Source organism: Pelophylax lessonae (assembly GCF_965119305.1).
Source record: "Pelophylax lessonae genome assembly, chromosome: 4".
In the NCBI taxonomy this organism is placed as follows: Eukaryota; Metazoa; Chordata; class Amphibia; order Anura; family Ranidae; genus Pelophylax; species Pelophylax lessonae.
This window is the reverse complement of record NC_138771.1, coordinates 675,630,995-675,874,787: the sequence shown is the minus strand read 5'-3', so window position 1 is coordinate 675,874,787 and position 243,793 is coordinate 675,630,995. Positions and strand designations below refer to the sequence as shown.

At 47.9% G+C, this 243,793-nt stretch overlaps 1 protein-coding gene across 1 annotated transcript; it reads right to left on the bottom strand.

Moving 5' to 3' along the window:
• Positions 1–290: 290 nt before the first annotated feature.
• On the bottom strand, positions 291–128,465 carry LOC309553113 (asialoglycoprotein receptor 2-like; the record flags this gene model as incomplete). The annotated part of the gene is made up of 8 exons (XM_082254008.1): positions 128,364–128,465; positions 118,312–118,402; positions 117,898–118,011; positions 113,764–113,835; positions 53,229–53,297; positions 3,183–3,346; positions 1,635–1,741; positions 291–435 (listed from the first exon to the last, which is right to left on the bottom strand). Exons 2-8 carry the CDS (start codon positions 118,397–118,399, stop codon positions 291–293), a joined length of 759 nt encoding a protein of 252 aa, XP_082110134.1. The 5' UTR covers positions 118,400–118,402; positions 128,364–128,465.
• Between the last annotated feature and the right edge of the window lie 115,328 nt (positions 128,466–243,793).

The window sequence follows — 243,793 nt, the reverse complement described above, 5'->3', positions numbered from 1 at the left end:
TGAGGAACGTGCCCACCGGGTATACAGGCCAAGCAATGCCAATATTTGGAAGGAAATACAGTGTTTCCAGACAATAGAAAAATCCTGGCAATCATTGTGTTTGATTGGCTGTCTTCAGTGAGGAGGCAGCGGAATTATATGAAGATCGGAGTTCTGGATGTGGACCTTCTCAGATCATCTCTTTCTGGGTGAAGGCCAAGTCCCAAAATGCCCCGCAGAATCAATTTTTTCCAATTAGTAGTTCTTCATCACAGCAGTATGGGGGAGTAAGAGTAATGAGCAGACGGGGTTCATGGTATTTTCTTCTCACAGATTAACGGAAACATGAGAGTACAGTGAACACTGGCCCAACCGTCTTCTACCAGCTGAGCGCAATCCTCTGAACTCTGCACACCAAAGCCTACCCAGTTATGGGGCTGACCTTCCAACCAGAACCTGCGGGAGAAAGGAGATATCAGTGACTAAGCTGAGGCAGATAATGACCCGAATGCCCCTTGGATAGTAACAGGAGGTTCCTCTAGGTATCTGCGTAGGCTTGTCATCCACAAGGACAAGTACAACACTTACTACACAAGATATACCGTATAATGTCAGAAGATAAAACATTCAATGGTTGGACTTCATATATGAGGGTCTCAGTTCTCACTTTTTAAAAAGGGAAGGGGGGAAAGGGGGCATATCTTCAGAATTATGGTCAGGAAAGGGGGGGTGGTTCGGGTGTTGAGAAGGAGGAGAATGTAGGAGGTAGGGGAAAAGTGGGGGTGGAGGCCAGTAAGACAAGTGTTATTGGGGTGCCTCTCACCAGTGGGCACTCCAACGTTTTCCCAGGTGTAGTTATATAGTTAGTCAAGGTGAAAAAAAGATCATCTAGTTCAACACAATCCTACACAACCCTTCACCCACAGTTGATCCAGAGGAAGGCGATGAACCCCAGTAGTAGGAGGTCCATATCACCCAAGGCTGGATTAGGGGAGGGAAGCCAAAGGCCTCCAAGGCTTCAATGGGAGGGAAATCTAGTCTTGACATCGTTGTCTTCATATATGGTCCCAGCTGATCATATCTTCCTGTAGGCCGTCTCTGTCTATTGCTATAATCTGTACCTTGTTTTATGGACAGGCTGACATTTCCCCCCCAAACATGAAGACAGAGGCCCACCGCTTGCTGACAGCACCAAATATTCCTGGGCCGGAAACAAGGATCTCTTCAACCTCAGGAGATTAAACCGTGACTTGGTGAGACGCTGAGTCTTCAAACTATGGCCCTCCAGGGTTCAGGAACTGCAATTCCCATCATGCCTCGTCATGTCTGTGAATGTCCTCATGGGAGGTGTAGTTCCACAACAGCTGGAGGGCCGAAGTTTGAGGATCCCTGGTGTGAAGGAAGAGACATCGACCTTCACCGGTTCGTTCCCACAGCCACCCCACACAAGGGGACATTTCCCAGAGAGGGGCTCTTCAGAGGGACATTTCCCAGAGAGGGGCTCTTCAGAGGGACATTTCCCAGAGAGGGGCTCTTCAGAGGGGACATTTCCCAGAGGGGCTCTTCAGAGGGACATTTCCCAGAGAGGGGCTCTTCAGAGGGACATTTCCCAGAGAGGGGCTCTTCAGAAGACATTCTATCCTCACATTTCTTACTTTGGATTGTCTTCGTATGAAGTTCCGTCCACCCATTTCCAAGACCCCTTCTCTGAAGAAAGACCGATCCACGAGGAGGTAGAGTATGTGATAGAACGGAGGAACTTCTGTCATAAATAACAGGATTTGTTACAATGTGTTTACATTACCATACTCCTGACCACTGTACCCTGTGCTATACGTTACATACTCCTGACCACTGTACCCTGTGCTATACGTTACATACTCCTGACTACTGTACCCTGTGCTATACGTTACATACTCCTGACTACTGTACCCTGTGCTATACGTTACATACTCCTGACCACTGTACCCTGTGCTATACGTTACATACTCCTGACCACTGTACCCTGTGCTATACGTTACATACTCCTGACCACTGTACCCTGTGCTGTACATTACCATACTCCTGACCACCGTACCCTGTGCTGTACATTACCATACTCCTGACCACTGTACCCTGTGCTGTACATTACCATACTCCTGACCACTGTACCCTGTGCTGTACGTTACATACTCCTGACCACTGTACCCTGTGCTGTACATTACCATACTCCTGACCACTGTACCCTGTGCTGTACGTTACATACTCCTGACCACTGTACCCTGTGCTGTACATTACCATACTCCTGACCACTGTACCCTGTGCTATACATTACCATACTCCTGACCACTGTACCCTGTGCTGTACATTACCATACTCCTGACCACTGTACCCTGTGCTATACGTTACCATACTCCTGACCACTGTACCCTGTGCTGTACGTTACATACTCCTGACCACTGTACCCTGTGCTGTACATTACCATACTCCTGACCACTGTACCCTGTGCTGTACGTTACATACTCCTGACCACTGTACCCTGTGCTGTACATTACCATACTCCTGACCACTGTACCCTGTGCTATACATTACCATACTCCTGACCACTGTACCCTGTGCTATACGTTACATACTCCTGACCACTGTACCCTGTGCTGTACATTACCATACGCCTGACCACTGTACTCTGTGCTGTACGTTACCATACTCCTGACCACTGTACCCTGTGCTATACGTTACATACTCCTGACCACTGTACCCTGTGCTGTACATTACCATACTCCTGACCACTGTACCCTGTGCTATACATTACCATACTCCTGACCACTGTACCCTGTGCTATACATTACCATACTCCTGACCACTGTACCCTGTGCTATACATTACCATACTCCTGACCACTGTACCCTGTGCTATATGTTACATACTCCTGACCACTGTACCCTGTGCTATACGTTACATACTCCTGACCACTGTACCCTGTGCTGTACATTACCATACTCCTGACCACTGTACCCTGTGCTGTACATTACCATACTCCTGACCACTGTACCCTGTGCTGTACATTACATACTCCTGACCACTGTACCCTGTGCTGTACATTACCATACTCCTGACCACTGTACCCTGTGCTATACGTTACCTATACCCAGAGATCAGCTTTAATCTCTTCCCTGCCTATCCTGTCCTCTGTGTGCTACAAGTTGCCCCATTTCAATCCTTACCATCTTCTCCTCGCTGGTGATGACCACCAGGTGGGCCTTCCGGTGCTCACATTCCCTCTTGGCAACTTTCCATGTCTGGGGCATCCAGGAAGTGTAATAGCAGCTGCCGTTATTCTCATCCCATCCGGTCCCGCACAACGATGGGGTCTGAAATTCGTTTGTCCCTATGTCGGGGGGGAGGGGAGAAAGTAGAGAGATAGAGAAAGTAGAAAATATAGAGGAGTCAAGATAAAGAAGGAAACAACCAAGGAGAGTCGGTCTGTGAAGGTTCCGACCACTCCAGGTCAGCGCCGTCTTTTCGAATGGGCACGCCCGGCAGTTGCCCGGGGGCCCCACTTGCCAAGGGGCCCCACACACAGGGTGGCAATTTACACACCAATCTGTCTCCCCCCCCAGGCCAGATTAATTTACCTGGTGGTCTAGGCCCCCCCCCCCCATGTTGTTGGCCGGAGCGGTGTGGCTCTGAGTCTCCCTGCTCACTGGTTGCTAGGAAGGGCAGCCGACTGGCATCTAGCAACCAGTGATGTTCTGAGGAGGACCCATCATGCACAGCGGAGGAGGATCCTCCTCGTCGGCTCGTCCTCCTCTCCTACGTGCCTAGAAGAATGGCCCAACCCACCTCCTCCCTTCATGTGCTGTGCGGCCAGTGTGGAAGGTAATCAGAATGCTGCAGCTACTTGATTTATTTTTCTCTCTCTCTCTCTCTCTCTCTCTCTCTGTCTCTCTGTCTCTCTGTCTCTGTCTCTCTGTCTCTCTGTCTCTCTTTCTCTTTGTCTCTTTCTTTGTCTCTTTCTTTGTCTCTTTCTTTGTCTCTTTGTCTCTTTGCCATCCTATACCTGTCATGTACATTCGCTGTGTGCCATCCTATACCTGTCATGTACATTCGCTGTCTCTGTGCCATCCTATACCTGTCATGTACATTCGCTGTCTCTGTGCCATCCTATACCTGTCATGTACATTCGCTGTGTGCCATCCTATACCTGTCATGTACATTCGCTGTCTCTGTGCCATCCTATACCTGTCATGTACATTCGCTGTCTCTGTGCCATCCTATACCTGTCATGTACATTCGCTGTCTCTGTGCCATCCTATACCTGTCATGTACATTCGCTGTCTCTGTGCCATCCTATAGCTGTCATGTACATTCGCTGTCTCTGTGCCATCCTATACCTGTCATGTACATCCTCTGTGCGCTCCCCTCTCTCTCTCTCTCGTTGTGTTAATGTTAAACACTGATTTTGTTGGAGGTATCAATAAATATCGCCTTATCGATAATTTGCATTTTTATTCTGGTGGGTGATTGCATAGGCGGGGCCCCAGTGCACTGCATTGCCCGGGGGCCTATAAGGCTCTTAAGATGCCACTGCTCCAGGTCACGGTACGGCTTCTACTGGATTTGGTCCGTACACTCGATGAGAAATCATACAGAAAATACCGCTTTGGAAGCCATCCCAAGAGACAAAAAAGATTTTTCTCCTATGATTCCAGATTGTACGATTTTCAGTTATTTGGCAAAGTTTTCCACTTGAAAATACAACAGAAATACATGACATGACTTCCGGATTTTATTTCTGTTGTAGGAGAATATTTGTACTTTACTAACCTCTTCATGTTCAATACGGAGGCTAGCATGCAAATGTAGCACCCTCCTAGGTAGGTGCTAGTGAGGACATGGCTCGGTTTGGTGGGGGGGTGAGTGTAGCACCCTCCTAGGTAGGTGCTAGTGAGGACATGGCTCGGTTTGGTGGGGGGGTGAGTGTAGCACCCTCCTAGGTAGGTGCTAGTGAGGACATGGCTCGGTTTGGTGGGGGGGTGAGTGTAGCACCCTCCTAGGTAGGTGCTAGTGAGGACATGGCTGGGTTTGGCGGGGGTGAGTGTAGCACCCTCCTAGGTAGGTGCTAGTGAGGATATGGCTCGGTTTGGTGGGGGGGTGAGTGTAGCACCCTCCTAGGTAGGTGCTAGTGAGGACATGGCTCGGTTTGGTGGGGGGGTGAGTGTAGCACCCTCCTAGGTAGGTGCTAGTGAGGACATGGCTCGGTTTGGCAGGGGGTGAGTGTAGCACCCTCCTAGGTAGGTGCTAGTGAGGACATGGCTCGGTTTGGCAGGGGGTGAGTGTGGCACTCTCCTAGGTAGGTGCTAGTGAGGACATGGCTCGGTTTGGCAGGGGGTGAGTGTAGCCCCCTCCTAGGTAGGTGCTAGTGAGGACATGGCTCGGTTTGGCGGGGGGGTGAGTGTAGCACCCTCCTAGGTAGGTGCTAGTGAGGACATGGCTCGGTTTGGCGGGGGTGAGTGTAGCCCCCTCCTAGGTAGGTGCTAGTGAGGACATGGCTCGGTTTGGCAGGGGGGTGAGTGTAGCCCCCTCCTAGGTAGGTGCTAGTGAGGACATGGCTCGGTTTGGCGGGGGGGTGAGTGTAGCACCCTCCTAGGTAGGTGCTAGTGAGGACATGGCTCGGTTTGGCAGGGGGGTGAGTGTAGCACCCTCCTAGGTAGGTGCTAGTGAGGATATGGCTCGGTTTGGTGGGGGGGTGAGTGTGGCACTCTCCTAGGTAGGTGCTAGTGAGGACATGGCTCGGTTTGGCAGGGGGAGAGTGTAGCCCCCTCCTAGGTAGGTGCTAGTGAGGACATGGCTCGGTTTGGTGGGGGGGTGAGTGTAGCACCCTCCTAGGTAGGTGCTAGTGAGGACATGGCTCGGTTTGGCAGGGGGTGAGTGTAGCACCCTCCTAGGTAGGTGCTAGTGAGGACATGGCTCGGTTTGGCAGGGGGTGAGTGTGGCACTCTCCTAGGTAGGTGCTAGTGAGGACAAGGCTCGGTTTGGCAGGGGGGTGAGTGTAGCACCCTCCTAGGTAGGTGCTAGTGAGGACATGGCTCGGTTTGGTGGGGGGGTGAGTGTAGCACCCTCCTAGGTAGGTGCTAGTGAGGACATGGCTCGGTTTGGTGGGGGGGTGAGTGTAGCACCCTCCTAGGTAGGTGCTAGTGAGGACATGGCTCGGTTTGGTGGGGGGGTGAGTGTAGCACCCTCCTAGGTAGGTGCTAGTGAGGACATGGCTCGGTTTGGCGGGGGGGTGAGTGTAGCACCCTCCTAGGTTGGTGCTAGTGAGGACATGGCTCGGTTTGGCAGGGGGTGAGTGTAGCCCCCTCCTAGGTAGGTGCTAGTGAGGACATGGCTTGGTTTGGTGGGGGGTGAGTGTAGCCCCCTCCTAGGTAGGTGCTAGTGAGGACATGGCTCGGTTTGGTGTGGGTGAGTGTAGCACCCTCCTAGGTAGGTGCTAGTGAGGACATGGCTCGGTTTGGTGGGGGGTGAGTGTAGCACCCTCCTAGATAGGTGCTAGTGAGGACATGGCTCGGTTTGGTGGGGGGGTGAGTGTAGCACCCTCCTAGGTAGGTGCTAGTGAGGACATGGCTCAGTTTGGCGGGGGGTGAGTGTAGCACCCTCCTAGGTAGGTGCTAGTGAGGACATGGCTCGGTTTGGTGGGGGGTGAGTGTAGCACCCTCCTAGGTAGGTGCTAGTGAGGACATGGCTCGGTTTGGGGGGGGGGGGGGGTGGTGAGTGTAGCACCCTCCTAGGTAGGTCCTAGAGAGTTTTTGGCTCTGTCTGCCTATCAGAGAGCAGGATCTGTGAGTGAGGTGTGATCACTGTGCTCAGTATGTGATTCATTGGGTCTAGAGAGTGTTTCCACACTGGTCCAATAGGGAGGCATGTTGGACAGCGGGAGGAAACCTGACCAATGGGTACATAGACGTTGGTTCAGTCCTGGTGATTGGCAGGGGAAGGTCGCCTCAGTGCATTCTGGGATACTGTATAAGAGCCAGGAGCACATGTGCTGCAAGGTCTTTGGCTGGTGAGCAGAGTCCCAGAGGGAGGGTGGCGCCTGCCTCCTCCTCTGTAGCAGTGGCACGTGGCCTCAGGAAGTTGTCCTGAGGGGCCAGAGAAATGGAGTTGAACTCAGAGGTCCCGGAGAGCTGACTGAGGGGGAGACACCGGAGACCCTTGAAAAAGAGTATTGTGAGAATAGGGGATCGTATCAAGGGACCTGACCTGAGGGGGGCCACCATTGTGAGTACAGGGGGTCGTGTCAAGGGGCCTGACCTGAGGGGGGCCACCATCGTGAGTACAGGGGATCGTGTCAAGGGGCCTGACCTGAGGGGGGCCACCATCGTGAGTACAGGGGATCGTGTCAAGGGGCCTGTCCTGAGGGGGGCCACCATCGTGAGTAAAGGGGATCGTGTCAAGGGGCCTGACCTGAGGGGGGCCACCATTGTGAGAACAGGGGATCGTGTCAAGGGGCCTGACCTGAGGGGGGCCACCAATGGGTACATAGACTTTGGTACAGTCCTGGTAATTGGCAGGGGAAGGTCGCCTCAGTGCATTCTGGGATACTGTATAAGAGCCAGGAGCACATGTGCTGCAAGGTCTTTGGCTGGTGAGCAGAGTCCCGGAGGGAGGGTGGCGCCTGCCTCCTCCTCTGTAGCAGTGGCACGTGGCCTCAGGAAGTTGTCTTGAGGGGCCAGAGAAATGGAGTTGAACTCAGAGGTCCTGGAGAGCTGACTGAGGGGGAGACACCAGAGACCCTTGAAAAAGAGTATTGTGAGAATAGGGGATCGTATCAAGGGACCTGACCTGAGGGGGGCCACCATTGTGAGTACAGGGGGTCGTGTCAAGGGGCCTGACCTGAGGGGGGCCACCATCGTGAGTACAGGGGATCGTGTCAAGGGGTCTGACCTGAGGGGGGCCACCATTGTGACTACAGGGGATCGTGTCAAGGGGCCTGACCTGAGGGGGGCCACCATCGTGAGTACAGGGGATCGTGTCAAGGGGCCTGACCTGAGGGGGGCCACCATAGTGAGTACATGGGGTTTATGTCAAGGGGCCTGACCTGAGGGGGGCCACCATAGTGAGTTCAGGGGATCATGTCAAGGGGCCTGACCTGAGGTGGACCACCATCGTGAGTACAGGGGATCATGTCAAGGGGCCTGACCTGAGGGGGACCACCCCAAGTGTAGGATAGTCAGCGGACGGGTGTCAGCAGTGTAGGAAAGATAATTGCTAAGTTCACAAAGTCATCTTATCAGGAGGAAAGAGACTCAATCTATATTCACCCCTAGTGGTAGGGTGACCTAACAGCCTGGCTGTACCTGAAGATAGGAGTCCTCAACCAATTGTGAATAGTTAATTTGGAGGATCCCCCTATTCCCTTCTCCCATCCCTAATTTATCAAATAAAATACAAAACAACTACGTACCCCTGGACGGATTATTGACTGAGCCAAGAAGTAAAGTGATAGACTGTGAATGTCAAAGTTGCTATTGGTAACCCAGGGGGACCCCTACGTGTGAAATCCAGCAGTCCTCAAGGGGGCAGTGCAACACAAAAATAAAAGTGGCGATCATTTGTCCGATGATCTCAGTGTGTGTACCAGGCTTTAGTCACATCCAAATGGAACTCTTTGGTGGTCTTCATCCCCCTTCATGACCAGGACTTGGTTTGCTATTCAGAATTGCGCTACTTTAACTGGTAATTGCGCAGTCATGCAACGCTGTACCCAAATGAAATTTATATCATTTTGTTCACACAAATAAAGCTTTCTTTTGGTGGCATTTGATCACCTCTGGTATTTTCCTTATTATTATATAAACCAAAAAAGACGAAACATTTCGGAAAATGTTGGTTTCTCTTATAAAATTTTGCAAACAAATAAACTTTCTGTATAAATTTATTCTGAAATGTGTTCTGCTCTGTTTCTTTGGTAAAAAAAATCCCAATCAGTGATACTCTATATTACCAAAAGTATTGGGACCCCTCTCTATATACACTATATTACCAAAAGTATTGGGACCCCTCTCTATATACCCTATATTACCAAAAGTATTGGGACGCCTCTCTATATACACTATATTACCAAAAGTATTGGGACGCCTCTCTATATACACTATATTACCAAAAGTATTGGGACGCCTCTCTATATACACTATATTACCAAAAGTATTGGGACGCCTGCCTTTACACACACATGAACATTAATGGCATCCCAGTCTTAAGGCCCGTACACACGTACCGATCGTCGGCATACAAACGTCGGTGGACGAAGGATCTGCCGATTGTACGCGTGTTAGTATGGTGCCTCCGACAGATGTCTGCGCACAATCCGCGGACAAAAGTCTTTCTTGCAAACATGAAAATATTTGTATGCCGACACCAGAACGGACGATTGTTCGCCTGTCAGTACGCAATTCTGCCGACACACAGCTACAAATCCCAACACGCATGATCAAACCAAATGAGTTCCCGGAAGAATTTTCTCTAGTAAACTCAACATTTTATTCAGAAAGAACTTTCGGCTCGCGGAAGTCCAAGAAATAGGTGAAATGCGGAGCACATGCTCATCTTGATAAATGTGAGAAGAAGGAAGATGCTGCTCATAATGCCATACTTTTCTAATAAAAAGGCATGTGTTCTGTTATGATGAAGATAATGTTTGTCTATTCTATCTGTTCTATCAAATTTTAGAATTAAATAATTTGAACTCTTCACCATTATTTTTGTATTTTCACACCAAAGATCTAACTATTGATATGACCCTTTATTCTTTTATGAATTAATGTCTAAAACATATTTTTCAGGTTATGCACAATATTAAACATGTTAACAAATTCAGATAGGCCATTTTTTATTTTCAATTTTCTTTATTTTTTGGATCTCAGCAAAAAAAAAACAAAGCAAACATCAATACTTTCCGTATAATAAACTAAACATAAAAAAGGTCCATTTGGACAAAATTAAACTAGAAACTGGCAAACAGGGGTAAAATAAATAATAGGGGGTTACACAAATTAAAGTTGGTGATAGCTATAATCAGGTTGCCATGAGGGCAGGTTTGGATCCTGCTGGCCATATTGCCACTGGCCATGTGGCATTTGGCGAGGTGGTGGGTGTTGTGGAGGTGGAGGTGGAGGTGGAGGTGGAGGGCACGGGTGCTCCTGGCATGCATGGCTGTGCTCATTAAGTATGCCGTTTTCAGCGTTTTGCAGCACATCCAGAATAATTTTTCTGGCATACTGACACTGCCTGAGGTCCACCTTATCCAGGATTTTGGCAGTCATATTCCCGAAGGACTCATTGGCCTCCGGTTTCCGACGTAGGGCTATGGTGGCCTCCTGTATGAATTCATCTGTGATGTCGTCTATGTGTTTCCTCTTTTGCCTCCGTTTGGCAGGAGGAGGTGGTGGTGGAAAGAGTTCCGCAGGCTCCTCAGGCTCCACAGGCTCCCCAGGCTCCTGGCTGCAACCTGGCTCCTCCTCAGTGACACTTCCCTGTTGATGAAATGAACAATTGATTAGAATGTTATAGTGTATATAAAAAGTCATGTTTGTTATATTATTGTGAACAAATAGCAGACTTTACATACAGTGGCATATCTAGGGTCTCCAGTGCCCTTGTTGAGGAGCTGTATTTGGCAACAACCCCCCCCCCCCCCAAGATCAATGGAAAACTGTAACCCACCCCCCCAAAAAAAAATTAAAGGGCATTAAAAGTTTCTAATTTGCCCCTTGTTTGCCCAGTGTAGAGCTCTCTAGTGGGCAATCATTGTCTCAGGTGTGAAAAAGAAAGAGAGGGTTGAGAGATAGAGAGAGGGAGAGAAAGAGGGGGTGTGAGAGAGAGAGGAGGGGGTTGCAGAGAGAGAGGGGCCTGAACTTGCAGAGGGCTTGATGTAGGGCATTGAGGGTGAAGCAGTGCAGGGAAACATGAATAAGGAAGCCACCTGCCTTGCTGACCCAGAGTGAGAGACCAGAGACATGGAAGCAAGGATGGATGTATCATTTGCAGGAGCTGTTAGTTTTGTATTAAAAAAGGTTGAGCCAGAGGAATGCTGAGGCTACAGCAGTGTTTCTAAGGATCAGAGGTGTGCTGGGGATGCAGCAGTGTTTGTAAGACCGGAGGTGTGCTGGGGATGCAGCAGTGTTTGTTAGGACTGGAGGTGTGCTGGGGATGCAGCAGTGTTTGTAAGACCGGAGGTGTGCTGGGGATGCAGTGAGAGGCAGTCTCAGTCTCCTGGTCTTTTGGCTCAGCTGCTCTCAATGTTTTACACCTGCATGAAGCAGCTCTCAATGTTTTACACCTGCATGAATCCGCCTGCAAACTGGGGGTTCTGGGGTGTGCAGGCTGAGTGGATTGTTAAAATAAACAATAAAACAATGCCAATGTTTTTGTGACCCACCCCCCTTGGCCTGCGCCCCTGGCGGTTGCCTGTCATGCCAACCCCTTGCTATGCCCGTTTACCTAAAGGGTCAATTATGGTTTAGCTTATAATTTTGTTACATGATTACATTTTAGCAGACAATATATTGTGAAATGCCATACCTGAGTAAAACTCTCCTCCAGGAAATCCTCATCCTGGCTTGGATCTACCGACACTGAGCCCTCTGCCGATGTAGAAGGCAGTGTAGAAATTGACGGCCTGGATTCCAAGGTGTCTGCCAGGAACCGCATGTTATCATAGTACCACAGCCGTGGTACATGTACATTCCGTGCCCCTGCTCCAGACTGGGTGGACTCCTCTATTTTTTTTAACTCCCGCCTGTAGGCAGTACGAATACTGTTTATTTTTTTGCGTATATACTCAAAATTTGCCCCAGGATAGACAGGCTTGTAGAAGGCCACCAAATGTTCCATGGCCTGTTTTCGGAGTTTTCGATTTTTATAATCCGCGGACTTCACTTGCCACAAACACGGCAGTTGCCTGAACTCATCAATAAAACTTATTAAAAAGTTGTGGGTGGTGAAATTGTCCACCATATTGCAGGACAGTATATGCCTGCAAGACACAAAACAACACAAAACATATTAAAATAGCATGTATTTTGGCACATAATAAAGATATTCCTAATAAAAGCTGTATAGGGCCCAAAACACACACTTTCTATTAAAAGAGTCGTACCTTTGTTTGTGGGGAAAAGTCGTGATTCGCCGCTCGATCGTGCTCCAACTCTCGATATGTCCGCTAGCGAATCGTCGGCCGAACGATCTGGCGTCCTTTAAATACAGCGCAGGCGTCAACTCCTCCTCCAGTGGCGGGCTTGTGCAGGGGTGTGTACGTGCCGAAGATCAGGCCTACATGCGACACTCACACCTGAGGCAGTGGAATAATAATTGTTTAATTAGGAACCATGTCTCAACAATCTGGGAGCTCAATTAGTGGGGGCCGAAGTGATTGGGCCACCCGAAAATCAAGGGCTACACCCATGTCAAAGCCAGAAATGGTGGAGATGGTCTCCATTTTAGAAAAAATGGATTACGATGGAAAGTTGGCAAATTACGAGCGGCCCAATGCCAGGAAAGATGGCATCATGGACAAGGTGGTGGCCTGTTTGGTCAGAAAATTCGGTGTCGAGCGATCGAAAGATCAGATTAGGAAACGATGGTCTGACCTCAAACACCGTGAGCAGGATCAGCTTTCCCAAATCCATCGGATTTTGAAAAAAAGTAAGTTTTATTTTTTCTTTATTTTTTTAATCATGCAATATGTTTTTTATAATTTGGTGTATGTTGTATTAACATGTCTAGATTATAATGTCTATGTAAAAAGTTAGATTACTCATTTTAGTTGTCATGTCGTGATTTGATCGATCTATTGTTGATGTTTTAGTATATGACATTAAAAGTCAGGAAGCCATAGTGAAAAATATATGTATTGTGTTGCAACGAACGTTCTTTCCTGCACGAATCTTCTCAGCAAACATTCCTATTAATCACAGATTATTATTCAAACCTTTAAATAGGAGAAAAACGTAAACTCCGTGCCAAACAGTGGGAAAGGAGGAGGAGAGGTTTGGCAGCTCCATCTGCAGTGGAGGAAGAAGAGGAGGACATGGGCACAGAAGGTGGCACAGATTCCACTAAAGGTAATTGGTTCCTATGCACAGTCAAACATTAATGTACCATATTTTTCGTAGATAACCATGTACATGTCTTCATATTTGTTACTAAAAGAGCTATCAAGCAGGGCACCATGTCCTAACAAATGTACCTCTTGTGACTTTTATGATATGGCCAATGTTTTGTATTATGTAGATGAAGACATTATGCCGGAAATAATCCTGGTGGAGCCAACAAGTGATGAGACACCAGAGCAACAAGAAGGTTGGTAGTCACAGATTTTTGTGTAGTGGGATCATAGAAATATGTGTATTTGCAATGATTGTTTAACCTTATATTCTTGTATTCCCTTACAAATTTACATTGCAGATGTTGCATCATGCCAGGATGTGGCATCCCCAGCCAGGTCAGAAGCCCGATCTCCTGGCAACGTGCCAAGCAGCATGGAAGCCAGTTCAGAAACTGTGGAGGAACCAGGACCAAGTGTCCAAGAGCCAATTGTGTGCCCACGTAGGTTTTTTCAGAATGATTTTTATCAGTGTTATTTTTAGCCTCCAATTTACAACACTAGTTCCCTATGGGAGCCTCTTTATTTGAATGGAAGTCGCACCGTAAGTCGGATCAGGATGCTCTGACTTGCGGGGCCACTTGCGTTGTGAAGATTTTTGAGGGGGAACTACACCAAAAAATTGAAGAACCCACCGTGGGTGTCCCCCCAAGTTCACAACCAGGCCTTTTGTGTGTGGTATTGAGTTTGAGGGTATGCCCACAACAAAAAGACAGCGTGGGTTACCCCCAAAACCCCTACCAGACCCTTATACAAGCATGCAGCTTGTCAGGCCAGGAAAGAGAACGAGCAAGCGGACCAAACACCCCCTGGACCACAGCAGGACACATGCCCTCAACATGGGGGGGTTTTGTTGCTTTGGGCCAGGGGGCCTCTGCACCGCACACCCAAAAGCACCTTACTCCCATGTAGAGGAGGACAAGAGCCTCATCCCCACAACCCTGTCTGGTGGTTTTGGGGGGTCATGCGGCCAGGGGGTTCCTAGGACTTTGGAAGCAACCTTTAACAAAGGGTGGCCCCCAGATCCCAGACCCCAATCACTATGTGAATGGGTATGGGGTACATAGTACCCCTACACATTAACCACATAAATGGAAGTGTATGTGAATAACGACAGGAGACGTTTATGAAATGTTCTTAAAGATCTTCATCCGGTCTTCTCCACTCTGCTCTTTGGATCTTCTCCTCTCCAGTCTTCTGCTGTCCAATCTTCTGCTCTTATGTTGTCTGCTCTTTTGCCCTAGGCTCTTCTTCTTCCTCCTGTCCTCCTCCAATGCTGTTGCCGTGCATTCTGCCCGTCTCTGGTCTCTGCATCTTAATATATATACATTACAACCATGCCCTCACAATGACGTCATCATGCGTTCACACCCCTAATGAATATATAGTAAGCTCAGGAGACCGGCAGAATCATCAGCAACAGCATTGGAAGAGGTCAGGAGGAAGATGAAGAGCCTAGGGCAAAAGAGCATAAGAACAGGGTAGGTATTAACTCGAGAGGAATTTAAAGATTACCTGCACACCAAATGTTTCTATATTATGACCTCATGTAGGTGATTCACATTGACTCCGTTGTATTTTATTTTCCAGATCATGTATTACACACTTGCACATTGGCCAAATTGACCCGTGAGGCTCTTCAATGCTGCTCAGACCTCGAGCAAATAAAAGAGACTGCAACGGCATTGCAAGGAAAGATGCGTGATTTTGTGGACATGCTTGCCAAATTTTAAAAATAATTATTATAAAATTTTTTACAGTTTGTATTGGGATGTTCCCATTTTTATATAATATTTTAGGCCAGTTTTATGACACTCAGATGTTAAAGAGTGTACCCAAGTTTGGGAAAAGCACTTTCCAACACCCTAACCCTAACCCTAACCCTAACCCTAACCCTAACCCTAACCCTAACCCTGTGAATGTTTGATACTAAAACATTTTTACATTCAACAATGTGTGTTCAATTCTTTATTAGACTTTCGTTGGGGGGTCGAGGTCTAAAGCTGTGTAAAGAAGCACTAAATGTATGATGGCTGTCCTATTCACATATTTACATGTTAATGAAAGCATTTTGGACACTGCCATATGCAAGTTGCTGGAGGTGTCAATGAAATGTTAAAGATACCCCCAGTTTTAACGCATATCACAGTGCGATCTGACATTTCACACAGGATCGGAGCACACAAGTTTGAACGACTGTGCGATCCTATCCTGATGCGGCTGAATAAATGCATCATGTGCGACTTTTGTGCGAGTGCAGTGCGAATTGAGCCATACAAACTGTATAGCTGATTTTCGCATGAACATCTGATCGCATGTAATAAAGGAGCAGTGCGCTACGATATTACATGCCATCAGATGTGCAGTGTGAATTGAGACATACACTTTGTATGGCTACATTCGCACTGAACACGCATACAAGTCGCACATGACCCTTTATTTCTGATGTATCTGGATTGGATCGCACAGTGCTTAACACTTGTGGAATACAATCCTGTGGAAAAAGTAAGTGGCGGGTCACCCTTATGCAATGCTGGAAGGCTGCAAAGTCGCAGACTTCCCGCATCGCATAAGTGTGACTCAACACTCAAGGTACTAGCAGTCCTAGGATTCAATATGGCATTGATATAGCCAGTAGCAATCAGTGTAGGGAGATCAGTGTAATCTATAGTGTATTGCTTGTTCGTTGCTCTAGTTCACTTTCCATTACCTATATATATATAACACTTTGAGATGAACAATGATCAAGTTTCACATAACACTGACATATCCTAACATTGGTGGGCAGTGAGAAGGATGTCATAAATGAACACAACATAACAGGTGTAGGTACTTTGTTAATACCCTAATGTATTATCTGAAATATATAGTATGGGCAACTTCTGGACAATGAACACCAATATAAGGTGACATTAGATGAACCTTGGGTGTGACCTAGTTCTCAATGTGACAGGGTTTGTGTACATTTTGTGGGGTGCAGAAGGCCCTTGTATTTACACCACTGGCTAAAAAATAACACATGGCCATCATCACTTTGGATCAGCTGGTGAGAGACTACAGTCAAGAAACACACTGATGAATGTATTAACCCTTCCAAAGTCACACATATATAACACATGATTAACCCAAATAATTGTGTTTGGCATATGTGCCCAAATGATTATAATCCACAATACAGAATCATTGCAATTTTTGTTTAATGTGTTGAAAAATAATATATCTCTGACATTTATCTTGTGTGTCCAATCTTTAACAAGATTAATGTGTTTGTGACAGTGATTGCTGCCAGGACACAGCTCCTCTCCCCACGAAATAGTCCAGATATTCCTGGCGGATCTGACGGGCCCTGTGTGATGCCAATGCTGACCGTCCAACTTCCATTGACGTCATGGACTCCACTTGGTTAGAAGGTTGGGCCTCTCCACTTGTACCTGGCATAGCAGGGTCAGTATCCAGTTGCTGCAAGACATAATTTTGTGCATTCCTGCGTAGGAAGTTGTGCAAAATGCAGCAACACAAGACCACATTATCCACTTTGTACAGTGCCAGGTTTATGGACGTCAGGAATATCCGGAACCGGTTGGCCATTATCCCGAAGGCATTCTCCACAACTCTGCGAGCTCTGGACAACCGGTAGTTGTAAATCCTTTGGTCTGGGGTGAGGTTCCTCTGAGGGTAGGGCTTCATGAGATGCTCCCCAAGCGCAAAAGCCTCATCTGCGATAAACACAAAGCTCATACCCTCAACAGTTTGCTCCCTGGATGGCAGGTTCAGAGTGCCGTTCTTTAGACGACGAGCGAACTCCGTCTGATCAATAACTCCCCCATCCGAATTGCGGCCATTTTTGCCAATATCCAAAAAAATAAACTCATAGTTTGCATTAACTATGGCTAGCATGACTATACTAAAAAAACCTTTATAATTATAATAAAATGTGCCGGAATTCGGAGGGGGGACAATGCGGACGTGCTTCCCATCAATAGCACCCCCACAATTGGGAAAATTCCACTTCTCCAGAAATTGATCAGAAATCTCCAGCCATTGCTCTGCGTTTGAAGGAAACTGTGGGGAAAAAATAAAAAAAAAAAAAAAAAAATAAATTAGTGCTTGAGCACATCACATTATTAATTACACACACAGTTGTCTGTTAAATGCTTATGCAACTTGCTAAAAAAATATACAACAGGAAGGCAAAGGTTTGGATATGGGGATGTAACATCTACATACATTTCTTTTCAACCTCCTATTGTTCTTATATTGTAAAGGGCCATACACACTAGAAGATTCTCTGAAGACTTTTTCGTGCAGATTTAACTTTTCTATGTAGTGCAAGGGCCTACCAGATTGCATAGGATTTGAAAGTGTTTGTTGGACCTCATATTATTTGGTTTTGGTAAATCGGAAGGATAAATTGTTCTGACAATCTTCTAGTGTGTATGGCCCATTATACTCACCAGCTAGAGCTGAGATTTACAAACTACGGCCCTCCAGCTGTTGCAGAACTACACATCCCATGAGGCCTTGTAATTCTCTCACATTCACAGACATGACTAGGCATGATGGAAATTGAAGTTCGTGAACAACTGGTGGGCCATAGTTTGAAGACCTCTGAACTTGAGCTTTGGTATATGCTGACTTTGAGATTTAGCATGTGGGTGGGGGGATGGGTAAGTAAAACTGGGCATTTATACATCAATTAGGGCTTGTGGTCAGTGAAGGTTTTAACATCATTACATAAACATACAGAATCATAGGTGGGAATGGATGGACTGATGTATTTTAGATAAATCATAAACTAGGTACTAAAACATTGGCCAAGGAATAATTGTTTGAGGGAAAGCAATAAAATGACCCAAATTCAAAATACTGTTAACAGGCAATGCGTTTAGGGACACATAGGAGAGAATGGTGGGGTGGTTAGTGGGTAATTTTACAAATGGTTAAAGATAATCTACATCTTTACTACTATGTGCATGCGGACAGAGGGTAGTTTACAAATAATGGCCTGTGTCAATTGCTGTACATCCAAAAACATCATAATTCAGGTGAAACTAGTAATACATGTAATGTAATGTAAAAAATCAAACATACCTTGATATAGTCCTTCTGCAAGACCTTGATGATGGCAGAGCAGGTCTCAGGGATGATGACTCCAAGAGCTTGGGGGGAGATGCCTGTGGTGAACTTCAGATCCTGCAGGCTTCTCCCTGTTGCAAGATACCTCAACGTCGCAATTAACCTTTGCTCAGGAGTAATTGCAAGCCGCATACAAGTATCCTGCTTCAGAATATAGGGGGACACCAGGGCAAGAAGACGGTAAAAGATGGGATCCGTCATCCTCAAATAATTCCTGAAGTCATCAGGATTATTTTCCTGGAGCTCCCTCAGCAAGGACATATGAGAAAATTGATCACGGTTAAGCAACCAATTTTTCGTCCAGGAGGTCCGCTTCTTCTTCCTATTGCTCGTACGTCGTCTCAGAGCCAAAACTCCAACACTAACGACAGCAACGGACGAATTCACGGTCGCCATAATAAATTCTCGAACGATGTCTCGGAAAATAGCGAAATGTCGTCAACCAAACAAATGCTACCGAAATCAGCGCGAGATGCCCAGAAGGGTCACGGCCAAACACTCACTTCCTCTTTTGTAGCGGCGAACGTGCGTGGAACGTACTGACGTCATTTTCTGTCGGAAGACAAATGTCCTGGGCAAGTTTGGAGCACTTTTCAACAGACAAACAACAAACACACCAGCCGCGAACATTTGTAGGACGTTCCGTCGGCCGACGATCGGTACGTGTGTACGGGGCTTTAGTCCGTAGGGTTCAATATTGAGTTGGCTCCGCCCTTTGTAGCTATAACAGCTTCAACTCTTCTGGGAAGGCCGTCCACAAGGTTTAGGAGTGTCTATGGGAATGTTTGACTACTCTTCCAGAAGAGCATTTGTGAGGTCAGGCACTGATGTTGGACGAGAAGGCCTGTGCTCTAATTCTTCCCAAAGGTGTTTTATGGGGTTGAGGTCAGTCATGTTCCTCCACCCCAAACTCTCTCATCCATGTCTTTATGGACCTTGCTTTGTGCACTGGTCCTATAATTTGATGGAGGGGGGGATTATGGTGTGGGGGTGTTCTTCAGGGGTTGGGTTGGCCCCTTAGTTCCATTGAAGGGAACTCTTAAGGTGTCGGCATACCAATACATTTTGAACAATTTCATGCTCCCAACTTTGTGGGAGGAGTTTGGGGATGACCCCTCCCTGTTCCAACATGACTGCGCACCAGTACACAAAGCAAGGTCCATGGGGATGAATAAATAGCAAATGCAGAGAGCACACGGGGGGGGGGGGATGTTTCAGGATGGGGAGCAGGGGGGGTGTTTGGGGGGACATTAAACATGCCCTACTTACCGGCCCCTTCCTTTGCTGAAAGAACCCCATTGATACCGATCACGCACTGTGTCCATTCATCATTGAAACATAGTAAATTGTGTTTACTATTCTTCAGTTTGTGAATGAACAGAAAGCATCTCAGCACAGAGCACTTCCCATTCATTCACTATGCAGTGCAGCTAAAGCTGCAGAGAAAGGGACCAGGGAAACTTAAGGGGGAGGGGCCTGTCAGGTAGGCTATACGGGGTCCCCCTCTCTACCAATCCCTCCACTGACCTCCATTCAGTGTCCTCCACCCCTCTCTGCCAATCCCTCCACTGCCCTCCATTCAGTGTCCTTCACCCCTCTCTATCAATCCCTCCACTGACCTCCATTCAGTGTCCTCCACCCCTCTCTATCAATCCCTCCACTGGCCTCCATTCAGTGTCCTCCACCCCTCTCTGCCAATCCCTCCACTGACCTCCATTCAGTGTCCTCCACCCCTCTCTATCAATCCCTCCACTGGCCTCCATTCAGTGTCCTCCACCCCTCTCTACCAATCCCTCCACTGACCTCCATTCAGTGTCCTCCACCCCTCTCTGCCAATCCCTCCACTGGCCTCCATTCAGTGTCCTCCACCCCTCTCTACCAATCCCTCCACTGACCTCCATTCAGTGTCCTCCACCCCTCTCTGCCAATCCCTCCACTGGCCTCCATTCAGTGTCCTCCACCCCTCTCTGCCAATCCCTCCACTGACCTCCATTCAGTGTTCTCCACCCCTCTCTATCAATCCCTCCACTGGCCTCCATTCAGTGTCCTCCACCCCTCTCTACCAATCCCTCCACTGGCCTCCATTCAGTGTCCTCCACCCCTCTCTGCCAATCCCTCCACTGACCTCCATTCAGTGTCCTCCACCCCTCTCTATCAATCCCTCCACTGGCCTCCATTCAGAGTCCTCCACCCCTCTCTACCAATCCCTCCACTGGCCTCCATTCAGTGTCCTCCACCCCTCTCTGCCAATCCCTCCACTGGCCTCCATTCAGTGTCCTCCACCCCTCTCTGCCAATCCCTCCACTGGCCTCCATTCAGAGTCCTCCACCCCTCTCTACCAATCCCTCCACTGGCCTCCATTCAGTGTCCTCCACCCCTCTCTGCCAATCCCTCCACTGGCCTCCATTCAGTGTCCTCCACCCCTCTCTATCAATCCCTCCACTGGCCTCCATTCAGTGTCCTCCACCCCTCTCTGCCAATCCCTTTACTGACCTCCATTCAGTGTCCTTCACCCCTCTCTACCAATCCCTCCACTGGCCTCCATTCAGTGTCCTCCACCCCTCTCTACCAATCCCTCCACTGACCTCCATTCAGTGTCCTCCACCCCTCTCTGCCAATCCCTCCACTGGCCTCCATTCAGTGTCCTCCACCCCTCTCTACCAATCCCTCCACTGACCTCCATTCAGTGTCCTCCACCCCTCTCTGCCAATCCCTCCACTGGCCTCCATTCAGTGTCCTCCACCCCTCTCTGCCAATCCCTCCACTGACCTCCATTCAGTGTTCTCCACCCCTCTCTATCAATCCCTCCACTGGCCTCCATTCAGTGTCCTCCACCCCTCTCTACCAATCCCTCCACTGGCCTCCATTCAGTGTCCTCCACCCCTCTCTACCAATCCCTCCACTGGCCTCCATTCAGTGTCCTCCACCCCTCTCTATCAATCCCTCCACTGGCCTCCATTCAGTGTCCTCCACCCCTCTCTACCAATCCCTCCACTGGCCTCCATTCAGTGTCCTCCACCCCTCTCTGCCAATCCCTCCACTGGCCTCCATTCAGTGTCCTCCACCCCTCTCTGCCAATCCCTCCACTGGCCTCCATTCAGTGTCCTCCACCCCTCTCTGCCAATCCCTCCACTGACCTCCATTCAGTGTCCTCCACCCCTCTCTGCCAATCCCTCCACTGGCCTCCATTCAGTGTCCTCCACCCCTCTCTGCCAATCCCTCCACTGGCCTCCATTCAGTGTCCTCCAACCCTCTCTGCCAATCCCTCCACTGACCTCCATTCAGTGTCCTCCACCCCTCTCTGCCAATCCCTCCACTGGCCTCCATTCAGTGTCCTCCACCCCTCTCTGCCAATCCCTCCACTGGCCTCCATTCAGAGTCCTCCACCCCTCTCTGCAAATCCCTCCACTGGCCTCCATTCAGTGTCCTCCACCCCTCTCTGCCAATCCCTCCACTGGTCTTCATTCAGTGTCCTCCACCCCTCTCTGCCAATCCCTCCACTGACCTCCATTCAGTGTCCTCCACCCCTCTCTGCCAATCCCTCCACTGGCCTCCATTCAGTGTCCTCCACCCCTCTCTGCCAATCCCTCCACTGGCCTCCATTCAGTGTCCTCCACCCCTCTCTGCCAATCCCTCCACTGACCTCCATTCAGTGTCCTCCACCCCTCTCTGCCAATCCCTCCACTGGCCTCCATTCAGTGTCCTCCACCCCTCTCTGCCAATCCCTCCACTGGCCTCCATTCAGTGTCCTCCACCCCTCTCTGCCAATCCCTCCACTGACCTCCATTCAGTGTCCTCCACCCCTCTCTATCAATCCCTCCACTGGCCTCCATTCAGTGTCCTCCACCCCTCTCTGCCAATCCCTCCACTGACCTCCATTCAGTGTCCTCCACCCCTCTCTGCCAATCCCTCCACTGGCCTCCATTCAGTGTCCTCCACCCCTCTCTGCCAATCCCTTTACTGACCTCCATTCAGTGTCCTTCACCCCTCTCTACCAATCCCTCCACTGGCCTCCATTCAGTGTCCTCCACCCCTCTCTACCAATCCCTCCACTGGCCTCCATTCAGTGTCCTCCACCCCTCTCTGCCAATCCCTCCACTGGCCTCCATTCAGTGTCCTCCACCCCTCTCTACCAATCCCTCCACTGGCCTCCATTCAGTGTCCTCCACCCCTCTCTGCCAATCCCTCCACTGGCCTCCATTCAGTGTCCTCCACCCCTCTCTGCCAATCCCTCCACTGGCCTCCATTCAGTGTCCTCCACCCCTCTCTGCCAATCCCTCCACTGGCCTCCATTCAGAGTCCTCCACCCCTCTCTGCAAATCCCTCCACTGGCCTCCATTCAGTGTCCTCCACCCCTCTCTGCCAATCCCTCCACTGACCTCCATTCAGTGTCCTCCACCCCTCTCTGCCAATCCCTCCACTGGCCTCCATTCAGTGTCCTCCACCCCTCTCTGCCAATCCCTCCACTGGCCTCCATTCAGTGTCCTCCACCCCTCTCTGCCAATCCCTCCACTGACCTCCATTCAGTGTCCTCCACCCCTCTCTGCCAATCCCTCCACTGGCCTCCATTCAGAGTCCTCCACCCCTCTCTGCAAATCCCTCCACTGACCTCCATTCAGTGTCCTCCACCCCTCTCTGCCAATCCCTCCACTGGCCTCCATTCAGTGTCCTCCACCCCTCTCTGCCAATCCCTCCACTGGCCTCCATTCAGTGTCCTCCACCCCTCTCTGCCAATCCCTCCACTGGCCTCCATTCAGTGTCCTCCACCCCTCTCTGCCAATCCCTCCACTGACCTCCATTCAGTGTCCTCCACCCCTCTCTATCAATCCCTCCACTGGCCTCCATTCAGTGTCCTCCACCCCTCTCTACCAATCCCTCCACTGGCCTCCATTCAGTGTCCTCCACCCCTCTCTATCAATCCCTCCACTGGCCTCCATTCAGTGTCCTCCACCCCTCTCTACCAATCCCTCCACTGGCCTCCATTCAGTGTCCTCCACCCCTCTCTGCCAATCCCTCCACTGGCCTCCATTCAGTGTCCTCCACCCCTCTCTGCCAATCCCTCCACTGGCCTCCATTCAGTGTCCTCCACCCCTCTCTGCCAATCCCTCCACTGAACTCCATTCAGTGTCCTCCACCCCTCTCTGCCAATCCCTCCACTGACCTCCATTCAGTGTCCTCCACCCCTCTCTATCAATCCCTCCACTGGCCTCCATTCAGTGTCCTCCACCCCTCTCTACCAATCCCTCCACTGGCCTCCATTCAGTGTCCTCCACCCCTCTCTATCAATCCCTCCACTGGCCTCCATTCAGTGTCCTCCACCCCTCTCTACCAATCCCTCCACTGGCCTCCATTCAGTGTCCTCCACCCCTCTCTGCCAATCCCTCCACTGACCTCCATTCAGTGTCCTCCACCCCTCTCTGCCAATCCCTCCACTGGCCTCCATTCAGTGTCCTCCACCCCTCTCTGCCAATCCCTTTACTGACCTCCATTCAGTGTCCTTCACCCCTCTCTACCAATCCCTCCACTGGCCTCCATTCAGTGTCCTCCACCCCTCTCTACCAATCCCTCCACTGGCCTCCATTCAGTGTCCTCCACCCCTCTCTGCCAATCCCTCCACTGGCCTCCATTCAGTGTCCTCCAACCCACTCTACCAATCCCTCCACTGGCCTCCATTCAGTGTCCTCCACCCCTCTCTGCCAATCCCTCCACTGGCCTCCATTCAGTGTCCTCCAACCCTCTCTGCCAATCCCTCCACTGACCTCCATTCAGTGTCCTCCACCCCTCTCTGCCAATCCCTCCACTGGCCTCCATTCAGTGTCCTCCACCCCTCTCTGCCAATCCCTCCACTGGCCTCCATTCAGTGTCCTCCACCCCTCTCTGCCAATCCCTCCACTGGCCTCCATTCAGAGTCCTCCACCCCTCTCTGCAAATCCCTCCACTGGCCTCCATTCAGTGTCCTCCACCCCTCTCTGCCAATCCCTCCACTGACCTCCATTCAGTGTCCTCCACCCCTCTCTGCCAATCCCTCCACTGGCCTCCATTCAGTGTCCTCCACCCCTCTCTGCCAATCCCTCCACTGGCCTCCATTCAGTGTCCTCCACCCCTCTCTGCCAATCCCTCCACTGGCCTCCATTCAGAGTCCTCCACCCCTCTCTGCAAATCCCTCCACTGACCTCCATTCAGTGTCCTCCACCCCTCTCTGCCAATCCCTCCACTGGCCTCCATTCAGTGTCCTCCACCCCTCTCTGCCAATCCCTCCACTGACCTCCATTCAGTGTCCTCCACCCCTCTCTGCCAATCCCTCCACTGGCCTCCATTCAGTGTTCTCCACCCCTCTCTGCTGATCCCTCTACTGGCCTCCATTCAGTGTCCTCCACCCCTCTCTATCAATGCCCCCACTGGCCTCCATTCAGTGTCCTCCACCCCTCTCTATCAATTCCCTCCACTGGCCTCCATTCAGTGTCCTCCACCCCTCTCTGCCAATCCCTCCACTTACCTCCATTCAGTGTCCTCCACCCCTCTCTGCCAATCCCTCCACTGGCCTCCATTCAGTGTCCTCCAACCCTCTCTGCCAATCCCTCCACTGGCCTCCATTCAGTGTCCTCCACCCCTCTCTACCAATCCCTCCACTGGCCTCCATTCAGTGTCCTCCAACCCTTTCTGCCAATCCCTCCACTGGCCTCCATTCAGTGTCCTCCACCCCTCTCTCCCAATCCCTCCACTGGCCTCCACTCAGTGTCCTCCACCCCTCTCTGCCAATCCCTCCACTGGCCTCCATTCAGTGTCCTCCACCCCTCTCTGCCAATCCCTCCACTGGCCTCCATTCAGTGTCCTCCACCCCTCTCTACCAATTCCTTCACTGGCCTCCATTCAGTGTCCTCCACCCCTCTCTGCCAATCCCTCCACTGACCTCCATTCAGAGTCCTCCACCCCTCTCTGCCAATCCCTCCACTGACCTCCATTCAGAGTCCTCCACCCCTCTCTGCCAATCCCTCCACTGGTCTTCATTCAGTGTCCTCCACCCCTCTCTGCCAATCCCTCCACTGGCCTCCATTCAGTGTCCTCCACCCCTCTCTACCAATTCCTTCACTGGCCTCCATTCAGTGTCCTCCACCCCTCTCTGCCAATCCCTCCACTGACCTCCATTCAGAGTCCTCCACCCCTCTCTGCCAATCCCTCCACTGGTCTCCATTCAGTGTCCTCCACCCCCTCTCTGCCAATCCCTCCACTGGCCTCCATTCAGTGTCCTCCACCCCTCTCTGCCAATCCCTCCACTGGTCTTCATTCAGTGTCCTCCACCCCTCTCTGCCAATCCCTCCACTGGCCTCCATTCAGTGTCCTCCACCCCTCTCTGCCAATCCCTCCACTGCCCTCCATTCAGAGTCCTCCACCCCTCTCTGCCAATTCCTCCACTGCCCTCCATTCAGAGTCCTCCACCCCTCTCTGCCAATCCCTCCACTGGTCTTCATTCAGTGTCCTCCACCTCTCTCTGCCAATCCCTCCACTGACCTCCATTCAGTGTCCTCCACCCCTATCTGACAATCCCTCCACTGGCCTCCATTCAGTGTCCTCCACCCCTCTCTGCCAATCCCTCCACTGGCCTCCATTCAGAGTCCTCCACCCCTCTCTACCAATCCCTCCACTGACCTCCATTCAGTGTCCTCCACCCCTCTCTGCCAATCCCTCCACTGACCTCCATTCAGTGTCCTCCACCCCGCTCTGCCAATCCCTCCACTGGCCTCCATTCAGTGTCCTCCACCCCTCTCTATCAATCCCTCCACTGGCCTCCATTCAGTGTCCTCCACCCCTCTCTACCAATCCCTCCACTGGCCTACATTCAGAGTCCTCCACCCCTCTCTATCAATCCCTCCACTGGCCTCCATTCAGTGTCCTCCACCCCTCTCTATCAATCCCTCCACTGGCCTCCATTCAGTGTCCTCCACCCCTCTCTATCAATCCCTCCACTGGCCTCCATTCAGTGTCCTCCACCCCTCTCTATCAATCCTTCCACTGACCTCCATTCAGTGTCCTCCACCCCTCTCTGCCAATCCCTCCACTGGCCTCCACTCAGTGCCCTCCACCCCTCTCTGCCAATCCCTCCACTGGCCTCCATTCAGTGTCCTCCACCCCTCTCTGCCAATCCCTCCACTGACCTCCATTCAGTGTCCTCCACCCCTCTCTATCAATCCCTCCACTGGCCTCCATTCAGTGTCCTCCTCTCCTCTCTGCCAATCCCTCCACTGGCCTCCATTCAGTGTCCTCCACCCCTCTCTGCCAATCCCTCCACTGGCCTCCATTCAGTGTCCTCCACCCCTCTCTATCAATCCCTCCACTGGCCTCCATTCAGTGTCCTCCACCCCTCTCTATCAATCCCTCCACTGGCCTCCATTCAGTGTCCTCCACCCCTCTCTGCCAATCCCTCCACTGCCCTCCATTCAGAGTCCTCCACCCCTCTCTGCCAATCCCTCCACTGGCCTCCATTCAGTGTCCTCCACCCCTCTCTGCCAATCCCTCCACTGGCCTCCATTCAGTGTCCTCCATTCCTCTCTGCCAATCCCTCCACTGACCTCCATTCAGTGTCCTCCACCCCTCTCTATCAATCCCTCCACTGGCCTCCATTCAGTGTCCTCCACTCCTCTCTGCCAATCCCTCCACTGGCCTCCATTCAGTGTCCTCCACCCCTCTCTGCCAATCCCTCCACTGGCCTCCATTCAGTGTCCTCCACCCCTCTCTATCAATCCCTCCACTGGCCTCCATTCAGTGTCCTCCACCCCTCTCTATCAATCCCTCCACTGGCCTCCATTCAGTGTCCTCCACCCCTCTCTCCCAATCCCTCCACTGGCCTCCATTCAGTGTCCTCCATCCCTCTCTGCCAATCCCTCCACTGGCCTCCACTCAGTGTCCTCCACCCCTCTCTGCCAATCCCTCCACTGGCCTCCATTCAGTGTCCTCCACCCCTCTCTGCCAATCCCTCCACTGACCTCCATTCAGTGTCCTCCACCCCTCTCTGCCAATCCCTCCACTGGCCTCCATTCAGTGTCCTCCACCCCTCTCTGCCAATCCCTCCACTGACCTCCATTCAGTGTCCTCCACCCCTCTCTATCAATCCCTCCACTGGCCTCCATTCAGTGTCCTCCACTCCTCTCTGCCAATCCCTCCACTGGCCTCCATTCAGTGTCCTCCACCCCTCTCTGCCAATCCCTCCACTGGCCTCCATTCAGTGTCCTCCACCCCTCTCTATCAATCCCTCCACTGGCCTCCATTCAGTGTCCTCCACCCCTCTCTATCAATCCCTCCACTGGCCTCCATTCAGTGTCCTCCACCCCTCTCTCCCAATCCCTCCACTGGCCTCCATTCAGTGTCCTCCATCCCTCTCTGCCAATCCCTCCACTGGCCTCCACTCAGTGTCCTCCACCCCTCTCTGCCAATCCCTCCACTGGCCTCCATTCAGTGTCCTCCACCCCTCTCTGCCAATCCCTCCACTGACCTCCATTCAGTGTCCTCCACCCCTCTCTGCCAATCCCTCCACTGGCCTCCATTCAGTGTCCTCCACCCCTCTCTATCAATCCCTCCACTGGCCTCCATTCAGTGTCCTCCACCCCTCTCTATCAATCCCTCCACTGGCCTCCATTCAGTGTCCTCCACCCCTCTCTGCCAATCCCTCCACTGCCCTCCATTCAGAGTCCTCCACCCCTCTCTGCCAATCCCTCCACTGGCCTCCATTCAGTGTCCTCCACCCCTCTCAGCCAATCCCTCCACTGGCCTCCATTCAGAGTCCTCCACCCCTCTCTATCAATCCCTCCACTGGCCTCCATTCAGTGTCCTCCACCCCTCTCTGCCAATCCCTCCACTGACCTCCATTCAGTGTCCTCCACCCCTCTCTGCCAATCCCTCCACTGACCTCCATTCAGTGTCCTCCACCCCTCTCTGCCAATCCCTCCACTGGCCTCCATTCAGTGTCCTCCACCCCTCTCTGCCAATCCCTCCACTGGCCTCCATTCAGTGTCCTCCACCCCTCTCTGCCAATCCCTCCACTGGCCTCCATTCAGTGTTCTCCACCCCTCTCTGCCAATCCCTTCACTGGCCTCCATTCAGTGTCCTCCAACCCTCTCTGCCAATCCCTCCACTGACCTCCATTCAGTGTCCTCCACCCCTCTCTGCCAATCCCTCCACTGGCCTCCATTCAGTGTCCTCCACCCCTCTCTGCCAAACCCTCCACTGGCCTCCATTCAGTGTCCTCCACCCCTCTCTGCCAATCCCTCAAATGATCTTCATTCAGTGTCCCCCCCATCTCTGCCAATCCCTCCACTGACCTCCATTCAGTGTCCTCCACCCCTCTCTATCAATCCCTCCACTGGCCTCCATTCAGTGTCCTCCACCCCTCTCTGCCAATCCCTCCACTGACCTCCACTCAGTGCCCTCCACCCCTCTCTGCCAATCCCTCCACTGGCCTCCATTCAGTGTCCTCCACCCCTCTCTGCCAATCCCTCCACTGACCTCCATTCAGTGTCCTCCACCCCTCTCTGCCAATCCCTCCACTGGCCTCCATTCAGTGTCCTCCACCCCTCTCTATCAATCCCTCCACTGGCCTCCATTCAGTGTCCTCCACCCCTCTCTATCAATCCCTCCACTGGCCTCCATTCAGTGTCCTCCACCCCTCTCTGCCAATCCCTCCACTGGCCTCCATTCAGTGTCCTCCACCCCTCTCTGCCAATCCCTTTACTGACCTCCATTCAGCGTCCTCCACCCCTCTCTGCCAATCCCTCCACTGGCCTCCACTCAGTGCCCTCCACCCCTCTCTGCCAATCCCTCCACTGGCCTCCATTCAGTGTCCTCCACCCCTCTCTGCCAATCCCTCCACTGACCTCCATTCAGTGTCCTCCACCCCTCTCTGCCAATCCCTCCACTGGCCTCCATTCAGTGTCCTCCACCCCTCTCTGCCAATCCCTCCACTGGCCTCCACTCAGTGCCCTCCACCCCTCTCTATCAATCCCTTCACTGGCCTCCATTCAGTGTCCTCCACCCCTCTCTGCCAATCCCTCCACTGGCCTCCACTCAGTGCCCTCCACCCCTCTCTGCCAATCCCTCCACTGGCCTCCATTCAGTGTCCTCCACCCCTCTCTGCCAATCCCTCCACTGCCCTCCATTCAGAGTCCTCCACCCCTCTCTGCCAATCCCTCCACTGGCCTACATTCAGAGTCCTCCACCCCTCTCTATCAATCCCTCCACTGGCCTCCATTCAGTGTCCTCCACCCCTCTCTGCCAATCCCTCCACTGGCCTCCATTCAGTGTCCTCCACCCCTCTCTGCCAATCCCTCCACTGCCCTCCATTCAGAGTCCTCCACCCCTCTCTCCCAATCCCTCCACTGGCCTCCATTTAGTGTCCTCCACCCCTCTCTCCCAATCCCTCCACTGGCCTCCACTCAGTGTCCTCCACCCCTCTCTGCCAATCCCTCCACTGGCCTCCATTCAGTGTCCTCCACCCCTCTCTGCCAATCCCTCCACTGGCCTCCATTCAGTGTCCTCCACCCTCTCTGCCAATCCCTCCACTGACCTCCATTCAGTGTCCTCCACCCCTCTCTATCAATCCCTCCACTGACCTCCATTCAGTGTCCTCCACCCCTCTCTGCCAATCCCTCCACTGACCTCCATTCAGTGCCCTCCACCCCTCTCTGCCAATCCCTCCACTGACCTCCATTCAGTGTCCTCCACCCCTCTCTGCCAATCCCTCCACTGGCCTCCATTCAGTGTTCTCCACCCCTCTCTGCTGATCCCTCCACTGGCCTCCATTCAGTGTCCTCCACCCCTCTCTGCCAATCCCTCCACTGACCTCCATTCAGTGTCCTCTACCCCTCTCTCCCAATCCCTCCACTGACCTCCATTCAGTGTCCTCCACCCCTCTCTGCCAATCCCTCCACTGGCCTCCATTCAGTGTCCTCCACCCCTCTCTGCCAATCCCTCCACTGTCCTCCATTCAGTGTTCTCCACCTCTCTCTGCTGATCCCTCCACTGGCCTCCATTCAGTGTCCTCCACCCCTCTCTATCAATCCCCCCACTGGCCTCCATTCAGTGTCCTCCACCCCTCTCTATCAATTCCCTCCACTGGCCTCCATTCAGTGTCCTCCACCCCTCTCTGCCAATCCCTCCACTGACCTCCATTCAGTGTCCTCCACCCCTCTCTGCCAATCCCTCCACTGGCCTCCATTCAGTGTCCTCCAACCCTCTCTGCCAATCCCTCCACTGGCCTCCATTCAGTGTCCTCCACCCCTCTCTACCAATCCCTCCACTGGCCTCCATTCAGTGTCCTCCAACCCTTTCTGCCAATCCCTCCACTGGCCTCCATTCAGTGTCCTCCACCCCTCTCTGCCAATCCCTCCACTGGCCTCCATTCAGTGTCCTCTACCCCTCTCTCCCAATCCCTCCACTGGCCTCCACTCAGTGTCCTCCACCCCTCTCTGCCAATCCCTCCACTGGCCTCCATTCAGTGTCCTCCACCCCTCTCTGCCAATCCCTCCACTGGCCTCCATTCAGTGTCCTCCACCCCTCTCTACCAATTCCTTCACTGGCCTCCATTCAGTGTCCTCCACCCCTCTCTGCCAATCCCTCCACTGACCTCCATTCAGAGTCCTCCACCCCTCTCTGCCAATCCCTCCACTGGCCTCCATTCAGTGTCCTCCACCCCTCTCTGCCAATCCCTCCACTGGCCTCCATTCAGTGTCCTCTACCCCTCTCTCCCAATCCCTCCACTGGCCTCCACTCAGTGTCCTCCACCCCTCTCTGCCAATCCCTCCACTGGCCTCCATTCAGTGTCCTCCACCCCTCTCTGCCAATCCCTCCACTGACCTCCATTCAGTGTCCTCCACCCCTCTCTACCAATTCCTTTACTGGCCTCCATTCAGTGTCCTCCACCCCTCTCTGCCAATCCCTCCACTGACCTCCATTCAGTGTCCTCCACCCCTCTCTGCCAATCCCTCCACTGGCCTCCATTCAGTGTCCTCCACCCCTCTCTACCAATCCCTCCACTGGCCTCCATTCAGTGTCCTCCACCCCTCTCTGCCAATCCCTCCACTGCCCTCCATTCAGAGTCCTCCACCCCTCTCTGCCAATCCCTCCACTGGCCTCCATTCAGTGTCCTCCACCCCTCTCTACCAATTCCTTCACTGCCCTCCATTCAGTGTCCTCCACCCCTCTCTGCCAATCCCTCCACTGGTCTTCATTCAGTGTCCTCCACCCCTATCTGACAATCCCTCCACTGGCCTCCATTCAGTGTCCTCCATTCCTCTCTGCCAATCCCTCCACTGGCCTCCATTCAGAGTCCTCCACCCCTCTCTACCAATCCCTCCACTGACCTCCATTCAGTGTCCTCCACCCCTCTCTGCCAATCCCTCCACTGACCTCCATTCAGTGTCCTCCACCCCTCTCTATCAATCCCTCCACTGGCCTACATTCAGAGTCCTCCACCCCTCTCTGCCAATCCCTCCACTGGCCTCCATTCAGTGTCCTCCACCCCTCTCTATCAATCCCTCCACTGGCCTCCATTCAGTGTCCTCCACCCCTCTCTATCAATCCTTCCACTGACCTCCATTCAGTGTCCTCCACCCCTCTCTGCCAATCCCTCCACTGGCCTCCACTCAGTGCCCTCCACCCCTCTCTGCCAATCCCTCCACTGGCCTCCATTCAGTGTCCTCCACCCCTCTCTGCCAATCCCTCCACTGACCTCCATTCAGTGTCCTCCACCCCTCTCTATCAATCCCTCCACTGGCCTCCATTCAGTGTCCTCCACTCCTCTCTGCCAATCCCTCCACTGGCCTCCATTCAGTGTCCTCCACCCCTCTCTGCCAATCCCTCCACTGGCCTCCATTCAGTGTCCTCCACCCCTCTCTATCAATCCCTCCACTGGCCTCCATTCAGTGTCCTCCACCCCTCTCTATCAATCCCTCCACTGGCCTCCATTCAGTGTCCTCCACCCCTCTCTGCCAATCCCTCCACTGCCCTCCATTCAGAGTCCTCCACCCCTCTCTGCCAATCCCTCCACTGGCCTCCATTCAGTGTCCTCCACCCCTCTCTCCCAATTCCTCCACTGGCCTCCATTCAGTGTCCTCCATCCCTCTCTGCCAATCCCTCCACTGGCCTCCACTCAGTGTCCTCCACCCCTCTCTGCCAATCCCTCCACTGGCCTCCATTCAGTGTCCTCCACCCCTCTCTGCCAATCCCTCCACTGACCTCCATTCAGTGTCCTCCACCCCTCTCTGCCAATCCCTCCACTGGCCTCCATTCAGTGTCCTCCACCCCTCTCTGCCAATCCCTCCACTGGCCTCCATTCAGTGTCCTCCACCCCTCTCTGCCAATCCCTCCACTGCCCTCCATTCAGAGTCCTCCACCCCTCTCTGCCAATCCCTCCACTGGCCTCCATTCAGTGTCCTCCACCCCTCTCAGCCAATCCCTCCACTGGCCTCCATTCAGAGTCCTCCACCCCTCTCTATCAATCCCTCCACTGGCCTCCATTCAGTGTCCTCCACCCCTCTCTACCAATCCCTCCACTGACCTCCATTCAGTGTCCTCCACCCCTCTCTGCCAATCCCTCCACTGCCCTCCATTCAGAGTCCTCCACCCCTCTCTGCCAATCCCTCCACTGGCCTCCATTCAGTGTCCTCCACCCCTCTCAGCCAATCCCTCCACTGGCCTCCATTCAGAGTCCTCCACCCCTCTCTATCAATCCCTCCACTGACCTCCATTCAGTGTCCTCCACCCCTCTTTGCCAATCCCTCCACTGACCTCCATTCAGTGTCCTCCACCCCTCTCTATCAATCCCTCCACTGGCCTCCATTCAGTGTCCTCCACCCCTCTCTGCCAATCCCTCCACTGACCTCCATTCAGTGTCCTCCACCCCTCTCTGCCAATCCCTCCACTGGCCTCCATTCAGTGTCCTCCACCCCTCTCTGCCAAACCCTCCACTGGCCTCCATTCAGTGTCCTCCACCCCTCTCTGCCAATCCCTCCACTGACCTCCATTCAGTGTCCTCCACCCCTCTCTATCAATCCCTCCACTGGCCTCCATTCAGTGTCCTCCACCCCTCTCTGCCAATCCCTCCACTGGCCTCCATTCAGTGTCCTCCACCCCTCTCTGCCAATCCCTCCACTGACCTCCATTCAGTGTCCTCCACCCCTCTCTGCCAATCCCTCCACTGGCCTCCATTCAGTGTCCTCCACCCCTCTCTATCAATCCCTCCACTGGCCTCCATTCAGTGTCCTCCACCCCTCTCTGCCAATCCCTCCACTGGCCTCCATTCAGTGTCCTCCACCCCTCTCTGCCAATCCCTTTACTGACCTCCATTCAGCGTCCTCCACCCCTCTCTGCCAATCCCTCCACTGGCCTCCATTCAGTGTCCTCCACCCCTCTCTGCCAATCCCTCCACTGACCTCCATTCAGTGTCCTCCACCCCTCTCTGCCAATCCCTCCACTGGCCTCCATTCAGTGTCCTCCACCCCTCTCTATCAATCCCTCCACTGGCCTCCATTCAGTGTCCTCCACCCCTCTCTGCCAATCCCTCCACTGGCCTCCATTCAGTGTCCTCCACCCCTCTCTGCCAATCCCTTTACTGACCTCCATTCAGTGTCCTCCACCCCTCTCTGCCAATCCCTCCACTGGCCTCCACTCAGTGCCCTCCACCCCTCTCTGCCAATCCCTCCACTGGCCTCCATTCAGTGTCCTCCACCCCTCTCTGCCAATCCCTCCACTGACCTCCATTCAGTGTCCTCCACCCCTCTCTGCCAATCCCTCCACTGGCCTCCATTCAGTGTCCTCCACCCCTCTCTATCAATCCCTCCACTGGCCTCCATTCAGTGTCCTCCACCCCTCTCTATCAATCCCTCCACTGGCCTCCATTCAGTGTCCTCCACCCCTCTCTGCCAATCCCTCCACTGGCCTCCACTCAGTGCCCTCCACCCCTCTCTGCCAATCCCTCCACTGGCCTCCGTTCAGTGTCCTCCACCCCTCTCTGCCAATCCCTCCACTGCCCTCCATTCAGAGTCCTTCACCCCTCTCTGCCAATCCCTCCACTGGCCTCCATTTAGTGTCCTCCACCCCTCTCTCCCAATCCCTCCACTGGCCTCCACTCAGTGTCCTCCACCCCTCTCTGCCAATCCCTCCACTGGCCTCCATTTAGTGTCCTCCACCCCTCTCTCCCAATCCCTCCACTGGCCTCCATTCAGTGTCCTCCACCCCTCTCTGCCAATCCCTCCACTGGCCTCCATTCAGTGTCCTCCACCCCTCTCTGCCAATCCCTCCACTGACCTCCATTCAGTGTCCTCCACCCCTCTCTATCAATCCCTCCACTGACCTCCATTCAGTGTCCTCCACCCCTCTCTGCCAATCCCTCCACTGACCTCCATTCAGTGCCCTCCACCCCTCTCTGCCAATCCCTCCACTGGCCTCCATTCAGTGTTCTCCACCCCTCTCTGCTGATCCCTCCACTGGCCTCCATTCAGTGTCCTCCACCCCTCTCTATCAATCCCCCCACTGGCCTCCATTCAGTGTCCTCCACCCCTCTCTATCAATTCCCTCCACTGGCCTCCATTCAGTGTCCTCCACCCCTCTCTGCCAATCCCTCCACTGACCTCCATTCAGTGTCCTCCACCCCTCTCTGCCAATCCCTCCACTGGCCTCCATTCAGTGTCCTCCAACCCTCTCTGCCAATCCCTCCACTGGCCTCCATTCAGTGTCCTCCACCCCTCTCTACCAATCCCTCCACTGGCCTCCATTCAGTGTCCTCCAACCCTTTCTGCCAATCCCTCCACTGGCCTCCATTCAGTGTCCTCCACCCCTCTCTGCCAATCCCTCCACTGGCCTCCATTCAGTGTCCTCTACCCCTCTCTCCCAATCCCTCCACTGGCCTCCACTCAGTGTCCTCCACCCCTCTCTGCCAATCCCTCCACTGGCCTCCATTCAGTGTCCTCCACCCCTCTCTGCCAATCCCTCCACTGGCCTCCATTCAGTGTCCTCCACCCCTCTCTACCAATTCCTTCACTGGCCTCCATTCAGTGTCCTCCACCCCTCTCTGCCAATCCCTCCACTGACCTCCATTCAGAGTCCTCCACCCCTCTCTGCCAATCCCTCCACTGGCCTCCATTCAGTGTCCTCCACCCCTCTCTGCCAATCCCTCCACTGGCCTCCATTCAGTGTCCTCTACCCCTCTCTCCCAATCCCTCCACTGGCCTCCACTCAGTGTCCTCCACCCCTCTCTGCCAATCCCTCCACTGGCCTCCATTCAGTGTCCTCCACCCCTCTCTGCCAATCCCTCCACTGGCCTCCATTCAGTGTCCTCCACCCCTCTCTACCAATTCCTTTACTGGCCTCCATTCAGTGTCCTCCACCCCTCTCTGCCAATCCCTCCACTGACCTCCATTCAGAGTCCTCCACCCCTCTCTGCCAATCCCTCCACTGGCCTCCATTCAGTGTCCTCCACCCCTCTCTGCCAATCCCTCCACTGGTCTTCATTCAGTGTCCTCCACCCCTCTCTGCCAATCCCTCCACTGGCCTCCATTCAGTGTCCTCCACCCCTCTCTGCCAATCCCTCCACTGCCCTCCATTCAGAGTCCTCCACCCCTCTCTGCCAATCCCTCCACTGGCCTCCATTCAGTGTCCTCCACCCCTCTCTACCAATTCCTTCACTGGCCTCCATTCAGTGTCCTCCACCCCTCTCTGCCAATCCCTCCACTGGTCTTCATTCAGTGTCCTCCACCCCTCTCTGCCAATCCCTCCACTGGCCTCCATTCAGTGTCCTCCACCCCTCTCTGCCAATCCCTCCACTGCCCTCCATTCAGAGTCCTCCCCCCCCCCTCTGCCAATCCCTCCACTGGTCTTCATTCAGTGTCCTCCACCCCTATCTGACAATCCCTCCACTGGCCTCCATTCAGTGTCCTCCACCCCTCTCTGCCAATCCCTCCACTGGCCTCCATTCAGAGTCCTCCACCCCTCTCTGCCAATTCCTTCACTGACCTCCATTCAGAGTCCTCCACCCCTCTCTGCCAATCCCTCCACTGACCTCCATTCAGAGTCCTCCACCCCTCTCTACCAATCCCTCCACTGGCCTCCATTCAGAGTCCTCCACCCCTCTCTGCCAATTCCTTCACTGACCTCCATTCAGAGTCCTCCACCCCTCTCTGCCAATCCCTCCACTGACCTCCATTCAGAGTCCTCCACCCCTCTCTGCCAATTCCTTCACTGGCCTCCATTCAGTGTCCTCCACCCCTCTCTGCCAATCCCTCCACTGGCCTCCATTCAGTGTCTTCCACCCCTCTCTACCAATCCCTCCACTGGCCTCCATTCAGTGTCCTCCACTCCTCTCTGCCAATCCCTCCACTGGCCTCCATTCAGTGTCCTCCACCCCGCTCTGCCAATCCCTCCACTGACCTCCATTCAGTGTTCTCCACCCCTCCCGGCCAATCCCTCCACTGGCCTCCATTCAGTGTCCTCCACCCCTCTCTGCCAATCCCTCCACTGGCCTCCATTCAGTGTCCTCCACTCCTCTCTGCCAATCCCTCCACTGGCCTCCATTCAGTGTCCTCCACCCCGCTCTGCCAATCCCTCCACTGACCTCCATTCAGTGTTCTCCACCCCTCCCTGCCAATCCCTCCACTGACCTCCATTCAGTGTCCTTGACCCCTCTCTACCAATCCCTCCACTGACCTCCATTCAGTGTCCTCCACCCCTCTCTATCAATCCCTCCACTGGCCTCCATTCAGTTTTCTCCTCTCCTCTCTGCCAATCCCTCCACTGGCCTCCATTCAGTGTCCTCCACCCCTCTCTGCCAATCCCTCCACTGGCCTCCATTCAGTGTCCTCCACTCCTCTCTGCCAATCCCTCCACTGGCCTCCATTCAGTGTCCTCCACCCCGCTCTGCCAATCCCTCCACTGACCTCCATTCAGTGTCCTCCACCCCGCTCTGCCAATCCCTCCACTGACCTCCATTCAGTGTTCTCCACCCCTCCCTGCCAATCCCTCCACTGACCTCCATTCAGTGTCCTCCACCCCTCTCTGCCAATCCCTCCACTGACCTCCATTCAGTGTCCTCCACCCCTCTCTGCCAATCCTTCCACTGACCTCCATTCAGTGTCCTCCACCCCTCTCTGCCAATCCCTCCACTGACCTCCATTCAGTGTCCTCCACCCCGCTCTGCCAATCCCTCCACTGGCCTCCATTCAGTGTCCTCCACCCCGCTCTGCCAATCCCTCCACTGGCCTCCATTCAGTGTTCTCCACCCCTCTCTGCCAATCCCTCCACTGGCCTCCATTCAGAGTCCTCCACCCCTCTCTGCCAATCCCTCCACTGACCTCCATTCAGAGTCCTCCACCCCTCTCTACCAATCCCTCCACTGGCCTCCATTCAGTGTCCTCCACCCCTCTCTGACAATCCCTCCACTGACCTCCACTCAGTGTCCTCCACCCCTCTCTGCCAATCCCTCCACTGGCCTCCATTCAGTGTCCTCCACCCCGCTCTGCCAATCCCTCCACTGGCCTCCATTCAGTGTCCACCCCGCTCTGCCAATCCCGCCACTGACCTCCATTCAGTGTCCTCCACCCCTCTCTGCCAATCCCTCCACTGGCCTCCATTCAGTGTCTTCCACCCCTCTCTACCAATCCCTCCACTGGCCTCCATTCAGTGTCCTCCACCCCTCTCTGCCAATCCCTCCACTGGCCTCCATTCAGTGTCTTCCACCCCTCTCTATCAATCCCTCCACTGACCTTCACTCAGTGTCCTCCACCCCGCTCTGCCAATCCCTCCACTGGCCTCCATTCAGTGTCCACCCCGCTCTGCCAATCCCTCCACTGACCTCCATTCAGTGTCCTCCACCCCTCTCTATCAATCCCTCCACTGGCCTCCATTCAGTGTCCTCCACTCCTCTCTGCCAATCCCTCCACTGGCCTCCATTCAGTGTCCTCCACCCCTCTCTGCCAATCCCTCCACTGGCCTCCATTCAGTGTCCTCCACCCCTCTCTATCAATCCCTCCACTGGCCTCCATTCAGTGTCCTCCACCCCTCTCTATCAATCCCTCCACTGGCCTCCATTCAGTGTCCTCCACCCCTCTCTGCCAATCCCTCCACTGCCCTCCATTCAGTGTCCTCCACCCCTCTCTGCCAATCCCTCCACTGGCCTCCATTCAGTGTCCTCCACCCCTCTCTGCCAATCCCTCCACTGGCCTCCATTCAGTGTCCTCCACCCCTCTCTCCCAATCCCTCCACTGGCCTCCATTCAGTGTCCTCCACCCCTCTCTGCCAATCCCTCCACTGACCTCCATTCAGTGTCCTCCACCCCTCTCTGCCAATCCCTCCACTGGCCTCCATTCAGTGTCCTCCACCCCTCTCTGCCAATCCCTCTACTGGCCTCCATTCAGTGTCCTCCACCCCTCTCTGCCAATCCCTCCACTGCCCTCCATTCAGAGTCCTCCACCCCTCTCTGCCAATCCCTCCACTGGCCTCCATTCAGTGTCCTCCACCCCTCTCTGCCAATCCCTCCACTGGCCTCCATTCAGAGTCCTCCACCCCTCTCTATCAATCCCTCCACTGACCTCCACTCAGTGCCCTCCACCCCTCTCTATCAATCCCTCCACTGGCCTCCATTCAGTGTCCTCCACCCCTCTCTATCAATCCCTCCACTGGCCTCCATTCAGTGTCCTCCACCCCTCTCTATCAATCCCTCCACTGGCCTCCATTCAGTGTCCTCCACCCCTCTCTGCCAATCCCTCCACTGGCCTCCATTCAGTGTCCTCCACCCCTCTCTCCCAATCCCTCCACTGGCCTCCATTCAGTGTCCTCCACCCCTCTCAGCCAATCCCTCCACTGGCCTCCATTCAGAGTCCTCCACCCCTCTCTATCAATCCCTCCACTGACCTCCACTCAGTGCCCTCCACCCCTCTCTATCAATCCCTCCACTGGCCTCCATTCAGTGTCCTCCACCCCTCTCTATCAATCCCTCCACTGGCCTCCATTCAGTGTCCTCCACCCCTCTCTATCAATCCCTCCACTGGCCTCCATTCAGTGTCCTCCACCCCTCTCTGCCAATCCCTCCACTGGCCTCCACTCAGTGCCCTCCACCCCTCTCTGCCAATCCCTCCACTGGCCTCCATTCAGTGTCCTCCACCCCTCTCTGCCAATCCCTCCACTGGCCTCCATTCAGTGTCCTCCACCCCTCTCTGCCAATCCCTCCACTGGCCTCCACTCAGTGCCCTCCACCCCTCTCTGCCAATCCCTCCACTGGCCTCCATTCAGTGTCCTCCACCCCTCTCTGCCAATCCCTCCACTGGCCTCCATTCAGTGTCCTCCACCCCTCTCTGCCAATCCCTCCACTGGCCTCCATTCAGTGTCCTCCACCCCTCTCTATCAATCCCTCCACTGACCTCCATTCAGTGTCCTCCACCCCTCTCTATCAATCCCTCCACTGACCTCCATTCAGTGTCCTCCACCCCTCTCTGCCAATCCCTCCACTGACCTCCATTCAGTGTCCTCCACCCCTCTCTGCCAATCCCTCCACTGGCCTCCATTCAGTGTTCTCCACCCCTCTCTGCTGATCCCTCTACTGGCCTCCATTCAGTGTCCTCCACCCCTCTCTATCAATCCCCCCACTGGCCTCCATTCAGTGTCCTCCACCCCTCTCTATCAATTCCCTCCACTGGCCTCCATTCAGTGTCCTCCACCCCTCTCTGCCAATCCCTCCACTGACCTCCATTCAGTGTCCTCCACCCCTCTCTGCCAATCCCTCCACTGGCCTCCATTCAGTGTCCTCCAACCCTCTCTGCCAATCCCTCCACTGGCCTCCATTCAGTGTCCTCCAACCCTTTCTGCCAATCCCTCCACTGGCCTCCATTCAGTGTCCTCCACCCCTCTCTGCCAATCCCTCCACTGGCCTCCATTCAGTGTCCTCCAACCCTTTCTGCCAATCCCTCCACTGGCCTCCATTCAGTGTCCTCCAACCCTCTCTGCCAATCCCTCCACTGGCCTCCATTCAGTGTCCTCCAACCCTTTCTGCCAATCCCTCCACTGGCCTCCATTCAGTGTCCTCCACCCCTCTCTACCAATCCCTCCACTGGCCTCCATTCAGTGTCCTCCAACCCTTTCTGCCAATCCCTCCACTGGCCTCCATTCAGTGTCCTCCACCCCTCTCTGCCAATCCCTCCACTGGCCTCCATTCAGTGTCCTCCACCCCTCTCTCCCAATCCCTCCACTGGCCTCCACTCAGTGTCCTCCACCCCTCTCTGCCAATCCCTCCACTGGCCTCCATTCAGTGTCCTCCACCCCTCTCTGCCAATCCCTCCACTGGCCTCCATTCAGTGTCCTCCACCCCTCTCTACCAATTCCTTCACTGGCCTCCATTCAGTGTCCTCCACCCCTCTCTGCCAATCCCTCCACTGACCTCCATTCAGAGTCCTCCACTCCTCTCTGCCAATCCCTCCACTGGCCTCCATTCAGTGTCCTCCACCCCTCTCTGCCAATCCCTCCACTGGTCTTCATTCAGTGTCCTCCACCCCTCTCTGCCAATCCCTCCACTGGCCTCCATTCAGTGTCCTCCACCCCTCTCTGCCAATCCCTCCACTGCCCTCCATTCAGAGTCCTCCACCCCTCTCTGCCAATCCCTCCACTGGTCTTCATTCAGTGTCCTCCACCCCTATCTGACAATCCCTCCACTGGCCTCCATTCAGTGTCCTCCATTCCTCTCTGCCAATCCCTCCACTGCCCTCCATTCAGAGTCCTCCACCCCTCTCTGCCAATCCCTCCACTGGTCTTCATTCAGTGTCCTCCACCCCTATCTGACAATCCCTCCACTGGCCTCCATTCAGTGTCCTCCATTCCTCTCTGCCAATCCCTCCACTGGCCTCCATTCAGTGTCCTCCACCCCTCTCTGCCAATCCCTCCACTGACCTCCATTCAGTGTCCTCCACCCCGCTCTGCCAATCCCTCCACTGGCCTCCATTCAGTGTCCTCCACCCCTCTCTATCAATCCCTCCACTGGCCTACATTCAGAGTCCTCCACCCCTCTCTGCCAATCCCTCCACTGACCTCCATTCAGAGTCCTCCACCCCTCTCTGCCAATCCCTCCACTGACCTCCATTCAGTGTCCTCCACCCCTCTCTGCCAATCCCTCCACTGACCTCCATTCAGAGTCCTCCACCCCTCTCTACCAATCCCTCCACTGGCCTCCATTCAGTGTCCTCCACCCCTCTCTATCAATCCCTCCACTGGCCTCCATTCAGTGTCCTCCACCCCTCTCTATCAATCCTTCCACTGACCTCCATTCAGTGTCCTCCACCCCTCTCTGCCAATCCCTCCACTGGCCTCCACTCAGTGCCCTCCACCCCTCTCTGCCAATCCCTCCACTGGCCTCCATTCAGTGTCCTCCACCCCTCTCTGCCAATCCCTCCACTGACCTCCATTCAGTGTCCTCCACCCCTCTCTATCAATCCCTCCACTGGCCTCCATTCAGTGTCCTCCACTCCTCTCTGCCAATCCCTCCACTGGCCTCCATTCAGTGTCCTCCACCCCTCTCTGCCAATCCCTCCACTGGCCTCCATTCAGTGTCCTCCACCCCTCTCTATCAATCCCTCCACTGGCCTCCATTCAGTGTCCTCCACCCCTCTCTATCAATCCCTCCACTGGCCTCCATTCAGTGTCCTCCACCCCTCTCTGCCAATCCCTCCACTGCCCTCCATTCAGAGTCCTCCACCCCTCTCTGCCAATCCCTCCACTGGCCTCCATTCAGTGTCCTCCACCCCTCTCTCCCAATCCCTCCACTGGCCTCCATTCAGTGTCCTCCATCCCTCTCTGCCAATCCCTCCACTGGCCTCCACTCAGTGTCCTCCACCCCTCTCTGCCAATCCCTCCACTGGCCTCCATTCAGTGTCCTCCACCCCTCTCTGCCAATCCCTCCACTGACCTCCATTCAGTGTCCTCCACCCCTCTCTGCCAATCCCTCCACTGGCCTCCATTCAGTGTCCTCCACCCCTCTCTGCCAATCCCTCCACTGGCCTCCATTCAGTGTCCTCCACCCCTCTCTGCCAATCCCTCCACTGCCCTCCATTCAGAGTCCTCCACCCCTCTCTGCCAATCCCTCCACTGGCCTCCATTCAGTGTCCTCCACCCCTCTCAGCCAATCCCTCCACTGGCCTCCATTCAGAGTCCTCCACCCCTCTCTATCAATCCCTCCACTGGCCTCCATTCAGTGTCCTCCACCCCTCTCTGCCAATCCCTCCACTGGCCTCCATTCAGTGTCCTCCACCCCTCTCTGCCAATCCCTTCACTGTCCTCCATTCAGTGTCCTCCACCCCTCTCTACCAATCCCTCCACTGACCTCCATTCAGTGTCCTCCACCCCTCTCTGCCAATCCCTCCACTGACCTCCATTCAGTGTCCTCCACCCCTCTCTATCAATCCCTCCACTGACCTCCATTCAGTGTCCTCCACCCCTCTCTATCAATCCCTCCACTGGCCTCCATTCAGTGTCCTCCACCCCTCTCTGCCAATCCCTCCACTGACCTCCATTCAGTGTCCTCCACCCCTCTCTATCAATCCCTCCACTGGCCTCCATTCAGTGTCCTCCACCCCTCTCTGCCAATCCCTCCACTGACCTCCATTCAGTGTCCTCCACCCCTCTCTGCCAATCCCTCCACTGGCCTCCATTCAGTGTCCTCCACCCCTCTCTACCAATCCCTCCACTGACCTCCATTCAGTGTCCTCCACCCCTCTCTGCCAATCCCTCCACTGACCTCCATTCAGTGTCCTCCACCCCTCTCTATCAATCCCTCCACTGGCCTCCATTCAGTGTCCTCCACCCCTCTCTGCCAATCCCTCCACTGACCTCCACTCAGTGCCCTCCACCCCTCTCTGCCAATCCCTCCACTGGCCTCCATTCAGTGTCCTCCACCCCTCTCTGCCAATCCCTCCACTGACCTCCATTCAGTGTCCTCCACCCCTCTCTGCCAATCCCTCCACTGGCCTCCATTCAGTGTCCTCCACCCCTCTCTATCAATCCCTCCACTGGCCTCCATTCAGTGTCCTCCACCCCTCTCTATCAATCCCTCCACTGGCCTCCATTCAGTGTCCTCCACCCCTCTCTGCCAATCCCTCCACTGGCCTCCATTCAGTGTCCTCCACCCCTCTCTGCCAATCCCTTTACTGACCTCCATTCAGCGTCCTCCACCCCTCTCTGCCAATCCCTCCACTGGCCTCCACTCAGTGCCCTCCACCCCTCTCTGCCAATCCCTCCACTGGCCTCCATTCAGTGTCCTCCACCCCTCTCTGCCAATCCCTCCACTGACCTCCATTCAGTGTCCTCCACCCCTCTCTGCCAATCCCTCCACTGGCCTCCATTCAGTGTCCTCCACCCCTCTCTATCAATCCCTCCACTGGCCTCCATTCAGTGTCCTCCACCCCTCTCTATCAATCCCTCCACTGGCCTCCATTCAGTGTCCTCCACCCCTCTCTGCCAATCCCTCCACTGGCCTCCACTCAGTGCCCTCCACCCCTCTCTGCCAATCCCTCCACTGGCCTCCATTCAGTGTCCTCCACCCCTCTCTGCCAATCCCTCCACTGCCCTCCATTCAGAGTCCTCCACCCCTCTCTGCCAATCCCTCCACTGGCCTCCATTTAGTGTCCTCCACCCCTCTCTCCCAATCCCTCCACTGGCCTCCACTCAGTGTCCTCCACCCCTCTCTGCCAATCCCTCCACTGGCCTCCATTCAGTGTCCTCCACCCCTCTCTGCCAATCCCTCCACTGGCCTCCATTCAGTGTCCTCCACCCCTCTCTGCCAATCCCTCCACTGACCTCCATTCAGTGTCCTCCACCCCTCTCTATCAATCCCTCCACTGACCTCCATTCAGTGTCCTCCACCCCTCTCTGCCAATCCCTCCACTGACCTCCATTCAGTGCCCTCCACCCCTCTCTGCCAATCCCTCCACTGGCCTCCATTCAGTGTTCTCCACCCCTCTCTGCTGATCCCTCCACTGGCCTCCATTCAGTGTCCTCCACCCCTCTCTATCAATCCCCCCACTGGCCTCCATTCAGTGTCCTCCACCCCTCTCTATCAATTCCCTCCACTGGCCTCCATTCAGTGTCCTCCACCCCTCTCTGCCAATCCCTCCACTGACCTCCATTCAGTGTCCTCCACCCCTCTCTGCCAATCCCTCCACTGGCCTCCATTCAGTGTCCTCCAACCCTCTCTGCCAATCCCTCCACTGGCCTCCATTCAGTGTCCTCCACCCCTCTCTACCAATCCCTCCACTGGCCTCCATTCAGTGTCCTCCAACCCTTTCTGCCAATCCCTCCACTGGCCTCCATTCAGTGTCCTCCACCCCTCTCTGCCAATCCCTCCACTGGCCTCCATTCAGTGTCCTCTACCCCTCTCTCCCAATCCCTCCACTGGCCTCCACTCAGTGTCCTCCACCCCTCTCTGCCAATCCCTCCACTGGCCTCCATTCAGTGTCCTCCACCCCTCTCTGCCAATCCCTCCACTGGCCTCCATTCAGTGTCCTCCACCCCTCTCTACCAATTCCTTCACTGGCCTCCATTCAGTGTCCTCCACCCCTCTCTGCCAATCCCTCCACTGACCTCCATTCAGAGTCCTCCACCCCTCTCTGCCAATCCCTCCACTGGCCTCCATTCAGTGTCCTCCACCCCTCTCTGCCAATCCCTCCACTGACCTCCATTCAGTGTCCTCCACCCCTCTCTGCCAATCCCTCCACTGGCCTCCATTCAGTGTTCTCCACCCCTCTCTGCTGATCCCTCTACTGGCCTCCATTCAGTGTCCTCCACCCCTCTCTATCAATCCCCCCACTGGCCTCCATTCAGTGTCCTCCACCCCTCTCTATCAATTCCCTCCACTGGCCTCCATTCAGTGTCCTCCACCCCTCTCTGCCAATCCCTCCACTGACCTCCATTCAGTGTCCTCCACCCCTCTCTGCCAATCCCTCCACTGGCCTCCATTCAGTGTCCTCCAACCCTCTCTGCCAATCCCTCCACTGGCCTCCATTCAGTGTCCTCCAACCCTTTCTGCCAATCCCTCCACTGGCCTCCATTCAGTGTCCTCCACCCCTCTCTGCCAATCCCTCCACTGGCCTCCATTCAGTGTCCTCCAACCCTTTCTGCCAATCCCTCCACTGGCCTCCATTCAGTGTCCTCCAACCCTCTCTGCCAATCCCTCCACTGGCCTCCATTCAGTGTCCTCCAACCCTTTCTGCCAATCCCTCCACTGGCCTCCATTCAGTGTCCTCCACCCCTCTCTACCAATCCCTCCACTGGCCTCCATTCAGTGTCCTCCAACCCTTTCTGCCAATCCCTCCACTGGCCTCCATTCAGTGTCCTCCACCCCTCTCTGCCAATCCCTCCACTGGCCTCCATTCAGTGTCCTCCACCCCTCTCTCCCAATCCCTCCACTGGCCTCCACTCAGTGTCCTCCACCCCTCTCTGCCAATCCCTCCACTGGCCTCCATTCAGTGTCCTCCACCCCTCTCTGCCAATCCCTCCACTGGCCTCCATTCAGTGTCCTCCACCCCTCTCTACCAATTCCTTCACTGGCCTCCATTCAGTGTCCTCCACCCCTCTCTGCCAATCCCTCCACTGACCTCCATTCAGAGTCCTCCACTCCTCTCTGCCAATCCCTCCACTGGCCTCCATTCAGTGTCCTCCACCCCTCTCTGCCAATCCCTCCACTGGTCTTCATTCAGTGTCCTCCACCCCTCTCTGCCAATCCCTCCACTGGCCTCCATTCAGTGTCCTCCACCCCTCTCTGCCAATCCCTCCACTGCCCTCCATTCAGAGTCCTCCACCCCTCTCTGCCAATCCCTCCACTGGTCTTCATTCAGTGTCCTCCACCCCTATCTGACAATCCCTCCACTGGCCTCCATTCAGTGTCCTCCATTCCTCTCTGCCAATCCCTCCACTGCCCTCCATTCAGAGTCCTCCACCCCTCTCTGCCAATCCCTCCACTGGTCTTCATTCAGTGTCCTCCACCCCTATCTGACAATCCCTCCACTGGCCTCCATTCAGTGTCCTCCATTCCTCTCTGCCAATCCCTCCACTGGCCTCCATTCAGTGTCCTCCACCCCTCTCTGCCAATCCCTCCACTGACCTCCATTCAGTGTCCTCCACCCCGCTCTGCCAATCCCTCCACTGGCCTCCATTCAGTGTCCTCCACCCCTCTCTATCAATCCCTCCACTGGCCTACATTCAGAGTCCTCCACCCCTCTCTGCCAATCCCTCCACTGACCTCCATTCAGAGTCCTCCACCCCTCTCTGCCAATCCCTCCACTGACCTCCATTCAGTGTCCTCCACCCCTCTCTGCCAATCCCTCCACTGACCTCCATTCAGAGTCCTCCACCCCTCTCTACCAATCCCTCCACTGGCCTCCATTCAGTGTCCTCCACCCCTCTCTATCAATCCCTCCACTGGCCTCCATTCAGTGTCCTCCACCCCTCTCTATCAATCCTTCCACTGACCTCCATTCAGTGTCCTCCACCCCTCTCTGCCAATCCCTCCACTGGCCTCCACTCAGTGCCCTCCACCCCTCTCTGCCAATCCCTCCACTGGCCTCCATTCAGTGTCCTCCACCCCTCTCTGCCAATCCCTCCACTGACCTCCATTCAGTGTCCTCCACCCCTCTCTATCAATCCCTCCACTGGCCTCCATTCAGTGTCCTCCACTCCTCTCTGCCAATCCCTCCACTGGCCTCCATTCAGTGTCCTCCACCCCTCTCTGCCAATCCCTCCACTGGCCTCCATTCAGTGTCCTCCACCCCTCTCTATCAATCCCTCCACTGGCCTCCATTCAGTGTCCTCCACCCCTCTCTATCAATCCCTCCACTGGCCTCCATTCAGTGTCCTCCACCCCTCTCTGCCAATCCCTCCACTGCCCTCCATTCAGAGTCCTCCACCCCTCTCTGCCAATCCCTCCACTGGCCTCCATTCAGTGTCCTCCACCCCTCTCTCCCAATCCCTCCACTGGCCTCCATTCAGTGTCCTCCATCCCTCTCTGCCAATCCCTCCACTGGCCTCCACTCAGTGTCCTCCACCCCTCTCTGCCAATCCCTCCACTGGCCTCCATTCAGTGTCCTCCACCCCTCTCTGCCAATCCCTCCACTGACCTCCATTCAGTGTCCTCCACCCCTCTCTGCCAATCCCTCCACTGGCCTCCATTCAGTGTCCTCCACCCCTCTCTGCCAATCCCTCCACTGGCCTCCATTCAGTGTCCTCCACCCCTCTCTGCCAATCCCTCCACTGCCCTCCATTCAGAGTCCTCCACCCCTCTCTGCCAATCCCTCCACTGGCCTCCATTCAGTGTCCTCCACCCCTCTCAGCCAATCCCTCCACTGGCCTCCATTCAGAGTCCTCCACCCCTCTCTATCAATCCCTCCACTGGCCTCCATTCAGTGTCCTCCACCCCTCTCTGCCAATCCCTCCACTGGCCTCCATTCAGTGTCCTCCACCCCTCTCTGCCAATCCCTTCACTGTCCTCCATTCAGTGTCCTCCACCCCTCTCTACCAATCCCTCCACTGACCTCCATTCAGTGTCCTCCACCCCTCTCTGCCAATCCCTCCACTGACCTCCATTCAGTGTCCTCCACCCCTCTCTATCAATCCCTCCACTGACCTCCATTCAGTGTCCTCCACCCCTCTCTATCAATCCCTCCACTGGCCTCCATTCAGTGTCCTCCACCCCTCTCTGCCAATCCCTCCACTGACCTCCATTCAGTGTCCTCCACCCCTCTCTGCCAATCCCTCCACTGGCCTCCATTCAGTGTCCTCCACCCCTCTCTGCCAATCCCTTCACTGTCCTCCATTCAGTGTCCTCCACCCCTCTCTACCAATCCCTCCACTGACCTCCATTCAGTGTCCTCCACCCCTCTCTGCCAATCCCTCCACTGACCTCCATTCAGTGTCCTCCACCCCTCTCTATCAATCCCTCCACTGGCCTCCATTCAGTGTCCTCCACCCCTCTCTGCCAATCCCTCCACTGACCTCCACTCAGTGCCCTCCACCCCTCTCTGCCAATCCCTCCACTGGCCTCCATTCAGTGTCCTCCACCCCTCTCTGCCAATCCCTCCACTGACCTCCATTCAGTGTCCTCCACCCCTCTCTGCCAATCCCTCCACTGGCCTCCATTCAGTGTCCTCCACCCCTCTCTATCAATCCCTCCACTGGCCTCCATTCAGTGTCCTCCACCCCTCTCTATCAATCCCTCCACTGGCCTCCATTCAGTGTCCTCCACCCCTCTCTGCCAATCCCTCCACTGGCCTCCATTCAGTGTCCTCCACCCCTCTCTGCCAATCCCTTTACTGACCTCCATTCAGCGTCCTCCACCCCTCTCTGCCAATCCCTCCACTGGCCTCCACTCAGTGCCCTCCACCCCTCTCTGCCAATCCCTCCACTGGCCTCCATTCAGTGTCCTCCACCCCTCTCTGCCAATCCCTCCACTGACCTCCATTCAGTGTCCTCCACCCCTCTCTGCCAATCCCTCCACTGGCCTCCATTCAGTGTCCTCCACCCCTCTCTATCAATCCCTCCACTGGCCTCCATTCAGTGTCCTCCACCCCTCTCTATCAATCCCTCCACTGGCCTCCATTCAGTGTCCTCCACCCCTCTCTGCCAATCCCTCCACTGGCCTCCACTCAGTGCCCTCCACCCCTCTCTGCCAATCCCTCCACTGGCCTCCATTCAGTGTCCTCCACCCCTCTCTGCCAATCCCTCCACTGCCCTCCATTCAGAGTCCTCCACCCCTCTCTGCCAATCCCTCCACTGGCCTCCATTTAGTGTCCTCCACCCCTCTCTCCCAATCCCTCCACTGGCCTCCACTCAGTGTCCTCCACCCCTCTCTGCCAATCCCTCCACTGGCCTCCATTCAGTGTCCTCCACCCCTCTCTGCCAATCCCTCCACTGGCCTCCATTCAGTGTCCTCCACCCCTCTCTGCCAATCCCTCCACTGACCTCCATTCAGTGTCCTCCACCCCTCTCTATCAATCCCTCCACTGACCTCCATTCAGTGTCCTCCACCCCTCTCTGCCAATCCCTCCACTGACCTCCATTCAGTGCCCTCCACCCCTCTCTGCCAATCCCTCCACTGGCCTCCATTCAGTGTTCTCCACCCCTCTCTGCTGATCCCTCCACTGGCCTCCATTCAGTGTCCTCCACCCCTCTCTATCAATCCCCCCACTGGCCTCCATTCAGTGTCCTCCACCCCTCTCTATCAATTCCCTCCACTGGCCTCCATTCAGTGTCCTCCACCCCTCTCTGCCAATCCCTCCACTGACCTCCATTCAGTGTCCTCCACCCCTCTCTGCCAATCCCTCCACTGGCCTCCATTCAGTGTCCTCCAACCCTCTCTGCCAATCCCTCCACTGGCCTCCATTCAGTGTCCTCCACCCCTCTCTACCAATCCCTCCACTGGCCTCCATTCAGTGTCCTCCAACCCTTTCTGCCAATCCCTCCACTGGCCTCCATTCAGTGTCCTCCACCCCTCTCTGCCAATCCCTCCACTGGCCTCCATTCAGTGTCCTCTACCCCTCTCTCCCAATCCCTCCACTGGCCTCCACTCAGTGTCCTCCACCCCTCTCTGCCAATCCCTCCACTGGCCTCCATTCAGTGTCCTCCACCCCTCTCTGCCAATCCCTCCACTGGCCTCCATTCAGTGTCCTCCACCCCTCTCTACCAATTCCTTCACTGGCCTCCATTCAGTGTCCTCCACCCCTCTCTGCCAATCCCTCCACTGACCTCCATTCAGAGTCCTCCACCCCTCTCTGCCAATCCCTCCACTGGCCTCCATTCAGTGTCCTCCACCCCTCTCTGCCAATCCCTCCACTGGCCTCCATTCAGTGTCCTCTACCCCTCTCTCCCAATCCCTCCACTGGCCTCCACTCAGTGTCCTCCACCCCTCTCTGCCAATCCCTCCACTGGCCTCCATTCAGTGTCCTCCACCCCTCTCTGCCAATCCCTCCACTGGCCTCCATTCAGTGTCCTCCACCCCTCTCTACCAATTCCTTTACTGGCCTCCATTCAGTGTCCTCCACCCCTCTCTACCAATCCCTCCACTGACCTCCATTCAGAGTCCTCCACCCCTCTCTGCCAATCCCTCCACTGGCCTCCATTCAGTGTCCTCCACCCCTCTCTGCCAATCCCTCCACTGGTCTTCATTCAGTGTCCTCCACCCCTCTCTGCCAATCCCTCCACTGGCCTCCATTCAGTGTCCTCCACCCCTCTCTGCCAATCCCTCCACTGCCCTCCATTCAGAGTCCTCCACCCCTCTCTGCCAATCCCTCCACTGGCCTCCATTCAGTGTCCTCCACCCCTCTCTACCAATTCCTTCACTGGCCTCCATTCAGTGTCCTCCACCCCTCTCTGCCAATCCCTCCACTGACCTCCATTCAGAGTCCTCCACTCCTCTCTGCCAATCCCTCCACTGGCCTCCATTCAGTGTCCTCCACCCCTCTCTGCCAATCCCTCCACTGGTCTTCATTCAGTGTCCTCCACCCCTCTCTGCCAATCCCTCCACTGGCCTCCATTCAGTGTCCTCCACCCCTCTCTGCCAATCCCTCCACTGCCCTCCATTCAGAGTCCTCCCCCCCCTCTGCCAATCCCTCCACTGGTCTTCATTCAGTGTCCTCCACCCCTATCTGACAATCCCTCCACTGGCCTCCATTCAGTGTCCTCCATTCCTCTCTGCCAATCCCTCCACTGGCCTCCATTCAGTGTCCTCCACCCCTCTCTGCCAATCCCTCCACTGGCCTCCATTCAGAGTCCTCCACCCCTCTCTACCAATCCCTCCACTGACCTCCATTCAGTGTCCTCCACCCCTCTCTGCCAATCCCTCCACTGACCTCCATTCAGTGTCCTCCACCCCGCTCTGCCAATCCCTCCACTGGCCTACATTCAGTGTTCTCCACCCCTCTCTGCCAATCCCTCCACTGGCCTCCATTCAGAGTCCTCCACCCCTCTCTGCCAATTCCTTCACTGACCTCCATTCAGAGTCCTCCACCCCTCTCTGCCAATCCCTCCACTGACCTCCATTCAGAGTCCTCCACCCCTCTCTACCAATCCCTCCACTGGCCTCCATTCAGTGTCCTCCACCCCTCTCTGACAATCCCGCCACTGACCTCCATTCAGAGTCCTCCACCCCTCTCTGCCAATTCCTTCACTGGCCTCCATTCAGTGTCCTCCACCCCTCTCTGCCAATCCCTCCACTGGCCTCCATTCAGTGTCTTCCACCCCTCTCTACCAATCCCTCCACTGGCCTCCATTCAGTGTCCTCCACTCCTCTCTGCCAATCCCTCCACTGGCCTCCATTCAGTGTCCTCCACCCCGCTCTGCCAATCCCTCCACTGACCTCCATTCAGTGTTCTCCACCCCTCCCGGCCAATCCCTCCACTGGCCTCCATTCAGTGTCCTCCACCCCTCTCTGCCAATCCCTCCACTGGCCTCCATTCAGTGTCCTCCACTCCTCTCTGCCAATCCCTCCACTGGCCTCCATTCAGTGTCCTCCACCCCGCTCTGCCAATCCCTCCACTGACCTCCATTCAGTGTTCTCCACCCCTCCCTGCCAATCCCTCCACTGACCTCCATTCAGTGTCCTCCACCCCTCTCTACCAATCCCTCCACTGACCTCCATTCAGTGTCCTCCACCCCTCTCTATCAATCCCTCCACTGGCCTCCATTCAGTGTCCTCCACTCCTCTCTGCCAATCCCTCCACTGGCCTCCATTCAGTGTCCTCCACCCCGCTCTGCCAATCCCTCCACTGACCTCCATTCAGTGTCCTCCACCCCGCTCTGCCAATCCCTCTACTGACCTCCATTCAGTGTTCTCCACCCCTCCCTGCCAATCCCTCCACTGACCTCCATTCAGTGTCCTCCACCCCTCTCTGCCAATCCCTCCACTGACCTCCATTCAGTGTCCTCCACCCCTCTCTGCCAATCCCTCCACTGACCTCCATTCAGTGTCCTCCACCCCGCTCTGCCAATCCCTCCACTGGCCTACATTCAGTGTTCTCCACCCCTCTCTGCCAATCCCTCCACTGGCCTCCATTCAGAGTCCTCCACCCCTCTCTGCCAATTCCTTCACTGACCTCCATTCAGAGTCCTCCACCCCTCTCTACCAATCCCTCCACTGGCCTCCATTCAGTGTCCTCCACCCCTCTCTGACAATCCCTCCACTGACCTCCACTCAGTGTCCTCCACCCCGCTCTGCCAATCCCTCCACTGGCCTCCATTCAGTGTCCACCCCGCTCTGCCAATCCCGCCACTGACCTCCATTCAGTGTCCTCCACCCCTCTCTGCCAATCCCTCCACTGGCCTCCATTCAGTGTCTTCCACCCCTCTCTACCAATCCCTCCACTGGCCTCCATTCAGTGTCCTCCACCCCTCTCTGCCAATCCCTCCACTGGCCTCCATTCAGTGTCTTCCACCCCTCTCTACCAATCCCTCCACTGACCTTCACTCAGTGTCCTCCACCCCGCTCTGCCAATCCCTCCACTGGCCTCCATTCAGTGTCCACCCCGCTCTGCCAATCCCTCCACTGACCTCCATTCAGTGTTCTCCACCCCTCCCTGCCAATCCCTCCACTGGCCTCCATTCAGTGTCCTCCACCCCTCTCTGCCAATCCCTCCACTGACCTCCATTCAGAGTTTAACCCCTCTCTGCCAATCCCTCCACTGGCCTCCATTCAGTACCCCCCCCCCTTCACATTTATAAATAACTGATGTGCACACTGATCCATTGGTGTTCTTATTTCTATTCGCTGGTTGAGCACTTCCCTCAGTCTCAGCAGTAGCTCCGCTCCCCGCCTTTATCTACTCTTCCAGTGACGAGGACCTCTCCTTATCTGCAGGATGGGTGACATAAGTAACAGATGGCCTCATCCTGGCAGATTTATGCCTCGCCCAATTCTGGAGTACGGCTTGGGGCCACACACCCATCTAATGTATTCTGGTTGTTGATAACTTACGGTTGTCTCTGCTCTCCATCTCAGTCAACAACATTCCCAAAATCTTCTGGACGCCATTGGACAGAGAACCTGGGATGGAAGAAGATGGAAGAAGAACTCAGATTTGGACTCGTTAGAGTTGGACTCGTTAGAGTTGGACAGAGAACCTGGGATGGAAGAAGATGGAAGAAGAACTCAGATTTGGACTCGTTAGAGTTGGACTCATTAGAGTTGGACTCGTTAGAGTTGGACAGAGAACCTGGGATGGAAGAAGAACTCAGATTTGGACTTGTTAGAGTTGGACTCGTTAGAGTTGGACTCGTTAGAGTTGGACAGAGAACCTGGGTTGGAAGAAGAACTCAGATTTGGACTCGTTAGAGTTGGACTCGTTAGAGTTGGACAGAGAACCTGGGATGGAAGAAGATGGAAGAAGAACTCAGAGTTGGACTCGTTAGAGTTGGACAGAGAACCTGGGATGGAAGAAGATGGAAGAAGAACTCAGAGTTGGACTCGTTAGAGTTGGACTCGTTAGAGTTGGACAGAGAACCTGGGATGGAAGAAGAACTCAGATTTGGACTTGTTAGAGTTGGACTCGTTAGAGTTGGACAGAGAACCTGGGATGGAAGAAGAACTCAGATTTGGACTCGTTAGAGTTGGACTCGTTAGAGTTGGACAGAGAACCTGGGATGGAAGAAGATGGAAGAAGAACTCAGAGTTGGACTCGTTAGAGTTGGACAGAGAACCTGGGATGGAAGAAGATGGAAGAAGAACTCAGAGTTGGACAGAGAACCTGGGATGGAAGAAGATGGAAGAAGAACTCAGAGTTGGACTCGTTAGAGTTGGACTCGTTAGAGTTGGACAGAGAACCTGGGATGGAAGAAGAACTCAGATTTGGACTTGTTAGAGTTGGACTTGTTAATAGATGGAGAAGGAGAGGGACGTCTCTGGTAGCAGAATAGAACATCTATAATTCACCATTCCTAGATTTATAAATCTAGAGACCCCTGTACAAAGGACGATCTCCGCTTCTACCACCCGGGACCACGGGGCCAGCTACATTATCTTCAGTTCATTTCTTTATTTAATTGATGATTGTTTTTTATTAATTTGTGACTAAATGTAAACTTTGTTTTGGTTGGATCCTCATAAATGAGGCACCTAATATAAAAAACCTTATAGATACTTAGAGAAAGGTTGAGAAAAGTAGGTCCTACTTACTCGTTTTGGTTTGCATTCCATGTTAATTAGCAAGTACACTCGCTGAATTAATAAGTATCTAATAGAAAGGGAGGACCCTCCCCTTGCCAACATCCAATCATATATAGAGAAAGGTTGAGAAAAGTAGGTTTTACTCAAAAAAAGACTTTGTAGGCACGACATGAGGCAGGTAGGGGCTGACAAGCGCCGCAGGGGGGGGGGGGTATTTTAGGGGGAAGTGGAGGTCATCCGCTCGGAGACCCGCTGGGACCATTGAGATGATCACAACTACATCTGCCCTGAGGTGAGGCTTTAGCTAGTTTACGATGTTTAGGGTCCACAACTTTTTGTACATTATATTGCTGTCCCATAGTTTTGACATGTTTGGCTATATATAAGAGTACATACATACTCCATACCTATATTCTACCATGTCCCCTCTTTTACCATACAGGCACCCCACAGTACCTGGCCATTGGTAAGCTCCATTTAAGAGCTCCCTAGCGGGGGATTTCGCTGACTGGGGTAATTTTTTTTAAAATACTATGAGATGGGTACCTTGCCTTTTTGAATAAGTAATGACTTTGCTTAAAACCTGCTGGGTTAGGTAGACACACATATATATATGTTTGATGTATACTCTTTCATTGTAGGTGATGCCTCAGGCTTTGGGTAATACACCTTGTCTATTAAGAAAATATTTGGGCTATCTACGTGATGCCCTATCGCAGAAGAGGACTGGGCCAGGGGGCAGGGGGGCAATTGCCCCCTGGGCCACCCTGATGTCCTGTAAAAAGGCTGCACAGACATGTCTAAAGGATTCCTGGTGAAGAGAAGTAAAATTTCTCTGCCACTGACCTACTGAGTGCGGGATGAAGACAAGGACAGAGCGCAGACCTCCCTCCCCAGCATGGATGGTGCAAAATGTGTCTGAGCAGAGGCCGGTTCCATGCCCCACTGGAGACTCTCCTGCCCTGGCCAGCCCCAACCGAGTTGTCCCAGCTCCACCCAATCTTCCCCCCGCTGACCAGGTTGGAAACCCGGATTCAGCCAATGAGTAGAGAGTACCTGGAGCAGGGCTTGAGCCTGGAATGGAGGTCAAGAGGAGGACGGGAAGAGGGAGAGTGAGAGGGGGGTTGAGCCGCTGCACCATGGGCCTCTGGTTTGTACTTGCCCCCTTGGCTGAAAGTTGCAAGTCTGCCCCTGTCCATGTGGTTGAATTTTCTCTAAACTCATGTAGCAGGATTCCCAGCCATTTTGCTGGATATGGGTCCGCCAGGGGACATACTAAAACATTTAATCTGAAAATGGCTTAATGTAGCTTAATGTGTAATAAAGTGCCTAAACCATAACCAATTGCCCTGAAACTTTGCACAGACTAAGTTTTTAACTTCCCTAATATATCCTAGAAGTTTCATGTAGTTTGGTCTTCCAGGAGGCAAACTGGGGACATTAAGCTTGTTTTTTGGGGAGCTTAATGTGGCTTAACGTACAAAAAAGAGCTTAGATGTGAACCAATTTCCCCCAAACTTGGCACAATAGAAGAGTCTATCAATTCCAACATATTCTGAAAATTTCAGATCATTTGGTAAATCACACCAAAAGTTATTCACATTAAGCTATTTTTTTACAATACTAAAACGTTTAATGTCCTTAGCTTAATGTGAAAAGAGCTTAATGTACCAAAATGTGCCTAAACCTCAACCAATTGTCTTGAAACTTTGCACAGCCCAAGTTCTGCACTTCCCAAAGCTATCCTGGAGGTTTCATCGATTTTGGTCTCCCACACGGAAAACTGGGGACATTAAGCTCTTTTTTTGGGGAGCTTAATGTGGCTTAACGTACAAAACAGAGCTTAGATGTGAACCAATTTCCCCCAAACTTGGCACAATATAAGGGTTTATCAATTCCAACATATTCTGAAAATTTCAGATCATTTGGTAAATCACACCAAAAGTTATTCACATTAAGCTGTTTTTAGCAATCATAAAAACGCATGGCTTAATGTGAAAAAAGCTTAACGTACCAAAATGTGCCTAAACCTCAACCAATTGTCTTGAAACTTTGCACAGCCCAAGTTCTGCACTTCTCAAAGCTATCCTGGAGGTTTCATCGATTTTGGTCTCCCACACGGAAAACTGGGAACATTAAGCTCTTTTTTTGAGGCGCTTAATGTGGCTTAACGTACAAAAAAGAGCTTAGATGTGAACCAATTTCCCCCAAACTTGGCACAATAGAAGAGCCTATCAATTCCAACATATTCTGAAAATTTCAGATCATTTGGTAAATCACACCAAAAGTTATTCACATTAAGCTCTTTTTAGCAATCATAAAAACGCATGGCTTAATGTGAAAAGAGCTTAACGTACCAAAATGTGCCTAAACCTCAACCAATTGTCTTGAAACTTTGCACAGCCCATGTTCTGCAATTCCCAAAGCTATCCTGGAGGTTTCATCGATTTTGGTCTCCCACGTGGAAAACTGGGGACATTAAGCTCTTTTTTTGGGGCGCTTAATGTGGCTTAACGTACAAAAAAGAGCTTAGATGTGAACCAATTTCCCCCAAACTTGGCACAATAGAAGAGTTTATCAATTCCAACATATTCTGAAAATTTCAGATCATTTGGTAAATCACACCAAAAGTTATTCACATTAAGCTCTTTTTAGCAATCATAAAAACGCATGGCTTAATGTGAAAAGAGCTTAACGTACCAAAATGTGCCTAAACCTCAACCAATTGTCTTGAAGTGCAAAACTTGGGCTGTGCAAAGTTTCAAGACAATTGGTTGAGGTTTAGGCACATTTTGGTACGTTAAGCTCTTTTCACATTAAGCCATGCGTTTTTATGATTGCTAAAAAGAGCTTAATGTGAATAACTTTTGGTGTGATTTACCAAATGATCTGAAATTTTCAGAATATGTTTGAATTGATAGGCTCTTTTATTGTGCCAAGTTTGGGGGGAAATTGGTTCACATCTAAGCTCTTTTTTGTACGTTAAGCTACATTAAGCGCCCCAAAAAAAGAGCTTAATGTCCCCAGTTTTCCGTGTGGGAGACCAAAATCGATGAAACCTCCAGAATAGCTTTGGGAAGTGCAAAACTTGGACTGTGCAAAGTTTCAAGACAATTGGTTGAGGTTTAGGCACATTTTGGTACGTTAAGCTCTTTTCACATTAAGCCATGCGTTTTTATGATTGCTAAAAAGAGCTTAATGTGAATAACTTTTGGTGTGATTTACCAAATGATCTGAAATTTTCAGAATATGTTTGAATTGATAGGCTCTTTTATTGTGCCAAGTTTGGGGGGAAATTGGTTCACATCTAAGCTCTTTTTTGTACGTTAAGCTACATTAAGCGCCCCAAAAAAAGAGCTTAATGTCCCCAGTTTTCCGTGTGGGAGACCAAAATCGATGAAACCTCCAGAATAGCTTTGGGAAGTGCAAAACTTGGACTGTGCAAAGTTTCAAGACAATTGGTTGAGGTTTATGCACATTTTGGTACATTAAGCTCTTTTCACATTAAGCTAAGGACATTAAACGTTTTAGTATTGTACAAAAATAGCTTAATGTGAATAACTTTTGGTGTGATTTACCAAATGAGCTAAAATTTTCAGATTATCTTAGCACCAATAGAGTCTTCTATTGTGTGAAGTTTGGGGGAAATTGGTTAACATCTAAGCTCTTTTTTGTACGTTAAGCCACATTAAGCTCCCCAAAAAACAAGCTTAATGTCCCTTGGAGGCAATGTTGTCCTAATGGACAACGAAAAATACCAAGAAATGTGTCTCAACATCTTGCAAAATAAAAAATACTATCAACCAATCTCTCCCTTAATGATACACAGCTTCAATGAGGAATTTTACAAACTCGTTGACAGAGCCTACAACAATAAAACTATTACCAAAACCCTTTGGGAATTCATACGCACAAAACACCCGCGAGTACCAACATTCTACGCACTCCCCAAAGTGCACAAAAACCCACTAAACCCGCCCGGACGACCCATAGTTTCCGGTAACGGATGCATTACTGAAAATATTAGTCAAGTGATTGATGCTCACCTAAAACCTTTTGTCACCAAACTGGCATCATATGTCAAAGACACCGAACATTTACTTCAGATACTTGATAATATCTCTATACCAATAGACGCCTTTCTCGTTACTATTGATGTCGAAACTCTCTATAATAACATCCCCCACTCAAAAGGCCTAAAAACGATAGAAAAAGTACTCCAACAAGAAAGTAGATATGATGCTAATTTTAGCACTTTTATTCTACAGATGTTGAGATTTATACTAAACCACAATGTCTTCTCTTTTTGTGGCACACATTATGCTCAAATATGCGGTGTAGCGATGGGCACAAGCTGTGCGCCCACATACGCTAACATATATTTAGGCGAATGGGAAGAGGATTTCCTATCATCCGAATACCACACCAGATACACGAGCCACATCATTCTGTGGCAAAGATTTCTCGATGACATCTTTCTCATATGGACTGGATCTGAAGCCCTTCTATTGGAATGCCTAAACCAAATGAATCAGAACCACTTCAATATGTATTTCACTATCACATATAACCAAACAAAAGTACCATTTTTGGATACTTACATTTATAAAGATGATGCGGGCAATCTCCTAACAACACTCTTCAGAAAACCAACAGCTGGTAACACAATACTCCACGCCAAGAGCTTCCACCCAGATCCTCTCAAAAACTCGATACCCTACAGTCAGTTCCTCAGACTTAAGAGAAACTGCTCTAAACCCTTGGAATTCCAAAAAGAAGCTAATGCTTTAAGAGACAGATTAACTGACAGAGGATACTCAAAAACATGCCTGAGAAAGGCGTTTAATCGAGTCAACCAATTGGACAGACACGAGATTCTGTACAAACAAACTAAAAAGGACAAAAAAACAGATGTACCCCCCACAAGAATTATCATGCGCTTCTCAAACGAGCACAAAAAAATAAGAAATATTATACAAAAGAATTGGCCTATCCTCACTGAGGACCCCACAATCAAAGGACTGGTACCTACTTATCCTCTCATCACTTACAGGAAATCACGATCTGTACAACAGACTCTAGTAAGGCGTGAAATGAAGTCCCAAAAAGACCCATGCAACACCGTGGGAACCTTTCCCTGTGGCTCCTGCGCCCAATGCGCAGTAATACTCAAATCCACACACCTAATTTTACCGAATGGTGAAACCTTCATCCCTCGTCATTTTGCCAACTGCAAAACTAAGGGGGTTGTATATATCATGAATTGCGAATGTGGAGCATTCTACATCGGAAAAACAAAACAAGAATTTGGACTGAGTCAATAAACATGTCCAAAACATGACTATCGGCAACTTCCATCTTCCGTTAGGCCGCCATATAACCCAACACCACAAATATAAGATGCCTAAAGTTTCCTTTACTGCATTAGAACGCATCCACATTCCAGCCAGAGGAGGGGACTGGAACAAATCCCTCCTACAGAAAGAACTGCGCTGGATAAAAAAACTTAACGCAACCACACCCCCTGGATTAAATGAAAGTGCGAGTTATCGCCCTTTCCTAGAAGGTTTTGCCTCAGGCAAAACCGATTGATAATACATATTCCTTGACATAATTTATTATTATTTTATTCTTTATTTATCTTTATTTCTTATTTTTATTTTTTTTTTATTTTTTATATATATTTTCTTTCATTCTTTCATTCATAAAATTCTTCTTGTATGTGACATGTTTGTTGGCATTGGGCTTTACCCCTCCGTGCCCAAGAGTCACCCTTATTTGGATAGTCCCCTACTCCTCCTGTTGTAATTTATATTGCTGTTAATATTGTTACTTCACTTTATTGTATGATTGTAATTACCCATTATTTACTTTATTTACCATAAACTCTCTTTTATATATATGCTACATATGCCCATTACACTGTGATCAATTAGTACAGGTTCCATCACCCAGGTTTGTCATATTCCCCTCTTTGCCCTCCCAGAGTTCACCCGGCACAGGTAACCCCAGAGCATGACACTCTGGGGACTGACAAGGACGATGGGGATCATACCCCTTCAAATCTTTGTCCCATTCCTGTGTCGGCGGCCTCGGAACATCTTCATTATACCCTTCACGTCAAATAGGCAGGGTGCGCGCGCAGCCCATCGGCGCGCGCACCACGGCCCCACGCCGGCCCGAGCCCGGATCGTCCTGAGATATGCGCGCGCAACTCCATCGGCGCGCGCATCCATCTCCCACGTCGACCCGGACTCCCGATCGACGTCATGACGTACGGCGGCGCTACTGCGCATGCGCCGAGGGATATAAAAGGCCGGGGATTTCTAACAGGCCGTCACTTCCCTCCAGCCGAGGGATGATACGGACGCCCCAGGATACGCAGCTCTGGACTCCCATTCTACCACACAGCCCTACCTAAACGTAAGTTCATCATCCAACAATGCTTCATCTTTTGCACTGTTGGATGTACTCTTTACCAGTGCCCACAATGCCTCAAGGCTCATTAGCACTAATTATCTTTACCAGGGAAACACCAGGATCCTTAACCAGGGCTCCCCCTGCTGTTTAGAATCCGGAACTCCCTGCAAATGTAAGTCATTAATATTTTAATATGTGTGCATATCAAGCAAAGAAACCCAGCCAACACCAAACTCAATCTGCCCTATTATGCAGGCTCAAAATAAAGCAAAGTGAGAACACAGCCTCCACTGCATTTGGACTACCATAACCAAGACCTTCAACACCAATTGTAAGTGATCAGCACTAACTCCGATAGTGCTTTAAATACAATCACAATAAATATTTTGACCTAATTGGTGTCATATATGTCATATATTCTTCAGGCCATTGAGAAGGACTACCCCCTTCCTCACATTATCAAGCAACTCTTACAACATGTAAGTTTGCTTCATACATTTCTATTCAATTTTACTTATATTCAGTTGGCAACATTCACCATTACCACATATCTTTACAGACAGCCATTCCTCCAGAAATCCTGTTGAACATTCTTGGAGGGCAATGGGAATACCAAATCCTGGGACCTGACCGTTGAATCACATGTATGTGCATATTCTATTATTCACTATTTTTATAAATAGTGTTATACTACAATAAATCTTTAATATATACTCACTATATTTTTCAGATATGGTGACCCCTTCCCACTTCCTTGACAAAGGCAATACACTTATGCCGAAACGCGTCGGAAGTCTGACAAAGATACTCTCTCTCAAGCTCACATTTATGAGCTTTAAATAGACAGAGTTCTTTAAAGTCACCATTTCCACCTTGTCACCTTTCGTTCTATCTTCACTTACTCACATGGGTCTATAACCCATTGGCACTTACTGTGTTTATATTGTTTGTATCATTATTTTGCTATCAGCATATTATTATTATTTTTTAATAAATATAGCATTTTACTAAGCCCGCAAAGTCCCAATTCCTTGACCTGAGGCATCAAACTTGCTCCAAAACGTTTTTCTGGGACGGAGGCTACACCTACTTATCTAGGTATCAGGGATCGACCCTTTTCTCCTGTCTAATGTCCCTTGTTTGCCTCCTGGAAGACCAAACTACATGAAACTTCTAGGATATATTAGGACAGTTAAAAACTTAGTCTGTGCAAAGTTTCAGGGCAATTGGTTATGGTTTAGGCACTTTATTACACATTAAGCTACATTAAGCCATTTTCACATTAAATGTTTTAGTATGTCCCGTCCGCCAGGGTTACCGCTAGCAGCAACAGCACAGTTAGGCATTTTCTCCAAGTGTGAGCACTGAGACAAGAATCAGTCCAGCATCTTTGGGTTTTTAGGTTTATTGTGAACTTGGATGGGAGAAGGGATGAGTGGGATACTCTTCTGGCTCAACTATGCACAAAGTTAGGAGGAACACTGAAAAAAATGCCTGCTGATGCTGACTTGATGCTGGCTGAATGCCGGTCAACGCCGGTTGGCGATAATTAACGCTGGCTTGACGTCTGTTAGCAATAAACTGACTTCTGACACTTTCTTATGGCACAAAGTCCTTGTAGAAGCTCCCTCTACACTCTTCTTTGAGGTAGCTACTTGTACACTTGCTGCAATTCTTAACACTTCAGGGCCCTCATCGGCACCCTCTTTACACACACTTCTCTTCAGGGCTTATACACCGGCACCCCCATTCTAAGCCTTCTCTATTGGTTAGCTGGCTCCTGGATCCCTCTGACCTCCTGGAGTGGTCCCCTAGCCTAGCAGACCCCTGGACAGTTTTCAGTACTCACGACACTGCTTTCCCAAAAACTCCTGCCCCGCAGCTCCACACGGTCCACAGCACTCTGGATCGCTCTCTGCAGCTCAGCTCAACATTCTGTCCTCTAGGCCGACTGCCAAGGACACCTTTCCTGACCCTGACAGGAGGAGAGACAGCCTTCACCCTCCTCCTGGGACTCTGCTTCCCACCAAAGATGCACTGTCGTGTGCTCCCTTCAGGCTTATACCTCCTCCCAGGATGCACTGCGGCAGATTCTGCCCTCTGGGGTAGATACAAGCCCTGGTGTGCTATTGGCCAGTTTCCTCCACTGTCCAACGAGAGCCCTCATTAGACACAGTGGGGAGACTCCCCAAGCTCAACAGGCACACCTGAGAACACATGACAGCATAGCTGAACAATCGAGGCCCCCCTGATAAGCAGACAGGGCCCCCCATATTCTTTTCCTAGCACCTACCTAGGAGGGAGCTACACTCAGAATATTTGGTTCAGCCATCACATCTGCGATCTATTCAGGTTCCAGGACACACCTCCCCAGGCTCCAGGTTCTAATATATATATATATATACTCTCCAATGTATCCCTTTATAGGTAAGATGTATCAGAAATCTGTGATATTTTACTCCCCTTTCGTAGAGTGTTGCTGTACATCCTATTCACAAAGACATTACGGTTACACTTCTTTCTATCCGGAGTGCATTGATATCACATCCTAGCTCAATAGTCTTGTCTGGTCATATGTTTGGAGAAAGGAGCACCTGGGCCACCGTTTTGGGGTCCTCCCACTGCTCTCTGCAGGGGCCCCTGTGTCCACCCCCAGGATTTACTCTCGCCCAGATCCTTATCTTCAAGGCCTATCAGGCAAACATCATCTCTTCCACCCTATTCTTCATTCTTCCATTTTTTTACTTTTTTGTTCTTCATTTTTCTCTTTGATTTATGATATTTTGGAAATGTATGACCAAGATATATGTACATAAAATAATAAATAGTTGTTACATGATATGATACTTATGTAAATCTTTTCTGTGTACACCTTTAAATCCTATAATATCACCCACCCAATCAGTCCGAGGAAGCAAGTGTGTCTTGTGAAACGCGTTGGATTTTAGACATGGAAGAACTGTGGGCCTAACTACTGATATCCGAATCAATACCAGACTTACCTTTCATTGATGGACAAATTCCACATGATTTGTTCCATACCTCAATGCTTTGGGTTTGCGTACCTGTTGATCTACCGTTTAGTAGAGGGCGTTGCTATGATTTTATGACGTTTAAGACATTTTGTAATAAAAAATTGTATTTTTTAAATATTACCCGCCTCATGTTGTGCCTACAAAGTCCGCTTTTTTTGAGTAAGTAGGGCCTTCTTTTCCCAACCTTTCTCTAAGTATCTAATATATCTTTATTGTATAAATTTGGTGCCTCATTTATGAGGAACCAAGCAAATAAATTGATATTTAGTCACAAATAATAAAGAATAATCATCAATTAACCGGTTGCCGACCGCCGCACAACTATATACTGCGGCGGTCAGCCCCGGCCAGGCAGAGTGACGTATGGGTACGTCACTTGCCTGTCACTGACTTGTGAGCCAATTGTGGGCGGGTGCACACCCGCCGAGGCACACGCCCGCCCCGGCTCGTTCACTGACAAGTCAGTGCGTGTGACCGGCGGACCCGATCGTCCGCTGGTCACTCACAATTGCTCCGGTGAAGGAAGAAAGGCAGGCGGCTAATGTAAACAAGCCGCCTGTCATTCTCCCTGGTGTAAAAATGAAGATCAGACGGTTCTACTATGTAGGACCGTTGATCTTTGTTTTTACACCAATAGCCATGTCCCTTTACAGTTAGAAACACGCCCCTAGGACACACTTAACCCCTCCCTCTCCAAAACAGTTAACCCCTTCCCTGCCAGTGTTATTTTTACAGTAACAGTGCATATGTATAGCACTGATTACTGCAGTAATGTCACTGGTAACCCCAAAAGTGTCAAAAATGTCAGTCAAGGGTCCGATCTGTCCGCCGCAATGTCGCAGTACCGAAAAAAAATCGCAGATCGCTACCATTACGCGTTAAAAAAAAAAACACCAAAAATGACAAAAATCTTTCCCTTAGTTAGTAAACGCGATAACTTTTGCACAAACCAATCAAAATACGCTTATTGTGTTTTTTTTTTTACCAAACATATGTAGCATAAAACAAATTGGCCTAAAACATTAAAAAATTTTGATTTTTACATTTTTTTTTGGGTAATTTCATATAAAAAAAATGTGAAAAATATTGCTATTTTTGCAAAATTTATACTCTTTTTTTGTTTATAGCGCATGATCAAAAAATCACACAGGTGATCAAATACCACCAAAAGAAAGCTCTGTTTGTGGGAAAAAAAGGACGTAAATTTCGTTTGGGTACGGCGTGGCACGACCGCGCAATTGTCCGTTAAAGTTGCACAGTGCCGAATTGCAAAAAAGTGGCCTGGACGTAAGACAGCGAAATCCTCCGGGGGTAAAGTGGTTAAATACTACCTGCCTCATGTTGTGCCTACAAAGTCTGCTTTTTTTGAGTAAGTAGGGCCTACTTTTCCCAACCTTTCTCTAAGTATCTAATATATCTTTATTGTATAAATTAGGTGCCTCGTTTATGAGGAACCAAGCAAATAAATTTATATTTAGTCACAAATAATAAAAAATAACCATCAATTAAAATAAGAGTAAATTTTTTTTTAGTAAGTAGGCTCTACTTTTCCCAACCTTTCTCTATACTGTATATACATAAAATACACGGCACAGCTGACCCTAACATAACCTTTATAAAGATATGTTGAGGAATGTGAGATCTACCCCTCACTACATAAACGATGTTACTGGAAGGGACCCGGCATGACATTGTGATCATTGCATGGTAACCTCCGATGAAAGCAACTCACACACAGCTCAGGAAACCACACAAAAGTGAAACCCAACCACAAGGAGGAACATCAACCACAAAGAGGAAGAGATACCATCAGACAACGTATTGCATCAAAGGCCAATAAAAACATAAATCTGGCCAGAATAACCCCCTACAACTGCTCAGCTATACTGTACATAGAGACAACCATTTGGGGAGTGTGTACCCCTTCATCAGGTCCCGCTGAGGTCCCCATCTCCATCTGTATTGGGTGTCCGCTTAGGTGGCTCCATGTTGCCTTACGGAATTGTTTTTTAGTGTCTCCTCTCTGCCTCTTTGGGCCATACTGGTCTTCTAGAAGCTTCACATAGCAATCTATGGATAGTATAGCTGAGCAGTTGTGAGGGATATTTTTGGCAGAGTTATGTCTTTATTGCCATTTGATGTAAAAATTCGCCATATTTAAAAAAGTCTCAGTTGGGTGTGTTAGTGTCGTGTTGGTAGACAGTTCTCTTTTTGAAGGAGTCTCATTAGGTAGACATACCGCCCATATACAACATACCTCTTCTGATTCAACAGATATCATTTTGAAACAAACCTGAACGGTAACCTCAAGTCTCCGGGAAAAGGATCAATGCTCCTAAAGCCCCGTACACACGATAAGAAATCCGGCCGGGAAATTTCATCCGACGACCGATCTGCCGATTTTCGGCTTGTTAGTATGGTGCTTCCGACAGCCGACTGTGACTTTTCGGCCAAAAAAATCCTGGTGCGCAGGCTATATAATTTTTGTCGTCCGTCAACACACGTCCGATTTTCATCTCATTAGTACAGATTTCGACGGGGAAAAATCTTATGAGCAAGACTGGGCATGCTCAGAGATGAAAGAACACATAGAAAGCAAACCAACACAGACAATCTGACACCCGACTCAACCCCCCCCCCTCAACCCAATCCAAACCTCCCCACAGGAATTCTTCTTGATATTATACTGCTGACACATTTGTATTTTTGTATATGATGTATACCGATATTCTTTATTATTTCTTATTTTTTAGGTGATTACACTACTGATTAGTGTACCACCTTATAATGAATGTCATTAATTATAGTGCTATTCAATGTCCATCCACTTCTTTGATGCCCCAACCCCAAGACCCCAGGAGCTCCCGGCACAAAAAGCCCCAAATCCTCTGAGATCGGGGCTCTTGAAACCGAATGGGTCGGTGTTCGCACCTTCCTCTGTCCCCACGGGGACTCCCTCGGTTTTCACTTGTGTCGGCGGCCTCGAAGGCACGTCCGCACGGTCCCAAGGGATGCGAGATCTGCTGCACGCAGGCGCATCTCACACCGTGTTGTGGACGGAGCCTATCGGCGTCACGCAGCGCGTCATTACGCATGCGCGACGGCCCTTTATAGGCCGGGGGAACACTCCGAGTCTTTTAATCTCTCCCCAACCGAGGGAGAGGATAGACTGGGAGCTGCTATGCTGTTGAATCACATCGATCTTTCTTTACAAAACTGTAAGTCTGACTTGGAGGAGTCTTCCACATATCGCTCCTACCAAGCCACCAAGGCGAAGTCCTTGCTTTTTTTTTATAACTTACAATTTTTTATTTAAGCCCCCGCTTGTATCTTTACTTAATGAGGATCTATTAACTGTCCCAAAAATCATATATTATGCACTCTACCTCCACATGCCGCCTTCTTACCATACTATACCATGTACCCCATTACTTTCGATGATTTCAACCATTGTGGAAGCTTCAATTTCAGCTCCTAACCACACTGGATCCTGGATCAGAATACCCTATCCAGAAAGTAAATATTAATACTATACTAACCCCTACTCGGCATCCCCCCCCTTCCCAACATTCAGCAACTCAACCTTTTTCACCCAATACAGCATACTGTTCCTGCAGCACCTGGAGAAACTCTTGGGAAGCACAATTACAGGAAGTGGATATAACAACATGTATGTAAACTAGCACATTGAGTGCAATTATAACATGAACGTTTTTCAGTATTTATACTTGCCATTGTTTGATACTATATTTTGATTACTCTTAGAATCGGTGATATATCCTTGACAAAGGCCGCTACTGGCCGAAACGCGTTGGATTACCGATTTGACACCTCCTCTGCATTTATCCCGTTCTGCTCTGCTACTCCTCGTATCAAAGGATTGTACACAATCGTTCTCAAGTCACTTAATTCTCACGTGTATCACACCTTACTTTTCCTCCTTCACTGGCACACAATGGGCCTCTACCCATTATTTTCACCTTTAAGTTCTGTATATATGTATATTATATTGTGGAAATAAATTTTACTTACTGTATCACTACGGCCTATTTCTCTTACTCCTGCCCATAAAATCCCATTTTTTGACCTGAGGCACCACAAACCACAAAGCAATCCAACACATGACATCACTTCTGAAGTAGAATTCTGTCGTACGGGAAAATTCGTGTGCAGTCTAGACAGGGCCGGTGCAAGGATTTTTGACACCCTAGGCGAAACCTCATTTTGCCGCCCCCTTGGCTCCGCCCCTTGGATCCACCCCATTGGCTCTGCCCAGGCTCCACCTCCTTTGCCCTCCACATGTATACCTCACCTTTTTAATGACTGCTACCATTTTGCATACAACGCTTTACTAGACCAGCTAATTTTAAAATAGTTGATTTTAATTGTAAACATTTTCTCATATGCAAAACATAACTTAGCAGTTCACACTATTGCGATGCGGGAACACTGCAAATCTACTGCGTGTTCCCGCATCGCATTCACAGCACAGGCAGTTCACACTGCCATATGCGATACGCTGGGGGTGTCAATTCAAAGTTAACGACACCCCCAGATCAGATCGCATATTGCAGTGTAATCTAAGTCTGACAGTTCGCACATGAATCGGATCGCACTGGTTTGAACCACCATGCGATCCGATTCTGCTGTGGACAAAAAAAGGGTCCTGTGCGAGTTCAATGAGATTCAGATGTGAATTCAGCCATACAATCTGTATCGCACAGACATCACATGTGATTTGCAGAGCAGTGCGCTCCGAATCACATGTGAACTGGCAGTAAAATTACATGCAATGTCTATGCGGTGTGAATTCAGCCATGCAGATTGTATGGCTGAATTCAAATCTGAATCGCATTGAACTCGCACAGGACCCTTTTTTTGGCAACAGCAGAATCGGATTGCATGGTGGTTCATACCAGTGCGATCCGATTCCTGTGTGAACTCTCAGTTTGCACTGCAATATGCGATCTGATCTGGGGGTGTCGTTAACTTTTAACGACACCCCCAGATCAGCGTATTGCATATGGCAGTGTGAACTGCCTGTGCTGTGAATGCGATGCGGGAACACGCAGTAGATTTGCAGCGTTCCTGCATCACAATAGTGTGAACCGGCACTTGTGTGATGTGGGAGTGCTGCGAATATGCAGCGTGTTCCTGCATCGCATTCACAGCACAGGCAGTTCACACTGCCATATGCAATGCGCAGGGGGTGTCAATTCAAAGTTAACGACACCCCCAGTTGCGATCGCATATCGCAGTGAACCACTGTGCGACCTGATTCGGATGCGGCTCAAAAAATGCCTCATGTGCGAGTATGCTGCGGATGTGCTGCAAATTCAGCCATACAAAGTGTATACAAAGTGTATGGCTGAACTCGCATCCGCACATGAGATCGCATGTAATGAAGGAGCAGTGCGCTCTGAATTACATGCGATCTTGCAAACCGCACAAATGTGAACCGGCACTCAGTCTGCAGACTGCAGGTTGAACAAAAAAAAATCTTTAAGTACTGTATATGGCCAGCTTTACTGAAATCAGATGTCTAACTTAATAGCAGTCAGAAATAACCACCTTAACACCCCCCCCTCGCCCCCGGATAGCTTCTAATTCTAAACCAGGATCTTTTAGGATAGCTTCTTAAGTGCCGGTTCACACATGTGCGCACTGCTCCTTCATTACATGTGATCGGCTGTGCGGTGCGAATTCAGCCATACACTTTGTATGGCGAAATTCGCACTGCACCCGCAGTAAAGACGCACAGGATCCTTTTTTTTGAGCCGCATCAGTATCGGATCGCACAGTGGTTCACACTTGTGCGATCCGATCCTGTGCGAAGTGTAAGATCGCACTGCGATATGCGATCAAACTGGGGGCGTCGTTAACATTACATTGACACCCCCAGCGTATCGCATATGGCAGTGTGAACTGCCAAGGGTGCGTTAGTGATGCGGGAACAGGCTGCGAATTTGCAGCCTTCCCGCATCGCATAAGTGTGAGCCGAGCCTAAACCAGGATATTGTAACAGTATGTAGAAAACATATTTTAAATGATGATTCTATGAGTTGAGTCCTCCAGCCAAGCTCCAGCACGCACCTTCCAATCGTTTCTTGTATTCTTGCTTTGGTTTCTCCTCCTCGGTTCAGTTGCTGGCTTGCTGCTCCCTCAACAGCATAGACTCCACACTCCACGCTTCCTCTCTGCCGCCTCTTCTCCCCAGACCCCCACGCTGGCTGCACTGACACGCCCAGTCCCTCTGATATGTGAAGTGATTGATGATATCACTTCACAGCTTAACACAGGACAGGAGAAGAGGACGGACCTACGGGAGCCGAGGCTGACTGATCAGTATTTACATCTGGAGGGAGGAGAGGGAGGAGGGGGTTGAGACTCCGTGACAGAGATAGTGACAGAGACAGACTGTCACAGACATCAGACTGAAAAAAGTCAGCAGTGGACCGACTGTTCACAGGACACGGTGATGACACTTGCCCGACTGTTCACAGGACACGGTGATGACACTTGCCGCGTTGCCGATCACAGTGCGCCTGTCAGTGATTGATAGATTATAATACAGAGACCAGAGCGGCTCGCTGCTGCACAGCACAGAGGAGAGGGAGGGAGAGACTGAGAAGGGGAATTGAAACCAGCGGCAGGGCGCCCTAGGCGGCAGTGCGCTCTAGGCAGCTGCCTAACTTGCCTAGTGGTAGCGCCGGCCCTGAGTCTAGAGCACATTCCAACCAACAGACACCACTCTGGACAAAAGACGGACGACCGGTCGGCGGAAATTCGTTGCGTTTGTACGAGGCCTAAGAGTCACTGGCACCAGACAACTTCTCCGGAAAGCTTGCACTTCTGCTATGTGTAGCTGGAGGACACGATGTAGGAGGGTATTGGGCTGTCTGATGGATGCTGGTAACACACTTACTGCCTGAACTGGTTGGAGATACTCAGCCTAGTCATCTACTACAACCCTGACCACTTGAGGAGGATCAGTGTTACACCCAATATATGTTCTCTACCGACCTGTTAGCTAGTTCTGTGACCCTTGTCCTCATTTTCTCAGTCTCAATGAGATGACCAATCATGCACAGAAGACCCTCTAACCTATATATGGGGCAATCCAGACCAATATAGAACAACAACTCTTCAAGACAGCTCTCAGTTATCTGTATTGGATCGTCCGCCAGATATTGTGATGATCCTCGCTACACAATAATCTGTTTGAAATGCTCCATCTTGAGCCTTCTTGGGTTTATTCTATTAGCCAGGGATTTTTGTGCAAATTGTGCCACCAAGAAGTTTCTTCAGGCTTAGTTCATTATCTGCAGTCCTGGGCTATTGGTGGGCCAAAGCCAGGAGTGCTAAACCCTGTGACACATCTTCAGCCTTGGTCCATACTTTGTCCAGCTGAGACTGTAGATATTGAGATGATATTCTAAACCCGAGGGATCTTCTCAGAGGAACAACTAAAATAATGATGGTGCACAGTGATTGTAGAGTATAAATGCTGTATTAATGGCACTGGCACATATAAACTGTCATTTTAACTCTCTGAATGTGTATTGCGATTGATGCGTTTTATATACGGAGTTGACCATGATAAGGTCTTGGAGTGTTTCCTGCAAATTTCTGTTGAACCCACATGCTCTACTATCAGTCTGTGGCTCCAGAAGGCCCTGATGAAACCAAGCCCCCTGCAACAAGCCTAACACAAGTCTTGACCACTGCCATCTTGGTTCAAAAGGTCCTGACCACAATAGGTCCCTTGCAACATGTCCAACACAAGTCTTTTCCACCGCCATCTAGATCTAGAAGGCCCTGACCATAACAGACCCCCTGCAATACTTCCAACGCTATTTTTATACCAGCATCTGGATCCAGACCACCCAGATCATAACAAGCACCCTGCAACAAGTATAACACAAGCCTTTACCACTGCCCCCTGGATGAAGAGGGCCCTGACTAGAACAGACCCCGTGCAACTTGTGCAGCACAAGTCTTCATCACCAATGCCTGAATCCAGAAGGTTCTGACCATTATAGGTCTTTACAACATGTCTGACACAAATTTTTACCATCAACATTTATATTCTGAAAGCCCTGACCATAATAGGCCCCCAGCAGCAAGTCCACCACAAGTCTTTACCCCCAGTACCTGCCTCCAGTAGACCCTGACCATAACAGTCCCCCTGCAACATATCCAACACAAGTCTTCATCACCAGTGTCTTCATCACCAGTGTCTTCATCACCAGTGTCTAGATCCAAAAGGCCCCCTGCATAGTTGCCAACATTTGAAAAACATTTCCAGGGACACTTTGCAGCACAGCTATCAATTACTTACCACACCCACTTCCCTGAAGCTCCGCCCACTCTGCATAATTAATCTCCGCCTACTTATCAGATTATAGGATCTACTTCATAAAGAGAGAATTACAGGAAAATGAAAACTTGAGGCCAAAGTAGCAGAGTTGGAATAATTTTCCCATTCAGCTGCACTGCTTCTTCTCATCACAATTCCCTGCAATTCTAAAGTGTGAAATGTGCTCAGGTGTGACCATAGAAAACATGGAATATGGAAATATAAATAAAGTGCAAGGTGTAAATAAGTACGATTATACTATCTGCTATAATTAGGTTTTATTGTATTTATTTACACCTAATACTTTATTTATATTTCTATATTACATTGTATTGTATGGTCACACCTGAGCACATTTCACACTTTATTCACCTGTCTCTGAATTCAGCCCTCTGTAGGGTTTTCATTTACATAAAACAATGTAGCATCCTCTCCTTCCTAACACATTACCCAGTCCATACCAGTATAGATCCTAACACATTACCCAGTCCATACCAATATAGATCCTAACACATTACCCAGTCCATACCAGTATATATTCTTACACATTACCCAGTCCATACCAGTATATATTCTTACACATTACCCAGTCCATACCAGTATATATTCTTACACATTACCCAGTCCATACCAGTATAGATCCTAACACATTCCCCAGTCCATACCAGTATAGATCCTAACACATTACCCAGTCCATACCAGTATAGATCCTAACACATTACCCAGTCCATACCAGTATAGATTCTAACACATTACCCAGTCCATACCAGTATAGATCCTCACACATTACCCAGTCCATACCAGTATAGATCCTCACACATTACCCAGTCCATACCAGTATAGATCCTAACACATTACCCAGTCCATACCAGTATAGATCCTAACACAATACCCAGTCCATACCAGTATAGATGCTAACACATTACCCAGTCCATACCAGTATAGATTCTAACACATTACCCAGTCCATACCAGTATAGATCCTAACACATTACCCAGTCCATACCAGTATAGATCCTAACACATTACCCAGTCCATACCAGTATAGATTCTAACACATTACCCAGTCCATACCAGTATAGATCCTAACACGTTTCCCAGTCCATACCAGTATAAATCCTAACACATTCCCCAGTCCATACCAGTATAGATCCTAACACATTACCCAGTCCATACCAGTATAGATTCTAACACATTACCCAGTCCATACCAGTATATATCCTAACACTTTACCCAGTCCATACCAGTATAGATCCTAATACATTACCCAGTCCATACCAGTATAGATCCTAACACATTACCCAGTCCATACCAGTATAGATCCTAATACATTACCCAGTCCATACCAGTATAGATCCTAACACATTACCCAGTCCATACCAGTATAGATCCTAACACATTACCCAGTCCATACCAGTATAGATCCTAACACATTACCCAGTCCATACCAGTATATATCCTAACACATTACCCAGTCCATACCATCCTAACACATTACCCAGTCCATATTATCCTAACACATACCAAGTCCATACCAGTATAGATATCCAGCATGAGATTTTTCCCATTGAGGATTGAGGTCTGTTTTCATTTTTTTGAGCAATATATATATATATATGCACACACATACACGGATATGTACACACATTTATCTAGAGCTAGAAAACTATATATATGTATCAATTAACAGGTGTATAAATTATATCTATAAAAAAACATTATTGATAGTAGTAATTAATGGAGTGTGAGGCCTCCAGCTTGTCGGAAGGTGCTCTGCCTCCCCCTGCTGGCGGATTTTGGAAAGTGCACCATGCTGACACCCTGCCTCCGGTGACACGTTAAATTTGCGACAGGCGGGAAGAGTGAGCCGGCACAGAGAGAGAGACAACCAGCTGCCAGAACTACAACTCCTAGCTGGGGTGAGAGCGACACTGTGTGGCAGAAAATAAAAAATATATATATATTTTTTTTAAATGATTTACATTGTCCCTGATTAACAGGGACAATGTAAAATACCCGGGACAGGCTCCTATTTGCCGGGATTGTCCCGGGAAAAATGGGACAGTTGGCAGGTATGCCCCTGCACCATGTCCATAAGTAGTGTCTTCATCACCAGTGTCGAGATTCAGAAGGCTCTGACGATAATAGGTCCCTACAACATGTTCAACACAAGTCTTTGCCACCAGCGTGTGGCCCTGAAGGTACTGACCATAACAGACCCCCTGCAACATGTTCAACACAAGTCTTCATTGCCAGTGCCTGGATCTAGAAGGCTTTTTGACCATAATAGGCCCTTCCATTACAAGTTTTCACCACCAGTGTCTGGATTTAGAAGGCCCTGACCATACTAGGCCAACTACAACATGTCCCCCACAAGTCTTTATCACCAGTATCTGGATCCGGAAGGTTCTGACAAAAATAGTCCCCTTCAACATGTCCAGTCCACCACAAATCTTTAGCACTAACACCTGAATCCAGAAGTCCCTGATCATAAGAGCACCCCCCCCCTCTGCAAACTTGTCTAATGCAAGTCTCCACCTCCATATCCTAATCCAGGAGATACTGACCATACTAGGCCCCTAAAACATGTCTGACTCATGCCTTCACCACCAGCAAGCTGACCTCAATGCACTGTTTCATTGGGCAACTATGTGGTAAATGAGGTTTATTGTTGATAAATGTAAAGTTATGCACTTGGGGGTAAGAATATGCATGAATCATACATACTAGGGGAGGAGAACTGGCGGAATCCATAGCGGAGAAGGATCTGGGGAAATCCATAGCAGAGAAGGATCTGGGGAAATCCATAGCAGAGAAGGATCTGGGGGAATCCATAGCAGAGAAGGATCTGGGGGAATCCATAGCGGAGAAGGATCTGGGGGAATCCATAGCAGAGAAGGATCTGGGGGAATCCATAGCAGAGAAGGATCTGGGGGAGTCCATAGCGGAGAAGGATCTGGGGGAGTCCATAGCGGAGAAGGATCTGGGGGAATCCATAGCAGAGAAGGATCTGGGGGAATCCATAGCGGAGAAGGATCTGGGGGAATCCAAAGCGGAGAAGGATCTGGGGGAATCCATAGCAGAGAAGGATCTGGGGGAATCCATAGCAGAGAAGGATCTGGGGGAATCCATAGCGGAGAAGGATCTGGGGGATTCCATGGTGGAGAAGGATCTGGAGGAATCCATGGCGGAGAAGGATCTGGGGGAATCCATAGCGGAGAAGGATCTGGGGGAGTCCATAGCGGAGAAGGATCTGGGGGAGTCCATAGCGGAGAAGGATCTGGGGGAGTCCATAGCGGAGAAGGATCTGGGGGAATCCATAGCAGAGAAGGATCTGGGGGAATCCATAGCGGAGAAGGATCTGGGGGAATCCAAAGCGGAGAAGGATCTGGGGGAATCCAAAGCGGAGAAGGATCTGGGGGAATCCAAAGCGGAGAAGGATCTGGGGGAATCCAAAGCGGAGAAGGATCTGGGGAATCCATAGCGGAGAAGGATCTGGGGGAATCCATAGCGGAGAAGGATCTGGGGGAATCCATAGCGGAGAAGGATCTGGGGGAATCCATAGCGGAGAAGGATCTGGGGGAATCCATAGCGGAGAAGGATCTGGGGGAATCCATAGCGGAGAAAGATCTGGGGGAATCCATAGCGGAGAAGGATCTGGGGGAATCCATAGTGGAGAAGGATCTGGGGGAATCCATAGCAGAGAAGGATCTGGGGGAATCCATAGCAGAGAAGGATCTGGGGAATCCATAGCGGAGAAGGATCTGGGGGAATCCATAGCGGAGAAGGATCTGGGGGAATCCATAGCGGAGAAGGATCTGGGGGAATCCATAGCGGAGAAGGATCTGGGGAATCCATAGAGGAGAAGCATCTGGGGGAATCCATAGTGGAGAAGGATCTGGGGGAATCCATAGCGGAGAAGGATCTGGGGGAATCCATAGCGGAGAAGGATCTGGGGAATCCATAGAGGAGAAGGATCTGGGGGAATCCATAGTGGAGAAGGATCTGGGGGAATCCATAGCGGAGAAGGATCTGGGGGAATCCATAGCGGTGAAGGATCTGGGGGAATCCATAGCAGAGAAGGATCTGGGGGAATCCATAACGGAGAAGGATCTAGGGGAATCCATAGCGGAGAAGGATCTGGGGAATCCATAGTGGAGAAGGATCTGGGGAATCCATAACGGAGAAGGATCTGGGGAATCCATAACGGAGAAGGATATGGGTGTTCTGGTAGATCATAAGCTTAATAATAGCATGCAATGCCAAGCTGCTGTTTCAAAAGCAAGAGGCATGGACTCCAGAGAGAGAGAGATATAATTTCTCCCCTGTACAAATCATTAGTAAGACCTCATCTGGAATATGCAGTTCAGTTTTGGGCTCCAGTTCTTAAAAAGGATATCAGGGAACTGGAGAAAGTGCAGAGAAGGGCAACCAAACTGATAAGAGGCATGGAGGAGCTCAGCTATGAGGAGAGATTAGAGGAACTGAATGTATTCTCTCTTGAGAAGAGGAGATTAAGGGGGGATATGATCTCCATGTATAAATACATAAGGGGGGATATGATCTCCATGTATAAATACATAAGGGGGGATATGATCACCATGTATAAATACATAAGGGGGGATATGATCACCATGTATAAATACATAAGGGGGATATGATCTCCATGTATAAATACATAAGGGGGATATGATCACCATGTATAAGTACATAAGGGGGGGGATATGATCTCCATGTATAAATACATAAGGGGGGATATGATCACCATGTATAAATACATAAGGGGGGGATATGATCTCCATGTATAAATACATAAGGGGGGGATATGATCTCCATGTATAAATACATAAGGGGGGATATGATCACCATGTATAAATACATAAGGGGGGATATGATCTCCATGTATAAATACATAAGGGGGGATATGATCTCCATATATAAATACATAAGGGGGGATATGATCACCATGTATAAATACATAAGGGGGGGATATGATCTCCATTTATAAATACATAAGGGGGGGGATATGATCTCCATGTATAAATACATAAGGGGGGATATGATCACCATGTATAAATACATAAGGGGGGGGGGGATATGATCTCCATGTATAAATACATAAGGGGGGGGGGTATGATCTCCATGTATAAATACATAAGGGGGGGGGATATGATCTCCATGTATAAATACATAAGGGGGATATGATCTCCATGTATAAATACATAAGGGGGGATATGATCTCCATGTATAAATACATAAGGAGGGATATGATCACCATGTATAAATACATAAGGGGGGGGATATGATCTCCATGTATAAATACATAAGGGGGGGGGGTATGATCTCCATGTATAAATACATAAGGGGGGATATGATCTCCATGTATAAATACATAAGGGGGGATATGATCTCCATGTATAAATACATAAGGGGGGATATGATCACCATGTATAAATACATAAGGGGGGATATGATCTCCATGTATAAATACATAAGGGGGGGGGGTATGATCTCCATGTATAAATACATAAGGGGGGATATGATCTCCATGTATAAATACATAAGGGGGGGATATGATCTCCATGTATAAATACATAAGGGGGGATATGATAATCATGTATAAATACATAAGGGGGGATATGATCTCCATGTATAAATACATAAGGGGGGATATGATCTCCATGTATAAATACATAAGGGGGGATATGATCTCCATGTATAAATACATAAGGGGGGGATATGATCTCCATGTATAAATACATAAGGGGGGATATGATAATCATGTATAAATACATAAGGGGGGATATGATCACCATGTATAAATACATAAGGGGGGATATGATCTCCATGTATAAATACATAAGGGGGGATATGATCACCATGTATAAATACATAAGGGGGGATATGATCTCCATGTATAAATACATAAGGGGGGATATGTTCTCCATGTATAAATACATAAGGGGTCCATATAGTGACCTTGGTGTTGAGTTGTTCACTTTAAGGGCATCACAGAGGACAAGGGGGCGCTCTTTACGTTTAGAGGAAAACAGATTTTGTCTCCAAATACGGAAAGGTTTCTTCACCATTAGAGCTGTGAAAATGTGGAATAGACTCCCTCCAGAGGTGGTTCTGGCCAGCTCAGTAGATTGCTTTAAAAAAGGCCTGGATTCTTTCCTAGCTGTACATAATATAAATGGTTACTAACATTTTTTAAGGTAAGGTTGATCCAGGGAATATCCGATTGCCTCTCGGGGGATCAGGAAGGAATTTTTTTCCCCAAATTGGATCATGCTTTGCTGGGATTTTTTGCCTTCCTCTGGATCAACTGTGGGTATAGGATTGTGTATATGGGATGGGATGGTTGGGTTTTCATTACTGTGTAGCAGGTTTTCCAGGCCTGTGGTGGGTCTGCCATTGTTACCGGTCACCTTTCCAGCCCATGTGAGCTGCGGCCCTGGGTGTGAAGACTGAGACATGAACAACTCCGGCATCTTTGTTTTGTTGTTTTATTGTAGATAAAGGGGATGAGAGAAGGGAATGAGTGGGATACTCCTTTAGGCTTTAACTATATACACTTGGGACTTTGTTCCTGAAAAATGCCTGTTGGCTCTTCCTTGACGCCAGCCGGCACCGGCCAATGCTCACTAACTCTGAGAACACTCTGTAACTTAATAGAAGTGCTGAATCCTCGACTTGTAGTCCAGAAGATCCAGGACTGTGAAATTGTAGAGCCACCGACACTGTTATACTGCAACAAGTCACTGAATACTTCCCTCCCGCCTTGCCCTGGCTGGAGGGAGTATGTTGTAGAATCCTGTAAAGCTGTAAATCCCAACTGGCACACTCTGTACAATTCAGGGCCCATTAGCAGGTGCCCCCTTTAACCTTGAACTCTTCGGGGTTCACTGTCTATGCACCCCCCTCTGTAACTTCAGGGTCCTCAACCTAGGTACCCCCTTTCAGCTAGCTGGCACTGGATCCCAAAACCTCTTCTGGAGTGGTCCCCCTTAACTCCGGCAGACCCCCAGGGGCAATCCTCAGTACTCATGACCTGTGTAGGCTTTCCTAGGACTGGGCCCCTCTCGCTCTCCGCAGATTCTCTGCACACCGGATCCCCTCAGCTCAGCTCTCTCTGGACTTTCAGGCGACACCCCAAGACATCCACCTTCCTCAGACAGGAGGAGAGATAGCCACACTCTCCATCCTGGGACTCTGCTCCCGCTGAAGACACCGTGCCATGCACTTCCCCCCAAACTTATACCCACTCCCAGAATCCTTTGCAGCTTAATCTGCCTTCTGGGGTAGTTACAAGCTAGGATGTGTCCCCTCATTGGGCTTCCCACACTGCCCTATGAGAATCCTCTCACAGAAGCCAGTGGGGATACTTCTCCCCTCAGCAGGCACATCTGGAAGCCATGACACCCTGACTAAATAAATCAGGCAGACAAGGCCCTCTATACATTTACCTAGCACCTACCTGTAGGGTGCTACAACTGTTTTTTTTTTTTGGTTGAACCAGATGGACTTGTGTCTTTTTTCAACCTGACTAACTATGTAACTATGTAACAATGTAACTATGTAACTATGTAGCATCTAGATCCAGAAGGTCCATTACAATATGTCCAGTACAAGTCTTGTTTTTACTGGTGCCTGAATCCAGAAGGCTCTGACCATAATAGGCCACTTTATTAGTTACACACAGTTCACCTTTAACATGTTGTTCAGCCAGAGATTTTTTTTATAACGAAAAAAAATTTCCCTGCATGCCTGATAATAAATATGGGTAGTGAAAGTCATCTTGAGAGTATTCTGACCACAGGGAGGGATTCCCCAACCCTGAAATGTCTACAAGAAGTTTCAGAATTTTCCAAACATTCAATATTATCTGAGCCATGGAAGATGTCAGGACTCTGTGCAGAAGACTCACCTAAGGCAAAGGCCTCCTCCTCATAGTTACTGCAATGAAATCACTGCACTACTCTGGGGCAAATATGTGATATTCCAAAATATAAATCTCATGTGTGACAAACTGTAAAAATATAAATGAATGCTGGGGTGCCGCTATATACTGACATGTGGGGTGCCGCTATATACTGAGAGACAAGGAGGTGAAGCCACTCAGGTGTATGTCTCAGACCTGGTGCAGGTCGGATCCATCGTCCAGAGGCATGAGAGATTTGAAATGTAAGACCGCACTCAGGTTGCTATTTTGTTGAAATCAAAAAGTATTTCCTTTATTCCTCAAAGTAAGAACAGACAGACAGTGTACAAGCAGACGTATCAGGTTGACGCGTTTCACGACATTCCTAGTCGCTTACTCATAACCACACTGCGAGATCGCAAAAGGTCGGCAGAATATTTGTAAGTAAACCATCCAACAACAATCAGGTGGTGTAATTGCACACATGTTAAACCACTTAAGTTGATGGAAAGAGGAGCCGAGCTGTTTGCGATATCGCAGTGAGGACAATTAGTGACACATGAGATCCCAATAGGGAAAACAATATAAAAAAATATAAAAAAGTGAAACAGGCATATACAAAAAAGATAAATAAAATCACATATGCACAATGGAATCTCACAAAAATAGGCTGTGCGGATATAAGTATAAAATCAAACATGTATGTGTGTAAATGCAGAAAAAGTTTTAGATAAAAAGACAATGACCAACAAAAGCCAATAGAGGATATGTGAAAGAACATGATATGAAAAATATTTTGTTTGATCACCAAGGAAATAAAAATAAAAATCAATACATAAGTGGGGAAATATAATAAGTAATAATGGTGATAAAAAAGATAATAATGAAAATAAATCGGTTGTCGTATATGTGTAGCGACGGTGTTGATAAGTGATGATATTGAACAGGAAATGTGAAGAATAGTGTAATAAAATGAGTATAGAAATATAAAACTGTCATTATATATACTTTTTATGTATAAAATATTTTTGTATAAAACACCGACAGCAATAATCTGCAAAAAAATCCAAAAAATACAGCCTGTGTGAGGATAATTCCATGTGCATAAACGTATCTTTTTGACTGAGATCATCTCCATATTTTGGACATAATGTAAACGTTGGTGCCAGATAATTAAGATCTATCACAGCAACCAAAAAATATATACAGATATAAATATGCAAAGAGTCACTGGTTATTGTAGCATATAAACAGTGAGTATAATGACTAAAAGTGCATGAAAAGCACAATGAATGTCTATATATGGAACAAATGACTACATATATTGCCAATCCAGGAAGATATATATACTGTATATGACAATAGCATAAATAGGTAAAAATAGGTATATATACAGTGGGTACGGAAAGTATTCAGACTCCCTTAAATTTTTCACTCTTTGTTATATTGCAGCCATTCTTCTTCCTCATGAATGTAGACATAGCACCCCATACTGACAGAAAAACACAGAATTGTTGACATTGTTGCAGATTTATTAAAAAAGAAAAACTGAAATATCACATGGTCCTAAGTATTCAGACCCTTTGCTCAGTATTTAGTAGAAGCCCCCTTTTGATCTAATACAGCCAGGAGTCTTTTTGGGAAAGATGCAACAAGTCTTTCACACCTGGATTTGGGGATCCTCTGCCATTCCTCCCTGCAGATCCTCTCCAGTTCTGTCAGGTTGGATGGTAAACGTTGGTGGACAGCCATTTTTAGGTCTCTCCAGAGATGCTCAATTGGGTTTAAGTCAGGGCTCTGGCTGGGCCATTCAAGAACAGTCACGGAGTTGTTGTGAAGCCACTCCTTCGTTATTTTAGCTGTGTGCTTAGGGTCATTGTCTTGTTGGAAGGTAAACCTTCGGCCCAGTCTGAGGTCCAGAGCACTCTGGAGAAGGTTTTTGTCCAGGATATCCCTGTACTTGGCCGCATTCATCTTTCCCTCGATTGCAACCAGTCGTCCTGTCCCTGCAGCTGAAAGACACCCCCACAGCATGATGCTGCCACCACCATGCTTCACTGTTGGGACTGTATTGGACAGGTGATGAGCAGTGCCTGGTTTTCTCCACACATACCGCTTAGAATTAAAGCCAGAAAGTTCTATTTTGGTCTCATCAGACCAGAGAATCTTATTTCTCACCATCTTGGAGTCCTTCAGGTGTTTTTTTAGCAAACTCCATGCAGGCTTTCATGTGTCTTACACTGAGGAGAGGCTACTCGGGCCACTCTGCCATAAAGCCCCGACTGGTGGAGGGCTGCAGTGATGGTTGACTTTCTACAACTTTCTCCCATCTCCTGACTGCATCTCTGGAGCTCAGCCACAGTGATCTTTGGGTTCTTCTTTACCTCTCTCACCAAGGCTCTTCTCCCCCGATAGCTCAGTTTGGCCGGACGGCCAGCTCTAGGAAGGGTTCTGGTCGTCCCAAACGTCTTCCATTTGAGTATTATGGAGGCCACTGTGCTCTTAGGAACCTTAAGTGCAGCAGAAATCTTTTTGTAACCTTGGCCAGATCTGTGCCTTGCCACAATTCTGTCTCTGAGCTCTTCAGGCAGTTCCTTTGACCTCATGATTCTCATTTGCTCTGACATGCATTGTGATCTGGAAGGTCTTATATAGACAGGTGTGTGGCTTTCCTAATCAAGTCCAATCAGTATAATCAAACACAGCTGGACTCAAATGAAGGTGTAGAACCATCTCAAGGATGATCAGAAGAAATGGAAAGCACCTGAGTTAAATATATGAGTGTCACAGCAAAGGGTCTGAATACTTAGGACCATGTGATATTTCAGTTTTTCTTTTTTAATAAATCTGCAACAATGTCAACAATTCTGTGTTTTTCTGTCAGTATGGGGTGCTATGTGTACATTCATGAGGAAGAAGAATGAACCTAAATGATTTTAGCAAATGGCTGCAATATAACAAAGAGTGAAAAATGTAAGGGGGTCTGAATACTTTCCGTACCCACTGTATAACATGTATCTATGACATAAAAAGAAGAACTGATGTATAAATGTCAAAGAGATCGAAACCAAAAAGAAATGGAAAAAAGCCCTCCTACCTAGTATATCATGGAAAAGTTATACCTAGCAGACAAAAATTGGGGAAAATTGTGTTGGAATGATAAGTAAAAAACAAATAGTATAAATATTTCCATGAAAGCCAACTCATAGACAAGAAGTTACCAAGGAGAGAGAAAAGAAAAAACTCTCCCCAAAAAACATCATATGTCAAAACCAAGGTAACATACACGGACCAATTGAAATCCAACGACATGAATGCAATAAGGAACAATGCCAGAGCAATTAGCGAGAACCCTTCACATTGATGTAAAAAAAGATGAACTAGTTGATAAAGCCCCAACTAACATGGATTTATTAGATTGAAACCACATCAGAAGAAGGGTGTTACTGTATCACAAAATGCAAAAGAATATATATATAATAATATATTAAAGTGTAATGTGACTACTCATACAATGTAAAAACATATATTGGATTTAACCATGTCCATCCGGAAGGGGATGTCACTCATAAAAATGAGTGACATCCCATTCCCAATTGAGGCCGTGTGGCATTCGGGTATGGAGCCTAAAAATCCACAGAACCTCCTTTCTACAAAGCAGTCAGAACACATCACCACCTCTGGTGGGTCTGGCGATGTGATCTATAATCTGGACCTGTTTTTAAAAAGATATCTTTCTCCACGTTTTCCAATTTCTATCCTATACAATCAAGATCACCGAATATGGACTTGTTCCAGAAATTAGTGGAAAAAGATATTTTCAAACTGGCAACGAACACACCCTCTTCTGTATCCAGATCTTTGGACAATCTCGCTTCGTTTAAATCTTTAAAAGAAGATTCTTCAATTATAATTAGGAATGCTGATAAGGGGGGAGCGGTGGTTGTGCTTGACAGCGAGACCTATAAACAGGAAGCAGTCAGACAACTTGGAGATCAGTACACCTATCAACCACTAAAAAGTGATCCTGTTAATGCTTATAAATTAGAACTTTTACATTTAGTCGATAGGGGTAAAACTATAGGTGCCCTGTCTGTAAAAGAGGCTGAAAAGCTCATCCCTGATTTTCCCATTACACCCATATTCCACCATCTCCCCAAGGTCCACAAGGGTCTGGACCCTACTTTGGGCAGACCCATTGTCTCGGGCATTGGGTCCCTCTGTGAGAGACTTGGGGAACTTCAAGATCTAGTTTTACAACTCCCTAGTTATCTTAGAGACACAAAACATCTCCTTAACATCATGGATACATTTGTATGGTTAGAGGATTTGGCTTGGATAACATGTGATGTATCCAGCCTATATTCCTCGATACCTCACGATTTGGCGATGCAGGCTGTTGAATTTAGTTTGAGACAATACACTAATTTGACTACTAGTCTCCAGTCTTATATCCTGTCCTCCGGTCTCATCCAAGGTCCATAAAGGCATAGATGAGCGAGTTTGGGGTGGAGGAACATGACTGGCCTGCACAGAGTCCTGACCTCAACCCCATAGAACACCTTTGGGATAAATTGCGAGCCAGGCCTTCTCATCCAACATCAGTGCCTGACCTCACAAATGCGCTTCTGGAAGAATGGTGAAACATTCCCATAGACACTCCTAAACCTTGTGGACGACCTTCCCAGAAGAGTTGAAGCTGTTATAGCTGCAAAGGGTGGGCCAACTCAATATTGAACCCTACGGACTAAGACTGGGATTCCATTAAAGGTCATGTGTGTGTAAAGGCAGGCGTCCCAATACTTTTGGTAATATAGTGTATATAGAGAGGCGTCCTAATACTTTTGGTAATATAGTGTATATAGAGAGGCGTCACAATACTTTTGGTAATATGGTGTATATAGAGAGGCGTCCCAATACTTTTGGTAATATAGTGTATATAGAGAGACGTCCCAATACTTTTGGTAATATAGTGTATATAGAGAGGCGTCCCAATACTTTTGGTAATATAGTGTATATAGAGAGGCGTCCCAATACTTTTGGTAATATAGTGTATATAGAGAGGTGTCCCAATACTTTTGGTAATATAGTGTATATAGAGAGACGTCCCAATACTTTTGGTAATATAGTGTATATAGAGAGGCGTCCCAATACTTTTGGTAATATAGTGTATATAGAAAGGCGTCCCAATACTTTTGGTAATATGGTGTATATAGAGAGGTGTCCCAATACTTTTGGTAATATAGTGTATATAGAGAGGCGTCCCAATACTTTTGGTAATATGGTGTATATAGAGAGGCGTCCCAATACTTTTGGTAATATAGTGTATATAGAGAGGCGTCCCAATACTTTTGGTAATATAGTGTATATAGAGAGGCTTCCCAATACTTTTGGTAATATAGTGTATATAGAGAGGGGTCCCAATACTTTTGGTAATATAATGTATATAGAGAGGCTTCCCAATACTTTTGGTAATATAGTGTATATAGAGAGGGGTCCCAATACTTTTGGTAATATAGTGTATATAGAGAGGCGTCCCAATACTTTTGGTAATATGGTGTATATAGAGAGGCGTCCCAATACTTTTGGTAATATAGTGTATATAGAGAGGTGTCCCAATACTTTTGGTAATATAGTGTATATAGAAAGGCGTCCCAATACTTTTGGTAATATGGTGTATATAGAGAGGTGTCCCAATACTTTTGGTAATATAGTGTATATAGAGAGGCGTCCCAATACTTTTGGTAATATAATGTATATAGAGAGGCGTCCCAATACTTTTGGTAATATAGTGTATATATAGAGAGGGGTCCCAATACTTTTGATAATATAGAGTATATAGAGAGGGGTCCCAATACTTTTGATAATATAGAGTATATAGAGAGGCGTCCCAATACTTTTGATAATATAGTGTATATAGAGAGGGGTCCCAATACTTTTGGTAATATAGTGTATATAGAGAGGGGTCCCAATACTTTTGGTAATATAGTGTATATAGAGAGGCGTCCCAATACTTTTGGTAATATAGTGTATATAGAGAGGGGTCTCAATACTTTTGGTAATATAGTGTATATAGAGAGGGGTCCCAATACTTTTGGTAATATAGTGTATATAGAGAGGGGTCTCAATACTTTTGGTAATATAGTGTATATAGAGAGGGGTCCCAATACTTTTGGTAATATAATGTATATAGAGAGGCGTCCCAATACTTTTGGTAATATAGTGTATATAGAGAGGCTTCCCAATACTTTTGGTAATATAGTGTATATATAGAGAGGGGTCCCAATACTTTTGATAATATAGAGTATATAGAGAGGGGTCCCAATACTTTTGATAATATAGAGTATATAGAGAGGCGTCCCAATACTTTTGATAATATAGTGTATATAGAGAGGGGTCCCAATACTTTTGGTAATATAGTGTATATAGAGAGGGGTCCCAATACTTTTGGTAATATAGTGTATATAGAGAGGCGTCCCAATACTTTTGGTAATATAGTGTATATAGAGAGGGGTCTCAATACTTTTGGTAATATAGTGTATATAGAGAGGGGTCCCAATACTTTTGGTAATATAGTGTATATAGAGAGGGGTCTCAATACTTTTGGTAATATAGTGTATATAGAGAGGGGTCCCAATACTTTTGGTAATATAGTGTATATAGAGAAGCGTCCCAAGACTTTTGGTAATATAGTGTATATAGAGAGGGGTCTCAATACTTTTGGTAATATAGTGTATATAGAGAGGGGTCCCAATACTTTTGGTAATATAGTGTATATATAGAGAGGGGTCCCAATACTTTTGGTAATATAGTGTATATAGAGAGGGGTCCCAATACTTTTGGTAATATAGTGTATATAGAGAGGCGTCCCAATACTTTTGGTAGTATAGTGTATATAGAGAGGGGTCCCAATACTTTTGGTAATATAGTGTATATATAGAGGGGTCCCAATACTTTTGGTAATATAGTGTATATAGAGAGGCGTCCTAATACTTTTGGTAATATAGTGTATATAGAGGGGGGTCCCAATACTTTTGGTAATATAGTGTTTATAGGGAGGTGTCCCAATACTTTTGGTAATATGGTGTATATAGAGAGGGGTCCCAATACTTTTGGTAATATAGTGTATATAGAGAGGGATCCCAATACTTTTAGTAATATAGTGTATATAGAGAGGGGTCCCAATACTTTTAGTAATATAGTGTATATAGAGAGGCGTCCCAATACTTTTGGTAATATAGTGTATATAGAGAGGCGTCCCAATACTTTTGGTAATATAGTGTATATAGAGAGGCGTCCCAATACTTTTGGTAATATAGTGTATATAGAGAGGGGTCCCAATACTTTTGGTAATATAGTATATATAGAGAGGGGTCCCAATACTTTTGGTAATATGGTGTATATAGAGAGGGGTCCCAATACTTTTGGTAATATGGTGTATATAGAGAGGCGTCCCAATACTTTTGGTAATATAGTATATATAGAGAGGGGTCCCAATACTTTTGGTAATATAGTGTATATAGAGAGGGGTCCCAATACTTTTGGTAATATAGTGTATATAGAGAGGGGTCCCAATACTTTTGGTAATATAGTGTATATAGAGAGGGGTCCCAATACTTTTGGTAATATGGTGTATATAGAGAGGCGTCCCAATACTTTTGGTAATATAGTATATATAGAGAGGGGTCCCAATACTTTTGGTAATATAGTGTATATAGAGAGGGGTTCCAATACTTTTGGTAATATAGTGTATATAGAGAGGCGTCCCAATACTTTTGGTATTATAGTGTATATAGAGAGGGGTCCCAATACTTTTGGTAATATAGTATATATAGAGAGGGGTCCCAATACTTTTGGTAATATGGTGTATATAGAGAGGGGTCCCAATACTTTTGGTAATATAGTATATATAGAGAGGGGTCCCAATACTTTTGGTAATATGGTGTATATAGAGAGGGGTCCCAATACTTTTGGTAATATAGTGTATATAGAGAGGGGTCCCAATACTTTTGGTAATATGGTGTATATAGAGAGGGGTCCCAATACTTTTGGTAATATAGTATATATAGAGAGGGGTCCCAATACTTTTGGTAATATAGTGTATATAGAGAGGGGTCCCAATACTTTTGGTAATATAGTATATATAGAGAGGGGTCCCAATACTTTTGGTAATATGGTGTATATAGAGAGGGGTCCCAATACTTTTGGTAATATAGTGTATATAGAGAGGGGTCCCAATACTTTTGGTAATATGGTGTATATAGAGAGGGGTCCCAATACTTTTGGTAATATAGTGTATATAGAGAGACGTCCCAATACTTTTGGTAATATAGTGTATATATAGAGAGGGGTCTCAATACTTTTGGTAATATAGTGTATATAGAGAGGGGTCCCAATACTTTTGGTAATATGGTGTATATAGAGAGGGGTCCCAATACTTTTGGTAATATAGTGTATATAGAGAGGGGTCCCAATACTTTTGGTAATATGGTGTATATAGAGAGGCGTCCCAATACTTTTGGTAATATAGGGTATATAGAGAGGGGTCCCAATACTTTTGGTAATATAGTGTATATAGAGAGGGGTCCCAATACTTTTGGTAATATGGTGTATATAGAGAGGAGTCCCAATACTTTTGGTAATATAGTATATATAGAGAGGGGTCCCAATACTTTTGGTAATATAGTGTATATAGAGAGGGGTCCCAATACTTTTGGTAATATGGTGTATATAGAGAGGGGTCCCAATACTTTTGGTAATATAGTATATATAGAGAGGGGTCCCAATACTTTTGGTAATATAGAGTATATAGAGAGGGGTCCCAATACTTTTGGTAATATAGTATATATAGAGAGGGGTCCCAATACTTTTGGTAATATGGTGTATATAGAGAGGGGTCCCAATACTTTTGGTAATATGGTGTATATAGAGAGGGGTCCCAATACTTTTGGTAATATGGTGTATATAGAGAGGGGTCCCAATACTTTTGGTAATATAGTGTATATAGAGAGGGGTCCCAATACTTTTGGTAATATGGTGTATATAGAGAGGGGTCCCAATACTTTTGGTAATATGGTGTATATAGAGAGGGGTCCCAATACTTTTGGTAATATGGTGTATATAGAGAGGGGTCCCAATACTTTTGGTAATATAGTGTATATATAGAGGGGTCCCAATACTTTTGGTAATATAGTGTATATAGAGAGGCGTCCTAATACTTTTGGTAATATAGTGTATATAGAGGGGGGTCCCAATACTTTTGGTAATATAGTGTTTATAGGGAGGTGTCCCAATACTTTTGGTAATATGGTGTATATAGAGAGGGGTCCCAATACTTTTGGTAATATAGTGTATATAGAGAGGGATCCCAATACTTTTAGTAATATAGTGTATATAGAGAGGGGTCCCAATACTTTTAGTAATATAGTGTATATAGAGAGGCGTCCCAATACTTTTGGTAATATAGTGTATATAGAGAGGCGTCCCAATACTTTTGGTAATATAGTGTATATAGAGAGGGGTCCCAATACTTTTGGTAATATAGTGTATATAGAGAGGCGTCCCAATACTTTTGGTAATATAGTGTATATAGAGAGGGGTCCCAATACTTTTGGTAATATAGTATATATAGAGAGGGGTCCCAATACTTTTGGTAATATGGTGTATATAGAGAGGGGTCCCAATACTTTTGGTAATATGGTGTATATAGAGAGGCGTCCCAATACTTTTGGTAATATAGTATATATAGAGAGGGGTCCCAATACTTTTGGTAATATAGTGTATATAGAGAGGGGTCCCAATACTTTTGGTAATATAGTGTATATAGAGAGGGGTCCCAATACTTTTGGTAATATAGTGTATATAGAGAGGGGTCCCAATACTTTTGGTAATATGGTGTATATAGAGAGGCGTCCCAATACTTTTGGTAATATAGTATATATAGAGAGGGGTCCCAATACTTTTGGTAATATAGTGTATATAGAGAGGGGTTCCAATACTTTTGGTAATATAGTGTATATAGAGAGGCGTCCCAATACTTTTGGTAATATAGTGTATATAGAGAGGGGTCCCAATACTTTTGGTAATATAGTATATATAGAGAGGGGTCCCAATACTTTTGGTAATATGGTGTATATAGAGAGGGGTCCCAATACTTTTGGTAATATAGTATATATAGAGAGGGGTCCCAATACTTTTGGTAATATGGTGTATATAGAGAGGGGTCCCAATACTTTTGGTAATATAGTGTATATAGAGAGGGGTCCCAATACTTTTGGTAATATGGTGTATATAGAGAGGGGTCCCAATACTTTTGGTAATATAGTATATATAGAGAGGGGTCCCAATACTTTTGGTAATATAGTGTATATAGAGAGGGGTCCCAATACTTTTGGTAATATAGTATATATAGAGAGGGGTCCCAATACTTTTGGTAATATGGTGTATATAGAGAGGGGTCCCAATACTTTTGGTAATATAGTGTATATAGAGAGGGGTCCCAATACTTTTGGTAATATGGTGTATATAGAGAGGGGTCCCAATACTTTTGGTAATATAGTGTATATAGAGAGACGTCCCAATACTTTTGGTAATATAGTGTATATATAGAGAGGGGTCTCAATACTTTTGGTAATATAGTGTATATAGAGAGGGGTCCCAATACTTTTGGTAATATGGTGTATATAGAGAGGGGTCCCAATACTTTTGGTAATATAGTGTATATAGAGAGGGGTCCCAATACTTTTGGTAATATGGTGTATATAGAGAGGCGTCCCAATACTTTTGGTAATATAGGGTATATAGAGAGGGGTCCCAATACTTTTGGTAATATAGTGTATATAGAGAGGGGTCCCAATACTTTTGGTAATATGGTGTATATAGAGAGGAGTCCCAATACTTTTGGTAATATAGTATATATAGAGAGGGGTCCCAATACTTTTGGTAATATAGTGTATATAGAGAGGGGTCCCAATACTTTTGGTAATATGGTGTATATAGAGAGGGGTCCCAATACTTTTGGTAATATAGTATATATAGAGAGGGGTCCCAATACTTTTGGTAATATAGAGTATATAGAGAGGGGTCCCAATACTTTTGGTAATATAGTATATATAGAGAGGGGTCCCAATACTTTTGGTAATATGGTGTATATAGAGAGGGGTCCCAATACTTTTGGTAATATGGTGTATATAGAGAGGGGTCCCAATACTTTTGGTAATATGGTGTATATAGAGAGGGGTCCCAATACTTTTGGTAATATAGTGTATATAGAGAGGGGTCCCAATACTTTTGGTAATATGGTGTATATAGAGAGGGGTCCCAATACTTTTGGTAATATGGTGTATATAGAGAGGGGTCCCAATACTTTTGGTAATATGGTGTATATAGAGAGGGGTCCCAATACTTTTGGTAATATAGTGTATATAGAGAGGGGTCCCAATAATTTTGGTAATATAGTATATATAGAGAGGGGTCCCAATACTTTTGGTAATATGGTGTATATAGAGAGGGGTCCCAATACTTTTGGTAATATAGTGTATATAGAGAGGGGTCCCAATACTTTTGGTAATATGGTGTATATAGAGAGGGGTCCCAATACTTTTGGTAATATGGTGTATATAGAGAGGGGTCCCAATACTTTTGGTAATATAGTGTATATAGAGAGACGTCCCAATACTTTTGGTAATATAGTGTATATATAGAGAGGGGTCTCAATACTTTTGGTAATATAGTATATATAGAGAGGGGTCCCAATACTTTTGGTAATATGGTGTATATAGAGAGGGGTCCCAATACTTTTGGTAATATAGTGTATATAGAGAGGGGTCCCAATACTTTTGGTAATATGGTGTATATAGAGAGGCGTCCCAATACTTTTGGTAATATAGGGTATATAGAGAGGGGTCCCAATACTTTTGGTAATATAGTGTATATAGAGAGGGGTCCCAATACTTTTGGTAATATAGTATATATAGAGAGGCGTCCCAATACTTTTGGTAATATAGTGTATATAGAGAGGAGTCCCAATACTTTTGGTAATATAGTGTATATAGAGAGGCGTCCCAATACTTTTGGTAATATAGTATATATAGAGAGGGGTCCCAATACTTTTGGTAATATAGTGTATATAGAGAGGGGTCCCAATACTTTTGGTAATATGGTGTATATAGAGAGGGGTCCCAATACTTTTGGTAATATAGTATATATAGAGAGGGGTCCCAATACTTTTGGTAATATAGTGTATATAGAGAGGGGTCCCAATACTTTTGGTAATATAGTATATATAGAGAGGGGTCCCAATACTTTTGGTAATATGGTGTATATAGAGAGGGGTCCCAATACTTTTGGTAATATGGTGTATATAGAGAGGGGTCCCAATACTTTTGGTAATATGGTGTATATAGAGAGGGGTCCCAATACTTTTGGTAATATAGTGTATATAGAGAGGGGTCCCAATACTTTTGGTAATATGGTGTATATAGAGAGGGGTCCCAATACTTTTGGTAATATGGTGTATATAGAGAGGGGTCCCAATACTTTTGGTAATATGGTGTATATAGAGAGGGGTCCCAATACTTTTGGTAATATAGTGTATATAGAGAGGCGTCCCAATACTTTTGGTAATATAGTATATATAGAGAGGGGTCCCAATACTTTTGGTAATATAGTGTATATAGAGAGGGGTCCCAATACTTTTGGTAATATAGTATATATAGAGAGGGGTCCCAATACTTTTGGTAATATAGTGTATATAGAGAGGGGTCCCAATACTTTTGGTAATATGGTGTATATAGAGAGGGGTCCCAATACTTTTGGTAATATAGTATATATAGAGAGGGGTCCCAATACTTTTGGTAATATAGTGTATATAGAGAGGGGTCCCAATACTTTTGGTAATATAGTATATATAGAGAGGGGTCCCAATACTTTTGGTAATATGGTGTATATAGAGAGGGGTCCCAATACTTTTGGTAATATGGTGTATATAGAGAGGGGTCCCAATACTTTTGGTAATATGGTGTATATAGAGAGGGGTCCCAATACTTAAGGTAATATAGTGTATATAGAGAGGGGTCCCAATACTTTTGGTAATATGGTGTATATAGAGAGGGGTCCCAATACTTTTGGTAATATGGTGTATATAGAGAGGGGTCCCAATACTTTTGGTAATATGGTGTATATAGAGAGGGGTCCCAATACTTTTGGTAATATAGTGTATATAGAGAGGTGTCCCAATACTTTTGGTAATATAGTGTATATAGAGAGGGGTCCCAATACTTTTGGTAATATGGTGTATATAGAGAGGCGTCCCAATACTTTTGGTAATATAGTGTATATAGAGAGGGGTCCCAATACTTTTGGTAATATAGTGTATATAGAGAGGTGTCCCAATACTTTTGGTAATATAGTGTATATAGAAAGGTGTCCCAATACTTTTGGTAATATAGTGTATATAGAGAGGGGTCCCAATACTTTTGGTAATATAGTGTATATAGAGAGGCGTCCCAATACTTTTGGTAATATAGTGTATATAGAGAGGGGTCCCAATACTTTTGGTAATATAGTGTATATAGAGAGGGGTCCCAATACTTTTGGTAATATAGTGTATATAGAGAGGGGTCCCAATACTTTTGGTAATATAGTGTATATAGAGAGACGTCCCAATACTTTTGGTAATATAGTGTATATAGAGAGGGGTCCCAATACTTTTGGTAATATAGTGTATATAGAGAGGGGTCCCAATACTTTTGGTAATATAGTGTATATAGAGAGGTGTCCCAATACTTTTGGTAATATAGTGTATATAGAGAGGGGTCCCAATACTTTTGGTAATATGGTGTATATAGAGAGGCGTCCCAATACTTTTGGTAATATAGTGTATATAGAGAGGTGTCCCAATACTTTTGGTAATATAGTGTATATAGAGAGGTGTCCCAATACTTTTGGTAATATAGTGTATATAGAGAGGGGTCCCAATACTTTTGGTAATATGGTGTATATAGAGAGGCGTCCCAATACTTTTGGTAATATAGTGTATATAGAGAGGGGTCCCAATACTTTTGGTAATATAGTGTATATAGAGAGGTGTCCCAATACTTTTGGTAATATAGTGTATATAGAGAGGGGTCCCAATACTTTTGGTAATATAGTGTATATAGAAAGGTGTCCCAATACTTTTGGTAATATAGTGTATATAGAGAGGGGTCCCAATACTTTTGGTAATATAGTGTATATAGAGAGGCGTCCCAATACTTTTGGTAATATAGTGTATATAGAGAGGCGTCCCAATACTTTTGGTAATATAGTGTATATAGAGAGGGGTCCCAATACTTTTGGTAATATAGTGTATATAGAGAGGGGTCTCAATACTTTTGGTAATATAGTGTATATAGAGAGGGGTCCCAATACTTTTGGTAATATAGTGTATACAGAGAGGGGTCCCAATACTTTTGGTAATATAGTGTATATAGAGAGGGGTCCCAATACTTTTGGTAATATAGAGTATATAGAGAGAGGCGTCCCAATATTTTTGGTAATATAGTGTATATAGAGAGGCGTCCCAATACTTTTGGTAATATAGTGTATATAGAGAGGCGTCCCAATACTTTTGGTAGTATAGTGTATATAGAGAGGGGTCCCAATACTTTTGGTAATATAGTGTATATAGAGAGGGGTCCCAATACTTTTGGTAATATAGTGTATATAGAGAGGGGTCCCAATACTTTTGGTAATATAGTGTATATAGAGAGGGGTCCCAATACTTTTGGTAATATAGTGTATATAGAGAGACGTCCCAATACTTTTGGTAATATAGTGTATATAGAGAGGGGTCCCAATACTTTTGGTAATATAGTGTATATAGAGAGGGGTCCCAATACTTTTGGTAATATGGTGTATATAGAGAGGGGTCCCAATACTTTTGGTAATATGGTGTATATAGAGAGGGGTCCCAATACTTTTGGTAATATGGTGTATATAGAGAGGGGTCCCAATACTTTTGGTAATATAGTGTATATAGAGAGGTGTCCCAATACTTTTGGTAATATAGTGTATATAGAGAGGGGTCCCAATACTTTTGGTAATATGGTGTATATAGAGAGGCGTCCCAATACTTTTGGTAATATAGTGTATATAGAGAGGGGTCCCAATACTTTTGGTAATATAGTGTATATAGAGAGGTGTCCCAATACTTTTGGTAATATAGTGTATATAGAAAGGTGTCCCAATACTTTTGGTAATATAGTGTATATAGAGAGGGGTCCCAATACTTTTGGTAATATAGTGTATATAGAGAGGCGTCCCAATACTTTTGGTAATATAGTGTATATAGAGAGGGGTCCCAATACTTTTGGTAATATAGTGTATATAGAGAGGGGTCCCAATACTTTTGGTAATATAGTGTATATAGAGAGGGGTCCCAATACTTTTGGTAATATAGTGTATATAGAGAGGGGTCCCAATACTTTTGGTAATATAGTGTATATAGAGAGGGGTCCCAATACTTTTGGTAATATAGTGTATATAGAGAGGGGTCCCAATACTTTTGGTAATATAGTGTATATAGAGAGGGGTCCCAATACTTTTGGTAATATAGTGTATATAGAGAGGGGTCCCAATACTTTTGGTAATATGGTGTATATAGAGAGGCGTCCCAATACTTTTGGTAATATACTGTATATAGAGAGGTGTCCCAATACTTTTGGTAATATACTGTATATAGAGAGGTGTCCCAATACTTTTGGTAATATAGTATATATAGAGAGGTGTCCCAATACTTTTGGTAATATAGTGTATATAGAGAGGTGTCCCAATACTTTTGGTAATATAGTGTATATAGAGAGGGGTCCCAATACTTTTGGTAATATAGTGTATATAGAAAGGCGTCCCAATACTTTTGGTAATATAGTGTATATAGAGAGGCGTCCCAATACTTTTGGTAATATAGTGTATATAGAGAGGGGTCCCAATACTTTTGGTAATATAGTGTATATAGAGAGGGGTCTCAATACTTTTGGTAATATAGTGTATATAGAGAGGGGTCCCAATACTTTTGGTAATATAGTGTATATAGAGAGGCGTCCCAATACTTTTGGTAATATAGTGTATATAGAGAGGCGTCCCAATACTTTTGGTAATATGGTGAATATAGAGAGGCGTCCCAATACTTTTGGTAATATAGTGTATATAGAGAGGCGTCCCAATACTTTTGGTAGTATAGTGTATATAGAGAGGGGTCCCAATACTTTTGGTAATATAGTGTATATAGAGAGGGGTCCCAATACTTTTGGTAATATAGTGTATATAGAGAGACGTCCCAATACTTTTGGTAATATAGTGTATATAGAGAGGGGTCCCAATACTTTTGGTAATATAGTGTATATAGAGAGACGTCCCAATACTTTTGGTAATATAGTGTATATAGAGAGGGGTCCCAATACTTTTGGTAATATAGTGTATATAGAGAGGGGTCCCAATACTTTTGGTAATATGGTGTATATAGAGAGGGGTCCCAATACTTTTGGTAATATAGTGTATATAGAGAGGGGTCCCAATACTTTTGGTAATATAGTGTATATAGAGAGGGGTCCCAATACTTTTGGTAATATGGTGTATATAGAGAGGGGTCCCAATACTTTTGGTAATATAGTGTATATAGAGAGGCGTCCCAATACTTTTGGTAATATAGTGTATATAGAGAGGGGTCCCAATACTTTTGGTAATATAGTGTATATAGAGAGGCGTCCCAATACTTTTGGTAATATAGTGTATATAGAGAGGCGTCCCAATACTTTTGGTAGTATAGTGTATATAGAGAGGGGTCCCAATACTTTTGGTAATATAGTGTATATAGAGAGGGGTCCCAATACTTTTGGTAATATAGTGTATATAGAGAGACGTCCCAATACTTTTGGTAATATAGTGTATATAGAGAGGGGTCCCAATACTTTTGGTAATATAGTGTATATAGAGAGGGGTCCCAATACTTTTGGTAATATAGTGTATATAGAGAGACGTCCCAATACTTTTGGTAATATAGTGTATATAGAGAGGGGTCCCAATACTTTTGGTAATATAGTGTATATAGAGAGGGGTCCCAATACTTTTGGTAATATGGTGTATATAGAGAGGGGTCCCAATACTTTTGGTAATATGGTGTATATAGAGAGGGGTCCCAATACTTTTGGTAATATGGTGTATATAGAGAGGGGTCCCAATACTTTTGGTAATATAGTGTATATAGAGAGGTGTCCCAATACTTTTGGTAATATAGTGTATATAGAGAGGGGTCCCAATACTTTTGGTAATATGGTGTATATAGAGAGGCGTCCCAATACTTTTGGTAATATAGTGTATATAGAGAGGGGTCCCAATACTTTTGGTAATATAGTGTATATAGAGAGGTGTCCCAATACTTTTGGTAATATAGTGTATATAGAAAGGTGTCCCAATACTTTTGGTAATATAGTGTATATAGAGAGGGGTCCCAATACTTTTGGTAATATAGTGTATATAGAGAGGCGTCCCAATACTTTTGGTAATATAGTGTATATAGAGAGGGGTCCCAATACTTTTGGTAATATAGTGTATATAGAGAGGGGTCCCAATACTTTTGGTAATATAGTGTATATAGAGAGGGGTCCCAATACTTTTGGTAATATAGTGTATATAGAGAGACGTCCCAATACTTTTGGTAATATAGTATATATAGAGAGGGGTCCCAATACTTTTGGTAATATAGTGTATATAGAGAGGGGTCCCAATACTTTTGGTAATATAGTGTATATAGAGAGGGGTCCCAATACTTTTGGTAATATAGTGTATATAGAGAGGGGTCCCAATACTTTTGGTAATATGGTGTATATAGAGAGGCGTCCCAATACTTTTGGTAATATACTGTATATAGAGAGGTGTCCCAATACTTTTGGTAATATAGTGTATATAGAGAGGGGTCCCAATACTTTTGGTAATATGGTGTATATAGAGAGGTGTCCCAATACTTTTGGTAATATAGTGTATATAGAGAGGGGTCCCAATACTTTTGGTAATATAGTGTATATAGAGAGGTGTCCCAATACTTTTGGTAATATAGTGTATATAGAAAGGTGTCCCAATACTTTTGGTAATATAGTGTATATAGAGAGGGGTCCCAATACTTTTGGTAATATAGTGTATATAGAGAGGCGTCCCAATACTTTTGGTAATATAGTGTATATAGAGAGGCGTCCCAATACTTTTGGTAATATAGTGTATATAGAGAGGGGTCCCAATACTTTTGGTAATATAGTGTATATAGAGAGGGGTCTCAATACTTTTGGTAATATAGTGTATATAGAGAGGGGTCCCAATACTTTTGGTAATATAGTGTATACAGAGAGGGGTCCCAATACTTTTGGTAATATAGTGTATATAGAGAGGGGTCCCAATACTTTTGGTAATATAGAGTATATAGAGAGAGGCGTCCCAATATTTTTGGTAATATAGTGTATATAGAGAGCGTCCCAATACTTTTGGTAATATGGTGAATATAGAGAGGGGTCCCAATACTTTTGGTAATATGGTGAATATAGAGAGGCGTCCCAATACTTTTGGTAATATAGTGTATACAGAGAGGGGTCCCAATACTTTTGGTAATATAGTGTATATAGAGAGGGGTCCCAATACTTTTGGTAATATAGAGTATATAGAGAGAGGCGTCCCAATATTTTTGGTAATATAGTGTATATAGAGAGCGTCCCAATACTTTTGGTAATATGGTGAATATAGAGAGGGGTCCCAATACTTTTGGTAATATGGTGAATATAGAGAGGGGTCCCAATACTTTTGGTAATATAGTGTATATAGAGAGGCGTCCCAATACTTTTGGTAATATAGTGTATATAGAGAGGCGTCCCAATACTTTTGGTAATATAGTGTATATAGAGAGGGGTCCCAATACTTTTGGTAATATAGTGTATATAGAGAGGGGTCCCAATACTTTTGGTAATATAGTGTATATAGAGAAGCGTCCCAATACTTTTGGTAATATAGTGTATATAGAGAGGCGTCCCAATACTTTTGGTAATATAGTGTATATAGAGAGGCGTCCCAATACTTTTGGTAATATAGTGTATATAGAGAGGCGTCCCAATACTTTTGGTAATATGGTGTATATAGAGAGGGGTACCAATACTTTTGGTAATATAGTGTATATAGAGAGGGGTCCCAATACTTTTGGTAATATGGTGTATATGAAATAACAGATAATATCATATATAAAGAAATAAAGGTTCTTCATATTCTCACATCCCATAGAAACGCACATTCACTCATTCTGACAAAAACATAAACAATGTAACAATATCAATGTATCAACACAGCGCAATCCCAATATAAACTCTACAGGAAAATCCATTCATAGAAATGTCCTGCAGTGATCCAGGGAATCTCTGATTGGCTCTTGAGGGATCAGGAAGGAATTTTTCCCTCGCTGGAGTACATTGGATCATACTTTGCTGGGGTCACTGAGCGGGCGTCACTGCGGGGGCTTCGTTCTAAGGTAAGTATTTTATAATGAGCTAGTATTCAATACATACTATCTCATTATACCTTTGTCTTACAGGGTTTTTTTTTTCTTTTTTGTTTGGGGGGGGGGTTACTTCTTTTTAACCCCTTTACCCCCGGAGGATTTTCCTGCTTTACGTCCAGGCCACTTTTTGCGATTCGGCGCTGTGTGACTTTAACTGACAATTGCGCGGTCATGCGACGCCGCACCCAAAACGAAATTGACGTCCTTTTCCCCCACAAACAGAGCTTTCTTTCGGTGATATTTGATCTCCTCTGTTTAAAAGTGATGGTGCGCTTTTCAGTGCTGGTGAAATATACCCAAAATATATGACACACAATAGAGAAATGAATAAAGTGACAGTGGAAAGAAAGCACAATGTTATACAAATCATCCCATAAAGAAGCCAATCACACAAATGATACATAAGAAATAAAGTCCATTTACAGTGAAGTGATGAAGAAAAATATGAGTGAAGAGTCCAATAATAAATCTTTCAAGTGATTGTGATGTCCCTCCACCTGGTGAAATGCCTCCACCTGGTGGAAAAGAAGGGAAGTGTCTGATTAGAACAATTCCTGTGAAAGTGATGCCGATATCCTGATATCCACCTTCCACACATGTACGTCAAATCGATGCGAGCCTCTTACCAGATAATAGAGGAAAAACAGCCTCTAAAATGGTAGATGACGTTCTGGAAACTCTATTTATCCCTTTAGGATGCGGATGGATGGCTCACACTTTTTCCCATTACAGGCGGTCCCCGGGTTACAAACGGAGGGAGACAACAGGAAGTGAGGAGAAATCTCCCCCTAAGAAGGGAAATTCACTCCTGGAAGAGTTCTCATGGGAAAAAGACGTCTCCACTGAAGCTTTATCACCAATCCTTATCCCACAACAACCCAACATTTTCACAATCCAATTGTCATAGGGACAGAAAGTGAGGTGAAATCTTCTGACCAGAGGGGTACAGACAGCAAAACAAATGGCACAGGGGTGTTACCCCTTCCCCATGCTATCCATAATACTTGAAAATGATTTTATTGGCTGGAGCTAAACATAAAAAACATACATGTTCCGACTTACAAACAAATTCGACTTAAGAACAAACCTACAGTCCCTATCTTGTTTGTAACCCGGGGACCGCCTGTACTCAAATAAAGGTAGCCTCTCGTTCGCTTATGATAAGCATAGATGCTTCCCACGATGTTCCAGTGTGCATGTAAAGCATAAATAGGACTGAAGGCCCGTACACACGTACCGATCGTCGTCATACAAACGTCAGCGGACGAAGGATCTGCCGATTGTACGCTTGTTAGTATGGTGCCTCCGACAGATGTCTGCGCACAATCTGCTGACAAGAATCTGTCATGCAAGCATTAAAATTTTTGTAGGCCGACACCAGAACGGCCGATTGTTCACCAGTCAGTACAGAAATCGGCCGACAGACCGCAGATTTGCAAGACTGGGCATGCTCAGAAAAGAAAAAACACAGGGAAAGTTAACCATCACATGACATCACTTCTGCAGTCGGCTGAAGTCGGCGGACAAAAGTCTTGTGCAGTCTTTGCACTTTTCAACAGACACCGACATTCCAGGGACAAAAGATGGACGATCGTCGGGAGACGATCGGTACGTGTGTACAGGGCTTTAGTGTCGGTTCACACTAGGGCGCCTCACAGGTCGCCTCCCATAGAGAAGCTGTGGACCCGTTCTAATAGGAGCGACAAAAGTCACTCCGACCTAGAAAAAGGGTCCGGAGCTTCTTTGGGGCGACCTCGGAGGCGACTGCCCATAGACTTCAATGTTATGAAGGAGGAGGTCGCGGTGCAAAGTAGCGTCGCTGCAATGTGAACCGGCGCTAATAGTGAATTAACTTTGGTATCGTTTATTTAACCCTCCTCTTGTGTTAGGGTCAGAACCGACCCGTTTTCAGGTTTTGAATGTCTATAAGTATCACATAAATTTGTTTATTGCATCAAGATTTTTTTACTTTGTCAGGAACCTCTATTTAACCACTTAAACCCCCTTCCCATCCAGGCCAATTTTCAGCTTTCAGCACTCTCACACTTTGAATGACAATTACGCGGTCATGCTACACTGTACCCATATGAATTTTTATCTTTTTTTTCACACAAAATAGAGCTTTCCTTTGGTGGTATTTAATCATCTCTGGGTTTTTTATTTTTTACAAAAAAAAAAAGAATAAAGACAGAAAATTTTGAAAAAAAAAAAAGTTTTTTCTTATTTTCTGTAAGTAAATTTTGAAAATTAATTTTTCTCCTTCACTGTGCGCTGATGAGGCAGCACTGATGGGCACTGATGAGGTGGCACTTATGGGCACTGATGAGGAGGTACTAATATGACGCACTGATGAGCACTGATAGGCGGCACTGATAGGCGGCACTGATGAGCACTGATAGGTGGCACTGCTGGGCACAGAGGTGGCACTGCTGGGCACTGAGAGGTGGCACTGCTGGGCACTGAGAGGCGGCACTGACGGGCACTGATAGGTGGCACTGCTGGGCACAGAGGTGGCACTGCTGGGCACTGAGAGGTGGCACTGAGAGGTGGCACTGCTGGGCACTGAGAGGCGGCACTGACGGGGGGCACTGATAGGCGTCACTGATGGGCACTGGCGGATGGCACTGGACACTGACGGGTGGCACTGATGAGCGGCACTGATGGGCACTGACTGGCAGCACTATGGGCACTGATTGTGGGCATTGATGGGGGCACTGATGGCGGGCACTGTGGGCACTGATGGGGGGGCACTGTGTGTGTATTTTTACCTTTTAGTAATCAGGGCACTGGTGATCGGTGCCCTGATTACATTGCTGTGTGTCCCCGGCGCTGTGCAGCTCTCCCTCCTTCCTCACACTGCAGGCTCCGTGTGAGGAAGTAGCGCCGGCGATGAGAGATGATCTCATATGTTTACATATGAGATCATCGCTCATTGGACGGCCTGATCACGTGGTGAATGGCCGCTGTGATTGGCCATTCACCACGATCTGTGATCAGCTGTGTCCAAGGGACACGGCCGACACAGATTCTCCCCGCTGCGCGCTCGCGGGAGCGCGCGGGGGGGCGTGTCACTGGAGGCCTCCCGAAAATTTGAGTCCGCGCTGCAGCCGTATATAAGCTGTAGCGCGGATGTGAGAAGGTTAAACAATGTAATAGAAAAAGAATCCTTTTCACTAAATGATAAAATACTGTGGTGAAAATGAAGACGTTCATGGTGTTAGGGTCAATTCTGACCCAGTTATAATATAGGATTTTAGGACACTAATAAGTTCCAACACTGAAATCATAAACACTCTCTCTGCTTAGTAACAGTGACAGCCAATCCCCTCTCAGCCCTGTGAGTTGTAGTTAGGGAGGGGCCTATCTCTTTTCCTGCTTGTCTGCTTCTCTAAATAAAGTGAAGAAACATAGGACAAATACATTTCAGAGTTGCTGACTTTATTTTACCATTTTTTCAATTTGACAATGAGAGGTATGCTATAAGAAGAAAGGTCTAAGGGGGTCACACCAAAAATATTAAAACCAATCTTTTCAAGGATAAAGAAGCCTAACAAGGTAACCAAGAGGTAAGAAACAAATATGATGATAAATAATTATTCAGAGGGTATTTTATGGCTGATTTAAAACACGAGGTCAAAACTGACCCTAACATCATGGATAGTAACGGAATTCTAACATAAGAGGAGGGTTAATAAACAAGATTGCACTTACAGTTAGTTGAGCATTTGCGAGTAGGAATTATTGAAATTGCAGGCAGAGGATCTCTATTTCGCTTCGGGTCCGGCTGCAGCACGGACTCCGAATGACGCAGTGACGGCACGCCTCCCTCCTGACGCGTTTCCTCCAATAGGGCTTGGACTGAGATGGGAGATGTTTTTCCTCTATTATCTGGTAAGAGGCTTGCATCGATTTTACGTACATGTGTGGAAGGTGGATATCAGGATATCGGCATCACTTTCACAGGAATTGTTCTAATCAGGCACTTCCCTTCTTTTCCACCAGGTGGAGGCATTTCACCAGGTGGAGGGACATCACAATCACTTGAAAGATTTATTATTGGACTCTTCACTCATATTTTTCTTCATCACTTCACTGTAAATGGACTTTATTTCTTATGTATCATTTGTGTGATTGGCTTCTTTATGGGATGATTTGTATAACATTGTGCTTTCTTTCCACTGTCACTTTATTCATTTCTCTATTGTGTGTCATATATTTTGGGTATATTTCACCAGCACTGAAAAGCGCACCATCACTTTTAAACATTATCATGTCACATATTCTGGTTGCAGCCTTTTCTTTCCCAATTTGATCCCCTCTGCGATTTTCATTTTTTGTGATATTAATAAAAAAAAACAATAACAATATTTTTCTACTTTGACAGTTAAAAAATATCCAATATATTCAATTTCTGTCATAGATTTAGGCCAAAATGTATTTAGCTACATGTCTGTGACAAAAATATTCTCAATGAGCGTATTTTTAACCGCTTTAAGACCGGAAGATTTAACCCCCTTCCTGACCAGGCCATATTTTGCGATTCGGCGCTGCGTTATTTTAACGGACAATTGCGCAGTCGTGCGACGCTGTACACAAATTAAATTCATGTCCTTTTTTCCCCACAAACAGAGCTTTCTTTTGGTGGTATTTGATCACCTCTGCGATTTTTACTTTTTGCGCTATAAACAAAAAAAGAGCGACAATTCTGAAAAAATAACAATATTTTTCACATTTTTTTATATGAAATTCCCCCCCCCCCCCCCCAAAAAAATGTAAAAATCAAAATTTTTTAACATTTTAGGCCAATTTGTTTTCTGCTACATATGTTTGGTAAAAAAAATCGCAATAAGCGTATTTTGATTTGCGCAAAAGCAGAGCTGGGACAAGGCCATCCAGTGCCCAGGGTCCAAATTCCCCCTCCCAGCACAAATCTTCTCCTCCCCCAAACGTCCCCTCCTAGCATGAATACCCATCAATTTTCCTACTAGCACAAATCCTCTCCCCCAGATTCCCCCCCCCCCCCCAAAAAAAAAATGTTTTCCCTTCTTGCACAAATCCCCCCTCCTAGCACAAATCCTCTTCCCCCATCCCCCAGCACAAACCCCCCAAATTCCTCCTCCTAGCACAAATCCTACCCCCAAATTTCCCCTCTAGCACAAATACCCCCAATCATCCCTACTAACATAAATCCCCCTCACCCCCATTTCTAACAGCCCAAAAACTCCCCATCCTGGCACAAATCCCCCATCACCTCTTCTAGCACAACCCCTCCAAATACCCTCCTAGCCCAAATCCCCCCCCATCCCCCCAGCAAAAATCCACCCTCCTAGCACAAATTCCCCCCCATCACAAATCCCCCCTCCTGGCACAAATCCTCTTCCCTCCATCCTCCCAGCAAAAATCCCCCCTCCTGGCACAAATCACCCCCCCCCTTCCTTCCCACAGCACAAATATCCCTCCTGGCACAAATCCTCTTCCCTCCATCCCCACAGCAAAAATCCCCCCTCCTGGCACAAAATCCCCCCCCCCATCCCAGCAGCACAAAACCCCTCTCCTAGCACAAACCCTCTTCCCCCATCTCCCCAGCACATATCCCCCCCCTGGCACAAATCCTCCCCCCAGCACAGATCCCCCCTCCTGGCACAAATCCCCCCCCATCCCCCCAGCACAACCCCCCAAATCACCCTCCTAGTACCCCCCCCCCCCCATTTCCCCTCCTAGAACAAATCTTACCGGTCAAATCCTCCCCCCATCAAAAATTTCCCCCTAGCACAAATACCCCCCATCATTCCTACTGGCACAACCCCCCCCCCCCCCCAAATACCCCTTTTTAACAGCCCCAAGACTTCCTGGTCTGGCACAAATCCCCCCCACCCCATCCCAATAATCTCTTCAAGGACAATCCCCAAATCCCCCCTCCTGGCACAAATCCTGACCCCCCCCAGCACAAATCACCCCTCCTAGCACCCTCCCCCCAATTCCCCTGCTAGAAGAAATCTTATCCTGTCACCTCTCGAATTCACCATCCCAGCACACCCCCCCCCCATATCGAGTATAAATACTTTTTGGGGGATTGTCCTTGGGGGGGGAGAATAAGAGAATTTGTAGTAAGAGGGGTAGGGAGCAGATGATTACTTCTAGGTGGGATCGATATGGGAGGGGGGGGATTGTGCTGAGATTGGGGGATTGTGCTGAGATGGGGGGGATTGTGCTAGGAGGGGGGGGATTGTGCTGAGATGGGGGGGATTGTGCTAGGGGGGATTGTAATAAGATGGGGGGATTGTGCTAGGGGGGGAATTGTGCTGAGATGGGGGGGATTGTGCTAGGGGGGGCATTGTGCTGAGATGGGGGGGATTGTGCTAGGAGGGGGGGATTGTGCTGAGATGGGGGGATTGTGCTGAGATGGGGGGGATTATGCCTGGAGGGGGGATTGTGCTGAGATGGGGGGATTGTGCTAGGAGGGGGGGGGATTGTGCTAGGGGGGGTTGTAATGAGATGGGGGGATTTTGTGCTAGGGGGGGATTGTGCTAGGAGGGGGGAATTGTGCTGAGATGGGGGGGATTGTGCTAGGGGGGGCATTGTGCTGAGATGGGGGGGATTGTGCTAGGAGGGGGGGATTGTGCTGAGATGGGGGGATTGTGCTAGGGGGGATTGTAATGAGATGGGAGGATTGTGCTAGGGGGGGATTGTGCTAGGAGGGGGGGAATTGTGCTGAGATGGGGGGGATTGTGCTAGGGGGGGGGGCATTGTGCTGAGATGGGGGGGATTGTGCTACGGTGGGGATTGTGCTGAGATGGGGGGGATTGTGCTGAGATGGGGGGGATTGTGCTAGGAGGGGGGGGATTGTGCTGAGATGGGGGGGATTGTGCTACGGTGGGGATTGTGCTGAGATGGGGGGGATTGTGCTGAGATGGGGGGGATTGTGCTAGGAGGGGGGATTGTGCTGAGATGGGAATTTGAGAGGGGACAGGATAAGATTTGTGCCCCCAGTGCAGTTCTCCCTTTCCTCCAGCAGGCAGACCTCAGATACAGCGCAGCACATCAATCTGTGATCCTCCTCTTCTGAGGCTCCTCCTCCTCCTCATATGTCAGAGCGGAGGAGGAGCCTAAGAGAAGCCGGTTCCTAACCTTTGCACGGACAGCTGGCAGGAGAGATGCGGCTGCAGAAGGGGAAGAAGTGGCACTGGATGTCAGATCCGGACTATACAGAGATTGTTACCCCCCCTCTCCTCCCAGCAAACAATGTGGAAAGGGGGGGGGTAACAATCTCTGTATAGTCCGGATCAGACATCCAGTGTCATTCCTGAGCCTCAATCTTCTCCCCCTTCTGAAGCCGCATCTCTCCCGCCAGCTGTCCGTGCAAAGCTTTAGAAATCAGCTTCTCTTAGGCTCCTCCTCCGCGCCTCCTCTGCTCCTCCTCTATTCCTCCTCCGCTCCTCCTCTGCGCCTCCTCCGCTCCTCCTCCGCTCCTCCTCCACTCCTCCTCCGCGCCTCCTCCGCTCCTCCTCCGCGCCTCCTCCGCGCCTCCTCCGCTCCTCCTGCGCTCCTCCTCTACTCCTCCTCCGCTCCTCCTCCGCTCCTCCTCCGCTCCTCCTCCGCGCCTCCTCCGCTCCTCCTGCGCTCCTCCTCTACTCCTCCTCCGCTCCTCCTCCGCTCCTCCTCCGCTCCTCCTCCGCGCCTCCTCCGCGCCTCCTCCGCTCCTCCTGCGCTCCTCCTCTACTCCTCCTCCGCTCCTCCTCCTTTCCTCCTCCGCTCCTCCTCCGCTCCTCCTCTGCTCCTCCTCCGCTCCTCCTCTGCTCCTCCTCCGCTCCTCCTCCTTTCCTCCTCCGCTCCTCCTCCGCTCCTCCTCTGCTCCTCCTCCGCTCCTCCTCCTTTCCTCCTCCGCTCCTCCTCCGCTCCTCCTCTGCTCCTCCTCCGCTCCTCCTCCTTTCCTCCTCCGCTCCTCCTCCGCTCCTCCTCTGCTCTTCCTCCGCTCCTCCTCCGCTCTGACATTTTAAGGTAAGGAGAAGCCGAAGGAGAAGTCCTGATCTGATGCCGCTACAGTGACAGGAGTGTGAAGCCTGGCAGGGGCAGACTGGCAACTTTCAGTCCAGGGGGCAAGTAGAAACCAGAGGCCCATGGTGCAGCGACTCGGCCCCCCTTTTCCACTCTCCCTCTTTCTATCCTCCTCCTGACCCCCATTCCAAACTGAACCCCGGCTCCAGGTACTCTCTACTCACCAGCTGACTCCGGGTTCCCAACCTGGTCAGCAGGGGGCGGTTGGTGGGGAGCTGGGGCAGCTCGGTTGGGGCTGGCCAGGGCAGGAGAGTCTCCAGTGGGACATGGAACCGGCCTCTGCTCAGACACAGATTACACCATCCATGCAGGGGGAGGGAGGCCTTGTCTTCATCCTGCACTCAATAGGTCAGTGGCAGAGACTTTTTATTTCTCTTCACCAGGAATTCCTTAGGCATGTCTGTGGCAGAAGCGGTGCAGCCTTTTTACAGGACATCAGAGCGGCCCAGGGGGCATTTGTCCCCCCTGCCCCCTTCCCCAGTCCTCCCCTGAAGCCTGGCGAGAAGAGAGAGAGAGCACATCCCGCTCTCTCCTGTCAACTAATAGTCACAGAAACACTCCTGGCAGCGCCCCCTCCACCTCCCATGCTACAGACGCCCAGGGCAGCCGCCCCTCCCACCCACCCCTTGTACCGCCCCTGCGCAAAAGTTATTGTGTTTACTAACTACGGGAAAGATTTTTGTCATTTTTATTGTTTTTTTTTCTTTAACGAGTAATGGCGGCGATCTGCAATGTGTTTAGCGGTACTGCGACATTGCGGTGGACAGATCGGACCCTTGACTGACATTTTTGACACTTTTGGGGTTACCAGTGACATTACTGCAGTAATCAGTGCTATACATATGCACTGTCAATGTACTAATGACACTGGCAGGGAAGGGGTTAGCTTTATTAGAGATCAAGGGGCGTGGCTTGTGATGTAACTACAGAGACATACGATCCTACATAGCAGGATTGTATGATCTCTGCAGTTACACCAGGGAGAATGACAGGCGGCTTTGTTTACATCACCGCCTGCCTTTCTCCCTCTCCAGCGGGAGATCGCGAGTGGCCGGAGGACATCGGAGCCGCCGGTCACGCGCGCGGGGAAGGCAGGGAACAAGCGGGGGAGGGAGCGTGCTTCCGGAAGAAGACCTGGATTACTTTGCTTGGTTTGGAGATCACCTTTAACAAGAGCTGACACCCTATACTGAAGGGTTAAATAGGGTGAGTGCGACACCTAGTGGGCATCACAGGTATAGGCACCTAATTCACCAGTTTTATTTTACTTTAACTATTTTCATGTTGTCACCGGAACTGCACCCAGCACTTTAAAGGAAAACCTTTTTTATTTTTCCTAATTAATTTTATCTTCCATTTGTGTTTTTACTCAAGGAGTAATTATCGATTGATTACCCGCACACGGATCCATTTATTCCTGACTGATCCATTCACTGCCGGCACGGTATAAATACATTGTAATACAATTTGTGCTCTTTTCTTTTATTTATTGTCTGTTCACCATATAGATTTCTCTGGGCACTCAGCACTTTTGGGGGCTTGGACATTCAGCCCAATTATAACTCCCAATTTGCACTTTAGTATCGGATTACTTCTTATTTATTTATTTATTTATATGGTTGGAATTTTATGAATATTTATCTATAAGACTTTCCCAATATATACTTTGTAATAGGTAGCGCCTTTACCAACCTTTCCTTATCTTTATCTTAGCAATTCACACCGCCCCCTTAAGCATTGACATCTGGAGAGGATACATTAACATTGCCACTACACAGCATGATGACGTCATGTGGCTCCGCCCCTAATGCGTTTCGTCAGGTGATCTGTGACTTCCTCATAGGATAAACTGGAGCTGACATCTGTTATCACCTTTAAATACCGGACCATTGATTACATTGCTGCCCAGCAACCGTGGCCATCTTTCCATAGCTCCGTTAGCAGTCCCTCAGCCATAATGTAGAAGAACAAACCACTAGAGGCCAAGGAACAAAATGTCTAATAATCCTCGCTGGTGTAAGGGACACAATATATGTAAATTGCATAACCCCCCCCCCCCTCCCCAGAAAAAGATGTAAAAAAAAACAGGAACCAAAATGTAATTAAGCCAATCTCACTACCTAGAACATGAAAAACACCCCCACTCCCCGCCCACTTTATTAGGTCCTCCTTGCTAGTAGCGGGTTGGACCAAATGGTTCTTATCTGCCGACACATTCTATGTTTCTATGGACCCCCTTTTGTCTTCATTCTTGGTGGCATAGATACGACACAGTGCAGGAAACTTTCCTCAGAGATTTTCCTCCATAGTGAGATGATAGCATCACACAGTTGCTGCAGATTTGTCGGCTGCACATCCATGATGGGAATCTCCCATTCCACCACTTCCCAAAGGCGCTCTATTGGATGAGATGTGGTGAGTGTGGAGGCCATTGGAGGACAGGGACCTCATTGTCATGGTGAAGAAACCAGTGGTGAGATGATTGGAGCTTTGTGACATGGTGCATTATCCTGCTGGGAGGAGCCATCAGAAGATGGGAGGAGCCATCAGAAGATGGGAAGAGCCATCAGAAGATGGGGACACTGCAGTCATAAAGGGATGGACATGGTCAGCAATGATACTCAGGTAGGGGGTGGGGTTTATACCACTAAAGGGGCCCAAAGTGTGCCAAGGTCCCTGACACCATTAAACCACCACCACCAGCCTGAACCATTACCCCCCTCCTCCCCCACACCATTACACTACCACCACCAACCTGAACCTTTACCACCCCCTCCTCCCCCACACCATTACTCCACCACCACCAGCCTGAACTGTTACCCCCCCCTCCTCCCCCACACCATTACACCGCCACCACCAGTCTGAATCTTTCCCCCCTCCTCCCCCACACCATTACACCACCACCACCAGCCTGAACCGTTACCCCCCCCTCCTCCCCCACACCATTACACCACCAGTCTGAACCGTTACCCCTCTCCTTCCCCACACCATTACACTACCACCAGCCTGAACCATCACCCCCCCTCCCACACCATTACACCACCAGCCTGAACCATCACCCCCCCTCCCCCCCACACCATTACACCACCACCACCAGCCTGAACCATCACCCCCCCTCCCCCCCCCACACCATTACACCACCAGCCTCAGTCTGAACCGATACCACCCTCCTTCCCCACACCATTACACCACCACCACCAGCCTGAACCATTACCCCCCCCTCACACCATTACATCACCAGCCTGAACCATTACCCCCCCCCTCCTCCCCCACACCATTACACCACCAGCCTGAACCCTTACACCCCCCCCCCCACATCATTACACCACCAGCCTGAACCCTTACACCCCCCCCCACATCATTACACCACCAGCCTGAACCATTACCCCCCTCCTCCCCCACACCATTACACCACCACCACCAGCCTAAACCATCCCCCCTCCTCCCCACACCATTATACCACCAGCCTGAACCCTTACCCCCCCCCCCCCACACACATCATTACACCACCAGCCTGAACCATTACCCCCCTCTCCTCCTCCCCCACATCATTAAACCTCCCCCACATCATTAAACCACCACCACCAGCCTGAACCCCTTACCCCCCTCCTCCGCCACATCATTACACCACCACCACCAGCCTTAACAATTACCCCCCCTCCTCCCCCCCACACCATTACACCACCACCACCAGCCTGAACACCTTACCCCCCTCCTCCCCCACACCATTACACCACCACCAGCCTGAAACCTTCCCCCCTCCTCCCCCACACCACCACCACCACCAGCCTGAACCATTACCCCCCTCCTCCCCCACACAAATACACCCCCACACAAATAAACCCCTACCACCAGTCCTAACCACCCCCCCTTCTCCCCCACACCGTTACACCCCCCCGCCACCAGCCTGAAATGCAGCCTCAGTTTCCTGTTCTTAGGCCCGGTGTGGTCTTCTGCTGCTGTAGTCCATCTGCCTCAAGGTTGGATGTGTTGTGTGTTCAGAGATGGTATTCTGCATAGCTTGGGTGTAACGAGTGGTTATTTGAGTTACTGTTGCCTTTCTATCATCTGGAACCAGTCTGCCCATTCTCCTCTGACCGCAAGAAGGCATTTTCCTCCACACAACTGCCGCTCACTGGATATTTTCTCTTTTCCCACCATTCTCTGTAATCCCAAGAGATCCCAGAAATACTCAAACCGGCCCGTCTGCCACCAACAACCATGCCACGTTCAAAGTCACTTCCATCCCCATTCTGATGCTCGGTTGAAATCTCAGCAAGTGGTCTTCACCACGTCTAGATGCCTAGAGTTGCTGCCATCCGATTGGCTGATTAGCAATTTGTGTTACCAAGCAACTGGACAGGTGTACCCAATAAAGAGAGTACTTTGCAGATGTCCATCCTCTTACAGTGACCACCATAAAAACTCCCAAATAAATCCCCCGAAATAAAGAACCCGATTTGTAAAATCTATAAAAAAAACTAGAAAATAAAATAGCCACAAGCCTAATAATGGTGGTAAAAGAATCCCATCTCCCTATCATAACAACCCCCCACCACCCCCCTCCCACCACCACCACCACCATCACTACCCTAACACCCTCTCCCACCACCCCCACTACCATCACTACCCTCACCACCACCACCCTAAAAAAAAACAAGATTAGATAAAATTGAAAAGGATTTATGCCATCTAGTGGACAAAAATTGAAATTCACCACAAAATCAAAATTGTGACTTTTCTTGAGTTTACATTGAGATTGCGCCGTCTCTGTTGGCACATTGATATTTTTTACATCGTTTATTTTTTGGGGTAAATTAGTGAATGTGCGTTTCTATGGAATGTGGAAATATGAAGCACCTTTAGGAAATGTCTTCATACATTATTCTCCACCTTCTCCTCTGTATGTAAGGCTGAGGAAAGGATCTCTGCATAGGTGTGCACAGCCTATTCAGGGCCAGGACAGGGGGGTGGGCAGGAGGGATGGCTGCCCTGGGCACTGTAGCATCACGTGAGGTGGGAGACACCACAAGGAGATTGGGGGGAGGGGATTTGTGATGGGAAGGGGGGATTTGGGGGTGGCGGGAGTAAGAATTCTTCTAAGAGGGGAAATTTTGGGTGGTGTGCTAGGAGTGGTAATTCGGGATTTTTGTTGGGAGGAGGGGTGGGGGAAGATGATTTATGCTAGAAGGAGGGTAAGTACTAGAAAGTTTAATATGCTAGAGGGCGAGACTAAATTTATTTGGGGGGGGGGGGATTTGTGCTGTGAGGGAGGAATCTGGAATTGGGGGAGGGGATTTCTGATCAAAGGGGAAATTTGAGGGGGAGGGACTTTTTTTGGGGGGGGGGATTTATACTGGGGTCATACTGGGAGAGAAAGGATGTGAGCTGGGGGGGGGGGGTTCAGCAGGGAGTGGATTTGTACAGGGAGGAGGGGCAATATCTGCTTAGAGGGTAAGTATGCAGATTGGTCCTCAATGTTTTGTTTTGGGGGAGTGATTTCAGGGGGGAAGGGGGGGCGGCACAATTTGGCATGTTCACCCTGGGCTCCAGATGACCGTGTCCTGGGGCTGAGCCTATTGCATTAGGGTGTGCACCCCAAAGCTCAAACAGACATCTGTGTGTATAAATTACACCGTTTACTATGCTTCAGTTAAGAATGAAGACAGGAGCGATCGGTACGGATCACTCACTGTGTTCATTCAGAAAATAAAGGGGACAGTAGATGGCAGCGGGGCCCAGGAAGCAGGGGGAATACTGCACCCCATAGGGTGTTTAGGGTGTGCCCATGCCCTAAGGATCTCTGTAGGCCCTGCTCCTAAAGAAATCCCAATACCAGCCAGTCAAACATTTCACCAAACCACACCCATTCCCAGCTAATTCCCGCCCCTTTTTTGGGGTTTTAGAATTGGAATGATGGAGGTGGATTAGGGATGGTTGGGTTTGTGTAATGTAGATACAGCGCCCCTCAGAGGAGTTTGCCGTTACCTGTTACTTCATCTGATAAAATTCGGTTCATGGAGTCCTTCACCTGCGCCACATCCGCTGTCACCCTGGCCTCTGCAGAAAGAAGGGACACAAATTTACTCCACCTATAATTTCCCAAACCCCTTTTATATCCCCCTCATATCCTGTGCTGTGCCCTCCCATGTCCTACCCTTCACTGATCTTCTGTAGGAGGTTGGGTGGGCCAATGGGCTTCCATCTAAATTATAAACTGGCGCAGAGCACCCATAGTGCCGTACACCTCCTTATAAGATATAGGAAACACCAACTTATCCACTCATTCACTCAATGGAAGTCATTAAGCTGGATGGGCGGATCCCTATGAAATAGAGAAGTGACCTATGGTAATGTCATCATCTTTCACACCAGCCTTTCTCAAGCAGTGTGCCGCAGCACACCGGTGTGCCGCCAGAGGTCCTCAGGTGTGCCGCGGGGTCATGGGAGAGAAGGGCTGTCAGATGAGCCCGATCCCCCCCCCACAACCTGCATTGTTGTACATCAGGGAGGGGAAGTCTGCTCTATGCTTCCCCCTACAGTGCAGTACTCGGCTGAATGAGAAAGGTACTGTGCTAGAAAGTTTTAAAGGGCTTTATACATGTGTGTGTATGTACATATATAGATGTGCGTGTATACTTGTGTGTGTGTGTACGCGTGTGTGTATGTGTGTACATGTGTCTGTATGTGTGTACATGTGTGTGTGCTTGTATACATGTGTGTGTGTGTGTACGTGTGTACATGTGTGTGTACGTGTGTGTGTTTGTATACGTGTGTGTGTACATGTGTGTACATGTTTTTGTATGTGTGTACATGTGTGTGTGTACATGTATCTGTATGTGTTTACATGTGTGTGTACATGTGTGTGTGTCTGTTTGTGTTTGCATACGTGGTATGTGTGTATGTACACGTGTCTGTATGTGTGCGTGTGTCTGTGTGCATATGTGTGTATATGTGTGTGTATATGTGTGCATACGCGTGTGTGTGTGTGTGTGTGTGCATGTGTTCATATGTGTGTGTGTGTGTGTATATGTGTGTGTGTGTGTGTATGTGTGTGTGTGTGTGTGTGTGTGTGTGTGTATATGTGTGTGTGTGTGTGTGTGTGTGTGTATATGTGTGCATATGTGTGTGTGTATATGTGTGTGTGTATATGTGTGTGTGTGTGTGTATGTGTGTGTGTGTGTGTGTGTGTGTGTGTGTGTGTATATGTGTGTGTGTGTGTGTGTGTGTGTGTATATGTGTGCATATGTGTGTGTGTATATGTGTGTGTGTATATGTGTGTGTGTATATGTGTGTTTGTATGTGTATATGTGTGTGTTACTTTTAATCCTGACCCCTCCCCTATTCCTGTACCTTCAGAACTGCTTTTGTAGGGCTTGTTTGTGATAGAAGCAAAGACCGGTGCTCCTCTCAAAAGCAATCCATTCTCAGATCTCTTTTCAGAAGCCTTTAACAGGTGATAAAGAGGTAATATGTTGCCTCCTCACCGCCTGTTTTAAGCCCATAAATGCAGCATTACCACACCCATCGCAAACATGCAATGCACACAGTTGTGGGGTGGCTGCAGTGCAGCCCTTATTCACCCTGGGTATACCTCCAGCTGAAGCCACAGCATGTGTACACCCCAACTGCTGCCTCTGCAGCTAAAGGGGGAGAAGTTGGGGGTGGTAATAACAGCTCAACTGTGTGGTTTTACCGCCCATCCAACCTGACATGTGAACAAGTCTTTGGTTCACATCTGTGTGGCTGTGTGGCTGCGTGTAGGGCAGCATATTCATTTCAATGGGCTTCCCTAACCGCAAAAAGGCAGGGAAAGTCTCCGACCCTTTAACGTTTGCCAATCTGTGGGGTACCACAGGAATTAATGGCACCCCTAAAGAGTAGAGCGTTTGTCTGTGTGTCAGGAACAAGTGTGATTTTGGGCACACTCTGCGACACACAGTAACATGAACCAAGCCTTGGACAGGGGTGCCTCAGGACTGAAAATACTTTTCAAGGGCGCCCCCGACTGGAGAAAGGGTGACACTGTTTTAAACAACAATATATGCTAAAATGGGAACAGGATCTGCAAGTGGAGTTGGATCTTGAGGATTGACACAAACTAGTGGGACATGCATCTAGAACATATATTAATACCTCGCTTATAGAAGCAAATTACAAAGTGCTACTTGGATGGTATGGGGTCCCAACGAGATTGACTTCTTACGTCCCAGGAGCCTCCCCACGCTGCTTTAGAGGCTGTTCCCAAGATAGTTCATTCCTCTATATTTGGTGGGAATGTCCAAAGGTCAGTAGATTCTGGTCTACAATATTCTCTACTCAGTTAAGGGCACGAATATTAAATTGGGCCGCCCAGTTTTAGAAGCTTTGCGATGCGTGATAAGAACAATCTCTTTCATCTACTTGTGAGAGCGAAATTGTGGAAATCCCTCACAATATCATTTGACCTGATTAAGGCCAAGCTTTCCTGGATAATGATCAATAAGAAACTCTCAGCCATCCTCAATGATACAATTCACAGTTCACAAAGATTCGGGAGCCTTGGAAGACGTACATTGCAGGGAATTTGTAGAGGAGCTTCTGGGGTCCAAGTTTGGAGCGTTGTCATCACACTAAACATCCTACTTACCAGGGGCGTAACTACAGGGGTTGCAATTGCAACCGGGTCCAATGCTCCAAGGGGCCTGCGAGGCTCCCCTGTACACCTGGATAGGACGGGGGGGGACGTGGGCAGCATGTAGAGAAATCACTGTCCTCCTATAGCTGCAGGAGGAAAATGGAGGAGATTGGTTCCTCTGTATGCTGCGTCCGCCACTCCTCCTATCCAGTTCACTTGTGTTCTGCTGTCCCTGGGCCTCTGTGTGCTCCTCTGGTCCCCCCCCCCCAATTTGCTGCCCCCCCCTCCCCACTGTGCTCCCTCCCCTCTCCTGCCGGCTGCTGCAGGGGATGTGTCACAATAGAGAACCAGGAAGGGGTCGGTAAATATGTAATTTACTAGCTCCTTCCTTTTCTGAATGGACAGAGTCATAGTCAGTGACATTGTAAAAAGATAAAATAAAATAATAAAAAATAATACAATTAAAATACCAAAAAATAAAAACTACTGACACCAGTGGGTGAACTTCCAGGATCACAAAGGTAACACTTGCGACCGGGCCCTGGCATTCCACCACCGTGGGGAGGCCCCAAGATGGCAGGAAGGGGGTCCACTGCAGAACTTGTGAAAGGGTCCCACTGCGGGACCGTAATAAAGGGCCCCGCAATGAGAGTAAATTCCCAGGATCAGTGGGAAGAGCCCCAGGCTGGAAGGGTCCCAGCCAGGAGTCTGGGGGGGCCCTTTATGGTTTCTTGCACCGGGGCCCTGAGGGTTTTAGGTACGCCTCTGCTACTTACCCTTATTTTTTCTTTTTTTTCTTCTTTGAATGCACCCCCAGACTAGTTATTTGGAGTCTAGGAACTCTTCTGCTTAAGGTGGGGGGGGGGGAGAGATGTAAAGACCCATTTTTAGGTCTCCTCCTGTTTTGAATGTCATAATTGATTGATTTAGTTGGAAAATGACTCTCTATTAATCGGTTGTACCTGCTTGATATACCTAACCTGAAATCTGCCAATAAAAACTATTGGAAACAAAACAAAGAAGTGACCCAGAAAGCCTTCTGAAAGACACCTTGGCCAATAGTTCACCTGGCAGCGAGATGGCATTCACTTCAATGAAGGCCAGCGTTGGGTCAGCATGCTGGTCACTGATACCAAACAGCAGCCGGTGACATCACCAGCACATGCGCTCTGATGGAACTGCATGACCGTGCCGTTCCTTCGGAGCTCTGTGCCGTGGCAATGTCTCCCGCACACATAGTTACATAGTTACATAGTTACATAGTTAGTCAGGTTGAAAAAAGTCACAAGTCCATCTGGCTCAACCAATAAAAAAACAAATGGGATGGGAGTGACATCATCGTGACTTGACCATTAAAGTGAGGGATTCGAAGGAAGACCGGGTGAAGATGAAAGCCTCTGCATCGGTGACAGTGCACCCCTTGGAGGTCTTCGTTTCAAGGTAAGTGCTAGTATGCCGTGCACTTTGTTCCACCTTAGAGCTGAGAGTCTTTAGGGAGGACTCACGTGTGATGATGATGGTGAGGAAGAGGATGGTGAAGAGGAATCCAAGTAAGAGAGTCAGTGGGGAGCAGTTCAGTCTGGAGAGAGGATGAGGGATCCATTTCTTCATGAGGAGTCCTGAAGGGGGACAAAGAGAACAATTAAATTCACCGATGACCAAGAACACATGACTTACCGAGGACTGAGATCACATGACTTACCAAGCACCGAGATCACATGACTTACCGAGGACCGAAATCACATGATTCCATTACCTATATAATAATCACCTACTGACTGAAGATTTCTGACAAAGAACAACCCAACCAATACTGAGATCACCCCTCCCCCACCTACACCCATCTACACTGCAAAGTACCCCCTCTGTTGTCCTATAATTCTTGTTCTCTGATTGGCTTTCTCTTCTAAGGTCTTTACCTTGTGGGATCCAGCTGTGTGCCTCGGCTCCATCGCTGGGGGCCCCGTTCTCATGGAGTCCTTGTAAGTCATCATATTTCACTGACATGTCCTGGAAGAAGAGAAGACGGGAGACCTGAATATTTCCTTTATTACCCTCATTTCATATATTATCAGGGGGGGGGGGGGGATGTGGGCGGGGTTTGTGTGTTTATAGGTGGTGAACATTAAAGGAGAAGTACGGGGAAAGCTGGTTTGACTGTACATCTACTATGGATCACAGGAGAGTAGTTCGCTCCGCACTCCTGTGACCCATTTTCAGCAGAGCGGGCTGAAGTCCGCTCTCTGCTGATGTCACAGAAGTCGGTCCAGGCACTGTGTTATCATGACCACAGAGTCATGATCCCCCAGGTGTCTGGACCGACACCCAGCTCAGCCTCTCAGCGAGCCACTGAGAGTCTGAGCCAGCCGCTCCCCATTCTCCACAGCCCAGCACTCCAATGAGCGAGGCAGGGGCAGAGTGGAGAGCTGCTGATAGCCTGAGCTGGCCACTCCCTCCCCTCCACAGCCTAGCACACCAATGAGCGAGGAGGGGGCAAAGCGGACAGCTGCTGAGAGCCTGAGCCGACCACTCCCTCCCCTCCACAGCCCAGTGCTCCAATGAGCGAGGAAGGGGCCGAGTGGAGAGCTGCTGAGAGCCTGAGCCAGCCACTTCCTCCCCTCCACAGCCCAGTGCTCCAATGAGCGAGGAAGGGGCAGAGTGGAGAGCTGCTGAGAGACTGAGCCGGCCACTCCCTCCCCTCCACAGCCCAGTGCTCCAATGAGCGAGGAAGGGGCAGAGTGGAGAGCTGCTGAGAGCCTGAGCCAGCCACTCCCCCCCCCCCACCCTCCACAGCCCAGCGCTCCAATGAGCGAGGAAGGGGCAGAGTGGAGAGCTGCTGAGAGCCCCAGCCAGACACTCTCCACCCCTCCACAGCCCAGCGCTCCAATGAGCGAGGAAGGGGCAGAGCGGAGAGCTGCTGAGAGCCCCAGCCAGCCACTCTCCACCCCTCCACAGCCCAGCACTCCAATGAGAGAGCTGGGGCAGAGTGGAGAACGGCTGACTGACAGTCACCAGCTCTCTGTTCGGTTCTCTTTCCTTAGGTGCCAGGGGACAAATGCAGCATCCACCTAGGTAAGTATAATTGGGGGAAAAAACGAAACCCCATACTTCCCTTTTAATAAGAAATACAGTACTGGATCCAGAAGAAAAATACAAAGAGAATATTATGTGTACAGGAACAATAAATAAAAAATACAGTATATCCTGTAAATAGAAACAAATACATTACAGGTGCAGCACTGTCCCCGTAGGGCTTGCTGTGTGATGACTTGTTGGTTCTCCTCTGATTACCTGCAGACAGTCACTAGGGAGCAGTTCACACATCCATCCTTACTCCCAATGGCTCGTCACTCAATAAACAGTCCAGGGGATTTGGTATTTATTGTGGAACTTGGATGGGAGAAGGAAATAGTGGGTACTCCAACTTGGATTTTTTACAATAGATAAGGACAACTCTCACTTGGCCTTACCAGGTTATTTGTGGAAGCAGTCACACTGCTTTGACCATACTGCCACTTGTATGGAAGAATTAAGTCCCCTTGCTCTGTCTAGCAGCAGACTTGATGCAACAACTTTATCTTCAGGACACTCTCTAGCATCCCCTTAACTGACACCAGTCCACTGACTCTTCTAGCAGAAGGCGTGGCCCTAAGAAGACAGGACCCATGACACAGATCAATGCTCGCTGTAGGCAGAATCAGATCCTGTCCACTGTTTCCCTTCCATTCAGTTCTGCAGGACTTCTGGGTTCAGCTTCTCTCTCTGATTCTTAGGTCCTCGGGTCAACCACCTGAGACCACATGGCAGCTTCTACAGAGGAGGAGCAGCCACCCCCTCCCTCCGGGTCTCCGCTCTCCAGCTAAAAGACCCTGAGCACATCTGCCCTTGGCATTTATACATTATCCCAGCACGCACAGATGCACATTCCTCTGACAATCACCATGGCTGTAGTAAATGCCTGTGCACTAATTTTTCAGGTTTCCTCCCACTGTCCAATGTGCCTCCCTATTGGACCAGTGTGAAACACTTCAGACAAGCTGAGCTACACCTGAGCACCATGAGCAGACCTCTCTTATATATCCTGCTCTCTGGTAGGCAGAGAGCAATATAAATTTACCTGGCAATCTCTCTGGTAAGCAGAAAGACCCAAAAAAATATACTCTAGCACTTACCTAGGATGGTGCAACTCCCATCCCCGCCAAACCGAGCCATGTCCTCACTGGGTCTGGGCATCCGCCCCTACAAAAATACCTATACAAAAATTTACAAGGAATATCCCACAAACTTGGAAAGGGGGAAAAAGCAAATAACATATGTACAGGGCCATGGGGCATACCCCATATATGGCCAGTAGATACAATAGGTTAAGTGAAAAATATAGACATCTGCTGTACAAAATTTACAAATTTACACATGGGCTTCACCAGATACATTATATCAATGCAACCCCCACCAAACAAAAATCTATCTGACAGGAAAAGGTTAAACATCCTGACTAACTATGCTACGAATAACATTTGTACATATATACACATATATACACAAAATAGGCAAAAGGCAACCTCTCAAAGGCATAAAGATCCCTTGCAAGCCTGCAAAGGAAAGGGTGAGCATGCATTAACTTTACATCCTATATACTTACAGGGAGATTGCCCTCTCCACAGAGGCGACCTCACCTGAAGAATCTCTAACACTAACTTTCCTATAGAGATATCTGATGCATCAAGCCCCCTAGAGGGGCTCTTGACTCGTCGTCCTGTTGTGTTCCTGTAATAGACAAAACAGAACAATCCTGCCAATCTAACTAACTAAACACTTCTGTACTTGATCCATTTGGGAACCATATGACTAGCAATAGGCACAGTCCCTCTCAATTACCAGGGCACTGACTCCTTCCTATCCTAATCAGACCCACAAGTTAGGATGAAGAAGTGCGGAGTCCACCCGACCGGTGTTCACAGTGTCATTCTCTCTGCAACACCAAGGCAACACATCTTCTCCTGGCGGCATGCTGTTATTACTGGAGCCTGAGCAAAGCTTGACTTACTTGTGAGGGTCTGTAAGAACTCTTTAAGGGATCCTTTACTCTGGCACCCCTCTCTCTGATAAGACAATGAGCAATTACCCTTCTTTCACAAGGTAGCAACTCACACAAATTTTCCTTCAACATTACTCTGGCTCACTGGCCCAAAGGAGTCTTTGCAAAGTGTCCTTTAAATATAGTATATTCACAAAGTGTCCTTTCTCAGTATTCCTTTTAGCCACAATAATGGCCCAAAAGATCTTCCTAAAGTGTCCTTTAGCATGGTGTCTCTGTGAATTAGAAGTGTAAGTACCTGAGTAGGGGAGTATCTGATTAGTGTGAGTGTCTGAGTATTGTATCTGAGTAGCGCGAGTACCTAGTGTTATGAGTACCCGAGTATTGCGAGTACCCGAGTGTTACGAGTACCCGGGTGGAGTGACTGTGTAGTGTTGAATACTGCTGAGTAACTGTGTGTGACTAAGGTGTAACTGTGTGCTGAGAAATTTGAGTCAGGGAGCTACTAAACAGCTAATCTGACAGAAGTAAATTCCCAATCCCCATTAGATTAGTGGGTACGATGCTTGGCGGGTGTGGAGAAGCAACTCGGTGTACATCTTGTGGCATGTATTCATTCCTTGATCATCCGATTGAGGGTGAGTAAAGCTGCGCAAAATGAAAGCAAGTTGCTGACTCAGGTCCTGAATCTATGACCTGCAGCTGGCAACACTGAGAAGAATCTCCATACTAAAGGAGAGCTGGGAACGTACTAGGCAGGTGCCAGCACAGAGGGCGGTGGAGATACAAGAGTACAGGCACCAGAGCAGAGTAGTTGGGTGACAGTTAGGAAGGGTAGAGGGGAAAGAGTCAAGGAGGCCGTCCTGGGCTGGAAAATGCCAGTAAATATGACCTGTTGCGTGATGTTGGGTAAACCAGTCAGGGACCAGCATTGCAGGAACAGAGCGACGCCCCTAGCTGCCAGGGAAAGAACTCTTCTAGTGAGGGTGAGAGCGAGGCTAGAAGTAAGGAAAGACAGGTTCTGGTGGCAGGGGACTCAATTATTAGAAGGACAGAGAGGGCAATCTGTCAAAAAGACCGTAAGCGCTGAACTGTTTGTTGTTTACCGGGCGCTCAGGTTCGGCACATCATGGATCTGGTGGACAGATTATTGTGGGGCTGGAGAAGTCCCAGCTGTCATGGTACATGTGGGTACCAATGACAAAGTTAGAGGGAGATGGAGAGTCCTAAAAAACGATTTCAGGGACTCAAGAGCTAAATTAAGAAGTAGGACCTTCTCGGTAGTATTCTCACAAATGCTACCTGTACCTCAAGCCATGCCAGAGAGGCAACGGTAGATTAGGGAAGTTAGCAAGTGGCTGAGGAGCTGGTGTAGTAAGGAGGGGTCCGGATTCCAGGAGAACTGGGCCAACTTTTCAGTCAGCTACCGGCTCTTTAGTAGGGATGGACTGCAGCTAAATGGGGCGGGTGCAGCAGTACTGGGAGAGAAGATGGGCAAAAAGTTAGAGGGGCTTTTAAACTAGGTGATGTGGGCAGGGTATAGATGTAGAATTAGCCAGTGGGGAGCAAGGTTCATCAGGCATTAATGGGGGCATTAGCGGTAGGGTGACCAGAGATCCAAAACCCAAGGTAGGTAGCCTGACAAAAAGAAACTGCAGCCTCATAACATCGAACAAGGATGCACCGTACAAAGTTACAAGGTTAGTATGCCAATGCTAGAAGTCTGGCCAACAAGATGGGAGAGCTGGAGCTGCTGATGTATGAGGAGGATTTTGATTTTGTTTGAATTTCAGGGACTTGGTTTGACAGCTCTCATGATTGGTTGGCAACCATTCAGGGGTATTCCCTTTATCACAGAGATAGAGAGGGTAAGAAAGGGGGAGGGGTATGCCTGTATATCACGAACAATCTGCAAGTGAATATGAGGGACGATATCATGAATGGAGCTAGGGAGGAGGTGGAATCCCTATGGGTAGAACTTCAAAGGGAAGGTACTATGGGGAAAGTAATATTGGTTGTATGCTATAGGCCCCCCAACCAAAAGGAGAAGGGGCAGTCGGACCTCCTATCACAGTTTGGAATAGCAGCAGGGATGGGAAATGTCATTATAATGGGGGATTTTAATTATCCAGATATAGACTGGGCAGAAGGAACTGCGAAATTCATCTAAGGCTTGCCATTTCCTACCGGTAAATGTTTTGCAGGACAATTTCATTAGTCAGATGGTGAACGCACTGACAAGAAACAATACAGTACTAAACCTACTGATTACTAACAACACAGACCTGATTGAGGATGTAGAAATACAGGGCAACTTAGGAAACAGTGACCATAGGTCAACTAGTTTCAGTATAAATGATAAAAATAGGAAACACAAGGGTAATACAAGGACACTGAATCTCAAAAGAGCCAATTTTCCTAAACTGCGCTCCTTGCTAGACGATATAAAATGGGATAGAATCTTGGGAACAAAGAACACAGAGGAAAAATGGGAGTGCTTTAAGAACATACGAAATAAAGGTATTGGCCAGTGCATTCCAAAGGAGAATAAGTTGAAAAGAGCTAAAATAAACCCTGGGTGGCTAAACTCTAACATAAAAATGCATTTTAAAATGAAAGAAAAGGCATTCAAAATATGGTTAACAGAAGACAGACTCAGAACTAGACTTGAAAAACTTAACATAAATAAGTCCTGGGACCAGATGGCTTACACCCGAGGATCCTTAAAGAACTCAGCTGGGTGATAGCCAAACCATTGTTCCTAATTTTTATGGATAGTCTACTGACGGGAATGGTACCAGCTGGTTGGAAAAAAGCCAATGTGGTACCAATATTTAAAAAAGGGCCAAGATCTGTCCCTGGGAACTACAGGCTGGTCAGCCTAACATCAATAGTCTGTAAGATATTGGAGGGGATAATAAGGGACTATATACAAGATTTTAGTAATAAAAACGGTATCATTAGTAGTAATCAGCATGGATTCATGAATAGAGTTGAGTGGACACCTGGATGTCCGTGTTCGGCGGGTTCGGCCGAACTCTAAAAAAAAGTCCGTGTCCGTGTCCCGGACTTTTGCCGAACCTTTCCCGGACACTGAACCCCATTGAAGTCAATGGGGACCCGAACTTTCAGGCACTAAAATGGCTCTAAAACACCAAAGGAAAGGGCTAGAGTGCTGCAAATGGCAGCAAAACGTAGTTAAGAGCATGGCAAGTGCTCTGCAAACAAATGTGGATAGGGAAATAACTTAAAACAACAAAAAAAACAGAAAAATAAAACAATGTTCTTCATCTCTGAAGGACGAGGCCCATATGGAGTTGGAGGGAGGTTGAGGTGGTGGTGGATGTGGTGGTGTCATAGGCGTGCGCACAGGGTGTGCCGGGTGTACCTGGGCACACCCTAATCACCTAGGGCACATAGCATTATCGCTCTGTTTGCCAGTGAGGAGATGGGAAAGATCTCCCTCGGACCTGCTCTGCTCTATTTCTCTTTGCCAGCAGGGAGAGCAATGTATCAGGGCCATGTACATGTAGGCAAACACATGCATGTGTATTTAAACTTTGGGGTGCACACCCTAATGCAATAGGCTGCGCACACCTATGGGCGGTGTAGGTGGAAGCGGCGGTGGAGGAGGACCAGGGCCGGATTAAGAGCATCATGGGCTTGGTGCTGAGGATTTTGAAGGGCCTTAAGGGCCATGCCTTGGCATGCACCCAGAGGAGGAAGGGTGCAGCCATGCATGCCTAATTCAACATGGGATGCTGTCTCTGAAGCCCATAAACACATCCATGCATCGGCAACTGTCCCTCCTTGTCCGGCCTTCGTGCTGTGTGGGGAGGTTCTGAGGGTGCTGCCTGGGGAAGCGAGCATAGAAGCCAGACTTCTGTGTTTACAAGTGACAGAAGAGCGGTAACAGTGAATATGGCCATAAAAACCAGACTAGGCCCCAATTACTATTTATTGTACCCCCAAAGGCAGGATGAGGAGTAGGAGGAGTACGGAACAGGCAGCACCCTCAAATCTTCAGAAGTATGAGATGAACCCCAAAAATTGGAAAGGTGGATCTCACACGTACCGACACAGACTATCCCGCAATTTAATTGTTTATACCCAAAGGTTTTTATTGAATAGCGGAATAGAAAATATGATATAAAATTGGTGTGATTTATCAATAGCACATGTGAACAGCGGTGTCTTATATCATTCAGCTCTGCTGCAGGCTATGGAGGAAAAAAAAAAAAAATTCCCCTTTTAAGTTTGTAATTTTTAACTAGATTAGTACAGACTATGCCACAATTTAATTTTTTTTAACCCAAGGCTGTATATTGAATAGTGGAATAGAAAAAAGTGTATATCTTTTGAAATCTCTCAATAATAGCACATGTGAACACAGCAGTGTATTATCACAGTCAGCACAGCACAGCACTGAAGGAAAAAGGCTGCACACAGTGACTGATAGAAAAAGACTTTTCTCCCTCCTCCTCAGCGGGCAAAAAAAATTGTGTTCACTGCACCCCACACACAGCAAAATCTACCACTGACACCTGCCTATCTCCAGCCTCTCCCTAAAAGGATTGATAAGATCGGTCACTGCAAACCCCCCCCCACACAGCAATATCGATTGTAGAATACTGACCCTAAAAATCAGCAGCCTCTCCCTAAAAGGATTGATAAGATCGGTCACTGCAAACCCCCCCCACACAGCAAAATCGATTGTAGAACACTGACCCTAAAAATCAGCAGCCTCGCCCTAAAATGCCCTACAACTCGCCCTGCCTAACACACTCCGACCTGTCCCTCAATTCTATCCGGACACAAATGATGTTTGCCTGTCTGTCCCGATTCAGCAGCCAGCACGTATGATGTGTGCTCTGTCCCTGTACTACACAACAGAATGACGCCGCAGCGGCGCTGGCTCGAACTTATAAAGGCTTGGTCACATGCTTCAGATGGCCAATCACAGCTACTAATACATTTGTAGGCATGGCTGGGATGGCTTAAGGCACACAAGTTAAACACTTGTTGATTGGCTGTTGAAAGTCCGCCATGAAAAGTGCGCCAATGCATGCAAAACCCGGAAATAAAATGACCGAACACGGATTTTTACGGGAATATACAGTAAAGTTTTCGGGTCCGTGTTCGGGTAACATAAAACCAATTATTTGGTATGAACACGAATAATACAGTCCGTGTTCGCTCAACCCTAGTCAGGAGTATGGAATATACAGAGTACAGGGGTCAGGAGTATGGAATGTATAGATCGCAGGGGTCAGGAGTATGGAATGTAGAGAGAACAGGGGTCAGGGGTAAGTAATGTATAAGTATGTAAAGTATAGAGTGCATGGGGTCCGGAGTATGGAATGTACAGAGTATAGGGGTCAAGAGTATGTAATGTATAGAGTGCAGGGATCAGGAGTATGTAATGTACAAGTAAGTAATGTACAGAGTACAGGGGTCAGGAGTATGTAATGTACAGAGTACAGGGGTCAGGAGTATGTAATGTACAGAATGCAGGGCTCAGGAGTATGGAATGTACAGAGTACAGGGGTCAGGAGTATGTCATGTACCGAGTGCAGGGCTCAGGAGTATGGAATGTACAGAGTGCTGTGGTCAGGAGTATGTAATGTAGAGAGTGCAGGGGTCAGGAGTATGGAATGTACAGAGTGCAGGGCTCAGGAGTATGGAATGTACAGAATACAGGGGTCAGTATGTAATGTACAGAGTGGAGGGCTCAGGAGTATGGAATATAAAGAGTGCTGTGGTCAGGAGTATGGCAGGTAGAGATTGTAAGGGTTCATGAGTATGGAATGTACAGAGTTCTGTGGTCAGGAGTATGTAATGTAGAGAGTGCAGGGGTCAGAACTCAGGAGTATGGAATGTACAGAATACAGGGGTCAGTATGTAATGTACAGAGTGCAGTGCTCAGGAGTATGGAATATAAAGAGTGCTGTGGTCAGGAGTATGGCAGGTAGAGAGTGCAGGGGTCATGAGTATGGAATGTACAGAGTTCTGTGGTCAGGAGTATGTAATGTAGAGAGTGCAGGGGTCAGAACTCAGGAGTATGGAATGTACAGAGTGCAGGGCTCAATAGTATGGCAAGTACAGCGTGCAGGGCTCAGGAGTATGGCATGTACAGAGTGCATGGCTCAGGAGTATGGAATGTACAGAATACAGGGGTCAGGAGTATGTAATGTTCAGAGTGCAGGGCTCAGGAGTATGGAATGTACAGAGTGCTGTGGTCAGGAGTATGGAATGTAGAGAGTGCAGGGGTCATGAGTATGGAATTTACAGAGTGCTGTGGTCAGGAGTATGTAATGTAGAGAGTGCAGGGGGTCAGGACTCAGGAGTATTGAATGTACAGAGTGCAGGGCTCAAGTGTATGGAATGTACAGAGTGCAGGGCTCAGGAGTATGGCATGTACAGAGTGCATGGCTCAGGAGTATGTAATGTACATAATACAGGGGTCAGGAGTATGTAATGTACAGAGTGCAGGGCTCAGGAGTATAGAATGAACAGAGTGATGTGGTCAGGAGTATGGAAGGTAGAGAGTGCAGGGGTCATGAGTATGGAATGTACAGAGTGCTGTGGTCAGGAGTATGTAATGTAGAGAGTGCAGGGGTCAGGACTCAGGAGTATGGAATGTACAAAGTGCAGGGCTGAAGAGTATGGCATGTACAGAGTGCAGGGCTCAGGAGTATAGCATGTATGGAATGCAGGGCTCAGGAGTATGGAATGTACAGAGTACAGGGGTTTGGAGTAAAAGTAACTATCACTGAGTATGTTTGCAGGATGCCGCTAGCAAAACTGTCTGAGCCTGAGACCCCCACCAATCTGTCTCCCCAATCTCTGCAACACAAAGCAGAGACAGAGCTTGGTGTCTCCACAAAGTGCACCTGTCACCACCTGAGAAAGAAAGAAAGAAAAATGTCCCACCTGGCAGTGTCCCGGCAGTGAACGTTCGGCTGGTTTGGAGCTCTCTGGTTCTGATAGAAGAGTTTTGGTTTGTTTCTGTTTTTGCTCTCTGTGTCCCCCTCCCCCCTCCCTCCTTCCTATTATCCTTTCCAGAAAACATTTCCTCCTCACAGAGGACAGACATGTGTGGTAATGAGCGGCCCTTCATGTATCACAATACCAGAAATAATCTTATACTATACAATATACAACAATATTCTGACCAGAACTTCCAGCTGGACTTCACAGCCACCAATGTTTCCGTTTATCCCCTTCTACTCCTAGAAGTTCTTTTGGACCCTCTTCTCCCGCTGCTACACCCCCTGCCAATGCTACACCTCCCTTATCCAGCCCCTCTGTCACTATCACCACCCCTGCTCCCTGGACCCACCTTCCCCTCCTAGGAGTCCAGGACCTCTGACCCTGTTCATTCCTGACCTATACAACCCTCCCAGAGCTACAATCCACTATCCAACCCCTTTTCCGTTATCACATCGAAGTGGGGGGTGTCATGGCGCTCTTCTAATATCCCAAGATGGTACAAGGAATGTGGGTGGATGGGAGGGGGGGGGGTTATGGGGCTGCGTGGGGGGGGAACAAAGTTTGGTACTGTAGGGAAGCTATAGTCCGCGGCAGCCGGCTGAAGCGTGGAGAAGCCCTGAGAGATGCAAGAAAGGAGAGAGCGGCGCCAGCTTAGTATAGTACAAGTTTATTTAACACTGTTAAAATTGGTGACTCACTGTCCGAGGTTGGGTGAGACCGGTACACAAAGACTGTTAGGGTCATCCATCTTCCTCTTCCAGGATAGTGGTCATAGGAGAAGGTGGTGAGGTTCCAGAGGTATAGCCGAGCCGCTGTGGGGCTGCTAGTTGTCACTGGCTGCGGCGGAGCATGCACAACAGGGCTCCGGCTGCTGACTTCTGATCCCTGATGACATCACTTCCTGGCAGGAGAAAAATAGCGGTTGCACGCGTTCTGAGCATCCGTGCTCCTTCGTCAGGCGATGGGAGTGTCTCAGGTGGGGCAGGGAATTTATACCCTGTTGCCGGACTAATTGCAAAGACATCTGTCTGTGGGGGGGGGCGGAGCCAAAAGACTCTAAGAAAGTCATCTCAGTGAAAACACAATTGGGGATACATGTCTCTAGGAAATCCATAAAGTACATAAAAATACATAAAAATACATGATGGTATTACATAAAAGAGGACTTATAAGAATAAATCCCATAAAAACAATACTGACATGGCCATGGGGAAAATAGATCGGTAATGTGTGTATACATCTACATGAAAAAACAGTATTGGAGGGAAAAAAAAAATAGAAATAAATGTAAAGATAAAAATAAAAAAAAAATAAAAAAAAATCAAAAAAAATCAAAAAATCAATCAATAAATCAAAAAAAAAAAATAAACATAAAAATAAAAATTAAAAAATAAAATAAAAATAAATGTAAATAAAAATAAAAATAAATGTAAATAAAAATAAAAATAAAAATAAACATGAAAATAAAGGTAAAAATAAAGATAAAAATAAAAATAAAAATGAAAATAAAATAAAAAAATAAATAAATAAATAAAAATGAAAATGAGAATAGAATACACACATATATATATATATATATATATATATATATATATATATATATATATATATATATAAAAATATTGATGGAAAAAAAAAATATATATGTCACTGATAGGGAATGATGTGTGAATGTATGAGGTGTCACAAGTATATGTGCAATATTTTAGAGTGTGATATTGATTTCTAATCCCTCGTTTAGGCCTCCTGGCGCTAGAGTGTCCAGGGTATAAATCCAGTAGTTTTCTCTGGTACACAGTCGCTTGAACCGTTCAGCAGGGGGAAAGTGTGCAGGGATGGCTTCCAATACCCACACTTTGAGTTCATCGGAGCTCTTGGGATGATACTCAGTAAAGTGTCGGGGGACGCTATGTTTATCGGAACCTGTTTCAACAAGGTTCCGATGCTCTCCAAAGCGTTTGCGTAAGGTCCGTATAGTACGGCCTACATAAAGTAGGTTGCAGGGGCACACGAGGCAATAGATGACATATTCCGTCGAACAAGTGTAGAAGTCAGTGAGGTGATGGGTTTTTCCATTGTTTGTGAATTCCTTTAGACCGTGTCTCACATGTTTGCATGTTAAGCACCTGGTCTTACAACATTTGTACATTCCCTTGATTTGGAGAAAGGAGGTGAGTGATGAGTTAGTTTTTGGTCTAATGGAGCGGACCTGGCTTGGTGCTATTAGAGTTTTGAGGTTTTTTGCGCGCCTGTATGAAAAACGGGGGCGCTCGGTGAGGTCTGCACGTAGGTAAGTGTCTTCCTTTAGGATTGCCCAATGTTTATGGAAAATGCGTTCCATGTGCTTGAATTTACTGTGAAACTGGGTAGTGAATCGTGCGGAGGTGGGATGATTGTTTATTTTCCTTGTATACTCCGCTCTACTTTTCTTTAGATCTTCATGCAGGTAGTGGTCAGAGGCTTTTGTTATGAGTTCTTCAGGATAACCCTTTTCAAGAAATTTCTGTTTGAGTAGTGTTCCATGGTGGAGATATGTTTGGGACTGAGTGCAATTGTGTTTAAGGCGGCAATATTGGCTCTTTGGTATATTCTGAATCCATCTGGGGTGGTGACAGCTATTGTAGTGCAGGTATGAATTTCCAGCGGTGGGTTTGACGTAATTCTGAGCACTGATTGTATTATCATGATGGTATAACTCGAGGTCCAAGAAAGTAAGTTTTTCGGCATCTGAGACTGATCTGAAGGAAAGCCCCATCTGGTTGTTATTGCAGTGTTCGAGAAATGGTGGTATGAGGGAGGCAGGGCCATCCCAGATGATAACTATATCGTCGATATATCGACCGAAGAAGATGAGATGAGAAGCAAAGGGATTGTTGTGCCAAATGTATTGCTGCTCCCAGTAGCCCATAGTTAAGTTGGCGTAACTGGGGGCAAAATTGGCCCCCATGGCCGTGCCTTTGATTTGGGTGTAGAACTCGCCATTAAACTCGAAGTAATTGTGGGTGAGACAATATTCTATGAGATCCAGGAGAAAGTGTGTTTGCCGGGGATTGAGTGCAGATTCATCATTCAAGAAGAGGCGTACGGCCTGAAGTCCAATGTGATGTGGTATAGATGTATAGAGAGAGACTACGTCCAAAGATAGCCAGAGATATGATGGTTGCCATGGGTAAGAGGATAATAGGTCCAGTAGATTGATGCCATCCTTAACATATGACGGAAGTTGTTGGACTATCGGTTGAAGGAAATGGTCGATATAGATGGAAAAATAACTGGAGACACTCTCCATGGCTGCAATGATGGGTCTGCCCAGGGGATGAAGGGGATCTTTATGGATCTTGGGGAGATGATAAAAATATGGCCTATGGTAAAAGTCATGTTTGAGAAATGACACTTCTGTGGAGGTGATGACATTGTCCTTTGCCGCTTTTTCAATGAGGGAATGAGCTTCCACTTTGAATTCGGGCAAGGGGTCACTGGTGAGTTTTAAGTAGGTGGAGCTATCGGACAGAAGCCTGATGGATTCTTTAATGTAGTCAGCTTTATTTTGAACGACCAGGCTACCACCTTTATCCGCTGATTTTATGATGATATTTGGGTTTTTCATGAGTTCCTTTAAAGCCGATTTTTCCATAGGTGTTAGATTGGAGGCAGGGTGTGTTTGGTCATGGGATGATTGGCACATGCGGCGTATATCAGCGTGGACCACTTGGTAGAAGCTTTGGATGTACGGACCTTTAGCAAATGTGGGGTAAAAAACTGATTTGGGCCGAATCGTAGAATGCTGTATGGGTGGGGAACCAGGTAGGTTTTGGGAAAGAATGGAGACGTAATCATCAGTATCGCAAGTGTATAGATCTTCTAAATTCTCTAGAGCCTGTAGTTCTTGTGTATTGAAATGATAGTTCTGTTCAGTGGTGGGAGAACTGTCAATATCATCTATATTGGGTATTGGTGATTCCTTTATACTGTTTTTGTTTTTGTTAGCTTGAATATGGAAGAAGCGTTGCACCGTAAGGTTCCGTATGAATCTGTTCAGATCTAGGAAAAGGGTGAATGGATTGGGAGCAGCTGTAGGCGCAAAAGTGAGTCCTCGGGCTAAGAGGGATTCTTCAGATGTGGAGAGGGGGTGGTTGGAGAGGTTGAAGATTTTCATAGTCTGCGTGACTTTTCTGGTCTGTCCGTGTCTACGTTTTCCCCCTCTTCTACCTCTGCGATGAATTTTCTTTTTGAGCAGGGTAGGGGGGTTTGTACTAAAAAAGACTGGGGGGAAGAGGGAGCTGGTAAGCTTATAGGGGGTGTGTTGGGTGTAGCATTAGGGGGCTCCTGTGATTGGGGAACCGAGTTCACTCCTGTGGTAGGAGGGTCAGTGGTTAATACATGGTATTGCGTGTCCTCTGTTCCTGAGCTGGTTTGGTTGGGTGGGCCGGGTTCAGATGTATGGTGTTGTTGAGCTGTGGGCATGATATGCTGTTGCCCAGTATTGTCAAGTGGATGGGGTGTGCTGGAATCTATTTTTGACCTGGTAGCCTTTTTGCTCCTTTGGCGAGGGAATTCTGCTTGACGACTGCATGGTGTAGAGCAAGGTTTGGACGGAAAAAGGGGTTTAGAGGGGTCCTTTCCACGTGGTGGTAGGTTGCTGGAAGAACAATTGGTCTGTTTGGATGATGCACGTACCCTCTTGAGTAGCGAGGGTGTGGGAACAGGGCGACAGTCCATGAGGGGGACTGGGCCTATAGCGGTGGTGGATGGGAGGGAAGATTGTGTGGATTGCCGGCTGACAGGGCGACAGTCCATGAGAGGGACTGGGCCTGTGGCGGTAGTGAGAGGGAGGGACTGTGTGGATTTCCAATTGAAAACTTTTTTCTGAGCATAGTCATCTACATCCCTTCGTATTTTCTGCAATTTGTTTCGAAGGAGGGAATCTTCTAGAAATTTTGTGTTTAATTTAAGTTTTCTGAGCCAAGAAGATGGAAATGGAGAAAAGTCTTTTTGGAGGGAAGAAATTAGCGTTTGAGTTTTGGAGATGAAGGAATGGTATTGGGCTTCTCTCTGTGTGATAATAATGGACATCCATTTACGTGTGCAGAATTCTGATATGTGGAACCATTCTCGATCCAATTCTTCACTCAAGAATGGACAATTTTTTAGGACCCTAAGGCCTCTAGGGGTGATGTGGTTATTGAGATATTCTTGAAGGAAGAACCTATCCCACCATTGCATATTGGCCTTATGAATAAGGTCCTCTATTTTGCGAAACTTTGCGCATAATAGGCGATATTGGGGTCTGGGGATGGAGGCCTTATTTTGGAAAAGAGTCGATGGGAAAAGCATGTATAGTTCGTCAAGTATAGTGTACTTCAAATTTGTATGCAATCGGGAACACATGGAGGGAGGAGCCTGCTAATGGAGCTGATCCCGACGGCCTGCTGAGTCTCTGAGCCACCGCCCAGAGAGATGTGAGGGAATGCTCTCTCACCTAGCCTCGATGCCTGCCTAGCTGGATCCCGCTGCCCCCCCCACCCACCCCGCTACCCGGAGGCCCCGACCCGGTCCTGGTTGCCGACCCCCCCTGAGGCTTGGAGGAGGGAGAACGAGCACCCTGGGTCCCTCCGGGAGACTGGAATCGGCTGTGTATTGGAGAGGTGGCCGCCGAGTGCAGGAGCTGCTGAGAAGCTGGGAGAGCCGGCGTCCAGGATCAGGAGAGAAGGTTTGATTGGAGTGAACACCGTCGAGGGGCCAGTGCTGGAGGGATCCAGTCTGGAGAGACCCAGCAACATTGGATATCGTAATCATCCCCACCATACCACTCTACAAGGGACGCCACAGATTAGCCGAAGGGGACTGGTGAGAGGGGAAACCCCCCAGAATTTTCATATGAACGATATCAAAACAGTCTTTCTTAAAAATACTATCATCATTTTGGAGTGTATAAATTAAGAGCTAATGTGACTGTGATGGAAAAATGGTGTGGGACCCTGCTTGCTTGAGTGCGAGAGAAACCCCCAGAGAGGTTGTACGTTTATTTTTTAACATCAGCTCTTCTTAAAAAGCACTGTCTTATTATCATCTATGAGTATGTAGCTTAATAGAACAGAGGGACTAATCTGAAAAAAGTGCGGGACTATGCTTATTTAAGCGAGAGGGGAAATCCCCTAGAACCCCCCTGCGTTGGATCATAAAATCAACCTTCCTTGAAGCACTGTTAAATTATCACCCAGGAGTATATAGCTTAAAGAGTCAATGAGACTGTTGAGAAAAAATGTGCGGGACTCTGTTTACCAAAGTATGAGGGGAAACCCCTATAGAATTGCACTACATTTGATCTCATTCCTAGTCCTTCGTGAAAGTATCAGTATATTTTCATCTATGAGTTTATAGGTTAATGAGTCAGAGGGATGGTTCTGAAAATTGTGCGGGACGCTGCTTACTTATGGTAGAGGGGAAACCCCCCAGGATTCTATTCCACATGATCTCAATATCAGCCCTCCTTGAAAGTACTGCTGGATTATCTTTCATGAGTGTATAGCTTAAGAATTGTCGGGACTGTTTGGAAAAAATGTGTGGGACTCTGCTTACTTATATAACTTAAGAGCTAATGTGACTGTGATGGAAAAGTGGTGTGGGACCCTGCTTGCTTGAGTGCGAGGGAAACCCCCCCAGAGAGGTTGTACGTTTATTTCTCAACAATAGCTCTTCTTAAAAAGCACTGTCTTATTATCATCTATGAGCATGCAGTTTAATAGAACAGAGGGACTTATCTGAAAATAGTGCGGGACTATGCTTATTTAAGCGAGAGGGGAAATCCCCTAGAACCCCCCTGCGTTGGATCCTAAAATCAGCCTTCCTTGAAGCACTGTTAAATTATCACCCAGGAGTATATAGCTTAAGAGTCAACGAGACTGTTGAGAAAAAATGTGCGGGAATCTGTTTACCAAAGTATGAGGGGAAACCCCTATAGAATTGCACTACACCTGATCTCATTCCCAGACCTTTGTGAAAGCATCTGTATATTTTCATCTATGAGTTTACAGTTTAATGATTCAGGGGGATGGTTCTGAAAATTGTGCGGGACACTGCTTACTTATGGTAGAGGGGAAACCCCCCAGGACTTATTGCACAGGATTTCAATATCAGCCCTCCTTGGAAGTACTGCTAGATTATCTTTCATGAGTGTATAGCTTAAGAATTGTCGGGACTGTTTGGAAAAAATGTGTGGGACTCTGCTTACTTAGGGAGGGGGGAAACCCCCTAGAATCCTCCTTCATTGGATATAATATACCGGCCCTCTCTGAAAGCAAAGACATATTGTCATCTATGAGTATAAGGCTTAAGAGAAGGTGGGTTTGTGTTGAAAAGGTTCGGGACTCTGCCTGTTTGAATGAGAGGGGAAACCCCCCAGAATTCCTATATGACCAATCTCAAATACTAGCTTTCTTAGAAAGCACTGCTACAGTATTTATTTACGAGTGTATGCTTAGGAGCCAGTTGAACGGCCCTGGAAAAAGTGCGAGACTCTACTCACTTAGGTGAGTGCGGAGGCCCCTCAGATCTTACTTGCGCGCATTGAGAAATGTGCGGGAATCTGAGTGCTTGAGTGAGAGGGGAAACCACCAGGGTTTTCATACGTTTGATTTCAACAAACTGCTTCCCCTGGTAGCACAGCTATATTATCATGCGTGAGTCTATAGCTTAAGAACTAGGGAGACTGTCGTGCAAAAAGTGTGGGACCTCTCTTACCTGAATCACTGAATGATATATATGATATTTAGTTCATACTGAGACATAAGAGGAAGCTATACTGAGGGCTTATTCCCCAGAGCCGAATCCACAATGAGAGGTAAACCGGCAAAGGAAGTGGCAGGGAAACCTCCAAAAACTACAGCAAGCCCAGGAACAATTAAAAAATACATGACACCTGAGGGAAAAGGTCAAAACACACAGCAAGAGGATCAACCGGTTGTTAGACCCAAACAAAATACAGAGGGAACCAAGAAAATTAAGAATCAAAAGCATATAGGAGTAAGTGGAGAAGAAAGCCTACAAGTGTCAAGAGAAAGCAGTATAACAATAGAGGATGGAGACATAAATAGAGAAGAGAAATTTAATGAAAAAGATTATCCACCATCAAAATCAGAAATGCGGGAAATGTTTGCCAGCCTTGAAAGATCCATCAAAGCCGAGATGGCTACCTTACACGTCGACTTTGGGCATATTCTGGGCAGAGTAGAAGAAATAGAAGAGAAGGTGGAGTCCCAAGGAAAAGAACTAAAAAATCTAAAAGAACAAATGAGAAAAATGAAAATGGAGCAGAGAAATATGTTATACAAAATCGAAGATCAGGAGAATAGAAATCGTAGAAAAAATCTGAGAATAAGAGGATTACCAGAGAAAGGGCCAACAGAAAAATTAGAAGAAACCCTGGAGAAGTTATTTAACCCTCTGCTGGGAAAGGCGACCACAGATAAAATTGAGTTTGAGAGAATTCATAGGTTGCGTAAACCAACCAATCTACCAAAAGAGAAAACAAGAGATGTGATTGCAAGATTCCATAAATACGAGACAAGGGCCCAGATCTGGGAGAAAATGAGAAGTAGACCGGAATTAAAATATGACGGGGAGGACATTCAGATTTTCCCAGACCTGGCAAAAGAGACAATTAACAGAAAACGCATTCTTAGACCAATGGTAGAAATATTAAAGAAAAAAGATATACAATACTTTTGGAACTTCCCTGCAGGCTTAGGAGTGAGAAGAGATGGGAGGACAGTACTACTTAGATACCCAGAGGAAACCAAAGACTTTTGTGAAGCAGTAAAAATCCCACTCATAGATATTCCAGGCTGGACAGACCAGGAGTGCCCAGAGGAAGAAGTTGATGAAGGAGAATTGAATCAGTGGAAACAGAAGAAAAAGATGAAAACAAAAGGATGAAAAGGGACTGGGGGGACCGGGGGGATTGGGGGAGGGGGGGAGGGCTGGCGGAAGAAGGGGAGGAGGGGAGGAGGAGCAAGTAAGAATAAAAAACAGGTGGCCCTATGGAGATCAGCGGGCCGTCACCATTAGACCCTACGGTAGGGAAGATGGGAGGGAACGGTGACCACTAGCAGAGCTCGACCTCGGCCACAAGTCGATTGGAAAGGGAGGAAGGAGAATCGACAACCCTGATGGAGGGACCGGGAATAGTTGGGGGAGGGGAGGGTAGGGGTGGGAAGAGGAAAGGGGAAGAAAGAGGGAAAAAGAAGTCAATAGATCAAAACGTCTCCTATAAGAAAATACAAGAATTAAGAGAACCCATAAGACAAGAAAAATCAGAGGGATTAATGCCATCTCTTAGGGATCCCTGGTGTTGGTTGAACAGTTTTTATGGCCACCTTAGAGTTGAAGAGATGATAGAGAAAGACAGTAATGAAGATTAAGAAACAATGGTTATAGTTAACATATTATCTTACAATGTCCGAGGTTTAAACTCTCCAGAAAAAAGGAAAAAAATTTTAAAAGAAATTAGTTATTTGAAGGCAGATCTGACATTCTTACAGGAGACTCATTTATCTCATGCAACTAATATTAGATTATATTCTAAGAGCCATCCTACCTGGTATTACGCGGACTCACCCGGGAGGAAGTCCAAGGGAGTAGCCATTGGCATCTCTAGGGACCTTGGATTTGCTCTCGAGTCGAGAATGGTAGACCCAGAGGGAAGATACCTCTTTCTAAGAGGAAAAATAGGAGATGAAGATTTGACCCTAGTAAATATATATAGCCCTAATGAGAGACAAGTAGACTTCCTAGGTAAAGTACTGGGAAAATTAATGGAGTTTAAAAAAGGAGGAGTCATACTGGCAGGGGACCTCAATCTCTGCCTCGACCCTAAAGTAGATACCACATCAAAAACCCTACGGATAAATAAAGTACAGGCAAAGAAAATAAAGGAAAAATTATTTACAAATCAACTGGCAGATATTTGGAGAATTCTCCATCCGAAAGATAGAGATTATACATGTTACTCAAGTGTACATGGAACATACTCAAGATTGGATTATATACTAATCGAACATAGGTGGATCGAAAGGGTAAGCGAGGCTGAGATTGGGGTCAAGACTTGGTCGGACCATACCCCCATTATGGTAAAAATAAAAATGGCGAAAGAGCGGCCTAGGATGGATGCTTGGAAAATAAATGAGGAGATTTTTGGAGATAAAAAGTGGGAAAAAGAAATAGTGAAAGAGTTGGAATTCTATTTTCAAATAAACGATACAAAAGATGCACCAAAAGACATAGTATGGGAAGCTCATAAGGCTTATATGAGGGGCATATTTATCCCAAAGGGGACCCAAAGGAAAAAAGAAAGAATAAAAGATAAGATTAGGCTAATGACAGAAGTACATCAATTAGAGCAAAAACATAAAAATACACAAGATATATTAATAAATAATTTACTTGAGGTGAAGAGAGAAGAATTGAAAGATCTACTAGAACAGGAAATAAAGCAGGAAATGAAAAGATGCATAAAAGAAAAATACATTGAAAGTAATAAGGTTGGGAAAAACCTAGCAAAAATCCTGAAAAAGAAGAAAGGAAAAAATTTTGTAGATAAAATTAAAAATAAAAATGGGGAAATAATTCAAACAACGACAGGAATAGCCAAAGAATTCCAAAACTACTACGCAAATCTTTATGCAGTAAAGAAAGGTGAGATACAGGGGAATGAAACAGAAAGGAGGGAGAAAATCAAAAAATACCTTGTAGACGCAGGATTGACAAAGATAGATGAGGAAAAGTTAACATTCTTAGAAAGACCAATCTCAGAACAAGAAATAGAGAGAGCTATTAAAGAAACGAGTCTAGGTAAAAGCCCAGGACCGGATGGGTTTACCATAGGTTATTATAAAAAATTTAAGGACATTTTAATCCCAAGATTTAAAGAATATATAAACGGAATAGGGACTCAGTACGAGATGAGTAGAGAGGCCCTGTCAGCATCAATCACAGTTATACGGAAAGAGGGAAAAGACCCGGTACTATGTTCTAGTTTTAGACCCATCTCCCTACTTAATGTTGATACTAAATTATTCACAAAAATTTTGGCCACTAGAATGAAGAACCTAATGGGGGAGTGGATACACAATGATCAAGTAGGATTCATCCCGGGGAGACAGGGACGGGACAATGGGATAAAAACTATACTGTTGATAGACCATATGGTAAAAAGCAGAGCTCCCAGTCTACTTCTGTCAATAGATGCGGAAAAAGCATTTGACAGGGTAGACTGGGAGTTCATGATAAACACCCTAGTGGAGTTGGGAATAAAACCTAGAATGTTAGCCTGGATCAAAACTTTGTATAATCAACCAACTGCAAAGGTAAAGGTCAATGGAACTTTGTCAGACTCGTTTAAAATGCTCAATGGAACAAGACAAGGATGTCCCTTGTCTCCGATGTTATTTGTCTTATCTTTGGAATCACTACTGGCAACTATTAGAAATAGTGTGGACATCGGGGGCATAAAGGTGGGACAAGTGGAGCATAAGGTATCTGCCTTTGCAGATGATATCCTGCTTTACATAAGTAATCCGAGGATTACTTTGCCCAACATAATTAAAATAATGAAACAATATGGAGAACTATCCAATTTAAAAATTAATCAAAAAAAATCAGAAATATTAAATATTAATATCCCTAAACAAGAAGAGGAGATGTTAAAAAAAGAATTTCAGTTCAACTGGAGAAAAGATGAGATTAAATACTTAGGGATAAAATTAACCCCAACTCCAGAAAAACTCTACAAAACAAATTTTCTAGAACTTCTGAATGAAGTAAGATCAGAATTAAATAGATTATCTCCGAGAATTTTTTCCTGGATAGGGAGAATAAATACGATAAAAATGATAATCCTGCCAAAAATTATATATAAATTCCAGATGATTCCGATTTCATTACCTCAAGTATTTTTTAAAACACTGAAAAGATTAAAGCGGAGTTCCACCCTGGATTTTTTTTTTTTTTTTTTAATACCCCCGGGACAGTCAGGGCTAGTGCATTCCACAATGGCTAGCCTCTGATCTGTCCCGGGTTGCACTTACCTGCAAGACGAAATACTTACCTTGCAAACGTCTTGTCCAGCGCTGCCATCTCAGATGTGGGCAGCTTGAAGCCAGCGCGTCCTCTTCGGCGTCTTCTTCCGCCTTCTGTGGTCCCACGATGCTCTGCGCCGGCCCCGACGTCACTTCCGGGTCGCGCGCGTCACCCCTCCACAGCTTCTGGGCATGCCCAGAAGCTGTTTAGAAGGGGATGACGCGCGCGACCCGGAACTGACGTCGGGGCCGGTGCAGGCGCAATGATTCCTGGGAGCTATGACGTTCAGCTCCCAGGAATCATTGCAGAGCCAGGAAGTGACGACGGGCCGCGGCCGAGGAAGGAGGAAGAAGGAAGTAAGGTAAGTATATTTTCTTCGCTACGAGGTAAGTAAAAAAAAAAAAAATATGCGATTATCCATTTCTTTTTCAGGTGACCCGGAGCGAGAAGATGGAGGTAAGTATAAAAATAGGGTGGAACTCCACTTTAATATCCCGCTTTATTTGGAAATACAAAAAGCCAAGGGTAAAGTACACTACACTATGTAAAGGTAAGGGACAAGGGGGACTAGCCCTACCCGACTTTAAAAATTATTATTTTGCAGCAATACTCACAAGGGTGATAGAATGGACAAAAAAAAATAATGATAGAAATTGGGTGGTAATAGAAAGCACGATGAGTGGTACACACCTAGCAAAAGTTATATGGATACCTGAGAGGTTTAGAAATCTGGACACTAACACGCATATAATCACAAGACATGCTATTAAGGTTTGGGATAATATACATAAAAAAGAAAATTGGAAACACAATTCACCACTGATCCCGTTACAGGGCACAAAATTTTTTGCACCAGGGGAAGAGAAGGAATTAGGTAAATGGATAGAAGAAGGAGAAGCACAATTAGGGGATATAGTAGAGAAGGGGAAAATTATAACCTTGGCGGAGCTGAAACAAAGGAAAGAAAACTGGAAGATAAATGAGTGGAGGTATATCCAACTAAAGCACTTCACATTGTCACTACCGCAGCCATTGAGAGATAAAAACGACCTCCGCCCTCTTGAGCAATTATGTCTTAAAGATAAGATAATAAACAATATTTCGAATGTGTATAAAATACTATTAACAATAACAAAAGAGAGAGGAATAACATTAAAAGAAAAATGGGAAAGAGACCTCGGCCCGTGAAGTAACAACAAACAGTGGGATAAGAGCCTTCAATTAGTACATAAATCCGCGATAGACACCAACACGGAGGAGATGAACTATAAATTGATCACAAGGTGGTACAACACTCCTGATAAGATGGGAAGAATTCAGGTAGAGAGTTCAAGACTTTGCTGGAGGGGATGTCAGATGGTAGGGACTATAGCCCATATATGGTGGGAGTGCCCAAAAATTAAAGTATTCTGGAGTGAAGTTATAGAATTAATAAGCAAAATTACTAAAATAGATATTCCCTTGGATCCTTGGAAATGCATGTTTCATGGAACCCATATGTCAGTGAAACAATATAAAAAAACATTACTCCCTCACTTATTAAACTCAGCTAAGAGCTTGATTCCCTTTAATTGGCAAAAAGAAGAGGCCCCCTCCAGGAAAGAATGGCTGTTAAAAGTAGAGAAAATAAGAAAGTTGGAGCAGCTGAGGACCTGGGAGGAGGAAGAACAGGGGAATGAAGAGGAGATTTGGGATGAGTGGCAAGAGTTTAAGGACACAAGGGAATACAGAGAAATAATAGGAGTCGAATGATAAGAAGAGACGGGGGGGGGGGGGGAGGGATAAGGAAGGGAGGGGGGGGAAAAAAAAAAAAAAGGGATAAAAGGTAATATGTGTAAAATGTATATGAAAAAATTCTCCAGCGATTGGAGTGTTGTAAATAATTTTTTACCTGGAAAATTTAATAAAGAAATATAAAAACAAGTATAGTGTACTTGGCGGACTCTATGTGTTCAATGATATCCATGTTGGGAAAAAAACAAAAAACAAAGGGGGGGGGGGGGAAGGGAAGGAAGGAAGGGACACACGAACTCAGGGGAGGAGAAGGAAAAGGTAGTGAAGACTGGTATAAATTTTACTATGTAAGAGATGGTGGTGAGATACTGGAAGTGATCTCTGATAGTACCTTACATAAAAACAAGATATATCTCATACATAAAGCATACAACATATAAATATACACACATACATACATATGATGAAAAGTAAGGAAATAAAAGCAATACCATGTGGGATAATGCATGAATATATATAAATGATATTGCAAAAGAGACTGAGCAATGATGCAAAAAGGGGACTGAGATGAATATACTCCGTTGCTGTAAGCTTTGTTTAAAAACTGTCACTTGAAGAAAAACAAATTGTTTTTATGAAAGAAATCACGGCATGAAGTTTTCATGTGCCAATATTATAAAATGTCATAAAAAGATGAAACATCCAATAGTTCAAGAGAAATGGGGTGGGAGATCACTGGTATACAGGTGTACCAATAGGATTAGAGGCAGCTCATGAAAGTTCTCCTGGAAGCACAGACATGGAAGTGGGGGGTGTCATGGCGCTCTTCTAATATCCCAAGATGGTACAAGGAATGTGGGTGGATGGGAGGGGGGGGGGGTTATGGGGCTGCGTGGGGGGGGGGGAACAAAGTTTGGTACTGTATGCTTTATGTATGAGATATATCTTGTTTTTATGTAAGGTACTATCAGAGATCACTTCCAGTATCTCACCACCATCTCTTACATAGTAAAATTTATACCAGTCTTCACTACCTTTTCCTTCTCCTCCCCTGAGTTTGTGTGTCCCTTCCTTCCTTCCCTTCCCCCCCCCCCCCCCTTTGTTTTTTTTTTTGGTGTGTGTTTTTTTTTTTTTTCCCAACATGGATATCATTGAACACATAGAGTCCGCCAAGTACACTATACTTGACGAACTATACATGCTTTTCCCATCGACTCTTTTCCAAAATAAGGCCTCCATCCCCAGACCCCAATATCGCCTATTATGCGCAAAGTTTCGCAAAATAGAGGACCTTATTCATAAGGCCAATATGCAATGGTGGGATAGGTTCTTCCTTCAAGAATATCTCAATAACCACATCACCCCAAGAGGCCTTAGGGTCCTAAAAAATTGTCCATTCTTGAGTGAAGAATTGGATCGAGAATGGTTCCACATATCAGAATTCTGCACACGTAAATGGATGTCCATTATTATCACACAGAGAGAAGCCCAATACCATTCCTTCATCTCCAAAACTCAAACGCTAATTTCTTCCCTCCAAAAAGACTTTTCTCCATTTCCATCTTCTTGGCTCCGAAAACTTAAATTAAACACAAAATTTCTAGAAGATTCCCTCCTTCGAAACAAATTGCAGAAAATACGAAGGGATGTAGATGACTATGCTCAGAAAAAAGTTTTCAATTGGAAATCCACACAGTCCCCCCTCTCACTACCGCCACAGGCCCAGTCCCTCTCATGGACTGTCGCCCTGTCAGCCGGCAATCCACACAATCTTCCCTCCCATCCACCACCGCTATAGGCCCAGTCCCCCTCATGGACTGTCGCCCTGTTCCCACACCCTCGCTACTCAAGAGGGTACGTGCATCATCCAAACAGACCAATTGTTCTTCCAGCAACCTACCACCACGTGGAAAGGACCCCTCTAAACCCCTTTTTCCGTCCCAACCTTGCTCTACACCATGCAGTCGTCAAGCAGAATTCCCTCGCCAAAGGAGCAAAAAGGCTACCAGATCAAAAATAGATTCCAGCACACCCCATCCACTTGACAATACTGGGCAACAGCATATCATGCCCACAGCTCAACAACACCATACATCTGAACCCGGCCCACCCAACCAAACCAGCTCAGGAACAGAGGACACGCAATACCATGTATTAACCACTGACCCTCCTACCACAGGAGTGAACTCGGTTCTCCAATCACAGGAGCCCCCTAATGCTACACCCAACACACCCCCTATAAGCTTACCAGCTCCCTCTTCCCCCCAGTCTTTTTTAGTACAAACCCCCCTACCCTGCTCAAAAAGAAAATTCATCGCAGAGGTAGAAGAGGGGGAAAACGTAGACACGGACAGACCAGAAAAGTCACGCAGACTATGAAAATCTTCAACCTCTCCAACCACCCCCTCTCCACATCTGAAGAATCCCTCTTAGCCCGAGGACTCACTTTTGCGCCTACAGCTGCTCCCAATCCATTCACCCTTTTCCTAGATCTGAACAGATTCATACGGAACCTTACGGTGCAACGCTTCTTCCATATTCAAGCTAACAAAAACAAAAACAGTATAAAGGAATCACCAATACCCAATATAGATGATACTGACAGTTCTCCCACCACTGACCAGAACTATCATTTCAATACACAAGAACTACAGGCTCTAGAGAATTTAGAAGATCTATACACTTGCGATACTGATGATTACGTCTCCATTCTTTCCCAAAACCTACCTGGTTCCCCACCCATACAGCATACTACGTTTCGGCCCAAATCAGTTTTTTACCCCACATTTGCTAAAGGTCCGTACATCCAAAGCTTCTACCAAGTGGTCCACGCTGATATACGCCACATGTGCCAATCATCCCATGACCAAACACACCCTGCCTCCAATCTAACACCTATGGAAAAATCGGCTTTAAAGGAACTCATGAAAAACCCAAATATCATCATAAAATCAGCGGATAAAGGTGGTAGCCTGGTCGTTCAAAATAAAGCTGACTACATTAAAGAATCCATCAGGCTTCTGTCCGATAGCTCCACCTACTTAAAACTCACCAGTGACCCCTTGCCCGAATTCAAAGTGGAAGCTCATTCCCTCATTGAAAAAGCGGCAAAGGACAATGTCATCACCTCCACAGAAGTGTCATTTCTCAAACATGACTTTTACCATAGGCCATATTTTTATCATCTCCCCAAGATCCATAAAGATCCCCTTCATCCCCCGGGCAGACCCATCATTGCAGCCATGGAGAGTGTCTCCAGTTATTTTTCCATCTATATCGACCATTTCCTTCAACCGATAGTCCAACAACTTCCGTCATATGTTAAGGATGGCATCAATCTACTGGACCTATTATCCTCTTACCCATGGCAACCATCATATCTCTGGCTATCTTTGGACGTAGTCTCTCTCTATACATCTATACCACATCACATTGGACTTCAGGCCGTACGCCTCTTCTTGAATGATGAATCTGCACTCAATCCCCGGCAAACACACTTTCTCCTGGATCTCATAGAATATTGTCTCACCCACAATTACTTTGAGTTTAATGGCGAGTTCTACACCCAAATCAAAGGCACGGCCATGGGGGCCAATTTTGCCCCCAGTTACGCCAACTTAACTATTGGCTACTGGGAGCAGCAATACATTTGGCACAACAATCCCTTTACTTCTCATCTCATCTTCTTCGGTCGATATATCGACGATATAGTTATCATCTGGGATGGCCCTGCCTCCCTCATACCACCATTTCTCGAACACTGCAATAACAACCAGATGGGGCTTCCTTCACATTAGTCTCAGATGCCGAAAAACTTACTTTCTTGGACCTCGAGTTATACCATCATGATAATACAATCAGTGCTCAGAATTATGTCAAACCCACCGCTGGAAATTCATACCTGCACTACAATAGCTGTCACCACCCCAGATGGATTCAGAATATACCAAAGAGCCAATATTGCCGCCTTAAACACAATTGCACTCAGTCCCAAACATATCTCCACCATGGAACACTACTCAAACAGAAATTTCTTGAAAAGGGTTATCCTGAAGAACTCATAACAAAAGCCTCTGACCACTACCTGCATGAAGATCTAAAGAAAAGTAGAGCGGAGTATACAAGGAAAATAAACAATCATCCCACCTCCGCACGATTCACTACCCAGTTTCACAGTAAATTCAAGCACATGGAACGCATTTTCCATAAACATTGGGCAATCCTAAAGGAAGACACTTACCTACGTGCAGACCTCACCGAGCGCCCCCGTTTTTCATACAGGCGCGCAAAAAACCTCAAAACTCTAATAGCACCAAGCCAGGTCCGCTCCATTAGACCAAAAACTATCCCATCACTCACCTCCTTTCTCCAAATCAAGGGAATGTACAAATGTTGTAAGACCAGGTGCTTAACATGCAAACATGTGAGACACGGTCTAAAGGAATTCACAAACAATGGAAAAACCCATCACCTCACTGACTTCTACACTTGTTCGACGGAATATGTCATCTATTGCCTCGTGTGCCCCTGCAACCTACTTTATGTAGGCCGTACTATACGGACCTTACGCAAACGCTTTGGAGAGCATCGGAACCTTGTTGAAACAGGTTCCGATAAACATAGCGTCCCCCGACACTTTACTGAGTATCATCCCAAGAGCTCCGATGGACTCAAAGTGTGGGTATTGGAAGCCATCCCTGCACACTTTCCCCCTGCTGAACGGTTCAAGCGACTGTGTACCAGAGAAAACTACTGGATTTATACCCTGGACACTCTAGCGCCAGGAGGCCTAAACGAGGGATTAGAAATCAATATCACACTCTAAAATATTGCACATATACTTGTGACACCTCATACATTCACACATCATTACCTATCAGTGACATATATATTTTTTTTTTCCATCAATATTTTTATATATATATATATATATATATATATATATTTTTTTTTATATATATATATGTATATGTGTATATGTATATATATATATATATATGTGTGTGTATTCTATTCTCATTTTCATTTTTATTTATTTATTTATTTATTTTTTTTATTTTTTTTTTTCATTTTTATTTTTATCTTTATTTTTACCTTTATTTTCATGTTTATTTTTTTTTTATTTTTATTTACATTTATTTTTATTTTTATCTACATTTATTTTTATTTTTATTTTATTTTTATTTTTATGTTTATTATTTTTTTTTGATTTATTAAATGATTTTTTGATTTTTTTTTTTTTTTTTTGATTTTTATCTTTACATTTATTTCTATTTTTTTTTCCCTCCAATACCGTTTTTTCATGTAGATGTATACACACATTACCGATCTATTTTCCCCATGGCCATGTCAGTATTGTTTTTATGGGATTTATTCTTCTAAGTCCTCTTTTATGTAATACCATCATGTATTTTTATGTATTTTTATGTACTTTTATGGATTTCCTAGAGACATGTATCCCCAATTGTGTTTTCACTGAGATGACTTTCTTAGAGTCTTTTGGCTCCGCCCCCCCCCCCCCCCCCCCCACAGACAGATGTCTTTGCAATTAGTCCGGCAACAGGGTATAAATTCCCTGCCCCACCTGAGACACCCCCAAGCCTGACGAAGGAGCACAGATGCTCAGAACGCGTGCAACCCCTATTTTTCTCTTGCCAGGAAGTGATGTCATCAGGGATCAGAAGTCAGCAGCCGGAGCCCTGTTGTGCATGCTCCGCCGCAGCCAGTGACAACTAGCAGCCCCACAGCGGCTCGGCTATACCTCTGGAACCTCACCACCTTCTCCTATGACCACTATCCTGGAAGAGGAAGATGGATGACCCTAACAGTCTTTGTGTATTGGTCTCACCCAACCTCGGACAGTGAGTCACCAATTTTAACAGTGTTAAATAAACTTGTACTATACTAAGCTGGCGCCGCTCTCTCCTTTCTTCCGTTATCACATCCCCTGGCTCTTGGACTCAACTGTCTCTCCTAGAACAAAGGGGGATTGTGTGGGACTTTGGCGTGTGGTTAGGATGACCATAAAGATTGTATATATAGAAATATATGTGCATACATGTCCAAACAAAAACATGAAGAGTACACATGTAATCTGATTTATTTTGCATGCACAGTGGTACATAATACATGCAATAATGACATACATTAAATAACATAGCATATCACAACCAATTACATAGTATAAAAGTATAAATTGGATTCTAAAACATTCCGTAACAAGGTAGTAGATACTCCATAGTAATTGCATCATGTATGCTCGACGCGTTTCGTGTATTTGTAACACTTCCTCAGGAGCTGGTGCAATGAATTAACTATAAAGGAGAGAATAGTTAGAAATCACAATGTATCTGGTAGTATGGACACCCAATTAAAAATATGTTGTTTTAAATGGAATTGCTTACAATAGAGTAAAGGCTGTAGCCTCAAGGAATTTGCCATAGAAGGACCTCCATATCGTCTGGCCCGGGAGCTAGACGATAGAAGAATAACAAGCATCTCAATGAGTCATCTCATAAAGTATCAATAATATACACTTAATTTCATTATTGATACTTTATGAGATGACTTATTGAGATGCTTGTTATTCTTCTTACTACCCAGATTCTTTTACTGCAAATTCTGTGTTCACCCCCGTGCGTGCCTGGTACTGTTCCCTCAGCTCCCGGGCCAGACGATATGGAGGTCCTTCTATGGCAAATTCCTTGAGGCTACAGCCTTTACTCTATTGTAAGCAATTCCATTTAAAACAACATATTTTTAATTGGGTGTCCATACTACCAGATACATTGTGATTTCTAACTATTCTCCCCTTTATAGTTAATTCATTGCACCAGCTCCTGAGGAAGTGTTACAAATACACGAAACGCGTCGAGCATACATGATGCAATTACTATGGAGTATCTACTACCTTGTTACAGAATGTTTTAGAATCCAATTTATACTTTTATACTATGTAATTGGTTGTGATATGCTATGTTATTTAATGTATGTCATTATTGCATGTATTATGTACCACTGTGCATGCAAAATAAATCAGATTACATGTGTACTCTTCATGTTTTTGTTTGGACATGTATGCACATATATTTCTATATATACAATCTTTATGGTCATCCTTACCACACGCCTCATTCAAAGTCTCACACAATCCCCCTTTGTTCCAATTGATATTAGGGATGGAGATACAAAATTTTGTAACCTCATTTAAAGTCCCGCCCCCTTTTTTCAACTGTCTCTCCTAGGAATCCAGGACCTCTGCTGCTGCTTAACCCACAACTACAACCCTTCCCAGAGGTTTGGTTCCCAAAGTCAACCCCTGTGCCTTTATCACCACCCCTGGTCCTTGGACCCAACAGTCTTTCCAAGGAGTACAGGGAAAGATGACACTGCTCATCCTATATTCCCTCCCAAAGCTACACACCATGTAGCCAATCCCTGTGATGCTATACCCACCCCTGGTCCTTGGACCCATTTGTCTTTCCTGGGGGCCCAGGGCCTCTGACACTGCTTATCTTATACCCATATTCCCTTCCCGAACTACACATACTGTAGCCAACCCCTGGACCATTTTCTTATTCTTCTAGGAGCCCAGGACCTCTGCCACTGCTCATCCTATATTCCTAACCAAAGCTACCCCTCCTGTATCCAACCCCTGTGATGCTATCCCCACCTCTGATCCCTGAACTCACTATTCCACTTTTCTAGGAGCTCAGAACCTCTGCTACTGCTCTCTACCTACCTATTCCTGCTTCCTGAGATACAATCCTCTATCCAACCCTTTTACTTCTATCACATATTTTGGGTCTTGGATCCACCTGTTTCTCCTAGGAACACAGGACTTTTGCTGCTGCTTAACTCATAGTAGGTCCAGGGTGGGTAGGGGACGGCGAGACCCCAACCAGGCTGTGGCGGTTCGTGGGGTCTGAAGTGGTTACGGTGTCTGGTGGAGTTCTTGGACCCTTCGGGAGTCGGGAAGCACTAAGAGGATCCGTCAACGGAGGTACCCAGTCGGGGTGCCGGTTGATCCGTTACACATGTACACTATCTACCCTCGGGAGGGGATGTTCAGTGGCCATGGTTTCCCTTCATCCCTCTCTCTGGGATCCTTGTGGATTAAGGACCTGTGTTAGCTGAGACATGTACCCTATCCATCCTCGGGAGGGGATGTTCAGGGGCCATGATTTACCTTTATCCCTCTCTCTGGGATCCTTGTGGATTAAGGACTAGAGATGTACCAAACGGTTCGCCGGCGAACAGTTCCCGGGGAACTTCGCATGTTCGCATTCGCCTCGGCGGGCGAACATATGCGATGTTCGATCCGCCTCCTATACATCATCATTGAGGCAAACTTTGACCCTGAACATCACAGTCAGCAGACACATTCCAGCCAATCAGCATACCTCCCTCCCAGACCCTCCCACCTCCTATAAATAAGCAAGAGCAGCATCCATCTTAGATCATTTCTGTGTTACTGAGAGCAGGGAAAGTGCTGCTGCTGTTATAGCTAGGGACAGTTCCCGGTCTTGTTAGCCAGTGTTCTTGGTACACTCCTGCTGTAAGTCCATATAAATCAGGAACCCAGTGTCCAAACAAGCTCCCTATGGATATACGCTTACCAGAATTGGTAAATCAAAAGGCAGGTTCTCAGAAGCAAATCACGTCCCTTTGATAGTAGACTGGAACCAATATCTCGCGTAGACTCAATGAAAATGGAGGAAAGATAAAAACGCAATAGCGTAAAACCCAACAAAACGGATGAGCAAAATACACCAAAGTGAGTGACTAACAACTGGATGAATAAGTGATCTCCACCAGTGTATAATAATCAAAAGAGATCTCTTTTGATTATTATACACTGGTGGAGATCACTTATTCATCCAGTTGTTAGTCACTCACTTTGGTGTATTTTGCTCATCCGTTTTGTTGGGTTTTACGCTATTGCGTTTTTATCTTTCCTCCATTTTCATTGAGTCTACGCGAGATATTGGTTCCAGTCTACTATCAAAGGGACGTGATTTGCTTCTGAGAACCTGCCTTTTGATTTACCAATTCTGGTAAGCGTATATCCATAGGGAGCTTGTTTGGACACTGGGTTCCTGATTTATATGGACTTTATGGACTTTATTTTCCATCACTCAAGTTAGCGCGACTTTTTATAGAAATATTGCTCAGGGTGTGGTCACACTTGAAGTTGCTGCTGTTCGCCTGTCCATTAGCGCGGTTAATATTTTTTATCTTACTCCTGCTGTAAGGACAGCACCCCAAAAAGCCCTTCCTAGGGCTGGTATTTGAGGTTTTTTTTGGATATATATATATATATATATATATATATATATATATATATATATATATATATATATATATCGTCCCCAAAAGCCCTTTTGAGGGCTGGTATTTGTGTAATTTTTTTTGTTCTGTGATATATATATATATATATCTATTGTCCCCAAAAGCCCCTTTGAGGGCTGGTATTTGAGTATTTTTTTAATATATATATATGTAGCATGTCCAGAACCAGAAAAAAAAGATCATATAGGTGTAAAAGGGGTTCCCACCATCCCTGCTCTACTGAAAAATTATCTTTTTTTTCTGGTTCTGGACATGCTACAAAGCTGAAACTTCACAGGTACACTTTTTAGACCCCTAGACATTAAATCACACAAAAAAAGTTCTTAAAAATTGTCATTTTTGATAGAGAGCCAATTATTGGAAAAAAAAAAAAAAAAAAACTTAACAAAAAAAAAATGTCTTTGGATTTATTGTTTGGGGGGTCTAAAAAGCGTACCTGTGAAGTTTCAGCTCTGCAGCATGTCCAGAACCAGAAAAAAAAATAGAATCAGGGTTAGGGCTAGGGTTAGGGCTAGGGTTAGGGTCAGGGCTAAGGTTAGGGTTATTTTTAGTGCTTAGGGTTAGAGGGTTAGAGTTAGAGGGGTAGGGCTACTAACTCTAACCCTAAGTATCTCATCATAACCCTAGCCCCTAACACTAAACCTAACCCTAACCCTCTAACCATAACCCTAACCCTCTAACCTTAACCCTAACCCTCTAAGCCTAGCCATAAAAATAACCCTAACCCTAACCCTAACCCTAGCCCTAACCCTAACCCTAACCCTAGCCCTAACCCTAATTCGTATTTTTTTCTGGTTCTGGACATGCTACAGAGCTGAAACTTCACAGGTACACTTTTTAGACCCCCCAGATGCTAAATCCAAAGAAATTTTTTTTTTTTTTAATTTTTCCAATAATTGGCTCTCTATCAAAAAATTACAATTTTTAAGAACTTTTTTTTGTGTGATCCTTCTCCGGCATGCCACAGTCCAGGTGTTTGTCCCCTTGAAACAACTTTTCCATTACTATTGTGGCCAGAAAGAGTCCCTGTGGGTTTTAAAATTTGCCTGCCTATTAAAGTCTATGGCGGTTCGCAATGTTCGCCGGTTCGCGAACATTCGCCGATGTTCGCGTTCGCCGTTCGCGAACAGCGAATTTTATGTTCGCGACATCACTATTAAGGACCTGTGTTAGCTGAGACATGTACCCTATCCACCCTCGGGAGGGGATGTTCAGTGGCTATGATTTACCTTTATCCCTCTCTCTGGGATCTTTGTGGATTGGGGAGAGGTGGGTGCAGAGATTTGAATACTATCCACCCTGGAGAGAGGAAATTCAGTGGTCATGGTTTCACTTCATCCCTCTCTCAGGGATCTTTTTAAAATGGGGAAAAGTGGGGGCAGAGACATTTACTCTATCCACTCCTGGGAAGGGGATGTTCAGGGGCCATGGTCTCCCTTCATCCCTCTCTCTGGGATCGTTGTGGATTAAGGACAGGTGGTAGCAGAGACATGTATACTTTCTACCTTGGGGAGGGGACATTTACATAGTTACATAGTAGGTGAGGTTGAATAAAGACAATAGTCCATCCAGTTCCCCCTGTGTAGGTGTGTGTGGCTGTAATCATCTCTCATACCCTGGAATGTTCTGATCCTTGAGATGTACGTCCAAGAGTCTTTTGAAAACCACCATACTACCCGCAGAAACCACCTCTTGTGGTAGAGAATTCCACAATCTTGTAGCCCTAACGGTAAAGAACCCCCCACGTTGCCTGATGTTAAAACGCTTCTCCTCTAAGCGCATTGTATGTCCTCGAGTCCTCATGCAATCCTTTCGACTGAATAGCTTTTTTTCTAAGCTGAGATCCCCATTGAGATATTTAAAAATTGCTATCATGTCCCCCCTCAGACGTCTCTTCTCCAGGGAGAATAAATCGAGCGATTGCAGACGCTCTTCATAATTAAGCATATTTGAGAATTCCCCTTGGGGTGGGACTTTGGAGGTCACTCAAAAGATATACAAAAAATTGTATTTAAATATATATTGGTTTTATTACAAAAATAATAAAAAGTGAACATATACAAATAACATTGAAAGCTATTAAAATTACTGGCAAAACTGATATTGATGTGGGGGTGTGCAAATCACTCAACCAATTATTCCAAGCAAGATCCGACGTTTCAAGGTAAGAACCTCTTCTTCAGGGATTTTTTGGGGAATAATTTTATCTGTAAGTATTGAAGAAATATATCAAAGCAAACAAGCAGTTGTTGATAATAACAAAGTATTCATATAAACATGTTTTTGAGTATAAACATACGTTCATTTATAGAACAACATTGTAAGTAAAAACGTTATATACACTTACATGGTTGAAGGATGCATGGACACCACAATTGTTTTGCCATAGGTTAAAAACATGGAACATTAGCAACACCCACAGAGATCATCGTCAGCCTTGTCTATAAGTGGGAGGTTTGGTATTTGGAGTGGATCCAATAAAGAATATAGCATGTGGTGGAAGGTGTGCAGACCAGAGGGGGCCCAAATTGCTCCAGCTGGAGTCCAAATTGGCTCAACCAAGGGGGCGGGGGTCAGTCACAGTAATGCTGTAAATAGCAAGGAAATGCAATGAATAAAACGTAAAAGGTAAAAATAAAATCCAAAAATGTTTGTTTTGTCTGGGTACAATGTATAAAGAGTACAATGACACAGCAAAACCAAAAATATGCACGTATATACAAATACTGCATGTATAGGAGGCAATAGCCCGATAGATAAATGTCTAATAAATGCTTGTGTGGCATCTTACTAGGATCAGGTATGGTTGATAGCACTACTGAAAAAGAAAAACTAGTGCATAAAGTTAAGTAAAGCCCATGCTGTAGCAGTTTTGTGACTATAAAGGATAGCCAGTGAGACTGGGTATGTAGAGATGAAATATAGTCATAACATAGGCTAAATGTGCATATTCGTGTATAAATGAAGGTTGGTAAATCCCATTGAGATAATGAAAACTGACCTTAAGACCGCAAACTCCAAGGCAAACTTCCTCCCAACAGTGGATGTACACAGTACTCCATGCTGGGAGTGGTGCCTAAATAGGAGCGCAGTCCGGTGAGAGCAATCAAGCTGATTGCATCTCCGCCCCCTGGTGGCCCTGGGCTCCCTGAGCGGCGCTCGCCAAACCCGCCCATAACCACGCCCCGACGAACGCAGGAAGTGCGTCACCGGAGCGAGAGGCCAGAGGCGTAGCCGGCGGACGTCTCCCACCGGCACGGGAAATGACGTCGCTGGAACGCACGAATGCGTACAGCGGCGTGTCCCGGAAGTGGAGAGGACATCCGGAGATGTCAGCAGGGAAGGTCTCCACCTAGACTATGCAATGTAATGGAGTTATTTGAAATACTTTGTAAAAGGACATGGAACTGACACCACCCACGGCCCCGTCGTTTCAGCCTTGATACTAATATATATATTCTCTTTGGGAACCAGAGCAGCTGACCGTATGTTTGGCTGCCTACTAATAAGTGGCCAATTGTTACCACTATAGCATAAAATAGCCCAAGATAATAATTAATGTCATTACGGTTTTAACATATAGATACTCTTTATTTCTAACACTTGTATGTATTATTAGAGTACATGCATCTGTTTGATTGACATTCTTTTGTGTGGATATGATTGTGCATCCTCGGGGACCCTTCGCTCCAGCCCGGCACGGGGTCCGGGTCTGACATACAAGACCCAGAGATTCCTGGCGGTGGAGACCTTCCCTGCTGACATCTCCGGATGTCCTCTCCACTTCCGGGACACGCCGCTGTACGCATTCGTCCGTTCCAGCGACGTCATTTCCCGTGCCGGTGGGAGACGTCCGCCGGCTACGCCTCTGGCCTCTCGCTCCGGTGACGCACTTCCTGCGTTCGTCGGGGCGTGGTTATGGGCGGGTTTGGCGAGCGCCGCTCAGGGAGCCCAGGGCCACCAGGGGGCGGAGATGCAATCAGCTTGATTGCTCTCACCGGACTGCGCTCCTATTTAGGCACCACTCCCAGCATGGAGTACTGTGTACATCCACTGCTGGGAGGAAGTTTGCCTTGGAGTTTGCGGTCTTAAGGTCAGTTTTCATTATCTCAATGGGATTTACCAACCTTCATTTATACACGAATATGCACATCTAGCCTATGTTATGACTATATTTCATCTCTATATACCCAGTCTCACTGGCTATCCTTTATAGTCACAAAATTGCTACAGCATGGGCTTTATTTAACTTTATGCACTAGTTTCTCTTTTTCAGTAGTGCTATCAACCATACCTGATCCTAGTAAGATGCCACACAAGCATTTATTAGACATTTATCTATCGGGCTATTGCCTCCTATACATGCAGTATTTGTATATACGTGCATATTTTTGGTTTTGCTGTGTCATTGTACTCTTTATACATTGTACCCAGACAAAACAAACATTTTTGGATTTTATTTTTACCTTTTACGTTTTATTCATTGCATTTCCTTGCTATTTACAGCATTACTGTGACTGACCCCCGCCCCCTTGGTTGAGCCAATTTGGACTCCAGCTGGAGCAATTTGGGCCCCCTCTGGTCTGCACACCTTCCACCACATGCTATATTCTTTATTGGATCCACTCCAAATACCAAACCTCCCACTTATAGACAAGGCTGACGATGATCTCTGTGGGTGTTGCTAATGTTCCATGTTTTTAACCTATGGCAAAACAATTGTGGTGTCCATGCATCCTTCAACCATGTAAGTGTATATAACGTTTTTACTTACAATGTTGTTCTATAAATGAACGTATGTTTATACTCAAAAACATGTTTATATGAATACTTTGTTATTATCAACAACTGCTTGTTTGCTTTGATATATTTCTTTAATACTTACAGATAAAATTATTCCCCAAAAAATCCCTGAAGAAGAGGTTCTTACCTTGAAACGTCGGATCTTGCTTGGAATAATTGGTTGAGTGATTTGCACACCCCCACATCAATATCAGTTTTGCCAGTAATTTTAATAGCTTTCAATGTTATTTGTATATGTTCACTTTTTATTATTTTTGTAATAAAACCAATATATATTTAAATACAATTTTTTGTATATCTTTTGAGTGACCTCCAAAGTCCCACCCCAAGGGGAATTCTCAAATATGCTTCTCATATCGGGATGTGGCACTCGTATTTAGGGACACAGTGAGAGCACACCTTCCACTCTTCATAATTAAGGTCCTCCAATCCCCTAATCAGTTTAGTTGCCCTTCTCTGGACTCTCTCCAGCTCCAACACATCCCTCCTGAGGACTGGCGACCAGAACTGGACAGAATACTCCAGATGCAGTCGGACCAGAGTTTTATAAAGTGGTAGGATTATGGGGGGCGTGGCCGGCGAGTGATGTGAGCGGACGTGTCCTGCAGTAGCTCCGCTGGAATCCTGAACATTCTCCTGCATATCTCAGCCATCCTGTGTTCGATTTACCTGTAACTTTCGGGCTACCCTCTACACATCCTCTGCTTACCTTAAGTCAAGCCATTTCCATCCAGACTGATGTCCAAGCGCGGCACGAACTCCCGGTCTGTGGCAGATCCTGGCGGCCAAGATGGCGGCGTGGCGACCCGCTCGATGCGGGATATCCTTTCAGCGGTCACTACTGGCAACGCCAACATCGCTAGATTAGCCGGGGAAGTACAAGCCATTACAGCGGGATGTTCAGTTTCTTCATACTATTACAACAGCTAATGCAGCTAGACTGGAGGATATGGAAAATCGCCTGCGCAGGAATAATGTGAGGACGGAAGGGGTCCCGGAAAAGGCGGAGGGGAAACACCCTGTGGATTTTATTGAAGCGAGGCTTCTCAACACCTTTGGAAAGGATGCCTACTCCCCTATGTTTGCAGTGGAGCGGGCCCATAGAGTCCCTGCCAGGCCTCCTCCTCCGGTGCCCCCCCCAGACCCTTTCTCTTCAAGCTGCTTAATTATAAGGACTGTGATGTTATCCTGAATAAAGCTAGGACCACTGCTGATCTCTCCGTGGACAACGCCAGAGTCTCTCTGTACCCTGACTTTTCTGCTGAAGTGCAATGCAGGAGAGCTAAATTTTTGGATATCAAGAAGAGACTGCGCAAGTTGAATGTGCCCTATTTTATGCTTTATCCTGCTAAATTTAAGGTTGTAGCGAATGGCTCTACCCAATTCTTTGACAACCCCCAGGCAGCTGTGAACTAGCTGACCAGGAAGGAACGTAATCTGGCCAGGGTTTCAAGGGTGCTGTTCTCCTTCATTGGCTTTGAGTTTCTCTCTACTGTGAGGAGCAACGACTCTGTTCTACAGTCTGAGTTTTACCCCCCCTGGGGGTGCTACATTTGGGATCACCGCTCGGCTGAACGAGACTGTGGTGTTTCCCCCCAAAGTTACCTGTATGCGGTTCCTTTGCATACTGTGCCCTTATCCTGTTGTCCTGCATGGACATCTTTGCTCCGTGGACTGGAGAGTACTTTGCTACTGGGCCCTGTTGGCCCGATTGACTTTGTTCTTTGCTTTGATACTTTTTCCCCCTTTATCTCAGGTTCTTTTTCAGGTGAGACCTTTCCTGCCTAGGACTCTTGCGGCTGCAGATGGCTGGCGTGGACTGTGCTACCTTTTACATCTCACTACATGTCCCGTGCATGAACTCCAGACCTTGCTCTCATGGATTCTGAATGGCTGTGGGGAGTGGTATGTCCGGTGGTTTGGGAGGTTTTTGATGTTGGGCTTTTATTATAACTTTGATATCTCATGGAGCTCTCACGGTTTAATGCTTTATCTTAGTAGCAGTTTTTGCATATCTTAGGAGGCTTAAACCTACAGTTGTCTGTCTGGAGGAGACCCACCTTGTGCGCACCACCACGCATTTGTTACGCTCGCGAGCATACCCTGTTCAATACCATTCTGTCCACTCCTCTTATTCTAAGGGAGTGAGCATATTGGTGTCTAAGGAGATGACTTTTGTGTGTCTGCGCACCAGGGTGGATGATTTGGGGAGATATGTCTTTTTGTTATGCAAACTTAATGGTTTTCTCTGCATTTTAGCTGCTGTCTATATCCCTCCACCCTTCTCCCACGAGGTTCTCCGCCTCTTGGCGCAATTTATGGCGCCCTACCCTGATACTCCTGTGCTGGCCTTGGGTGACTATAACAATTATCTTGACCTGGCTCTTGACAAGTTTAACCCCTCTCATCAAGGACCCACCCCTATATCGCGCCCAACGGCGTTTGCTAAGTTCTTATTGGAGATGGGCCTCAGAGATGTTTGGAGGGACAGACATGCAACCACTAGATGCTATTCCTGTTATTCGGCCACTCATGGCGGGTTGTCACTTATTGATCTGGCCCTGGGGAATGACTCTATGAGGCCCCGAGTGTCTGATTCAGCGTACGAACCCCGCCTAGTTTCTGACCATTCCCCCGCTCTGGGTCAAATTTTCAGTGCCGGGGTCGGGGGCTCGTCGGCTGTGGCGGGTAAATCCATTCTGGCTGACATTGTTCCCTGAGCCGGATCTGATTGGCCTGGCTCTGGTGGACTTCCTTGCAGTCAATCAGGGTTCTGCTTCCCCTGAGGTGGTATGGAATGCACTGAAGGCCTTTTTGCGTGGTCAAATTATCAAAGGGATTACTATGGTTAAACGTAACTCTGCGCAGTGGGAGGACACGGTATGTGATGAAATGAAACGTAGGGAGGAAGCTGTGATAACCTCCCCTTCTCCCTCCACGCAAAAAGCCTGGTTAGAGGCCCAGGCCCTATATAACTCGGTGGTACTCTCAGCAGCTGAGAAGAAACACTATTTCTTGCAACAAACATACTTTGAGGAGGGCGAAAATATGGGACACATGCTGGCCATGGTGGCCAGGTCTCAGCAGGACCCCGGCTCGGTGGCGGAGATCATCTCTCCCTGGGGGGGGGGGTGGGTTGGGTGGTCTCCTCCACATCACAGGTACTTGATGGCTTTAGGCATTTTTATGCTGGCTTGTATCAGTCCCGGTGCCGAGGGGCGGGAGCAGCCATGTCCTCATTTTTGGACGGGTGTTCCCTACCTCGGCTTCGGCCACAGGATAGGAAGTCCTTAAGTGCCCCCATTACTATGGATGAGCTTACGGATGCCTTGGGACAGGCGCCCAACAATAAGGCTCTGGGAGCAGATGGCCTTCCAGTAGAGGTGTATTCTAGGTATGGGCAGGTGCTTATGCCGGTTCTTCTCTCTACTATGCAGGAAATTATGAGGATGGGGGTGCTGCCAGATTCCATGAGTGAAGCCATTATTATTGATTTGCCCAAGCCAGGGAAGGATCCTAGATACCCTGACTCATACAGACCGATCTCCCTGTTGACCACTGACATAAAACTTTTTGCCCGTATTCTTGCCAACTGACTTTCGAAGGTCATTACCTCCATCATTCACCCTGACCAGTCCGGATTTATTCCAGGCAGATCCACGGCGATTAACATATGACGGCTTTATCTTAATTTGCAACTTCCAGTGCATAATACGGGTAACAGAGCCATTTTATCATTGGATGCGGCCAAGGCATTTGATAGTGTTGAGTGGCCGTATCTGTGGGAGGTTCTCTCACGCTTTGGACTGGGAGATGACTTCATTGGATGGGAGGGGGCATTGTACTCGGCGCCACGAGCATGGGTCAGATTGAATGGGGAACTTTCTTCCCCGTTCCCCCTGTACAGAGGCACTAGGCAGGGGTGCCCTTTGTCCCCCCTGCTGTTTGCCATAGCGATAGAGCCGCTGGCGGCCCTCATTAGGAGTACCCCGGCTGTGGTGGGCTTTCGGAGAGGTGATCTGGAGGAGAAGGTGTCCCTATATGCGGATGATATCCTCCTGTATCTGGGAGACACCGAGGGTTCCCTTAACCACTTGCCAACCGGGCACTTTCACCCCCTTCCTATCCAGGCCAATTTTCAGCTTTCAGTGCTCTCACGCTTTGAATGCGCGGTCATGCTACACTGTACCCATATGAAATTGTTATCATTTTTTTCACACAAATAGAGCTTTCTTTTGGTGGTATTTAATCATCTCTGGGTTTTTTATTTCTTACAAAAAAAAAAAAAAAAGACAGAAAATTTTGAAAAAAAAAAAGTTTTTCTTATTTTCTGCGAGTAAATTTTGAAAATAAATACATTTTTCTCCTTCACTGATGTGCGCTGATGATGCGGCACTGATGGGCACTGATAGGCTGCACTGATGGGCACTGATGAGGTGGCACTTATGGGCACTGATGAGGTGGCACTGATGAGGAGGTACTAATATGCCACACTGATGAGCACTGATAGGCGGCACTGGTGAGCACTGATAGGTGGCACTGATGAGCACCGATAGGTGGCACTGCTCGGCACAGAGAGGTGGCACTGCTGGGCGGCACTGATGGGCACTGAGAGGCGGCACTGCTGGACACTGATAGGTGGCACTGATGGACACTGATGGGTGGCACTGATGAGCACTGATGGGCGGCACTGATAAGCACTGATGGGCAGCACCATCAGTGCCCATAGTGCTGCCAGTCAGTCCTCATCAGTGCCTAGATGAGCAGGCACTGATGGGCACTGACTGGCAGCACTATGGGCACTGATTGTGGGCACTGATGGGGGGCACTGATGGAGGGCACTGTGGGCACTGATGGTGGGCACATTGTATTTTATTTACTTCTGTAGTAATCAGGGCACTGGTGATCAGTGCCCTGATTACGTTCCTCTGTTTCCCCGAACGGCTGATCGGCTCTGCTCCTTCCTCACACTGCAGTCTCTGTGTGAGGAAGGAGAGCTGGCGATGAGAGATGATCTCATATGTTTACATATGAGATCATCTCTCATTGCATGGACCAATCACGTGGTAAATGGCCGCTGTGATTGGCCATTTACCACGATCTGTGATTGGCTGTGTCCAAGGGACACGGCCGACACAGATTTTCCCCGATGCGCGCTCGCGGGAGCGCGCGGGGAGCCTGTCTCTGGGAGGCCGTATAAAGACGGCCTCCCGGAAATTCGAGTCCGCGCTGTAGCCGTACTTCGGGGCTCTACAAGCCCTGGGTCGCCTACGGGTGGCAGACACTTTTAGATATCTGGGGGTGATGGTCTCCCCGGATACGGGTCTGTACTTGCCTTTGACCCTGCTCCCTCTTTTAGACAAGCAACGCACTAAGGGTAAAAGTTGGTGTAAGCTACCACTGTCAGTGGTGGGCAGAGTCAATTTAATAAAAATGATTTGGGCCCCGCAGCTATTATATATTTTCCATAATTCTCTGATGTGGATCCCAGTATCCTGGTTTAAGCGGGTGGAGTCCCAATTTCGTGACCTTGTCTGGAGGAGGCAGCAGCCACGTATTACATTGTCTACCCTTCAGTACCCCAAGGATAAAGGTGGATTGGCAGTCCCTCATCCGAGGATGTACTTTATTGCTGCTCAGTTACAACACTTGGCGGGGGGACCAGCTCTCGACAGATCCACAGTCATTGCTTTTGACCAATTCTAGACAACCTCTCTCAGCGGCATCCCTCCTGGAGATGGACCTTCCCTCATTACCGAGCCGTGCTCCCACGGCCATCCTGCTGCGTTGCATGTGGCGAGAATTGCGTGTGTTGTTGCATTCGGACAGATTTTTTGACTTTACGCCGTTATGGAACAACCCGACTTTTTCGGAGGTTGCTGGGTTGCAGGACTCTCTGGGATGGCAGGATAGGGGCATACGGTACATGGCTCAATTGTTTGTGGGCTCTGTACTTAAGCCGTTTGACCGCTTCCGGACTGAATTTAATCTCCCCCGTCAACACTTTTATCGTTATCTTCAATTACGCCATGCCCTTCAGGCTCAGCAGTGGCTGTCCCCTTTACGGCAGGCAGATCAGACGATGGTGAATTCTGTGATCAGGGCTCAAGATAAACAGGGACTGATCTCCCTTAGGTACCAATGGCTTCTCTCGTGTATACAAGACCCGGCCTCCTTGCGGTGTAGAGCAGTGTGGGAGATGGATCTGGGGGACATTGATGGAGATCAGTGGGATCAGGCCTTGGAGGTCCTTCCCTCTGTGTCTCTGTCGGCTTCCCACAAGCTCTCCCAGCTCTTTATACTTCACAGGACATATCGTACCCCTGTTCTCCTGCACAAGTGGGGCAGAAGAGACACGCCTTTGTGCCCTAAATGTGATTCCCACAGGGGAGATTTCATACACATGCTGTGGCGCTGCCTGAAATTGGTCAGGTATTGGACTCAGGTCACACACTGTATTTCACAAGTTGCCCATGCACCTATACCGGTTGACCATCTGGTGTGCCTGTTGGGCATATTAGATCCGGAACCGTTTACTCCTGGTGTTTATGTCATGGTGCACAGATTATTGTATTTGGCTAGAAAACTGAATGCTAACTATTGGATGAGTCCAACGATTCCTATGTTGGCGCAGTGGCTGACTCGAGTCAATTCCATCCTGTTGAGGGAACAGTTGGCGTACCATCATAATGCAGTCAGAAAGTTTCATAAGATCTGGCAGGATCAGTTGGATTGCCCGGGGTTAGCACCTGCACAACTGCTTATGCATCATATTCTGCAGGTATAGATATTTTGGTAGGCATCCCTGCTGTGTTGGGATTTCTCTCACGTGAACCTCTTTTTTCCCTTTCTCTTTCCTTTTTCCCCTTCTTTTTTTCTTTCCCCTTGCTATACCCATTCTCTCTCTCCCCTTCTTGTCTTTTACTTTTCCAGGGACTGGACTCATCCGTATTTTAGTTGTGGTTGAGACCCGTTCCTGGGATCTCCTAGCTACTGGATTTTGACATGGGTGGGATGACTAGACAGGTATGGTGCCCTTGGGGGATGTCACTCTTTATATTGCCTTTTCCCCCCTGGTGGTATTTTTTCTCAGTGGGGTTTACACTGAAGGTGTGGGGCTGTTCTCGCCCACATTCTTGCCGAACACTGTTTATCCTGGTACGTTGCTGCATTGGATTATGTTTATATCAGCTAATAGGTATTTTGTTCTCTTTGTCCCCTCAATACCACTGTGATTATTGATGCTTTTGTATTACTGTATGATTTTTCTTCTGACCAGAGATGTGACCCCTGCGAGGGTGCGGTATTTTTATGATTATTGTATGTACCTGGTTGTCATTGCTGCACATGTTTCCACCTGTTACCCTTCCCTCTTTATTTCTTTCTGTTGTTTTCAATAAACACTTTTTTTGGATTTAAAAAAAAAAGTTGTAGGATTATAGTTTTATCTCTGGAATACATCCCTTTCTTTATGCATGCTAATATCCTGCCGACTTTGGCAGCTGCCGCTTGACATTGCATGCTATTGCTTAGTCTATCCTCTACCAAGACTCCGAGATCTTTCTCCATTTTTGATTCCTCCAAAGGTTCCCCTCCTAACGTTACATAGTTACATAGTTAGTGAGGTTGAAAAAAGACATCAGTCCATCCAGTTCAACCTTTGATGTGTGTGTGTGTTTGCTTTTAGCCGTACATTGTATACCCCTGTATGTTGTACATTGTATACCCCTGTATGTTGTACATTGTATACCCCTGTATGTTGTACATTGTATACCCCTGTATGTTGTACATTGTATACCCCTGTATGTTGTGGTCTTTAAGGTGTACATCTAATAGTTTTTTGAAACTATCAATGCTCCCTGCTGATACGACTGCTTGTGGAAGAGAATTCCACATCCTTACCGCTCTTACAGTGAAGAACCCCTTACGCACTTTAAGGTTAAACCGCCTTTCCTCAAGTTTTAGTGAGTGGCCACGTGTCTTATTGTATCTCCTTTCTCTGAATAGTTTGTTCCTTATGCTCGGGTCGCCAGTACAGTATATGTACATTGATAACATATCCCCCCTCAATCGTCTCTTCTCCAGAGAGAATAGGTTCAGTGCTTGTAGTCTTTCCTCATAGCTGATGTCCTCCATTCCCCTAATTATTTTTGTTGCCCTTCTCTGGACTCTCTCCAGTTCCAGCACATCCTTCCTGAGGACCGGTGCCCAGAACTGGACAGCATACTCCAGATGTGGCCGGACCAGAGTCTTGTAGAGAGGGAGAATAATCTCTTTATTTCTGGAGTGAATCCCCTTTTTTATACATCCCAGTATTCTGTTGGCTTTGCTTGCGGCGGCTTGGCATTGCATGCCACTGCCAAGCCTGTTGTCTACCAGTACCCCCAGGTCCTTTTCCATCCTAGACTCACCCAGAGGTTCCCCCCCTAGTGAGTAGCTTGCTTTCTGGTTTCTGGCCCCCAAGTGCATTACTTTACATTTTTCTACATTAAATCTCATCTGCCATGTGGTTGCCCACCCCGTTATTTTGTTCAGGTCTGCTTGCAAGATTTCCACATCCTGCATAGAAGATATTGGCATGCCTAATTTAGTATCATCTGCAAATACTGAGATTGTACTAGATATCCCCTCCTCTAGATCATTTATGAATAAATTAAACCGGATTGGTCCCAGGACAGAACCCTGGGGGACCCCACTTTCCACACCCGCCCAATCCGAGTACTCCCCATTAATCACCACCCTCTGTACTCTCCCCTGGAGCCAGTTCTCTATCCAGGTACTCACCTTATGGTCCATACCTACCTTCCTTAGTTTGTACAGTAAGCGTTTGTGGGGAACGGTGTCAAAGGCCTTTGCAAAGTCCAGATACACCACATCCACAGACCTTCCTTTATCCAGATACACCACATCCACAGGCCTTCCTTTATCCAGATACACCACATCCACAGGCTTACCTTTATCTAGGTGGCAGCTCACTTCATCGTAGAAGGTTAACAGATTGGTTTGGCAAGAACGATTTTTCATGAATCCATGCTGATTACTACTTATAATACCGTTTTCATTACTAAAGTCTTGTATGTGTTCCCTTATCATCCCCTCCAAAATTTTGCAACGTGTATTGTGCTTTTATGTTTTTAGTCCCCAAGTGCTAAACCTTACACTTCTCCACATTAAACCTCATTTGCCATGTCTTTGCCCACTCTGTTATTTTGTCCAGGTCATTCTATAGGATATCTGCTTCATGCTGTGCAGTTATTGCCCTGCCCAATTTTGTGTCATCTGCAAAAACTGATATCGAACTACTGATCCCGACCTCAATGCTGTTTATGAATAAATTGAACAAGGTTGGTCCCAGGACTGAGCCTTCGGGGACCCCACTTACCACCCCAGACCAGTCTGAGTATGCGCTATTTATTACCACCCTTTGGACACGCCCTTTTAGCCAGTTCCGTATCCAAGAGCAAACCTTGCGGTTGATGCCTGCAGACCTAATTTTATAAATTAAGCGCTTGTGGGGAACTGTATCAAACGCCTTAGCGAAATCCAGGTATACCATATCCACTGGTCTCCCCCTATCTAGCTCACAGCTCACCTCCTCGTAGAATGTTAAGAGATTGGTTTGACAAGAACGCCCATTTGTAAACCCGTGCTGATTACTGCTGATGATGTTGCTGTCTTTAGCAAACTCTACGATATAGTCCCTTATCATCCCCTCCAGAAGTTTACATACTATTGATGTCAGACTGACAGGCCTATAATTTCCCAGGATATGCCTCTGCCCCTTTTTGAATATCGGAATCATGTTAGCTTTCCTCCAATCCCCTGGTACATCTCCTGTCCTAATACTGTCAGCAAAGATCAGGAACAGTGGTCTAGATATGATCTTACTAAGTTATTTGAGTACTCTCGGATGTACGCAATCCGGGCCTGGTGATTTGTTTGTGTTAATTTTATCCAGCCTTTCCCTGATTTCACCCTCTGTTAGCCATAGGGGGTAGTCCTGTGTATTACTACTAACCATACAGTCATGGTCGGTGTACCCCATACAGTCATGGTCAGTGTACCCCATACAGTCATGATCAGTGTACCCCATACAGTCATGGTCAGTGTACCCCATACAGTCATGGTCAGTGTACCCCATACAGTCATGGTCAGTGTACCCCTCCTTTTCCTGTGTAAAAACTGACGAGAAAAAAGTGTTCAGCACGGTTGCTTTTTCAGTGTCCTCTGTAACCATCCTCCCATCATCGTTAATTATGTGTGCAACATGCTCTGCCCTAGTTTTTTTTGCTGTTGATATATTTAAAGAATTTATTTGGGTTCTTTTTACTATCCTCCGCTATTTGTCTCTCAAAGGTGATTTTAGCCATTTTGATTTCGTATTTACTTTTCTTATTTGCCTCCTTGTATTGCTCGAAAGCCGATACTGTGCCCTCTGATTTATATTTCTTGAAGGCCATTTTTTTTACCCCTAATAAGTTTTTTAACATTACGGTTCAGCCAGCCAGGTTTGGCTTTGTCTCTTCAAAATTTATTTCCCATAGGAATGCACTGCGAGAGGCATTTGTTTTTATATGTTCCTTAAGCATTCCCATTTTTCCTCCGTGGTCAGTGTTCCTAGGGTTTGGTCCAAGTTTACCCTTTCCATTATTGAGCACAATTTGGGAAAGTTTGCCCTTCTGAAGTTTAGGGTTCTTATGTTCCCCTCTTGCCTTGTTATATTGTTATTTACACTAAATGTGATCATCCTGTGATCGCTAGAGCCCAGGTTGTCCTGGACTCCTACCTCTGAGATTAGGTCTGGGTCATTAGTGATCAATAGATCCAGCACTGCATTTTCTATAGTAGGAGAATCCACCAACTGAGACATGTAGTTGTCCTGTAAGGTTTCCATGAAGAGACGGGCCTTCTGTGAGTGTGTAATCCCCTCTTCCCAGTCAATGTCGGGATAATTAAAGTCCCCCAATATGATGACTGATCCCAGTTTTGCCACTTTAACCAACAGTGATATAAATTCCAGCTCTACCTCCTCCCTTTGGTTGGGTGGCCTATAGCAAACCCCCACAATTACTTTTCCCTTTACTTCTTCCCTATGGTTATGGTTTCCCTCCATCCCATTCTCTGGGATCTCTGTGGATTGAGGACAGGTGGGAGCAGAGACATTATCTCTATCCACTCCCGTGAGGGGATGTTCAGTAGCCATTGTTTCCTTTCAGAGACATGAACTCTATTCACCTGGGGAGAGCACATTTAGAAGCCATGGTCTCCCTTCATCTCTCTATCTGGGATCTTGTGATTTGGGGACAGGTGGGAGCAAGGATATGAACTCTATCCACCCTGGGGAGGAGACATTTAGTTGCCATGGTTTCCTCTCTTTCTTCTCTCTGGGATCTATGTGGATTGGGAATAGGTGGGAGCAGAGATATGTACTCTATCCACTCCAGGGAGGGTACTCATTAGTGGCCGTGGTTTACCTTCATCCCGCTCTTTGGGATCTTTGTGGATTAGGGAGAGATGGCAGCTGAGACATGTACCCTATCCAGTCCGGGGAGGGGACTCTTCAGTGACTGTGGTTTACCTTTATCCCACTCTCTGGGATCTTTGTGGATTGGGGAGAGGTGGGAGCTAAGTCATGTACCCTATCTACTCCGGGGAGGGGACGTTCAGTGGCCATGGTTTCCCTTCATCCTTCATCCCACTCTCTGGGATCTTTGTGGATTTGGGAGAGGTGGGAGCAGAGACATAAACGTTATCCACCCTGGGGAGGGGACGTTTAATGGCCATGTTTTCCATTCATGTCTCTCTCTGGGTTCTTTGTGGATTAGGGAGAGGTGGGTGTGACGGTACTCCCCCTCACTGGGAGTGAAAGACAGATACTTAATGGAAACTGAGAATGTGGTTTGGATTGCTTCAAATGGGTTCTGTGTTTACACTTATGATAATGTGCATTGAACTTCAATGTCAGAGACAGGCTCTCCCTATTGTCTGTGTAATGAGGTGTGATGTGTATTCTGTTAAGCCTGTCTGTCCCATTGTTAATTGTTAATGAACTCACATATTTTTTCTGTCCAGATGGCTAGATAATTAGTTCAGGTTAATTCTATTTCTGTATACAATTTCATCTGCATATTATAATGTAATCAGACAACCCCTGACCTGATGGGGTATTTTGATCAGGAGGGGGATGTCCATGCTGTATATAAACTGTGTGAGAATGTTGAATAAATGAGAAGGTTCCAAAACGTATACAAGGTAAGATGTCGGCTAGCTTTGTATGGGATATTTGGAATATTTGATATCTATGTTCAAGACTGGGAGGAAGCCGTATACTGACAGAAGTCCACAAACACAGTGTTGGTCATGTTTCCGTTACAGTGGGAGCTGAGACATGTACCCTATCCACCCTGGATTTAGTGGCCATGATTTCCATTCGTCCACCTCTCTGGGATCTTGGTGAATTGGGGAGAGGTGGGTGCAGAGACATGTACTCTATCCACTCCAGGGAGGGAACTCATCAGTGGCCATGGTTTCCTTTCATCCCTCTCCCTGGAATATATGTGGATTGGTGAGAGGTGGGAGCTGAGTTATGTACCCTATCCACTCCGGGTGGGGGGGGGGGACGACATTCAGCAGTCAACATGGTATCTCTTCATCCCTCCCTCTGGGATCTTTGTGGATTGAGGATAGGTGGGAGCAGAGAAGGTGGAAGTAGAGACATGTACTCTATGAACCCTGGGAGTTAAGGGGCCATGGTCTCCCTTCATCCCTCTCTCTGGGATCGTTGTTGATTAAGGATAGGTGGAAGTAGTTGAGACATGTACCCTTTCCATCCTGGGGAGGGGATGTTCCGTGGCTATGGTTTCCCTTCATCCCTCTTTATGGGATCTTAGTGGAATGGGGAGAAGTGGGTGCAGAGACATGTACTCTATCCACCCTGGGTAGGGGACGCTTAGGGGCCATGGTCTCCCTTCATTCCTCTCTCTGGGATTATTGTGGGTTGTGGACAGGTGAGAGCAGAGATATGTACTCTATCCACTCCAGGGAGGGAAGTGTTTAGTAGCCATAGTTTCCCTTTATCCAACTTTCTGGGATGTTTGTGGATTGAGGACAGCTAGGAGCAGAGACATGAACTCTATCCACCTGGGGGAGGGGATGTTTAGTGACCATGGTTTCCATTCACCCCTCTCTCTCTGGGATATTTGTGGATTAGGGAGAGGTGGGAGCTGAGACATGTACCCAATCCACCCCAGGAAGAGGACATTTAGTGGCCATGATTTCCATTCATCCGCCTCTCTGGGATCTTTGTGGATTGGGGAGAAGTGGGGGCAGAGTCATGTACTCTATCCACTCCAGGGAGGTAACTCATCAGTGGCAATGGTTTCCCTTCATCCCTCTCCCTGGGATCTATGTGGATTGGGGAGAGGTGGGAGCTGAGTCATGTACCATATGCACCCTGTGGAGGGGACATTCAATGGCCATGGTTTCCCTTCATCCCTCTCTTTGGGATCTTTGTGAATTTGGAAGAGGTGGGAGCAGAGACATGTACCCTATCCACCCAGGATAGGGGACTCTTCCATAGCCATGGTTTCCCTTCACCCCTTTTTCTGGTATCTTTGTGGATTGAGGACAGGTGGGGCAGAGTCATGTACCCTATCCACTACGGGTGGGGACGTTCAGTAGCCATGGTTTCCCTTCATCCCTCTCTCTGGCATATATGTGGATTGGGGAGAGGTGTGAGCAGAGACATGTACCCTATCTACTCAGGGAGAGGACTCTTCAGTAGTCATGGTTTCCCTTCATCCCTCTCTCTGGGATCTTTGGGGATTGGGGACAGGTGGGAGCTGAGTCATGTACCCTGTCCACTCCGGGGAGGGGACGTTCAGGGGCCATGGTTTCTTTTCATCTCTCTCTGGGATCTTTGTGGATTGAGAACAGCTGGGAGCAGAGACATGTACTCTATGGACCCTGGGGAGGGGACACTTAGTGGCCATGGTTTCCCTTCATCCCTCTCTGTGGTTTCTTTGTAGATTTGGGAGAGGTGGGAGCAGAGACATGTATCCTATCCACACTGGGGAGGGAACGTTCAGTGGACATGGTTTCCCTTCATCCCTCTCTGCGGGATCTTTGTGGATTTGGGAGAGGTGGGAGCAGAGACATGTACTCTATGGACCCTGGGGAGGGGACATTTAGTGGCCATGGTTTCCCTTCATCCCGCTCTCTGGTTTCTTTGTAGATTTGGGAGAGGTGGGAGCAGAGACATGTATCCTATCCACACTGGGGAGGGAACGTTCAGTGGACATGGTTTCCCTTCATCCCTCTCTCTGGAATCTTTGTGGATTGGGGAGAGGCGGGAGCAGAGACATATAATCTATGCACCCTAGGGAGGGGACATTCAGCCTGGGGACATCATTAAGCTGTCTATGAGGTTGGAGAGAATTAATCTTGCATGTCATTGGTGGATCAGGTTGAAGTTCTGTCAGGATGTGAAGTACCCATCTGCTACTACAATGTTTTTGAACAAATCTAGCTGTCAATGAAGGTCATATGGCAGGAACTTTATTCATCCTGTATGAAAAACAATCATTATTGGGCACGCCTATTTCCTTTCTCTAGATAATAGTAACAAACAGGTATTTCCCTGCCAATATGGTTCCTGGAGAATTCCAGTTCAAAAGCAAAGAGATCCCACAACCACAGAATTCACTGACAGTAAATCCACTCAGCAAAACCTGAACCAGCCTCTCCAGCCTCGCTCTTCTATGTTAAAGCCAGTATGCATCATATGACTCTTCTCTTACTTCTTCATATTCTCTATTCCTAAGACGTCTCATCTTCTCTCAACACTTCCAATAAACATGCAGCAGTATCTTCATCCCATGTCCGATATTTACCTTCATTAATTTCCACAATACAAGTGTTCATTAATATTCCTGACTCTACCTTCTTCTCCAATCATAGTCCTACATCCATTATGTCCTCTCAAACTCCATCCATCACCCTGTACTGTTCTCTATAGCCAATGAGTCAACTCACACTGGGTCTAATCCTTCCACACATCACTATGTTCTCTACTCCTCTAAGCAATCTAAACTGGTCTCCATTCTTCTCAGCATCCTTCCCTATGTCAACTGAATAGAATACTGTTTAATGGGTAATGATAATGCAAGGTCCTGTAAGACTGCTGGGGAATTCTGGCTCAGCTTATCACAGCATGCTCAAGAAGAGAAATCCCACCACTAGCAAAAGCAACTGTCTCAATCCCATATACTGCACTCAACAGGCACATTGGCCTCTCCACTGTATCCTACTTCCAGCACATACATTAGTCTCTTCTCCATATCCCTCCACCAGAGCACATATTGGTCTCTTCCCTATATCCCATCCTCAGCACACTGGTCTCTCTCCATTTATTTGGTATGGGGAAGGAAGGCTGTGGGCATGTATTCTCAGTGTTCCTGTATCCGGTTCCTGTCCATTGGTCTCCCAGTGTTCCTGCGACTGGTTCCTGTCCGCAGATCTCCCAGTGTTCCTATGTTTGGTTCTTGTCGAATGGTCTCTGTCAGGGTGCCAGGAAACAAGACTACACGGGGATGCAGGTAAAATAAAGCAGTTTTTGGAGAAAACAACAGTAAACCCACAGCAAGATTGAGGAAGCGAGATCAGGAGCAAGCCGGGGTCCAGTCCAGAAGCGGATAGTTATCCAAGCCAGGGATGAGTCCAGAAGCGGGTAGTCTGCCGATGCCGGGTCATCTGCTGATGCGGGATTGTATGCCAATGCGGGGTCGAGAGCCAGGAGAGTCGTTAGCCAAGCCAGGTCATACACGGAGGAACACAGAGAACAGAAGACTGCTAGCAGAGATGCACCTTGGAGCACAAACACAAGGGCAAGGACTGCAACCCAACAGGTGATAGATATTTTCAGGTGTGCAGCATCATCACTGAGCGATGCCCAGGCAGCAGGCAAGTGATGACTCAATCAGAGTTTATAAGAGGCAGCAGTCTGTACATGTCCAAGATGGCTGCAAACAGGAGGGCAAGGTAAGACCTGGACAGTACCTTCCCCTTAACGGCCCCTCCTCCGCGGAGCAAAAAATGGTTTCTGAAGAAAGCAAGCATGGAAAGCGTAGAGAAGGGCGAGAGCATGAACATCAGTGGTGGGAACCCAGGAGCACTCCTCAGGACCATAAACCTTCAAGTGCACCAGGTATTGAACCTGATTTACGAACAGATGAGAATCCAAGATGCTTCTAACCTCATACTCCTCATGATTTCCCACAAGAATGGGACGAGGGCAAGGAAGTGAAGAAGTATAGCGATTGCAAACCAGTGACTTCAAAAGTGACACGTGAAAGACAATGGAGATATGCATGCCAGGGGTAAGACCAAGGGCATAGACGGAATAGGCCACAAGATTCACCATACAGAGGATGAGAAAAGGCCCAACAAAACAGGGTGCCAGTTTTGGAGTGGGCATCCTGAGGTTGAGATTACGGGTCGAGAACCACACCGTCTCCCTGACCTGGTACGAAGGAGCAGATAAACATCTCCGGTCTGCCTGCAGCTTCTGACACTGTGCAGAGACCCATAAAGACTCTTGAATCTGCACTCAAGAGGAATGGAGGACACGAAGAAGACAGCCGGGATGTCCTGTGGCGAGAACAACTCGGACAACACAGTGGGTTAAAACCCATAATTGGTCATAAATGGAGACATTCCGGAAGATGAGTTGATGGCAGAGTTCCAGGCAAACTTCGCCCAGGGCAGCAGATCAACCCAATTGTCCTGATGGTCAGAGTATTAGCAGTGGAGAAATTGCTCCAGGGCTTGCTTGGAACGCTCAGTGGCACCATTGAACTGCAGATGGTAGGCCGAGGAAAGGAGAGTTGAATACCCAACTGGGAGCAAAAGGCGCATCAGAACCTAGAGACAAATTGGCTCCCACAGTCCAGGACAATCTCCTTAGGAAACCCGTGTTAACAGAAGATCTCCCTGGCAAACACAGAGGCAAGCTCCTGAGCGGTAGGCATCCTCTTAAATGGAACACAGTGGCATATTTTGGTGAACCAGTCGACAACCATTAGGATAATGGTGTAACCTCAAGATGCAACAATGAAATCCATGGCCAGGTGGGACCAGGGATGCTCCCCATTGGTAATGGGATGCAGTAGGCCCAAGGGAAGGTGCCGAGGAGATTTGTTCTGGGTAGTGATGAGCCGAACACCCCCCTGTTCAGTTCGCACCAGAACACTGCGAACGGGGGAAAAGTTTGTTCGAACAAACAAACTCCATTGAAGTCTATGGGACTTGAACGTCAAAAATCAAACAGCCTTATTTTGAAGGCTTAAATGCAAGTTATTGCCCCAAAAAAGTGTATGGGGGTCACAGTGATTTACTGGTTTTAATGAGGCTTAAAGTGAAACTATAAAAATTTCTTAAATATCGTGCCTGGGGGGTCCCCTGAATGTGCCTGTAAAGTAGTGCATCTCTACGATGTATGTAGCCTGCTGCAGCAATACTGACATTTCTAAAGGAAAAAATGTCATATACAAATATACATACAAATTTCAAATCACATGTACTTGTCATACGGGTGCAGAACAATTGGGCCTTTTGGTTGTTGGTGCTACCTGAACACCATAACCAATCCCTCACATTTACTCTTTACACATTTACTCTTGCTGGGCGCAGGAACGGGACCTGCTGGTAAGAATTAAATACAAATTCCATACAAATTTGAAATCACATGTACTTGTCATACAGGTGCTAAATATTGGGCCTTTAGTGTTGGTGGTGCCTGAACACCGTAACCATCCCCTCACAGTTACTCTTGCTGGGCGCAGGAAGGGGACCTGCTGGTAAGAATTCCATACAAATTATAAATTGCATGTACTTGTCATACAGGTGCCAAAAATTGGGCCTTTGGTGTTGTTTGTGCCTGAACATTGTAAACCCTCACAGTTACTCTTGCTGGGCGCAGAGCACAGGGACAGGGCCTGCTGTCAGATAAGCAAGCACTGGCATTGTATGAACGCTGGAAATGGCCACAGACTTTCTGGCCTGCCTAAGCAGATCTTGGAAGAAGGGGTATCTGGTCAAGAAATGCTGCACCATCAGATTCAGGACATGTGCCAAGCATGGAACATATGTCAAGTGTCCCTGTCAGAGGGCGGAGAGAAGGTTAGTGCCATTGTCACATACAACCATTCCTGGCTCAAGCTATTATGGCGTCAACCATCTCTGAGCCTGCCCCTGCAGAGTTGACAGAATCTCTGCCCCGGAGTGACTCCAATCCCCTAGACAGACCAACTGAAGCAGGGCATGGCATATTTTAGCCTGACTGCTTAGGGAGCCAATTGAGCAGAAGAGGACATGGAGGAAGAAGAAGAGGAGGAGGAGGTAGTGGTGGAGTAGCCGGATGTGGCAGAACCAGCACCAGCTTTTTGGCGGCGTGGTGGCAAAACAAGCTGCAACACTGAACCGTGTCCTGCATCCTTCCCAGCTGCCAGCAGAGTTACCCAGTGTGCCGTGAAGGAAATGTAACGTCCCTGTCCATGCCTGCTGGACCAAGAGTCAGCAGTAATGTGCATCTTCTTGCTGACTGCTCTGTCCAACAAGGCCAAAACACTACCTTCCACATGACAGTAGAGAACCGGAATGGCCTTACGCGAAAAGAAATGCCTTTTTGATAGCTGCCACTGTGGTACAGCACATTCCACAAATTTGTGAAAGGAAGCAGAGTCTACCAGATGAAAAGGCAGCAAGTGTAATGCTAGCAATTTGGCCAAGCTAGCATTAAGACGCTGAGCATGTGGATGGCTGGGACAGTATTTCTTTCCATCGTTCAGATACTGGGGTAGTGAAATTTGCCTGCTGGTGAAATCAAGTGGTGGTGTACTGCTAGCAGATTGGGTGTAAGTCTCTGTGGCATTCATTGCTATACCATCATCCCTCTCAATGCAGGTATTTGAGAAGACATAAGGTATAGTAGGGTTAGGGATCCCAGATTAGGAGCAAGGTGAAGTATGCTTGTTTTTATCTTGTGGCTCTTTCAGGTGCTGTTGCTAACGGACTGCATGGCAGGTCATCATATGTCTTGTCTAGCATGTGGTGCCCAAGCGACTGGTGTTCTGGCCACGCCTGATCCGCTTCAGACAGATGTTGCAAAGAGCAAGGTTGTGGTCTACTGCCCATGTGCTGAGAAAAGCCCACACTAATGAACTTTTGGAAGTCTGCGGGGAGTTTGCAGCACCCTGCACCTGTGGAGCTCTGTGCAGGGATGCAATAGGTTGGCTTCTCCTATGGCGGCCCCTGAGCACATCCTGCCTCATTGGAGTTGTGCCTCCTCCTCCCCCTCCCCCCACACTTTCCTCCTCTATCCTGTCAGGCACCCATGTACAGTCAGTGACCGCATCATCCCTTCCCTCCTTGTCACTGGAGCAAACTTGGCAGTATGCTGCAACTGTGGGAACATGAATGCTAGTTTCCTGTCCGTCATTGTCACCCCCTCTCTCTAGGCTCACGTTATTCCCTTCATCAACCTGGGAACCAACATCACAGCTTTCAAATTGCTGCGCATCCTCCAGCAACATGTCACTGACACTATGATCGAATAGTTCAGGTGACTCCTCCATGCATGATGGTTGGGCGACAGAAGGAGTAGCTGTGGAGAAGGAGCCTGTAGAATGGGCCGCTTTGGTAGCAGCGGTGGAAGGCAAACTACTGTGAGCGTGGGTGTCAGAGTATGAGGAGGATGAGGACGGCTTATTTATCCACTCCACCAACTCTTCTACATGTTGTGGCTGAATAATACAAGCAGCACTGGGAAAAAAGGATGGGCATGCCCCGCCTGCAGAGGATGCACCATATCGACTGTGACCACCACTTTTCACTGTGGACACAGGCTGCTTGCCCTCTTTTCATGGCCTGTGAGCGTCTGCCTCTCCTTGGTGGCCTTTCGGACATAATGTGGATTTTGGAGGGGTTTTTATTACTGGTTGATCAATATATAATATATATATATATATATATATATATAATGTACTTTTCCCTTGAGCCATGATTGCCTAAAGGCAGCCTGCCTTTGTCCAATCATGGCAGAGATCATTTGATTGGCCAAAGCATGGAGGTCAAGGTGCATGCTTTGGCCAATCACATAATGCATTGCACACGCGCACGCGCGCAGTGAATTATGGATGTGGGCTCTCAAATTTCCCACGAAGAAGCTGGCGAACTGACGAACACCCCATGTTAGAGTTGAACTTATGTTTGACTCAAACTCGAAGCTCAACCCTAGTTCTGGGCAAAGACCGAACAAGCAGCCACATATGCAGCAACATCAGTGCGGAGAGATGGCCACCAGAACTGATGGGAAATTGACAGGACATCTGGTTCTTATCTGGATGACCAGCAGTGTTGGAATTGTGGTATGTGCTGCTCAACAGTCTGATGGACAACCCCTCAGGTACAAAACATTTGCCAGCAGGTCTCTCTGTGGGAGCATCAGCTTGGGCAGCCAAGATCTGTTCCCCAAGAGGAGAGGTTAAGTTGGTGCAGATGGCAGCCATATGATCTGAAGGAATGACCAGTGGCGGCATGGAGTCCTCCCTGGACAACTCAGAATCCTGGCGAGACAAGGCATCAGCCTTAACATTCTTGGAGCCGGGCAAAGAGGACACCACATAGTTAAAACGAGACAAGAATAGGGCCCATCTGGCCTGATGGGGTGTGAACCTTGTAGCGGAATGGACACTGAAAGTGTGGTTTGGATTGCTTCAAGTGGGACAGTGATATTTTTTCAGCCATGTATCTCGAGAAATGTGAGAACTATTCTGGGCCTGTTTGATTCTGAACATGTTCATTGAAAGAGCTAATCACATTGGCCTCTGTTCCATGTCCTTCAGTGACAGAGACGGTCAGTCTGCCAGTGGCAGTCTTTTCCTATTGTCTGTGTATTGAGGTGCGATGTGTATTCTGTTAAGCCTGTCTGTCCCATTGTTAATTGTTAATGAACTCACATATTGTTTCTGTCCAGATGGCTAGATAATTAGTTCAGATAAATTCTATTTCTGAATACAATTTCATCTGCATATGATAATTTAATCAGGCAACCCCTGACCTGATGGGGTAATCTGATCAGGAAGGGGATGCTTCCCAGTGCTGTATATAAACTGTCTGAGAGTGTTCAATAGACTAGTTGACTCCCAGAACGGTGTTGTCCAGTTACTGGGGGGGGGGGGGGATTTGTCTTGGATATTTCAATACTTCCTCAGCTTCAAGGATTATACATTGGAGATACCTAGGCTGGGTATTGGAGCTCTGCTACAAGTGGTGGCAAGCAGTGGGATACAAGCCTTGCCGCAAGAGGAAGCAGCATTTGTATGGAGGATTTGGATACATGAACGGCAACGGGAGAACAGCAGTTCATACAAATTTGGTTACATGAATGGAAGTGTGAATGGATATGAACTATGCTGGATTAAAATGAGCCACGTTAAAGTATTTGCTGGAAGCGAGAGGGAAGATAGCAAGCAATAAAACCAAAGCCACGCTGATTGTAGAGCTGACCGAGGAGGATTGGGCATGCATTATGGCTACGGAAGCCATGGATACAGAATTTGACAGAGGTGAAATGCAGGCTAGCGTTTTATGGAGTAAACCCCTCAATAGAGCTGGTACAGGCAACGTTAGCCCAAGTGGATGCCTTTATCATGGCAAGAGAAGACCGGGAGAACCAACTCCGTGTGGCAGAGCAGCGTGCCTTGGAGAGAGGCACCAGAGACAAGATTAAAGGGACCACATGATGTCTTTAAAAAGTTTGTGAAAGCAGAGGAAGAGATTGATGGCTTCCTGCAAGATTTTGACATGCAGGCTGTACCAAGTACCACTGACAGACTGGGTACGGATCCTAGCTAGTAAACTCTCAGACCGTGCAGCAGAGGCCTACAGAGCGGTGCCAGGGAAGGAAATCTCAAGCTATAGTCGGGTAAAGGAAGTGATTTTGGCAAGATATGCCATCACCCCAGAAGTGTACAGAAGACACTTCAGGGAAACCAAGAAACAGGACAAGGACTTTCACACTGAATGGGCTTGCTCTATGCAGAGGGCAGCCCTAGCCTGGTTACAAGTCAGTCAGGCAACCACAGCAGAAGCGATCACCCAGCTGATTTTACTGGAACAATTCTATACAGGAGTGAGTAAGGGACCGCAAACCTATCACTGTCCCTGAAGCGGCCAGGCAATATCAAGATGCCCGAAGCCAATCATGAGTAGCTTCAGACCAAACCCCAGACCGCTGAACAATAACCAAGGGTCTGAATTATAGGGGGGAAGTTCTGCGCTTCAGGGATATTGATGCATAAGGTAAGCTAATATATTTCTTCAATAATGCTCATACTCAATAATTATTATTTATATATATATAGAAGGGAGAGATATTGATGGTGTCAAACATACGAGTAGATCTTTAAAGTTTTAAATGTGAGTTACTAAATTTTTTTAAATAAAAAAGTTTTAATCTACTACACAATGATGGCCTCTTTATTCTAATGAGCTGCAAAAGGTTGATAAAAAGATAAAGGAACAACAGCCCCCAGATCGATTAATGAGAGGAGAGGAACCCTTCACAAGGGAAATCTACAATTACCTGGCCACCCAGAGGAGAGTAAGGAGTGGAGGTGACATGGGATCCAGGCATATAAAATACAGGCGTATTTGTTACTATTTTGAGGTGAGCAGTTAGAGCACATAGAATTGCCAGCACTGGAGAGCACCTGGGTCACTGGTCTGAGGTGAAAGAAGTAAATCAAAGACCCAATCCAAGAAGCAATTATTGGAAATGATCACTTATTGATTGGACACTTTAGCACAATTCTTTCAGTGAATTATCACTTATTGATTGAACACTCTAGCACAATTTTTTCAGTGAATATTATTATAATAAATGAATTCACACAGGAGATCATTTTTGCTTTTTTGGGAACTTATTTATGCATTTGCACTTTATATATTGGTATTTATAACACCATTAAATTTTTGTTTTTTCACTTATTTGTTTACCGACACTGCATATACATTATATATTCCCCCACAACCACCACGGGGTGTCTTACATGAAGCACTTTAATTATTGCATATTTGCACATAAGGAATGCACGTTTGTACAGATATCTTTATTACTTTAAGTGTAAAGGTTTTACGTGAATAATTTAATACTCATATTGGATTATTTGTTTATTGTACATACCACACCATCAATATCTCTCCCTTCTATATATATGAATAGTGATGGACGAACATCGGTCGGGCGGTTCGCGAACGTTAGCCGCAAACTTTCTCAAATGTCCGCGAACCGCTTGTTTGCGGCGGGCCACATTGACTTTAATGGGAGGCGAACTTTAAAAACCTTTAGGTCATATTTGCAGCCACAAAAGACTTACTAGCTGTGCACAAATAGTCCCAGCACATGGACAATGTCATAACAGAAGTATTGCAATTGGAAAAGTTGCCCTAAAAATTTTTTTTTTTTTACAGCAAAAAAATTTATTTTTTTTCCTAAATCAGCCAGAACTGACAGCAGCCGGTAAATACATGTCAAATACATATAGGGTCCATTCGCACATCTGTAAAAAGGGTCCGTATCCATTCCACAATTTGGCGGAACATTTACAGACCCATTGATTTTCAATTCCAGTCTGAAAATTTAGGCGATCACAGGATAAAGAAGTAAGTGTCGGCCATAAAAGCCCCCAAAAATAAGCCCACATGGGTTTACCTGACAGCTAAGAATGTTGTATTCTGTGGCTGGAGGTATATTAGGCATTGACAGAAAAAATAATTGTCAGCCATGAAAGGCCCCAAAAATTAGGCATTCAATGGACATGAAATGCCTTTTTTGCCACTGTATTTACCGAAGACAAGGACCAGGAATTGTTGGGGGTAGATGGCGGTCTGGTGGATATTTGTGGCCTGTCATGAGGAATTGTAATCAAACATGGTCTACTGGTCACATGTGTTGAATTCCCCAGAGATCCATGCCTCATTCATTTTTATAAATGTGAGGTAGTCAACACTGTCATGAACTAGTCGAGTGCGCTTATTGGTCACTATCCCCCCTGCTGCGCTGAACGTCCTTTCGGACAGGACACTGGATGGGGGGCAAGCCAACAGTTCCATTGCAAATTGTGCAAGCTCTGGCCAGAGGTCAAGCCTGCCCACCCAGTAGTCCAGGGGTTCATCACTCCTCAGAGCATCCACATCGGCCATTAACCCTATGTAGTCGGACACCTGTCGGTCTAGGCATTCCCTGATGCTGGATCCGGAGTACAGCTGTCGATGGGTTGGCAGAAAGAAGGATCTCATATCTGAAGTGACCAAGACATCTTCAAACCGCCCTCTTCTTGCAGGCGCTGTTGGATTGCTACCCGCAACTGTTTCTCTGTGAGTGGAAATTCCTCTGCCAGCGCAAGCAAAAGCAGAATGCAGCATTGCTCGCAGCAAGGCCTGGAAGTGCTGCATTCTGACCGCTCTCTGTGATGAAGGTAACATTTCCGTCATTTTTTGTTTGTACAGGGGGTCTAAGTACGTTGCCACACAGTACTGGTCCTTGCCCTTTATGCTTTTTATACGGGGGCAGGGGTGGACGTACAGGGGTCGCCATGGCGACTGGGCCCCATGCTGCAGGGGGCCTGAGAGGGTCCCCTGTATGTATAGAGAGGAGGAGCGGCAAGCGTAGCTGAGACCGGAGCTCCCCCCGATCCTCAGCTGAACTGTAAATCGGCACTGAGGGAGGAAAGTGAAAGCACAGTGTGCTGTGCTCTCTGCCTCCCCCTACAGTGCAATACCTGGCAGGAAGTTACAGGAAGGTACAGTACTCTCTCTGCCATTTTTAAAAAGGCTTTCTGTATGTATGTGTTTATATGTACAGTATGTATGTGTGTGTGTGTGTGTGTGTGTGTGTGTCTGTATGTATGTATGTATGTATGTATGTATGTGTGTGTGTGTGTGTGTGTGTGTGTGTGTGTGTGTGTGTGTGTGTGTGTGTGTGTGTGTGTGTGTGTATGTATGTGTGTATTGTAAGCTGGGGAACAGGTAGCGGGTGCAAAGCTCCCTGGGATGAGCAGTCTTTCAGGCACAGATACCAAATCCAGTGTGGTAGTGACAAACAGTGGGGTGTTTATTGGTGCTATATACAGGTTTATATACAGGTGCTGTACAGTGCTTTAAGGAAAACAAGCAGGAATAATAATAATAAACAAAAGCCTAGCCGTGTCCCGGCGCTTACTACACACAATGCAGTCCCTCACTAACACAGACTGAGCAAGCCTACAGCTTGTCAGCTTCCAAAGACACAAACTGGTAGTTTTACTGACCTTCCGCTCTCATAGACAAGCGTTGTCTGTTTTCCCAGGCTGAGAGAGAGCTGCTGTCTGTCTCAGGTGAGATTAAATTGGCCTGGGGAAGAGGAGCAAGATCTGAGCTGGAACATGGATCAGAGATTCCTAAAGGTATATGAGAGATGCCTGGGGGATGTATAAACCCCGAACAGAACTTTTCCTGGCTCTCTCTGGGACGCTCTGCTACAGTATGTATGTATGTATGTATGTGTGTGTGTGTGTATGTATGTATGTATGTATGTGTGTGTGTATGTATGTATGTGTGTGTGTATGTATGTATGTGTGTGTGTGTGTATGTATGTGTGTGTGTGTGTATATGTATGTACAGTATGTGTGTGTAGTAACATGGACATCTTTGAAGGAGCCCTATACTTTGGTGCCAAATGAACTGCATAAACTTGAAGGATGTCATCTAGGGAGCAACACATAGGCTCCAATAATATGGTGATAATACCACACTGCTAATGAAAGCTGGCTGTATGAGTATATGCTGGGGCATTGTTAGCCACCCATATTACCAGAGCTCTTGAGTCAAAGTGCCTTACATCAAGCGCCCTGCAAGCACATGCAATGCACACAGTTGAAGCATACTAGTGTGGGGTTCAAGATGTTAAAGTAGGTGGAGACAATGGTTGCTGGATGCTCTCAGAAAAGCGGTCCGAGCGCATATCGCTCTTCGGAGAGGAAAGCGAGTGTGAACGAGCCCTCAGGGCTAAATGATTCCATTTTGTTAGACTTTTATTATATCTCATACATGCAACCAATAAACACTGCAAAGTCATTCTCTGCTGTATATGATGTGTGTTATATACATTCTATGAAGTGCTATACATATTCCGTGTTGTGTAGGCTGTGTGCTGTACACATTATCTGTGATGTGTATGCTCTGTGCTGTACACATTCTGTGCTGTGTGCTATACACATGCTGTGCTGTGTATGCTGTGTGCTGTACACATTTTGTGCTTTGTATACTCTGTGCAGTAAACATTCTGTGTTCTGTATGCTGTGTGCTGTATACATTCTATGCTGTGTGCTGTACACATTTTGTGCTGTGTTTGCTCTGTGTTCTACACATTCGCTGTTCTATATATTGTCTGGGCTGTACACATTCTGTGTTGTATGCTATACACATTTTGTGCTGTGTTGTGTACTGTACACATTATGTGCTCTGTATGCTCTGTGCTGTACACATGACTGGGGTATTGCCCAATGTTTCCGGCTGCCCGGGCTAACACCCAACAACCCACACCTCCCTGTGTCCCAATAACTGACACACACACCTGGTATGGTTTAAAACGGCCAAGGCAGCCTATTTATTAACACATAAATGATAACCACATTTTATTACACCATTTTACATATCAAACATCCAAAAACCAGCCTGACAACAAAGCTACCTGCTCTCCCAATAGGTCTCCGGATTTTAGAAGGCACCCTTAAACTGACCAACCGGCTGTATCTGTCACCACCTTAGTGTCACCATAGGCCCCCAGACGCACTTACACTGACTTGGGGACAAACACTTGTAACTCCTCCCACCGATACAGCCAGTTTCCAACTTAGATTCTTAACACCACCACTTCTTAGGGCAGGTACACCCATACCAACGATGGGCCCAGACCCTCGCTCTCCAAAGAGCGTACCAATCCCCTGCTCTCAAAAACCCAGAGACCTCTGCCACAGACGCCCAGTGTGAAACCTTACGCCTGGGCGTCCCCCCACACCCGCACAGCTCTGCGTAAACCCTCCTGCAAACCCAAGCACCACAAATCGATGCCCACCGCATTAAGGTGAACACCATCCCCTCGTAAAAACAAACCCACATCCCGCTCCAGCTCCACGTGCCGCACCACCAAGCCCCCATTACGGACCACAAATCTGGACACCTCCTTTATGATCTTGATGCGGGCCTTGTTGAGCCGGTGCACCGACCTGGCCAAACGCCACGAGGTCCGGGCCACTATGTCCGACCACACCACCACCGTGTCAGGAAAGAGGGTGCGCAAACGCAGGAAGTCGAACTTAATGTCCCGGATCAACTCACTCATGGAACGAAGCCCCAGGTCATTCTCCCCCACATGCAACAGGAGCACGTCAGGAGGCCTGTCCAACCTGGTGCAGCGGTGCACCTCAGGCAACACTCGGGACCACAGCATGCCCGGGACCCTAATCCATTTAACCCCGGCCTCCCTCCTAGAGAAACCCAACTGCCGACCTTCCGGGCGAACATCCGCCCGTTTTGCCCCCCAGAACACGTAAGAGTGCCCCAGGATCCACACCAAGCATTCAGAACCTGCAAAACATAAGAGAGGACAATAGCCACCAAGGGAACCACTCCCCCCAGACAGAACAATGAACAGGACGGAAAAAGAAAAAACACGGAACCCGAGGGGTCCACATACAAACACGACATAAGACGACACGAAAGAGACATGACTCCCCCCAGGACTCCCCCCGGAAGGACACCCAACACCCCTACACCTTCCGGTCTTACAACAAATGCGGGCGGACATACAGCCGGAACCGCCCCGACTCCCAACGGCCAATCTTCTGAACCACTCGATCATCCAGACCCCATCGAGCCGCCTCCGTAGCCGCCCCAATGCGGAAGGAATGCGAGGAAAAGTTGGCCGTCAACCAACCGGCAGCCTCCAAGGACTTCCGGAAAACCGTCACAAACTGGAAGCGGGACAACGCCGATCCATCAGCATGCCGAAGCAAGGGCCCCGATCCCGAGGGCCATACGAGAAACCACTCCCGGACAGCCCGCACCGGGCACACCCGGGAGCCAGGAACCTCGCCCAAGTCAATCCACCGTCCCACCCCAAGCTGATCCGTCTTGGACCGATGGACCCGCAAGGACACCCCGGCCCCCCTGAAAGATACATCCGATACATCTAGACCCCCACCCCCTTTCGGGACTGACACACCAACTCACCCACCCTAAAAGCCCCGAAGAAGGCCAACACGAAAGCCGTACGAAAGAGGGTTGCCTCAAATGGCGAGGAACAGACCCCACCTAAACACCCCACAATGTCCCCCAACATAGCAAACGAAACCGGGCGGCGAGAGTCCGGAGCCCCCTTACCCCGCTTGAAGCCCCGAGCCGCCCGCCGCACCATAAAATCTTTGGTCACATCCCTGACTCCCGACAACTGAAAAAGAAACGCCAGAGCCGCCAATTTCCTGCTCAAAACCGAAACGGACACGCCCTTTTCCACTTGCAGCTCGAGAAAACACAACATCGTCCCCACGCGATCTCCATCCGAGAAGCAGCCCCCAAGGTCACTCACCAGCCCATGCCACTCGCTCCAGACCTTCTCATACGCCGACCACGTAGACGGGCACACCGAGTTCCTGACCAACCCAGGTATCAATCGAAGGCGATGCTCCACAAGTGTTCCGGACAGGGAAGCCCGTTCCGCTCCGCTTCCGTTGCCAAGACGCGAAACTTCTCCCACTGAAAACGAGACAGAGCATCAGCCACCGTATTCTCAACACCCGGCACATGCACCGCACAAACATAACAGTTCAGACACAGACAAAGCAAGACCAGATGCCGGAGAAAACGCACCACCGGGGGAGAGGAGGCCGACGTATTATTGATGGCCTGGACCACCCCCATATTGTCACAATGGAAGCGGACCCGCCGGTTCTGCAAATCCTCCCCCCACAGTTCCACCGCCAACACTATCGGGAACAACTCAAGAAGCACCAGGTTGCCCAGCAACGCGGCCTCCCGCCATGAAGCTGGCCACACCCCCGCACTCCATTGCCCCCAAAAGAACGCACCCTATCCAACTGACCCAGCCGCATCCGTAAACAGATCCAACTCGCCCTGAGACACCATGCAGGCCATCCAGAGCGACCGACCATTGTACAGCTCCAGGAACGAGCGCCACACCAGAAGATCCGCCCTATGGTCCGGGGACAACTGCACGAAGTGATGGGGTGCCCGCACCCCCGCCGTCGCCGCCGCCAGCCGGCGACAAAAAATGCGACCCATCGGCATAATCCCACAGGCAAAATTAAGCTTCTCCAACAGTGACTGAAGTGCCCGCAACTGAATCTTGCGACTCCCAAGCGTGGCAGCCACCGACGCGCGCAGGTCACTCAGTTTATCCAGCGGCAAGCGACACTCCATCGCCCCCGTGTCAATGACAATCCCCAAGAACTGCAAAGAGGTCGTAGGCCCTTCCGTTTTGTCCACTGCCAGCGGCACCCCAAAAGACCCAAAGACATGCTGAACCGTGGATAACAGAATCCCACACACCGGGGAATCGGCCGGACCCATCACCAAACAATCGTCCAAATAATGAATGATGGAAGACAACCCAGAAACGTCCTTCACCACCCACTCCAAAAAGGAACTAAAGGCCTCAAACAAGGAACATGAAATGGCACAACCCATGGGCAAACAGAGGTCAACAAAAAACTGACCCTCCCAAACGCAGCCCAACAGATGAACACTGCTAGGGTGTACTGGCAACAAACGAAAGGCGGATTCAATGTCCGTCTTGGCCAAAAGAGCCCCCGCCCCCAACTTGCAAACCCACGCAACTGCCCTATCGAAGGAGGCATAGGACACCGAACAAAGGTCCGGATCAATCCCATCATTCACCGGAAACCCTTTAGGGAACGAAAGGTGGTGAATCTTCTGAAATTTTGAGGGCTCCCTCTTAGGAATCACCCCCAATGGGGACACCACCAGGCCCCCCCATCGGCGGGGAGGAAAAAGGACCCGCCATCCTGCCCAGGGAAACCTCCTTGGCCAATTTATCGGACACCACTGCCGCATGCAGCTTGGCAAACCGTAAATTATCAGGCAGCGGGGGAACACTCTCAAGCGCACTCGGAATCACGAACCCCTCGGAAAAACCCCGAAACAACAAGCGCGCCGCGGCCTGATCCGGATACCTACCTAAGAACGGCGCCATTTTTTCCACCCGAACTGGGGTCCTCCCCCTTTCCAGCTTCAGAGGGCTTCCCCTTTCCTTGCCGGAAGCACTTAGACCCAGGGTGCGTGCCCCCGCAACTGGAGCACTCGTGCCTGAAACGGCAAGAGCCCCCGAACTTGCAGGTCCCCTCGTTGAACTGCCAGCAGAACCCCTTGCGCTTGGAGGCCAACGGTGCAGAGGTAGAAACGCCACCCCTGGCCCCCCCCCGAAAAAGGGGGCACTAGAGCCCCGCGCCTGCATCATAAGTTTCATCCACAGGCCGATATCCTTGTGGTCCCAACGCAGGTCAGGGCGAACAGCCTTCCGTTGCCGTAACTGTTCGTCGTACCACAACCAGGCCACGCCCCCATACACCCGCATCGCCTCCCCGATAGAATCGAGGTAACATAAAAGCGCCGAACAACACTCAGGCGACTTTTCCCCGATGACGCAGGCCAGAATGTTAAACGCCTGCAGCCAATTCCCGAAAGTCCTCGGGATCAGCCGATAACGCCGCTTCTCTTCCTCCTCCTTCTTGCTCTCGTCCGGCTTAACCTTATCCAGGTTAAATTTTTCCAGGGGGAGCAAGGAGAAAATCTCCACATACTCACCCTTCTAAATGCGTTCCTTCACCTCTGGCTTGAGATGAGCGCCCAAGGGGCCCTCAAAACAGACATAAACTTTGCAGCGCGCCGTGTCTGCTAGACGCACGCCATCACCGTCCCCCGCCGTCTTCTTGGGTTCCGCCACAGCCGGCGCCGTGGGAGGGACCGAACCCGCAACCTGGCTTCCGCCCGCCAAAACGGACCCGAGCCAGTCTCTGCTCCCGGAAGCACGGGCGGCGGGGAGGGCCCGCTCTGCCCCCCAACCACTGTTCCCACCATCCCCACAGCGCGACAGCACCGCGCTGAATCCAGAAATAAAAGCATGCAGGACATTAGCCACAAGCCCCTCCCCCCCACAGCAGGAGCCCCCGACAGGGACCCCCCCCAGGTACCACCCCGGGAACCCCCCCAAGGCACAAGGACCCCCCAACACAGACACCCCAGACTGCACAGACGGAGAGACAACAAGAGAGCTGCCAGAGGCAAACTTACCAGGCTGTGCCGAGGCCCCCGGCCTCACAGCCGCCGATCCCGATCCCTGCAGCCGACTCCGATCCTCCTGCTGGACATCTTGACCCGCCGACAGTTCTCCATCTTCAGACCCAGTCAGCTCTCCCTCCGAACGGTCGTCCGCAGCAGCGCAACCGCCATCCAGCAGAGGGAGCTCCAAGCGCCGGCCGATGACGTCATCCATAGCTCCGCCGCGATCTCCCGCCACTCTTCTCCTCCGCACCACCCGCTGGGCACCTCCGCTTCTGTCCCCGGAAGTCCCGGCCGCCATGGCTAGGCCGCAACCCGATGCTGAACTCCTCCCATGCCGAGCTCCGCTCCTAGCTGGCCGACCGCCAGCGGAGCAGGCCACAACCGAACCTCCACGATGAGAGGGGGGAGGGGAGCGCGACACCGACCTCGCTCTCCCTCCAGGGGCCCACCGGTGACGGGGATTCCTCTAAGCCCCCCCCGGGAGAAGAGGCAGGCATCCTCTTTGCCGCAGGGGCTGAAGGGTCCCGGATGGGGCTCCCATTGCGGCGACCACCCCTAGGGGTCACCTCCGGACTCAAGCGCTCAGGGGGCCTTGACCGCCTAGCGCGCACTCTGTGGGGCACGGGCATAGCAGGTGCCCGGCCCGACCCCTGAAGCACCTCTGGCATCTGGGCCCATAGCCACTGAGGTCCGTTCGCCATCGCAGCAGCCCTAACGCTGGCCAACATGGCTTCCAAGTCCTCCATCTTGATTTTTTGTCTCTTTACACAGGAGAGAAGATTTTCACCCTGCGCTGTCCCTTGCTGGAATGAAGCTCCAAGCAATACACCCCCAAAAGACCCCCTTGAGACCACACCCTGCCCCACCCTGACCTCCACCAATAAGGTAAGTCCTTTATTTACTTAAAAAACTCCTGAACTTAACCACTTTACCACCGGCCACTGTGCTGCTACTGCGGCACAGTGGCTCGTTCCCGTCCAGCGACGTAGACCTACGTCGCTGGACTCCTCCCCCTGTAGGCGGCGCTCGCGCGCCGCCGGAGGTGCGCTCCCGCTGTTTTCATTCACAGCGGGAGTCGGGCCAGGGGAGGAGCAGCGGCGATCGCCGCTGCTCTTACCCGATCGTCGGGGATCGAGTCTGGAGATCCGCCCGCTCTGTGTAAACACAGCGGGCGGATCTCCATAGTGACAGGGAGTGTCACTATGGAGTGTCAGCATAGCTGGACATCCGATCTGTGCTTCTGTCACACAGTCACCTCCCCCCCCACACGTCAGTAAGCACTAGGCATACATTAACCCCTCCCTCTCCAATAAAATTAACCCCTTCACTGCCAGTGTCATTTTTACAGTAACAGTGCGTATATATAGCACTGATTACTGCAGTAATGTCACTGGTACCCCCAAAAGTGTAAAAAATGTCAGTCAAGGGTCCGATCTGTCCGCCGCAATGTCGCAGTCCCGCAAAAAAAATCGCAGATCACCGCCATTACGCGTTAAAAAAAAAAACACCAAAAATGACAGAAATCTTTCCCTTAGTTTGTAAACGCAATAACTTTTGCGCAAACCAATCAAAATACGCTTATTGCGATTTTTTTACCAAACATAGGTAGCAGAAAACAAATTGGCCAAAAATTAAAAAAAAAATAGATTTTTACATGTAGCACCACCCCCGCAGGAGCTGCTGATTAGATTATTGGGTCTACGTCCTGCCTAACAACCCACAGAATTGGCTCGAACCCTCCCTAGGCACAACTGACCCAGAATAGGACTGGAATACCAAATGGCTACACAGATTGGAATATAACACTTCAATAAATAATAATGACCTGTTACCTCTTTCCAGCTGCAGTCCTTCTGGGTAATACAAGGTGACCACACACAAGCTTGCTTTTATACAGGAAAGTTATTTACTGTAAATCAAATAAACAGTTTCGATACAGTAAAATATGACTTTGTAAAAGGATATACTAATTAATTAATCAAAGATAAGATAAATACTGTGATATCACTCCTCAAGGGCACATTAATTGTTTCAGGAAATGTCTCAGAGCCTATAGGACCACCATCTTAATCACTATTATACTTTTGGAGATAAGGCTCAGCATTCAGTTAGACACAGTATCAGAATGTCAGACCTATCTGAGTCCGCTGTTTCTTCTCTATATCTTCGCTAGCAACGTTGGTGCACTCGCAATTTGTAATCCACATTGAGGATGGGTGATCAATAGAGAGAATGGCAGCAAACAGTTAGTAATCACCGCGGGGTGTCTGTGCAGGATTGCCGGTAAAACTTCTGTGAGAGATGTACTGGGCCACCTGGTATATTGCCTTCTACTACTCTAAGGCTAATCCTGACTAAAGTTACTTCTTTGATAGATAGAGTCAGTTTTTGGGCAGGTGCCCTCTCACCAACAGGACTGTCTCCCAGGAAGCCTCCGCTGCTGTCTCAGTCTCCGGCCTCTGTCACCAGCCGCGCTAGGTATTTGGGGTGGATGAGTCTGGTCTCTGTAGAACATCGATGGGACCTCCAGGAGGGATCCTCTACTGGAGATGAAACACTGCAACTTAGTCACTTAAGGCCCAGGAGTTTCGGCCTAGCATACAGCATCAGCCCACAGCACTGGCATCCTGCTTGTCTCACTGTGTCTTTCCCAAGAGAGTGAGCCTGGCTCCTCCCTTCCTTTATAAAGCTTCCCCCAGAAGGCTGTGCGGTGAAGCAGTGCATCCTGGTAGTCCAAGAGCACTATGGATGATGAAGTCTCTCAACTTCCTGAAAGGAAAATCACATCACAAGAAATTCCATAATAGCTGCAGTGTGTCGTTTTGGCCACTAGATGGAGCCGAGTTCCTCTCAAATGTCAAACAATCATCTTTCAGGCATATTAAACACCGCTACACACTCCCCCCACTTAAGAAACTTTGGTCCCCAAAGAGGACAACAGCATGTACTCCAGTGCATATGTTGGCAGTACACAACAAAAACATTAACATATGCATAACAGGGAATTATCTTCCTTTTCATAAGCAGAATTCAAACTCAACAACTGCATATTACAACACAGGTTCGACATAGGAACCTCCCACCAATTGTCAGGGGAGGGAAGGTAATTCTGTTCACAGACCCCTGACACTTGAGTGGCTTGTACAGATGTGCCTGGGGGTGAGCTAGGGTTGTCCTCCACCAAATCTGCGGTGGAAGAACTAGGCTGATCAAGAGTTCGTTTGGAAGTAAAGATAGCCTCTTCCGAGCATTCACCCAATTGGTCATAGGTCAGTCTTTTGGGTGGGTGAATGACTCTTCTTTCCCTCTGTTCTTTGGGATGCACGATCTCAGAGGTACTAGGACCAGCCACTTCTGGGGATTCTTCAATGTCCTCCTCCTCATGTTCCAACACACAGGAATCTGATGCTTCAAGAGCGGTCAGTTCTTCTTCAGAGAAAGGTGCAACCTCCTCCTCAGGATCTTCATCATCAACTACTTCTTCTGGAAGCATTTGGAAAGGTATGAATTCGGGGGCTTCCGCCCGAAGGGTTCCTCTGTCAGCCAATTCGGATGAAGACAGGGAGGCAGGTGTGGGTTCTGGTAACTGAGACGACCACATCCAGTCAGGTACCTCCTCTTCATCTTCCAGATCTTCAGATGGAGAATTTCCTCCCCTCACATCTGGGAGTGTCGACTGAGATCTGGTGACTGGTCTGGACAGGCGAGAGGTCGAAGGGGTCTCTGGCGAATCTACGACAGGAGGCATGCGAACTGCTTCAGAGAGAGGCAGTAAATGGTTCCTATGCCAAGTCTTCAATGGACCCACACTTCCTTCAGGCCGAATTTGATACACAGGGAGGTTTGGTAGTTGCTTGCAGATAACATAAGGTTGGGACTTCCAGCGGTCTGCCAACTTGTGTTTTCCCGGGACACCCAAGTTCCTCAACAATACCCTGTCCCCTGGTTGCAAGTCTTGGATCCGAACTTTTAAGTCGAAATTCCTTTTATTCCTCAGTCCACGTTGATCAGATGTGGCCTGAGCTTTATCATAGGCCGATTTCAGACTCTTCCGCAGTCGGTCCACATATCCCTTGTGCGATGCTGAAGAGGTGTGATCAGGCGAGATGCCAAAGGCCAAATCCACTGGCAATCGAGCCTCTCGTCCAAACATTAGACGATAAGGGGAATATCCAGTAGCATCACTGACAGTACTGTTGTAGGCATGCACAATGGCAGCTACATGTTTGCCCCAATGCTGTTTTTTCTCTGAGCTCAAAGTCCCCAACATGTCCAAAAGAGTCCTGTTAAATCTTTCTGGCTGGGGATCCCCTTGTGGATGGTAGGGAGTAGTTCTAGTCTTTTGGATGCCTAACAGATCTAACAGTCTCTTGATCAGTCTGCTTTCAAAGTCTCTTCCCTGATCTGAATGGAGGCGTTGTGGTAACCCATAGTGTACAAAGAACTTTTCTACAAGAACTTTGGCTACTGTAGAGGCCTTCTGATCCCTTGTTGGGAATGCTTGGGCGTATCTGGTAAAATGGTCTGTTACCACAAGGACATTCCCTTGGCCACTCAGATCAGGCTCTAGGCAAAGGAAATCAATGCACACCAGTTCCATGGGTCCCTGGCTTTGCAGATGGCCCATTGGGGCTGCTTGACGTGGCAGAGTCTTCCTTTGTATACATCGGACACAAGAATGACAGTATCCTTCAACTTCGGCCCTCATACAGGGCCAGTAGAACCTGTCTCTGACAAGCTGAAAAGTTCTTTCAGGTCCCAGATGGCCATGATTATCATGAAGAGCAGCCAGAACTCTCTCCCTGTATTTAGCTGGTAAGAACAGTTGCCACTTCTCCTCCAGATCTTCAGATGGGCCTCTTCGGTAGGCCACCCCTTCTCGGATCTGTAACCGGGTCCACTCTCTATGCAACAGACGGGCCCCCTGAGGAGAGTCGGTGAGAAGCAACTCAGGGCGCTGGATCTCCAAGGCTTCCAAAAGAAGTTTTCCCAGAGGGTCTTCCAGCTGCTCCTTCCTCAAGTCCCTTTTGGACAGCCAGGGTAAATCTTCCCCTTCAACCTGGGTCACCCTGCAATAGTATTTGGGTACTCCGACAGCCGAAACCCCAATCTCTTCGGCTCTTGATCCTCCTCTGGATCGAAGTTCAGTTCCCTGATATAGGGCACGCACCCCTTCTGGAGCCAAATGGGTCCATTCTTCATCAGGTTCGTGTGGTGCATGCAACCTTCTGGATAGGGCATCTGCATCCCTGTTCCCGATTCCTGGCCGATACTTCAGGCTGAAGTTGAAGCTAGAGAGGGCAGCCAACCATCTGTGTCCTGTGGCATCCAGCTTGGCTGTAGTCAACAGATAGGTAAGGGGATTATTATCCGTCTTGACAATGAATTCAGCTCCGTACAGGTAATCTTTCAATTTGTCAACCACTGCCCACTTCAAGGCCAAGAATTCAAGTTTGTGGGTAGGATAATTCCTTTCAGCAGGTAGTAGACTCCTGCTCACGTAGGCTACGGGTCGCAGGTGGCCCTCATGTTCCTGGTAGAGTACCCCACCCAGCCCATCTCGGCTGGCATCGACATGTAGTTCATATGGTTTCGTGGGGTCTGCGTAGGCCAACACAGGGGCAGTGGTTAGATTCTTTTTCAACTGAATGAAAGCCCCTTCACATTCTGGGGTCCACTGATCCTGGATGGACTCCTTGGCCTTCCGGGGTCCCATGGTGGACTTCATTGGCTTGACCAGTTCAGGAACGTCATCTTCTTCGTTCTTTAGTAACTCATTGAGGGGTCGGGCAATCTTGGCGAACCCCTCTACAAACCTCCTGTAATAGGAGCAAAAACCCAGGAACGACCGAAGTTCGGTCACATTTGTAGGTCTCGGCCAGGAGGCGACAGCATCCAGCTTGTCCGGGTCGGTGGCCACCCCTTCTTCAGACACGATGTGGCCCAGGTAATGGACCGAGGACTGATAGAATTGGCACTTCTCAGGAGAAAGTTTCAGGCCTTCGTCATGTAGCCTCTTCAGGACCTTTTCCAACCTCTCCTCGTGTTCTTCCAAAGTTCTGCCAAACACGATAACATCATCCAAGTATACCAGTACCTCTATCAAATTCATATCTCCAACGGTCCTTTCCATCAGCCTTTGGAAGGTAGCAGGGGCCCCTGACAACCCCTGAGGCATGCGATTGAACTCAAAGAACCCCACAGGGGTGATGAAGGCTGTCTTCTCCCGATCTTCAGGGTGCATGGGGATCTGATAATACCCACTCTTTAAGTCCATCACACTGAACCACTTCGCCCCTGACAGGCTCTGTAGGGCGTCTTCGATTCGAGGAGTGGTATACTGGTCTGGGATGGTTCTTCTGTTCAGGGTTCGGTAGTCGATACAAAGCCTCAGAGATCCGTTTTTCTTCCGGACTACCACTATCGGAGAAGCATATGGGCTCCTGGATTCTCGAATAACCCCAGTCTTCTTGAGTTCCGCCAGCTGCTGACGTAGATCTTCTAAGTCACCTAAGGAAACTCGCCGGACTCTTTCTCGGAAAGGTTTGTCCTCACTCAGGCGGATCTTATGAGTGGCACTCCTGGCGCATCCCACGTCGAACTCATCCCTAGAAAATATTCCTCGCCATCGAGCAAGTTGTGCCTTGGCCCTCTTCACCCATTCTGGTGGGAGGGCAGCGTTTCCAGAGCAGAGCTCTTCTATAACATCTTCACCCCTTTCCTCCTCTTTAAGATCAGATGGGACAACTGGGGTAGCCGGGTTAACTTGGCCCAACAGCACTCTGGCCGGTACCTTCACCGGTGTAGTAGAGGTGTTTCTGACACTCACTAAAACCCTTCCATGGTTTTTCTGTAACACCTTCAAAGGGATCACTTCAGGGATTACTTCTATCCCTCTCTCCTCTTCCTGTGGACCTGATTCAAAGATGATAAAAGGGCCCGGCTGTTTCCATGTGAGTTTAACGGAAGCTTTCAGACAAGCCACCTCTCCTGGCTGCAAGACCTTTTCCGTTCTGTCCAACTTCCAGAGTCTTCCAACTCCTTCTGCAGGAGTCTCTTGCTCCAATACTAATCGTTGATAGGCCTGCCGTAGCATGGGGTGAATCCTTGGCGCTGGAGCATCCTGTCCCTGGACCAGTTGTGTCAGGAGGCGCCTTACTAGGTCAGTGTTGGTCCCTACGATGAGAGAGCTTTTGTTGGCCCCTGGCGGACGAGGACAGACCACCGCTAGGGTGTCGAAGGTTTCAGCTTCACCAGCCACTGATGGGTCAAAGGTCAACTTGATTGGCAGATACGCGTCATAGGGAAAACTTTGAGTCCCGATACCCCATATCTCCAGATCTTCCAACTTCTGCAGAGGTAGATGGGTAAGGTGTTTATCATAGAAGTCTCTATACAGAAGAGTCACTTGGGCCCCAGTGTCAAGGAGGGCTCTTGTGTAAATTCCTTCTACCTGGACAGAGACTACAGGGGAAGGCCCGACCAAGTTAGTTGGGAATTCTCTTGAAGTGGCCTTGTTGTCGGATTCAGTTCTCTGCACCCAGGCTCTTTTCTTTTTTTTTCTTCTGGACTTCAGTCCCCTCTGGGCCCAGTGTGCATTGATTTTCCTTCTCTCAGTAGCCTGGAGTATAGAACTAGGGGCGTTGTACCTGGATCTGACTCCCTGACTCAGATTCCCTGAATCATTGAGTCTCTTGGATTCCCTTGAAACTGGCGGGCACCCGGTCGACTCCTTCACGGGTGCCCTCTGAAGTTTTTCCGCTGGCTTGCGAGGTTCTGAGGCGACATTTCCTGGGCTGGGACATACTCCTCTAACATGTCCTACTCCCCCACAGTTGAAACAAGTTAGCGATCTCCTAGGTCTCGGTTCCGGGTCTACTCTAAGGTTAGAAGGTTTATCCGGCTTCTCTGACACGTTCCCATCAGGTAGAGTAGATGCCTGACTAGTCAGGATGGACACCATTTCTATCAACTGGGACACCTGGGTCTTTAGGAGTTCAACTTGCGAGTCACTTTCTTTTGCACTTATCACTCTGACACGAGCAGTTGAGTCAAACTGCCGACTCTTCCTTTTCTTGTCCAACATGACCTCTTCTTCTCTGACCATTCGGATCAGGTCAGGGTATTCCAGAATGCCACCATCTTGGCGAGTTCGCAACAGTATGGCAATGGGATCTAAGGGTTGAGCCCCTCTCAGCACCTGCCGTGCACGAGTCTCATCTACCTTCCGGGGGTCTATCCCTTTCTTTAACAAGATCTGGTGGATGATCTTATCTAGGCGTCTAATAAATTCGGACAACTTCTCTTCCTCTTCTTGGTAACAGTGGTCTAACTGGTAAAGAAGTTCAGCCACGTTCTCCGTCCGACCAAATACATCTTGTAGAATGTCTAGATAATCCTGTGCAGTACAGTTCTTTTTGCTTAGCTTGAGATTACGTACGGCCTCTAGTGCAGGTCCCTTTAAACTTTCTGTGATTCTCTGTTTCTTGTGCTGTTCTGGTACCTCCCACTCTTCCAAAGCCTGAGTGGCGGTATCTAACCACTCTTCAAACCCATCTTCTGTCGAAGGCACAGGCTGTTTCCCAGAGAATGTCCTGAGCTTCCTATATTCAGTCATCAGATAGTTTGGGGAGTCCTTACTACATTTTGCTACGATTTCCCCGAGAACAGCACACAATTCTGAGCTAAAGGTAGACAAAGGTGGTGACTCTGGACTCCCTTCTTGGACACCTTTTTCTTTGCTGGAGACCCCAGGAGTGGTGGATGAGGGACCTTCAGTAAGGACTTCTGGATGTATTAAGAAAAGTTCTGTTTGGTCAGTAGTCTTTACACTGGTTCCCTTAAAGTAATCAGGGACCCCCTTCCTCCACTCACACAATGCATACGTGTGTGGAACGGTGGTGTCTGTCTTTATGTCAGTCACCCAGAATTTCCTGTCTGTGGACAGTGCCCTTAAAACTGGGAGGAGTTTTTCCTCAGTCCAGACCTCTCCCTTGATTTCAACCACCAGGCCATTTTCCACTACGACATTCTCTTCCCTGCACCACTCGGCTGCAGCGGTAGGATCCATTTCTGCGTTGAGGGGGATTCTGTGGCTGAGAGGGTTGTGTTGCAGGACTGTAGATGATCCCGGACGAGCCCCCACGTGTAGCACCACCCCCGCAGGAGCTGCTGATTAGATTATTGGGTCTACGTCCTGCCTAACAACCCACAGAATTGGCTCGAACCCTCCCTAGGCACAACTGACCCAGAATAGGACTGGAATACCAAATGGCTACACAGATTGGAATATAACACTTCAATAAATAATAATGACCTGTTACCTCTTTCCAGCTGCAGTCCTTCTGGGTAATACAAGGTGACCACACACAAGCTTGCTTTTATACAGGAAAGTTATTTACTGTAAATCAAATAAACAGTTTCGATACAGTAAAATATGACTTTGTAAAAGGATATACTAATTAATTAATCAAAGATAAGATAAATACTGTGATATCACTCCTCAAGGGCACATTAATTGTTTCAGGAAATGTCTCAGAGCCTATAGGACCACCATCTTAATCACTATTATACTTTTGGAGATAAGGCTCAGCATTCAGTTAGACACAGTATCAGAATGTCAGACCTATCTGAGTCCGCTGTTTCTTCTCTATATCTTCGCTAGCAACGTTGGTGCACTCGCAATTTGTAATCCACATTGAGGATGGGTGATCAATAGAGAGAATGGCAGCAAACAGTTAGTAATCACCGCGGGGTGTCTGTGCAGGATTGCCGGTAAAACTTCTGTGAGAGATGTACTGGGCCACCTGGTATATTGCCTTCTACTACTCTAAGGCTAATCCTGACTAAAGTTACTTCTTTGATAGATAGAGTCAGTTTTTGGGCAGGTGCCCTCTCACCAACAGGACTGTCTCCCAGGAAGCCTCCGCTGCTGTCTCAGTCTCCGGCCTCTGTCACCAGCCGCGCTAGGTATTTGGGGTGGATGAGTCTGGTCTCTGTAGAACATCGATGGGACCTCCAGGAGGGATCCTCTACTGGAGATGAAACACTGCAACTTAGTCACTTAAGGCCCAGGAGTTTCGGCCTAGCATACAGCATCAGCCCACAGCACTGGCATCCTGCTTGTCTCACTGTGTCTTTCCCAAGAGAGTGAGCCTGGCTCCTCCCTTCCTTTATAAAGCTTCCCCCAGAAGGCTGTGCGGTGAAGCAGTGCATCCTGGTAGTCCAAGAGCACTATGGATGATGAAGTCTCTCAACTTCCTGAAAGGAAAATCACATCACAAGAAATTCCATAATAGCTGCAGTGTGTCGTTTTGGCCACTAGATGGAGCCGAGTTCCTCTCAAATGTCAAACAATCATCTTTCAGGCATATTAAACACCGCTACACACTCCCCCCACTTAAGAAACTTTGGTCCCCAAAGAGGACAACAGCATGTACTCCAGTGCATATGTTGGCAGTACACAACAAAAACATTAACATATGCATAACAGGGAATTATCTTCCTTTTCATAAGCAGAATTCAAACTCAACAACTGCATATTACAACACAGGTTCGACATAGGAACCTCCCACCAATTGTCAGGGGAGGGAAGGTAATTCTGTTCACAGACCCCTGACACTTGAGTGGCTTGTACAGATGTGCCTGGGGGTGAGCTAGGGTTGTCCTCCACCAAATCTGCGGTGGAAGAACTAGGCTGATCAAGAGTTCGTTTGGAAGTAAAGATAGCCTCTTCCGAGCATTCACCCAATTGGTCATAGGTCAGTCTTTTGGGTGGGTGAATGACTCTTCTTTCCCTCTGTTCTTTGGGATGCACGATCTCAGAGGTACTAGGACCAGCCACTTCTGGGGATTCTTCAATGTCCTCCTCCTCATGTTCCAACACACAGGAATCTGATGCTTCAAGAGCGGTCAGTTCTTCTTCAGAGAAAGGTGCAACCTCCTCCTCAGGATCTTCATCATCAACTACTTCTTCTGGAAGCATTTGGAAAGGTATGAATTCGGGGGCTTCCGCCCGAAGGGTTCCTCTGTCAGCCAATTCGGATGAAGACAGGGAGGCAGGTGTGGGTTCTGGTAACTGAGACGACCACATCCAGTCAGGTACCTCCTCTTCATCTTCCAGATCTTCAGATGGAGAATTTCCTCCCCTCACATCTGGGAGTGTCGACTGAGATCTGGTGACTGGTCTGGACAGGCGAGAGGTCGAAGGGGTCTCTGGCGAATCTACGACAGGAGGCATGCGAACTGCTTCAGAGAGAGGCAGTAAATGGTTCCTATGCCAAGTCTTCAATGGACCCACACTTCCTTCAGGCCGAATTTGATACACAGGGAGGTTTGGTAGTTGCTTGCAGATAACATAAGGTTGGGACTTCCAGCGGTCTGCCAACTTGTGTTTTCCCGGGACACCCAAGTTCCTCAACAATACCCTGTCCCCTGGTTGCAAGTCTTGGATCCGAACTTTTAAGTCGAAATTCCTTTTATTCCTCAGTCCACGTTGATCAGATGTGGCCTGAGCTTTATCATAGGCCGATTTCAGACTCTTCCGCAGTCGGTCCACATATCCCTTGTGCGATGCTGAAGAGGTGTGATCAGGCGAGATGCCAAAGGCCAAATCCACTGGCAATCGAGCCTCTCGTCCAAACATTAGACGATAAGGGGAATATCCAGTAGCATCACTGACAGTACTGTTGTAGGCATGCACAATGGCAGCTACATGTTTGCCCCAATGCTGTTTTTTCTCTGAGCTCAAAGTCCCCAACATGTCCAAAAGAGTCCTGTTAAATCTTTCTGGCTGGGGATCCCCTTGTGGATGGTAGGGAGTAGTTCTAGTCTTTTGGATGCCTAACAGATCTAACAGTCTCTTGATCAGTCTGCTTTCAAAGTCTCTTCCCTGATCTGAATGGAGGCGTTGTGGTAACCCATAGTGTACAAAGAACTTTTCTACAAGAACTTTGGCTACTGTAGAGGCCTTCTGATCCCTTGTTGGGAATGCTTGGGCGTATCTGGTAAAATGGTCTGTTACCACAAGGACATTCCCTTGGCCACTCAGATCAGGCTCTAGGCAAAGGAAATCAATGCACACCAGTTCCATGGGTCCCTGGCTTTGCAGATGGCCCATTGGGGCTGCTTGACGTGGCAGAGTCTTCCTTTGTATACATCGGACACAAGAATGACAGTATCCTTCAACTTCGGCCCTCATACAGGGCCAGTAGAACCTGTCTCTGACAAGCTGAAAAGTTCTTTCAGGTCCCAGATGGCCATGATTATCATGAAGAGCAGCCAGAACTCTCTCCCTGTATTTAGCTGGTAAGAACAGTTGCCACTTCTCCTCCAGATCTTCAGATGGGCCTCTTCGGTAGGCCACCCCTTCTCGGATCTGTAACCGGGTCCACTCTCTATGCAACAGACGGGCCCCCTGAGGAGAGTCGGTGAGAAGCAACTCAGGGCGCTGGATCTCCAAGGCTTCCAAAAGAAGTTTTCCCAGAGGGTCTTCCAGCTGCTCCTTCCTCAAGTCCCTTTTGGACAGCCGGGGTAAATCTTCCCCTTCAACCTGGGTCACCCTGCAATAGTATTTGGGTACTCCGACAGCCGAAACCCCAATCTCTTCGGCTCTTGATCCTCCTCTGGATCGAAGTTCAGTTCCCTGATATAGGGCACGCACCCCTTCTGGAGCCAAATGGGTCCATTCTTCATCAGGTTCGTGTGGTGCATGCAACCTTCTGGATAGGGCATCTGCATCCCTGTTCCCGATTCCTGGCCGATACTTCAGGCTGAAGTTGAAGCTAGAGAGGGCAGCCAACCATCTGTGTCCTGTGGCATCCAGCTTGGCTGTAGTCAACAGATAGGTAAGGGGATTATTATCCGTCTTGACAATGAATTCAGCTCCGTACAGGTAATCTTTCAATTTGTCAACCACTGCCCACTTCAAGGCCAAGAATTCAAGTTTGTGGGTAGGATAATTCCTTTCAGCAGGTAGTAGACTCCTGCTCACGTAGGCTACGGGTCGCAGGTGGCCCTCATGTTCCTGGTAGAGTACCCCACCCAGCCCATCTCGGCTGGCATCGACATGTAGTTCATATGGTTTCGTGGGGTCTGCGTAGGCCAACACAGGGGCAGTGGTTAGATTCTTTTTCAACTGAATGAAAGCCCCTTCACATTCTGGGGTCCACTGATCCTGGATGGACTCCTTGGCCTTTCGGGGTCCCATGGTGGACTTCATTGGCTTGACCAGTTCAGGAACGTCATCTTCTTCGTTCTTTAGTAACTCATTGAGGGGTCGGGCAATCTTGGCGAACCCCTCTACAAACCTCCTGTAATAGGAGCAAAAACCCAGGAACGACCGAAGTTCGGTCACATTTGTAGGTCTCGGCCAGGAGGCGACAGCATCCAGCTTGTCCGGGTCGGTGGCCACCCCTTCTTCAGACACGATGTGGCCCAGGTAATGGACCGAGGACTGATAGAATTGGCACTTCTCAGGAGAAAGTTTCAGGCCTTCTTCATGTAGCCTCTTCAGGACCTTTTCCAACCTCTCCTCGTGTTCTTCCAAAGTTCTGCCAAACACGATAACATCATCCAAGTATACCAGTACCTCTATCAAATTCATATCTCCAACGGTCCTTTCCATCAGCCTTTGGAAGGTAGCAGGGGCCCCTGACAACCCCTGAGGCATGCGATTGAACTCAAAGAACCCCACAGGGGTGATGAAGGCTGTCTTCTCCCGATCTTCAGGGTGCATGGGGATCTGATAATACCCACTCTTTAAGTCCATCACACTGAACCACTTCGCCCCTGACAGGCTCTGTAGGGCGTCTTCGATTCGAGGAGTGGTATACTGGTCTGGGATGGTTCTTCTGTTCAGGGTTCGGTAGTCGATACAAAGCCTCAGAGATCCGTTTTTCTTCCGGACTACCACTATCGGAGAAGCATATGGGCTCCTGGATTCTCGAATAACCCCAGTCTTCTTGAGTTCCGCCAGCTGCTGACGTAGATCTTCTAAGTCACCTAAGGAAACTCGCCGGACTCTTTCTCGGAAAGGTTTGTCCTCACTCAGGCGGATCTTATGAGTGGCACTCCTGGCGCATCCCACGTCGAACTCATCCCTAGAAAATATTCCTCGCCATCGAGCAAGTTGTGCCTTGGCCCTCTTCACCCATTCTGGTGGGAGGGCAGCGTTTCCAGAGCAGAGCTCTTCTATAACATCTTCACCCCTTTCCTCCTCTTTAAGATCAGATGGGACAACTGGGGTAGCCGGGTTAACTTGGCCCAACAGCACTCTGGCCGGTACCTTCACCGGTGTAGTAGAGGTGTTTCTGACACTCACTAAAACCCTTCCATGGTTTTTCTGTAACACCTTCAAAGGGATCACTTCAGGGATTACTTCTATCCCTCTCTCCTCTTCCTGTGGACCTGATTCAAAGATGATAAAAGGGCCCGGCTGTTTCCATGTGAGTTTAACGGAAGCTTTCAGACAAGCCACCTCTCCTGGCTGCAAGACCTTTTCCGTTCTGTCCAACTTCCAGAGTCTTCCAACTCCTTCTGCAGGAGTCTCTTGCTCCAATACTAATCGTTGATAGGCCTGCCGTAGCATGGGGTGAATCCTTGGCGCTGGAGCATCCTGTCCCTGGACCAGTTGTGTCAGGAGGCGCCTTACTAGGTCAGTGTTGGTCCCTACGATGAGAGAGCTTTTGTTGGCCCCTGGCGGACGAGGACAGACCACCGCTAGGGTGTCGAAGGTTTCAGCTTCACCAGCCACTGATGGGTCAAAGGTCAACTTGATTGGCAGATACCCGTCATAGGGAAAACTTTGAGTCCCGATACCCCATATCTCCAGATCTTCCAACTTCTGCAGAGGTAGATGGGTAAGGTGTTTATCATAGAAGTCTCTATACAGAAGAGTCACTTGGGCCCCAGTGTCAAGGAGGGCTCTTGTGTAAATTCCTTCTACCTGGACAGAGACTACAGGGGAAGGCCCGACCAAGTTAGTTGGGAATTCTCTTGAAGTGGCCTTGTTGTCGGATTCAGTTCTCTGCACCCAGGCTCTTTTCTTTTTTTTTCTTCTGGACTTCAGTCCCCTCTGGGCCCAGTGTGCATTGATTTTCCTTCTCTCAGTAGCCTGGAGTATAGAACTAGGGGCGTTGTACCTGGATCTGACTCCCTGACTCAGATTCCCTGAATCATTGAGTCTCTTGGATTCCCTTGAAACTGGCGGGCACCCGGTCGACTCCTTCACGGGTGCCCTCTGAAGTTTTTCCGCTGGCTTGCGAGGTTCTGAGGCGACATTTCCTGGGCTGGGACATACTCCTCTAACATGTCCTACTCCCCCACAGTTGAAACAAGTTAGCGATCTCCTAGGTCTCGGTTCCGGGTCTACTCTAAGGTTAGAAGGTTTATCCGGCTTCTCTGACACGTTCCCATCAGGTAGAGTAGATGCCTGACTAGTCAGGATGGACACCATTTCTATCAACTGGGACACCTGGGTCTTTAGGAGTTCAACTTGCGAGTCACTTTCTTTTGCACTTATCACTCTGACACGAGCAGTTGAGTCAAACTGCCGACTCTTCCTTTTCTTGTCCAACATGACCTCTTCTTCTCTGACCATTCGGATCAGGTCAGGGTATTCCAGAATGCCACCATCTTGGCGAGTTCGCAACAGTATGGCAATGGGATCTAAGGGTTGAGCCCCTCTCAGCACCTGCCGTGCACGAGTCTCATCTACCTTCCGGGGGTCTATCCCTTTCTTTAACAAGATCTGGTGGATGATCTTATCTAGGCGTCTAATAAATTCGGACAACTTCTCTTCCTCTTCTTGGTAACAGTGGTCTAACTGGTAAAGAAGTTCAGCCACGTTCTCCGTCCGACCAAATACATCTTGTAGAATGTCTAGATAATCCTGTGCAGTACAGTTCTTTTTGCTTAGCTTGAGATTACGTACGGCCTCTAGTGCAGGTCCCTTTAAACTTTCTGTGATTCTCTGTTTCTTGTGCTGTTCTGGTACCTCCCACTCTTCCAAAGCCTGAGTGGCGGTATCTAACCACTCTTCAAACCCATCTTCTGTCGAAGGCACAGGCTGTTTCCCAGAGAATGTCCTGAGCTTCCTATATTCAGTCATCAGATAGTTTGGGGAGTCCTTACTACATTTTGCTACGATTTCCCCGAGAACAGCACACAATTCTGAGCTAAAGGTAGACAAAGGTGGTGACTCTGGACTCCCTTCTTGGACACCTTTTTCTTTGCTGGAGACCCCAGGAGTGGTGGATGAGGGACCTTCAGTAAGGACTTCTGGATGTATTAAGAAAAGTTCTGTTTGGTCAGTAGTCTTTACACTGGTTCCCTTAAAGTAATCAGGGACCCCCTTCCTCCACTCACACAATGCATACGTGTGTGGAACGGTGGTGTCTGTCTTTATGTCAGTCACCCAGAATTTCCTGTCTGTGGACAGTGCCCTTAAAACTGGGAGGAGTTTTTCCTCAGTCCAGACCTCTCCCTTGATTTCAACCACCAGGCCATTTTCCACTACGACATTCTCTTCCCTGCACCACTCGGCTGCAGCGGTAGGATCCATTTCTGCGTTGAGGGGGATTCTGTGGCTGAGAGGGTTGTGTTGCAGGACTGTAGATGATCCCGGACGAGCCCCCACGTGTAGCACCACCCCCGCAGGAGCTGCTGATTAGATTATTGGGTCTACGTCCTGCCTAACAACCCACAGAATTGGCTCGAACCCTCCCTAGGCACAACTGACCCAGAATAGGACTGGAATACCAAATGGCTACACAGATTGGAATATAACACTTCAATAAATAATAATGACCTGTTACCTCTTTCCAGCTGCAGTCCTTCTGGGTAATACAAGGTGACCACACACAAGCTTGCTTTTATACAGGAAAGTTATTTACTGTAAATCAAATAAACAGTTTCGATACAGTAAAATATGACTTTGTAAAAGGATATACTAATTAATTAATCAAAGATAAGATAAATACTGTGATATCACTCCTCAAGGGCACATTAATTGTTTCAGGAAATGTCTCAGAGCCTATAGGACCACCATCTTAATCACTATTATACTTTTGGAGATAAGGCTCAGCATTCAGTTAGACACAGTATCAGAATGTCAGACCTATCTGAGTCCGCTGTTTCTTCTCTATATCTTCGCTAGCAACGTTGGTGCACTCGCAATTTGTAATCCACATTGAGGATGGGTGATCAATAGAGAGAATGGCAGCAAACAGTTAGTAATCACCGCGGGGTGTCTGTGCAGGATTGCCGGTAAAACTTCTGTGAGAGATGTACTGGGCCACCTGGTATATTGCCTTCTACTACTCTAAGGCTAATCCTGACTAAAGTTACTTCTTTGATAGATAGAGTCAGTTTTTGGGCAGGTGCCCTCTCACCAACAGGACTGTCTCCCAGGAAGCCTCCGCTGCTGTCTCAGTCTCCGGCCTCTGTCACCAGCCGCGCTAGGTATTTGGGGTGGATGAGTCTGGTCTCTGTAGAACATCGATGGGACCTCCAGGAGGGATCCTCTACTGGAGATGAAACACTGCAACTTAGTCACTTAAGGCCCAGGAGTTTCGGCCTAGCATACAGCATCAGCCCACAGCACTGGCATCCTGCTTGTCTCACTGTGTCTTTCCCAAGAGAGTGAGCCTGGCTCCTCCCTTCCTTTATAAAGCTTCCCCCAGAAGGCTGTGCGGTGAAGCAGTGCATCCTGGTAGTCCAAGAGCACTATGGATGATGAAGTCTCTCAACTTCCTGAAAGGAAAATCACATCACAAGAAATTCCATAATAGCTGCAGTGTGTCGTTTTGGCCACTAGATGGAGCCGAGTTCCTCTCAAATGTCAAACAATCATCTTTCAGGCATATTAAACACCGCTACATACATATTTTTTGGGGGGAATTTCATATAAAAAAATGTTAAAAATATTGTTATTTTTTCAAAATAAACGCTCTTTTTTTGTTTATAGCACAAAAAGTAAAAATCGCACAGGTGATCAAATACCACCAAAAGAAAGCTCTGTTTGTGGGAAAAAAAGGACGTCAATTTCGTTTGGGTACGGCGTCGCACGACCGCGCAATTGTCAGTTAAAGTCGCACAGCGCCGAATCGCAAAAAGTGGCCTGGACGGAAGACAGCAAAATCCTCCGGTGGTAAAGTGGTTAATTAACCCTTAGTTCCGTGGCCTGTAAGTCCAAACCCCAGTCATGCAGGCCTTCTGCCTAGGCTGCGCCTCAGCTCCTGGCCTATTCCTTTCTGTGCTTTGTGCTGTACACATTCTGTGCTCTGTATGCTCTGTGCTGTACACATTCTGTGCTCTGTATGCTGTACACATTCTGTGCTGTGGGCTGTACACATTCTGTGCTGTGTATCAGGGGCGTAACTACAGGGGTTGCAATTGCAACCGGGCCCCATGCTCCAGGGGGCCTGTGCGGCACCCCTGTACACCTGGATAGGAGGGGCAGTGGGGGCAGCATGTAGAGAAATCACTGTCCTCCTTTTTCCTCCTGTAGCTGCAGGAGGAAAATGGAGGAGATTGGTTCCTCTGTAGGCTGCCCCCGCTACTCCTCCTATCCAGTTCACTTGTGTTCTGCTGTCTCTGAGCCCCTGTGTGCTCCCCCGGTCCCCCCCCCACTGTGCTGCCCCCCACTGTGTTGCCCCCCCCCCCCACTGTGCTACCTCCCCTCTCCTGCGGGCTGCTGCAGGGGATGTGTCACAATAGGGAACCAGAAAGGGGTTGGTAAAAATGTAATTTATCAGCTCCTTCCTTTTCTGAATGGACAGAGTCATAGTCAGTGACATTGTAAAAAAATAAAGTAAAATGATAAAAAATAATACAATTAAAATACCAAAAAATAAAAAAATTGACACCAGTGTGTGAACTTCCAGGTTCGCAAAGGTCACACTTGCGACCGGGCCCTGGCATTCCACCACCGTGGGGAGGCCCCAAGCTGGAAGGAAAGGGGCCCACTGCAGAATTTGTGAAAGGGTCCCGCTGCAGGATCATAATAAAGGGCCCCGCAATGAGCGTAAAGGGCCCCATGATCAGTGGGAAGAGTCCCAGGCTTGAAGAAAAGGGCCCCGGCCAGGGATCTGGGGGGCCCTTCATGGTTTCTTGCACCGGGGCCCTGAAGGTTTTAGTTACGCCTCTGTACAGGGGTCCCCCTTAAAACACTGGAGCATGAAGGCCCCCATTCGCACTAAACTGGACGCGGTGTAGTGGCCTGGCTCCAGCTCATCATCCAGGATAATCTCATCCTCGTTCTCCTCCCCCCATCCATGGACCACACCAGGGATCCCAGACAGGTTTAAAGCATGCTCTTTTTGCTCCTCCTCATCTGCCCCGGCACCATCCTCCTCTGACTCCTCTTCAGACTCCTCTTGTTGACTTGTCTCAGATGGAGTAGCACCCCCTGGGAATTCATCCAACATTGCGACTTCCTGATCTTCCTGCTCCTGCTCCTTGATGGCTTGATCAATGACACGATGCAATGCACGCTCCAGAAAGAAGGCGTAAGGTACGATGTCACTGATGGCGCCCTGGTCGTGACTGACCAGTTTGGTGATCTCATCGAATGGCCGCAGAAGTCTGCATGCATCGCGCATTAGCAGCCACTGGCGAGGTGAAAAAAACCCAAGCTCCCCAGAACCTGTCCTGCCGCCGAGTTCGAACAGGTAGTCGTTAACTGCACGTTTCTGCTGGAGCAGCCTATCAAGCATATGCAATGCTGAGTTCCATCACGTTGGGCAGTAGCAAATAGGACATCTGAGGGGCAGGTTATGTCACCGCTGAATCTCAGCAAGGCGACCCATGGCTGTGTAAGATCTTCTGAAATGGCCCGAGATTTTCCAGGCCTGCCGTAAAAGACGTCCTGGACCCCAGGGTATTTGACAAAAAAATCGATGCACGACCAAGTTCAGGACATGAACCATGCATGGCACGTGTGTAATTTTGCCCTGTTTCAGCACGCTCAGCAGATTGGCACCGTTGTCGCACACCACTTTACCAACTGTCAAATTGAGCGGTGTCAGCCACTGATCTGCCTGTGAACGCAAAGCTGAAAGGAGTGCAGGACCAGTGTGGCTCTTGGCTTCCAGGCACAACAGACGCAGCACAGCATGGCAACGTCTCACCTGGCATGTGGAATAGGTTCTGGGGATCTTGGGCGACGCAGCAGAAGAGACGGTAGCAGTGAAAAAGGAGGAGTTAGCCGAGGAGGATAGGGAGGATGGAGTAGGAGGAGGAGAAGAAGAGGCAGGCCTGCATGCAATCTGTGGCGTTAAAACCAAATCTACACGAGTGCCATGGTTTACATGCTTGACGGCCGACAGAAGGTTCAGCCAGTGGGAAGTAAAAGTTAGATACCTTTCCTGCCCGTGTTTGCTAGGCCATGTGTCTGTGGTCAGATGTATCTTGGCACCAACACTGTGTGCCAGAGATATATTCACTTGCCCGTGAACATGGCCATACAGCTCTGGAATGCCCTTCTGCAAGAAATATTTCCTGCATGGGACCATCCATTGTGGTGTTCCAATGGCCACAAATTTCCGAAAGGCCTCCGAGTCCACCAGTTGATATGGCAGTAGTTGGCGGGCTATCAGTTCCGACAAGCCAGCAGTCAACCGTTGAGCAAGAGGGTTATCCGGCGTCATAATTTTTTTACGCTCCTACATTTGGGCCACGGAAGCCTGCCTTTTTCCAGAACAACATGAGGATGGCATGATGGAAGTTGGAGTGGAGGACAATTGTGAGGAGAGAGGAGAAGGAGAAGAGGCTGGAAGGTGAGCGCCTGGAGTGTGGCTTTGTGGGTTCTGACTGCATTGCTCCCACTGGGCTCGGTAATGGGAGTTCAGGTGCCTTCTTAAGGCGGTCATCCCTAGGTGATTGTTGGGCTTACCGCGACGTATGCATTGACTGCAAAGGCTGCAGATGGCAACACTATTATCAGCAGCAGACACATTAAAAAAAGCCCACACTGCGGAGCCATGTGCTGGCGTCCTGGGAGCGCCAGATGTGACTATACATGGTTGATGGCTCACTCCTGATACATTTGCAGTCTGCTTTGTCCCTCCTGTGCAATGCAAGTTCTGCCTGTCTCTCCTCCCTATCTGCTGGTCCATCTCTCCCTCTGAACTCCCCTCTTCTTCCTCTCTTGTGGCCACGCACGTGACGTCAATAGACACGTAATCATCCACGTCACCTTCCCCACCACTAACATTCGAGATCTCGGAGTAGGCAGCAACAGCGGGGACCAACCTCCTTGGGCTGATCTGGGTACTGTCGTCAGACTGCTGAGTGGCGGCTGTTGCTACCTCCTCTTCCTGATCCGATGCCAGGAATGGCTGCGCATCGCAAATGTCTTGTGATGGATCGGAAAATAATTCCAGTTACTCAAGCGGAGGGTATATGGTGGTTGTGGTGGTGTTGGTGGTGGTGTCTTTGGGGGTGCACACAGCAGAGAGGAAAGAGGGTGCAGATAGAGAGGATGAGGAGGGTGCAGAAGAGGAAGGTTGAGTGAGACACTCATCAAGGTCTGGTGCATCCTTTTAGGTAATTGAATGCACCATCTGAAACTTCACACTTTGGCTCCAGCCTACTGCTCCTGCCCTACCCCTACCACCCCTTCGTACGTCTCTGCCTCTTCCTCTGCCTGCCATTTTTTTAAATTACTATAAATACAAAACAAAGAAAGGGCGCACCAGCCTAGCGCATTATCCTCAGCGAGTTTATTGAATCAAAGTAAATAAAAGTCAACTAATCACAAACATCCCTGAAATTCGGGCACATCAATTCCATAAAAACCGCCTCATACCAGAGGTTCAAAATCTCATTGGAAGCAGAGGGCTGACGCGTTTCAAGGCTGTGCCTCTTCCTCAGAGCCTGGAGACCATGGCCAAATGCATTGCTTAAATAGGATATGAGAGACCAGGCCTCCACATGACCCTTAGGGGTGTGGGAGGAGATATGGGCGTGGCTACACAACCAGTTAACCAAAAACAATGCAAATTACTAATTTGATTTGCTAGCCCTATGCAACCACTCCCTCTACTGGTAAGCCGGCCGATCCACAACAACTTCCCAACTCATCATAGATTTTTCATCTAAAATTATGCATTTCCAAGTGATGCATTTTGAATAGTGCAAAAAGACATACAAATGTATGACTCAGTTCATACTATGCTGGGCAACTCGTCCTCCCCTCGCGGTGATGTATGACCAGTCTGGCGCATAATGGAGCACAGATAAATGCTTGTATCCTTCAAAGAATAATAATAAATAAATAATGAAAAGTATACATATATATACCTATAGTTACTGCAGGCAGGCAATGTATAAGAGCAATATGCTGAGCTGCAAGAAGTCGAGGGTAACATTAGTGTATCCCCCATCGATACATATAAGAGAAGAAAAACTGGTAACATTGGGTGCAATACCTGGTGGTCTAGCGTTGTCCCCCATAGGCTTAGCTTCCCTGGATACCACACTGATCGTGTTTGAACGGTGGAACGGCGGTGGAACGCACGCCGCTCATCCCGGAACCGCTATGCGCTCCACCGCACATCACTTCCGCCCGCCCGGGTAGTGACATCACTTCCGCCCATCTGGACGGTGACGACTTCCGGCCGTCTCACCATCCGGGCGGTGAGGCGCAGATGCCGGATCCGGAAGTATAGGGACAGCCATCCGACCAAAGGATGGACCCAACCAATCCGGCTGCAGGCCCAAACAGACCACCCCCACAATCACCACAGGAGGAGGACGAATGAATACTCCGCCCGAGCACAGGAAACCACACCAAGTGGGCCGGAGTTTGATCAAACATAGCCGATACAATACCCGGCTCGATCCCAATATTTATTGAAAGACCATATCCGAAATATACAAAAAAATCTATAACGATGAGAGTTGTGTGGAAGGCCTCCCAGTATAGGGGGAATGGAAGTCAAAAATAACAGTAGTAATAATATTGCTATACACATCTCTTATATGTATCGATGGGGGATACACTAATATTACCCTCGACTTCTTGCAGCTCAGCATATTGCTCTTATACATTGCCTGCCTGCAGTAACTATAGGTATATATATGTATACTTTTCATTATTTATTTATTATTATTCTTTGAAGGATACAAGCATTTATCTGTGCTCCATTATGCGCCAGACTGGTCATACATCACCGCGAGGGGAGGACGAGTTGCCCAGCATAGTATGAACTGAGTCATACATTTGTATGTCTTTTTGCACTATTCAAAATGCATCACTTGGAAATGCATAATTTTAGATGAAAAATCTATGATGAGTTGGGAAGTTGTTGTGGATCAGCCGGCTTACCAGTAGAGGGAGTGGTTGCATAGGGCTAGCAAATCAAATTAGTAATTTGCATTGTTTTTGGTTAACTGGTTGTGTAGCCACGCCCATATCTCCTCCCACACCCCTAAGGGTCATGTGGAGGCCTGGTCTCTCATATCCTATTTAAGCAATGCATTTGGCCATGGTCTCCAGGCTCTGAGGAAGAGGCACAGCCTTGAAACGCGTCAGCCCTCTGCTTCCAATGAGATTTTGAACCTCTGGTATGAGGCGGTTTTTATGGAATTGATGTGCCCGAATTTCAGGGATGTTTGTGAGTAGTTGACTTTTATTTACTTTGATTCAATAAACTCGCTGAGGATAATGCGCTAGGCTGGTGCGCCCTTTCTTTGTTTTGTATTTACAGTGTTTGGTCGATCGCCCTGGTCGTAAGGGACAGCAAGGCCTAGCCATAACGGATGCCAAGTACTAGCACGAGTTCCGGGATTGTGGCAGCCTGAGGACCAGGTTCTGAGCGCAGGAGTGGGGTGCTGTATAGCACTTATCGTTTTTGGAGCATTTTTTTAAATTACCCTGTGAAAAAAGTCTCTAGAGAAGCGCAGTGTGACGGATCACCCTGTCCCTGGATTGTAAACCCCTTCGTGTCATTTTCCTATGAGTTTGGGACATTGCCCTTTTATTGCATTTTATTTCCTCTTTATTCATCCTCTGAACAAAGGAAGATGGCAGGACTCATGGCATTGAGTTAATGTAATGTAATGTAATTGGTGTGACTTAACCGGGTGGCAGGAGACAATGGCCGTTTACTGCGGTGGAGCTTGGCACTACAGCCCTACAATTTTACTATCCACTATCGGCCTGGTAAGCAGAATGGCAACGCTGATGGGTTGTCCCGGCAAATGGAACTCAGCCCCTAACCTAAATTCGGACATCCCCAAGTTGACCTGACAAGGGTCAAGCCGGGTCTGCCGGAGTGTTCCACAAGGGGGAGCACTGTGACGGATCACCCTGTCCCTGGATTGTAAACCCCTTTGTGTCATTTTCCTATGAGTTTGGGACATTGCCCTTTTATTGCATTTTATTTCCTCTTTATTCATCCTCTGAACAAAGGAAGATGGCAGGACTCATGGCATTGAGTTAATGTAATGTAATTTTACAGCCCATCCCCCCACTCCTCCTGTTCCTGTGTCTAAGTGTGTGGATTCATGACACAGACAATGGTCTGAGCTGGGCTGGAGACATCTCTCTGCAGGGGGTGTGTATTAAGACTGCCTGTTTTAAATGTACAAATGTTCAGTTCTCATTGGTTGGTCTTTGTCTCATTCCCCCCCCCCCCCTGCAAGGCTAAGGGGAGTGCCCCTTAGCTGTGTGTAAAACTGTATGTCTGGGAATGTAATAAACAGTTCTTGGTTAGACTCACAGCATAGAGTGTCATCTCATGTTTGTGGGAGAAGGCTATACCAGCTCTATCTCCCTTCTGCTTGGATCGCTAAATCCCTAGCTCTGGTAAGAGCGATTCCTGCTCTACTCTACAGCATCCCTCACACTAGGGGGGAAGAGAACATCTCTGGCAGCAAAACCCCTCTTTCTATCGGGGCGTCCACTACAACTGGTGGCAAGCGGTGGGATGGTTCTTTTCCCCTAGAGGAGATGCTACAACTGGTTCCGAGAATGGAATGAGCAGATGGAGAATCACTACGGAAGCTTGAAGAGGTCAACCTTGAAAGATTTGTTGGAGAACCATGGCCGACCAACAAATAACCGTACCAAAAAGCAACTACTGGCCGAGCTGATGGAAATGGACCGAAACGACGGTGTGACTGAAGCAGTAGCCCCAAACCTGGAGGATGAGTTGATGCGGACTGTGCGTATGCGGTTGGCGTTGTATGGACCCAATCCTCCTGCAGACATCATTTTCCAGGTGATGAACGCCGCTATCGCTGAGGACCGGGAGAAGCGACAATACCAGTTGCGCATGGTGGAGATCCAGAGACCAGCGAGCCTAGCTGTGGAAAATGCTCCAGCCCCAACAGAGCGGAAAAAGGTACCCTTCGCAGCCTTTAAGAGCTTCCAGGAATCGGAGGGGGAAATAGATGGCTACTTAGCCGACTTTGAGAGACAATGTGCCTTACACAAAGTACCCACAGACGAATGGGTCACCATCCTGGCTGGGAAATTAACAGGTAGAGCTGCCGAAGCCTTTAGAGATATACCTGATGAGGAGATTCACCTCTACCCAGCAGTCAAGGAGGCTTTGCTTGCCTGGTACTCAGTCACCCCCGAGGCGTATAGGAGACGGTTCTGGGAGTCCAAAAAGCACAGCGGGGATTCCTACACCGAGTGGGCCTGCCGTATTTACAGAACAGCCTCCCTCTGGATTACAGGTTGTCAAGCCATATCAGGAGAGGATGTGTTCCAGCTGTTTCTATTGGAACATTTTTTCAATACCCTGCAGCCAGAGATACAGGTATGGATTCGGGATCGGCGACCGCTCACCTTACCCGAAGCAGCTCGTCTGGCCGATGAATATACTGACTCAAGGAAAGCAGAGCCTGCCTGAGTAAGGCCTCCTCCCCCTCACCCCGAATCCCGGGCTCCTGTGCCCCCAGGCCCTACACCTTACCGGGGACCGCCTAGGCACCAACCCACCCAACCCAGGAACGGGGTGCAATGTTTCCGTTGTAGGCAAGTGGGACATGTTAGGAGTGATTGTCCCCTGGAGCCCTCCAGACCTACCTGGGGCCGCCCCAACATTGCAACCGCTAGAGTTCCGGCCCCAGCCGCCCACTGCCTGGAAACAGAGGATAACACAGAGAAATATTGAGGAGTACTGCATGAGGCTGATCCGATACAAGCAGCCACCCGGGATAACCGGCAACATCATCTGCAAATTGTGCTGGTGGACGGGCGATCGGCCCGTGGATTAAGAGACACTGGAGCTACCCTGACTTTAGTCCAGCCCCACCTAGTACGAGACAAAGGACACACCGGACAACCTGTGGCTGTCCGGGTCGCAGGGGGAGCTGTATATCGCCTACCCACTGCCCGTGTTCATCTAGATTGGGGAGCAGGATCCGGCACCATAAACGTGGGGGGTTATGACGGACTTACCCGCTGACGTTTTATTGGGGAATCATTTGGGTCCCCTAACCTCTACCTACACCCCCAAGGAACCTGCTGAAGCTCATCTTGTCACCACTCACATGCAAGCAAGGACTGCAGAAGCCGACTCACATGCCAGAGAGACTCAGGTAAGAGACAAAACCCCGACTGCAACCCTAGACCCAGCCCTGTTAGCCTGGGATACCCCAGAGGAGTTTGGGAGGGAAACCCGGGAAGACCCCACCTTATCTAAATGCAGAGCAAAGGCAGATACTTGGCAGGAGGAAGAGAGGGGCGAGTGGTTTATCTGGGAGCAAGATAGACTGTACAGACTAACAGAGATTTATGGTGAAGGGGTAGCCCCATCCCAGAAGCGCCAACTGATAATTCCCAAGAAGTACCGGTGGGAGCTTCTCAGGATTGGGCATGACATACCCCTAGCTGGACATTTGGGAGTACGCCGCACATCCAATAGGGTGACCCAGAACTTCTTTTGGCCAGGGGTCTCTAGGGATGTGCGACAGTATTGCAAAACCTGTGATACTTGTCAGCGGGTGGGGAAAGGTAATGATCACCCCAAAGCTCGATTAGTGTCTATGCCCATTATTGAGGAGCCGTTTAGTAGAATAGCCGTTGACCTGGTGGGTCCCGTAGCTAGGCCCAGTCCATCTGGTAAGAGGTACATCCTTACCGTGGTGGACTACGCTACCCGCTACCCGGAGCCGATGGCTCTATCGAATGTCCATGCAGAGACCGTTGCCGAAGCTCTGGTTCGGATATTCACTAGAGTGGGGTTCCCCAAGGAAATAATTTCTGATCAAGGAACACAATTCACCGCAGAACTAACCCAACAACTTTGGAAAGTCTGTGGTATTAAGCCGATACATAGTTAACCGTACCACCCCCAGACTAACGGTCTCTGTGAGCAGTTTAACGACACCCTTAAGCAGATGTTGAGGACCTTTACTGACACCTGCAGAGACTGGGAGAAGTTCCTGCCTCACCTCTTGTTTGCTTACAGAGAGGTGCCACAGGAATCTACTGGGTTTTCCCCTTTTGAGTTGCTTTATGGGAGAAGGGTGCGAGGCCCCCTGAATCTCATTAGGGAGCACTGGGAAGGGGAAACAGAACACGAAGGGACCCCCATCGTGCCATATGTCCTGGAACTCAGGGACCGACTGGAGCAGTTGGCTAGGTTGGTAAAAGACAATTTCCAGGCGGCCCAGGGGCGACAGAAGGTCTGGTATGATCGAGGTGCACGCCAGCGTGCGTTCCGGGTGGGGCAGAAGGTTCTGGTCTTAAAGCCTACCAGACAGGACAAGCTTCAGGCAGCATGGCAGGGTCCTTACCAGGTGGTGGAACAACTCTGTGACACCACTTATGTAGTTGCCAGCTGTGCCGATGAGAGGATACGATGTTCCTTTCATATTAATATGCTCAAGGAGTATCAAGAGAGGCAGGAGGACATAGCCGCTATATGCGCCCCAGTTATGGATCACACAGACAGCCTCCCCCTCCCCGACCTACTAGAAAGAGATGCGCAAACCGACCTTATCAGTCAGGTGAAGCTAGGAGCTAGGCTAACAGAGACAGAGAAGGAGCAGGCTCATCAGTTATTAGACAAGAAACAACAGACCTTCTCCCAAGAGCCAGGGTACACCACGTTAGCTACCCACAAAGTAGACACCCCCGGGCAAGCTACCCTTAGACAACCTCCTTACTGTGTCCCTGAAGCAGTCTGAGAGGGGATGCGGAAGGAGATACAAGAAATGTTACAGCTAGGTGTCATCGAGCCCTCGGACAGTCCGTGAGCCTCCCCGGTAGTCCTCGTCCCTAAGAAAGATGGAACCACCCGGTTCTGTGTGGACTACCGGCGTTTAAACAACCGGACTGTTACAGATGCGTACCTGATGCCCAGAATAGACGAGATGCTAGATCGCCTAGCCCGGGGGCACTATCTAACTACCATAGACCTGTGCAAAGGCTATTGGCAGATACCCCTGGCCGAGGAAGCTATCCCTAAGTCGGCCTTCATCACCCCGTTTGGCTTGTACCAGTTTCGAGTCATGCCATTCGGGATGAAGAATGCCCCGGCCACCTTCCAGCGCATGGTAGATGAACTCCTCAATGGCTTCCAGGACTTCGCCTGTGCGTATCTGGATGACATTGCCATCTACAGTGAGTCATGGGAAAAACATTTGGAACACGTAGAGGCAGTACTGGATCGGATCCGGACTGCTGGTCTGACTCTGAAACCAGACAAGTGCCATGTTGGCATGGCCGAAGTCCAGCATTTGGGCCACCGGGTGGGGTGTGGAAAGCAACGACCAGAACCCGCTAAAATTGAAGCCATCACAAACTGGCCAACACCCCGTACTAAAACTCAAGTATTGGCTTTTCTGGGAACTGCTGGGTATTACAGACATTTCGTACCTGACTACAGCGCCACTGCCAAACCCTTGACCAACCTGACAAAGGAAAACTTACTTAGTCAGGTCCTGTGGTCTCCAGCATGTGAAGCCACTTTTCAGTCGCTAAAACAAGCCCTAAGTAATGCTCCTGTCTTAGCTGCACCAGTTCCTAACCAGCGGTTTATTGTACACACAGATGCTTCCATGTTTGGACTGGGGGCAGTCTTAAGTCAAGTTGGAGAAGATGGAGGAGAGCACCCTGTCGCGTACCTCAGTAGAAAGCTGTTACCCCGGGAGGTGAGCTATGCGGCAGTGGAAAAAGAATGTTTAGCCTTGGTGTGGGCACTGAAAAAACTAACCCCCTACTTGTACGGACGGGAGTTTACCTTGATAACAGACCACAACCCGTTGGTGCGACTTAACCGGGTGGCAGGAGACAATGGCCATTTACTGCGGTGGAGCTTGGCACTACAGCCCTACAATTTTACTATCCACTATCGGCCTGGTAAGCAGAATGGCAACGCTGATGGGTTGTCCCGGCAAATGGAACTCAGCCCCTAACCTAAATCCGGACATCCCCAAGTTGACCTGACAAGGGTCAAGCCGGGTCTGCCGGAGTGTTCCACAAGGGGGAGCACTGTGACGGATCACCCTGTCCCTGGATTGTAAACCCCTTTGTGTCATTTTCCTATGAGTTTGGGACATTGCCCTTTTATTGCATTTTATTTCCTCTTTATTCATCCTCTGAACAAAGGAACTCATGGCATTGAGTTAATTTAATGTAATTTTACAGCCCATCCCCCCACTCCTCCTGTTCCTGTGTCTAAGTGTGTGGATTCATGACACAGACAATGGTCTGAGCTGGGCTGGAGACATCTCTCCGCAGGGGGTGTGTATTAAGACTGCCTGTTTCAAATGTACAAATGTTCAGTTCTCATTGGTTGGTCCTTGTCTCATTCCCCCCCACCCCCCTGCAAGGCTAAGGGGAGTGCCCCTTAGCTGTGTGTAAAACTGTATGTCTGGGAATGTAATAAACAGTTCTTGGTTAGACTCACAGCATAGAGTGTCATCTCATGTTTGTGGGAGAAGGCTATACCAGCTCTATCTCCCTTCTGCTAGGATCGCTAAATCCCTAGCTCTGGATGAGAGCGGGTCCTGCTCTACTCTACAGCATCCCTCACACTAGGGGGGAAGAGAACATCTCTGGCGGGGAAACCCCTCTTTCTATCGGGGCGTCCGCTACACGCAGTATATGTGGAACAAGGCATATAACACCCCGCTTCAATCTGTGGTATTGGGGGGCCACTGGTTTATCACACCAGTTCAACAAAAAAATGGCCAGTAACTGTTGTCACTGTGTGTGGCACAGTTAACGCAGCAAAAGAGGCCAAAGTTTTGCAGGACTAAAATACACTGTTATAAAAGTATACTGTTAAATAACACCCCACTTCAATGTGTGGTATTGGGGGGACACTGGTCTATCACACAAGTTGTACAAAAAATTGGCCAGTGAGTTTGGCACTGTGTGTAGCAGAGTTAACGCCGCAAAAGAGGCAATATTGTTGCAGGACACAAATACACTTATAAAAGTATACTCAGATAACAACCCACTTCAATATGTGGTATTGGGGGGCTTCTGGTTTATCACACCAGTTATAATACTTTTGTAGTATTGCTGCAGAAACGCTCACCACACCAGTCACAATGCTGCACAGTGCACAATACAAATCCACTATAATATGCTTTCTATGCTAGAAAGTATATTATAAGTGTATTACACCCCTATATAGTGCACTGCACACCAAAGAATAGTACGCCTATGCCAAATACCAGTCCTTAAAAGGACTTTTGTGGACCTTAACATCCCCCTGGCGGTCCACTTAGGGGTCAGCCGCACTAGATACTGGCTTACCCACACCTTCTTTTGGCCTGGCATCTCTAAAGATGTTAGACAGTACTGTCAAACGTGTGACACCTGTCAACGGGTAGGGAAACAGGGGGATCGCCACAAGGCCAAATTACAACCCCTACCCATCATAGAGGAGCCGTTCGAACTGGTAAACATAGATATTGTAGGACCCCTCACCAAACCCAGCCTGTCCTGCAAAAAGTACATCCTGAAAAAAGTTGACTATGCAAGTCAGTATCTAGAGGCTGTGGCTCTGACAAATATAAATGCGGAGACAGTGGCTGAGGTTTCAAGGATTATACAGCGGAGATACCTAGGCTGGGTATTGGAGCTCCACTACAAGCCTCTTGGACTCCGAGAGATACATCAGATACTTATGATTGGTGAGAATGAGAACTGGAACCACAGAACCTTCAAGCAAGTGTCTCCACTATTTGTCTCTTTGAGCTTTCTGTCTCCAATCTTGTAATTGCATTTAGATGGAGACAACTTCTTGGAGTGAAACCCAAAAGGAAGGAAGGGTGGAAGGAAGGGTCCATCAGGTGTCCAACTCTGAGACAGAAGTGTGTCTACTACCGTCTCAGACGCATCCACCTCTAGGACAAAGGGCAAACCAGGATTGGGATGAGACAGAATAGGAGCCGAAGCGAAAGCAGACTTGAGAGACTCAAAAGATTGTATGGCAGCAGGCGTCCAATTGGGGGAAACGCTGCCCTTCTTGGTCAGGTCTGAGATAGGTTTGGACAAAGAGGAAAAGTTCCTGATAAAATTTCCGATAGTAGTCGGCAAACCCAAGGAAACGCTGAATGGAATGCAGACCACTGGAGCGATGCTATTGTAGAACAGCCAAAACCTTCTGAGGGTCCATGGAGAACCCTTCAGCAGAAATGATGTAGCCCAAGAAGGCAACCTGAGACAGGTGGAATTTACACTTCTCAAGCTTACAGAAAAGCCCATTCTCACGTAACCGTTGCAGCACCCATCTGACATCCAGGTAGTGTGATTCAATGGAGTCCAAGTAAATCAAGATGTCATCCAAATAGACTACCATGCATTGCTGCAACATATCACGAAAGACATCATTGATGAACTCCTGGAAGACAGTGGGCATATTGCACAAGCCAAAGGGCATAACCAAAGATTCGTAATGACTGGTTCTGATATTAAACGCGGTCTTCCACTCGCTGCCCTTCTTGATCCTTACAAGGTTATACGCTGCCCTTAGGTCAAGCTTGTTAAAGACCGTTGCGCCCTTGGGGCAGTCGAACAATTCAGTAATCAATGGAATTGGGTATGCATTCTTGACCGCAATGCGATTGAGGCCCCTCTAATCAATGCAAGGTCTCAACTCACCCCCCTTTTTATTTACAAAGAAATTAACGGCACGCGCTGGAGAAGTGGACTTTCGAATGTGCCCTCCCCCTGGGCAAGCGCATCCGCAACATACTCCTCCGTGGCCTTATTCTCCACAACTAAAAGAGGACTAACCCTGCCACGAGGGGGAATGGCACCCAGTTTCAAGAATATGGCACAATTGTACGGACGATGAGGAGGAAGAGTACCAGCGAGCACCTTGTCGGATACATCTTGATATTCACGATATTCAGTAGGCAACACTGAATCCGAGGGGGTACAAAGTACCTTAACAGGCCCATGAATACAAACAGCACCACACTGTGGAGACCAAGAGAGGTTCTTGAATGACAGTCAATCAAAGGTTGGATTGTATTTCTGAAGCCAAGGGTACCCCAAAACAATGGAGTAGTGCGGGGACGAAATAACCTTGAAACAGTTTGACTCCCTGTGAACAGCCCCTATCGCCATATCAACTGGAACAGTCTCCTGGGTAACCTGTGCCGGTTGCAGGGATCTGCCATCAATCGCCTCGATAACTAGTGGAGAAACACGATGCTGCAAGGATATGGAATTCGCAGCAGCAAATGTATTGTCAATAAAATAACCGCCAGCACCAGAGTCTACCAACGCCTTAGTAACCACCAAAACCACTGCCCAGGAGAGGACAACTGTGATTAGCAGTTTATCTTTACGGGAAACCGGGGACAAGGAAATTCCACCTAAGATCTGCCCCTGACAGGACCTTAAATGCAAGCGTTTCTTGGACAGTTCGGAAAAGATTTCAGGAAATGCCCACCAAGACCGCAATACAGGCACCAGCCCTCCCTCCTCCTAAAGGCCCGCTCAGCCTCGGAAAGGTGAGTGAACCCCATCTGCATGGGTTCACAGCCAGACACACCATCCTCAGGAGGTGTGGGAGGTGAGGGAGGATTGGGTGGGAAAGAAAATGTAGGAGCCAATCTGGTAGGAGGTCTCCGCAAACGCTCAATAAACCTGGTATCGATCAAAATCAGGAAGGAAATGAAAGCTTAGAGCTCGTCAGGGAGATCCTTGGCTGCAATCTCGTCCTTCAATTCATTGGAGAGACCATGAGAGAAGACAGCCACCAGAGCCTCATTATTCCAGCCCACCTCTGCTGCCAGGGTACAAAATTCAATGGCATACACGGCAATGGTTCGTATACCCCGTTGAATGGACAGGAGCAGCTTTTCAGCAGAGGCAGAGTGAGCAGGCACATCAAATACCCTACAAAAGGAGGCAACAAAATGCGGGTAATCGAGTATCACCGGATTATCATTCTATGAGGGATTTGCCCGGGCCAAGGCCTTGCCTGAAAGCAACAAGATTAGGAAGCCCACCTTGGACCTATCAGAAGGAAACGCATGAGGAACCATCTCATAATAAATGCCCACTTGGTTTAGGAAGCCACAACACTGACTCGGTTCACCCCCATAGTGCTGCAGGAGGGGGGCTGAACCAGTCATCCCTCTGGTAACAGTGACTCCAGCTGCAACTGCAGAAGCAGAAGCGGCAATGGGAGCAGCAGTAGGAGCCACAACAGAAGGAACCACCTGCATAGCAGCACCAGGAGCAAGGTGCTCTGTGCGTGGAAGCAATGTCTGCAATGCCCGAGCGAACTGACCTAAAAGGTGATCCTGTTGATCGAGCCTGGTAACCAGCATGGGGAGCATAGGTGCACCCGCATCATTAGGATTCATGGCCCTTGCGTACTGTCAGAGTGCCAGGAAACTGGGGATGCAGTTAAAATAAAGTCGTTTATTGGAGCAAACAACATTAAATGCACAGCAAGACGGGGTCAAGTCCAGAAGCATTTAGTCATCCAAGCTGGGGTCAAGTCCAGAAGCATTTAGTCATCCAAGCTGGGGTCAAGTCCAGAAGCATTTAGTCATCCAAGCCGGGGTTGAGTCCAGAAGCGGGTAGTCTGCCGAAGCGGGGTCATCTGCCAATGTGGGGTCGAGAGCCAGGAGAATGATCAGCCAAGCCTGGTCATACACGGAGGAACACGGAGAACAGAAGACTGCTAGCAGAGATGCACCTTGGAGCACAAATGCAAGGGCAAGGACTGCAACCCGACAGATAGATATAGTCAGGTCTGCAGCATCATCACTGTGTGACTCCCAGGCAGCAGGCAAGTGACAATGCAATCAGAGTTTATAAGAGACAGCAGTCTGCACATGTCCAAGAAGGCTGCCAACAGGAGGGCAAGGTAAGACCTTGACAGTCTCCCAGTGTTCCTGTGACTGTTTCCAGTCCAATGGTCTCCCAGTTTTCCTGGGACTGGTTCCTGTCCAGTGGTCTCCCAGTGTTCCTGGGACTGGTTCCTGTCCAATGGTCCCCCAGGGTTCCTCTGTTTAAATCTTGTCCAGTGATCTTCCAGTGTCTGGTTCCTGTAAAGTGGTTTCCCAATTTTGCTGCATTTAGTTCCTGTCCAATTTTCTCCCCGTGTTCCAGTTTCAGGTTCATGTCCAGTGGTCTCCCGGTGTTCCTGCATCTGGTCTAATAAATTCAGCTCTGCCTGCAACCCTGCCACTCCTAGCACTCCTGCCACTTCATGTCCTCACATTCCCTGTTGTTGCCACTACTAGGGGCAAGGGGTGTGTCACGGAACCATGAACCAGACGTACAACAACAGATAAGTGAAAATAAGAAGGATTTATTGAAAATCAAGCTGTAAAGCAAAAGTCCAAACGGATGGCAAAACCGAAGCAGAGTCTTTGCGAAGCCAGAGGTCAGGAGCCAGGAGGGTAGACAGACGAAGCCGGGATCAGGAACCAGCAGGGTAGTCAGACGAAGCCAGGATCAGGAACCAGCAGGGTAGTCAGACGAAGCCAGGATCAGGAACCAGCAGGGTAGTCTGACGAAGCCAGGATCAGGAACCAGCAGGGTAGTCAGACGAAGCCAGGATCAGGAACCAGCAGGGTAATCAGACGAAGCCAGGATCAGGAACCAGAAGCAGCAGCTGTCTTAGAAGCATGTGAACACAGGAGGACCAAGCAAGGAACTGAAGCCACAGACCTCCTATATATATGAGCTAGGCATCCAGCTCCTCCCAGTGGGAAGGAGGAGCCGCAGGGTGGGAGGCTACAAGAAACCCAGAAACCAAGATGGCCGCCAGCACATGTCAAACGAAGGAGAACAGCAAGAAGGTAAGACCATGACAGTACCTCCCCCTCAAGGGCCCCTCCTCCACGGAGTAAAGAACGGTTTCTGAGGGAAGCGTGCGTGGAAGGCTCGGAGCAAGGCAGGAGCATGGACATCTGCGGAGGGAACCCAGGAACGCTCCTCTGGACCATAACCACGCCAATGAACCAAAACTGCACCCGACCGCGGACCAGGCGTGAGTCCAGGATATTGCTCACCTCATACTCCTCACGATTGCCCACTTGGACCGGACGAGGCCGAGGAACCGAGGAAGTGAAACGATTACACACCAGTGGCTTCAACAGGGAGACATGAAACACGTTGGAGATCCGCATGCCAGGAGGAAGCGCAAGGGCATAGGCTACCGGGTTTACCCTGCGAAGCACTCGGAAGGGACCAACAAAGCGAGGCGCCAGCTTGGGAGTGGGCACTCGAAGGTTGAGGTTGCGGGTGGACAACCATACACGGTCTCCGGCCTGGTAGGAAGGAGCAGGCGCTCGTCTGCGATCAGCCTGGAGTCTCTGGCGCTGCACAGAGACCTCAAGGGACTTCTGGATCTGTACCCAAGAAGCACGTAGGACGGAAAGGTGATCCTCCACAGCCGGAATATCCTGGGGAGAGAATACCTCCGGTAACACGGCAGGTTGGAACCCATAATTGGCCATGAAGGGAGACGTCCCAGAGGAAGAGTTCACCGCCGTGTTCCTGGCAAACTCAGCCCAAGGCAGGAGGTCAACCCAATTGTCTTGGTGATCGGAGACATAGCAACGAAGGAATTGCTCCAAGGCCTGATTGGATCGTTCTGCGGCCCCATTGGACTGAGGGTGGTAGGCCGAGGAGAAGGAGAGATGAATCCCCAACTGGGAGCAAAAGGCGTGCCAGAACCTGGACACAAACTGACTCCCCCGATCCGACACAATCTCCTTGGGCAAACCGTGCAACCGGAAGACCTCCCTGGCAAAAATCGTGGCCAACTCCTGTGCAGAGGGTAACTTCTTGAGAGGAACACAGTGGCACATTTTGGAAAACCGATCCACAATCATGAGAATGACCGTATGGCCTCGGGATGCAGGGAGGTCCACAATGAAATCCATCCCCAGGTGTGACCATGGGCGCTCCCCGGTGGCTATGGGTTGCAGAAGGCCCAACGGAAGGTGCCGAGGGGACTTACTCTGGGCACAAACGGAGCATGCCGCTACATATGCAGCGATGTCGGAACGTAGGGAAGGCCACCAGAACAGACGTGAAACAGCCCAGGACAGCTGATTCTTTCCAGGATGCCCCGCGGTCTTGGAGTTATGGTAGGTTCGCAACAACCGAGTGCGCAACTCCTCAGGCACAAAACATCTGCCGTTGGGTCTCCCAGAGGGAGCACCAGATTGAGCCGCCAAAATCTGCTCACCCAGGGGAGAGGTCAGGCTGGTGCGAATGGCGGCCAGGATCTGATTCGGAGGTATGACCGAAGTCGGAATCGACTCCTCCCTGGACAGGTCGGAGTACTGCCGTGATAAGGCATCCGCCCTGATGTTCTTGGAACCGGGTAGGTAGGAGACCACGTAATTAAAACGTGACAAGAACAGAGCCCATCTGGCCTGACGTGGTGTCAATCTCTTGGCCTCAGAAAGGTAGGTCAGATTCTTGTGGTCCGTCAGGATGAGGACCGGAACCACCGAACCCTCGAGCAAGTGCCTCCATTCTTTAAGGGCCTGCACGATGGCCAATAACTCCCTGTCACCAATCTGATAGTTGCACTCCGCGGAAGACAGTTTCCGGGAGTAAAACCCACAAGGAAGCAGAGGACCCTCTGGTGTTCTACGCTGAGACAGAAGGGCGCCTACTCCCGTCTCAGAGGCGTCCACCTCGAGAACAAAGGGCAACCCACTGTTGGGATGCGACAGAATCGGAGCCGACACAAAGGCGGACTTTAGAGCCTCAAAAGCTTGGATGGCCTAGAGCGGCCAGACCTGGGAATTACTGCCCTTCCTGGTCAGATCCGTGAGAGGCTTGGCCAGCATGGAAAAGTCCCTGATGAACTTCCGATAATAATTGGCGAAGCCCAAAAAGCGCTGCAGGGAGCGAAGACCACTGGGCTGGGGCCACTGTAAGACAGCCGAAACCTTCTCAGGATCCATGGAGAACCCCTCAGCGGAAATGATGTAACCTAAGAAGGTTACCTGGGATCGGTGAAATTCGCATTTCTCAAGCTTACCGAACAGCTTGTTCTCTCGTAACCATTGCAACACTCGTCTGACATCCAGAATGTGGGTCTCCATGGATTCAGAATATACCAAGATGTCATCCAAATAGACCACCACACACTGCTGCAACAGGTCACGGAAAACATCGTTGATGAATTCCTGAAAGACTGCGGGCGCATTGCACAACCCAAAGGGCATAACCAAGGATTCATAATGACCGGTCCTGGTGTTAAATGCGGTCTTCCACTCATCGCCCGCCTTGATCCTTACGAGGTTATATGCCGCCCTCAGGTCGAGTTTGGTAAAGACCGTGGCCCCTTTAAGGCGATCGAACAGCTCGGAAATCAAGGGTATCGGGTAAGCGTTCTTGATCGTGATGCGATTGAGACCCCTGTAATCGATGCAAGGCCTCAACTCACCGCCCCTCTTTTTCACAAAGAAAAATCCAGCCCCTGCCGGGGACGAGGATTTGCGAATGTGTCCGCGTGAAAGCGCCTCCCTCACGTACTCCTCCATGGCCTCATTCTCCGCTACCGACAGTGGATAGACTTTGCCACGAGGAGGAACGGCACCAGATTGTAACTCGATGGCACAATCGTATGGGCGGTGCGGAGGTAGGGCAACCGCGCGCATCTTATCGAATACATCCCGGTACTCCTCGTATTCAGGAGGCAACAGAGAGTCCGAGGAAGTACACAGCAACTTGACAGGCCCATGGATGCAACTAGCCCCACACTGCGGTGACCACGAGAGGATCTCGGCCGATCTCCAATCGAAAGTCGGATTATGCTTCTGGAGCCAGGGGTACCCCAAGACCACCGAGTAGTGTGGAGACGAAATAACCTGGAAGCAGACCGACTCTCTGTGAACGGCACCAATGGCTATCCCCACTGGAAGGGTCTCATGAGTCACGTGTGGCGGCAGAAGGGGTCTGCCGTCTATCGCCTCAAGAGCCAGTGGAGAACCTTGAGCCTGCAGAGGAATGGAATTGGCGGCAGCGAACCCACTATCAATGAACAAACCACCAGCACCAGAGTCCACCAACGCCTGGGTCGTCACCGAGCCCCCGACCCAGAAGAGGACAACAGTGATCAGTGGTTTGTCAACACGGGAAACCGGGGACGAGGAGACTCCACCCAAGATCTGCCCCCGACAGGATCTCAGGTGCGAGCGTTTCCCGGACGGTTCGGACATGCCAACCGAAAATGCCCACCGAGACCACAGTACATGCATCGGCCCTCGCGTCTCCGGAGTACCCTCTCCCCCTCGGACAGGCGAGCAAACCCCAGCTGCATGGGTTCACCCCCAGACAAGTCATCCCTAGGAGGCGTGGGAGGAGAGGGAGGCACGGGTGGGACAGCAAAGGTAGGCGCCAATCTGTTAGGAGGCCTCCGCAGACTCTCCTTAAAGCGGAGTTCCGGGCACAAAATTCAATTTCTAATAATTACTGCATTGTATTCCTTACTCTCCGCTGAGTCAGAATTGGATATTCCCATCGTTTTTTTTTTTTCACTTACCTGTTTACAGAGGTTTGTATACTCACCTTTCAAAGGACTTCCTCCCTCCTGTGCCTCGGCTCTCCTCGTCACTTCCTGCCGCAATGCGCTCTGGGAGCTCTTCCTCGGCCCTCCCATGATGCACTTTGCAGTCACATGGGCGGCCGACCACTGTTCTCATTTCTTGACTCACCGGCCTACGCCCACTGGAATCAGGAAGAAGGGAAGACATTTCCCCACAACGGACTCGGCAATCCACAACAAAGATGGCGCCGCACATCAGAAATTATATAAAGTAAGATTTTATTCTTGCAAACTCATTATTTCACCATTCTAACCAGGATTAGCGGATGTATCGATGTGTAAGGGTGATTGTTAGGGGGAGATTGAAAAAAAAAAAACGATTCTGTGCCCGGAACTCCGCTTTAAAGGAGGGTCTCTCCCTGAGTCTGGTGTCAATCAAAATCAGGAAAGAAACAAGGGACTCGAGCTCCACTGGTAGGTCCTTAGCTGCAACCTCATCCTTCAAGGCATCCGAGAGACCATGAGAGAAAGCAGCGACCAGAGCCTCATTACTCCAGCCCACCTCTGCTACCAGGGTACGAAACTCAATGGCGTATTCAGCTACGGATCGTGAACCCTGTCTGATGGACATAAGGAGCTTCGCAGCAGAGGCAGCACGAGCCGGCACATCGAATACCTTCCGAAGAGAAGCAACAAAACCGGAAAACTCGGCAACCACCGGATTGTTGTTCTCCCATAAAGGGCTGGCCCAGGCCAAGGCCTTGTCCGAGAGCAGCGAGATCAAGAAGCCCACCTTTGATCTCTCAGTGGGAAAGGCATGTGGCAGCAACTCGAAATAAATGCCCACCTGGTTAACCACTTTACCACCGGAGGATTTTCCTGCTAAAAGACCAGGGGTTATTTTGCGATTTTTTACTGCGTGACTTTAACGGACAATCGCGCGGTCGTGCGACGCTGTACCTAAACGAATTTCACGTTCTTTTTTTCCCACAAACAGAGCTTTCTTTTGGTGGTATTTGATCACCTGTGCGATTTTTTGATCACGCGCTATAAACAAAAAAAGAGCGTAATTTTTGCAAAAACAACAATATTTTTCACTTTTTTTTATATGAAATTCCCCCAAAAAAAAATGTAAAAATCAAAATTTTTTAAAATTTTCGGCCAATTTGTTTTACGCTACCTATGTTTGGTAAAAAAAATCGCAAAAAGCGTATTTTGATTGGTTTGCGCAAAAGTTATCGCGTTTACTAACAAAGGGAAAGATTTTTGTCATTTTTGGTGTTTTTTTTTTTAACGAGTAATGGCGGCGATCTGCGATTTTTTTTGCGGTACTGCGACATTGCGGCGGACAGATCGGACCCTTGACTGACATTTTTGACACTTTTGGGGGTACCAGTGACATTACTGCAGTAATCAGTGCTATATATATGCACTGTTACTGCAAAAATGACACTGGCAGGGAAGGGGTTAACAGTATTGGACAGGGAGGGGTTAAGTGTGTCCTAGGGGCGTGATTCTAACTGTGTAGGGACATGTCTACTAGTGTAAAAACAAAGATCAACAGTTCTACATAGTAGAACTGTTTGATCTTCACTTTTACACAGGGAGAACTGACAGGTGGCTTGTTTACACAAGCCGCTCTGTCTTTCTCCCGCTGTAGCGGCGATCGTAGTGTGACCGGCGGACATCGGGTCCGCCAGTCACACTCCCGCACTCCTCCGTGAACGAGCCGAGGCGGGCGCGCGCCTCGGCGGGCGCGCGCCCGCCCGCTATTGGCTCTGGAAGGAGTGACAGGCGAGCGACGTAGACCTACGTCACTCTGCCTGGCCGGGGCCGACTGCCGCAGTAAATATACTGTGCGCAGTCGGCAAGCGGTTAAGGAAACCTCGGCACTGAGTTGGCTCTCCCCCAAAGCGCTGTGGAAGGGGGCAGAGCCGGTCATACCCCGAAACACCGCAGGCGCAACAACAGGTGTCGGGGTAGACTCTGGCGCAACAACCGGAGCGGCAGTAGGAGCGGGCCCAGGAGCGACAACCGACCCATCGGCAACGGGAGCGAGATGAGCCGTGCGTTCAAGCAGGGTTTGCAACGCCACGGCGAACCGACCCAACAGGTGATCCTGCTGATCAAGTCTGGCAACCAGCGTGGGTAGCGAGGATGGCCCTGTACCGTCAGAATTCATGGCTTGGTCCTAATGTCACGGAACCATGAACCAGACGTACAACAACAGATAAGTGAAAATAAGAAGGCTTTATTGAAAATCAAGCTGTAAAGCAAAAGTCCAAACGGATGGCAAAACCGAAGCAGAGTCTTTGCGAAGCCAGAGGTCAGGAGCCAGGAGGGTAGACAGACGAAGCCGGGATCAGGAACCAGCAGGGTAGTCAGACGAAGCCAGGATCAGGAACCAGCAGGGTAGTCAGACGAAGCCAGGATCAGGAACCAGCAGGGTAGTCAGACGAAGCCAGGATCAGGAACCAGCAGGGTAATCAGACGAAGCCAGGATCAGGAACCAGAAGCAGCAGCTGTCTTAGAAGCATGTGAACACAGGAGGACCAAGCAAGGAACTGAAGCCACAGACCTCCTATATATATGAGCTAGGCATCCAGCTCCTCCCAGTGGGAAGGAGGAGCCGCAGGGTGGGAGGCTACAAGAAACCCAGAAACCAAGATGGCCGCCAGCACATGTCAAACGAAGGAGAACAGCAAGAAGGTAAGACCATGACAGGGTGCAAGAGAAGCTCCCTTGTCTGAACCTAGACTGGTTCCTTTCCATTGGTCTCCCAGTGTTTTTGTATATTGGTCCTGTCCAGTGGTCTTCCAGTGTTCCTGTTTGGTTTCTGTCCAGAGATTTCTCAGTATTTTTAGGCTGGCTCTGGTCCATTGGACCCTCAGTCTTCCTGTATCTTGTTCCGGTCCAGTGGTCTCCTGGTGTTCTTGGGACTGGTTCCTGTGCAGTGCTCTCCCAGTGTTTCTGCATTTGGTTCATTTGCAGTGCTATTCCAGTGTTTCTTGATCATGGTTCCTGTCCAGTGATCTTTCAGTATCTTGTCACAATTTTGTTGTCCCCCAGTTTTCCTGCATCTGGTTCCTGTTCAATGGTCTACAAGTGATCTTGTGTCTGGTTCCTTTCCATTAGTTTCCTGATGTCTGGTTCCCGTCCAGAGGTCTCCCCTGTCTTCTTGCATTCAGTTCAAGTCCAGTGGTCTACCAGTGTTCCTCCATCTGGTTTCTTTCCAGTGGTTTCAAATGTCTGGTTACTGTCTAGTAGTCTCCCAATCTTCCTGTATCTGGTTCCTGTCCAGTGGTCTCCGAGTGTCCCTGTGTCCAGTTCCTGTCCAGTGGTCTCTCAGTGTTCCAGTTTATGGCTCCTGTCCAGTGGTCTCTCAGTGTTCCTGTATCTGGCTCCCACACAGTGGTCTCCTGGTGTTCCTGTATCTGGCTCCTTTGGTGTTCCTGTATTTGACTCCTGTCCAGTAGTCTCACAGTCTTCTTGTATCTGGTTCCAAGCCAGTGGTCTCCCAACCTTCCTGTATCTGGCTCCTGTCCAGTGGTCTCCCAGTGTTCTTGTATCTGGTTCCTATCCAGTGGTCTCCCAGTGTTACTGTATCTGGTTCCTATCCAGTGGTCTCTCAATCTTCCAGTATCTGCCTCCTGTCCAATAGCTGGTCCCTATCCAGTGGTCTCCCAGTCTTCCTGTATCTGGTCCCTATCCAGTGGTCTCCCATTGTTCCTGTATCTGGTTCCTATCCAGTGGTCTCCAAATCTTCCTGGATCTGGTCCCTATCCAATGGCCTCTCAGAGTTCCAGTTTCTGGTTCCTGCCCAGTTACTGTATCTCTCAGTGTTCCTGTATCTGGCTCCTATCCAGTGGTCTCCTAGTCTTCCTGTATCTGGCTCCTGTCCAGTGGTCTCCAACTCTTCTTGTGTCTGGTCCCTGTTCAGTGGTCTCCCAATCTTACTGTATCTGGTCCCTATCCAGTGGTCTCCCAATCTTCCTGTATGTAGTCCCTATCCAGTGGTCTCCCAATCTTCCTGTATCTGACTCCTGGCCAGTGGTCACCCAGTATTCCTGTATCTGGTTCCTATCCAGTGGACTCCCAATCTTCCAGTATGTGGCTCCTGGTCAGTATCTGATGGTCCCTATCCAGTGGTCTCCCAATCTTCCTGTCTGGTTCCTATCCAGTGGTCTCCCAGTCTTCCTGTATCTGGCTCCTGTTCAGTGGTCTCCCAGTGTTCCTGTATCTGGTTCCTATCCAGTGGTCTTCCAATCTTCCTGTATCTGGCTTCTGTCCAGTTATCTCCCAGTGTCCCTGTGTCCAGTGGTCTCTAAGTGTTCCAGTTCTGCCTCCTGTCCAGTGGTCTTTCAGTGTTCCTGTATCTGGTCCCTATCCAGTGGTCTCCATATCTTCCTGTATCTGGTCCCTATCCAGTGGTCTCCCAATCTTCCTGTATCTGGTCCCTATCCAGTGGTCTCCCAATCTTCCTGTATCTGGCTACTGTCCAGTGGTCTCCCAATCTTCCTGTATCTGGCTCCTGTCCAGTGGCCTCCCACTGTTCATTTTATCTGGTCCCTATCCCGTGGTCTCCCATTGTTACTGTATCTGGTTCCTATCCAGTGGTCTCCCATTGTTACCATATCTGGTTCCTATCCAGTGGTCTCCCAATCTTCCTGTATCTGGTCCCTATCCAGTGGTCTCCCAATCTTCCTGTATCTGGTCCCTATCCAGTGGTTTCCCAGTCTTCCTGTGCATAGCTCATGTTCAGTAGTCTCCCAGTCTTCCTGTGTCTGGTTCCTATCCAGTGGTCTCCCAGTCTTCCTGTGTCTGGTTCCTATGCAGTGCCCCCTCCCCCAGTCTTTCTGTCTCTGGCTCCTCTCCAGTGGTGTCCCAGGCTTCTTGTGTCTTATTACCTGTCCAGGGGTCTCCCAATCTTCCTGTATCTGGCTCATATCCAGTGGTCTCCAAGTTTTCCTGTGTCTGGTCCTTATCCGGTGGTCTCCCAGTCTTCTTGTGTCTATTACCTGCATGGTGGTCTCCCAATCTTCCTGTGCCTGGTTCCTATCCAGTGGTTCCCCAGTCTTCCTGTATCTGGCTCTGGTCCAGTGGTTCCCCAGTCTTCCTGTATCTGGCTCTGGTCCAGTGGTTCCCCAGTCTTCCTGTATCTGGCTCTGGTCCAGTGGTTCCCCAGTCTTCCTGTATCTGGCTCTGGTCCAGTGGTTCCCCAGTCTTCCTGTATCTGGCTCTGGGTCAGTGGTTCCCCAGTCTTCCTGTATCTGGCTCTGGTCCAGTTTGACTCCCAGCATTTCTGGATTTGGTTCCTCTCTAGTGTTCCTCCAGTTACAGTGCATCTGGAAAGTTTTCACAGCGCTTCACTTTTTCCACATATTTTGTCACAGCATTATTCTTAAATGGATTCAATTCATTATTTTTCATTATTTTCCTCAAAATTCTACAAACAATCTCCCATAATAACAATGTAAAATACATTTTTGCAAATTTATTAAAAATGAAAATGGAAAAAATCCCGTGTACATAAGTATCACAGTCTTTGCCATGACACTCAAAATTGATCTCAGGTGCATCCTGTCTCACTGATCATCCTTTAGATGTTTCGACAACTTGATTGGAGTCCACCTGTGGTAAATTCAGTTGATAGTACATCATTTGGAAAGGCACACACCTGTTTATATAAGGTCCCACAGTTAACAGTGCATGTCAGAGCAAAAACAAAGCCATGAAGTCCAAGAAATTGTCTGTAGACCTCAGAGACAGGATTGTATGGAGGCACAGATCGGGGGAAGGGTACAGAAACATTTCTGCAGCATTGAAGGTCCCAATGAGCACAGTGGCCTCCATCATCCGTAAATGGAAGAAGTTTGGAACCACCAGGACTCTTCCTAGAGTGGGCCGTCTGGACAAACTGAGCGATTGGGAGAGAATGACCTTAGTCAGGGAGGTGACTAAGAACCCGATGGTCACTCTGACAGAGCTCCAGCATTTCTCTGTGGAGAGAGGAGAACCTTCCAGAAGAACAACCATCTCTGCAGCACTCCAACAATTAGGCCTGTATGGTTGAGCGGACAGACAGAAGCCACTCCTCAGTAAAAGGCACATGACAGCCCGCCTGGAGTTTGCCAAAAGGCACCTAAAGGACTCTCAGACCATGAGAAACAAAATTCTCTGCTCTGATGAAACAAAGATTGAACTCTTTGGCCTGAATGAAAAGCGTCATGTCTGGAGGAAACCAGGCACCGCCCATCACCTGGCCAATACCATCCCTACTGTGAAGCATGGTGGTGGCAGCATCATGCTGTGGGGAGGTTTTTCAGTGGCAGGAACTGGGAGACTTGTCAGGATGAAGGGAAAGTTGAATGCAGCAATGTACAGAGACATCCTTGATGAAAACCTGCTCCAGAGTGCTCTGGTACTCAGCGAAGGTTCATCTTCCAACAGGACAACGACCCTAAGTACACAGCCAAGATAACAAAGGAGTGGCTATGGGACAACTCTGTGAATGTCCTTGAGTGGCCCAGCCAGAACCCAGACTTGAACCCGATTGAACATCTCTGGAGAGATATAAAAATGTCTGTGCACCGACGCTCCCCATCCAACCTGATGGAGCTTGAGAGGTCCTGCAAAGAAGAATGGAAGAAACTGCCCAAAAATAGGAGTGCCAAGCTTGTAGCATCATACTCAAAAAGACTTGAGGCTGTAATTGGTGCCAAAGAAGCTTCACCAAAGTATTGGGCAAAGGGTGTGAATACTTATGTACATGGGATTTTTTCCTTTTTTATTTTTAATAAATTTGCAAAGATTTCCAACAAACTTCTTTCACGTTGTCATTATGGGGGATTGTTTGTAGAATTTTGAGGAAAATAATGAATTTAATCCATTTTGGAATAAGGCTGTAACATAACAAAATGTGGAAGAAGTGAAGCGCTGTGAGTACTTTCCAGATGCGCTGTTCATAGTTGGTAAGGTTGATTAACCACTTCCCGCCCGCCCTATAGGCAATTGATGGCGGGAAGGTGGTTGCATTATCCTGACCCACCGTCATATGACAGCGTGCAGGATAATGCACTCTGCGCGCCCCCGGGGGGGGGGGGGTGCTGCAGTGTGTCACTCTGACACACCGCATCTCCGATCTCGGTAAAGAGCCTACTGACATAGGCTCTTTACCATGTGACCAGCTGTGTCCAATCACATTGGCGTTCCTCAGTGCGTGCCTGATAGGCATGAGTAAAGGAGTGCCGATCTGCGGCTCTCCTGACAGGTGGGGGGTCTGTGCTGGTAATCAGCATTGATTACCAGTGCAGACCCTTGGGGGGGGTTCCACTAGACCTACCAGAGATGCCCACCCATGGCCACCAGGAATGCCCACCCATGACCACCAGGGATGCCCACCATGGCCACCAGGGATGGCAATCAGGGCTCAGGGAGCCTGCCAGTGGTAAACCTTAAAAACAAAGGATTCCTGTGAGCTACCTGTCCCTGTTAGATTCTTAAAATTCCGCAAACACTTCACTTCTCATAAAAAGTGTAAAAATCTAAAATCTATAAAATTGTGTTGCGCAGAATAAAAATCTATATAATAAATGCTCTTAATAAATAATTGCATAAGCTGGTACAACCAATGATGTCCTTCCTCAAATAAAAGTCTGGTGTGCAAATAACAATCAATATCAAATGTAAAAAATATTGGTGAATAAAATGAATATAATAAATTGGATGCTCTCAATAAATCCTCTAAAAACTTTCATATAAGTGTAAAATGCATATGCTGTGCAATATCCATCAATACATAAAACCACAGTGATAAACCAATTGTAATAAAAACCTTTGCAAATTAATCCTATTATGACGTGCAAATATCCATCAATACAACCAATCTTGTATATAGTGTCCAATAAACAATAAATAATTAAATATGGTAATATAGTGTCCAAAAGATAGAAATAAAAAATCAAGTCCAAAGTGAATCTGTGCAAATAACAGAAACTATGCTGTGCTCAAAACCACCAGTAGGTGGCAGGTGCTCCCCAGACTTGTGAGTGACTGGGATGTCACTGATCCTAAAAACGCTGTGCACCCCCCTCGTGAGTGGGCGCTCACCTCGGAAAAGATTAAACCAGGCAAATCAATTGGGGCTCCTAATCAGGGATAGCCCTTCCCAGTGATACTATGGTCCGTGGCTCTGAAGTCAGCCCTTATAACGAAGCTCAGGTGAGCTGCTTCATCCACATCCTCTTACTCCAGCACAGGGTGTCACCACATGATATGCAAGAAATAAAATCTCCAATAGTGCTTATACCTTTAAGATACTTTATTTCAAACAAAAAGAACCGATGTAAACTCACATTTAATGGTGCAAACATGCACCTTTTGCAGGCAGTGTGCACTCCAATAATCCAAGCTGTGATGGCAAAGCAGGAGACGCTGCGGCTGTGTATCCTCTCCTATACCGATGCAGCCAGACAGTCTCACACTCAGCCTGCCAGTGGTGCCCTCCCCATCAGTGCTGCCCACCATTGCCATCTATCAGTGCTGCCCACCAGTGCCCACCAGTGCCATCCATCAGTGCCGCCCACCAGTGCCCATTATTGTCCACCAGTGCCGCCTATTAGTGCCCATCAGTGCCGCCCATCAGTGCCGATCAGTGCCGGCTATCAGTGCCCACCAATGCTGCATATCAGTGCCCATCAGTGCTGCATATCAGTGCCGCCTATCAGTGCCCATCAATGCTGCATATTAGTGCCACCCCATCAGTGCCACCCCATCAGTGCCTCCTCATCAGTGCCCGTCAGTGCAGCCTCATCAGTGCTCATCAGTGCAGGAAAAAATGTATCTATTTACAAAATTTTATAACATAAACAACATTTTTTTTTTTCAAACTTTTTGGTCTTTTTTTATTTGTGTAGCAATATACCACCAAAAGAAAGCTCTATTTGTGGGAAAAAATGACATAAATTTGGTTTAGGTACAGCGTTGCATGACTGCGCAATTGTCATTCAAACTGCAACAACGCATTCATGTCCATAGGAACAGGACGTCAAGAAAGCAGCACGCCAGGACAGTCTACTGAACCAGAAACACAGGCACTTAACCCATCATTAGTTGGTGAGTCAGCGTACATAAGGAGGGGTCGGTGGGGGATAAGCCCAGCAGGTAGCGGATCTGAGGCCAGGAGGGCCATTAAGCACTATTGGTCTTTTTACCGTAAGGTAACTTAGACCCCCCACTTCTGGTAAGCTCACATCTCATTTATCTTAAAAGTCACTTCACTCAACTGGTTAACGGACCATTGGAGGATCCAGCACTGAGCACTTTGTATTGCACTGAAGTGCAATCTACTTTCACCAAGTCACATATGAACTTTTATTGGACTATTTTTTGGCACTATTATGCACCTTTATGACACCTATTTGATTTAATATTGTATGAGATTTAATATTGTATGTTATTTATTGGGTATACTATTTATGAATTTATTAATTTTTAATGTAATTCTTAGTGGAATTTTAGTGATATTTTAGTCTATATGAATATTTATTGTTTATTTAATATCCCCTTTTCCTACTAGCAAGCGCTATTGAATCCCAATTCCCCTTGGGATTTATTTATTCAAAATGCAACAACGCTAAAAGCTATAAATTGGCCTGGGCAGGAAGGGGGTGAAAGTGCCCGGTATGGAAATGGTTAAAGACAATCCTCCATCTAGGTCAGCCTATGTTGCTGTGTGTTGGTGTAGATCGTTATTTCCCATATCCCTGTGTATTGTGTTCAATAAGAATCACATCCAAGAGTCTTTGAAACTATCAATACTTCCTGTTGTCACCATCGCTTGTGGAAGAGAGTTCCACATCCTTATCACCCTGACAGTAAAATCCCGGCACAGTTTAGGTTTAACCCTCTTCTCCTCCAATCTCATTGTGTGGCCCCGTGTCCTCTTACACTCCCTGAGAATGAATAGTTTCCTACTATACATGGATCACCATTGAGATATTTGTATATTGATATCATTTCTCCTCTCATCATCTCTTCTCCAGCGAGAATAAATTTAGCGCTTGTAGTCATTCCTTGTAATTGAGCAGGGGCGTACCGTGGGGTTGACCAAAGCGGCGCCCGCCAGGGGCGCAGGCCGAGGGGGGTGCAAAAACATTGGCAGTGTAGCAGTGAATTACCGCTCCTCCACTCAGCCTGCGCCCCCGGTGGCCGGCGCTCACCCCCCCCCCCCGCTCCAATCCAATGCCAATGCTCTGTGCACTGAGGCAGGCGGCGACAGTCAGTGTAGGAGCTCCATGCAATAGGCAGCTCCCCGCGTCACAGGGCTCCGCCTCCGCCCACATGACATCATCATCAGTCAACTCCTCCAGGCATGAATGTATTGCAGCAACGGAAGGCCTGGCTGGCCTCTCAGGTACCAGAAACATTCTCTCCCTGTCATCCCCCTCTCTCCCTGTCTTCCCCCTCTCTCCCTGTCTTCCCCCTCTCTCCCTGTCACCCCCCCTCTCTCCCTGTGTCAGGGACACAGCTGTACTGGCATTTCTGCCAGTACTAGTCATGGACGTCCATGGCTCAATCGACACAGCCCTCTGCTGCCCCGTCAGGGAAATGCCCGTAGGAGAACTGGCAACATTGCCAGTAATAGCAATGGTCGTTCCTGCCTCAATTGACGGTTTAACGGAAAGGCGGTTTAACCTTAAAGTGCGTAAGGGGTTCTTCACTGTAAGAGCAGTAAGGATGTGGAATTCTCTTCCACAAACAGTCGTATCAGCAGGGAGCATTGATAGTTTCAAAAAACTATTAGATGGGCACCTTAAAGACCACAACATACAGGGGTATACAATGTACAACATACAGGGGTATACAATGTACGGTTAAAAGCAAACACACACACACACACATCATAGGTTGAACTGGATGGACTGATGTCTTTTTTCAACCTCACTAACTATGTAACTATGTGACACTGCCCTCTGCTGGCCTATAAAAGGTAGCCATAGGAGCAGACTCATTGCTGGATTATCTCTCAGCTTCCTGTGCTTCCTGTTGTGACCCGGCTTGTTTCTGAACCATCTGATCTCCTCCTGGTGTTTGACCCTCGGCTTGCCTCTCGGATTTTGCTCTTGCTAACTACCTGCCTGTTTTCCCAGTGTATGACCCCGGCTTGCCTAAGGACTCTGTTTCTGCCTGCTCACCTGTGTATGACTCTGGCTCGTCCCTGTTCTGCTACTTACCTTGCTCTTGGACTGACTGATCACCGGTGTTTGACCCTCGGTCTGGCTTTTACTACTCCTCTAGTTGCCTGCCTTACCCAGAGTTCCTGAAATCATCCGGTGCTCACCACAGGCGACCTGTGCTACTTGGGACGCTTCACCTCCTGTACCACTTCCAGGGGTGACTCGCACTGAGCTGCAAGGGAAGCCCTCTCTGCACTTCGGCCTCCATCCAGATTGTGACACCCTGTCACCCCCCTCTCTCTCCCTGTCACCTCCCTCTCTCCCTGTCACACCCCTCTCTTTCCCTGTCACCCTCCCTGTCACCCCCTCTCTTCCTGTCTCCCTCCCTTTCACCCCCTCTCTCCCTGTCACCCCCCTCTCTCCCTGTTACCCCCCTCTCTCTCCCTGTCACCCCTCCTCTCTCCCTCTGTCACCCCTCCTCTCTCCCTGTCACCCTCCCTGTCACACCCCTCTCTCTCCCTGTCACTCCCCTCTCTCTCCCTCTCACCCCTTCTCTCTTCCTGTCACACCCCTCTCTCTTCCTGTCACCCTCCCTGTCACCCCCCTCTCTCCCTGTCACCCTCCCTCTCCTTGTCACACCCCTCTCTCTCCCTGTCACCCCTCTCTCTCCCTGTCACCCCCCTCTCTCCCTGTCACATCCCACTCTCCCTGTCACCCTCCCTGTCACCCCCTCTCTCCCGGTCACCCCCTTTCATCCTGTCACTCCCCTCTCTCCCTCTCACCCTCCCTGTCACCCCCATCTCTCCCTGTCATCCTCCCTGTCCCCCCTCTCTCCCTGTCACCCCCTCTATCTCCCTGCCAACCCCTCTCTCCCTGTCCCCCCTCTCTCTCCCTGTCACCCCTTCTTTCTCTCTCTCTCTGTCACCCCCTTCTCTCTCTCCCTGCCATCCCCTCTCTCTCCCTGCCAACCCCTCTCTCTCCCTGTCACCCCCTCTCTCTCCCTGTCACCCCTTCTTTCTCTCTCTCCCTGTCACCCCCTCTCTCTCCCTGTCACCCCTTCTTTCTCTCTCTCTGTCACCCCCTTCTCTCTCTCTCTGTCACCCCCTTCCTTCTCTCTCTCTCTCTGTCACCTCGTTCCTTCTCTCTCTCCCTGTCACCCCCTTCTCTCTCCCTGTCACCCGCTTTCTCTCTCTGTCGACCCCTTCTCTCTCTCTGTCACCCCCTTCCTTCTCTCTCTGTCACCCCATTCCTTCTCTCTCTCCCTGTCACCCCCTTCTCTCTCCCTGTCACCCCCTCTCTCTGACAAACCCCCCCTGTCCCTCTCTGTCAAACCCTCTCTTTCTCGGGGGGGGGGGGCGCCAATACAGCTCTTCGCCAAGGGCGCTGGAGACCCTAGGTACGCCTCTGTAATTGAGGTCCTCCAGCCCCCCTATTCATTGTGTTACCCTTCTCCGAACTCTCTCCGCTCCAGCACATCCCTCCTGAGGACCGGTGACCAGAACTGGATAGAATACTCCAGATGTGGCCGGACCAGAGTCTTATGAAGTGACCGGATTATCGTTTTATCTCTGGAGTGAATCCCCTTTTTTTAATGCATGCCAATATTCTGCCAGCTTTGCTTGCTGCAAAATTTCTTGTACAATTTTCCGTTAGATTTACCAAACTGTATAATATGAGGTCACACCTAAACACTTTCATTTTGTATGCAATCAGGCCGGCCCTTACACAGATTTTTTTACATGAACACAAAGTGTCAGAAATCACCCCAATCTTCCAGTGGTTGAGGATTATCAGAAACATTTACCATGCCGCCATCTAGTGGCCATAAACCAAATTACTCCAAACTGATATTTTCATTTTTTTGATTACATACTTTTATTGAAATAAAAATAATATGTGATACAAAGATTGTAAAGCGTGATACAAACATTGAGAAGATTTGAGAAATAGAGTAAAACATTTCAAATAATAAGAAAAAACATCATATGTAGAATGTAATGTAAAAAATAAGCAATCTTTGGTATGGTCATATATGTTCTATCATTAGGTTATGATGAATATATCAATTTGTTATAAAATAGCATATCGATTGTACAATATAAAATAACAATAAGGGATAGAAAAGGAAAAATTTAAAAAAATGTAAAGAAGTAGGAAGTAATGGGTGAGAATTCTTCATTAGAGGAAGAGAAGAGAACTCGGTGTAATATGGAAATGTATCGGCATGCAGTCTATGGATTTGATGAATTTTTGTAAATAAATCATGGATTCCATTTAAGATCAAAAAGTTTTGTAGTATTATTCATTGTGTGAAAGATATTTTCCATGAGTCTGATTTCTTCGATTCTTGATATAATCTGTGAGAATGGTGCAGAATTTTCCTTCCAATGGAAAGCAATAGTCCAAAGTGTAACAACACATATAGTGTGGATGATTTCCATAAGGGGAGCTTGTATTTCTGGAATATTATAAAATAAAAGGCAGGTGAGATGAGAAAGTGGAATGTCTTTACAAGTTAATTTATTAATAAGAGTGAATACTTCCTTCCATGTAGGAGAAAGCTTGTCAGAGCTCCAGAATATATGTAAGAGAGTTCCTGGGGATGCGCAGCCCCTAAAGCAGTCTGGAGAGACATCCGGAAAGAATGTGTGTAATTGGGCCGGTGTATAATACCATCTAGTGATAGTTTCACAGCCGTCTCTCTGACGTTCAGAGACTTGGTGCACCTTCTCAGGTTGGTCCACATTGTAGATCACTCAGAAGTGGAAAATTGGGTTTTTAATTCTGTTTCCCATTTTGGCATATAGGAAAGTTTATCATCATGAAGAGAGGAATTCAAGTCACCATATATGAGTGAGATACGACCCTTTCCTCTGGGATTTTTAAAGCAAATGTGTTGAAATATGGACATCTTAGAACTAGAGGGTTTAGAGAAATGTTTCTCATAAAAAAGTTTTTATATGGTAAAAATTCTGTTGCTCGGAGATGGGAATATTGTGAGATGATTGTAGGGAGGTAAAATAAATAAACTGTGTACCATTATAAAAATCTGAAAGTTTGGTGAAACCATTGTCAGTCCACCACTGAAAAGTATTTGGATAAAGATAGGCGAGATTAAACCTTTGGTTACCTAAAAAGGAGGCACCAGGAGAAGGGTGTGAGAGGAGCGGCCAATCTTTTATACATTTGTTCCATAGTTTTACAGAGTTAGAGACAATGGTGTTGCGGTATGTGATAAAGCGGATGGGTATAGCGTTGGACCATTATAGACCTGGGAGGTGGAAAGGGTGAATTGAAATATATTTGAACTGTAACCAGGGAATAGAGGGGTTAGGAATATTCCATTGGGCTATCTGGGTGAGTCTGCTGGTAAGGTATACTACCAAATGTGGGGTAACCCCTAGACCACCTGACTGGTGCGACTGATACATAATCATTTTAGCCATTCTAGGGGATTTATTATTCCATATAAATGTATTTATCATAGTTTGGATTTTTGTAATGAAAGTTTTAGAGAGTGTGATAGAGAGAGATCTGAATAAGTATAAAAGTTTTGGAAGGATGTTCATTTTATAGCAGAGATCTTACCCAGAAATGTGTGTGTCACCCAAATTTTCAGTGTGTTGCAGAATTTGGTAATTAATGGAGGATCGTTTTCTTAACGTGTCCCAAATAGCACAGTAAAAAACGTGTCCTTCTTATTTCAGGTGTTGAACCTCCACCTAACACCGTGTGGAACTACGGGGGGGTTCTCTGCGCCTTTCACCCCTCAGGGTGTGCTAACCGCTCACCTCAGGTTATAAAGTAATGCGCCTCAATAGCGCATAGTAATAGTAATAGTAATAGTAATAGTAATAGTAATAGTAATAGTAATAGTAATAGCGCAGGATTTCCCAGGTCCTTGCAGCACAACACCAGCTGCAGAGTAGTAAGGCTTGCTCAGGTGCAAAACTTATTTTCCATCCAAAGAGGGGATGGGTGACACACAATGCTGTGGGGGGATGGGTGACACACAATCCTGTGGGGGGATGGGTGACACACAATGCTGTGGGGGGGATGGGTGACACACAATGCTGTGGGGGGGATGGGTGACACACAATGCTGTGGGGGGGATGGGTGACACACAATGCTGCGGGGGGGATGGGTGACACACAATGCTGTGGGGGGATGGGTGACACACAATGCTGTGGGGGGATGGGTGACACACAATGCTGTGGGGGGATGGGTGACACACAATGCTGTGGGGGGGATGGGTGACACACAATGCTGTGGGGGGGATGGGTGACACACAATGCTGTGGGGGGATGGGTGACACACAATCCTGTGGGGGGGGGGGTGGGTGACACACAATGCTGTGGGGGGATGGGTGACACAAAATGCTGTGGGGGGATGGGTGACACACAATGCTGTTGGGGGATGGGTGACACACAATGCTGTGGGGGGGATGGGTGACACACAATGCTGTGGGGGGGATGGGTGACACACAATGCTGTGGGGGGATGGGTGACACACAATGCTGTGGGGGGGATGGGTGACACACAATGCTGTGGGGGGGATGGTTGACACACAATGCTGTGGGGGGATGGGTGACACACAATGCTGTGGGGGGGATGGGTGACACACAATGCTGTGGGGGGATGGGTGACACACAATGCTGTGGGGGGATGGGTGACACGCAATGCTGTGGGGGGATGGGTGACACACAATGCTGTGGGGGGATGGGTGATAAACAATGCTGTGGGGGGATGGGTGACACACAATGCTGTGGGGGGATAGGTGACACGCAATGCTGTGGGGGGGATGGGTGACACACAATGCTGTGGGGGGATGGGTGACACGCAATGCTGTGGGGGGATGGGTGACACAAAATACTGTGGGGGGATGGGTGACACGCAATGCTGTGGGGGGATGGGTGACACGCAATGCTGTGGGGGGATGGGTGACACGCAATGCTGTGGGGGGATGGGTGACACACAATGCTGTGGGGGGATGGGTGACACGCAATGCTGTGGGGGGATGGGTGACACGCAATGCTGTGGGGGGATGGGTGACACGCAATGTTGTGGGGGGATGGGTGACACGCAATGCTGCGGGGGGATGGGTGACACACAATGCTGCGGGGGGATGGGTGACACAAAATACTGTGGGGGATGGGTGACACACAATGCTGTGGGGGGGATGGGTGATACAGAATGCTGGGGGGGATGGGTGACACACAATGCTGTGGGGGGATGGGTGACACACAATGCTGTGGGGGGGATGGGTGATACAGAATGCTGGGGGGGATGGGTGACACACAATGCTGTGGGGGGGATGGGTGACACACAATGCTGTGGGGGATGGGTGACACACAATGCTGTGGGGGGATGGGTGACACACAATGCTGTTGGGGGATGGGTGACACACAATGCTGTTGGGGGATGGGTGACACACAATGCTGTTGGGGGATGGGTGACACACAATGCTGTGGGGGGATGGGTGACACGCAATGCTGTGGGGGGATGGGTGACACAAAATACTGTGGGGGGATGGGTGACACGCAATGCTGTGGGGGGATGGGTGACACGCAATGCTGTGGGGGGATGGGTGACACGCAATGCTGTGGGGGGATGGGTGACACGCAATGCTGTGGGGGGATGGGTGACACGCAATGCTGTGGGGGGATGGGTGACACGCAATGCTGTGGGGGGATGGGTGACACACAATGCTGTGGGGGGATGGGTGACACGCAATGCTGTGGGGGGATGGGTGACACACAATGCTGTGGGGGGGATGGGTGACACACAATGCTGCGGGGGGATGGGTGACACGCAATGCTGTGGGGGGGATGGGTGACACACAATGCTGTGGG